General features: G+C 41.5%; 14 protein-coding genes across 25 annotated transcripts; 8 read left to right on the top strand and 6 right to left on the bottom strand.

Moving 5' to 3' along the window:
- Positions 1–669: 669 nt before the first annotated feature.
- Positions 670–13,406, bottom strand: LOC135487585 (phospholipase B-like 1). 2 transcript variants are annotated; one of them, XM_064771483.1, is made up of 10 exons: positions 13,316–13,405; positions 12,681–12,767; positions 11,661–11,892; positions 10,398–10,620; positions 8,408–8,575; positions 7,813–7,957; positions 6,831–7,031; positions 6,119–6,445; positions 5,277–5,380; positions 670–4,309 (listed from the first exon to the last, which is right to left on the bottom strand). In XM_064771483.1, exons 1-10 carry the CDS (start codon positions 13,374–13,376, stop codon positions 4,142–4,144), a joined length of 1,716 nt encoding a protein of 571 aa, XP_064627553.1. In that variant the 5' UTR covers positions 13,377–13,405; the 3' UTR covers positions 670–4,141. The 2 variants fall into 2 exon arrangements, with proteins under 2 accessions (XP_064627553.1, XP_064627563.1); XM_064771493.1 differs by lacking the exon at positions 12,681–12,767 and having other exon boundaries at positions 13,316–13,406.
- Positions 13,407–13,583: 177 nt separating this feature from the next.
- On the top strand, positions 13,584–19,027 carry LOC135487577 (phospholipase B-like 1). Its single transcript, XM_064771470.1, has 9 exons — positions 13,584–13,663; positions 14,150–14,378; positions 14,756–14,981; positions 15,324–15,485; positions 15,905–16,049; positions 16,487–16,687; positions 16,926–17,066; positions 17,307–17,492; positions 17,804–19,027. The coding sequence occupies exons 1-9, from the start codon at positions 13,594–13,596 to the stop codon at positions 18,079–18,081; spliced, it is 1,638 nt and encodes a 545-aa protein (XP_064627540.1). The 5' UTR covers positions 13,584–13,593; the 3' UTR covers positions 18,082–19,027.
- Positions 19,028–22,136: 3,109 nt separating this feature from the next.
- Positions 22,137–41,110, bottom strand: LOC135487568 (tektin-3-like). 4 transcript variants are annotated; one of them, XM_064771430.1, is made up of 7 exons: positions 41,036–41,110; positions 28,520–29,265; positions 27,949–28,019; positions 25,952–26,095; positions 24,729–24,951; positions 24,292–24,446; positions 22,137–24,008 (listed from the first exon to the last, which is right to left on the bottom strand). In XM_064771430.1, the coding sequence occupies exons 2-7, from the start codon at positions 29,231–29,233 to the stop codon at positions 23,795–23,797; spliced, it is 1,521 nt and encodes a 506-aa protein (XP_064627500.1). In that variant the 5' UTR covers positions 29,234–29,265; positions 41,036–41,110; the 3' UTR covers positions 22,137–23,794. The 4 variants fall into 4 exon arrangements, with proteins under 4 accessions (XP_064627500.1, XP_064627510.1, XP_064627479.1 ...); XM_064771440.1 differs by lacking the exons at positions 25,952–26,095; positions 41,036–41,110 and adding exons at positions 27,068–27,211; positions 38,609–38,709; XM_064771409.1 differs by lacking the exon at positions 41,036–41,110 and adding an exon at positions 38,609–38,709.
- Positions 30,396–52,448, top strand: LOC135487575 (cytosolic Fe-S cluster assembly factor nubp1-A-like). The gene is made up of 8 exons (XM_064771455.1): positions 30,396–30,438; positions 31,229–31,333; positions 31,733–31,866; positions 47,546–47,647; positions 49,560–49,805; positions 50,136–50,246; positions 50,856–51,042; positions 51,707–52,448. The coding sequence occupies exons 1-8, from the start codon at positions 30,408–30,410 to the stop codon at positions 51,775–51,777; spliced, it is 987 nt and encodes a 328-aa protein (XP_064627525.1). The 5' UTR covers positions 30,396–30,407; the 3' UTR covers positions 51,778–52,448.
- Positions 52,449–57,119: 4,671 nt separating this feature from the next.
- On the bottom strand, positions 57,120–68,788 carry LOC135487567 (mismatch repair endonuclease PMS2-like). Its single transcript, XM_064771392.1, has 19 exons — positions 68,576–68,788; positions 67,936–68,115; positions 67,464–67,550; positions 67,153–67,255; positions 66,811–66,913; positions 66,194–66,442; positions 64,872–64,975; positions 64,208–64,392; positions 63,932–64,011; positions 63,203–63,324; positions 62,711–62,856; positions 62,356–62,490; positions 61,324–61,985; positions 60,309–60,539; positions 60,014–60,144; positions 59,283–59,452; positions 58,636–58,673; positions 57,947–58,051; positions 57,120–57,772 (listed from the first exon to the last, which is right to left on the bottom strand). Exons 2-19 carry the CDS (start codon positions 68,093–68,095, stop codon positions 57,665–57,667), a joined length of 2,919 nt encoding a protein of 972 aa, XP_064627462.1. The 5' UTR covers positions 68,096–68,115; positions 68,576–68,788; the 3' UTR covers positions 57,120–57,664.
- A 220-nt stretch (positions 68,789–69,008) lies between these two features.
- LOC135498685 (tRNA wybutosine-synthesizing protein 3 homolog) lies at positions 69,009–75,077 on the top strand. Its single transcript, XM_064789070.1, has 6 exons — positions 69,009–69,176; positions 72,689–72,760; positions 72,883–72,984; positions 73,614–73,685; positions 74,072–74,140; positions 74,646–75,077. The coding sequence occupies exons 1-6, from the start codon at positions 69,009–69,011 to the stop codon at positions 74,922–74,924; spliced, it is 762 nt and encodes a 253-aa protein (XP_064645140.1). The 3' UTR covers positions 74,925–75,077.
- Positions 75,078–77,223: 2,146 nt separating this feature from the next.
- LOC135487563 (sodium-dependent proline transporter-like) lies at positions 77,224–95,956 on the top strand. Its single transcript, XM_064771376.1, has 12 exons — positions 77,224–77,371; positions 88,891–89,051; positions 89,553–89,684; positions 89,939–90,233; positions 90,599–90,866; positions 91,191–91,294; positions 91,687–91,924; positions 92,235–92,366; positions 92,800–92,899; positions 93,214–93,314; positions 93,710–93,877; positions 94,263–95,956. The coding sequence occupies exons 2-12, from the start codon at positions 88,898–88,900 to the stop codon at positions 94,410–94,412; spliced, it is 1,842 nt and encodes a 613-aa protein (XP_064627446.1). The 5' UTR covers positions 77,224–77,371; positions 88,891–88,897; the 3' UTR covers positions 94,413–95,956.
- LOC135496944 (nuclear hormone receptor HR96-like) lies at positions 80,473–81,408 on the top strand. Its single transcript, XM_064786548.1, has one exon. It carries the CDS (start codon positions 80,473–80,475, stop codon positions 81,406–81,408), a length of 936 nt encoding a protein of 311 aa, XP_064642618.1.
- A 1,561-nt stretch (positions 95,957–97,517) lies between the features above and the next one.
- Positions 97,518–107,705, top strand: LOC135487557 (sodium-dependent proline transporter-like). 2 transcript variants are annotated; one of them, XM_064771353.1, is made up of 12 exons: positions 97,518–97,801; positions 98,237–98,368; positions 98,946–99,240; positions 99,640–99,772; positions 100,325–100,459; positions 100,738–100,841; positions 102,774–103,011; positions 103,612–103,743; positions 104,082–104,181; positions 105,029–105,129; positions 105,410–105,577; positions 106,387–107,705. In XM_064771353.1, exons 1-12 carry the CDS (start codon positions 97,642–97,644, stop codon positions 106,534–106,536), a joined length of 1,848 nt encoding a protein of 615 aa, XP_064627423.1. In that variant the 5' UTR covers positions 97,518–97,641; the 3' UTR covers positions 106,537–107,705. The 2 variants fall into 2 exon arrangements, with proteins under 2 accessions (XP_064627423.1, XP_064627434.1); XM_064771364.1 differs by having other exon boundaries at positions 105,802–106,525.
- LOC135496936 (leucine-rich repeat-containing protein 75A-like) lies at positions 107,697–112,993 on the bottom strand. The gene is made up of 5 exons (XM_064786537.1): positions 112,799–112,993; positions 111,412–111,582; positions 110,813–110,982; positions 109,983–110,130; positions 107,697–107,958 (listed from the first exon to the last, which is right to left on the bottom strand). Exons 1-5 carry the CDS (start codon positions 112,991–112,993, stop codon positions 107,719–107,721), a joined length of 924 nt encoding a protein of 307 aa, XP_064642607.1. The 3' UTR covers positions 107,697–107,718.
- A 522-nt stretch (positions 112,994–113,515) lies between these two features.
- Positions 113,516–131,683, top strand: LOC135487545 (polycystin-2-like). Of its 2 annotated transcripts, XM_064771339.1 has the most exons (14): positions 113,516–114,048; positions 115,794–115,907; positions 118,713–118,843; positions 119,663–119,925; positions 120,344–120,568; positions 120,806–120,968; positions 121,203–121,439; positions 121,889–122,070; positions 122,588–122,807; positions 123,242–123,375; positions 123,725–124,178; positions 124,737–124,940; positions 125,453–125,466; positions 126,681–131,683. In XM_064771339.1, the coding sequence occupies exons 1-13, from the start codon at positions 113,712–113,714 to the stop codon at positions 125,462–125,464; spliced, it is 2,676 nt and encodes an 891-aa protein (XP_064627409.1). In that variant the 5' UTR covers positions 113,516–113,711; the 3' UTR covers positions 125,465–125,466; positions 126,681–131,683. The 2 variants fall into 2 exon arrangements, with proteins under 2 accessions (XP_064627409.1, XP_064627401.1); XM_064771331.1 differs by lacking the exon at positions 125,453–125,466.
- A 7,548-nt stretch (positions 131,684–139,231) lies between these two features.
- On the bottom strand, positions 139,232–172,648 carry LOC135487511 (ras-associating and dilute domain-containing protein-like). 2 transcript variants are annotated; one of them, XM_064771262.1, is made up of 13 exons: positions 172,617–172,648; positions 148,761–150,583; positions 148,464–148,501; positions 147,184–147,433; positions 146,479–146,511; positions 145,568–145,802; positions 144,950–145,122; positions 144,374–144,578; positions 143,891–143,980; positions 140,993–142,942; positions 140,754–140,875; positions 140,353–140,492; positions 139,232–140,014 (listed from the first exon to the last, which is right to left on the bottom strand). In XM_064771262.1, exons 2-13 carry the CDS (start codon positions 150,309–150,311, stop codon positions 139,915–139,917), a joined length of 4,887 nt encoding a protein of 1,628 aa, XP_064627332.1. In that variant the 5' UTR covers positions 150,312–150,583; positions 172,617–172,648; the 3' UTR covers positions 139,232–139,914. The 2 variants fall into 2 exon arrangements, with proteins under 2 accessions (XP_064627332.1, XP_064627342.1); XM_064771272.1 differs by lacking the exon at positions 146,479–146,511.
- LOC135487525 (potassium voltage-gated channel protein egl-36-like) lies at positions 159,019–172,667 on the top strand. 5 transcript variants are annotated; one of them, XM_064771309.1, is made up of 4 exons: positions 166,300–167,604; positions 169,055–169,561; positions 169,859–170,544; positions 172,592–172,667. In XM_064771309.1, exons 1-4 carry the CDS (start codon positions 167,587–167,589, stop codon positions 172,602–172,604), a joined length of 1,224 nt encoding a protein of 407 aa, XP_064627379.1. In that variant the 5' UTR covers positions 166,300–167,586; the 3' UTR covers positions 172,605–172,667. The 5 variants fall into 5 exon arrangements, with proteins under 5 accessions (XP_064627360.1, XP_064627369.1, XP_064627379.1 ...); XM_064771319.1 differs by lacking the exon at positions 172,592–172,667 and having other exon boundaries at positions 169,859–169,885; positions 170,416–172,560; XM_064771290.1 differs by lacking the exons at positions 166,300–167,604; positions 172,592–172,667 and adding an exon at positions 159,019–160,448 and having other exon boundaries at positions 169,859–172,560.
- Positions 172,668–185,654: 12,987 nt separating this feature from the next.
- LOC135498676 (ubiquinone/menaquinone biosynthesis C-methyltransferase UbiE-like) lies at positions 185,655–187,083 on the bottom strand. Its single transcript, XM_064789062.1, has one exon. The coding sequence runs from the start codon at positions 186,859–186,861 to the stop codon at positions 186,019–186,021; it is 843 nt and encodes a 280-aa protein (XP_064645132.1). The 5' UTR covers positions 186,862–187,083; the 3' UTR covers positions 185,655–186,018.
- Between the last annotated feature and the right edge of the window lie 28,471 nt (positions 187,084–215,554).

The following is a 215,554-nucleotide window of genomic DNA, read 5'->3' as shown; positions in this document are numbered from 1 at the left end:
ACTTCGAAGGGACTGACTGATGATATGTCTCTTGCTTTCCACATTGCTGCCAAGCTGGCTCAGACAGGACTAAATAATGTGATTGTGACAACTCTGCATATGTGTAACTAGATCGGAACAACAGATGACATGGACTGGTTGACAGGGCTGTGACGGGTCACAGCACATCAAGGCGCATGTCACACTGAAGATGAGACCAAATGACTACACCACAGGGGATAATGGAAAATATTGATGTAGACTGTAGCAAAATCGATTCAGAGAAAGCAGACAAAAGTGAAATGAACATCCAGTCCATCTCAACATGCCATGCTTAGAGAGACAAGTGCCTCATTTTGCTGTGACGGGCCACTGGCTATCTTCCCAGTTCTGAATAACCACTGTAGACAATGGTTGGTCTACTTGTGCTACTACAGGAAGGAAGATTCCATCGACTGTGGTATCAGTTGTGTAGGGCTAGCAACGGGACATCAGAATACAGTCAAGATAAATCTCTCCGCTTTCCTGGATGAGTCGAACTGTCCACCCTACATGCATAGAAGATGGTCAATGAACTTTTTTCCTGTCACAGAACAAATACACCTTGGTCCACATTGACAGCTGTGAAGAGCCTGCCAACAATATCGCTCTAGTTTTCCAGTAGCAGAAGGGATGAAGACAAGGCAACAGTTCAAATGATAGCGATGTTTATTTGGAAGTTTACTCAACATACAATGCATCTTTATATCACAGCACCAGCCGAATCCTTGAGCTAATTCAAGCTCATTGTTAACAGCATAATCCCCTAGGTAAGCCACCTAGAGGAGTACATTAACAACATCAACTTAAAATGAGCATTCAGCTCCTTTAACACATGTAGATTGTTATCCTACGGTATCTCATAACATAAATGAAATGTAGATTGTTATACTCTGGCAGTTGCATTATCTCATCACAGACATGACATGTAGATTGTTAATATACTCTGGCAGTTGCTTTTATCTCATAACATACATGTACATGACATGTAGATGGTTAATATACTCTGGCAGTTGCATTTATCTCATAACATACATGTACATGACATGTAGATGGTTAATATACTCTGGCAGTTGCTTTTATCTCATAACATACATGTACATGACATGTAGATGGTTAATATACTCTGGCAGTTGCTTTTATCTCATAACATACATGTACATGACATGTAGATGGTTAATATACTCTGGCAGTTGCTTTTATCTCATAACATACATGTACATGACATGTAGATGGTTGATATACTCTGGCAGTTGCTTTTATCTCATAACATACATGTACATGACATGTAGATGGTTAATATACTCTGGCAGTTGCATTTATCTCATAACATACATGTACATGACATGTAGATGGTCTATATACTCTGGCAGTTGCTTTTATTTTATAACATAGATGTACATGACATGTAGATTGTTATACTCTGGCAGTTCATTTATCTCATCACATACATGACATGTAGATTGTTACACTACGGTAGGAGCATTCATCTCCTTACAGGTAGATTGTTATACTCTGATTATCTCATATGAACAGATCCATGGTCTACATCCCCCCACTGTTCATCCGACCTTGATGTTCTTAAAGAGTCCTAAACATTTCATCAACATCTCCAACTTGTAACACCTTCAAGGTCAGACAAACACTCTCCAACCCCCAGAAAAAAACGGCGATAGCTGCAAAAGATCTTTAAAATAGCTTCCCAAACACCAAATCAACACAAAAAGAAAGCTACTCGCTGATATTATACTTCACTTCTAAATGAGTATCTTAATGAGTATCTAAATGAGTATCTAAATGAGTATCAAAATGAGTATTGACGGAGACAGCAGAAGAGTTCCTTAATTGTCCTGAAGATGGCGATTTATATCTCCTTCCTTAGTTGAAGCCTTTAGAATAAGGATGACTGGCTGAAGATGCTGAAGCTGTTAAATGGAGTCATTAGGCAGCAGCCAGATAGGCAAGAAAGAATAAGTTACAGCAAATCACCTAAAGGGGTCTCCCCTATTTCAAAGTTACTTGTATCAAAACTGTTCTTGCTTGCATTAGGAAATTATTTATCACTCATATAAACATGGCACGCATAACTCATTATAAACATAGCATGCATAACTCATTATAAACATGGCACGCATAACTCATTATAAACATGGCACGCATAACACAGTCCCCCCAACTGTGCATATTAGCCACATGAAGACCACCAATTTGACCCCATAGCTCCCTTTAAATGAATTGATTAACTCTGAGATTCTGATAGCTTCACCCCGTATTGCTCTGCAATACCTGAGAGTGAAAACCTGAAAAGAGATTCTAACAAAAAAGACAGCAACATAAACAAAAACTCAACCACAAGCAGGCTGATGAACGAGTACATACATGTAACATGACGCACGGCAACTGAAATGAGGCTGACAGAAAATTGATTAACTCTGAGATTCTGAATGCTTCAATGCTTCGCTTGATTAACTCCGAGATTCTGAATGCTTCACCCCGTATTGCTCTGCAATACCTGAGAGTGAAAAACTGAAAAGAGATTCTAACAAAAAAGACAGAAACATAAACAAAAACTCAACCACAAGCAGGCTGATGAACGAGTACATACATGTAACATGACGCACGGCAACTGAAATGAGGCTGACAGAAAATCGGCACTGCTTATAGGTAGAAAAGAGCAAACTGACTCCTTCAGCAAGATATTTTCCCTCACACTTATGCAGAGTTGGCCTCCAATCAGTTGCCCCTGGTCACCCAATTTTAAATGACAATACAAATATATCCAAGTTGCACCAGTTTTTGATTACAATAATTTAGTATAGTTTACTAGATATAAATTAAACGCTACCTAATACCCAAATGTAAAAATATTTTTTGAACAGGTCAGGCCTATACTCGATATCCTGAGTTCAACAAAATGACAGCCAATGCACAGAAACTTCAGCACGCCGTACTCATGTTTTCCAATTTTTAAAAGTGGAATGTATTTGGTAAACTAGGTGCTTTGATACTGGAGGCAACTTTAAAACTGGAAGCAAATTCTAAGCTATAAGTTTGAATATGTATAGAACAATAGCAAATAAACAACATCGCAATTTTGGAGAATTATGCATTTAAATTTCCAACTTGACTTCAGTGTTGTAATTTGTGATCAGTACTCGAGTATGATGATCAGATGGCACCTTGTGATGCAGAACTCGATAAAGAAGTTTTATCAGGTTTATCGAGTATAAATTCAATGGATGACAGGATGGCATATTCGAGAACTTGTGTATACTCATGATATCAAGTATAGGCAGACGTCTTAAAAGAGTAGTAGTGCAAGATGCAGAGGCTGAAGTATGTAAAGTTCCTGTGTAGAAGGACCTTCTCGGTTGCATCTCAAAATGCATTTAACATTCTACAAACTATCAGTGAATACCTTAAAATGTACACCAGTGTCTCTCTCTATCCAGACACTGTGATCTATAGATTAGAGAGTAATAATTGCTGCTGTACTCAACTTTGGAGAGGGCCCCTGCATTGGTATGTACATGGACAATGAGCATTGTTCCAAATTTGAAACTATTTCACTGAAACTTAAATATTCCTTTTTGATTTACTGCCTGCTTTGATTTCTTTCAATACTGAGGACAATATAAACAGTTAGCTGTCAAATCAGTTCATCCTAAACAGCGTCCACCAGTGACCATAAGGTTTAAAATCAAATTAATAAAGTCATCAAAATATAATATAAGTATCATAAACAAAATAAGCAGGATTCTTTCCACATTTCATAACATTTGTCATAAGATGAGGAAGTTGTTGTCTAAAAACAAGATGGCCACCCAGTCGGTAGCCATCTTGGATTCGACTTGGAGGCAATTATAGGGTTACCCAAGACTACACGAGGCTTGTAATTTTGGACAACTCCTTTCTGTCACACCCAAATGTCATGAAATTTTAAGGAAATGAGTTTTATGGTCTACTCATTTCATTCATAACTACTAAAACCTGGTAGATGCTGATTGATGCTGTAAGGGAAAACCGGTTATATCTTTTAAGAGATTAAATGTCAGAAGTGTACTGTGATACCCTATATCTGATCATATAGTGATATTCCCTATCTGCCGGACCAAATTGTTCTTCAAGGCTTAGGCTTCATTGTCTGCCAAGTGAAGTTGAATGTCTTCGGTTGTCCGACGTGTACAGAATGTGGAAATGGTTTCCACGCAAATACTGGCAGGTTATGGCTTGTTGTTGGGCCGTTGATGGCGTGAGACTCAAGCTTCTTGGCCATGAAAAAGTCTGTCACCTGGAAAAGATCATTACCAAGATTAAATGCCACAATAGACTTCTGTGCAGTTGTAACTACGTCATTATATGACCGCCAATGCAGGCCGCCATTTTGGATTATTCACTAAATATTGGATAGTAGCCTGTGGTGGTTGTCTTGGCCCATAGAAACCCACTCAAACTGCCGTCTCGTGGATTTCTGGCCCAAGACAACTACTCACGTGATATTTCCACTAAAAAAACAAACTCGTTTGGTTTTCTTACTTCATTGATGACACCCTCGGGACAGACAAATGCTGTCCCTAATCGAGAGGTGTCCTGACTACAGAGGTTTAATTGAGTACAAATACTCTACGAGGGACCAAAACTAGTGTTCTTCATAGAGAGGGTGTCCTGCTGAAAGAGGTGTCCACTATTAGGGAGGTTTCCCTCCACTGTATTCATCACACCATTACATACTCAGAGATGTTTAGCTAGGCTCCTGGGTCCGCTCTGTTCAAACTGCACTGGACATTGGAGTAATGCACATTGAAACGATGGCCCATAACTCTTACCAAATCAGGTCAATTTCAGCAGGGCGCTGATTGAGTGTATTTTAGGAACGATAAAAAGGCCTGCTGTGGGAAGACGAGGCACAAATGTGACTCGCTCTACCAAAACTAGGCGCTTGTCGCATCTGAACTTGACAGGTTGATACGGACTTGTTGTTCATTTCCCTATTGTAGACCTTTTGTGAAATCTATTACGTCAGATTTCACAAAAGGTCTACAATAGGGAAATGAACAACAAGTCCGTATCAACCTGTCAAGTTCAGATGCGACAAGCGCCTAGTTTTGGTAGAGCGGGTCACAAATTACAAAGAATATGTATCTTGCATCTCATTCAAAATACGTTACATGGCAATCAAAATAAAGAGAGCTTTCCAGTGTATGATCATTGCTCATCCCAAATTTGTTTTGAAAATATGCAGGGCGCGTAAGTTTTACCTTTGAATCGGTGCAGCCTATTGGTGCATGCTGAGTAGTGAGGTCACCACGGGAACAGATAGTCTGCATTGCATTATCCTTAGAATATGGGTCGTGTAAGTAATCTGAAATAACCAGATAGGGTACAGTAGAACCTCTCTATTAAGGACACCCTTGGGACTGACAAGTGCTGTCCTTAATAGAGCGGTGTCCTGATTAGAGAGGTCAAATTGAATGGAAACAACTAATTTGGGACCAAAACTAGTGTCCTTCATAGAGAGGGTTTCCTTAATAGGGAGGTGTCCGCGAAGAGAGGTTCTACTGTATAAGTAGTGATATTACTACCATTCCCATGTTACTGAAAAACATAAGTAAATTTACAGCTCAATGAAAACTGAGGTAGTAAATTTACAATGCCCCCACCTCTTCAGTCATTACTTGCTTCCTCAAACCCGAGACAGTGCATACTCGGGTTTCGTCTGGTTCACCATCGATTACATCACAAGTTATCGTTTGATATACAGTAGAACCTCTCTTAGCGGACACCTCCCTATTAAGGACACCCTCTCTATGAAGGACACTAGTTTTGGTCCCAAATTAGTTGTTTCCATTCAATTTGACCTCTCTTATCAGGACACCTCTCTATTAAGGACAGCACTTGTCAGTCTCGAGGGTGTCCTTAATAGAGAGGTTCTAGTATACTGTAGTTTACAAAGCTTTAAAGGACATCATTCATGAAGCTGTTATACATGTTAAGAATGGTTCGTAGACGCACAGAGGTTGACTCAATAGTGGCTTTTTACTGCCCCCAAATCCAAAACATCTCATCTTCTGCCAGCTTGTGCAAATAATGATACACTTACCATTGTATCGCATGATGTTCTTGAATGACTTCATGTCAGTCACCTTCTCATTGTCCCGACGAAATATCTTTGCTCGCGACGCCAAATCATGCGAATATCCATAACCAAACTTAGCAACGATCTCAGGGTAACCACTCATATTGTAGATCTTTTCATAGAAAGCTATGTTGTACGACGCCCAGTGTCCATTGCGTAAGATCTTTGTTTGGTCGCCGCTGACGACGAGCCCAGGTATCTGCTCCACTACCCATAGGGCACCATCCATAATGGCTTTCTTCGGTACGAATTTGTTAAGGTCGACAACCATATACTGGGCATTGTAGGTACCTGGAATATACAGAGGATACACAGATAATAGGCGAGTAGGCTGCATAGTCCAGTACTTTTAAACACTGCTGGCTACAACGCAAATTGGCCCGAGTTTGATCACAGAGGAGAACCTGGAATTTGTTTCTTCAGATGTACTGGCTGGGATTCTCGGATCAAAATTCCTGGTTCTTGACAACACAAGGTATGAGTATTTGAGAGTCTGTTGGATGATACTAAAACCTGTGATTGCTTTAGTTTTGCTGGTGCCCATGGGCGAGGAATTTTATGATGGGACATGATCTGCCACCTGGTTTATGCCTTAACTGCCTTCTCTTCATGAATTTAGAAATGTCTGCATCTGTGCTTTATCTCCCGCTCTTCGTGACCTCGATTATAGACAGACCTGAATTATGTTTAGCAAATATCTTTGCCCACTCCTCGCCGTCCCTTGCCATTCTGTTGGCCGTCAAAACTCTCTGCCACGCCAACAGGGACTGTGGTTTCACGACGTCAAAGAGCGAGGTGTTGAAAACGTTGTTGGTGGTTTGCACCATGACGAGGCCACCTCCCATCAAGTAGAAGTCATCCAGTGAGGTGATGAAACCTAAAACAAGATAAGTACAGCATTTTTTTTCAAAAGTTACACAGCGGGCAATCTCAGTTTGTGTGGTGAACAGCTGAGGGATGCAAAATAACGCGACATCAGTCGTGACATATGAATGCTCAGCTTTCAGCTCCAAATGACGTCACGTCAAAAAGGACGTCGCAACTTCTCTCTCATTTATGAAAACAAACAGATTTGTCTTTCAATTATAACGTTCCAAGGTGTCATATGGGGATCGGAGTCTTGGTGTGATGGTTCCCAGGCTGTGGAACTCTCTCCCTGTCTCTTCGCGCGAGCTTGCGGAAACCAATGCATTCAAAAAACGCCCAAAAACTCAGCTTTTTATAAAATGTTTTAGTAATGTCTAGTCAACTTTTTTATCAAAAATGTCAAAAATTGTATTTTATAATGTACTAAAATCTACTTCTTCTATTTCTGTCACACTTATTTTACGTCTTTATATGTATATTATCTTTTGTAAAGTGCTGAGGAAATGATTTTATTCGTTATTGTAGCACTCTAATTCAATAAATATTATTATTATTATTATAACGTTTATGTATCATTTATTCACCTAAAACATTTCATGCCAATGTCTCCAGAGGAAAGGGTTCAAATCCACCAAGTAAGAAATTCTGCAAGTAACATGTATAGAGGAAGTTTGCGGCGTGACAGAGTCCCGTAATGTTGACTACTGTTGTGATGTTACCCACAGTCACCTGATGAAAGGGTTAACAGCTGTGTGCAATAGAGATCACAATAACACTAAGATTTCTCCTACCAGGATAGCTTGAAAACGACACCTGCTTATTGGCGACTGATGGATCCTTGAGATTGAAGTCGTAATGTTTGTACATCCTGAGCATGGCTGCATAGATAAACCACGTTGAGTGGCCGATGTAGAGGTTCTCAAAACCAGGGGTCGGCTGGAAGCAGAAATGAAGCAGTGATGCAAACTCCCTAGATCTCCATTTTAAAGGCCTGTACACCGTTTCAAAATTTGAAATTTATAACCGAATTAGAAAATTTCCATCTGCGTAAATACATACAAGATTGTGTCGAAAGTTGTGTCGTCAGATACAATAAATACCAAGTTTCAGCAAATTCGTATTAAAGATAATAACTGCACTGCGGCACAGTGTATAATATCATTTCGATTCTCCTGGACCGCTGGTCGTTACGAACAGCGTTCCCCTTTATTGAGAATGTTGTGTCGTACAACGTGATCACGCGGCAATGATATCAAATCAAAGACGGACATCATATTTTGAAAGGATACAACTGATCAACTGCCTCGCACTGAGGCCAATGGGGACATCTCAACAAAATATTAGGACCTTTATTGATTGTCAACCGTAATGATAATTCAGACCTACTTTGATCAAAACCGAACATCGACCCAAGTTCAAACCGTAAATGTCTTCGAAGAATTCTTCAGGTGACATCTTATCGTAGTCGAGTCGATCATGTGGCGGGGCTAACTTTTCGGCGGCATCCATGTCGCCGTATGAATTCAACTGCATGAACTGAAGGCGAGTAAGGGCCTGAAAAGGACAACAGATAGAAGTCATGAAATTAACTGGATTATCACCGAACAGCGTCCAAAGGTGTCAACATTCGATCATTGTTAATTTTCCAAAGGCTGGGATACACTTTTCGTGATATCTGTCATGACTGGAGGACCTGCGGGCACGACACCTTACCAACATCCATGATCGATCAGGCAAGATCAAAACAAGGCAATTTGATTGCTGTTGCAATCGAAAATACCTCTAGTAAAGTGATGGAATCACAGAAATATTTTTCAGGGGTCCCTCCTCCCCCCATACTGTTGTTGTGTACACACCAATACAACACTCGCACACAAGATTGTTTGAAGCCACTGGAATTCGACCAGATGGGAAATAGGAATCTTATGTTGACAGTGGATATAAAGACACTGAATGAATGAAATAAACAAAACCTCTGAAAAATAAGGGGTTAACAGCACTCGCCTATGCATTTTGCAGCAAGGCAAGATCTGTATATATTTATGAACAAAACGTTTCATTAAAATCTACAGCAGTTAAGCTACAACTTTTACAAAATTCATAAACACATGGCTCGAATAGATTGCAGAGGCCGGTAAAGTCATCAATAATCTGAATGATTCATAATGCAAGGGATAAGAGATATATTCATGCACATACAGGCTTACAGAATATTAAAGGATGGGCGATTATCATAGGGGCTTAAGTGAAACGATCGGATGCAAAAAAGCCATTCAAAAATATCTCACACCAACCAAAAAATCTCAAGCCAAATGCACGGTTAAAAAACTACCAATTCTCCGTCTCCAACCATAAATGCAAAGTTATTGTTTAGCTGATTGGACGCCCTCTTCAACTTGAAATGACGTCACAACATCATCAGTGACGTAACACTTCCAGACACCTATTACGTCATGACGTTGGGTAATCATTACGTCGGAGCCCTTGTACCGATATGATTCATGCCTGTTTCCATTGAAGACGAGTCGCTTACATTATCGGACAAATCCATCATACCCTAGTGACAGCTAGGGTGACACTGATACCGATAGCTAGCGGGACGCCGATAGCCAATTGATCAGTGTCATTTCTAAAAACAGGCTCACGTCAATCAATGGATTACCCACTGATCAAGCAGCCGTAGAGAAAAAAATGTTAGAGACTCCCACAGGCTCGTAGGTGGGTGATACATGAATCTAAATTGGACAAAGGCCAACTACATCAATGTTTGTCTTCTTTGGGAAATAGGCCCATCACCAATGCTAGCACTGTCATCATACTCATTCCACCAAAATGAGTACGGTATTAGTACATATTCCACCCAACTGAGACAAAGTACATATTCCACCCAACTGAGACCCAGTACCTTTTCCACACAACTGAGTTCCTACCAGTTCCCATTCCACCCAACATTCCGCACAACTAAGAACCAGTGCCCATTCCCACCAACTGAGTAGCAGTACCAATTCTGCATAACTGAGTACCAGTACTTTTTCCACACAACTGAGTACCAGTACCCATTCCGCACAGCTGAGTAGCAGTACCCATTCCACACCACTGAGTACCAGTACCCATTCCGCACCACTGAGTACCAGTACCCATTCCGCACCACTGAGTACCAGTACCCATTCCGCACCACTGAGTAGCAGTACCCATTCCACACAACTGAGTAGCAGTACCCATTCCGCACTACTGAGTACCAATACCCATTCCGCACAACTGCGTACCACCGCCCAGTTCACATAAGTGATTAACAATAATCACTCCACCCAACTGAGTACCAGCACTACATGTATATAAACTGAATCCTCATTCCACCAAAGTGATCGTTACTCACTCTTTTCCCCATGGCCGCCTTATGGCCTTTATACAACCCATCAATCTGAGCAAGGGCATAGGAGACATGCCTCCAAAATGGTGTTTTCCCGTCGGCTGCTACAACTTTGTCCACAACCCACTGCTCTTGATCCTTGTAAAATTCCTTAAACTTGTTAGCCATATATACGGATTGATCTTTGAGGAACACGGCATAGAAATTTTCCCAGTGTTGATTGATCTTCCTAAAGTAAAGCAAAGACCATTTTTTCATGTTTGAAAAGTGATGTTCTGGTCAGATTACTTATTCATGATAGAACAACCGGTAAATGTTCTTTCATTACAGTGTGGGGCGGTCAATGAGAGGAGGAACTGTAACTATTCTTAGAGAGAAACCCAGCTGAAGCACTCTGCAAATAATCAATTTCTATCGCTGCGACATCCCTACATTGCAGGTCGCAGCGATAGAAATTGCTTGTTTGCGGAGCTTTCAACTGGCACGTACGATAAGACAAGAGTTAGTAGGGCCTAGACTAGAGTCCAATTCTCACAATCTTTTCAGAGTCGAAAACCATTGTTTTAGCAGAAGCCAGTGAAGGTGGTGAGAGGGGATAATATCAAGTTCTGCCCATGAATAATTTTTTTACCACTCATCACATGTACATGTAGATTAAGTTAAATCAAGTCGAGGACTTGGCATGAATGATTTGTTTTTATTTACATTAGAAATAGATGATTGCAGGCTGTAACATATGGCTTCCAAATAGAACTGAGGAAGAGTAGAATTTGAAGTACAATGTGAATGTCGGGAGGCAATGCACATTTTTTTCAATAAATTAGCATAAAGATTTATCAACATAGTCAAATTTAAGCCCACATATTTAGAATAGGTTATATGGATACGATCATGAGCCAGATTAGATATGGTGACGGTGTGCAATGCGACCTTGAGTCCCATCACACCAAATCGAGTTCACCAGGCTGGGAAGGGAATTGCGCAATCACTGACAATTTAAAATGATGTCAATTTTGATGAAGCCTCATCAACACCATATTCTGCTGTCAATTTTGCTAAGTTAGCTCTGTTAGCAGGATACTGTCTTGATAATGGGCTATGGCTTTGTAAATTGGTTGCTTCCGTGCATTAATGACCTCTGAAACCCGGGCAGCTGCGAGGACAGCATATTGTCCGTCCAAAGGCCAGGTTATCAACTGTATTAGATATTATTTATGCATGCCATGTGGAATACTAATGTATTTCCCTTCACGAGACTGAATTACTTACTCTGCAGTTATGTAGCCTTCAATGTATCCAGCAGCATACATTAACTCTTGGTCGGTATGTGAACCGTTGAGAGCATACCCAACTTTTATATTGAGGACGTCCCATCCAGTCGCCATATAGGACTCATCATACATGCCATATGCCATGCCATACTTTTTGTCTATGATTCCTTCCTTGGCCGTCAACGACCAAACTCCATTTTTCATGTAGACAGTCATATTCCGAACTAAACCTAGAAAAGCAAGACAATACAGATGATAAATTATGTTTTTTAATAAATATCTTAGGTTACTGCAAACGTCAAACAGAAAAAGCTAGTTAGCCACATTATTTTTCAAAGAGAGTTTGGTGGTATTTTTGAGCTTACTGCTCATTTCCACATCTTTCTGCACTGGAATTGGAAAGAAATAAAAGCACTGGGCACCGCAATGGCTTATAGAAATGTCATGACACAAGATAGTACATTCATGCAGTTATACAGTCAGTGTTCAGATTGTTTTTTCCATTTTCTCAAAAAAGTCAAAAATGTGACTTCCTCGCTTATTCCATTTGACAGTAGACTGGTCGAACACCTTCCACTTCCGGGGCAGAACATGAAGCAGGGAGTTTTTTAGCTGAATACAGTTAGTAAGTATTGCCTGTCGCCTTCATATATCCACTCAAGGGCCCAAGTACCCACCAACAAATCAAAACATGTAAGTAAACTGATACAGACATGACATCAAAAATATATAAGGCTCGCTTATATATTTTTGATGACATACATGTACCATCGCCCACAGCAGACATACTTGGAGGTCTTCTCTCTTTTACATGTTCTTATTTGAACCAAAATGTAGAGCTACCGGATGTAACCATAATCCATTCCCCCTTAATTCATGCAGCTTCAGGCATCATGACTAGAGTACATTTCCCAGGAGTTGATAGTGGATCAGCTGAGCATTCGTACTGTAGCCATCCTATCTCTATGATGAGTATGACTCACTATCAGGTCCTGGCAACAAACATGCAGAGACCTACCTCCACTACTGGCTTTAGCATTGACACTCCTAGTTTCCCGTTCCTTAACCAATTGTTGCCCAAAACCTCGCGAGTAGTAAAGGTAAGCTGTCAAAAGATCATTTGAATGATTCTCACAAAGTGTTTCGGCTAAAGAGTTCAGCACCATGACCATGCCTTTTTTAGACTGTGGCCCTTTTTGCCCTGCCTTTTTTAAAGAATGTATCTGGTATAATAGCTAAAATACTAGATACATTCTAAACAGATGGATGGAAGCTACACAAGAAAAATCTGATGATGATGATAGATTGACCATCGCCAATGGCAATTAATGTCCATTTGACATAATCATTTATTCATTTGACATTTGATGGACATTAATCTAAGAAGTCTACCACAATTTCCCTGTGTAGTAGAACAAGTAGACACCCCATGCCCATGGTATGTGAACAAGGTTGGGATATGATGCACCCATGGAGATGGACCACTTCAACTTCAACTTCCAAGTAAATTTTTCGCAGGGAGTCGAGTCGCAACATACGGTGGGAAGAAGTATAACATTTAAAAGGATGACGACCACAAAATACTACTGATGACCATGTATATGACTGAATGTATCAACAGGTCTGGAGAAAATGGATGACCACAAAACTTACCAAGAGATATTAGAGGTAAAGTCAACAAAATAAAACAACACTTCATTTTTGTTTTCGCCATGTTGAAGTCATGTGACCAGTTGCTGGTGCAGAAAATGAGCGAGAATAAATATTGCTTGTTCTACATCTATCGTTTACAAAAAAATTATCAGTATTATGTTCCCATATACTCCGTGTATGTTAATTGCACTATGGTAAATAAAATAAAGTCAATAACTAAATTTATCTCAAATTATTCTCAGTATTTCTTACACTGTCACTGATCACATGATGTCAAGATGGCGAATTCAAATGCAGCAATTTTGACTTTTATCTCTTCATTTTTCTACTCTTTCCTCTTTTGTCATGGTAAAGATCAGGTGAAATCTATACAAGTTTTGTTCAGCAGACTCGGTTCAACTTTTGAATCACTGTTAATCATAATCATGAATCAGCTCCACCAGTCCTGGCCTGTGAGTGTGCAGGTTGTTGAAGACTCTCGTTTGTCACAACACAAGACACAAGCCCTATTTCTTCATGAATGAGTGCAGTGCCAGTGGTATGGTTAAACATTAAGTACATTCGAGCATTGTGGTTTTGTGGTAGCGAACCTGGGGACGGAAAAAGCCGAGGCACATGGCATAGCTTTAAATCGCCGCCTTAAATCTACATGGACATTACTTGATTTAATGGAATTTACAGTATTCTCAAATTGGCTATACAACAAACACTGGTAACCATGTACAAGTAAACTGTTCATATTGTCAAACATGTGCTTTCGTTTTAATGTGTAGATGTACCATAGGCCGTGTGGTCTGCTGCGGTGAATAATTTGTTCTCGTTACTGCACTTCAGGAGCTGCACAGTATGGGACTGTCTACATGACAGATGGCAAAGCATCCTTCAAATCAGGTGTCTTAGACAAAAAAGGAGGTGTCGCCTATGGTACTTACAATAATTCCTATCTGACTACTGGGTGGGACGTGCTTGACATTAAAGCCGGGTATGCAACCCAAGGTCCAAGACAGCTCAACCAACATGTGATGTATGCAGCTGGTTTTGCGGAGGGCTATATGACAGCTCAGTAAGTATAGGTACAAAAGAGAAAAAGAGCTTTTTTGTGAAATATTGTAAATGTACTTTATTATATTCTATTTTACTAGCATAGCTTGAAGTGGTGATGGCCTCTTTTCTAGTAGCTTTAAACCCATCCTTTACTAAGAAGTGTGATTTCACAGATTTTTCCTACAATGTGATTAGTCTTTTGTATGTGATGGACATTTCAGGGATTTGACTCTAGCCTCTATGCCCCCGAGCTCCCGAAATATCATCGACGTCTTGGCATCGCCAATGCAAATTCATTAGACTTGTTGAGACAATCTGTTCAAAATAACAGTTTGAACTTTTTCCCTGTTTGCCAGTCTACTATCACTCAGCCATAATTGCCTTCCTTGTCTGCAGGAAGATCACCCAGTATTGGCAAAATATCCAGTCTGTCTGGTTAAATGGCAAGTCCAAAGACTTCATGGCCAACTTGTACCATTTCTTCGAGGAGCAAGAAAAGTATGCTTTAAATAGGATATCCCAGGATGCTGGCAGGACACCGTATTGGCGTCATGTCGGGTATGTCCTTGCCCAGATGGAAGGTCTTTATGACGGACATAAAGCTGCTTTGGGTACAAATGATGTAAGTAAGGCAACCATTTAAAGGAAACATGTCACAAAAGGCATCTAAAAATGGGGAAATTTCAATGGCCCCGTAAAAACCTAAAGTGGGAATAGCTTCCATTTATAAATCACCAACTAAGACATTCGTGTAAACAAGGTATCAGGAGAGATCGAAAGCTTGTAAGTAAGTGATTATCTTTATCTAGAGTTTCAAGTAATAAAAATACATTTTGACATGATAAAAATGGATTCTTTGAACGACAACTAATCTTGTGAGGTTAGACATTATTCAGTTAAATGCACAAAACTGTAAGTTTGAATTGTAAAAATTACCAGTTAATCTCTTGTTTTTGCTTTTCAGACCCTCCCAAGATTTGCTATCGTATTCCTGAATGGTGTTGGTGATTACATTGACATCCAGTACGCTATCTCTCGAGAAGACCGTCCAGACTTCAAGAAGATGTCACACCTGCAGTTCAAAACATTTGTGGAGAGTCATGGCCACTGCTCCGCTCTCATCAAGGTGAGTTTTGTCATCACTCATCAGAGCCAAGTTGTAGACATTTAAGATAACCAGCCCGGGGGAGACTGGTTTCGTTTGCCTTGGTAGGCAACCAATCTAGGAGATGGAAAGCTCTGATATAAAACTTTGGAGTAAATTGGAACCTTAAACCAGCAGTGTACAGGCTCACCTGCGTTTGGAAACTTCCTGACTCTCACCAATACAATCCCAAGCTATGAGCAAATAGCACGCTTAAGACGGAAGCATCTGGCCAATTTGATGCATGACTAGGTTGCTACGCAAAATAATTCATATGATAGGCAACAATAACTGTACCAGCAATGGTGCTCGACCTATGAAGACCCGCCAGGCTAGAGGAGTGCCAGTTTCCAAATTGTCGTTAGTAACCTTTTTATTCATCTTATCTGATTGTGTTCCAGGCAACAGGAGCCTATGAGAACATCTTCATGTCACATTCCAGTTGGTTCCTCTACTCGTCCATGCTCAGGATCTACAAACATTACGACTTTAACATCAACGATGCAGCCACCGTGAACAAACAGATGTCTTTCTCTAGCTATCCTGGTAAGCAAATTTTTAAAGGTCAATTTGATTTATAAATCTAAGTGCCTTACAAACAAGCAATTTTTGGCTCTGCGACCTGCATTAATTATTGCTGCGATGTGCGACTAAAGGATTTCTTGTCTGCACATCAAACCTGTGATCACTGGTTGATATTGATCGCAAGTCGCAGCAGTGACCAATTCTTGTTGCACCTGCGATGACCACCGCATATGAGAGTTTTTTGTCATGTGCGATCACGATTGCAGATTGCAGCAACGAAAATCGCTCATTTGCACAGTGGTTCAATGTCACCTCTGTATCCCTTATTGGACGCTGGATAGGTTGATTCTGGTCCCATAAAGTGCCCATTTCTACTTCATCTCCAGTGGTCTTCTCCTTCAGGTTTCCTTGATGGTCTAGATGACTTGTACCTTATCTCTCATGATCTTCTACTTCAGGTTTCCTTGAGTCTCTCGATGACTTCTACCTCATCTCTAACGGCCTCGTGATGCTACAGACAACCAACAATGTCTTCAACATGTCGCTGTACGACCAGGTCAAACCAGAATCTATCCTGGCGTGGCAGAGGGTGAGGGTAGCACACATGATGTCTGCCAGTGCTGCTGACTGGGGAAGGATATTCAGCATGGAGAATTCCGGTAGGATGAATTGGATTAATGTCCATAAAGCAACTATCAATATTTTGAAGAAGAAAATATTTGAATTTAACGCAGAAATTAAAAAACGTGAGGGCTTGGTGCCTCTGTCCCTGAGTCTTGAACCCATCACTCTGAGTGATGCTTGTAATGAATCCGAGATAAGCTACAGCCTTATGAGCCATTAGGTGTAGGCTATTAGCCTAGCAGACTTCAACTATATTTTGACTTCCTCTTTTAGGTACTTACAACAACCAATACATGATCTTAGATTTAAACAAGATCAAAATCGGAAAGGAGATACAAGATGGCGCCCTCTATGTAGTTGAACAGATTCCGACCCTCGTGGAATATGCCGACCAGACAAATATACTCAGGAACGGTAAGAATCTTTCTACAAGGGGTTACAATATGATTGCTTACTCTACTGGTCAACACCATGTACAGTAAAACCTCCCTTAGGAGACACCTCGCTAATAAGGACAACCTCTCTATCGTGGGCACTACTTTTGGTCCTAAGTTGGTTGTTTTTATTCAATTTGACCTCTCTGACCAAGAAACCTCTCTATTGAGGACATCATGTCCAGAGAACCACTGTATGTTTGTTTCTCTTTCTGTTCAGGTCACTGGCCGTCGTACAATGTGCCTTTCTACGAGAAAGTGTACAACATGAGTGGCTACCCTGAGACTGTCGCTCGTAGAGGTTTAGACTATTCCTACCAGATGGCTCCACGAGCAAAGATCTTCCGTCGCGATGCCGACAAGGTTACAGACATGAAAAGCATGATGGATATCATGAGATACAACAGTATGTATGAATTGCTTTAGTTTTTGACTTTGGTTAGGATGAATTTAATATAGTTGGAAACAAATTAAGACATATTGTAGAATTTGAAATGGACAAAGATCAAGAGCGACCATTGTTACCTTCGTATGGTTATTTCTCTGACAAACTTCTCACCAGGTGCCTGGCTCATATGCCAATTCTGGCTGGCCATTCCATTTGTGGTGGCACTACACTCATACTGTACAGACTTCTCGCCAGGGCGTGGCTCATTGGCCATAACTGGCTGGTCATTGTAATTTATTGGGGGTGACATTTCACTCTTCCTCCTTCAGATTATCTCAAGGATCCTTACTCAGAAGGCGATGCCTGCAAGGCTGTCTGCTGCCGAGGTGACTTGAGTTCCACCAACCCCAGGGCAGACGGCTGCTACGACACAAAGGTTTCTGATTACAATATGGCCTGGAAGAGACAGTCTTATGCAATTAACGGACCAACGACTGGCACTGGGCTTAAACCATTTTCCTGGGTGCCACCTTTCAATGATTCCCATGTTGGTATGCCTAAAACATTTGACTTTAAGTTTGAATTCATGGAAAGGGGACTAAATTAGTGGGGATGAGGGTGTGTGCTTTGAAAATACTCCTAATTTCAAAACTTCAGGGCTAAAATTGGCATTACTTCCTTCTTCTCCCAGAAAACATCTGCCAGATGGTGTTTTTGTTTTCGAATAGGCCTAATACATTCAGGAAATGCAATTGCTTTGCCCTGGAATTGAGTGCAATGCACTTTTGTATTCTATAAATGCACTTGCAGAGAGGTTCATCTTTTATTAATACTTCACATGAGTCATGAATTGCATGCTGTAATCTTGTCTTGTTAACCTATTGGTGCTAAGAATCTGTAGGAGTTTTACAGGTGCATCGGCACAAAAGTCATCGCCGTGCTTAGAGTAGCTAGTCCAATTGTACTTCTACCAAATATCAAATTTATTTACTCCAATATTTGCAATAGTGTCTGCAAGAGAGTTACCACAATCATAGTAGATCTACAATTTGTTGAATGTGCTTAATTCGAGTACAAAAAATAGGCTAATCACTTTGTTAGAAAGGTAAACTTTTTATGCTTTTCAAGTGCAGAATAATCAGGGCCCGGTTGTTCAAAAGCACAAAATTTACAAACCTTAATAGTAATGTTAAGTATCTTTATAAGAGATGTTATCTCTTTCGGGAAATGTCATTTTAGTTTTACACATGAAGGCTTAGCAACACCGTGCAAGCTAATGTGGTTTTTAACAACTGCGGCCCAGCCCTGGACAGTATATATGTGGCTATGTTATAAGCGTATTACTTATCATGTACAATTAAGTGTTAAATCTGGTTGCTAAAGACAACTCTTTTGTGTGGTGCAAGAGGTGAAATCTCACTGTGATAATATCAATTCCATATGAGGGTATTCAAAATTTTCTATTATGTCCAGGATACAGAAAATTATTTTGATCAGTTAAATGATTTTAAAAAAAAAATGTCTTCAACATCACACCTTATCCCCAGTCATTACCTAGCTGGACAAAGTCGTAAATTGTCCCAGTAATTATCAGCCCAGGCCAATAGCTTGTCCCAGTCATTTTCTGGGCAGACAAAAATCATAGCTTCAGTTGAAACCTGGCTGGACCAGACCAGATCAAACTGAACCTAACTTGTCTAAGTCACAACGAGTCTAGACAAAATTATAGCTTTTAACCTACTAGTCAGGACGTGATTAGACAAAATCTGAATTTGTCCCAGTCGTAACCAGGCCGGCTGAAATCGTAGCTCGTCCCATTCACAATTCATACCTTGTCCGAGTCGCAACCTCGCTAGACGGAATCACAACTTGCCCCAGTCACAACCTGGCTAGCAGAAATCTTAGCTTATCCAATTGACAACATGGCAAGACAAAGTACCTAAAGTAATTGATTGTTTTTGTCACATCCTCGTGTAATGAAATCACCAGTGGTCTTTGCCACGACTTGGCAAGGCGAAATTGTAGCTTGTCCCCGTCATAATCTGGCCAGACGAAATCAAAGCGTGTCTCAGCACAACTTGGCTAGAGACAATCACAGCTTTTCCATGTCACAACCTAGCGAACCATAGCTTGGCCAGACGAAAGCAAAGCTTTCCTCGGCACAACTTGGCTAGACAAAAGCAGAGCATGTCTCAATTAAGACAGAATTGCCAGACGAAATCATAGCTTGTCTCGGAGGTAACATGGCCAACTTGTCATTAAAACTTTTCCTTGGCACGATTTGACTTGTCGAAATGAAAGATTGTGTTAATCTGGACATGGCCAGACGAAATCACAGCTTCCCCGAAGCACTACCTGGCGAGACAAAATCATAGCTTGTTCCTGTCCTAACTTGGCTGGGCTAAATCAGCTCATACCCCAGTGACAACCAGGCCAGACAGAGTAGCTCCCGATTGTCGTGTTGTCACATCCTCCTGAAATGAAATCACTGCTGGTTCCAGTCACCATCTAGCCAGACTAAATCATAGCTTGTCCGAGTCGCAACCAGGCTAGACATAATCACATCTGCCGCAGTTACCACCTGGATGATTGTCCAGTTGTCACATCTTCATGAATGAAATCACTGCTGGGTCTAGTCACCATCTAGCCAGACATGTCCCTGTCATATCCTTGATCGAGCTTGTCCCAGTTATGGCTTTACCAGACGACACCATGGCTTGTCACAGTTACAAACTAGCCAGACGGAATTAAAACTCGTCGCAGACAAATCCCAGCCAGACGAAATCGTCGCTTCTACCAAGCTCGTCCTGATCAGACGAAACCTTAGCTTGAACTACGCTCGTCTTGGTCAGACGAAATCATAGCTCGCCCTGGTTTGGCGAAACCATAGCTTGTCCCAGGCTCTTCCTGATGAGACGATACCCTATATAACTTGTCACAGTAGCACTGGCAAGACATTAAAACGCGTCACAGACAGATCCTGACCAGATGAAATCATAGCTTGTCTGACTTATATAACTTGGCCAGACGAAATCAAAACCTGGTGGAGTCCCAACCTGGTCAGGCGAAATCAAAGATTTGTCACAGACACAGTCCTGGCCAGACACTATCAGTGTATCACAGCCTGCTCCGGTCACATCTTGGCCAGACTAAACCATAGCTTGTCCCAGTCACAATCTGGCTAGTCGGAATCATAACTTGCCCCAGTAACAACCTGGCCAGACAAAATACCCATACTGATTGTCCTTGTCACATCGTCTTGAAATGAAATCACTGCTTGTCCTAGTCAGCATCTCGCCGGACAAAATTTCCAACGTGTCAATGTCATAACCTGTAGCGTGGCCCAGTTAATACGTCTTGGCCAGACGAAATCATAGCTTGTCACAGACACATCCTAGCCAGACAAAAATCATAGCTGGTCCCAGATACAACCTGGCAAGACGAAGCTTTAGCTTGTCACAGGCTCGTCCCGGCCAGACGAAATACTAGCTTGTCTGAGTCACAACCTGGTCAGACGAAATCAAAGGTTTGTCACAGCTTGCTCCAGTCACATCCTGGCCAGACAAAGTGATAGCGCGTCCCAGTCACAACCTGGTCAGACGAATTGGCTATTGATTGCCTTGTGAAATAAAGTCGGTTAAGAAATACATGTAGGTAGCGAGCTTCTGTCGAAAATGCTGTCGGGGCTGATGATTGTGATATAGTGGATCAAAGCATCATGGTCAAATCTCTGTGATATAGAGTATATAGCTCAGATCAGCTTTTGATCCGAGAACAGCAGAAAGCGGAGCTGCGTCCAGGCCCGCCGCGAATGTAAGTATCGAAATGAAAAGACATGATGGTTTTGACTCATTTTGTCAAGAGACGTTCGTTAGCCTGTCTCCTTTGCCGCGCTTTTGCCGGTGATCGATAAGCCTATATAGATGTACTATGGGAAAGAAAAAAATGATCACTTGCTATCAGCGGTTTAGAAATATTAAACGCTTCTCCAATACCGATATTCGGGTTGTGGACGCTATTTCACCTCAGCGTTCGGTACGTGACCCCAAGTCGGAGAATAACCACTTCGATATGCAATGTTCTCAAGTTCGCAACGGAACAACAGAGTATGGATTCAGGGTTTTTCACTCCTACGCCAGTGATGCGAGACATTGGCACAACCAGTGCAGAGACATGCAGTTCTAAAGACGTTAATAGATGACACTTCGACAGTTTGAAAAATTATCTGATGTCGGACTACACGTTCTCGTTAACTGCCTCGTTTTGGATGCGATGGCAGCTATGACAACAGCCGCTGAAAATGCCTCGCGCGGGCCTCCATCCTGAGATACTGGTTTATCGAGAGGCGGAGTCTTAGACTTTCCCTTAATGTTTGCTTTTATCACTACGGTGCATTTAGCGTTGTGAATCTAATCTTGTCGTTCAACTGAGAATATATTTATTGGAATTTCAAGTGAGGCGAGGAAGAATGATGGCACAGTGGAAACTCCCTTAGCAGACACCTTTCTATTAAGGACACTAGGTGTGGTCCCAAATTGGATGTTTCCATTCAATTTAACCTCTCTAATCAAAACACCCCTCGATTAAGGACAGCACTTGTCAGACACGAAGGATGTCCTTAATAGAGAGGTTCTGTATTAAATAACCAGTGAACAGTTTTTGTTTTTGTTTCTATGAAAACTTTATTGTGAAAAACAAGTGATTCAAACCATCAAAAAGGAAACAGACCGAGGTCACTGTTCGCAGAGAGTTTATCATGATACAGAGGTGAGGCAAAACGAGCACGATTTTTAGACGTACGTATAGCCAAAGGGGAAAGAACGAAACCAGACTTGAACTGGTCCTCGTCGCATCGCTTGACTTCAAAAATATGCGCGCTCCCTCACAATTTAGAGGTACCGGGGCAACGCTTATTCTCAACCACTCTCCCGGACAATCAACCCTGGCCCCGAGAGAATCATGCAGCAGCACCTGGCAAACAGATTAATTTTAAATTTGTAAATCCGATATGTACACATTGGCATGCAGTATTAAAGTTATTGAAATTGTTAATCAAATAATTCATTATGAAAAAGATAATTTCGACATGGTGCGTAATGCTGACTGTTCAATGAGTACGTAACCATAGTGACATACTCAAGCCATAATACATATAAATACCTATACTAGCACTCGAATCATTGGAAAACGGTTTACACAGCAGTTTAAAACAAGACAAGTCTTCTTGAAATTCAAACTCCAGGCATAGATGGGTTATTCAGCTTTGCGTGGAGATTAATTTTACAATTCCATTACAAGTTTAACATTCTAAACAGCATCACGCTTAATAAAATTGATATAACAAGTAAACAAGTCACACTTGTACTCAGTATCGTCTTGTACTCAGTCTAGTCATACCCCACCGGGCCTACTCGCTCGCTACAATATCACAGCAAAGTCATTCAAATAGCTCAGACAAGTCCATCTGCATCTGGCAGAGCAGTGCGCATCTATAACGTAATTTTAAGCAGGGTTTCACTCGAGGGATTCTATACTAGGCATATTTACAAGAAATATTAGCAAAACGCTTCCATGTTTTAGTCCCAAAAATATTTGGTGAGCTAAGGCAGATACTGTTTTGGCGTTGTGCAAAAAACGGCATCGCTAAAATCTACATTTTGCTCGAAACTATTGCGCTTCGTCAAACTCCTAACAGTTGGGAACAAAGTATAAAATGCAACTATCTTTGGTTGAATTTACAAAACTGAACTTTAAGTGGACCAAAGTCAGCGCCTAGAAAGAACTTTCGAAATTCGGGTCCGAAACGGATATCCATTTCGTCCTTTGGTCAAGAGTTTTTCTACTGAGTGATAACACTAACTCACATGATTAACGCAATCTCAACTGGAAGTGTGTAAAGAGTTACATTGACAATAATAATATTAAGATATACATCAGCTAATTATCACAGATTGTTGATGGTTGTAAACTGTTTCAAACAGTTTGGACGGAATAATCAGAAAAGCATAACAAAAGACACACAATGATGCCCAAACACCGAAAATACTGCAACTTGGTCTTTAATAAATAATTATCAGCCATTTAAAGGCACTTGATGATGATAGAAACGAACGTAACCATGGTAACAAAAGTTTTCAAACGAGCAGACGATAGTGACCAAGGCAACGGTTGCCATGGTTAGAAAGTGAAATACAGCAGACAAATCGTGACGATACAAAAAGTGTACGTTGGGCATGTTGTAAATAATAAATGTTCGTATGAAAATGTCTCTTAATAATCTTTTCCCATGGCTCTTAAAGTCATGCGTTCGTTGATTGACTCTAATAAGATGCGATCCTTGGCGACATTGGGAAGGTCTTGCGCATGCCCATGCACTTCTCCCGGTCGATGAAGAGACTGTTGTTCTTGATTGCGAGATCATGCTCAAGTTGGGCCTTGCTGCGCAGGAGTTGCTGGAGGGTGTTCTCAGCTTGGCGCAGTTGGTGCTGGAGGTTCTCGACAGTCTCGGAGATTTCAGAGACTTCGCTGAACAGTCTGGAAAGATAGTGAGAGATTGTAGTCAGTGGGAAAACAAGACTTGATGGCCAAGCAAGAAAATTCTTGTGTGGAAAAGGGGATCAGAATGATGCTGCGATGGAACAAATCGGTCAAGGAACATGAGGCACGGTACTGTGAAGATACTTTCCTTGTACCATAATCTTTGCAGCAGTGAACGATTGGGGCATGAAAGGAGGAATGAAAAATCCACAGCCTGTCGCCAACTAACTAATTTTCTGACGAAGCTTTGCTTCCTCTCCGACTAGCAACCATCGCTTACCTGTGCTGTACAGGATCCCGGCAGAGTTCCACATTGGGCCTGTGAGTCCTGGTCTCGAGACGACTCTGAGCGACCTGCATGGGAGCCTCCTTGTCGTGGATGGCCTTCTTCAGCATCTCAATGTTCTTCTCCATGTTGAAGATCTCTTGAAGATCCTGCAACGCAAGAATTTTAGGATTGAAATCAATGCTACTATAACATAATTACAGAAATAGATCTGTGGGGAGAGAGCATATGTACAAGAATGTCGACAGCGCGATATTAATTCCACTTGCGTTTTGGCGCTGTGGTATCTGAATGACCCGCTCGCGCGGTTGTTCCTGTTGGTACACTTACGGGTAACAATCTGGAACTGCACCACAGACGTGACCAGCGGGCTGCGACAGTAGTAGGAATGAAAAGCTCTAGCAGATTCATGCCCAAACGGAGAACCTTACCTTCGAAAGATGTGTCTGCAGCTTGTTCCTTGCATCAGTGGTCTCTCCGGTCCTCTCGGAGAATGAGACATTGACGTTGTTCCATTGTCTCCACATATCATTGGAGCAGTTGTTGAGGACATTATCCATGTCGTTGCGGAGTTGCTTGGAGGCGTTGCGCTCGCTCTGGGAACGCTGGATGTTGTCGTTGCTGAACTTGGCCCAGGATTCTGGGACGGAAACGCTATAAAAAGGCGGACGAGTGATTGGTTATTCAAAGTTTGCGGCAAAACGCTGTCTGATAGTCTTATCAATGAGGTATCCAAATGGATGTGCCAAGCTATTTTGAAATACAGTTTAAACTGCTTAGCATGTTAGCATGTTCTTCTAATCACTGTCCGGCTCTTATTCTCATTCAAAGATGTAGTCATTGATACTATCGCCTCATCGAAAACGAACTAATTTGATCAATACTGTCAACCCATTTATTTTCGCGGCCCTTGTTCGCAAAAACATGTGGTTGTGGTTGAGTGCATCTCACGAAGATCACAAACTTCTTCGGTGCAGTGATTCAAACGTGGTGTTAATCTGATACATTGTCATGCTGTATTTTTTCAATGTTATGAAAAGTGCGCAAGATGATACTGCAATTCATCGTGTCGGGATATAAAATATTTTCTCCAGGAGGTTAGGTTAATGCATTGTAGTTATATCGTATGCTACATTCTATTATAGTTCACTATGTTGTTAGGTAGTCAGGACAGTTATTATTTTGACAAATGGTTGTTGTGGTGGAGAAATTATGACGAGGGTGGGTTACACTCCGGACGCATGGCGGATCGGCCACATCCCTCACCAAAGAAAGGAAATATGGATACAGGATGATCTGCCTCAGGAGTTAAGTGGGGGAGATGATGATGATCGTAAGGTGATTAAAACATTAATCTTGGACTATCAGACACACACGGCAACGAAAAATCCACTTCATGGTTCCGTTATCGTCAGCGTTTCTTCTTGTTCAATCTCAGTTACCTCCAGGGTCTCATATTTAGGGTACATTTTCTGCTATTTGTGGCGTGAAGCGAATAAGTCCCGTTTTGACCGTCTCATTTTCACGAAATTATTGTATTATTCGTAGGATCTACATTTGTATAATATCATAAAATATATCGTTATTGCTTCGAGAAGGAACAAGGGAGAAACGCGACTTAGAACGCAGACGACCGCGGACATGTTAAACTCACGTGTTATCGACCCTATTGATGCCATTGTGGTAGGCAAGGCCACGGGAGGAGTTCCTCATCCCGTGGCATTTCTCATCCAAGTTGTTAGCTACGAATTTGTCCGATGAATCCTTTTCCAATTCGTGCTGGGCACCGCGGCACAAGCTAAAATGATTATTAACGACATGAAACACTCGCCAGACATGTCACCAGTGGTTACAGAGTTAGACCTGTCCTTTTGCTCTTGCTGCTTGAGGTCGTCTGCTCGTAACCCGTCCCCAAGGGCTATCCTGCACAAGGGGCAAGGTTGTCGTCTGCTGAGGGTCAATAGAACGGGTGCGGATGGAGGAGGTGCCTGAGCATGACATGAAATATGTTGAAGCGTTTCAGTAAACTTGTATTATTGTATTTCGTAATGAAATTTCATCACGGAATTTAGGAAACTGAGCGAGTTGAATTGAGTCTTTTCAGAAAAATAACCGAGGATTTTGTTTCAATTTACGACCCAGCCAATCACTGTGTCATAACATGACCAGGCACCAATTTGATGACGGCAAACTTGAGTGTCCCACACCGAAGTTCGCAGTCGAAGAAAAGAAAGAAAGGCATACGTCGACACTCGTACATTGTAGTGTCGTCGCGTGTTGATTATCTACAAGAAAAACGATGCCTGAACACCATGTCATTCTACTGAAAGAAACACCATCTGTTGCTTGAATTTTCGCCCAAATGAAGGCTGGGTTACCTTTAAAGAAGGCAATCTTTTCTGATAACATTTTCAAACCTGTAACTCGAGAGTTGCAGAATGATTGATATTCAAGCAATCGTCGTGAAGGTCCGTCGTCCGCCATGAAGTCAGCCATAAGTTATAAAGAGATTATTTATAGCTGGCCGTTTTCCGGTTTTTCTTTTTCGTGACAACAGAAATATCCGTCCTATACTCTACTCTCTCTTATGTAAAGTCGGGTAGGCTTCATGACCAGACGATAGACCTTTATTTAAGTGAGAAAGAAAAGTATACACAAAGGACCTAACATTGGGACTTTCTAGTTACATGTAACAGTCTAGGGGTGGTTGCACATCCATAGGGTTGGATGCCACCCCAGGGTCGGTTGCTAGCACCCCGACGGGACTTACGTATTATCAACCCTGTTGATGCCGTTATAATAAGCTAACCCACGAGAAGAGTTCCTCAGATTATGGCATTTCTCGTCTAAGTTTTGGGCCACGTATTTATCCGATGCATCTTTCTCCAGTTCGTGCTGACTGGCACGACATAAGCTGCAAGAAACATTCGAAGCGACTCGGTTTATAACGGGTTCTCTTACTCATCAAGATGTCAGCTAATTGAATTTTTTATACCTGGTTGCAGAACAATGCGTTTCCTCTGAGAAAGTATATTCCGCCCCTTTGTCAAACGTGCCGGGAATTTACCTTTAGAAGTACAGACCACATGAGTTGCGAAATTTTGATTTACATGTATTCGCCATTAAAGCCGTTAGAGTGTTTGGCGTTGCTTCAAAACATTCTAAAATCGAGGTGAGGAACTGAAGACATCAGTATACATTCTCATCAGCAAAGCCTAAACGGGTCAGAGAAACAACGAATGTGAATTAATGGGGAAGTGCAGGGGGTGGTGGGGCCTGAAAGAAAAGGGTTGTATCAGATCGACTGCAATGAGAAAGTCAATGAGATTCATTCATAAGCACATGACATGTGACAAGCACAAGGAAATGCCCTCCCTTCTTTATCATCAGGAGTTGAGAGCTTAATGAGGTATCATAATGTTCGTCGTGATTATTTCAATTAAAGTATTACTGAGCTTGGTAACTGTGTCCTTTTTGTTCCAGGAAGAGCCTTTGGCCTTTTTCAAGTTCCAAATTCTTATAGTCTTCAATGATTCTTGATTTTACATTACTTATTCGTATGATGAGTACCAAGAATGGATAAAGATGAGTCTTTATTGATACTTGTTAGTACATGTATATACACGTATACTAGTCTTTGCGATCACTTACCTAAGTTGCATGTTGGCCTTATCGATCTTCTGTCGGAGTTTATTCTGACACTGTTTGATATTGTCTACTTCCTGAAAGGTAAATTATCATAAATTGACACAGTGAGAGACGCAATTCAAAGAAAAAAGGCCCATTACTGAGATGACGACCAAAATGTGTCGTTAGCGAAAGTTGTGTTCTTCTTCTATCCAGTCAGAGTTCGGTATTCTGCACTGCGGAATAAGATACAACAGCGCTTGCCATTCAACCAAAATTTATCGGCATTACTCGCATTTATAAATCAATAACATAAAAATGACTAGACTGTTAAGCGGCTATGACAGATCGGTACTTCGATATCCGATCGATTTCATAAAGGCCCCGTGGCCGGAGAATGTCTGCTCTTGATGCCATCAGCGCTAGTCGCTATCGTAACCGGTGCACTCGGAGTAAGGGCTCGAAAAGGACGCTCGACTTAAACTTGATGAAGACGGTTCTGTGCCTCTGGGTTTTATTTCAGCTTGAAGACTCAACAATGCCACAAAGTGGGAACTAGATAATGACGGCTAAGGTATATAATTATAGTTCTTACCTGGATCAGTTGCCTCTCGACGTCGTCGTGGACCAAGTCAATACCTTGCCGCTTTTCTCGGTTATAGAGACACTCCTGGGCGATGTGGAGAGGGTTCTCCGTCTCTGCTAAAGCCTTCTCCAAGATCCTCTTCTGCTCCTGTAGGGAGTTGATCTCAGTGATCATGTTATCAGTTTCATGATTGACCTCCGTCTTCCAGAATTGAATATCTCCTATCCTCTCGCCGAGCCGCTTGCCAACATCGCTCTGGGAGCGTTTCGTTTTGTCGTCAGTCTCGCGGCACAACCGGACGGTATCGAATCGGAGACGCTCGGCACTACTCCTGACGCGATCTGAACCCAAGTAGTGGGCAGAATTAGATTGTTTCCAGTCATTTGGTGTATAACGTGTGTATAAAGCATTCCTCGCGGCTGCAAATACTGGAGGGACTTTAATACTGTCTAATTCCGATAGGTTATGCGCCTGTGACATTGGTTCTGGCATAGATTTCGCTAAAGGATTTGTGGGGTTAACCTGGGCAGTTCTGTAGTACGTGCTTGGCCGGTACGGTATCGTGGTTAGTGACCTCCGCAGGGGTGACGGTGCGGGGTACGAGTCGTATGCCCGGTATGACTGCTGCTGGGTGCTGATGTTGGGTAGACTTGTGGGGGATGTGCTGCCCATCTTAGGACCTGTCATGTAGGTCGCAGTTTGCGTATGCCCCATGTACTCCATGGCTGTAATTGCTGCAACGGCTTGGCAGCCTACTGGAAGAGACAAAGTACACAACGGTTTCAGTATAAAATTACTATGACGTAGGCCTAAGTTGTTTTGCATGATAATAGCTGTACTATCCCTCAAACTTGTAGATTCATTATCAATTCGTTGTCAATCAGGAAATTCTGCTTTAAAAAAATTTACAGTGTGTCTCGTCAGTTCGCAACAAAGGAACAGCCTCTCAGATCTATCATCAAAATAGCATTTCATCATGATTGGCATGAAAAATAGAAAGAAAAGAAATACAGGCTGAATTTATTGGCCATGACGACTTATATGGTTTACCGTTGAGATTTATCAGCATAGTCGAAATTATTGTCAAGACATCGTTTCGGGGAAGCTCCTACATGGTTTGACTCAAAGAAATAATTCACACGCATTTTCTCTGTCTGAGTCTTTAACCTTCCGATCACTACAGGTTTTTCACCATTTCGCCCCTCCCCCAGGCCAATTAGATTAAAAAGATAAACTATTAAAAGAGGGACAAAAATTAAATCTTGCGCGTTTATTGGCACAGACTTTAAAATCCATGTTGCCGAAATAATTATAACAAAGTCAACCGATAGAAGAGTGAAAGACAAATATTTGCCTATGTCTCAGTAATGAATCCTAATAACTTATCCCCGTCAATGATATGTCCTTTAAACAAATATGATTTCCAATATTGACACAAGTGATCGTGTATGTAGTTACGATGTAGAGACAACTTTTGTGACAGGTCGCCACCACTGAAAGCTAATGGATTTTCCATTTGACAATATTCTAGCAGACGAAGTCGGGAAAAGAATTGATAATAAACTCTAAACAAAACATGTCATCAAAGTGAAACTCGGGGATAAATTGAGAAATATACTGTTTAAACGAATTATTAAAAATAGACACTTGCCTGAGATGCAGAAGAATTGAAATTTGGTGTTATTTGTGGTGCTATATCCGCACGATATCCGCAAGGTTTGCTACCGAATTGGGTTTGTTTACAATGGCAATCCCACAATGCTTTGCGCGATCGTCAAGAACTCTCCACACGTTGGAAACCAGTGGAGATAGGAAACGAAACAAGCTATGACTAGTTCTTAGGTCATTTAGTACAAAATTGATTATACGGGACCGGCTACCAGGCAATTGTTACAAAATGTCGGACGTTCCAAAAAATGCTCCGGATCGTAGGTTTTATTTCGCGTTTCACATCCTCCGATTTCATATCAAATGTATGACAGTGATATATTTGAGAATAGTAGATATTTAACTAACCAATGAAACCATTTGAACACATTTGATACCGACGAACTGCTATCTTGTTGGTAATTTTCGAGTCGAAAGTTTTAGTGTCCGAAAAAAGACCTATTATTGCACTGGGGCTTGTGTACATCCCTTGACCGGACGAATACTACAAATCGACCAGATTTGGGTTGGTTATAGTCCACATTCGAAAGTCGGTGGTAACAACAAACATTTCTCTATACATCTTGACACTGCCTTATGCAGTGTAGGCCTATTGCGCATTGTTATTTCCTGCGACGCGGACCTATGACGTGTGTCTACTCTAGTTTACTCACAGACTAGTAATGACTATTGACTTGGCTGGATAGATGGATTGGTCCTGTTAGTTTGTGTCCTTTCTTGACTGTTTTTTGTGTTCTAAGCTGGCTTTTTGTGTCAGAACCTATTTTCAGAACCAACTTTCTGAGGTCTTGGATGCATGATCGACAACGACGTGATCGAGAAGACATGAGCCACGACAGTGTGGCAAGACTAAAGCCAAGTTGGTTGGCCTAGCCCATAATTTCCCTATCTGGGCCAGTATACACTGACTTAAAATGAAGTAGCTTGGGGCTTGGCCTTTAGACTTTAGATGCCTAACCTCAGACCAACAGATGTGGTATTTGACATCCTTCAATCTAAATGACAGTTGCTGACTTGTGAAGTTGAAGTTTTCTTTGTGTTCTTTTCTAGATTGCCCAGGAACAGAGAGTGAAGATGCTGGAAAAGGTGAAGCCTGCCAGGGATGCCCCAATCAAAACATCTGTGCCAGTGCTAAACCAAAGGGACCAGATCCAGGTATATTCCCCGTCTTCTGCATTTACTGAACTCGAGGCTTAAATCCAACCAAGGCCACTGCTGCCCTGGCAGTTGGTGCCCTTCAGAATGGCCTTCGAGTCCTCTTAAATCTTCTTTCACATTGTCAATACTTTATAAGACCAAAATGGCACTGAAATGGATACGCAGATTGAAATTGTGTGGCCTATTATCTCAATCGCATCTTATAAGAGAACACTGATTTCTTGTCTTGGTTGATAATTACTTGCTCAGTTATTCAAAATTGTTGGAATTGTTGTCAGGGCTCCAGAGGTCGAAGTTCAGTTTGTAACTAATCCAAGGTCAGTGATCTCTGTCGAGTGAAGAACTTTTCACTCCTAACATGGCAAATTTTGAAAAGACGTATTTTTTTAATTTCAGATGTTGCTGACGTGCAGAAAAGAATGTCCAGTGTGAAACACAAAATTATAGTGTTGTCTGGAAAAGGAGGAGTTGGCAAAAGTACATTTACAGCTAATTTAGCTAGAGGTTTGGCTCAAGATGAAAATAAACAGGTGAGTGGAATGTTGGAACCGTTTTGTAATATCTACATTTATTGGTGGGAACATTTTGATTGCATTGGTGTCTTTCAGTGATTATCTTTCCTGTTGGCCTGAGGATTTTCAAAAGAGACTTTCAAGTCATTATAAGCAGGCTTTTTGGGCTGAGAATTGCAATTTTACTTCAAGGTATGACCCTCTTTGTTAAGTTAAATACTGTTATGCATGTAGAGTATATTTTAGTAACTAGATAATTGTGCTAAAATAGGTGTAAAATTGCATTTTCCTGCTGAGTAAAAGCACAAAAAAATGGAGGTCTATTCCAATGGGTTGAAATTTCATGCATCAATGATGATCAGTGCATCAATCAATGGATCAAGATGAGTCCTGTCATTGGCATTCAATTATGATCCGTTTTGGTTGATTGACATCAATTTACGTGCCTGCTCAGAGATGTCGATGTGGCTAAGTGAACCCCTCTTCTGAGAACACTATATAGTTGATCACAATTCAAACTCGACAGTCCATGAAAAATAGAGAGTGTGTATAGCTCCTCTTGATCATTATATTATTGTCAAGAACTCAATTTGTCCTCAATTTGGTCAATTGCTATTTGAAAGTTTTATTGCAAAATAAGTCAAAATTATTCTGTTAATCTCAATGTACTTTCTTGATCTTCACTCAGGCTGAAAGTTGACATAGATAACCCAAACTTTCCTCTCATGGCAATATGGTTTACGCTTTTCATTTTCACAGTCGGTTTGCTTGTGAGAGGTTCATCAGTTTGTGGGTGTATGTGACCATTGATGTGTCTGCTTGGATAGTCATGGCACTGTCAATAGCTATTGAGATAACTGTCCAATGATAATGATATTTCATGAAGTTAGCCAAAGAAGTTCATCAACGCAATTCCTGTTTTCAATTTCACAAAATTCTTACCTCACATGATGATAAAACACAAATGTATTATACCAAGAATGAGTAAAGATTAGTCTTTATTAATTCTTGATAGTACTTATAGCCTTTGGAAGGAATTTATGTGATTTGTGCACCGATGAAATTTGCTATTAATAATGGGTGACTGGATAAAAAGAATACTGCTACTGTCACTAGTGTTATATCTCCAATTATCTGAACAATTAAAGCATTGGACCAAGACAACTTCCCTGATCTGTTTTTAATGAATCTTTCTCACCAACTTCATTAATGGACTCAGTTTATTGCCTGAATCAATTATGCCGCCTGCTCACTTCATAATCTGTTAATCAATATCTTACGAAAAAAAGCTTGGACATTGTTGCCATGGTTTTATCAGATGCAGTTGTTATGCTATTGACATTCGACATATCACATGCTAAAGAAAATACTACCAAGAGATAAGCCCCATATTTTTTTTTGGGCTGCTAAAGGGTCATGAATTGATATTCGGTCAAAAGCCACTAGGGCCAGATATGGAGGATACAGTCTAGTCGGTGTCCCATTATGCCCGACCCCTTTTACCCCGAAATATGCTCCCATAAAAAAAATATTTGATGTTCTGACCATTAGTCCGCATTGGCTCTTTAACATCCCTCTTTGTATCTCAAAACAGTAAAACTTGGATTTTACAAATCAAACTTTATGCCCTTTTCAGACAAAAGAACCAATTTTATGCCCGCTTCCTGGTCTTTTCCTTCAAAATAAAAAAAAAGAAAGTATTTTAGCCCTTTCAAGTCCAGCCAGTGATTGGTTTGATGATGTCATCAAGTCAGACTCAGATGCTCTGTCGAGGACTATCCAAGATATATGTGGCAGGGAATAGTCTTTTTCGAGATGCCATGATTAACCCAAAAATGGAATTTTCGGGATAGACTCCCTTATTTCATTTGGCAAGATTCTCAAAAATTTGAGAGGGACAGAAAATTGTATCAGGTTTTCCGAAATTGCCTGTCAGGAATCAAGCAGGGACCTTTTTTATAATGGGACATTGAGACAGGTTACCCCTCTCAGATATAATTTCACAAGAGCTGCATACATGTAGGCTGCTGTTTTGAAGAACTACCGACAATACCATACTAAAAGATTACAATGCCAGATAAACTGGACAGTTATTTTTCAAGTAGGCCTAGCCATGAGATATTTGCGCTGCACAATCGGCTGACCAGACTATGGATGGCTAAGTCTATTTACCCGCCCACTAAAGCTCACGATTGAGAACTCTCACCTTGGGCAAGAGGTTATGAATACTCCAGACAGGATAAGCAGATTTGCAAACATGAAATCTGTCGATTGAAGGGGAAAGTTATACATAATCTGAGTGCTCTCAAGTGCTGGTATTAGGTTTGCACAAATTGAAAGTTGTTGAAAGTGTTCTCTTGTGCTTCTTTCTCAAGTCTGTTGTAACCAAATCCAGATAGGCCTTCATGTGGTATGTCTTGGTCCATTTCAAAGAGAAATCACAGCTATTGCTTTGCAGGTTTTACTTGAACCATAGATGACACATTTTGGTTTCATGATGTGATGTGTACGTAATGCTTCTACCAGGATTTGAAAGGGCTAAAATACTTTCTTATTTTGATTTTGAAGGAAAAGACCAGGAAGCGGTGTTGTCCGAAAGGGGCATAAAATTGGTTCTTTTGTCTAAAAAGGGCATAAAGTTTGATTTGTAAAATCCAAGTTTTACTGTTTTGAGATTCAAAGAGGGATGTTAAAGAGCCAATGCCGACTAATGGTCAGAACATCAAATAATTTTTTTATGGGAGCATATTTCGGGGTAAAAAGGGTTGGACACAATGGTACACTGACTAGACTGTATCCTCGCTATATCTGGCCCTATAGTGGCTTTTGATCGAATATCAATTCATGACCCTTTAGCAGCCCTAAAGAAAATATGTGGCTTATCTCTTGGTAGTATTTGCTTTAGCATGTGATATGTCGAATGTCAATAGCATCGTGATTAGTTATCACTTTCGATTTTGATATTGAAGACAAGTGGAATTTTTGTCATGTGGGTTGGCGATGTGCCTCATGTAAAATAGGCCAAAGACTTGCAGGCCTTTCAATTTACATGGAGACCTCTACACCCTGTATTTTTTAGCCTATTTCGGGGACATGTTTTTTTTTGCTTTTTAGCTTAATTTGGGGACATTTCGTCGTGCCAATTTGCCTGAACATTGACGTCCTTATTGACTGACATTGTCACATGCACCTGAAAACTCATAATTTTAGGATGAAAAGTATCAAATTAGGCCATTTAGGATGAGATTTGGTCATTTAAGGTGTCAAAAAACGCTTCAGGGTGTCAAATTACCCCTTAAAAAAAAAAAAACAATTTTTTTTTTTTTTTTTTCTATTTTGGGGACATATTTTCAGGGCCTAATTTGGGGACATGCCAAATTTCCTACACCGTATAGCGGTGTGAAAATGATGTAATCGAAAGGCCTGACTTGATACTGGTACAGAATGTCGAATAAATTTTCCAAATTCCAATAAGTCCTGATCAGTTTCAAAGATTTTTCTCAAAATACAAAGCCCCCTCTCTGATGGATCCGCACCCAAGTCCTGATTTGACATGGAAATGTACTTTTGTTTGATAAGTTGAATGAACTGCCAGTCTGTTTTATAATATACAAAACCAATTTTAAAAAACTCATCAAATGATAAAAGCAGTAGTCCTTTAGATTAGCGTCAGTTTAGTTGCTAAGTGTCTGCCATTCACAGAGTTTATTGCGTGCCTGTCACCTCTGTTCATGTCACCCTGCAACAATAGTTGGCCAAATGTCCTGAAGCGTCGATACCCAATTAAATTTTAACAAGCAAACGTGTTACGTTTCTAACAGACTGTGACAGTTGGTTGGTTGCTATCAGTTTCGTCATGCAAGAATCATTGTAAAATTCATTTACGGAGTAAAGTGCCGGTATTCACTGGCAGTGGCAGCTAACACCCCCTTATGACACCCTAGGGGCTAATATAAAAATACATTTCAGGTGATTGAGTTTATTCATCATGGCTGCAAACCAATTCCAGGCATGAAATATTGTTTATAATTGTTTTCAATCATAAAAATAAAAACATATAAAAAACTATGAAATTGATATTCACTTATAACCAGATGGGTTTTTAAAAAATTCAACTCTCTCAAGCTTAAAGGGTCAGTGCTGGTTTGTCTGTGTGTCGTTGGGCAAGGCACTTAACCCTGCTTTCTTCTCTCCACCCATAGGTAAATAGGTGTCTAGCTTGTACATGTAGAGATGGTCAATATGAAAGTAAGTTCTCGACATGTTGAGTGCTGATATGGCAAGCTGGATGGAATTTGAGGTGGTCCCGGACTGTTCAAGCCGATGGCTAGGGCAGTAATTGTCAAAGCAACTTCAAGCAACCTAAGGTTGGAAAAGCGCTATATGAAATAGTCATTACTAGGTTTAACCATGTTCTTCGTCTTCTTGGCGTTCAATTGTTTTAATGTTTATATTACACACAACCAGTGCTATATATCTTCTCCTGTCATCCCGCCCGTCGTGCAAATCTCTGTCATGAATTATTGAAGACCATATTGATATCATGTCAACATCAGGACACTCCATTTAGCCACGATAATGATCTGTCATGTTCTTTCTTTGCTGTATAAGCAACTCGGCCTGCAAAATGGACCCCCCAACATGTCTATGAGCAGATCGATTATTATCCTGCAATTGGCTGCTGAAGCTAATGGTGCTATGTTTGCACGCTATCGACCGGAGACTGAAGTGGTTAGCGCTATTAAACATATGAACGGCCTGACTTAAGTGTCCTGCAAACATGCAGTTTTCGTTGCTGTGACTTGCAATTATTGCCGTGAGGAGTGATAAAAAGATTGCTTGTCTGCAGGTTAAACTGGTAATCAATCAATTTGATCTCGGACAAAGGTCGCAGCGATCACTGAATCTCCTCACGAGCACCTGCGTCAACCTCCGCAAACAAGAACTTTTGTCGCATGCAATCATGATCCTAGGTTGCAGCGACAATAATCACTCATTTGCGGGGAACTTTTCTGACTTGTTCATGTGGGAAATTGAAGGAAATTTGCTCCTAATTGGCTGGTGGTCCTGAGTAATGAAAAGTGTATAACAATGCCAGTTTGTGGAAATATCAATCCAAGAACGGTATGGATATTGCTCAGTGTCAAAGGAAATTACGGTTATTTTCGCTAATCGTTTGCTGGTATTGCTGTCAGTCATGTTCATGTATAGTTTAGCTTGGACGATTGAGTAAGGGGAATATGGGATCCCGACCTGACCTCTTACTCTCAGTATAAACTAGGTTAATACTCCCCCCCCCCCTCCTTGTGAGTGACTCCGTTGCATGGGAGACGAAACTGTTACTAGTGTCACTGTCAGTAACTGAGTAGGTAAGCTAAGTCTCTTAACAAGTAGCGAAATGTGGTGTAAGGCTTAGAGGAATCTTCTCTAAGGTCAGGGCAAAATGGAATTTAAGGCATGGTCGCTAAATCATTCTTTTTCAATTTCGTTTATCTACATGGGTTAAGAGGTCGAATTGTTCAAGTACCACAAATAGTTGTCTAATCAATACTGCTGGTCATTAGCCTTTGGTTGTGAACACTATGGTGCGGGTTCCTTAAATATTTATTAGTTCGTTGGAATGTTCGGGCAATATCCAACACTATTGGATACTAATAGTCAACTAAAATTGCAACTTGATGTTCTCGAAGTATTCACTTGGAAATGCTCTAGTGTGGGATAAAATGACACTAACCTCACGAAACATCAGGCCTTACATTCAGAATGATAACACAGCAAAGGAAAGGCTTTCTTCTCTAAGTCTTTTTCGATGTTCTGAAGTTGGTTAGTTTTACTTGTCTAACAAGTCTAAGTCAACAGAACGAATGAGAAAATATTCACAATGAATAGAAAGTAAAAGAGTGTTTGGGAAATTTACCAAGAGGGAGAGAAAGCTTTGGGTTGAGAAGGAGTAGGCTTATGTTTAAGTCTGATCAGACAGTTAATATCTTTAGATATCAAAATCTTCTGAGGGGGTGGGGCGGGAGAGGGGTCATCTTGACCACCGAAGTTTTTGCATATTATCAATCCTACATTTAAAGGGAGTATAAGAACGTCCTGAGGCTATGTATGGGGTGAAGAGGATGCATGCTGAAACATTGGAGTCTAGGTATGTTGATCAGAGAGATGGTAATTTGAAAATATCAAGCAGGAAGTTTGTGGAGCTAGTTGATCATGTGAAACCCATTTAAACTGTGATCATTTGTTTTTAAAAAAGAACATCGTTGACAAGATGGGGGGGGGGCATGAGTCTAAGAAAGAATAAAGGCTACGTTTCAGGTAAAAGAATATAAAAAAGGCAGAGAAATGATAAAATGATAAAAAGGGGGTAATAAAGTCTTGTGGGGGTATCTATTGACTTTAATTGTAATATGAGATTGGCGGGGGGGGGGCAAGAAAGAATAAATGAAAAGTTTCCAGCGAAAGAATATCAAAATAGGGGGAGTAATGATAAAAATACCAAAGGGAAAAATAAATTCTTGTGGGGTATCGTCTATCTTTATAGATACTATAATACCAGTGCACAGTAATAATCAGTTACAATAAAATGGGAAGAAATTTCCCCAGGCTATTTGCACCAGGTGTTAATATAACCCAAAAAGTTGAATGACAGTCACCTGTATTTGCACATTCACTTACACACACAAGTACCTAGAAAGTTAAATATCTCGAGGTGATGGGGATATTTCGTAAAAATTTTCTCGCCAGAGTTATTTCCTACCTTATAATCCTAAAGAAAGTCGCACGGGATAAATCCTACTACTAGTTTTAGTAGTAAGGCAACTCTATATCTTATATGCACTACCGAACTACAACAGACCGGTTGCCTAGGACTACCAAATTACCCACAAGTCCATGTGGTGGTATTGAACAGTATTGCCATGCACCGACGATCATGGACACCCCGACAGGCCAAGATTGACAACCAGCTACCCGTATAACCCCCTTTGTTAAAACGTATTGTTAACACATGCGATAATGTTTGTGAGCTTATTACATGAATGCTATGCTATGAAAATGCCCATAAGACCTAAATCTATAATGCCATTGTTCAACACTACTGATCTATTTACCGATTGACTTTTCGCAAAATAATGGCCTATTTTATTCTCAATAAAAATCGATTGAACTTTTGAAAATGATTGAGATGTACTTCTAGGTTCTTTTCTGAGGCATGCTATAAAAAATTGTCCTCCAAGTTCACAGATTTTGCTTAACCACTATGAAATAATTTGTCCAGATGTCATTATAACAATGGAAATAAGTGAAGAGGATCTGCCCTTGAAAAATTTGAAATAGGCAGGGCATCAAGGCAACAGGGCATCACAGGCAATTGCCTTCTACGGCTCATGACCAATTCTCTGATATCTTTGATAAATTTCTAGCCCTGATTGGGTTCTTGTATTCGCGTTCAAATTGATATACTGGTTATAGGCCACAATAGATTTTTAAAGGGGTCACCTCAAAGGCCCTCTTTTCTCTTCCTTTGGCCCCTCAATTTCACAAGGGTTCCCGCGATTGTATTGTGGCACATGAACGGTAACAGTGGAACCTCCCTTGGCAAACACCCCCTCTCTATCAAGGACACTGCATTTGGTCCCTAAGTGGTTGTTCCCAATGCATTTGACCCCTGTAATCAGGACACCTCCCAATTAAGGACTGCATTTGTCAGTCGCAACTTTGAATCACCACTGAGGTCTTGACAGATGCTAGTTTCCCAAACTGTGAAATACAGGGTGTGCCATAAATTAGGGACAGTATTTAGTTGGTGTTTGGTCACTAGGCAACGTGTAACAACGTTTTCGGCCACTGTCGATGCAGACAGAGATGTTTGTGACACCTGACCAGGGTGGCATGCCAGTGATTTGCTGAACAAGGTTTAAAATACACCGTTTGTAATTCTGGTGGTCCAGGAAAATACAAACACAGTTATACACAGCGCGGTAGTGCCGTTATCATGCATACGAATTTGCTGAGACTTGGTACTTAAAGTATTTTTATATCTGCCTACACAATGGCAAATCCACTCTGTCTTAATACATAATTAAAATTTTCAAATTCAATTATAAATTTAAAGTGTTTAACGAATGGCGTATGCCTTTAATGGGGGAAAAATGTGTGGGAATCTTTCTTTCTTTGCCCAAATAGAGTTGTGCTCTATTCTTAGTTTTGATGGTAGAAGCGTAAACCCAATACCTGCTGACGTTTCAACACTAAATCACCATAAAAACATCGTTTTTGTTTCAGTTACTGCGCAAAAGAAAAAGATGAAATTGATCTCTGTTGTCATGGCTCTATTTGTTTGCACATAATTCTGTTTCGTTCCTTTCTTTTGTGACAGAAACGCATGAAATATAATGTCAGACTTTTTATCTCTATTCGCTAAAACATGACTAATGGTTGTGATATTTTTTCTTGCTGATTTGTGTGTACAATATGAGGTAATTGATTCAAGTTGTTGTCATGGTTGTGCTTGCACCAAAGGTGTGCAGAATCAATTGGTCGATCGCTGCCTATAAACACTAATGGAGGAAAGTAAGTACCCAATGGCTTCACTAATCTAGCGGGGCCGTATTTAGTGGGGGTGCAGGGGGTGGGGGCTCAAAAACTGTGTTTTTTATGCAGATTTTGCCCCTTTTGAGACAAGAAGAGGTGTTCTGTCCCCCTCCCCCCCCCGGACCAAAAAGCTAAATATTGCCCTGTCTAGACATCTGAAATCAGTGCCAACTGTCGGTAGTTTACAAAACACCATACACAAAGGAAATCTGGCTCAAATGATTTCCAAAATTCATTACAATAGTTTTTGAAAGATATAACTGAATGCTATATATTCTATTTCAAGATTCTCTGAGCTGATTTTGTGCAGTCCTGGACACAAGGCCACGTAGCAGCCCAAAAAATGCAGCTACGGAAATCCCATGGAGGGTCACGTGTAACATTGTTGCTTTGACAGGGAAATTCTATTGAATTGAGATTTATTATATCTTATCTTGCAGTTAATTCCTCTGATGCTTTTGACCTTTATATTGTCAAAGAGCATTTGTAATAAATACGGCTTGGTATCGGTTATGAATTAATACTACTAAGATATCAGATTTTATTAGTTATCAATTTGAACTTATCAAAAGTACACAACTTGAGTACTCACCTTTCTAGATACAAGAGATTGTCCGAGGACACAACGATATCACTCCAGTGATATTCAATTGGTTCAATGCAGACGTCAACACTATAGGCCCAGTAGGTGCTTGGTTACCGTGTATGTAGGCCTATGAATAATCCGGCGTGGTTCATCGCCCATCTAACACTTTATACCACGTCTAATAAGCCAAATCCACTGTTGCCTATAATAATGCACACAGCACGAGCCAGTTATGATTTTAGGCCTGTGTTCAGTTAATATACTCTAGTTTCACCGATATAAGCTTGGTAAATTGATTACTCAGAAATCCAAACAAAAGACCAGTCGAACATGACATCATGAACATCGAACAACTTAGTATCGCCAACCCATTGTCTTTACAAACAGAACATTTTGAATTTCATCGAACTACCACATGCATAATATCTTGCTTAAATTGAATATCAAGAACCGGTCTTAGATCAAGACCCCACCAAGTGAGAAACATGAGTAGCTTGCGTGGACTCAACCTCTCACCGAAGTCGGATTCACAAGGCCAATAAACCCAATTGGCGCATAACCGTAGTGTCATGCATAAACGCTCAACCCGCTTTGGAGGAGGAATACTCCCTGGAGAAAATCACCTCCAAGTGCAGGGGGAGCCCCGAAGAAGAAGAAGAGGAAGAAGAAATGCCATTAAAGGTGGAATGGTGACGTTGTCTCTTCTCCTAGGTTCAATCCACAGGTGATAAAGTATTAACGATTCACTCCTGTTGCGCATTAATTGGTTAGAATTCCTGATTGCTTTGATTATGCAACATTAAACCTTGATTAGCGATGTGTTCATCAATGTTTCATTGTGTTTTAACGTCTGCTGGGGAGTGTCATGGCAGCCGCATTGATTTTATTGGTTGACCCAGCGGAGGCGATGCAACAACAAGATGATATTGACGCAGCGCTTGTTGCTTAAGGGACTCGGCTTTCAAAACAACTGCTGTGGTTTTGTTTTGAGGCTTTGGGAAGCATTTCCTGAATGTGATGTGGTATGAGAGAGATTAATCCAGTGGGCATCCCCTAACCGAATGATTCTGGTAAAACTGATACAATTTAAGTTGAGTCCCTTGAGTGTCGTGCCATGTAAGAGATAAGACACCTACCCCCCCCCCCCCCTAAATAATATGATAGGGTGGGACTAGGGCTGGCTTAAAGTTACATCTGCCTTACGCATAGAAGAAAAATCCTCCCTGTGAAGTAATTTAAGAGTGTGTGACGAAAATCATCATTCATGCTCCAATATGATGTAACAGTGGTCGGATGTTATCTTTGAAAACAGTATACATGTAACTTGATCATGTTAAGTAAGTGAAGAGCACTACTATGACAGATCACTTTAACTTCTATTAACAAGTGATTTTGGTGAGAAAAAAAACCTGATTGTGAAACTGATATCAGTACGCACTGGGGATTATTTTCTCATCATTTCTATGGGAAACATTAAAAATATACTCTCTTGCTTCAACTACTTATCAAAAGTACTTGATGTGGCTATTATAGAATAAGTTGACACTAATTAGCTAATGATTGATTGCTTAACGAGTATTGGTAATAAGGAATTCACCTTACTAGCAGTTCCATGATTGATGCAATGGCCATTCTAATAGTTCTCTTCTCGAGCTCTCACATTCATCATCTTTTGATAAGTGCTAATCCGGTTGGATTTCAAAAAACAGGAAATTTATCAATTAATTTGGTCTTTTATGATGCAGTCACTTCCATCATCGATATGAACAGTATTTCAATGCCTTTGATATTGGAAATAATGTCAACATGATTGGTTTGGTTTATCAGTTGTGTGGGTTGGAGTACATTCAGTCGGTTTCAAATTCATGTGAAGTCCGCAAGCATTTTCTCTCTGGTAATTTATGAGGGAACCCGCATCATTTACCATGACCTTCATTACCAATAGACCGGCAGCCCAGTAGTCCAGTCAATCTAAAGGTTTGACCTAGGACCAGGGGCAGCGGTAGCGCAGTGGAAGAGAGTCGGCCTCATGATCAGGAGGTCGTAGGTTCGACTCCCGGCCGAGTCACTGCTTAGTTCCCCTACTGGTCGAGTTCAAGTGTGCAACTTCTGGTTGCTCCTTGAAACCCCTGATTGATTTCTGTGCAGACCGGGGTAATAATATGATATCCCATTTATTGTCACGGAATTGCGCTTTATAAAAGACTCATTATTATTATTATATAGGAATAATTGCAACAGCATTTTGGTCAAACGAACAAGGTACCAATATCCGAGCTTAGCAACAGGTTGGGCAGTTCTTAGAAACAATACACCACTCTCTCCAGAGAGTTCATAAAATGTTCACCTGATTCATAGTCAGTTTGATTAACCAATTACAGTGGAACCTCCCCACGCAGACACCTCTCTATAAAGGACACCCTCTCTTTTGAGGACACCAGTTTTGGTCCCATATTGGTTGTTACCATTCAATTTGACCTCTCTAATCAGGACACCTCTCTATTAAGGACAGCACTTGTCAGTCCAGAGGGTGTCCTTAATAGAGAGGTTCTGCTGTATTGGTAGCGGGCTGGTGAATGATCGGAATGTATAAGGGCCTGCTATCAGCAGGACAATTCAGAAGATTTCGGGGATCTGATAGTGAGTCTAGGCTTGAATAAACTAATTATGTACAATGACTATGGGGTGTCAGAAAAAATATAGATCATATCTTAGCTAATTGGCTGCTTCTTGTTAAAGGGGTATGCCAATTACTGGTGGTGCAGGAAAATAAAAATGCAGTTATACACAATGCAAATATTACGCATACTCATTTGCTAAAACTTGGTATGTATTGGTATTTGTATATCTTTCTATACAACAGCAATGCTGACATTTATATCTGGTACGCATTTATACAATTGGAAATTTTCTAATTCAATTACAAATTACAAATTTTCAAAGAACGGCATAGGCCTTTAAAGATAAATCCAAGGCAACACAGTTTATTGGCCTACTGAGATCACTTCGCATTAGGGCGGTGCTGTTATTGGTTTCAGGAATGGCGAACATTCTGTTGGGGCTGGTATCCTTATGTGGCATGGCGTGATATTTTCATGTCGGTGTCGCAACCTTCTGGGCAACAGCGGCCATTGCATGTTTACGATAACATATTATCTAGATCACTTTTTTCTTGGGGACATATTTATTGGCCCATGGCTGCTACTTATACCATGGCGTGGCTCTCTTTAAGTCACAGAACGTGATTTGAAGCTTAGATGGCAATCTGGAGGGGGGGGGCGAGGGGAATATCTCAAGTTTACAGAAGAATTTTAATACATATAGCTCAATGTTTTTGGTAACTAAGTACATGTGGGCCCATCTGTGAACGTTTTTAGCTCACCTCTTAGCAGAGGTGAGCTTATCCCATACCGTGGCGTCCGTCGTCCGTCGTCGTCGTCGTCGTCGTCGTCGTCGTCGTCGTCCGTCGTCCGTTAGCAGGGCACGTTTCGTAACTGTTAGAGCTATTGAGTTGAAACTTGGTACACATGTACCCTTATGTAATGACACCTGGGAGACCAAGTTTCGGTCCGATTCGTTTCATGGTTTGGCCACCAGGGGGCCAAACGTTAAAAGTGAAAATATGCAATATCTCCCTCAATAGTAGTCGGGAAATTTTGAAAAAAATATGGTAGGTACTTCTAGCAAAGGTGCATCATATATCCTCCGGGTTTTTGATTTGACCTCCTTTTCAAGGTCACAGAGGTCAAATGGTGTAAATTGGCCGTTAGGATGTAACGATGGCACGTTTCTAAACTGCAATGACTATTGATACCAAATTTGGTACACATTTACCCCTTAGTCAGCTGATCTCAGGGACCGAAGTTTGGTCCAATATGATTCACCACTTGACCACCAGGGGGCAAAATCCAAAAACCTTAAAAATGTGATTATTCCTTAACTTCTTGCCCGATTGCCACCAATTTGATATCATGGGTACATCTAACCACCATACAGTATATGTCACACAGGTTTTTAATTTGACCTTCTTGTCAAGGTCACAGAGGTCAAATGGCGTAAATTCGCCGTCAGGCCGTAACAATGGCACGTTTCTTAACTGCAATGACTATTGATCACAAATTAAGTACACATGTACCCCTTGGTCAGGTGATCTCAGGTACCGAAGTTTGGTGCGATCTGATTTGCCGTTTGGCCTCCAGGGAGGGGGCCAAATCCTAAATTCTTCAAAATGCCATTATTCCTAGTAATGACTTGCCCGATTGGCACCAATTTTATATCATAGGTACATCTAATTCTAACAACCATTCAATGTGTCACCCGGGTCTTCTTTCATTTGACCTACTTTTCAAGGTCACAGAGGTCGAATGTACTGTAAATTGGCAATTTTGGGGAAATTGTAATTGCTTGGACCTACATCAAACCTAACACTACATGACACAAGACCATGCTCTTTATCCATCTTTCCTCCACATGAGGTGAGCACAATGGCCCTGGCCATTTCATAGCTCACCTCTTAGCAGAGGTGAGCTTATCCCATACCGTGGCGTCCGTCGTCGTCGTCGTCGTCGTCGTCGTCGTCGTCCGTCGTCCGTTAGCAGGGCATGTTTCGTAACTGTTAGAGCTATTGAGTTGAAACTTGGTACACATGTACCCTTATGTAATGACACCTTGGAGACCAAAGTTCGGTCCGATTCGTTTCATGGTTTGGCCACCAGGGGGCCAAACGTTAAAAGTGAAAATATGCAATATCTCCCTTAATAGTAGTCGGGAAATTTTGAAAAAAATATGGTAGGTACTTCTAGCAAAGGTGCATCATATATCCTCCGGGTTTTTGATTTGACCTCCTTTTCAAGGTCACAGAGGTCAAATGGTGTAAATTGGCCGTTAGGATGTAACGATGGCACGTTTCTAAACTGCAATGACTATTGATACCAAATTTGGTACACATTTACCCCTTAGTCAGCTGATCTCAGGGACCGAAGTTTGGTCCAATATGATTCACCACTTGACCACCAGGGGGCAAAATCCCAAAACCTTAAAAATGTGATTATTCCTTAACTTCTTGCCTGATTGCCACCAATTTGATATCATGGGTACATCTAACCACCATACAGTATATGTCACACAGGTTTTTAATTTGACCTTCTTGTCAAGGTCACAGAGGTCAAATGGCGTAAATTCGCCGTCAGGCCGTAACTATGGCATGTTTCTTAACTGCAATGACTATTGATCACAAATTAAGTACACATGTACCCCTTGGTCAGGTGATCTCAGGTACCGAAGTTTGGTGCGATCTGATTTGCCGTTTGGCCTGCAGGGAGGGGGCCAAATCCTAAATTCTTCAAAAATGCCATTATTCCTAGTAATGACTTGCCCGATTGGCACCAATTTTATATCATAGGTACATCTAATTCTAACAACCATTTAATGTGTCACCCGGGTCTTCTTTGATTTGACCTACTTTTCAAGGTCACAGAGGTCGAATGTACTGTAAATTGGCCATTTTGGGGAAATTGTAATTGCTTGGACCTACATCAAACCTAACACTACATGACACAATACCATGCTCTTTATCCATCTTTCCTCCACATGAGGTGAGCACAATGGCCCTGGCCATTTCATTTAATTTTGGACATTTTTTGTCAGTCGTGATATTTGCTGAGAGCTGTGCCAGTGAATATCAATTCTGTTTTATTTCAAAATGTGCGTTCTCCCCCATCGCTTCCAGACAATGGTTCGCTTTCTCCAATGGGACCCGTGTGGATATATCGGTCATGTGTTCAGATGTGAGTTGAATAAGAGTGCTAATAATCTGTCAAAATAAGAATTTGTTCGGGTTTTGATAGTTCTAATTTAACCAGGATCTGGCACGTCTCAATAAATTTAACCATTTCAGTGCGAAAATATTCTCATCCATTATAATTCAGGCCCCAAAAGTGTGACACATGGACATTACAGAGGTCAGGAGCTCAATACGTTATTTACAAATTTTTCACTGATGATAAGTGATTTGAAAAAAATGTCATGACAAGAAAATGATAAAAATGATGAGAAATCAACAGGTTTTTCGACACAACATCGTTTTTTCTGATTGACAGCAATTCGACAAGTAGAACTGAGAGCATAGGCCGCTAACAACTTCCCCACGACCCATTGTCCTCTATCCCTGGCAATACTCTCCAGTTCCTGCCAAGAGTGACCATGGTCTTCATGTTCCTCTCGAGATCCCGTCGCCAGCTGTTCCTGGGGATTCCCTTGTGGGTTCCATGTGAGAGCTTGACAAGTGATGCTGGACGGGGTGTCCTCAGGGTTTGCCCGATCCAGTTCCAATGTCGACGAAGTATCTTGATCTCCACTGGGCCCTCGTTTGGACTTTTCCGCAAGGCCTTGTTTGTTATGGGTAGTAGAAAACCACTGTTAATTCTGAATTAGTGGTGACCCCTGACTAGGGGGGTTGCTCGCTGCATGACTAGCTGAGTGGCTCTCTAACAACTTCCTTCAACTTTGTCTTTTCAGGTTGGTGTGCTCGATGTTGACATTTGTGGTCCATCGATCCCCCGGGTGATGGGGTTGGAAGGGGAGCAAGTCCATCAGAGTGGATCTGGATGGTCACCCGTGGTAAGTAATACTCTTCACAGCCTGAAAGTGGTACTGTCGAGGGAGCGAGCATTCATCGTAGAACGATAGAAAGTAAGTAAATCTACTTCAAAACAGTTTAGAGCTACTAAGACAAGTAAAATGGAAACAAATTCCAAGTGGTGGAAACCCCCCCCTCCCCCCTCTGTCTCTGCCCTACTCGGGTCGTGCTGGGGCTATGGTTCAGATTTTGCAAGACTCTGTATTTGAAGATCCAGCCTGGACTTTCTTATTTTTTTTTATTATTAAAAACATATTTTTAGGTGCCTTTATCAACGAATTGCTCAAAGGCACCTTACAATCTAAGAAACAATGTGCTCAAAGTACTAAAATACAGCAATAAAACAAAAAAACTATTAAGGACCACATAGATTAAAAACGGATTTAAAAATAGGCAAATTTAAAAAGATAGGTTTTCAATGCCTTCTTGAAGATGCCCAGGTCAGCTGTCGATCGGATGGACAGAGGAAGTTCATTCCACAGCCTTGGGGCCGAAGCCCCAAAAGATCTCCCTCCACAGACCGTCCTATGGCGGGGACCTTGAGTTTATACTCCCCCGCTTTCTTGGTCAAAACAAATTAACAAACTGATTGCCAGTCAAATTTTACGAAGGAAGTTGTTGCTTATTGTCATTCCCTGATTAGCTTTATCATGTTAAGACCTTTGTGTTCAATTCTCCGGGACTAAAACTTCCAAGTTTGCCCTTTCGAGGACTAGTTGTGTGCCTCTACATTTGGAGCTGAAGGCCAAGTTTGATCAACGAAAACAGCTTTGTTACCATTGCCATAGCACTAAGTCTTGACCGCTCACCCCATGGTAGACATAAATTCCTTCACAAGGAACAATGAAAGTCATGGACATGTATCAATAATAAGACACTCATAGACCTAATCACCATTATCGAATCTTTATGACAGGGAAAAACTGTGCTATGGTAATCTTGACAAAAAAATGAAAACCTTGTTAAAGGGAGTGTCCTTCATGTTCACTGTATTAACTGGTGGCTCAGAAAAAGAGATTACACAGTACCAAAGTCCAGTTTTTGTGCATGCAAATTTGCTGAAACTTGGTACTCAACACAACCGATAGTTATATTCAGTACATGTATATGCATACACAAATTAGAAATTTCAAATTCCACTTTAATTTTCAAATTCTCTAACGAAGTGATCAGGCCTTTGGGGTAAAAATACATCAAGCTACGATAATTTCAAACCACATTCGTTGATGTCTAAATAAAATCCTTTGTTTAATATTTAACTTTTATCCGTCATGTAATGTTCTGTAAAAGGGCACATGTGGGGTCTTAGCAAAATACCTTCTTATCGATGTTCTGGTCGACCTTATGTAGACATACATAGGCCTACTTAATTCCCATACCATTAACCACATCAAGATTTGAAAATAACTACCCGTAATTTATGCTGTCAGACCATACTGTAGTAATCCTCTACAGGGTGTGGCAAAAAAATTGTAAAATTAAATTTTCAAATAATGTTAATACGCATTGAATATAAATTTTAACAATGCTGTTGGGTAGAAAAATAAACAAATACTATGAATACCAAGTTTATTATTTATTATTTATTTCATTTTATTTTATGATTAAGCTGGTCGCATTTCATCGCATTGCCACGTCAAAAATATGAATACCAAGTTTCCGCAAATTTGTATCCATGATAGCTGCACTATGGCATTGTGTATAACTGCATTTCTATTTTCTTAGACAACCAGTAATTACGAATGGTGTACCCCTTTAAAAAGCCCAGAAAATATGAAAGGAGTGAGCATATCAAAGTATGGCCTCTGGCAAGTCACTTTACTACTATTCCAGCAGCACTGCCAGTTATATTATAATACTTTCTGTTGTTGATGAGTCCCTGTCTTATTTCAGTATGTTGAAGACAACCTGGGTGTGATGTCTGTTGGCTTCCTGCTCGCTAGTCCCGATGATGCGGTGATATGGAGAGGTCCGAAAAAGAACGGTTTGATCAAGCAGTTCTTGAAGGACGTTGACTGGGGTGAGCAAGACTATTTGGTGATCGACACACCGCCGGGGACCTCAGACGAACATCTCTCCATCGTACAGTACCTCAGTACGTCAAATGTAGATGGCGCTGTTATCATCACAACTCCTCAGGTAAGTTTAGTTGGTTTGATAGTTTAAAGTTTGTACCAAGTTGCTTGGAGGACATGGAATGCCAAAGCACTTTTTAGCGAGGGGTCCTCGGAAAGTGAAGCCTTTAGAGAAGTTTAGATCGGAAAGATGAGTGGGAGGTATCAGTTAACCCAGATATGATGGGTTTAATCAATCTGAGGGTTGGGTCTTCTAATATAAGCTTGAGGGCCGTTAATTTGATGTCCAAAATCGTTTTCTGTGTTAGACATCTTCTGCAAGGTCTCAGGCTCTGTAATTGAGAGTCAACTAGGGAAAGGAGAGAAAAGTATTGAACTTGTGCATATTTTCCAGGAAGTATCCCTGCTAGATGTTCGGAAGGAGATCAGTTTTGCCAAGAAGGTTGATCTGCCGATCATTGGTGTTGTGGAGAACATGAGTGGGTTCATCTGCCCCAAGTGTAAGGTATGTGTAGACCTCCAAGATATGGGGTGGCTTGGTCTGGTGGTCATTTTGTCAATACTATTCAAATACCTCAAGGAGTATAACCCCAACTGTAGTGGCACACAACTGGTACTCTCAAGGGTAAGCATTGAAGAAGTTGTCCTCCTGGGCAATGCAGGGCAAGTCAACTCAATCTGTTCTCTTGACTTGTTTCTCTTGACCCTGTCAGGTGTTGCAATATTATAGAGGAATGCACTCCATAAGACTTTAACTGTGGAATGAACTTCCTCTGTCCATCCGATCGACAGCTGACCTGGGCATCTTCAAGAGGGCATTGAAAACCTATCTTTTTAAATTTGCCTTTTTTTAAATCCATTTTTAATCATGTGGTCCTTAATTGTTTTTTTGTTTTGTTGCTGTATTTTAGTACTTTGAGCACATTGTTTCTTAGATTGTAAGGTGCCTTTGAGCAATTTGTTGATAAAGGCACCTAAAAATATGTTTTAATAATAATAATAATAATAATAACTGGATTAAAAGCTGAATGAAGGCATCTTTTCGGAAATGTTAATGCCTCAAGAAAGTCCTCATTTCGTGACATTCATACAAGCAGCTCAACTCAAATTTCAGAACGAGTCACAGATCTTTCCCCCTACAACTGGAGGAGGGGAAAAAATGTCCCAAGATATGGGGGTGCCGTTTCTTGGGCGGTTACCGTTGGATCCGAGAATAGGCAAATGCTGTGATGAGGGTTCATCGTTCTTTCAAGAGTTTCCCGATTCACCGGCAACAATGGCTTATAATGAGATCATAACAAGTGAGTACCAACCTTTATATGTGGAGAATGAGGGTACTTGTACCAATGGGCATAATTTTTGCTCAATTGTCCCTTGATTCTGTGCATATGAACTGTCAAACCTCTTTATGGCCTGACCAATTCTGTCCTTAACAGAGAGGTATCCTGATTACAGAGGTCAATTTCAATGGAAAACAGACAGGTTGGGATGAAAACCTGTCTCCTTAATAGTGGGTGTGTCCTTAATAGATATGGTCTGGTAAGAGAGGTTCCACTCTACTTTCAGATGTAAGAGACCCCTGTTGGTAACTTTGGAAAAACTTGCATAGCAACCAAGGCTCTAATCTATTGAATAGAAACACCAGAAATGGTTGAAGTCTGTTCCTGCAGATATAGTCGAGAATCTCACATGCTGCCATCTGTAGGATTGTGTCTAACAAGCTCGCTGAAGATAATGTTGAAACAGGACATCACCGTACTGGCAGTGGTGCCACCTTTGAATAAAGCAGCGACTTGACTATTGTCCTCTTCGGTTATAAATGTTTCGGTGTAAAATTAACACCCCACTGTTGGGTCTCTGTACTGAAATCGAGACTGTAGGGTGAGACCCACACTGGCCACACTGCTAATGCCTTTGGTCAACTACCCAAAGACTTACAATGATTTTGCCCAATTCTCTCTTCAGAAATACAAGCATTCTGTGAAGCACATACGTCAGACAAAGAGACTGGGGAGTCAGCAATGGAGACGACATAAAAGGATGTGTGACTGCTTGGGACAATCACGTTGTTGGGAATTTCGGTTGTGCTAAACGTGTATTTGAAGTGAGAGTAATGATGTAAAGATATGCAGGGAGTGGAGATGGGAACAATAAACTGGGCTGGTCTTTATATGCAGTCTCCTTCTCAGGGCATGGACGTTCCTGTGGTCTGGTCTTCTTGGGCTGCGTATCCATAGACTGTTCCCTTATGGACTTTGTGGCGTTTGTTTTCATTGTCTCCATCTCTTTTTTCATGATACGACCAATGGGGAGGTCCAATAAGCTAAACAGAGGTTTGTTTTGAGTGTGGCATTTCAAAAGGTCGCAAGTGAATGTGGAAAAGGGAAGATCTGCATGAGTGAATAGCCTATGGCTAAGCTGGCTTACAGACGACCAGTACGGGACCAAATGCGGTGTCCTTGATAGAGGGTGTCCTCAACTGAGAGATTTCCACTAAGGGAGGTTCCGCTGTATACAGGGTGGCCCATATTCTATTGTGTATCCATTGTGTGAGGGAAAATAATTCTGGGCAACCCTGTAGTGTGGATTTCAATCCTTGAAGCTTCAAGATATTGTCATAAAGTCACAGTTTTATACTTCTGGTCCTGTCGCATGTGATAAAGAAGCAAAATATGAATAAATCCGATCATGATATTTATAAAACTGACTTGTGTGTCTTTGTAGATTTCATTGCTCGTCTCGAGAGGGGACTGTATGTAAACATTCATGCTAGGCCTGACCATATGATGATGGTTCATTCAAAGGAAAAAGCTCTGTCACCTCCAACCTGCCCATATAGAGGACAATACATTCCTAAGACATATCATCTCCAGCCTGTCCAAAGACTGAAGAAAATTCATTCCAAAGGCCAATATCACAATCTGCCGGTCCTTATTGGTGCAATACATTCATTGGCCATATCGCCTGCATCCCATATCACGGTCCAAATTGAGAACATTTCAAAACACTCCTCCAATCTGTGTGTATCGAGGAGAATTCATTCCTGGTACATTATTCACCCCTCACCTGAACAGAACAATTCTGATAGCCATATCACCCTTGGCTATTCCATCCTGAGGACAGTTCATTCCGAAGACAATGTCACCTCCAGCCTGTCTACATTGAGGACAACTCATTCCAAAGATAATCACTTCTAGCTGGCCCTTATTGAGGAGCATACATCCCAACGATTAATCACCTCTAGTCTGTCCATATTGAGGACATTTCAATCCAAGGACCAAACTACTCTAGTCTAACCTTACCAGAGGCAGGTCTGGGACAGTATGCACATGTTCCTCAGTCTGACTACAGTAAGTTTGTTCCTGCAGCACTCGAACTCCAGCCTGCCCGTATTAAAGACAATCCATTCCAAAGAACAAAATACATGTAGTCACCTCCAGCCTGACAAAATTTAGAACAGTTTATCCCAAAGACAATATTACCTGCAAGTTGGCCATATTGAGGACAATCCATTCCAAATAACAAAATTGGCACCTCCAGCCAGACCAAATTTAGAACAGTAACTGTTCATCCCAAAGACAATATTACCTCAAAGCTGCTGATATTGGAGACAATTCATTCAAATGCCATATATATCACCTCCAGCCTGCCCATATTGAGGACAATCCATTTCAAATAACAAAATTGTCACCTCCAGCCTGACAAAATTTAGAACAGTTCATCCCAAAGACAATATCACTTCAAAGCTGCTGATATCGGAGACAATCCATTCAAATGCCATATCTATCACCTCCGTCCTGTCCACATTGAGGACAATCCATTCAAAAGCTGAAAATTGTCACCTCCAGCCTGACAAAATTTAGAACAGTTCATCCCAAAGACAATATCACCTCCAAGCTGGCCATGTTGGAGACAATCCATTCAAATGCCATATCTATCACCTCCGGCCTGCCCATATTGAAAACAATCCATTCCAGAGCCCAAAATTGGCACCTCCAGCCTGACCAAATTTAGAACAGTTCATCCCAAAGACAATATCACCTCCAAGCTGCTGATATTGGAGACAATCCATTCAAATGCCATATCTATCACCTCCAGCCTGCCCATATTGAGGACAATCCATTCCAGAGCCCATAATTGTCACCTCCAGCCTGACAAAATTAAGAACAGTTCATCCCAAAGACAATATCACCTCCAAGCTGGCCATGTTGGAGACAATTCATTCAAATGCAATATCTATCACCTCCAGCCTGCCCATATTGAGGACAATCCATTCCAAAGAACAAAATTGTCACCTCCAGCCTGACCAAATTAAGAACAGTTCATCCCAAAGACAATATCACCTCCAGCCTGCCCATATTGAGGACAATCCATTCCAAAGAACAAAATTGTCACCTCCAGCCTGACAAAATTAAGAACAGTTCATCCCAAAGACAATATCACCTCCAGCCTGCCCATATTGAGGACAATCCATTCCAAAGAACAAAATTGTCACCTCCAGCCTGACAAATTTAGAACAGTTCATCCCAAAGACAATTTCACCTCCAAGCTGACCATGTTGGAGACAATCAATTCCAATGCCATATTTATCACCTCCAGTCTGCCCATATTGAGGACAATCCATTCAAAAGCTGAAAATTGTCACCTCCAGCCTGACCAAATTTAGAACAGTTCATGCCAAGGACAATATCACCTCCAAGCTGCCCATATTGCAGACAATTCGTTCGAAGTAAAAATATTATCCCTAACCTGCCCAAATAGAGGATAAAAATTCCTTCGAAAGGCCTCAATCACCTCCAGCTGGTCCGTTTCAAAATCCCATATCACCACATCCCGGTCTGTTCACAGCAAGGTCAACACAATACATTCAAAGGCCATACACCTGCACCCATATTGAATCAATATATCCCCAGCACAATATTGCCTCAAACCTGTCCATCGACACCTCATTCCAAGGACAATAACACCACTACCTTTTTCATTCTGAGGACAATTCACTGTCCAAATTTCAAAACACTCCCCTCCAGCCTGTCCGTATTAAAGAGAATTTATTCCGGGGACAGTCACCCCAAGCCTGACAGTGATGAGAACAATTCCGATAGCCATTTTGTCTCTAGCCTGCCCCATATTGAGGACCAAACATTCGCAGGATATATCAACTCCAGCCTCTCCATATTGAGCACATTCCATTCCAAGGACGATATTCTTCTCCAGTCAGTCCATAATGAGATTTCATTGCTGCAACAAACAATATTCACCTCCAACCTGCTGTCAATGTCCTTGGAATTAAAATGGTCCTCAATAATGACAGGCTGGATTATCTTCTTTAGAATGAGTTGTCCTCAATGTGGAAAGACTGGAGGTGACACTGTCTTCGGTGTGAACTGTCCTCAGAATGGATTGGCCGACGATGATTGTTCTCAGTATTGCCAGTCTCGGGGTGAATATTAACCCAGGAATGAATTCTTCTCAGTATGGTCAGGCTGGAGATATCGTCCTTGGAATGCAACATCCTCAATACGGACAGGCTTGAGGTGATATCTCCTTGGAATGTATGGTCCTCAATATAGACTCGAAGAGATGATTAGCCTTGGAATGAGTTGTCCCCGATATGGACATGCTGGAGATGACACTGTCTTCGGAATGAAATGTCCTCGGTATGGAATGACATGCTGATATGGTTGATCGAGATTGCTCTCAGTATTGACAGGCTGGGAAAATATTATCCTAGGAATGAAATCTCAATACGGACAGGCTAGAGATGAATATCTTCCTTGGAGTGCAATGGCCTCAAAACAGCCAGGTTGGAGGTGATATATTCTTGGAATACATGGTCCTCAATATGGACAGGCTAGATTATAATCTTTGGAATGAGTTGTCCTCAATGCAGACAGGCTGGGGGGTGACATTGTCTTTGGAATGAACTGTCCTCAGCATGGAATGGCCAACAAGATATGTTTATCAGAATGGCCAACAGATATGGAATTGGGAGTATTTTGAGTGTTTTCAGTGTGGACAGTAATATGAACGAAATCTTTGGAATGAGTTGTCCTCAATGCAGACGGGCTGCGAGTGACATTGTCTTTGGAATGAACTGTCCTCAGCATGCAATGGCCAACAATATATGGTGATCAGAATGGCCAACAGATATGGAATTGGGAGAGTTTTGAAGTGTTCTCAGTGTGGACAGTAATATGAACGAAATCTTTGGAATGTGTTGTCCTCAATGCAGACAGGCTGGGGGTGACATTGGGTGAAATGAATAAAGACTAGCAATGACCAAAATATATGGAATTGGGAGTGTTTTGAAGTGTTCTCAATGTGGACAGTAATATGAACGAAATCTTTGAACGAATTGTCCTCAGCATGGAGAGTCATAGACGTCCTTGGAATGAGCTGTCAATGGACAAGTTTGAGGTACGATTGTCCAAGAGATGTATTCTCATCAACATGGACACAGGTAATATGGCCTTGGAAGGGGAATGTATTGTCCTTACTATGGACAGACTGTAGTGAGGTGATATGGTCCTTGAAGTGGACCAGCTGGAGGTGATCTGGGTCTTTGATATGAGTTGTTCTCATCCTCTCCTATATGAGCAGGTTGGGGGTGATATTTTTACTTTGAATGAACTGTCCACCATACGTTCAGGCTAGAGGTGATAGATATGGTTATTGGAATGGATTGTCTTCAATATGGGCAGCTTGAAGGTGATATTGTCCTCGGCATGAACTGTCCTCAATTTGGGCAGGCGGGAGGTGTGACAATTTGGGCGTTTGAATGGATTGTCCTCAATTATGGGTAGGCTAGAAGTATATTGTTACAGGAACAAACTATCTTCAACAGGACAGGCTAGCTGAACATGTGCATACTGTCCCAGACATGCTTTTGGTGGGGTCCGGCTGGTGTTGATGTGGTCCTTGGAATGAGGTGTCCTCAAGATGGAAGGCTGGAGGTGATATGTCCTTGGAATGTATGGTCCTCAATATGGGCAGCCAGGAAATGGTTGCTCACGTTGGAATGAGTTGTCCCCAATGTAGACAGGCTGGAGGTGACACTGTCTTCGGAATGGACTGACCTAAGGTTCGAATGCCGGACAGGAATACGGATATTGGAATGTCCTCAATATTGACAGGCTGGAGGTGATATGCCCTCAGAATGTTTGGTCCTCATAATGGGCAGGCTGGAGGAGAGTGTTGCGTGATATGGGAGTTTGAACGAATTGTCCTCAGTATAGATAGGCTGGAGGTGATATTGTTGAATAAATCTATTTCATTGCATGCTCACTAAAATTTTAGAATCTTCTTGTCTGAATGACTAACATGAAAACCAAAGGTTACCAAAAATATAACATTTATTGACACAATTAAATACACTTCAAATGCAGAAGAAGTACTCGGTATGATAAATGCAGTTTGAAATATAGCAAAATAGATATAGTTACCAGTTTCTGTGTTGATAAATATTGTGCTGAACACAGGCAGGGAAAATTTGCAGGATGATTATATGGGCTGGTACATAAAGAGGTCTTGTGTCGGGACACATCAAGTTCACATTTAAAACTGGTCCTGATTTTTCCCAGATGCACCCTCTCTTAAAGAGGAAGTCGACGTCATTAGTATCGGGCTGCCATTATCTTGAGAAACACCTCCTTTATGAGGGCAGTGACATAGAAATATAAACAATACGACACTTATAACAAGTTATGAAAGCGACTGTCTCAGTGTCCGGCACAACTGTCCTTCACATTATGCTCTTCACAACTTTTGTCCTCGTTTTGCACAGTGATTTGTTTTACAATTCAAGCAGTTGTTGTGGTCAGGTCAAAGCAACTGTCTCAGTGTTGGGCAGAAATGTCACAAATATGCCATTCATAACCTGATAAAGTTTGTCTTCCTTAACTCCAGAAAATCTTTCCCATCCAATCAGTCGTTCTGGTCCGGTAACATGTTCAAGTTGATCAGATGCCTCATCGTGGGGCGTCCGTGCGGACAATTCCAAGGCTGTTCGATCTCTCCCATATGGCAAACAAGCTGAAAACAGACAACAACTGACATCATTTTCTTGTGACCTACGACAGCTCACTCTACTTCAATTGGGGCCTACTACATCCTTTCGATGAGAGACAGAATTGAGACATTCCTCAACCCTTGCGATCAGCAAGGGCAAGAAAAAAACCAAGGTATTTCTTTATATCTAATAGATACCTTCTTCATCTCGGTCTTGTTTAAAGCTGTCCCGATCATAATTGATTTCCTACACGCTCGAGAGGCAAACATCTGACGAACGCGTGAGGGTCGACACATAACACCCTGAAACGGAGACAATGAAGTTGATTATCTGAATATGAAAGAAGAGCATTGCTTCTATCTGAGGCATCAGGTAGCTGAGGCAGATGTGTCTTTTTCTTGTGGTTTGATGTACCTGCCTCCCTTGTCCTATAGTCATAAGCTGTCCCCTAACTGGATCTTTCTTTTACAGAATGTCAACTCAAATTTGTCAGGACCATATCCAACAACATGGCACAGATACTGATGTGCAACTTGTCTTGCCAGGAGCAGGGCAAACTCGGCTCCAACTCTGGAGTGGAAGCGGGCCCAAAAGGTTACGGCCGGGGATAGAGCCTTCGCGGTCTGCGCCCCACGACTCTGGAATGCTTTGCCAACAACGATGCGGGCCATCGATTATTTAAATTTTTTTTAAAAGATCACTCAAGACTCACCTTTTTATTGAAGCTTTTGGGTAATTGTTTTATCTCACCTTTTTATGCATGTACAAAATGGTTTTATCTCTGTAAAGCGCCGCTGACAATTTATTTCTAAGCGGCGCTATATAAATTTTTATTATTATTATTATTATTATTACTGTTACGTGAAGCAAGACATCTTATACTCACAGGTGAATCACCGAGCATGAACACCATCTCCTCAATATCTGAAAAACGAGAAAAACACCATTAAAGACAATAGCGTGGGTGCATGAGGCAGAAGTTGCCAGGTATCAGATACGTCTGGGAATACAGGTACTTCAAAGAATCGATCCATCATATGGCATGATAATCCCTATTTGAAATTTTGCCGAAGTTTGCTAGGCTACTGCACTTTAAAGGGTAACTCGTGTCAAATTTCACCATATAATGTTTTAGTTGTTTTTGACAAATGACTACGTCACTTTCTCATAAATCGGTAAGGTTTTCGAATCGAAATGTACATTTTCTAAAAATTGATGGTTTAATCCCGCCCGGACGGCTCGCTTCGATGCCGTTTTCGTTGATGACGTCACAACATGAACATTTTCGCGGTCACGGTGGTTTACATTCAGCGATTTTATAATAAATCTAATCAAAAATGGAAAATTTGAGCTTTACATTTATGATCAACAATTAAAAACGGACGTATTTCCGCAAAGTTGTAAATCACATCATAGTATCACTTTAACCGCCTGTGTGGGATTTTTTTCTTGCCCTGGTCTCTTTCAATCGAATATTCCACTCCACACCTCCAACACACATTCACAAAACATTCTGGACAGAAGTATTCTTACCTGATTTTCCAAACAACCAATTCTTACTGACAGGTGTCGCCACCAAACTGATCTTCTCTGTCGGTGGCGCGTCTTCGTCGATGATGAAGTCAAAACCATTTTTCTTGAAGATGGCGAGGTTTTCCATGATGACAGACTCGCCGACGGCAGTCAGTTCTAGTTTTAGGGGTCTAGAGGGAAGATATCAACATAAATCAATCTACTGCACTTGCTTACCACCAGTATTTTAATAAGCCTCTGCATCATTTCTACCGATATCATCTTTACTCTATATTTCAAGTCTGTAACGAGGAAGTGACACAGAACTCTAGCTCACCTGCTTCACAACTTTGATATTTTATCCTTTTATGGCAACATGTTTGAATTTTCTCACTTACTGTATCATTTTTTATCCTTTTATGGCAACATATTTGAATTTTCTCACTTACTGTATCATTTTTTATCCTTTTATGGCAACACATTTTAATTTCTCACTAACTGCATCATTTTTTATCCTTTTATGGCAACATATTTGAATTTTCTCACTTACTGTACCATTTTTATCCTTTTATGGCAACATATTTGAATTTTCTCACTGACTGTATCATTTTTTATCCTTTTATGGCAACATATTTGAATTTTCTCACTTACTGTACCATTTTTATCCTTTTATGGCAACATATTTGAATTTTCTCACTTACTGTATCATTTTTTATCCTTTTATGGCAACATATTTGAATTTTCTCACTTACTGTATCATTTTCTGGCCCTCTAACACTGTTGTCCGCTGCAAAGTCTCAAAGTTGAACTTCTCATCCGTGGCGTGCTGGTCGATGATGAACAGATCCTGGTCCAATCGTGCCAAGATGAAACCCAGGTTGAACTGAAAGTATATTTGGCAAGATTAGGTCCAATGTTGGGTGGTCTGACGACAATATCTCTTGAGTAAATGGACTGTATGACTCTATTGACTTTAGGATTAAGTACCTCGCTCATGACAAGGAATTTCAATCAAAGAGCCTCGAAGTCTTTGAAAAGTATACACACCTGTCCAAGGATTTCCATTTTTGAGAACATGTCCTTGCTAATTTCTTTTTGGAGCTCCTCCTCTGCTTGGCTATTGCTGTCCGGTTGAATTGTTGCGCGGAAGTGCCGATACGTCAGGGCAGATCTCTCTGGAGCAGCTGAGAGTTTTTTCATGATCATCTTCCTCTTCAAAGCGTCCATAGAAAACGACACCTCCACCAATTTTCTGCTCGTCACCTTTTCTTGCTTGTCCTAGGTAAAGAGATACGCATTAACTACAGTAGAACCTCTCGGATAGAGACACCCTTGGGATGAGGGAATGCTGTCATTAATAAAGAGGTGTCCTGATTACAGAGGTCAAAGTGTATGGAAATTACCAATTCTGTACCAAAATTAGTGTCCTTATAAGAAAGGATGTCCTGCTAGCTGAAGTGTTTGCTAAGGGAGGTCGCAACCAATACTAAAAGTTGCAACCAATACTAAAAGTCGCAATTAATACTAAAAGTCGCAACCAATACTAAAAGTCGCAACCAATACTAAAAGTTGCAACCAATACTAAAAGTTGCAACCAATACTAAAAGTCGCAACCAATACTAAAAGTCGAAACCAATACTAAAAGTCACAACCAATACTAAAAGTCGCAACCAATACTAAAAGTCGCAAACAATACTAAAAGTCGCAACCAATACTAAAAGTCGCAACCAATACTAAAAGTCGCAACCAATACTAAAAGTCGCAAACAATACTAAAAGTCGCAACCAATACTAAAAGTCGAAACCAATACTAAAAGTCACAACCAATACTAAAAGTCGCAACCAATACTAAAAGTCACAACCAATATTAAAAGTCGCAACCAATACTAAAAGTCGCAACCAATTTTAAAAGACGACAAGTAATGGACACCTGACAGTCATTAGTCCAATTCGAATTTATACTTTTACTGAGCAGATATCAAAGGTGGAAAGGGCACTAATTTTTAGTCTGGATACATGTCTGGAGAAATTGAACCTGAACATGACAAGCACAAATAACTTACGAATTCAGTGAAAGTAATTCTACAGTCGTCTCCTTCCCTCGTTGACCTTGGACCTTCATGACCTCTAGAATCCAGCCTGAAGGTCGCGGATGTGGAACAGGATGAGTTTGAGGGAACAGATTCAGGAGAAACATTTGATGGAGACTTCGATTCTGAGGACAAAGAATCCTTCTTACACGATTGAGTCACTAAACTGGCAGCTTGAAATATGTGTTCTTCGTGAATGTGTTCATCATCTTCAACTTTAGCACTCCTTACTTCAACTAAATCCTTGGTCCCTCTAACTGGCAATTGTTCTTTGTTATCAATCTCTAAATAGTTTTGTTTAGAAGTAGAACTAACACAGCTGTTTTCAACAATCTTAGATGTTTGGGATAGTGATGATAATTTGTCAGCCTCTGAAATTTCACCTTCAGGTTGAGCCAGTTCTTTCGTATTAGCACCACTGACATTTGAGAAATCACTCAACTTGAAACTTCCAGAATGTTCACATGATGACACACCAGATGAATTGTCTATGTCAGGACTCATAGAATCCTTCTCTAAACATTGCCTGTGGTACTCTATTTTGAGTCCTAAAGAAGTGTGCCTTATCGAGTCTGAATCTTGTTCAATATCGCTTTCAGAGTCACACCCTTCTTTGGTAGAACGTGACGTTTCACCTACAAAGGACAAACAAAAAAGCTTGATATAGCATTTTTAATAATCAAATCAGATATGAGAGAGGTATTAGTGAGACACATTTGTAGGCCTACAGCAGGGCGGGGTTGTCCAAAACCACATTAGCTTTTGAAGAGTTGTTAGTCTCAACATGAAAACTTTAATTTGGGGGGGGGGGATTATAAGGGACAACATCTTCAAGGACACTTGACGTGAATTTTGTGCTTTTGGACAACTTTTGAACGACCCCATCCGAAGCAATTACCATGAGTAACTGTAAGAGACTCCGCCTGCCTGGCTAAAGAAGGAGGGGGCTGGGTGGTACATGCTCAAAAGACTAAATGCATAAGAAAAGGAAGAAGACAATCTTACCCTGAGTAACATGTTCAATGAAGACACATCCCGAATCATCAGAGGCATTGCTCTGGGAGGATTGTGCAGAGTCAGGTGGGTCAAAATCTGTAGGCGTCTTGGGGAGAGTAGCGAAGAAAGTGTCTAACTTTGGCTCTGGAAGATATTGGAAGAATCGTAGTGAGATATTTGGAGGATACACAAAGGTACAGGAAACCACATGCAACCGTGCTCAGACCAAACAACAGATCACATCATCAATAACTTCCTTGATTTTGAAAGGACTGAATTGGAAATCTGGCAACTATTCAACTATTCAACTGTTAAATTATTACTGTGTATGCTACACGTATATAGGAATTGGGTTAAAACTCACGTTTTGACTTTATATCTTCTGCTCCCCTCTCCAACTCCTCCCTTTCCCGGGCAAACGCACTGGAGAATGACCTCTTCAAGGTCGCGAGGCTGCTTGACACAGAACTCTTCAGTTTGGAAGGGGATGATCCGCTCGATGAGGAAGGGCTAAAAAGAACCATTTTAGGAATGTTACAAAATGTTTTACTTAACCAAAATGCACATTGCCTAAGCGACAGTAGGCTTATATACGCAGTCAATACATCAATTATGCTCACAGGACAAAGGCAGACCAACAGAAAGGTAGAAGGGCCTGTATTGTACTAACAGAGATGACATTAAGTTTGTCACAATAGAGTTCCAACACATTGCCCCACGCACCAATAAATCCACCGTCTAGGGTTGAAGGATCAACAATTTGAGTCAAGAGTCAGACTCACAAGTCTCGGAAGCGAGAGCACAGGTCTTCCTGAAATCTTACACGTGTGGTATACAATCCATCAACAAAACTCACATTACACTATCACTCATCCGTCGAAACTTTGACAACACATCATGCCGCAGGCCTAGACCACCTTTGCCTTGAGCCATTTCATAGGTTGACGAAAGTGGTTCAAACATTCGAATAAGGGAGGACTGGAAGAGATTTGATTGAGATTTATCAAGTCTTGTCAGGCTTATTATAATGTACGTGTATTTTTAAGAGTAGAATGAAAATACACGAACATTATAATAAACCTTATTATAATAAACCGTATTTTTAAGAGTAGAATGAAAATACAAATCGCAAAGAAAAGTTTTGGTGGGCAGGAACTGATGCAGATCGGCTGGATGTACTCTTACGAGATGCTCAGTCAGTTGGAATCAGAAAATATCTCCTTCACTGCCCAAAACAGAAGAGGATTTCACTGCTGGTATTGACATCATGGTATTTCTCGTTCTCTTCATCAGCATTTGCTCTGCACTAAGCGGAATGAGCATTTTAACATGCCGCTACGGTTTATAGGAACCAATTGGGTTTATTGGTCCAGTGACTCAGTCTTCGGTTTCCCACTTGGCGGGGTACTTTGGTTTCCCTGGTAAAGACACCAGGCAGAAGGAGCTACAGGTTTAAGTCTCATTCAAAGGACAAAGCAATTTAGGGTGAAGTGTCTCGCTGAAAGGACACAAAGAACTCACGACCTCCTGATTGTGACCAAGGAAAATTTCGCCTTTGCCTATGGTGGTATCAATGCCCACTTACCTTGATAATAGCCAAGAGCAGTTTTTCATTCTCAACGAATATCTGTCTCTTATCAGGTGTAACATTCACATCAACGGATTCTGCAAAACAGGGGGTAAGCTCGTCAATTGTTCATTTCAAATATCTAGAGCCATTATTTATATCAACAGATTAAACGCAAGAAGGCTTTGTAAAAAGTGTGTTGTTCCTCACAGCAGATACTACACTACAATAGCCACTTTTCATTCCGAAGCTAACTCTGCATTACCAAACTAGTGTCAGTCATATTACACATACCTTTTGAAAGACAGATGTTGAGCACAGCAAATGGGTACTGATGTCTGTTGTACATGTGGTATACCTCATTGATAGTTCGGCTGACCTTCAACAGATCGCAAGGTCGACAATTGACATAGATAAACTGCCGATCGGTCGAACTTCTACCCTTTCCGTGCTGACAGCTGGACACAAAACCACTTATTCTGAAACAATGATGCAATCACAAAGTTAGTTGCAGTCAATTTGGATGTGATAGTGATCTTCATTTTCAGTCAGATGCAGCAAGAAGCAGGGATGCGACAGTGCTTTACAGCAGTCGAACTAAACCCTGTTCAAGAGAAAAATGGAAATCTGTCAGAGATTGGAATTTTCACATCCCTGAGGCAAACAGATATGTTAAGTTAAGAAGCTGAAAATGAAGGTAGGCAGCATGGCTTTTTAGTCAAGGTGTAGGACTAGTAATCCGAACATTGTGAGTCGGAGGCCTGCAGAGACGGAAACATTACTTGTGACAACAACGAAGCACGATGCGCCATCCTTTAAAAGAAAAGTTGTCTTGTAACCTGTATCTAAAGCTAATTAGCAAAAGACTCCATGAGATAAATATGTGTATAAGCTTTTTCAGAAGTAAATGTTGATGTCAACTGATCACAAGAGTGAACTGGGAGGAAGAACCACTTACTGGAATGGACAAGCGAGTTGTTGATCAGACGTTATTTTCACACCAAGGTCTGAGCAGACGTCTTCTGTTGGCTTGTACTGCTGGAATTCTATAATTGAAGATTGCTGAAACCGAGAATGACTTTAGTTATAAACATGGATGTGAGGCAGTCGTGGTGGAAAATGATGGACAAACTGAACGGAAAAAATGAAATGGCCAGGGCCATTGTGCTCACCTCATGTGGAGGAAAGATGGATAAAGAGCATGGTATTGTGTCATGTAGTGTTAGGTTTGATGTAGGTCCAAGCAATTACAATTTCCCCAAAATGGCCAATTTACAGTACATTCGACCTCTGTGACCTTGAAAAGTAGGTCAAATCAAAGAAGACCCGGGTGACACATTGAATGGTTGTTAGAATTAGATGTACCTATGATATAAAATTAGTGCCAATCGGGCAAGTCATTACTAGGAATAATGGGTTTTTTGAAGAATTTAGGATTTGGCCCCCTCCCTGGAGGCCAAACGGCAAATCAGATCGCACCAAACTTCGGTACCTGAGATCACCTGACCAAGGGGTACATGTGTACTTAATTTGTGATCAATAGTCATTGCAGTTAAGAAACGTGCCATAGTTACGGCCTGACGGCGAATTTACGCCATTTGACCTCTGTGACCTTGACAAGAAGGTGAAATTAAAAACCTGTGTGACATATACTGTATGGTGGTTAGATGTACCCATGATATCAAATTGGTGGCAATCGGGCAAGAAGTTAAGGAATAATCCCATTTTTAAGGTTTTTGGACTTTGCCCCCTGGTGGTCAAGTGGTGAATCATATTGGACCAAACTTCGGTCCCTGAGATCACCTGACTAAGGGGTAAATGTGTACCAAATTTGGTATCAATAGTCATTGCAGTTTAGAAACGTGCCATCGTTACATCCTAACGACCAATTTACACCATTTGACCTCTGTGACCTTGAAAAGGAGGTCAAATCAAAAACCCGGACGATATATGATGCACCTTTGCTAGAAGTACCTACCATATTTTTTTCAAAATTTCCCGACTACTCTTAAGGGAGATATTGCATATTTTCACTTTTAACGTTTGGCCCCCTGGTGGCCAAACCATGAAACGAATCGGACCGAAACTTGGTCTCCAAGGTGTCATTACATAAGGGTACATGTGTACCAAGTTTCAACTCAATAGCTCTAACAGTTACGAAACGTGCCCTGCTAACGGACGACGGACGACGACGACGACGACGACGACGACGACGACGGACGACGGACGCCACGGTATGGGATAAGCTCACCTCTGCTAAGAGGTGAGCTAAAAACTAACCTGTTTTGGCCCAAAGATGTTTGTTATGTTTTCTCTGACGAGTTTGTTCCCGTTAACGCTGGCTATCGTCGTCTTTTTTCCTTTGCCCACTTGATTTGTACACGTGATTCTGACACCAGTCGATATCAGGCAATAGGCAGTCAACACCTGCACCATCTTGGTAAACTCTTTCTTCAAGTTCCTCTGGAATTCCTTGTAGCGGACTGGCAGTGTACTGAACAAGTTCTGTACAGTGACTGTTGTCCCTTGCTGAAGAGAAGAACGTGTAACGTGTAAAATAACTGGGCAGAAACAGAAACCATTGACTATGAAAGTGGCTACGCCCATTGGCAGACAAACAGACGGAAACCACTGGCAATGAGAGTGGTACTGCCCAGGTAGGCAAAGAGATTGACAGAATAACTCCCCTCAATTGATGCCTTACTCAGGGAGATATTGCGTCTCTACTGACTGATCACAAATTCGTAAACTCAATCGGTGAAGAACTCCCTCATTTACGAGAGCACATGTTGTAGGCCCAGTCTAAAACTGGCACAATTCTAGCCTGGAGCTGCAGGTGTCTTGCATGGGTAAGTTACAAAGGATAATACTCTAGACACTCTAACATAAACACACACCTGTCTTGCACAAGGACCCTGTGATGTTATCCTTCCACTGTGGTCAAACTCAAGCTTGGTAGCATTCTTAGCTTTGACATGACAAGTCGTCACTGCAACATCACTGGAAAGGAAAAAGCTCATGCAAACTTTGGATCATGTTATTGGACAAGAAACAGTTTCAAAATCATCGGCAACCTTCAAAGGATGCCATATATGAACAACATTGATCATAGCAAAAGATGACAACTGAAGTTAGTCCCCTGGGTAACAGCATCAAAGACTAGATTTCTGGATATAAAGATTAACTCTGTTGCCGAACATCGATCACAGCTAAAGAAGTCAATAGGAACAGTGGCTTACCTTACAGCACAGAGTGAACTGAGTGCCTCCCCTCTGAACCCAAATGTATCAACACTGACCAGGTCAGAGAAATCTTTCAGCTTAGATGTGTGATGCTTTAGAGCTGAAAAGAGAATGTTATGTAAGACTTTGTTGTGATAGAAAAGAGAGGACACTGCCACACTGGACAGATCTCAATCAATAATGTATAAATTCTTTGTGATAGTTATCAGCGAACTGAGTGAGAGGGGCCTCCTGGCAGAGGTGGTTCCCAAAGGTGACGCCATCACTTAGTTCAAATGAATTGATAACTCACCTAATTTTATACTTACTTAGTCCCTGAAAGTTGCATTCCTCCACCCCACAACCGTTATCGACAACCTCAATCACTTCACTGCCATGCTCCTTCAATCTCACTTCTGAAAAAGAAGTTGGTAGAATAAGGTCTGGACGCGCTGAAGATGTGTTTGGAACACCAAAAGTATGGTAGGCCCATAGCTTCAGAAATGGCTTCATTTTCTTTATGTCGTTGTGGTTTTTTTTCAGAGGGTGTGTATTTGTTAATCAGTTATATCACACCAGTTTTTGTTCTCTGTCACGAGTACAAAATTCCTTGGTTGTGTACCAGGCGACAAGAATGAAATTGTAGGTTGTATGATGTACATCATCTGGTCCCTGGGCGGCAACTGGAGACTTTAAATGGAGGCAGGTAAAACCATCTAATGATAGCTGGAACTTCTTATCAGAATTTAGACAAGTCAAACACAACCGCATAGAAACCTTTATTCTCTGGTAAACACTTACCGACACTTGTAGCAACTGCATCAATGCTGTTTTCTATAAGTTCCTTGACAGCGGTGGCTAGGTTAAGTATGACTTGCCCCGAGCATATCCGATGCACAGAGGTCCCATCTATTGCTTTTATCACACCTCCTGAGGATTTACCCTCAACATCCATCATCATGGATTACAATAATGAACAATCTGGAATTAAAAACCTTATTGAGACATGGCAACTGTCGGGGGATTGCTGCTCATTCATTGCAATACAGCTCTTCAGAACTTTGGTCCCAGATTATGAGTGGTACATGTACGGTTTGTGGATTAACTGACAAGTCTTTTAACTAGTCGAATGAACCATCGATGTATATTGGCTTCTTTGAAGTCTTTTTTTCTTTTATCGTCTTACGTTTTAAGACCATCTTTTAACGTAGCCTGAGCCTAGGCCTATAGCCTATGTGACCCGTCACAGCAAAACCAGGCGCATGTCGCGAGATAATGGAAGAAATTGATGTGCTCATATTTCACAAAAGGCAGACAATAGAGAATTGATCAAACAGTCCGTCTCAAGCTGTCAAGCTCAGAGCGACATGCGCCTGGTTTTGCTGTGACGGGTCACATAGGGCCTACTTCACAGAAAACACTGTTGTGTTGACAAGCGCACCTGACTGTAACTGTTGACTGTTATCCTGGACCGAAGTTCTGAAGTGTCGTATCATGCCTTGTCACTGAATCTCATTGGAAGATGGGCCTCTTTTATGGATGACTTGTGTGACAATTTACATCCAATCTGTCATTCAGCCAACATTACTTGAAAAAGAGGAAAGGGAATAAAAACTGGCTGACCCTCATCCTGCCATCAGGCGCCGCGCCGCCTATCGTCAAAATAAATGACTTTACTGAGGTAACAAAATTGATGCACCGCTGCTTTAAAATACTATTCATTTTGAGATAGGAGTAATCGAATTTAAATCAAAGTATAATAGTAACACAGTTTTTACAGTTTTTTTACTAAAATTATGTCAAAAATAGGAAATATATTGCTTTAATTGCATATCAATTGTACCTACTTGTATGCAACAAATTAGAAATTAAAGATGGTGGACAATTTTACAAAACATAAGAAATCTTGTCTTTCTGCTGCTGATTTGAGCCGCAAAGGAAGCATTGATGCTCCAATCGTTGACCTAGTAACCTTCATAAATGACAGACCTAACTATTTCACTACAAGTTCGTGCTCTGGAAGGATTGTTCTCTTTGAAGAGGTAATATGTAAAGTCAAGGACTTAGTGAGCCCCCCTTTAGGTCGGGGGAGCTCCCCCGAACCCCCCTACGAGCATATGTTAAGTGCAAGCTCTAACAACTACAGCTGTTACAATGGGGGGACACCCCCCAAACCCCCCTCCGTCGACATAGGTTTTTACCTGTGCGTTGGGGGGAAGCTCCCCCCAAACCCCCCCGGTGGACAGTCAACTAGCCCTTCTGTGTCATACTGCTGGAGGGGGGGGGGGGTGCGATGGGACCATCCATATAGTTCCTTCCGACACATTTTTGTTTTGGTAATGTAATACATTGTGATTGTCCTTATTCACGGGAATCGGGCGTTTCCAGTGATATACGACACTTAAATGGATTGTCCTCATGCATTCACTTTGGAAACGCATTTTAAAATAGATGTTACGTCCTGTTAATGGGGCACGTCATCATCGCGTACATTTGGGAAAAACTCCCTAACGAGACCGGAGCAGACGGCTGAAAGTAGTTTATTAATTGGCCGCTAGGGTGCAGAATGTCGCTCACCCGAATTTTTCACGCAACTTTTTGGCTAGTTTTAGTTTGTAATTCATTTTGATACTTCAGATTTGGGTAGTAGACTAAATTAACTTAGTCGTCAGTGTGGTTTTAAGCAGGGAAAACGTATTTGTTTTTCTTAAAGTGCCTTTTTTGGACGGGTGTGTGCGATTGTTTTGTTTATGTCACGTGACCTCGACATGTCGACACAAAATTGATATAAAACCACCCTTTTCTGTCATTATTTATGACGGATATTTCTCTAATAAAAATATCAATATAATTGGCCAATTTCTTAGGCATATGCAGCGAATTCCCATGAAGATTTAAATTAGATGTTCTCGTAACCTGTTACAACTGGTCTGATTTATAATTCAGCGCTACAACTGGTCTGATTTATTTATTCAGCGCCATTTTGAAAAACCAAAAAAAATTGTTTGTTGGATATACAATATTTACTCTCTTTATTTCACTTCATTTACATTATATACTCCCGCACACACGTGTATCTTATGAGCCCCTCCTAAAGGGGGTCTTAATATGTAAAGTCAAGGACTTAGTGAGCCCCCCTTTAGGTCGGGGGAGCTCCCCCGAACCCCCCTACGAGCATATGTAAAGTGCCAGCTCTAACAACTACAGCTGTTACAATGGGGGGACACCCCCCAAACCCCCCTCCGTCGACATAGGTTTTTACCAGTGCGTTGGGGGAAGCTCCCCCCAACCCCCCCCCCCCCCCGGTGGACAGTCAACTAGCCCTTCTGTGTCATACTGCTGGAGGGGGGGCGGGTGCGATGGGACCATCCATATAGTTCCTTCCGACACATTTTTGTTTTGGTAATGTAATACATTGTGATTGTCCTTATTCACGGGAATCGAGCGTTTCCAGTGATATACGACACTTAAATGGATTGTCCTCATGCATTCACTTTGGAAACGCATTTTAAAATAGATGTTACGTCCTGTTAATGGGGCACGTCATCATCGCGTACATGTGGGAAAAACTCCCTAACGAGACCGGAGCAGACGGCTGAAAGTAGTTTAATTATTGGCCGCTAGGGTTCAGAATGTCGCTCACCCGAATTTTTCACGCAACTTTTGCTAAATAGAGCTAGTTCTAGTTTGTAATTCATTTTGATACTTCAGATTTGGGTAGTAGACTAAAATAACTTAGTCGTCAGTGTGGTTTTAAGCAGGAAAAACGTATTTGTTTTTCTTAAAGTGCCTTTTTTGGACGGGCGTGTGCGATTGTTTTGTTTATGTCACGTGACCTCGACCATGTCGCCACAAAATTGAAATAAACCACCCTTTTCTGTCATTATTTAGGACGGATATTTCTCTAATAACAATATCAATATAATTGGCCAATTTCTTAGGCATATGTAGCGAATTCCCATGAAGATTTAAATTAGATGTTCTCGTAACCTGTTACAACTGGTCTGATTTATAATTCAGCGCTACAACTGGTCTGATTTATTTATTCAGCGCCATTTTGAAAAACCAAAAAAAATTGTTTGTTGGATATACAATATTTACTCTCTTTATTTAACTTCATTTACATTATATACTCCCGCACACACGTGTATCTTAAGAGCCCCTCCTAAAGGGGGTCTTAATATGTAAAGTCAAGGACTTAGTGAGCCCCCCTTTAGGTCGGGGGAGCTCCCCCGAACCCCCCTACGAGCATATGTTAAGTGCAAGCTCGAACAACTACAGCTGTTACAATGGGGGGACACCCCCCAAACCCCCCTCCGTCGACATAGGTTTTTACCAGTGCGTTGGGGGGAAGCTCCCCCCAAACCCCCCCCCCCGGTGGACAGTCAACTAGCCCTTCTGTGTCATACTGCTGGAGGGGGGGGGGTGCGATGGGACCATCCATATAGTAATTATAGTTCCTTCCGACACATTTTTGTTTTGGTAATGTAATACATTGTGATTGTCCTTATTCACGGTAAATGGGTTGTCTTCATGCATTCACTTTCGAAACGCATTTTAAAATAGATGTTACGTCCTGTTAATGGGGCACGTCATCATCGCGTACATTTGGGAAAAACTCCCTAACGAGACCGGAGCAGACGGCTGAAAGTAGTTTAATTATTGGCCGCTAGGGTACAGAATGTACGTCGCTCACCCGAATTTTTCACGCAACTATAGCTAAATAGAGCTAGTTCTAGTTTGTGATTCATTTTGATACTTCAGATTTGGGCAGAAGACCAATATAACTTAGTCGTCAGTGTGGTTTTAAGCTGGAAAAACGTATTTGTTTTTCTTAAAGTGCCTTTTTTGGACCGGTGTGTGCGATTGTTTGTTTTTATGTCACGTGACCTCGATCATGTCGACACAAAATTGAAATAAACCACCCTTTTCTGTCATTATTTAGGACGGATATTTCTCTAATAAAAATATTAATATAATTGGCCAATTTCTTAGGCATATGATGTAGCGAATTCCCATGAAGATTTAAATTAATTTAAGTTAATTTCAATCAATGGGATAGCAACCACCACCGGAAGATCGCGGAGAAATCGGTAAACTCAACGGAGTTAATTCAGAAAAATACCAAAAAAAATTGTTTGTTGGATATACAATATTTACTCTCTTTATTTCACTTCATTTACATTATATACTCCCGCACACACGTGTATCTTAAGAGCCCCTCCTAAAGGGGGTCTTATGAAATGTTTTCAAAATCTGGTTGCCCCTATACTACTGGGTGTGCCAAAAACTAAGTCACCAATTTTGATTTTTAAACGGTGTACAAAAAATGCTCTGAAAAATTGTTTCTTTTCGAAGAGGTGTGATTTGTATTTAAAACACTACTGTCAGTACTGAGTATGCCAAAAACAATGTCGCAACCTTTTTTCAATTTTATACAGGGTGTACAAAAGTGAAGAGGTTGCAATTTTTCATTTGTAACTGCTAGACTGGCACCAGGGTGTAGTTTTGACTCAATCCAGAGGTCAATCTTTGACTTATTCTTTTGTTCCAGAGTTCTCCAGCGCAAAAAAAAGGATGTCGATGGCTCTTAGTTTCACATGATTCAGTAGATTTTAATAGCCTGGTAAGAATTTTTTCTCAATTGAAGCAGTTGAATTAAAAATTTCAAAAAATGTTAAAAAAAACTGAATTAGTAGAGTTTAAAATGCAAAAAGGATTCAGATGTGAAATGTCTCTTTCTTCCAGAAAAAAATAATTGCTGAAGAAGTCAAGGGAGATACCGTCCTCAAATTTGAACCATTTGTCCTCCATGTACAGTGTCACCATTTGGAGGACGCTCAAACAATGGTAAGCAAGATTGGGAGAGACCCCTATTGGCAAGTTTGTGTAACTTAATCTGACCTACCTGACTCCTGCCTGTAGACTCCATTTAATAAGTAAAAAGTTATTGTATTTTTCAAGATTGCTGATCAAGTGGATTGGATTAGCGTCTTCAAAGGTTAAAAATAAAAACTAATGCAACCTAAAGGACAAACAAAAGTGCATCCAGGCTGTCTGGTGACAAACATTACATGAGAACAAGATTGATATAAAAAACAACACTACAACGTTGTATGAAATAGACGACGTTTTGGATATTTTGATTCCTTTTTCAAAGTCTAATGTACAGACAGGAAATATATGTTTATGTACAAGTACAACAGAAGACGTGAGGTGATGACGGACGTCGTTAAAAACTGGGACTTTCTGTCCACGTGTCCATTTGTTGATATCTAAAATAAACAAAGTCATTGATTGGCCGGAGGGCAGGGGTCAAAGGTGAAGGCACTGTTGAGTTTACGCTTAGGGAGTTTCCGGTGGATCTCCGAGTTCGAAGTCACGTGATGGGATTGACAAAAAAAAGCATTACATGAGAAAACAAGTCAATTATCAGTGTATATCATTATCATTATATAAATGTCTTATGATGATTTCAGCATGCCGTGGCAGTTGCCTCAGGATTCAGAAACTCTGGAATAACTGTTGGAAAGAAGGGAAAAGTGATTACAGTAAGTTTCACCTGACGGTTTAATGTCAAGCACATGTGAGCAGTAACTCTGTAGAAACCTAAGCACTATTCAAAACTTTATAAATTTAAACTAGATATCAAAGAAATTTTAAACTCTTGATATGTTGATCATTTAACTGTTGAGAAGAACAAAAGTTATGTATAAAGTTATATTAGGCTTAACTAAGTGATTTCTGTCTATAGGAATTCAGATGACAGTTGATTGCAGATGTATAATCTCAATCTTCAAACTGTTTAAACTGGCTCAAAGCAATTCAGAGTGAGGAAGAAATGAAGGTTTTAGCGATGTTCAAGATTTTGGAGTTATTTGAAGACCACTACAATGATTCGACCCAGTTACTGGATTATCTGCATTGTATTTTGTAGGCTGTGAGGAGCACCCATTCCCTGGAGGTCCCCCTGGCCAGCAGTGGTGAACTAATGGTTACAGATAAGGTATTAATTTTCTTACAGTGGTGTTTTCGATGACCACCAACCAACCTTTTAAAAGCCACCATAAGGTAGCACTCTCCAAAATCTTTCTTTCACATGTATTTCATGAATTTTTCACTTTGTACTTTTTGAGCCATGTATTACAGCTGAGTGCCAGTCCCTTGGGCCTCTTGTTGAATAAAAGATACAGTTTGTATTTAAGATGTTACTGTGTGCTACTTACAGTGTATTTTGACCAGCAGAATTTTAATATAATAGTTACATGTAATCAGAAATTAATTACCTGGCCTTATCACTACGGGGGTGTATTTGATGAAATGCATGCGGTGATATGATTGGCGTCCTAGGAGGCTTTCTTGGCTGACATGGGTCCATCTCAAATCACTTAACAATGGATGTCACTGTCACTATTGTGGGTCCTCAGAGCCACGCTGCAACGTCAATGAAGCTGCTATTTTACCGCAACATAAGAATTGGCAATGAAACTTTCATTCTTTTTGATTTTCAGTATGTTGAGTTCGTGATAAAGATTGCCAACAGAAAAATGGAAGAAAACATGAGAAGAATTGCCAGGTTTTCTGAAAATTTACAAGAAGCTCTCGAAAAGCAAGTGACAATCAAAGAAGACTCAAGTGAGAAGAAAAAAGAGCGGAAGGAACTTGTGAAAGATATAAATGAGGAGAAAAAAAGGACATCTAATTGTTCTGATAGTTTGATCGATAAATATGACTTTGACGACTTTGAAGCTGTGAATGGTTTGTTTGTGGAACAAAGTGACATAGGATGATATAGGATGCTTTTATTTATGTGTTTTTATAAGAGAGGTTTTATTGACTTGAGGGTTTCCACTGACTGGCCAATTGAGAGAGGTCGCCATGAGCATTGTCTGTGCTCTTGTCGTGTTGTGTCATCTCCAATAAAAAAAGGTTACAAGATATGACGTCCTTGTCTATGTTGTTTGTTTACGATGTATCTTGGTATATTTTGTATGGTAAGATTGTGACTTTTGATAGTAGGCTGTTCTGAAAGGATATGTCATTGGTCCAATCCTGGGTTGTCCTCAATGTGCTAGATTTTGAGTTGGAACAACAATTAAATTGATGCACAAGGTATATCTGTGATGGTCTGATACTATATTGATCTGGATGTGCTGGATTGGGACTTAGTCAACAAATCCCTATGCTATGCCAATCGTCCTATACCAAGTTGTCCTCGATGTGCTAGATTGTGACTTACAGAGAAAAAAACAGCATGTGTTGTATGGACAGATGATGAGTTGGGTTCTCCATATGCTAGGTTGTGACTAAGTCAACAGTGCATGTGGCGTGTTGTTCAGACATTTAGAAGTCGTGACTAGCTCGGCATCACAAATGGGTGATGTGACAATTCAATGTGTTGGTCAACCCCATCTCTCGTTCATCTAATGGACACATGAGACGATTGTGTTGGTCATGGGCAACGACCATGCCGACTTATCAGCGGTGAATATCAGTCCTAGGATAGATATACGCACAACGACGGCGGATCAGCAAGGCGATGACGTGCCGCCGGAAAGGTTGGCCCATCAAGTTTACAGTCGATACTCTGACCAAAGGGCCCTCTACTTTTTTCTGCTGTTTCGATAGGAAAATAGATCTCAGGATAGAATGTCCGGGGATAAAATAGTCTATTATGCGCTTTTAATTATCTTTGGGTCTTCAAAGAGGTATTTAAATCTGCTACACCGGGCAGTGTCTAGAATAATTCTTGCATGTCCTCATTGTGGCACTGGATAAAACTAACTGGTCTAATATGTCCGCCTTGGTTTTCTGATTGAAACGGCTACTGGCTGATTTTACAGTGTTCAACAACTAGTCACAATGTGGTTCTTCCGTCTCAGTCATTGACCGTGCTGAACTTCCAGCGATATAGCCTCCGTGCGTTTTCTCTAAAGCTTAGCAATGTCGATATATTGGTATCAGGCTGTTTCGCTACATTGCCAGTTCGCTACAAGTCGTTTCGCTACATGTGGCGGTCGTTTCGCTACATGGTAGGTCGTTTCGCTACATGGGTGGAGTCGTTTCGCTACATGATGGGTATGGTCGTTTCGCTACATGGAGGACGTTTTGCTACATGGGTGGAGTCGTTTCGCTACATGGATGTAGTCATTATTTTTACTCTATTTTACCCTACTATAATTCCCGGTGGTGACTACAAATTTATTATAGCACAGTTTGCCGGTAAAAAAACTTATACGGTTTGATGGCGCGCAAGGGGTTCTTGTCGTCCTGGCCTGGGTTTGTGTTATATTTATAGAGTGTCTGAAGGTCGCCATGTTATATTCCATCGAGTGAGTGTCTCCTTGCGAAAGATTGTTAGAACATCCACGTGATGATCAGCAGTTGAACCAGAACACAGATATGTCTTTTATACGTTTATTTCTCCATTACGTGTTACATCGTCTAGGGTATGCCAGCTGGCATACAGAGGATAAATGGTTCAGTTCTTGATTTACGACATGGGGGCCTAACCATGGAGGTATTATTAATAATACCTCCATGGCCTAACCAGGAAGGATCTAAGAACGATGATCTGGATAATCTCCCTCAGGAGTTTCAAAAGTCACTGTTCCCGGGAATCTGCGATAATTACCTTCCATCAAAAGAAGAGTGAATAATGTCGCAACAACGAGATGCAATGAACTCATAAAAAATAGGGATATCTTCATCCTGCTCTTTGCTCGCTCGTCTCCACCCATGTAGCGAAACGTCCTCCATGTAGCGAAACGACCATACCCATCATGTAGCGAAACGACTCCACCCATGTAGCGAAACGACCTACCATGTAGCGAAACGACCGCCACATGTAGCGAAACGACTTGTAGCGAACTGGCAATGTAGCGAAACGATATATTGATGGTCGAGATGGTCATTGGATAGACCTACTGCCACAACTCTTGAAAATCGATTCGCATGAACAAAATTTGAATGGAGATTTTAAGATTTTACTATGAAAGGCCTATCTTCCCAGTATGGTCCTTATGATATCATTATTTGTCACAGAGAACACAATCGATTTTGACCCGCTCCAATTTAAATCGGGTACATGTCTTTGTTATGGTGAATGAGAGGTTTTACGGCACATCTTGTAAAATATAGGCCAGCGTATACAAAGTTGAACGCGTAGTTTCGGCTGATTGACAAACATCGGAATATGCCACTAGGAAAAAAGGCAGGCACAATTTCACCTCTAGCGGTAAGACAAAATTCGTTATTCTTATCCTTATTCACCGTCCATTCTATACTTGATTCAAGCTGATAGAGAGGCCATGGCCAGTTAAAATGAATTTCCAGGCGACTCCGACTTCGACACAGCTTAGAATTTCGAAACACCTTCAACTGAACTAACTTGAAGAACGATTTCACACTGATGAACCAACTTCACTTGTGTCAGAATATCCGAACTGTGCATAAGTCACTAATAAGTTAGTCATATTCCAAATACGACTTCATCATTTCCGCCTTATGCTAAGGTCCGGATTAGAATTTTAACTATTGGATTGGATAAAGATTTGGTTCTTCGATTAAAAAAATATCTTTTAATTTAGTAAAGTCGAAAATATCACTATAATATGACTTAATTCGGTCTTAAATGTGAGTAGGAGTCGGAGTCAGAAACATATCTTAACGTCTCTAATATCTTTGCTCACTGAAGTCATTTGACAATTATTCCCGAGTGAGTTGCTTTCAAGGTGATGGTTAATCCTAATTGAAAAACTTAAGTGTTAGAGAATAATATCTATTAAAGCACTGGCGAGGTGTGCACGTGTCATCGATTCAAGGGCAGGACACCTTGGCCTAGATACGAAGTGCTTAACATGATAACAACAACCCAAGTGAGTATATGTCACTAAAGCGCTTCACAACAGCCATCCCAGACAGACATATCAAACAGCGACTGTCACTACAATAATATTGTTAGCCACTACAATAATGAATAGCATTCCGCGATGATGAGGTCACTGCAGCTGCTGCCCTCTATTTCCCCATCGCTGAATTACAGGCAATGTCGGACAAACATGCGGTTTCGTAATGGATTCAGGCTTTCTGACTAGGGCAGTTAGATTCAATCTGGCACATGTCCGAGTGTTGGAAATACTACATTGTTCTGAATATTTCTCTCTCTGACTCTATGGTATCATTCATGCTAAAAACAATGCAGGATCAAAGATAATTGACTTTGAAATAAGCTCAAATGCGTAGAAATATGTGTCGATGTCCGACTGTCACGTGACTAAAACGTCATCAATATCTTATGCAAATGACCTTGTGAGCTATAAATAGTAACTTCGCGGAATGCTATTCGGCATACTCCGTATGCCGTAGGTACAGGTAAAAAAGGTTCTAGGTAAAAAAGGTATAGGTACAGTGTCTTTATTGTCAATGCTTTGAGTTAGCGACGGGTGAGCAGTTTTGTCGGGGGTTACTTTCGTCGAGGTACCGGCACATACGTCAGGCTGTTAACGTCCAACCCCGACAGCAAATCAATCGCGCCAAAATTGGCTATGGTACCTTTTTGGGCGGTTTCTCTATGGAAATTGTGAAGGAAACCTCAATAACCTAACATGTGTATGTATTTTCTGAATCATTATACCTGGGGCATTAAGAATTTCCCACCTTTGTCAATGTATCTCCAACTTATATATTAATAAATGGGCCCATTCTGGAGTAGGCCTATAGAAGCCATGCCTCCCACGCTCTAATTGTCAGTACCATCTCAGACCACCATGGTAAAATAACCTGGATGTGAATGGGCTTGAAACGCCTACGGTTGACTGCTCGCTATCAGAGGGAAGTTGTCAACAGTTGACTCAGGGTTACTACAGCAATTCTAATTCCAGATCATAAGTTGAGAAAAGGAGAAATTGGCAAAAAGGAGAAATTGGCAAAATCTCACATCCATCCCAGTCTACGGAAATGAACATCTTGTGAATAAAACAATGGATGAGAGAATTCTCGAATTTCATAGTGCTAAAAAAAGTGTCTGGCTAGTCAGAATATTCTCTTTCCTGCTCACACACGACTTTGGATTTTTAGTTCCCAGTTAAAAGTATCCGAAAATCACTAATTTATTAGGTTAACTCAGCTACCTGTACCTTTTTTACCTTGTACCTTTTTTACCGATACTTTTTTACTGGTACCCTGTTACCTGTACCTTTTTTATCGATACCTTTTACTGGTACCTTTTTACCTGTACCTTTTTTACCGATACCTTTTTTCCTATACCTTTTTTACCTAGTACCTTTTTTACCGATACCTTTTACTGGTACCTTTTTTACCTGTACCTTTTTTACCTGTACCTTTTTCACCGTTTCTCGTGACAACTAGAGCTTTAAGTTACTCGCATAATCGACACTCGCACAACTACGCCCAACCTCGCGTGGCAGATGGAAGGTATGTTACATATTGAGGCCAAACTGGGGATTGACACCCGCTTCAAATGGCACAGATTCTAGGCTTATAAAATCGCCAAAGATCCCTCTGCACATGGAAACTAAGACCAGGGCGTTAATAGTATTTGGAACAGGTTTGACCCATTCATGAACATGGAAACGGCCTGCGTCTTAAGAACTACATTTCTCTGGGGGGGGGGGGGGGGCAAAACGGACCCCGTCCCCACTGTGTAGTGCCACCCTAGGCCCTGTCTGGTAATCTTGTATTGATAGGGGTGAGAGTAATTATAAAGGTTGATGTTTGGATGTTTTGAGCAAGTCCTGGCAGATCCAGAACTCAACTCGTGAACGGTCTGTCATCCTCACTCTGTAGCTAAACAAGGTACTCTCTCGAAAAGCGCCAGAGTCTTTTGCCCTGTGATGTTTCGGTGTTGTTTGTAAATGAGAAGTTTGAGTGACGTGAGTGATAAATGATGTGAGTAGATATCATAGTTGGTTTAGTCTTTGGGTTCGAGTTCAGAGTTGCGAAACGTTTACGGTGACTAACTATATAAGCCCATTTACCGCTACAATATAAAGCTTTCTCCCGATTCCAATTTTCCAATTTCCCACTGATATGTATATTTTTAAGTCCGTTCGTGATAGGACTGCATGACTAGCTCAGTTTCTTTTTAGGACGATGGCGACTAAATGGTCCTTAATCTGTGTCATCTGTAACGACAAGGCCAAATGCTCATATTTCGGAGCAGTTTCCTGCGAGTCGTGCAAGGTCTTCTTCAGACGTGCAGTCCAGGATGGTGTAAACCTAAAGTATCAATGTGTCTATGATGGAACTTGCGCTATAAACTTGAGGACAAGGAAGCTCTGTCAGAGTTGTCGGTATCAGAAATGCATTCGAGAAGGAATGAATCCGAATTGGGTTAAAAAATCCTCTCATCACACTGAAATACCCTCAAATCAGGATGGGACTCATCACACATTGGTGGAGCCAAAACCGACACAAAAGTCTATGCAAGAGACAAGCGATAGCACTCATAACAGAAAAGCCTGCGGGACGATCTCGGATACTTTTGAGCCTAGACCCAAAGTGCAATGTGCAGCCGATGTCAAGGTCGTCCCAAAGTGCAATCTCATCCATGACCTTGACCCGAGCGACCTTGAATGCATCAGACAAGCCATGGAGCACACATCAAGGACAATTAGGGAGATACCCTTTCCTGAAAACGCGTACGTTCTGCGTCCGGACTTCACACACATTGTCAATGTCTTCGCAATTGTTGTACGTCGCATCATAGCCTTCGCAAAAACATTCCGAGAATTTCGGGAGTTGCAGATCGGTGATCAGTTGTCTCTGCTAAAGGGGGCGACACTCGAAGTTATGATGACACGGAGTGCTACAACTCTCATTTACAAGAAAACTAAAGAAGGGTTCGTGTGGATGTTGGAAAACGGCAAGTACTTACTGTCACAAGACGATCTCAAACACGCGTTTGATAGCAACCTCTACGAAAGCCACATGAGCTACATTCTCTCTTTAATGAACCTTAAAGTAGACGACACAACCCTGGTTCTACTTACTTGTGTAATTCTCTTCTCTCCCGATAATGAGGAATTATGTGACGCCAAAAAAGTGGAGACAGTGCAAGCAAGTTATGTCAACTTATTGGAGAAGTACCTTCATTGCACTTTTGGTTGCGCGCGCGGCAAAAAGCTCTTTCCAAAGTTGTTAGTCTTACTGTGTAACGCGCATGAAGCAAGTTATAATTACAGTAAGTCAGTTCTTGAAACAAGTAAGGAGCAGATTGAACCCATCATGAAAGAGTTCTTCGATGTGGTCTAAAGAAAACAACATTTTGATCTTGCTGATGAGCGCCGCCACCTGAACGAGACCGCCTAGATTCTCCCCTCTGTTCCTACGCGGATTCCAGTTGAGACGCTTGTAAGAATCTGACTTCGCTTCCCGTTAAGATGCTTGTCAGAATTTGACTTTGATTCCCGTTAAAATGCTTGTAAGAATCTGACTTTGATTCCCGTTAAGATGCTTGTAAGAATCTGACTTTATTTACCGTTAGATGTTTGTAAGAATCGGACTTGTAAGAATCTGACTTTGATTCCCGTTAAAGGAATGGGCGGCTTTTTTTAATTCGTCATATCGACACTAGACGGAGTATATTAAAAACCACTCGTGCCAGGATGGTAGGCAATACGTATTTATAAGCAGCTTTTCAGAAGACTGATTTAAAAAAAAAATGCACAACAAATCATTTTGAATTTTAAACGTTTTAATAAGAAGCGCAAAATAATTCAAAAGGTCCTTTCGCTGCTTTTGATCGAAAGAAACTCGGTGATTCAATAATAATGTTCGTTCGTTGAGCAAGTGATGTTTTGCAGATTAGAGGTTTGCTTTATCGAGGTGCTGCTTCTTTCTGGTGTTGCTCCCTTGGCGCTGACTCTAAGACCTGCGGAAGCGATAGGTTGGGGCCGTGGAGCCGAGACCGGGCCGAGACAGGCTTTGTTGCGGTGCAGGCGTGGTCCACCATCAGACACTATAACCTCTGTGGGATCCAGTCGGAAAACTGTCAAAGCATTTGATCTCTTGAGCGTCTTCGTTCAGCGATGGACTCCAGAGTAGGATATTGAAAGAAATGGTCGAAGGAAGTGGTTTTTTGCGGTATAAAAAAATCTGAGCCCTAGGTAACCACCACCAGCCCAATGTCCCAATCGGAGTGGCCATGGAATAATCCATAACTGGCACACGTAAAAAAACCGAGACCCGCGGTAGCAACCTTCCTGACGGTTAGTCACTGGTGCGAGTTTCGGTGCTATACCTACTTCGTGTTTCCGTCCTCCTGGTTTGAACCCAGGTTTCAACAATACAGCTATTCTTCACCACAGCTCGGAAGATTCATCAATGATGAATCTACTAAATGTAATTCCGGCCTGTGTTGAGACTACTATAAAGTTAACTAGACATAACACATTTCGAGCATAGCAAAATAAATTGAAAAAAAATTGAATTTCGTGAAATTTTTTGGTTTTTCTCCCATTCCTTTACGAATCCAGTCTGGCGTTACTTACTCCCCGATTGCGTCAGCTCCGTCTGATCTCCAACTATGAACAGTTTCCAACCTCATCAACCACACCCAAGGCATCTCCACAGAACAAGTGCTCTTGGTGGCACTCGTGACCAGAGATGCTCAAGGGCTGGTGCCGTAGATGGTAGACCGGCCCACACCTCGATGGGGATCTTCGACTCCACGGAACTGCACCTGCCACATGGTCTCAAAGTCTTGGAAGGAGTGGTGCGGGTTTACTGGGAGGTTTGGGAGCGGAGACACGAGCACGTCATAGCTCGCTTGATGCGCTTCCAGATCTTACTCCCCTTACCACGTGACCTCTGGAAAGAAAGTTAAAAAACCCAATTATATTACCGAGCCCACCGCGTACGATTTTAGCATAAAACGAACTCAAACACTACACCCAGTCACGTATTATCGCTTAAGACCAAGTTCTCTTGAAGTGAAGCATACATGAAAGCTGTTACATCTGATCTCCAAAAGTAGCTTCAAATTATTTGGTTTATCACAGTGAAAGCGTTTGGACCATCTTTGACAAACTGCTGCACTTGGGGTACACGAACAGGTACTTCGACCAGAGCCGAAACTTGCTTAAAATTCATAGCTAGTTTACCTCTTTATTCTTGATCTCTGTGCTGTCATCACTCATTGCTTCAACAGTAATTGCTACATCAATCCTATCGAGGACGACGACAGCTTCATCTAAGGTAGACAGAGTGTCTTCATCAATGTCATTCTGCTTGTCCAATGTGTATGTGGACGATTTAGCGCTCAAAATATCAACATCATCCAAAGTGCTGATGGTACAAGCAGCATCAAGTTCGAACAGGCGTCGAATTCTGAAAAAGAAATTATTGTTGTCAGTAAAGATTTTGAAGAATTTGAGACAATGAGATATTGTCCGACTGTCTGATCCGAGTCATACTCCGTCCAAGAACAGGATTGTTCCTCATCGTCTTGTGGTTTACCACTTTTCTACCTCGGCTAAGAAGCAGACTCATCACCAGTTCGCATATATGCACCGTAAATGAGGGGCTGGCATGGTGGAGTTATTGCTATAGTAAGCAACACTTCATCAGTTGGTTGCCAGTGGACTACAACTCCAGCAGAAAAGACCCCTTACCTGCTTTTCAGCTTTTTCAGAGGTGACCTTCTTTTATTCGTCTTCTTTTTCTGATCATTGTTATTTTCATCGATTCCCTGGCTAACAGGGTCATCATTGCTTGCTGTTTCCTGAACCATGTCAGGGTCATCATTGTTTGCTACTTCTTGAGCTGTGTCGTCAATTTCATTGGCGATGTCAGAAGGTTCTTCTACAATCTGGGCTAGGGTAGAACCATGCTTTGATGATTGTCGGTGAAACCTGAAAGAATGACATGAGTTAATTATCAATAGTTATACTTGCACACGTATATCTATCAAAAGAAAGCCCACGCAAATGGCAAGAGCAAGTTGGACAAGAATCTTTCCTCTTTGACATCCTTCTAAGCAGGCTACAAGGTTGAGTGTCTCTCTCAGAGGGCGGCATATCTAAAAGAGAACTGAAGAACTTTTAGCGATACGAAGCTTATCTTAAGAGCACATACTCAAACCTAGTGGGTCATGGGGCTACATAAGCGAACCTATAGTCTTCTTACCGGTCTAGTTGGCAAAGTATCACTAACCTGCGTTTCATCTTTTTAAAGATGTTCCACCTTTGCTTGGCCACCTTATAGTCAACTGGTCGCATATCTGCAATGGTAGCATTTGCGAGTTCCATATCTGCAAGGGTAGCATTGGCGAGCTCCATGTCTGCAATGGTAGCATCGGCGAGCCCAACGTTGGCAGAGGTTACATCATGCTCCTGTTCTGCAAAGGTAGCATCTGACTCCTGTTCTGCAAAGGTAGCATCTGGCTCCTGTTCTGCAAAGGTAGCATCTGGCTCCTGTTCTGCAAAGGTAGCATCTGGCTCTTGGGGTGCAGAGGTAGTAACTTGCACCTGATTGGCAAAGGTAGCATCTTGCTCGACAATCTGGGTAAGGCCAGCAGCATGGTTTGATGATTGTCGGCGAAACCTGAAAGAATGACATGAGTTGCCAATAGTTATACTTGCACACGTACGTATGTCTATAAAAAGGAAGCCCACGTCAATCCCAAGAGCAAGTCGGACAAGAATTTTTCCTCTCTAACATCTTTCTTAAGGTATATTTTGAAGATAGTTGAAGATCTTTTAGCGATACGAAACTTATATCTTGGGGGCTACATGATGCAAACCTTCGCAGGCCCAGTTGACAAAGTATCACTAACCTGCGTTTCATCTTTTTAAAGATGTTCCACCTTTGCTTGGCCACCTTATAGTCAACTGGTCGCATGTCTTCATTGGTGGCATTTGCGAGTTCCATGTCGACATGGGTAGCATCGGCGAGCTCCATGTCTGCAATGGTAGCATCGGCGAGCCCAATGTTGGCAGAGGTAACATCTTGCTCCTGTTCTGCATGGGTAGTATCTTGCCCCTGTTTTGTAAAGGTAGCATCTTGCTCCTGTTCTGCAAAGGTAGCACCTTGCTCCTGTTCTGCAAGGGTAGTATCTTGCCCCTGTTTTGCAAAGGTAGCGCCTTGCTCCTGTTCTGCAAAGGTAGCACCTTGCTCCTGTTCTGCAAGGGTAGTATCTTGCCCCTGTTTTGCAAAGGTAGCATCTTGCTCCTGTTTCGCAAAGGTAGCATCGACTGGTCCCATCTCTGCATGGGAGGCATCGAGTTCCTGGGGAACATGAGTTTGATTGGGTCCCAGGTTTGCATGTGCATGATCAACTGCCTTGCTCGCAATAGCTTTAGCCGTGCGACAACCGATGCCTTTCTTCATGTCATTGAGCGTGCCAAAAAATTCTTTCGAATAAGGTTGGAACTCGAGGTTGCTGAAATGATTGTGAAAGTGTCTTAAAGGATTAAAAGAAGGGAGTTCTGGCCGGATAAAATGAGATATTCTGTCCATATTATCAGTACGTACTGTACTATGCACTGACTACAGGCATGACTTTAACTTGGTGGTAACTTGATACCGGCAACTGTTAGGTATAGTTCACTAAAAATGTCTTTGGCTAAGAACAAGCTTTTACGTTATACATAAATAGGAAAAGGATATTGAATACATTATGATACTCACTGCAAGTAGGATGGATCTGTCAACCTATGGCAAGAGTAGGATGGCATCTTATTCGATGCCATCGCATTTATGTAACGAGTATAATGAGCTCCGCCATGGCTGATAAGATCGGCGTTCCTTTGAACTTCTTTGTTGTCAAGGTCGTCGTTCCTTGGCGCCTCTTGACTTCTAAGCCCGTCATTTAGTTTCGATCCTTGGAGTGGAAGGTGATCGTCACATACCGTATTCATAATTGCTTCAAGAAATTCAGCTACTTGGGTGCTAAGGTTCTCACTGCTCGCAGCTTCTTCTTGGCTACTAGCCCCCTCGATGGGAAGGCGATCGGATGAACCTTGGCTGGCGTATTTCCTGTTTGTGTCAGCATACTTTGTTGAATATTTCTGGCATAGGAGTTTACTGAAAATTACATTGAAAGCTTTTGCACCGAATTTCATTTTGGCTCCGGCGGCAAAGAACTTGCTACATTTTGATGACTGATTATCTTTGAAATTGAATCAGTCAATTGATTGAGATAAAAATATTTGATAGCTGGTTCCTGATTTCAAGTTGAAACAAGAAGGTTGCTGGAAGAAAGTTACGATTTTGCGTGCATTTGCCGTAAATTGTTTTGTTAGCGGGGCGGGTAAGACTTGATTTTGGGCAATGTTTACTTTTTATTTTGTGAATTTTTCGGGTTTGTTTTGACATCTAACAAACCAAGCTCGTGGATGACTAACGTGAGACGGGTATAACATTAACACATTATGTGACAGAGGCCACTTCATAGTGTACTCACTGAATCCTTATCTCAGAATCTTCTATCAGCTGCTCTATGTACGGTGATGGCACGTTCTTGGATGCCATTTTGATTCTGGAACAATATTCAATTAAAGTAAGGCGCAACAAATTTTATGGATCAAATATCTTTCAGAAACGGGCAATGAAATCGCTCAGACAGTTGCTACGTTGATGCGTTGTCAAGGGTGTCCAAAGGATTCTGGGATGGGATCGGGGTGACGTAATGACGTCATGACGCCAAAGATCTGGATGGCAACCAGAAATATTGTAAACCAACTGACAATATTACACTTGTGTTTTTCCTCAACATGTTCGGCGGCATTTTGCCCCTTGTAGTTCAGTATCATCAAATGGAAGCTATTTGTAACAAACCTCAAATTACCTCGGTATTGTTTTTCCGTTTAAAAACAAATTTTCAGGAGCGATCTTTCAGCACGACTTGCCGCCACGAAATTTCGAAGGTGTTGTGAGGTTGCCAGGGGTGTGCATAGGATTCTGGGATTGATTCATGCCGTAGTGACGTCAAAGCTAGCATCAAATGCAGCCAATACAGCCGCCGATTGGTATTTTCTCACGAAGAGTTGAAGAAGTCGTCAACCCAAAACGTTCATCCACTGGGGTTCTATACTTTTATCAGCTGGAATGTGCTCCTAGGCGCATCAATGGTGACATGGCTGGAGGGTCCATCCAGAAATACAGTAAAAGGAGCACCAAGCATCGCTAATCCTCGTCTCTAGCTCGGCATTGTCGTCGATTTCAAGAGTCTAAAACAACGGGCGTAGATGATTTTAAAAGAATTTGACTTTGATTCCCGTTAATCAAGATGCTTATAGGAATATGACTTTGATTCTCGTTAATCAAGATGCTTATAGGAATATGACTCTGATTCTCGTTAATCAAGATGCTTATAGGAATATGACTTTGATTCTCGTTAATCAAGATGCTTGTAATAATCTGACTTTGATTTTCGTAAGATGCTTGTCAGAATCGAACTTTGATTTCCCGAAGTTTTTTTGCCAGAGTCGGGCCGGGCTAGGATTCCCACTAAGGTTCCCGCTATGATTCTTGCAAGAATCTGATCCAGATCGCCCATAACATTTCCGTTAACGAATCTTTACAATATTTACAACCGGTCGTCGCACAACTGGTCATAACTCCTTTCATTGCAACTAGTTCCGTTGCAATGAATCACAAAGTGTGCGATTTGGTATTGCAAGTAACAAGAAAATGCAACTCGATTAAACTAACTGCAATGAATCGAGTTTTTGACTTTGATTCTCGTTAATCAAGATGCTTGTAGTAATCTGACTTTGATTTTCGTAAGATGCTTGTCAGAATCGGACTTTGATTTCCCGAAGTTTTTTTGCCAGAGTCGGGCCGGGCTTGGATTCCCACTAAGATTCCCGCTATGATTCTTGCAAGAATCTGACCCAGATCGCCACTAACATTTCCGTTAACGAATCTTTACAATATTTACAACCGGTGTGCAAGGGATAGTAGTCCTAGGGCTGATAGTCCGTGTAACAATAGCCCGCATTGCTAAATGTTTTGGTTAGGGTTAGCGGTACAATAGATCATGCTGCTTAATTGGTCAAATACAATGCTACCGGACTATGACTCCAGGGGGACTATATCCGCTGTCACACCGGTCGTCGCACAACTGGTCATAACTCCTTTCATTGCAACTAGTTCCGTTGCAATGAATCACCAAGTGTGCGATTTGGTCTTGCAAGTAACAAGAAAAATGCAACTCGATTAAACTAACTACAATGAATCGAGTTGCTTTCGAGTTCAAACGACACAGTGTGCGGCGGGCATACCGGAGAATGATCAGCGGACGATTGGCTCATCCTCACCTTACACATCAAGTTAATAACGCCGTAACCATTATTTATTCATTTATTTATTTATTTATTCATCATTTATTAATACTATCACGCATTAATATTTTAATGCGGTTGATCTATGATGAAGTTCATCATCTGGAGTTACTTAACCCATGACAGGGTAGGATTTATGGTCATATGTAATTCGGAGGCAACAGATTGAAGTTTTTTATTACCACATGGCGATGATTGAATGACATGAACAAATGATGTCATCGATATTTACGTTAATTGGCCTTACCCTATCTGTCACAATATGGTCAAGTAATATTGCACCACGAAACACTCTTCTGACTGTAATGAATTATTTTGAATGCTAATAACCTGGCATAATAATTAATAACCGGAATTCACCTGCATCTGTGTGGCATTAATCGTTAAACTCTGCTTTCGGAAATCGGAGAATAATTAAAAAGACAACATCTCTTTGTTCATATTGAAGATAGACAATGACAAGCAAGCGAGCAGACGGCTGGAAGACAGCAGATGAGGACCGGAAGCACTGGGACAGTCATTTTGAATTCCTTCTCACACTTCTTGGAGGCGCCGTCGGCCTTGGAAATATTTGGCGGTTTCCCTATCTATGTATGAGAAACGGCGGCGGTAAGTGGTTTCGTGAGACGAATAGGAGGGAGGTGGTGTAGTCAGAATTTAAACATGAAGAAAAATTCAAACCATAATGTTTATATGGATATCGTGGGTTCACAATACCCCATCTCGGCAAGTTACTGGCTTTCATTGCAACGTTCTTTGAAAGGGACGCAAAACCGAGATACCGTATATGTTGTGACCCGTTGCAGCCATGCGCTTGAGCAAAAAAATGTCCTATCTAAGTTGAAAAAGTAGCCAGCATGTGATGGTCCCCTCCACTCCTGTGGCTCAAAACGTAGTCATCCGGGCAAACATCCGAATCAACACCCTACCGGTAGTGAGATGCAAGAAATGAACCGCAGAAGAAGGGAAGGACGTGAAATATTCGGAGTGTCTTTTAATCATTGCACAGGAAACGGCCTCTGGAAAGAGGTGATTCCTCGCATGAAACCATTTAGGCTTTACTTGCCGAAAACATGATCGCAGGGTGATGCGTTTCTGTTTCTGTTTCAGGGGCCTTCCTGATTCCATATATCTTCGCCATGGTCGTCATCGGGTTTCCATCCTTCTTCCTCGAGCTCGCCATCGGTCAGTTCTCAGGTCTGAGTCCTTCCAAGGTGTGGAACGTAATCCCACTTTTCACCGGTAAGATGTCCATATAAGGTAGTTTATTGTAGACATTTGTGATTCAAATTTTAAAACCTTTTGGAAGATAAAGTTTATCCTTTTCATATGTGTAAAAGGAGACAATACGCAGGAGTCAATAAAAGAGATTTTAGATTATTAGACTGACATGGCCATTGCTGTAAATGTTGCTAAATCCGACTGATATAAAGAGTAGTTAAGCTATTCACATTACATGTACATTATTAATGCACTACATGTACTTGATATTTAAGGTATGGGCTGGGGCATGGCTATTACTATATTCATGGGATCTATCAGTTACGGCCACCTACTCACATGGATCCTCTACTACCTCGGCATGTCATTCTCCCCCGAGCTACCATGGGCCAGCTGTAACAACACCTGGAACACGGAAAACTGCTTTCAAAAAGTCTCCAATTATACCCTCTTTAATGCCACTGTCATATCTCACAATGTGTCGGACTGGGATGCTGTGTCGTACCATTACATGGAAAATGCGACGGCCGGTATGGACACGAAGGTTTCCCCGGGAGAGGAATTCTTACGGTAATATGACAAGTTCATTATTAGAGCTGAGGCTCAATCCGGGAGGAGGCTCCCAGGAGAGCTAGCTGACTCGCTCCCCCACAAGAGCACTTGTCAATACATCGTTCTCCTCCTATAAGTATAACGTTGTATGTCTGTTCCTGCGGTCGGACTGCTGCAATATGATTAACATTTGAGGAGAACCTGACCGAAATTGCCCAATACCGTTGACAGTTGGTGGCACCCTGCGTCTCTGTCGAAGTTCTGTAAAAGTGTCTACATCAGGCGACAAGAATACAACCGTTACAAGGCTGTCGCTGTGGTTGAGTTGATGCGAATTCCTGCTGAACGATTTTTCCTTGAACATGTTGAACGTGTCATTTCAGTTACAACGTTTTAGAGTTAACAGCCAGTGTTGATGATCTTGGAGGACTTCGTTGGCAACTTGTTCTCTGCCATCTGGCCTGGTGGACAGTCGCTTGTCTCTGTCTCATCAAGGGCGTGCAGTCTGTGGGAAAGGTTGCGTATGTGACGGCAATCGCCCCGTATGTACTTCTGACCGTCCTTCTCATACGAGGTTGTCTGTTGCCTGGTGCTGTGAACGGGATCATCTACTATATCAAACCGGAGTGGAGCAAGCTTTTGGACTTCAGGGTAGGTTTTCCGGGTATGTGAATGAATTTCAGTTTGCATTGAATGGGAGGATCGCCCCCTACAATCTTCTGAGCATCATCTATCAAATGAATCGGAGTGGAAAAGCTGTTGGAACCCCAGGGGTTATGCTAAGTTTAGTATGGCGGTCACCAAAACTAAACTTTCGTTTAACTAACCAGGCTTTCAACAAACGGGCACAGGTTACAAGTGACCCCCAATACCTTGCATGCCTGTTCCCCATAAGCACCTGGTTGATGAGCAAGAACAGTAAAGCCGAATATTGCTTATTACATTGCGTACCATGCCAGTCATCACTCCTTTCAGATCTGGGTAGAAGCGGCGTTTCAAATCTTCTACTCCACCGGAGTCGCTAGTGGCAGTATTATTACATTTTCAAGTTACAACAAATTCAAGAATAACTGTCAGAGGTAAGCAGTATAGAAGCAGTGTATGGCAGACCTTGGAGAAAGTGGTATTGATTACAGATCACTCTAAGAAACAAAGGTTTTCGAGCTTTTGAAAAACCTTTATAGCTTTTTCGGCCAATACAACGCAAATATGCAACCTGAGGTTTTACAGTAAAGTGAAATTGAATCGATAGCAAATTAAATAGGAGCCTATCTATTTTGTAAAAATCACACATTTGTCTGACCTTGTGCTTGATATTAGTGCACTATAATTCTGCTGCTTCATTCTTAGTCTTATTTTTGATCTAGCCTTGATCTAGTCTTGATCTCATCTTGATCTACTCTTGATATTTAGCTGCAACAAAAAAACACACCTTTGGATTTTTTAACATTAAAAACACTATATTTTGCAGGGATACATTCTTTATCGTGATAGCCAACTCTATGACAAGCATCTACGCTGGCTTTGCTGTTTTCGCCGTCATTGGCTACATGGCTCAAGAAATCGGTATGCCAGTAGACCAAGTGATTAAGTCAGGCCCAGGCCTTGCATTTATAGTCTACCCCGAGGCGTTGTCTAAACTACCTCTTCCGCAGCTGTGGAGTGTGCTCTTCTTTTTGATGTTGACAACACTTGGTATTGGAACTACGGTAGGTGAACAGTCAAGTCTGTTCGCCAAATCAGGCGAAGAGCGCACGTTGTCATATCAGGATGTATCAGGATATCACGGCATAGTTTTCCCCATTTGTGTCATCCCGAGATCTGGCCTTTTTTATACTTATCCGTCGTTTGAAATATCGAGAGGCGGACTAGTATATATTGAAAACAACTGCCGGTGCCAGCAGTATGCATTTGTGTGGACTGCGCTACCCCATTATTGCTTGGTCGAATTTAGCTGTGATCAATTTATTATGGTTAGAGATTCTATAACACTCATATCACCAAGTATAATGTTTTCAGTTTGCCCTCATTCAGACCGTCTTGTCGAGTCTAACAGATGCATTTCCTAAAAAGCTCCGCGGGAAAGAGAAGTGGATCCTACTGGTGCATTGCATTGTGGGATGTACCGTTGGTCTCATCTTCTGTACAAGGGTAGGTTCGTACACGACTCATTCGAATTTATGAATTATATATATAGTGACGTCTTTTGCGCGATTGCTTGTCAGATGACAGATATAATGTCTATGGTCAAGATAGATCGTATAGCTAACATAGCTTCCATCAGGTGTTCACGCTTTCGGACAAGAAATACGCCATGTTGCATCAATTGCACATCGTAAACATTGTGAAGGAGACCCCAGTGTTGACTGTAAATTTTTGAGAACATTTCATCTTGAAGAGTTGGCCAAAATATCGTTATATTTATTCTGTGCTGATTTTATATTGCCCTATTCTGCCCTATATTAAAGGCAAAAGGCAGCAACTGTCATTGAATCTCCCGCGGATTATTGAAAATGTCTCTTTCGATAGACTTAATCCTGAAAATAATTGCGAAAGGGAAGCAAACTCTTACTACATTTTCCAGGGCGGCATGTACTGGTTTCAGTTAGTGGAGTGGTATGCTGTCACCTTTGGGTGCTGCACGTTTGTGATATGTGAATTCCTTGGACTGGCTTGGCTTTACGGTAAGAATGCAGTCGTAGTGACATTGTCGGAGCCATATTTTCATTGTCTCTGTGTTGAGAGTCATCAGAAATCAGAGTGTCACTTTTTCGTGAAATTACAGTCGTGGGGCGAGCGAACGGCGGGGCAGCCTGACGGAAGATACATGTCGAAGTCAATAGGCGTCTTTCTTAGAATATGCTCAATGAAGTCCTTTGTTTAATACTTTAGACCAAAAGCTCAATTCGAAGCTATGATATTTCACCATTGTAGCCTGAGCTTACCAGTGATAACGACATTATCAATTAATAAAACAGGTTTAAAAATCTATTTTCAGGGCTGAATCGCTTCTACTCTGACATCGAGATGATGATCGGGAAAAAGCCTTATTTCCTGTTCAAATTATTTTGGGGAGGATTGACGCCTTGTTATGTTCTTGTGAGTATTAAGTGCTTGTACTGTGAGAGAAACAATTACGATCACATTGTTTAGACAACTAAATCAGGCTGACGGATCATCGCATTATCATGGCCTCGCCTGGCTGGAATCCGGGAGAGCTGTGGGAGTCCACCATTGGCATATTATCTTTATCTATTCGATGCGAAACAACCATTCGCTTTTTAACACGTTTTCTATTATGCGCAAAATCTTTTGAAAAGACCACTTAACCAACTGATAGACCAGGAGCCCGGGGGTCAACCTAGCTAAAAGGTAAACCCAACTATTCGGATTGATCTCGGGATATACAAGCCTATGGCATACCAAGGAGTATTTTTTTCAATACAAGTTCAAATGAAATACCAATAGCTAATAGATAGACGATTCCATTTCAGGTCATATTTATTTACTTTTGCACGGGGTTGAGCAAACCTTCCTATGCCGGCTATGAGTACCCGGACTGGGCGACGGGGATTGCTGCATTTTTGTCCTTGCTTGGTATCATATCCCTGGTGGCGTTCGCTGCGGTGGGCATAGCTCGAGAGGAAGGAAATCTCCTAAAAGTAAATCCATTTTTATGCTTTTGGCGCGTCCGGAACTCAGTTAATAGAGATCTTTTTACATCAGCAGGTTTAGCAGGCGTTTCACCGAAAGAATTTTCCAGCCCGACCAAAAAATTGTATTTCAAAATATATGGCGAATCGAAAATGTGCACGTTTATTTAATAGTAGACCTATATGTCAATAATTTGTCACCCAAATACATTTATTTGCAAAATTATGTAATCTTCATTCAATAGAACCAACCACAATCCCTCTCCCCACAAGAAGGAAAAGTCGGGTAACAAACTACACGAATGGGGAACGCCTACTATATACCACTCCACGCCTCCCATCTAAGGAGATACAGGGACCTCGATCATACACTAACATATACCATCTTTTTCAGCGCCTGAGAATCCTGACCCGTCCGAATGAGAGCTGGGGTCCCCAGGACCCTGAGTACCGCGAGCAGTATGCTCATCAGTATGGACCGAAGAAGGATGTACTGCCTCTAGATGCCGTTGAGAGAAACGGGAAGGCACATACTGTGGCGTAGGAAATGTGACCCACGCCGTTCGTTAAAAGTTTGAAATTTGTAATTGAATTTGAAAACTTCCCAATTGCGTTAACCCATGACATGTATATTTTATACGTACTCAAGTATAAACGTCAGCATTGCCGTTGTGTAGACGGATATACATGTACAATTACAAATACTATAAATGCCAAACTTCAGCAAATATGTACGCATTATATAAGCAGCGGTACGGCATTGTGTACTGCTTTTCTATTTTCCTGGACCATCAGTAGTTACGAACGGCGTAACTCTCCACTGCAGGGTTCAATCAATTAACTGATGCGACCGCGGGGGAAAGTAGTAGATCATATTTATATATATATATATATTTATTTATTTATTAAAACCTCCAAAAGGAGAACTTGTACAATCACATTTAAGATCCATATCATAAAACTATTAAGACACATATCACGATTACAATGTATTGGCACTAAAAGGCCCGAACTAAGAGCTTTACCAACCCGCGCTCAGTGGAGCCCGCGGTGTTATATCTGTCGCTGAAGAGGAGGGACTTCAGAGAGTCAACAACACCGTCCTCAGCGGCAGACACACCACCAGCGAAGCATAATGAGCGGGGTTGGTTAGAAAAAGCCAACTCGGCCGGTGCAATTCCCTTATCTAAAACAGCACTTAACAACGTGCCTTTGACACACCCATAACCGGCTATACAGGGAAGATCATAATCAGGAGGTCGTGGGTTTGATTCTCGGAAGGGTCACTGCTGTTTCGTCTTTGTGTCTTTGAGCAAGGCACTTAACCCTACTTGCTTCTCTCCACCCAGGAGTAAATGGGTACCTAGCTGGCAGAGTTGGCAGACTATGAATGTTAGTCCTGAGCGCTGTATAGCTGCAGCTCGGACCTGTAATTCTCCCAGAGAGTAGAGCTTGAAACACGAAAGTGCAGGCCAATAGCTAGGGGTAATAATGTGAAGCGCTTTGAGCGACTGAAACCAGTTGGATTTAGCGCTATATAAGTCTCATAATTATTTATTATTTATACAACGAGCTAAAAGAAAGGCATTTAAAATTCGAGCCGGGGACTGCTTTTTAAAAATTCTATTAAAAAGAGGTCCTTTTTCACTGGCAATAACGCAAGACACAGGTTTAATGCTGAGGGCCGTCATCAGCTTAGTGTGATGGCTCCTTTTAGGCAATCCGAAGATCCCAAAACACTTTTCGGCGTCCAGACTGCACGCATATACAGGACTAGAGTTGGCGTTAAAATAGCTTACAGTGTCATGAAAGAATGAGAATGCTTGATCAATGCCCAGGCTCTCTCTGAACCCAAACTGAGTGCAGCATGAACCACAACTGTCACAATCAGGCTTTAACATTTTAATTTTAACTACTGGAGTTAAAACTCCAGTAGTTTTGAATAGCAGGTGCTCTCTGACAGTGATAGGTCGGTAGTTTGCTGGGTTATTAGGGTCCAAAGTAGGTTTCTTTAGAATAGGTACTATAGTACCGATCAACATCTATGTTTTTCAGATACTATTTGTTTATATTCAGTCTACAGTCAATAAAAAGATGCATTCGCAACCTGTGTCACTCGTCTTTATTCTTTTGATCGTCGTTCATGATAACAAAAAAGAGAAAATATGTGCATGTAGAAAAAAAGAAGGTTTTTGCACATATAAGGGCCGTTTAGACGACGCGAAAAAATCCGGATGCGTCCCGAATCCGGATTAATTTTTCGTCGTGTAAACGCAAAAAGATCCGGATCAATGTGGTTGCATCCGGACTAAAAAGGTACCATCGCCTTGGGTGGTTTTAATCCGGATTCATCCAGATTCGATCCGAATGCGGTCTTTTCGCCTGTCGTCTAAACGGCCCTATTGACGATTTTGTTTTTCTTCCAACAGTTAATCTATTTTTGCAAAAAAACCTGCCGACGTCTGATGCAATAAATACATATGTATATATCGCAAAGCCGGCATTTACAGGATCGTCTGCCATCTTTTCTCAAAAGTCACGTGCGGCGGCCATTTTATGTCGAAGTAACCCGCTCGCAGGGTCGCTCACGTAGCCTATCTAGTCATTAATGTTTTAAGAAACAAGCTTTGGAATTTTATTGTCCGAAATTTGATAGTTTTAACACTTAAGATACTTGCCTCTAGGTCTCCTTCTGCAGATGTACGCTCTGGAGGTTGTGTGTCTGAGCTTTTGATTAATTTAATTGGTTCACGAATCGGTCCATCCAAAATGTATGCAGGTGTGACGGGGATAGTAGTCCTAGGGCTGATAGTCCGTGTAACAATAGCCCGCATTTCTAAATGTTTTGGTTAGGGTTAGCTGTACAATAGATCATGCTGCTTAATTGGTCGAATACAATGCTACCGGACTATGACTCCAGGGGGACTATATCCGCTGTCACACCGGGTTGTTTCCATATCTTGTGGTGTCGGCTTTTATGATCAATAGAAATTTTCCTGTGAACGTAATTGCAGGATAATGAGTTGGACATGTTGGACCCTAAAAGGCAGACTCGGCGCTTATTTTAGAGACCGTCATTCAAAATAAGTCTGTCATTGGCCTATTTAAAATGTCACAGATGGACGTCTTTCTTGCCGTCGGCCGATCAGTCAATTGATATTGAAATAGAAATAGATGAATGGCGCACAACTTTCTATGAATTTAGCACGACCAGTTTTCAATTCGCCCACAAATTTACTTTTTCAATTCCTGTCGCGCAGAAGAAAACGCAGCTAGCCATGTGTAAATTCAGACCGATGAACTCGTGATAAGGTAGCTCTCACTTGTGTTGTGGAATTTCTATAGTAAAGAGTTGTGCAGCTATGCTATAAATGAAGTTTGGGGCCGTTTCATTCATGCCCGCTTTGATATCGACTGAGGCGCAGTCAAAACAGATGGTAATTTAATTGTTTACTGAGCCGATATATATATATATTCATTCATATGACGCTATGTCGACTGTACTTTTTATTCGAATTGTACGCTTCTATTCACAACACCATGACAGATCATAATGTAACGACATCACTCATAAACCGTTATCAAATTGCAAAGAAACCATGATTTCATTATACGTTGTATCTCAGATTTTATAGGTTTATAGAAATAAGAAAGCCAGGTCAACACACGTTTAGTCCGTCATGCTCGTGGTGTAGTCCAGTATCTGACGAACTACATATATATGAAAACAGAAACTGAAGTTATTTCTTAGTTCGTATTTGAGATTCGAAAAGATGGTTTACTCTTGCAAGCCGTCGGAGGAAAAGGAAACGAAGGAACCACGTAGGAAACACTGGGACAGCCACGTAGAGTTCCTTCTTACGCTCCTGGGATACGCAGTGGGCCTTGGAAATATCTGGAGGTTTCCTTATCTTTGCATGAGGAACGGCGGTGGTAAGTGCTTTCATCCTAATCCTTATTCATCATCGCTGATATTGTTGGCAAAAATATCAACATCGTTGTCGTTTTCGTTTTCGTTTTCGTTATCACAATCATAATCGTCGTTGTGTCTCCTGAAGCAGGTAAGTTTAATTGAAAATACCTTTCCGCCATTTTCTTATACCCTTTCCACAGGCAACTGATGGAGTTTACCATGACAGAAAAGTCATTTTTTAAATCAAATGATGACCAAATTCATTAGGAGACATGGACAACCTCCAGTAAATAAATTGCTTGATAAACTTTGTATATTGTCATTACTTTTCATGGCATGGTGAACTAACGTTGCCTGTGAAAAAGGCGGATGACAAAATGGCCGAAATCATTACTATTTTGTAACCACTGTTTTTGATGCTTGAATAAAATCTTTAATCAGTTGTCCTTTTTCAGGCGCGTTTCTGATTCCGTATGTTTTCGCTGTGGTCGTCATTGGATTTCCATCCTACTTTCTAGACCTTGTAATGGGTCAGTTCTCTGGTCTGAGTCCTTCAAAGGTGTGGAATGTCATGCCTCTTTTCAATGGTAAGAACTTTTCTTGCGACAAGTATATGATACAGTGTGGATGTATGTATACAGTAGTCCCGCACATACCTCGCCGTCTGACCCAGGCCTGATTTGAAAAAAGGGAAGTTGTCAATTTTCACCCTAACAATAGCGGGTTTTCGAGACGGGGCAATCACCCTTCGACTGGGATGATAGACGTAATTTGATCATAATTGGTCTTACTATTCCCGCACAATAGTAGCAGGGTAATGATGACTCAATTACCGATTGACTGAGACTTGTGTGAAGCGTTTGTCCGATCAGAATTTCGATAACTTGCTTCATGTGAAGTATTGATGGTGAATATGAAATTATCGCTCTTGTGCACAGTATTTTCTGTTCATGAGCCATTGTACATGTACACCATATATGGCAATGATGACAGATGATAAAGATGGTGGCAGTGATAATGATGCTGACATCGATTTGAATCCCAAGCCCAAGGCGTCATCTCCCGGGCTGGGTTGTTCGACGGAGTCGTTAAGTCCTAACGTGACAATTTTAATGCGATTCTGATTCCTGTTGCCCCAGATATATTTTTATTTTTCGTTTTTAGGCATCGGATGGGCCATGGCGTTCAACATGCTGACGGGGTCGATAATTTACTGCCACTTGATCACATGGATTCTGTACTACCTCGGCATGTCATTCTCCCCCGAGCTACCATGGGCCAGCTGTAACAATAACTGGAACACGGAAAACTGCACTCAAAATGTCTCCAATTATACCCTCTTTAATGCCACTGACATATCTCGCAATGTGTCGGACTGGGATGCTGTGTCGTACCCTTATATGGAAAATGCGACGGTCGGTATGGACATGAGAGTTTCCCCAGGAGAAGAATTTTTACGGTAAAGTTCTTGACTATCACTTATTTTACTATGCTTATTTTCACCCAAAGTCAGAGGGCTTACCTTGGTAGCATTATAAAATGTGGTATGATCGTGGAAACTGGTACGACGAGTGTGTTTATTTTACGAATTATTTCGCCAGTAGCAGCCCTGTAGGTATTAACGATTCAGCTATTTGGTCGCAAATATTATATAGCCCCTGGTCGATCGTCTGGTGGAAACCAGAAACGGTACGACCACACCCATTCTCCAAAACAGACATGATATTTAAGCAAGACCGCCTCGCCACACTGCAGTGGACCCTCAAAACGCATGGATTGTGGATTTCCAGGAGTTTACAAGAAGGAAGAACATCATTCACCGCGGACTCTACATTGAAGACACCATTTTCTGTTTCAGTTACAAGGTCCTGGAACTGACAGAAAGTGTGAGCGATCTTGGAGGACTTCGTTGGCAGCTTGTCCTCTGTCATTTAGCTGCCTGGTCAGTCGCATGTCTCTGTGTCATCAAGGGGGTGCAGTCGACGGGAAAGGTGGGTACTCACTTTAGATTGAGGGGAGGGGAGGCAGCATCTGGCGCAAAGTGCTCCACTTAGCTGCCTGGGCAGTCGCATGTCTCTGTGTCGTCGAAGGGGATGGGGATATAGTCAACGGAAAGGTGAATGGGTACTCACTTCCGATGAAGGGGAGGGGAGGCAGCAACTGGCGACAGCTAGTGCTCTCTGGCATTTAGCCATTTAGCCAGTGGGCTGTCGCAAGTCTCTTTGTTATCAAGGGGCTACAGTCAACGGGAATGGTGCGTATACTCTCTTCAGATGAAGGTGAGGGGAGGCAGTAACTGGAGGCAGCTATAGTGTTCTCTGGCATTTATCCATCTGGGCAGTCGCATGTCTCTGTGCAATTGAGGGGTACAATCAACGAGAAAGTGCATAGGTTTTAACCAAGGTAAATGTATACTTAATTATGCGCATTGAAAACTGGATACAATAAAATTCTCGAATTTTTTAAACCTTTGCCGACTGCGGCGCTGATTTTAAAATCAGGCACATTTACGGTTACTTTTGCAACTTTTTTCATGATTTCAGGTGGCTTACGTAACAGCGACCGCCCCATACGTACTTCTGACCATCCTTCTCATCCGAGGATGTCTCTTACCTGGTGCTGTGAATGGTATCATATACTATATCAAACCGGAGTGGAGCAAGCTTTTGGACTTCAGGGTAGGTTTGCCATGAAAAAAACCCTTCACCGTCACCACAGTTTGGCGTTGTAACGCCTCAAGTGTTGTAAAACTCCCAAAACCAACCAACGACGACCTGCTAAGTCCGATTCCTGCCAATTTTGTGGTGACCATCAGATCCTCGAACCGTCTTTACCGGCCTTTTTATACGCACGCCAACATTTGTGCGGAAGTCGGGCGGTATACTCGGACTTTTCTCTGCAAAATCGGACTATATTCGGAGAACAGAGGTCAAAATACACTTTTTGGCATTTTCAGATCTGGGTCGAAGCAGCAATTCAAGTGTTCTACTCGCTCGGGCTCTCTAATGGCGGCAATATAACATTCGCAAGTTACAACAAATTCAAAAACAATTGTCAGAGGTAAATTTCATGATGAAATGCCAACTCTGGAATGCCAAACTACATGTATCTACAACACGTAGGGGTCCAAGAGATTCCACCACCCAATATCTCGCCGGCAATCTCCAACTTCAATAGGTGTATTCCTGTTTCGCCTATTCCTGTTTCGCCTAATTCCTGTTTCGCCTAATTCCTGTTTCGCCTATTCCTGTTTCGCCTAATTCCTGTTTCGCCTATTCCTGTTTCGCCTTATTCCTGTTTCGCCTATTCCTGTTTCGCCTAATTCCTGTTTAGCCTATTCCTGTTTCGCCTATTCAAATGTATTGCTAACCTCCCCACAGACGTAGGAATATGAACCGTCCCTTACTGACCGACCAAACCCGAGGAGAGCCACATATGTACGCATTGACGAACGCATGTTACGCCTCAAAGAACAATACGTCAATGGAGAGAGGGACATAATGGACATAATATCATGATATGTATTTTCCACCTTGTTTGACTTTATATGTGCTGTACCTACATGTATATTATGACATGGGTTTTACAGCTGATTTTGATCAAATAATTATGAGAATGTACAATATTATGTATTTTTATCAAAAAACTCATGAATTCAGTTTTCATAAAATAAACGACTGCTTTAACTCTACTTAATCTATTAGTTTTAACTGTGTGTCAGTAAGGTCCTATGGTCCTATGGTCAAATAAGTCCCGGACTGTCCCCGCTTTCAAGGTGACTCTTTCAAAACGGTCATGGCATGGTTTGTTAACAAAGTTGATGGCATTTGATTAGTCAAATTGTCATCACATCGTTAACATCATCCAATTGTCCCCTCACATTTTCCCCATAAAATGGACATGCAACCCTAAGGCACCTATTCCATAGAGCTATACCCTATACTATACTATACGCGAACAATAGTTTCATGGTCATGCACCCTTTGTGAAGCCATTGTTCGCGTATAGTGTAGTATAGGGTATAGCTCTATGGAGAAGGTGCCTTAGGCACCTATTCCATAGAGGTATACGGTATACTACACTATACGCGAACAATGGCTTCACAAAGGGTGCATGACCATGAAACTATTGTTCGCGTTTAGTATAGTATAGGGTATAGCTCTATGGAATAGGTGCCTTAGGTTCCCCGTGGGAGAGTCGATTTATTGTAGGGGTACTGGAAAGTAGGCGAAACAGGAATAGGCAAAACAGGAAATAGGCGAAACAGGAAATAGGCCAAACAGGAAATAGGCGAAAAAGGAATAGGCGGAACAGGAATAGGCGGAACAGGAATAGGCGAATCAGGAATAGGCGAAACAGGAATTTTGTAGGCGAAACAGGAATAGGCGAAACAGGAATAGGCGAAACAGGCATAAACCCTTCAATAATCGTATTCAAATAACTCGTCGATCCCGAGATTTACTCTTTGAATTAGAAATAAAATACATGCATGTATTGCAAACAGTAACGTAAGAAAATGCATATTAGCTCTGACTATGCTATTATCCATTGTGTTATCACCACAGGTGAGTTTTCTCCTTTCTAATCCGAGAACCCACTTATGAGTGAAGGACCGTCATCTATATTGTGAGACATTTGTTCGCGGTCAACAAACTGGTGTCGTGAATCAGCCCGTTGGTTAGCAATTGCGCTAAAATGCATAATTTTACACTAGAAACTGGCAAGAAAATACATGTATATGCAAAGGTGAAGGGCTAGCCGAAAGGACAGCCGAAAGGACAGCCAAAAGTGGATTTCAAAACACGAAATCCAGCTGTCACTATTCTATATTGGATCCCCACGTGAATATATCCCATGCAGTCGCAAAAGCGAAAACTCGTCTGTATCGTTCTGATAACGGGATTGGGATCTCGGTGTGGAGCGGTTCTTGGGCGGGATAGCGAAAACAATTAGCAAATTAACAATGCTTCTATCATTTCTTTCTTCTTTCAGAGATACATGCTTTATCGTTATAGTCAACGGCCTGACGAGTCTCTACGCTGGCTTCGCCGTTTTTGCTGTCGTCGGCTACATGGCCAATGAAACCGGTATGCCGGTCGACCAAGTCATCAAATCGGGTCCTGGTCTAGCATTCATAGTCTACCCCGAGGCGTTGGCTAAGCTTCCTCTTCCCCAGTTGTGGAGTGTGCTCTTCTTTTTGATGTTGACAACGCTTGGCATCGGGAGCATGGTAATGTCAGGTCAAAAGGCATTTTAGCAGAAGTCCCGTAACATACCAGTGATTTTCAATATACTTCACCAATCGGTATTTTGTAAGCTTGACGTAGGAGTAAAAAAACATCGAATCTTTGGATAGCGCCAGAGATGTATTGCCAGAATTGATGCCGTAAATTCTAAAAAGGCAGGTGGTGTACATCGGTTACGTCACGCAACACTTTTTTTACTCTTCGCCAGGCGCACTACCCTACAATACGGATGTAGGCTACACAGTATATTACAAAACAACTTATTTGATTAGACATACATGTATATTTATCTTATTTGCCTGTAATAGTCTCATTACTTAAATCCATCGAGAGAGAACCTCTGTATGTAAAGACGATTCTACCGATGAATTTCGCAGCCGATACGGATCCTTGTGACAACGAAAGAACCGATGCGACGTACCTTTGTACGCCACCTGAGTAAGCAAGTGCTGCAAAGATTTGCAGCGTCGGTTTATATAATAGTATGCTGCGATGGACCACTTTGCATTTGTATTGTGATCTTTCATAAGGGCCATAACATCTTTATGTATTTTTGTGTTCACTGTTTCCTTCCTTTGATTCAGTTTGGTTCCCTGCAGACTGTAGTGTCTTGTCTCGCAGATGCATTCCCGAAAAAACTCGGCGGGAAAGAAAAATGGATCTTGCTGACGCATTGCATTGTCGGGTGTTGCCTTGGTCTGATCTTCTGTTCGAGGGTAGGTTATTGCCAGACGCAAACTACGACTTGCAACAAAAATGACTTTCAAAACTTTCAATAAAGAGTAGTGGACAGTCGCTATCTACCGGTAGCACTCTATAGGCCTAGTCGTGGTTGCTCGAAGTATCAGTAAAATCATAAAAGCATAACACCAACTGTTGCAGTGGATAGACACCCTTCTCCCATAATGAGTTGGCATATAAAAATGCTTCTTTTCTCCTGCAAACCCCTTCAACATAGCCGGGACGGCTGGTCGCTATAGCCACCACCTTCTCCATATATGTTCCCCTCTTGTTACTCATTCCATGTATTAACTTCCATCCCTTCTTTCTCCAGGGCGGCATGTACTGGTTTCAGTTGTTGGAATGGTATGCCACAACATTTGTTAATTTTACCGTTTTGATTATACAGTACCTCGGACTTGCCTGGTTGTACGGTAAGCATCCATTTTAATCTATGACGTGATAATTTCGAGTATCCCGTATGCCGAGTTTTTGTTTAACAGAACGTTTGGATAGGTAGTCCGCTGTGTGAGTCCCCTGGACCACTCTAGTTAGTCCTCTGTGTGCATCTCCTGGACCACTGTAGGTAGTCCTCTCTGTGCATCTCCTGGACCACTGTAGGTAGTCATCTGTGTGTGTCCCCTGGACTGCTGTAGGTAGTCTTCTGCGTGTATCCCCTCGACCACTGTTAACTGTTAATTTCGAGTATCCCGTATGCCGAGTTTTTGTTTAACAGAACGTTTGGATAGGTAGTCCGCTGTGTGAGTCCCCTGGACCACTGTAGGTAGTCCTCTGTGTGCATCCCCTGGACCACTGTAGGTAGTCCTCTGTGTGCATCCCCTGGACCACTGTATAGGTAGTCCGCTGTGTGCGACTCCTGGACCGCTGTAGGTAGTCCTCTGTGTGCGTCTCCTGGACCACTGTTAGTCGTCTGGGCGAGTCTTTTGTCGTGGTTATTATAACATCAAGGCAATTTAGCAATGGGAAGCTGTTGTTATCAATTACTAGATCAGAAAGCAAGAACATTTCAAGCAGAAATAGCAGATTAACTTACATATAGCCCTTCTCGGATCAAAGTTCGGGGAACAAGGAATTTTTTAATCCATTATTATGATAATACTGTGGTTACCAGAAATATTATGGGAAATGGGTCTTACTAAATAGCCTGATCGAAGATCGGTGTGGGATTCCAAATACCCGAAACAAGAGTGAAAATATGGTAGTGTCTATCATGCACTTGTTCTACAAGTTAATAAAACAGAATTTAATTCTTTCTTTCAGGGCTGAAGCGCCTCTATTCTGACATTGAGATGATGATCGGGAGAAAGCCGATTTTCGCATTCAAAGTTTTCTGGGGAGGACTCACACCAGCCTACGCTTTGGTGAGAAGATATAAACAGAGGGAGTGTATCCAAATCCAGTGGGCGTAATGTGGATGCTTCAGTTTCTACCGCCTTGGAATCTAATACACCAAACCTGCCAAAGGCGGCGTACCAAGCATTCCTCAAAATAAACAGGCCGTTTGCGAGAGAATGTATACAGCCGGCGGAGGCCGTTTTAGAGATTAGACTAGCGTACATCAATTCCACTTGAAAGAGAAAGGCCTGGACATCTTTCTCTGTGATGTACAATGTAGTTTCAGAATATACTTGTATTTTTCAGGTCATATTTATCTACTTTTGCACGGGAGTGAGCAAACCTTCCTATGCTGGCTATGAGTACCCGGACTGGGCGACGGCCATTTCCTGTGTTATGGCCTCCATTGGCATCGCTATCATGGTCGTGTTTATGGTGTTGGAAATCGCACGAGAGAAAGGCAGTCTGTTAAAGGTATACAGTCCATATTGATAGAGTTGCTATCTATTTGCAACTGTCTCAATCCGATTGGCAGGTCACAGGAACTCGGAGAATGCGTAGCGAGTTAAAGGGCTTTCCAATGACTGAGATACATACAGTTAAGGGAATTTTTGGTGGCGAACAGACTGTTTGGACGTTCGTCACAATTTACATTTAACATACTGGTGTAACATAATCGGTTGTCCCCTGTATTTCAGTGTTTCCATACAATAGACAGCTGAAGAGACCATGATTTTTTCGGTCCGCTGCGAAACTCGCACATATTATACCATTGGCTGGGTTGAAGATGCAGGAATACTTCCACTGACGAGTCGACTGTTGCGCGCCAATCCCCGTGGGCGAGATATCTAAGAGAAGATTCTGGTTGCAAGGATCTGATAATGGGGGAAACACAGAAATATCGTGTCAATCTATCTTTCGGGGTCCCAAACATTAGGGAGTTTTCGCAAAGCCCCGGAAACGTCAACGCGAACGCCTATCCGACATAGTTAGGAGATCGAATAATGGGATAGGCCTTCACGTTGGTGTTTCGCGAGTTTTTCAAACCCCCTATTGACATGGAAAAATCAGAAAGGAAAAACTCGAATAGTTACAGCTATATATCATAGAGGGACCCTACATGTATATTAAAATTACTTGCCATGTACTGTCGTATAATTAAATCATAAGTACTGAATAGTTACCTCTTGAAGGAGTATAGCTTCAGTCAAGTTAGTGATCTGGGAGGAAAGGAATTATCATAAGTTATAAATGTGTACACTTCAAACTCTCTTTTGTTTCAGCGCTTGAGAACGCTGACCCAGCCGAATGAGATATGGGGTCCCCAGGCCCCCGAGTACCGCGAGGTGTATGCTTATAAATATGGACCAAAGAAGAACGCACTGCCTCTGGTGAGCACGGAAACAAACGGAAAAGGACACATTGGAGTGTAGATAGATATCCACCACCGTGCTTCCATTTCAAATAGCATTCCGCGACGTTACTATATAGCTCACAAGGTCATTTGAATAAGATATTGATGACGTTTTAGTCACGTGACAGTCGGACATCGACACTTATTTCTACGCATTTGAGCTTATTTCAAAGTTAATTATCTTTGACCCTGCATTGTTTTTAGCATGAATGATACCATAGAGTCAGAGAGAGAAATATTCAGAACAATTATGTAGTATTTCCAACACTCGGACATGTGCCAGATTGAACCTACTGCCCTAGTTAGAAAGCCTGAATCCATTACGAAACCGCATGTTTGTCTGACATTGCCTGTAATTCAGCGATGGGGAAATAGAGGGCAGCAGCTGCAGTGACCTCATTATCGCGGAATGCTATTGAACCCGGTGCAAATACTCTGTGTAGCAACAATAATGCAATGAGGCGGTCTTATACGTTTAGAATATACAAAGTATATGCTACTTTAGAATATACTATTTTCGATTTGGAGAATGCGTCACGAGGTCGCTTGTTCCACATGAAAATTGCTACATGTAGTTGAATGATAGACACTTAAAGGGGTACGCCGTTCGTGATTACTGCTGGTCTACGAAAATAGAAATGAAGTTTTACACATTCAGTGCCGTAGTGAAGTTACCAATACCATGCATACGAATTGCTGAAACTTGGTATATGTTGATAGTATCTGTACATCTGTCTGCACAAGGTCAATGTTGAAATTCATGTTTCCTACGTATTTACGCAATTGTCAGTGAAAATCTTCAAATTCAAATACAAATTTCAGATTGTCTCTGAGTGTGTCCCCCCACATTGTTTGTAGGTGCGTGGGACGCTGAAGGACAAATTGACAATTTCTTCTACATGTATTTGGTACTCTATTCAAAATTCATGGCCTCTCTATAACTGTGTCTATTTGGTAATGCGAACACTGACAAACGGCTTAGGCCTTACGACTGTGAACACCGCGCAGTCTTCACAGGCGTTAGGTTAATTTTGATATGTATAGGCCTATATATGTAATGTTATGTGCTCGACATCTGTAACTAACCGCAGAGTCTGTGGACACTACGCGGGAAACCGCCGCGTAATCAATCTTTCTTTGTATAAATAAAATGTCAATTTAGAAAAGTGTAAATGGCAGTTTAATAAAGTCGAAATTGATTCTAATTGGGCACAGCATATTGCTTGCTTTGGGTACCCTGATGCTCCAAGGTTTCATGGAGATGTTTCCGCAGCTGTCGACCGCTTTCTTCGGCGACCACTCTGAACGGGGGATTATAACGTCTGGTATCCCATCGTTCCTTCAGTAGGTGAAGGTACCTCTGTGACACGGTGAAGATATCCACGTTATTCCTGAAGTCTACCCATTTGAGACTCCTGAACTTCTTGGGGTTCTCCATTATCTGAAACATAAAGGAATGTTACATAAAGGAACGATTACACGCGCGCGCCCTCTATATAATAGAAGAGTTTGGGCAATGGCGATGTGGTTTGGGAAAAAACACCCGCACCCAGCGTGTGAACCCGTAAACCCGTGATGTTCTTGGTTCAGAGTGATGTTTTGTGGTTTCCTCTCTTTGACTGGAACATCACTACAGGAAGTTATAGCCGATGCAAGCCGGTAGAATATCGAAATATCTGTCTACACGGTGGCTTTGTTGAATTTACACAATTTGACATTTTCAAAGGAAAGGTGGCAGTGTGATCATTATCGGATGGCTAAGAACATTGGTGATACCATGGCAAAGGCTCGCAGCCAGTTTATCGATCATGTTCGTTCAATCAGCTAGTCGTGTAATGGCAATAAGGTGCAGGTAAGCTGGTAAAAATTGTCAATAAAATGAATGCCGTCATCGTCCATATAAGAGATATAAATATGGACGGATAATGTTTAAATGTTGCAGATGACGTTCTTAATCTTGGAACAAATCAATCACGAGAGAGAACTGACGCCGGTTTCGCAATGAAGCGCATTAGACTGGAGACTTACTAAGACTGAGCGCTATAGAAGAATATACTGACATTTGCGTTTTCGTTTTTTTTGTGAAGAGATTTTTCCAAGACAGGTTTTGTTCGATTCAGTTCGAGAGAATTAATGCATTGTTCAAACTTGGATGACGAATTACGCGCACGCTTCTGATGTTAATGAGGTGTGGTAGGAAAATCTGTCCGAGGACATACATCGTCCCGGGAACAATGATTTTATGCGTGTTTACTGAGGTATTGAGAGTCCTGATTCTCTATACGGACAATACCTTAATCAGTCACCATACAACAATATATAATAGGAAAGGAGACTTTTCCAGGGGGGACATTTAAGCTGCTTCACCGACAAATCAAATTTTACAACCAGGGCGTTTCGATTTTTGCCGTATTTCAGACATTCAGTATATAGATTATCTAAATCTATGCGTTGTGCTCTGTATGTACCGAGTTGATTTCTACTGCGCAAAACAGATTACTAGTGGTGCACTATACAAGCTACATTTCACTTGCTACCAACAATTGATCTTCAATCGTCACGACTATACTTGGCTCAAACTTCGCCATAGCAACGAATCTGACGTATGAGTGCTAACCCCGTCCGAACACTAGCAGGCATAGAAGTTGGATAATTAATTGAAATGTCAATTTAGTATTGTGGTGAAATATTCATTGGGGGATGTCTCGAAATGTTTGCCAGAATGAACGCATGGTTGAATTTGAATTAATATAATCATAAAGGAATAATGAACATAAGGGGCCGAATTTACAAAGGGTGTTTAGCTTAAAACAGCGTTTAATGTCTGAATAGACAGAGTCAGGGCCTTGCAGGGTTTCTTCATGAAAACCGCATTAGGCCCTGAAACTGATTATGTAGAATTTACACGCGTCTAACTCTTAAACACCCTTCGTAAATTCGGCCCAAAGAGTTTGGTCTATTTTTCACAAGGAGCTGTTCCTCTGGAGGCAAAAGGATTAGCTTGCTGGTAGTATCATGATCATCGCCAAAAGTGGTGCAGATGTTACTACATTCCACCAACAGCAGATCTCTGATAAAAATTGACGTGATGTTGGGTGAACACAATATAATCCCGGGTATTAAGAGCCACCTGCTGGCAAGCAAAGAAACTATAGTCCTTCGAATACCGTGTTAAAGTGAACCCTTTCTACTCGTTATTTATTTATGGTAATTTGACGACCAGTTTTTATTCAGTAGGTCAATAGTTACAGACCAACCTCGATTACAACAAAATTTTTCTTGCAAATGTAGAGAATCCTTGATAAAGTACCAGTGACACTGAAGTTTTGGGTCATCTTCTGGACTATTTTTGAACCGTGAGTCCACTACTCAAACTTCATCATTGTTTTTTTCTTATACAAAAGTAATTCATAAAAAAATCATAAAAGCATATGTGCGTATGTTAAAATATATGTGGACACTTACCAATGTCATATCGGTGACAATACTCTTTTCAAGCCTATTCCCCTTCAGGCCTAGGAAGACAAGACATTCTAGTGTAGCTACGGATGGAAGCAACATCTTGAAACTGTCGCTAGTGATACCAGTGTAGCTCATCTCGATCTTCGTAATTCTGGAATACGGACTTGATTTTAAATCGGCGAAAAGAATATGACACAAAGCGCAATTTCCACGTTGAAAGCAGTTGTCTCACATTCACAATAGACAGGTTTCGCAACCATATCAAAGAGCTATGTACGACGTCGACGTATGTAACCGTAGTTTATCGACAACTTTGAAAAACGGCGAACAACTAAAGTATGTGATGATTTGCGAGTGTCAGTGCACCCTAGATGACACGACAGAGCTTCGTTGATCGATTGTACTTCGTCTGTCGTGGGGCCGTGTTGCGAAACCTGCCTAATGACGGTCGAGTCATTCGCGAAACACAAGCCGACAGTGGTAACACGGACCTATAGGAGAGCATATAAAAAAGATGGTGGTGAAGTGAATTCTCTTCCAATTGACAACTTTACTGTTCTTCATGTAAGGTTGGGAATTAGACATGCGGGGGTAAGATGTATTTCAATCTTCTGATTATAATCACCCTGGAGAATCCGCACCACATTTTCCGAGGACATGCTCCGGTTCGCCTCGGTTCGAGGTAGGATGTCCTGTCATCACCGTTTCCAAGGTGATCTAAGGAATAGAGATAATTTCAAGGAAATGTTCTCGAACCGACCAAAACCGAGACAAGCCCTCGGAAAATGTAGTGGTGATAATCGTTGTAGCGATATTGACTCCCATCAACTCACGATCTGTTCCTGTCAATGATGCTCCGGACCGTGCCAATCTTCGTTATTGTCTTGTAGAGGTCAAGGCAGGTCAGCACAAGTTCCCGGATGGGGATGTCATCGAGGGGGAAGCTGCCGCGTAATACAGGCGGCGCCACATGGATGGAGAGTTCGTTACATATCATGTTTAACTGTAGATGAGAGAAAGAAATTCTTGAAAAACTGAGAACTGGAAGGATGTGAATGATGTTATTTATGTGTCTCTGTATGTTACGCTGCGGCACACGACGGACAAATGAAGAAAAACAGTGATTCGCGTAAATTTTCCGTCGTTTGCCGGGTGACAAAACCAAAAGCACTGTTCCCGAACAATGTTTCATGGTCGTAGCTTATTAGGAGTGGGTAGCCTATGTGTACTGTATATAGTGAGTCAAATTACCCTGCTCACGTGGTTGATGGGAAGTAGATGTATCATCAAAAGACGCTAACCGCACCAGCGGGTAAGGGTTCATTGAAAAATAACAGCATAAATAGGCCAGGCGTTTAGTTTGACCCACCCCCGATGGCGACCGCAGCTCGGGAAAACGCCGCTTTTAGTTGAATCAGGCTTCATGACTCACTTGTTCCTTCCAACCTGGTGGCTTGTTCTCCATGAAGCCAATCATGTTGTGCATGAGAATCACAGACTTCCTATCCAGGACAAAGTGTTCTACTTCATTTTCATCTGCTTCCACGCCGATGATCGCATCTGGGTCCACGTTTCCTTCTCCGGGTACACCAATACCAAAGAGCTGAAACAGGAAGGACATCATCGCTGTGAGCTTTTACGGGGCGAGAAGCTGAAACAGGGAGTTTTCCGTCTCAAAGCCCCCGAAACGTCAACTCGAACGCTTATCCCATTGTTCGACCTCCTCATAACGAAAAAGCGTTCGCGTTGACGTTTCGCGGGCTTTGCGACGTATTACACGCGCCACGTTGTCCTTTTCGGGTAGGTGTCCACTGCATGCGATTACCTGTGATGCACGCTGCTTATTATTAGTTATTTTGCGCAGCAATCCACACTACTGCTCACCCACAAACGATTTCTGGTGGAGATTACGCAATAATGCCTTGTGCGATTCAAGCAAAGTCGCAATCAGTGCAAACCGCCGCTTGACTGAATGCGATTGCAACAACACATGCGGCAGATCTTTGTCACGCCATTGCACTGCATCCACACAATGCAAAAATCGCATGCGTTGTGTTAAATTCATGCGAAATCGTGTTAAGTGACGGACTTTATTTGGGAAACGACTGATTTCACCACACTTGCGCAAGCTCCCCGCCTCCCGTTGAAGACAACAACAAAGATTGCATGTCCACTGAGAAACATCACAGCAGATGAATTACCAGTGCATATTTCATGACTTCTCGTGCTTCGGAAAGAATGGGGAAATATTATGGCCTGTTTTGATTGGATGGGGGCAAATTCTTATTGGTCAAGGGTTTTACAGATGTGATTGTGATTGGAAGCTTTGTGAACCAATTACTCCAGTTAATTTGAAACTGACATGTTGAGTATGCAATATGAATATGAATAATTTTGAGTCCGGTGACAATTCTTGGCCATCATCAAAGTCCTGAGATACATCAGTCGGGCCTAAATGGTGATTGAAGTGGATTCACCGATTGTGAAGTCAGCGTTTCGCCATGCTCTCCAAGATAAAATGTTTTACCGTCCCTATTTGCCATGTCCATTCACCTGTCAGTTTACCATGGTAAAAAACCACACACTTTCCAAAGGGTAAATGCTGGATATAGCCCCGGGAATTAACCTCGATGTCGACCATATCTATCGCATGAATGATGTCAGGTTCGTTTGACCTCTTCGAACTGGAGCCTGCCAGACGATGTAGTTTTTCTATAGGTTGAGACTGGATTTCAGTTCAGTTCGAAATGGACCAGGGCAACTATTGCGCTGCCTACCTTATTGAATTGCCTGACCTACAAGCGGGAAACTGACTGTACCTTATTGAGTAGTTTGGCCATTTGAAGTGCATGATCCAGTTCACCCTCGGCCACGTCCGCGCTAATGAGGTGAATGAGGTGATGACGGGTGGTGCAGGACCACTGGCGGTCGGCTAAATCCACTTGCTGTTCGTGGTCACGCCGTGGAGACGCTCCAGGAGATTTTGAAGAGCCGCGGCTGGATGCACTTCCCATTTTTACCAGGCAGAGAGTTTTTTGTCTATATATCTAGATTCATTGGAAATAAAAAGTGGATGGGCAGTGTGATTTCACGGCCATCCTGACGTTTCTATGCACGACGTGTCGCTAAGCGCGATGACGTCATTATATGTAATGACGTCAGATGTCAACGCACCAGTTTGAGGTGCGTTCCACGCATTTTTTGGCCAGGAGTTGATCAAAATCTAGGAAATATTTTTCTGATGGATGGTCGTATTCACAAATAACAGGCTTGTGAGACGAAACAAGCCGAGCAAACAAGAAGGACTTAGTGTCCAATAATCCCCAGACCTTGTACAAGAACGTTGTCTATATAATTTTATGGCTCTGTTTTACAGGCCACAGCATGCAGCGAAGGCTGGCAAAACGAGTACACCTCGCAATCCTTATGGGCAGTTGTGCTCAGAAAAGGACCCAGTTATAACTCCATTAGTCCTTTAATACGGCCCCTTTAAACTTTCAGCCAATGAAAACCTTCGTAACAAATGCACGTCAGAGCCTCGTTATGAACTGCATGGCGAAACATGATCAACATTTTCAGCATCGATCGTCCTGTCAAGAAATTAAGCGACTTTCTCACCGATTAATCTTGTGTTCACGGTCAGGTCTTTTCATCAAGAAGAAGGTAAAGAAAGGGACATTGAACTTAACATAATTATTGATTGGGTGACGCCTCAATCCGTCCAATATTCCAATGAGTAACCGGCCGACGAGCTCGCAACGCTTGTCCAACAGCGACGAGCTTGAAATGGATCGCATGTCGAATAAAAATCGTCCGAGTAGTGCTGCTTCACGAAGGGCCTGGGGATTAGATGATGGGGGTATAGATAATCCTGCTGGTCCAAGGCCTGATTCACGCCAATCATATGGTAACGAGAGCTTCAGAGGCGACTCCGATCAACCTGCTGCTATGGAAAGTGAGATGTACGTTGATGGAGCCATCCGGGTAATGGACGACCGTCAAGATCAAAACATTGTGGTTACGGAAGAACCTGAGGGTTGCTGGTACAAGTTCAAAAGGGGCCTAAGGTGTAAGTTCATACTTTATATATTTTTTAGTACTCTTATGAACAGGTATTCTTGTTGTTTCAGCTAGATATCCGTTTTGCGACCTGCATTGTAACTTGTAGCTAACGTAACTTACTTCATCCTCATTCAATGATTGGACGATGGCTACCGACCTTTTCGTAGAAGTTTGTTAGGGCGCTGACCAGTCGTGTGTTTCACCTGGAACAACTGGCTTATGGCATTATCTGAAGTCGGCTGGGCCTTTTGAAGTGTTCTGTGTGTGCGTATTTGATTTGTTTTGGCTCTGATTCGTCTTTGTCGATAGGGCCTATTATGAGCAGACCCGTCCCATGTTTTTAGTTGCGTTACTGTAATTATCAACCTCACTTTGGGAAAACACCTTCCCTTCTCGGGGATGATTTCAAAAAGGCCGAGACGGACATCTGTTATTTGTGTAGCCTCTGAATTCATGTTGACATTATTGACTTATCATCATTATCATTTAATCAAAATTAGTTAAAATTGCTGTGATCGGGCTTCACATCACAGCCACCATAAACTTGTTATTTCTCATGCCTGAAGTGGTTTATCATACATGTATATCGTACAGTAGAACCTCTCTAATAGGGACACCCTCGGGACTGACAAGTGTTGTCCTTTATAGAAAGGTGTCCTGATTAGGGAGGTCAAATTGAATGAAAACAACCAATCTGGGACCAAAACTAGTGTCCTTAATAGAGAGGTTGTCCTTAGTAGAGAGGTGTCCTTAATGGAGAAGTGTCCACTAAGGGAGGTTCTACATAGACATTTCTGCTGTTGAATTCTGTGCAACCAGAATAGGGCAATTTTACGATCCAGCGCAACTCACTCCTGATGTGAAGTGCGTCAACATCCGCGTTTTCCTGCCTGCACATACAATTACAATGCACCGTTTGAGCAGTGGCCTATAGAGGTTGTCATAGTCACATTCAACAAGTTAAATATTCTCAGCGTTTCTATGGCGACAAATTGACGCACAGGTAAAAGCTAATGAACAAGAGAGAGCTTTCCGTGCTCAGCGTTCAATCCATCAGCCTGGCATATTGGAAATTAACACGCACGTTCAATTAATAATTAATTCTAATATCGAAAGCTTAAGTTAGCTATTCTTGTTGGGCCCAAGAGGATCACAGTCGTCATTAGACATGTCATAACTTTAGTTTGAGTAATTGATGTTCCTTGGTCCAATAATGTCAATAATTTATATCACTGATTCTAGAAATCTGTCAAAGTCGTGCTTGAGGCCATAAACATGATGCAGAAATTGTACAAGCCCTGTGAAAGGTCACATCATCATCAGCATTAACAGTGTCATGATCCTTGTGGATCTTGGCCTTCCCTTTTAACTTCCTGTTTAAAAAAACCAGATATGACATTCAATGTCAATTCAATTTAATATGAATATGAAGTTTCAAGATTAAAATAAGACTCATTTTTTTCACTTCCAATAGTGTCAGTTTCATGAGGCAGTTAATTCCTGTGGTTAATCATTCTGGGAAGAAAAATATTTTGGGTGTTTGATCTGCATTTTGGTTTGGCAAGCTAAAGTGGGTGGGTTTTTGCCTTTGGGTTCTCACTCTTTGGTCAGGGCCTTCTTTGAATTTTAAACTATTCCCAAATGATCCGTCCCCTATTCAAGTTGTGACCAGTTTTAGTGTGGAGCAGTCTTACTTGTATCATGATGTCACAGAGCTTATGTGTAACTTTTATTGTTGCTTGTGTTTTGCAGCGCTATGGGCCACCAGGCAGACCGAGGAGACGAAGGGCAACAGGGAGTTGCATGTGAAGACCACCCTGAGAGAATTGGTCGTCTACTTTATCTTCTTGATCGTTCTCTGCATCTGTAAGTATTGAGAAATGAAACTGGACTCGGATCATCAGGATTGTGATCAGGGAACGCCTAGACCATGAAGACTCCACGGCGGGTTCAAATACGAACAGCTCCAGAAATTGTACTTTGCCTGCTCTTCTCTGTCCCAGCGAGATATTCTTAGTCTTAAGACTAAGTCTAAGAGTAAGAAATTTGAAAGAATTGAAAAATTAGGTGAACATTACAGTGTATTCTAATTTGTGTACAGAACATTATGTAAAATCACGATTTCAATTTCTAATCAAATCAGATCAGTTTACCTTGTGTCGCCATAATTTGTTTAGCTGCATCCTTTCACAGAGGTTAACAATGTAAACTTCTGATAAACTAAACTGTTAATCATCCAGTGCCTTCAGGATCATTATTCATATTTGCAATACTAATGGTGTGTTCACACTGGATGCGAATTGAAACCGAATTCCGTAGAGCGCTCTCCGGAATACGAATTGGTTAATCCAGTTTTAGAACGGTCGCGTCACACTGGCCCGAATACGCATTCAAATCGGTTTAAAACGCGCCACACTCAATGCATACTAACGACGCGCCATCTATTATTATTATTATTATTGTTATTATTTATTAACCTCCCATATGGGGGAATAAAATTTCAAGTACAAAACATATAAGTATATAATATCACAGTTTCACACAGTCATTATTAACAAGTTAAAATCGCGTAAGGTGCTTGACCATTTCCATCTCCCGGCCATGCCTATTGCCAAAGTTCGGGTCAAAGAGGAGTGTCCTCAGCGAGTCGACACCACCGTCGCTAAATGCGGAGAATCCCGGCCTCGCCCTCGAAAACGAGGCCAAAACCGGGGAAAACCCCGCCGCGACGATGTTGCTGACCAGTGTACCTTTGACCAACGAACCGGCGGCAACATACCTTGCCAGGAAATGGAAATGCAAGTCACGTGCAAGGGAGTTGATTTTTCCCTATTCTATGGCATAACGAAAAACGATTTGAGTTAATGAGATCATTTAAATACATCAGTTAACTAGTTCGGAGCACTGGTTCCCGCGGTCAATTAAGGTCACTTTCCATGCGCCGGGCGCATGCGCAGTGCGATCGAAAACCTTAATTCGTATCAAGCGCGTCACACTTGAAATCTCAATACGGTTTCGTTGATTCGGATTAGCTGATTCGCATTCAATTCGGTTTAAGAACCGTGTTGGTTAAAGCGGATTGAGATCGGTATGAACCGAATTGAGTGTGACGCCCCAATACGTATCAACGTTTTAATTCGAATTCAATTCGTGTTAAAACCCCAGTGTGACCACGGCATAAGTGTTAAATATTTAAAAATACATATCTTAATACACAAGCTTTGTGTTGGCATGGTTACGCCAATACAATGCAGCTGCGGTCAATAAGGAATAGATAAGGCATGTGAGGAGTGTGTGCAAGCACAGCCCCTTGAAATCGTTATTTCAGGCTTATATCTGAGTGTAAAGTTTAAAAATCATGATATTCAAAAGTGAAAATTGATGGATTTGTTCAGTGCTTTATCAGACTTCCGTTTTGGATGAGGCATGTGTTCCATGTAGTGCATGCCTGGCAATGATTGGTACACATATAAAAGGAATTGTCATGTTTGCCAGCAAACAATTCATATTGTTTTGCGAATAAAACTCAATAGTTTTGTTGTAGTGTTTCCAGGCTACCTGTCAATAAAGCAGTATATTATTAGAGTACATGTACAGTGACTAGCATCTATAGCATGTAGGTGGAGAGTTTTTGAAGAGCTCTTGTGTCTTGTAGCTATGGTTACACCGATATGCTTCAACATTTCGTTAAGTACAGTTCGAGGCTGAGCTGCTACCGACATACAAAAACACAACATCAAGAGGTGGTTAAAACACACAAAAACACAACATCAAGAGGTGGTTAAAACATACAAAAAGACAACATCAAGAGGTGGTTAAAACATACAAAAAGACAACATCAAGAGGTGGTTAAAACATACAAAAACACAACATCAAGAGGTGGTTAAAACACACAAAAACACAACATCAAGAGGTGGTTAAAACATACAAAAAGACAACATCAAGAGGTGGTTAAAACATACAAAAAGACAACATCAAGAGGTGGTTAAAACATACAAAAAGACAACATCAAGAGGTGGTTAAAACATACAAAAACACAACATCAAGAGGTGGTTAAACCTAAATTGTGATAAAATGCACTTGCATGACATGTGTTTGTGAAATTAACAAGTTGTGATAAAATGCGCATTTGTATGTGAAATGAATACAAATTAAGTCGATATATGTTGTTACTGGTAGGCAGAAACTTTATGTTGAATCACGTGTTAAAATCTGGTATACTGTCGCATAGCATCTGGTGCTATTAGTGACCTGATGACGTCTTTTCTTCTACTATCTGAGCTCTAAGCAATGAAACTAAGGTCGGTTTTCGGCCGGTTAGGGATCTATTGATGAAATATGAAATGATGAAATGCTCCAGGGATATACAGGGAAACAATATTCCGGGATCTAAAGGGTTAATGAACTCTGGTATACAATGGTTAGTTTTATGGTGCATAAGGGTCAAATAAATGAACATGATGAACTTTTTAAGTGTATTGCAGTGTATCACTAAAAGTAAATTCAAGGGAGTAATGTACATGCACTAGAGGTGAGCAAAATCCAGTTTTGCAGTCTTGCACATGGAAGCTGAAACAATTGGCTTTCATTCCAGCATTCCCTTGCCCAGGGCCATGTTACGAGACGATCATTTGAAAACACTTTCAAATCAAAATCTTTTTTGTTTTCCAGTGACGTTTGGAATGACCAGTTCGACCATGTTCTACTACACCAAAGTGATGAGCGAATTGTTCCTCGACACCTCGTTTCCCGACACAAAGAACACGTTCCGTGGACTGACAACCATGCACGACTTCTGGAGGGTAAGCACATTTCAAACAATTGTGACCAGTCGTGGCAAAATCAGGCGCATGCGGCTCAGAGGTCGGCAGTTTGAGAGAGACTGGTTGTTCTTTTCACTGTTGTCTTCCTTATGTGAAATCTTAGTGTGTCAATTTCTTCCATTATCTCCTGGTGTTGTTTAGGCTCATCCTCTGTGATATGACATGCGCCTCCTGGCTGTGACTGGTCAGATTGACGCACATGGCGATTAGAAACTCGGGATGAAATCTTGCTGCGGTTGTCTCAAGGCGGTAACTGCCTAAGACATAAGGAACCTGACTCAATAGACTATCCCGAAGCCATGATTGGACTTAGATCTGCCTCTGAGCTTCTCCTTTCTTGTGTCACTGTTTGGCACCAGACCCTTGGTGGGCAGTCTCGCTTAAGCCTTCCCAGCTTTGTGGACCTGTCTGCCAGTGCCATCCAAAACTGTAAGGATTCACTTGGCAAAATCCCTTGTGACTTCACTCCTGAAGGGGCTGAAGGCCTACATTCTCCACAAGCCTTCGGGAGTCACTTGTAGTTGAAAGAGCACTTTTGAATACTCAGTTCCTGCGTAATTAGAGTGCATAACAAGCACCAATATCATTCATTATAAACTCACAACTTTAGACATCAGGCTGACCGGAGCTGATTATGAAATTTGAATACAGTTCTAATCTACTCTACACTGTCATAGGGACCATGGATGGATCTGTGTGTTATACAATGGATCCAGGTGGTGTTAGATGTGTCCTCTGTAGATTTGTCAGTTGTGTTGGCGTTTTCGTATAAACTCAACCCCGTCATTCTCTTTTCAGTTTGCCGAATCTCCACTGATGGACGGACTCTACTGGGAGAAGTGGTACAACGGCAAGAACGTAACCAACGACGAACTTGGCTATATCTTCTACGAGAACCGACTGCTTGGTGTGCCACGAATCCGCCAGCTGAAGGTCCGCAACGACTCCTGCACTGTCCCTGAAGACTTCTCGAACGAAATCAAGGAATGCTTTGATTCCTATGCCACAAGTGTTGAAGCGACGGAGCCGTTTGGACCACCCCAGTTTCATAATCTCACGGCGTAAGTTGAATCCTTTTGTTCAGACTAAAAAGATGCTTTAATAAGAAACGACACAGTGTCTTCTCTTGACTTGAGTTTATTTTTAAATCCCTGATTCCCGGTGCTCAATCAGTGCTAATGACTAACATCAGTGTCAACTCAGCTCAGCATTATATCCTTCAGGAAATTTCAGCTAATGACTAACATCAGTGTCAACTCAGCTCAGCATTATATCCTTCAGGAAATTTCAGCAATTGGACTTCAACGCAACATTCATACACCAATATTGAGCTATTAGCCCTGCTTGTTTTCAGGGTAAATATTTGATGTCGCATATGTGCAGTGCAAGAGCACCGGTTTGTACCAGTGATTGATTGAAAATGTTGTCATATAAAGATGGCAGACTCGATTAAATTCACTCCTCGTCGGTTTTTTGCAGCTGGTCATTTACAAGCGAGGCGAAGCTGAAAGGCTCCTCCCATGAGGGTATGATGGCCACCTACAGCGGCGCGGGGTACTACGAAGACCTGACACGATTCCGGGACAGCTCTCTCGCCAAGATCATCACGCTGAAGGAGAATCTCTGGCTTGATCGAGGAAGTCGAGTCGTGTTTGTCGATTTCACTGTCTATAATGCAAACATCAACTTGTTCTGCGTCATCAGGTGAGGAGTTAGTTGTTTTAAAACTTTAGAAAACTACTTAATTTTAAGTTACCAGACTCGAAAATTATCAAGTTTGGGTTCTCATAAATATCAAGTGCTGCTGCTGGCAATGCATTATCACAAATTTCTTAACTTAACTTAACTAAGTGAAGCAATATTGATCAGGGGGCTTGGAGATTTGCCCATGGTTAATACCATATTATGCTTTATAAGTGAGACTGCTCGTTTTTCTTGCAGGATTTTGGTTGAGTTTCCTCCCACTGGTGGCGCCCTCCCCTCCCATGTGTTCAGGACCGTCAAACTGCTGCGATACGTGACCCCCAAAGATTTCTTCGTCCTGGCCTGCGAATGTCTCTTCACGCTGTTCATCATCTATTACATCATTGAGGAGGCCATCGAGGTGAGTTTTCAGTTGTCGAATCACTCAGCAGGTGTAAATTTCTCATACTTGTGGCGGTCATAAATTTTTTCCCCAAAATAGGCTACAAAGTTACAAGGTGTAAAGATGTCAGTAGGCCTGTGCTTATGACGTCCTGCCCTGATTGAAATAGACAAAGAAAGGAACCTACTGATGTGGATAGTGGATTTAAGAAATATACAAGTCTCTAAGACTATCGAATCATTGATGTTTCAGATCAAGAAGCACCGACTGGGCTACTTCAAGAGCGTGTGGAACATCCTGGATATCATCGTGATAGTCATATCGATAATCTGCATCATCTTCAACATCTATCGGACGATCAAGGTATCGGAGATCCTCACCCAGCTGCTGAAAGAACCGGAACAGTATGCAGACTTTGAGTTTCTGAGCTTCTGGCAGATACAGTTCAACAATGCTGTGGCCATTGCCGTGTTCTGCTCCTGGGTCAAGGTAGGTGTTCACCTGGCAAACTCGGGATAAAACACCAAAATGAAGATCGAGTACATCTCGCAGGAGAGAAACAAGATAAAGTTGGGATTTATAGTCTGATGTCTACCTCGGCAGAGGTTGTCATCCGATTTCACACTTCCCGGTCTACCCTGACACCTTTTAATAGAACTCAGATTCAAATAGACTCAGATTTTGTGTACATTCATCATTGTTTATGATACAGCAAAACCTCCCTTGGGGACACCTCTTTTAGTAGGACATCCCCGAAGGACAGTGAATTGGTCCCAATTGAGTAATTTCTATGCAATCTGTAGTCAGGACATCTCCCTATTAACGACAGCATTTAGGAGATGTTTGTTGTTTTGTAGATCTTACACCTTCAGCTCAAGCAGATAAATGACTGTATGTAAAGTTATCATTGTTTATAAAATGTATCGGATCTCTTGCAGGTTTTCAAGTATATCAGCTTCAACAAGACCATGACCCAGCTGTCATCAACCCTGGCCCGTTGTGCAAAGGATCTCGCTGGGTTCGCTGTCATGTTCTTCATCATCTTCTTTGCGTTTGCCCAGCTCGGCTATCTGATCTTTGGTACTCAGGTCAGGGACTTCAACAGCTTCCCTAGCGCTGTGTAAGTATAGAGGCCCCCTGAACCGCAGAGCAGCACCATACACTTTCAACTTAACCTGTCAATGTTGTTCACAAATAAGATTGTGACACTAGAGCAGTGTGAGAAATTGTTTTTTTCTTCTAGCGGCAGCCATCATTGTGTGCTTTTCGCTGACTTGGCTTAGTATCAAAGCACTGTAAAACTAGCTCGACCTTGGAAGACAAAGGGTTCGGTTTCGAAACCACCCCTTGGATTGTGAACAAAACAGTATGCCAAAGTGCTCTCATATTCCCACCTGGAGCTTCTGGGCCCTTCACTCGGTACCAAGTAATGCAGGCAAGGGGAGGAGCATGCAACTGACCCCGCCATGCAATGATGTCATACATATTCCATCAAAAACACATTACTGCAAGTACTTGAAGGTATATGTGAGTGAAGACACACTTCCTTGTCTTTGGATATAATATGTTTCAAAAGCCACATGATCCGCAACAATGAAAATTTCTGCGCTAACTCCTGCGTCGCCTCTCTACTTCAGGTTTACCCTGTTCCGAATCATCCTCGGTGATTTCAACTTTCACGAGCTGGAGTCTGCCAACAGGGTCCTCGGCCCCATCTACTTCATGCTTTACGTGTTCTTTGTATTCTTCGTACTGCTGAACATGTTCTTGGCCATCATCAACGACACGTACTCTGAGGTCAAGGCTGATATTGCTGAGCAGAAGAATGAGTTTGAGATGGCTGATTACTTCAAGAAGGTGTGTAAAAACTATTGATTTGAGAGCTGTCCGAGTGTCTCATAGGAGATTATCAGCTCTATAAACACTATTGGGCGATTGTAATGTGAGTAGGACACCGGAGACCCAGGAGGAAGCATATGTTGTTGAAGAGAGTTTCCCTCTCTATCACACGAGTGTACCGGGACCAACTTGGACTCGGTCTCCACAGAAATTTATCGGGGTTTCAGGGAGCAGTCAGAAGATGCTCACTTGAATTGACCAGTGGGGGAACCAGGCAGTGACTTGGCCGGGAGTCGAACCCATGACCTCTTGATCAAGAGGGGGACTCTCTTCCACTGGGCTACTGCTGCCCTATGTAGTAACTTGGTACTGAAAAGTGTATTTGCACAAATATTCATGATGGGGAATAAAACCCTTTAACATCCAACATTACTTATTTTGCAATGTTGCAGGGATACAACAAGATGCTGGACAAACTGAACCTGAAGCGTGACAAGATCGTGGACATCCAGAAGGCCCTTCAGTCCGCTGACATCAACCACGACAAACAACTCGACTTTGAGGAATGGAGGCAGGATCTCAAGACGTAAGTAACAACCCTATATTCAATTGCCTCTCATCGTCAGGTGACAGCTCGCGTTGATTACATAAATGACATAGCCAGATTTTGCCCATGTGTATTCGAAAGAAGAAATGCTTCAGTTCTGGAGAGGTTGGTTGATCCAAAAATTATGGGTTTGGTTCCTGAAACTGTCATTCATAGTGGCCCTTTCGCATCTGGCCTATGTCTATTAGAGGTAGACCATCATTAAAACTAAGGCAAATTATCTGTATAGTGTTGTAGAAAGTCTGAGTAAAACAAGTAATAAGTTCAGTAATTCAGTCAAGAAGACTAGATATTATCTCAGTTGTGAATGTTGTCATTCTTCTTTCAGTCGGGGCTACGCTGACACTGAAATTGAAGCTGTGTTCGCCAAATATGATCTTGACGGCGACCGGGTACTTGATGAGGACGAACAGAGGAAGATGCAGGCAGACCTCGAAGGACAGAAGGCGGAACTGAACAAGGAATTCGAAAATCTGGATACCACCGAAAAACGACCACAGACTGCCCAAAAAAGAACCGCCAGTCGAATCAGTTTAGAAGACAGTGGTGACGAGACGGACGACGAAGACAGCGGAACGAAATCGACACGGAGCGGCCGGGCGATAAGTGGCGTCTCCTATGAAGAGTTTACTGTTTTGTCGCGACGGGTTGACCGTATGGAACACTCGATTGGAAGCATCGTATCAAAAATAGACGCAGTCCTAGTCAAGCTGGAGGCGATGGAAAAGGCAAAATTAAAACGGCGCGAGACGATGGGGAAAATCTTGGATAGTATTACCGAGGTAAGTTTGTGCATTTGCGTAGAATAATGCATAACGATGATATTAGAATTGCTCACATCTACAGACCTGAGTTCGACTGGAGAGGCATTCAGTTCATTGAAGTTTACACCATCGTATAGAGAGGACCAGCTGTTCTGTGCGCTTAAAAAATCAGATATTTGAGTATTATTAGGCCTAGGAGTTTAATTTCACTTGATTTGATAGTGCATCTGGTTGATCTGATAGTGCACCTGGTTGAATATAATTGAAAGACCAGCCTCGTAGGAGTTTGGTTCTTGGATAGCAGATCACACTCATGATTGAGTCAGCAGATCACATTTGTGAAGGCCTTTGGCCAGGAGGCCTACGGCTATGAGACCACAGGTCAAGGTGGGGTCTCCGGCCAATTACCAATGAGGAGTGAGGAGACAATCGCGATAGGAGTGAGAAGACAACCTATGGATTGCATGCTTCCGGTCGAGGTTTGACTCATTTTATTCGTGAAAATCAACAGGTCTAGAGTAAACCAATTGCAAAGTTTTTGTCTGTTGTTTCGTCACAGTTTTGTTTCTCTTTCAGTCCGACGGCACCAGCGACGAAGTCAAACGAGAACAAATGGAACGGTTAGTGAGAGAAGAGTTAGAAAGGTGGGACTCCGAGACGTCGATTGGACAGGCGAGCGCCCGTGGTGGTTCTCCGAGCGGCAGTAGTGGTCGAGGTGGTCTGAGACCTCGGTCGTCGTCATCGAGGCCAGGATCAGGCTCGGGCGGTGGACAGAATCCTGTGAGTACAAGTATTCCCAAATGCAACGATAGGATGTTTTAGATTTGTGTTCTCCTTGGCCTGAAATAGTAATGAGTTTCACCTGTTCTTCCACTTTCCTTCATGTTTTGTCCTACACATACATGTTCATTCTGCAGTCTCTGAAATTCACCCTCTCAAATTGGCAGCCATTCGTGTTGTTATTTGACTTTGATAGTTAGCGTACTCAGTGTAGTGATTCAGATTAATACACCAGTCGTGGGCAGCCAGAAAAGGACAGTGGACTCACTGGAATCCTTTGTGTTGTTGAAATTGAATGGCAGAAGGAATTAAAAGGAGGATTCCAGTTATCTGTTGACTATTTCTGACAGCCCGTAATTGGTTTATTGATTTAAATGGCCACACTTAAACTACTTTTCGAAACAACTGCATCCACTGTTGCATGTTTAGACCATGGTCTCCATGCCTTCCTTTCGATGTTTGCTATAAACTTTTCTATATAGTCATAGCGAGTCTTCTTATTGGTTTTTCAGGCGGAAGTTTAAAGGTATGGTTTATTTCATGTATCTTTTTAGCGTCTTTTAATATTTTCATGTAACACTCAACTCATTCTGCACTTCTCAATCCCATTAGGCTACTTTACACTCTTTTCTGCCTTGACCCCTTAATGTTGTTCAAAGAAGAAGAAAAAACACTCCAAAATCCTTCATTGAGGCTGTTCTTCAGGGCTCTCAATTTGGAACAGGAGAGAATGTCGGAGCGACGTTTCCCTCCCCATCATAGCTTGCTTTTTAATTTCCACCTCCTTTTATACTGTTGAAAAGGTACATCTTCCAACTGTTTTAACAAAAATGATCTTGCTATTTTGAAAATAACCGGATTGGAAAGCTACTGGACACAAAAACCTGAAAGAAATTCTTGGCTATATTAACCCTATGGGCCCTACACTTTTATTCTAACCACAGACACATTTTCATTTCTAGTATTCATGCACTCATTTTAAGTCATCACTTTAATCATCAACTCAGCATTGTTTGCACTGTAACTCATTCTTTACAATCTTGACAGTGGTTGTGTGTTTGTGGCCAATGTGTGTGGTGGTACAGACACATTGTCCAGAATAAACGTGATCAAGCAAATATTTTGCTCAAGGGCATTGATATTAAACATATAGAGGTATGGAAAAACTCTAATGTACTCTACTGGCCTACACTTCAGCCCCAGTGAAAAATCATATTCCAGTTAAATATCAATGATCAGACTTATTGCATCGGCCTGCTCCTTGGGGTAACGCTTCAGTTTGGGAGATCCTGATCAAACTGATATTCTAAAAGGCCTTGGTCACAGGATGAATATGTTTGCAATGGAAAATATGTGAACCCTCATTTTGATTGGATCATTCTTGGTGTCGCAACCAAGAATGCTCCGATTTAAATTTGATTTTAGGTCTAAGTCATTTTAGAAAAGAAAGTTTAAAATATCTCTGTTGCTGTAGGTCCCTGGTTGTCTATTTAGACCACTGTGGTAGACCTTAAATCATACCCAAAACTGTCGTCTGGCACCTCAGGTTTTGGTCTGCATTTTCGATCTACCTTAGCAGTCTTGGTGAGACAGCCAAGGACCACCAGCTCAGTACCATCAACAAATGTCAATTTATGAATCAATCTCCTTTTCGGTTTCAAAGTACTGTCCTACTCGGTGGCTAGACTTTCCTTCTCTTTCATGATAACTTACCAGGCGTCTACGACTCTCTACTTTCAGGAGATCAGCATAATCGACCGGATGAATCAGAGCAACGTATGAGCTGACCCCGTCCATGGCGATTGTCCTATTGTTATCGTATTCGTCTGATTGTTCGATGTCATCAGCACCTACACCTCCACGTTATACACCGAGCAGCGTTTATTTGTCTGTGAAATCTCAAGTGTATACATGCACACACATTCCATATAATATGGTGAAAGCCAAACGGGCCGCGTCAAGCCAAACCGAAACCAGTGCACCATACATTTCGACCCAGGGCTGGAGAAATTCTTACGATATGTGCAATGTCTTTGAAAGAAGAACAAATTTAGTCACATTATTCTAATTTAGCCCTGATTATTTTTGCACTGTTGAGTTCTTATGCCTAGTGCATTCCTACCTACTTCTTTTCACTGGTTTTGGTGGCTTACCAAAGATTGCTTGCGTTGAATTCGGAATGTAGTGGAAGACTGTGAAAGCAGGGATGACGTGTATGAAAGAATTATCAAAATATTTTCTCAGATGATATCTGTGGATAACATGTACGCAATACTGTATTGCGTATGTATACACACATGTATTGTATGCGTATACAATACTGTATTAACACAATACTGTATTGCGTATGTATACATGCATGTATTGTATGCGTATACGATACTGTATTAACACAATACTGTATTGCGTATGTATACATACATGTATTGTATGCGTATACAATACTGTATTAACACAATACTGTATTGCGTATGTATACATACATGTATTGTATGCGTATACAATACTGAACACAATACTGTATTGCGTATGTATACATACATGTATTGTATGCGTATACAATACTGAACACAATACTGTATTGCGTATGTATACATACATGTATTGTATGCGTATACAATACTGTATTAACACAATACTGTATTGCGTTTGTATACATACATGTATTGTATGCGTATACAATACTGTATTAACACAATACTGTATTGTGTATGCATACAGTACTGCATTATGTATGTGAAATATGAGTATATTATGTCAAAAGTTTGCTCTGTTAAGAATCGGCAAGAGATTTGTTGATGCTTCTTTGGGTAACATGAATTGTGTAACACTAACAATGTATTACGACTGGTTTACAAGCAGGCATTGTTAAAAATCTTAAAATCATACCTATATATACTCAGTAGGTATTGGTATAATATTCCGTCCTATATTATATTATTATAATGAAAGTGAGTATCAGGTTACAGACCCGGTTTACATGTGCCTTGAGACCCCATGAGGGTCTTTGCTGAACAACTGCTTTTGAAAAGGTATATTTGGTGTTTAAAGATCCCTGTTAGGAGGATTCGACGTGTTGTTGACTGGAGAATGCCACATTTGGCAAGAGTGATGCAAATTGTTGCTGGTTAACTTGCACTTGTAGCCCTATTAACTGGCATGAACTCTGCTGAATATATGTCATTGTTTTGCGCTGGTTTTATGTATGTTATGCAGTCTGGTTGTACCTGAGGTGATAGTCGGTCTTGAATAGATTCAAGGATCTTCAACAGTTTGGTTTACCTCATTTAGTCCAAAGGTTCTGTTGAATATCACATGGAAAGACAATCAAATACAAGTTCAAAAATCAATTTTATTCAAATTTCTTATATACACTACACGACTTCATCAGGAAATGACTGAGAAGTTTTAGGAAAATTGATATTCAAACTCAGCTTGTGATAACAGAACATTTGAACTAGGTCTTGAATACATTTTATGAGCCAATCTGTTGGTGTTACCTTCTGCCTCTCAGGTAGTTTGAGACTATGGTGAATAAATCAGGTCATCATGGGTGACCATATCATTTTATAAACTGATTGAAAGTTACTTGTTGAAGGCGTTATGTTTATGGGAATTCAGTAGTGCTTTAGTCAACAATGCAGTAATGTTCTTCTGGAAAAAAGCCTGCTTCGTGTTGAGGGAAATTTTGAAATGTTTGATTAATTGACGCGTGTTCATTGTTACTGACTTGCACATGTTAAAGGTCTACACCATTAGTGTACATTATTTTTGTCTGTGCCACAAAGATAATAGAAATAAACATTGCCGCTTCACTGTAACCAAACTTGTCTTGAAAATGACCTGTAAACAAATATGTCAGTGGTCACAACAGCAATTTACATTTAGTGTGTTGATGTAATTGAAAAATTTCAAATACAATTTCGAATGAGTGGCATGGGCCTTTTATGAGAAAATTCTTTGTTTTTGAGGGTCTTTGTTTTTAGTCATCTTCTTGATGAAATTGTGAAAATTATTTTCTTAAATAGTTCAAACTGTGCAATAAATGGAAACTGACAAATTGTAACTTAATAAATTCCAGTACATGTATTAATTATTAACTTATTACTTTTGGTCAATATGACAAAATTTCTAACAAATCTAACATTGAATAGTGTATCTAAGTGATGGTCTATATGACTAATAATGGGGGTGGTACTCTATCCAGGGCTGGAATTTATGTTCAGTTGAGGGGGGGAGGGGAGGTTTTTAAAGGTAATATTCAAAAGAAATTTCAGTGTCTGGAACTAATTTCTTTAAGCTGTGTTCTGCCAATGAAGTTGGGTCTGAAGTTGGTTTAGACGATGTGAAGATGTAAACTTTCAATCAGTTTCTACTACATGTATATCATGTCTGTTTGCCTTATTTGTTGTACATTGTCTCTGGCATATTGTTGATTAAGTAATGCTCTTTTGTTAATCAGATTGTGGTAACATTGGTTCCTTGCTATCAAAGTGAAGTCGGACTCTTTCTAGAGTTCGCGACTCTGGTCTGACATTGTTAAATTTTTCTGCAGATTCAGAACACCTACTGCTGATGCTGAGAACATGTATCTGATAGGCCTATATTATTTTCGACTTCATACTTGTAAGTTTTTAAGGCTCAGCCTTGGTGATATACATTTACTCTTTTTAGTCCAGTACTTCGCACTTGGCCAGGATTCCTTCTTGTTCAATAAGCATCTTTCAAGAAATCATTTCAAGGCACTACCTCCCAAAACTGGCCTCGATAGTGCCTGTGCTAGTTTTCTTCTCGATGACTTCGTCTGTGCTGATTTGAGCTTGCCTATCCCACGATGATCTTGTATTGGTTTGATCTGCTGTAAATCTTTATAAAATTGCTAAGATTTAAGACGGAGTTCTGAAGAGTATCATTTGGATACATAAGGTACCCACCCAAAGTACCCTGCAAACAGGTGATTTTTGTTGCTGCGACCTGCAATCATGATTGCACGCAACAAAAATGGCTGGTTTGCGGTGGTGTCACTGGTGCCTGCGACAGGAATCGGTGATCACTGCAACCTGCGTTCAGTATCAAGCCCATCGATTACAAGTTTTACCCGCAGACGAGAGAACGTAGGTTGTAGCGACAAAGATCGCTTGTTTGCGCATTGCTCATATCTTTTCTTCAAATTTGTATGCAGCTATTACACAATGGGTGAGGGCCGTGTGTGATGTCAACAATAAATATATGCAACTTTCTGCTGTAATTCTGTTTACAAGGTGTGCGCTGATTCAACAGTTCTTCTGTGTCACTGCTGATAATTAGTTTCATACAAAGTTTATTCAAATAGCGCCTTTGATACCTGTTGCTGCTGATATTGATGATGTTTCTTAAAGACAAATTATTGTTGCTTTCTTTCAGAAAATGGGCAAATCTTTTATAGAACGGGTTATAAGTTTTTGACCAGTTTAATCAACGTTCCGTCCAAACTAGTTCTACTTAAGCAGTAAGCCCTCAAAGACCTTGGGGCAACTTTTTGGGCTTTATGCAACTTTATCTGAAAACTTATTGAGAAAATAAGGTATGATTGTTTTTTGCAAATGTTTGTTTCAGCCTTAAAGCCAATGGTGTAGATAAAAAGTGTGTCTTGGAAGATATAAAGGAAGTACTCATGTTTTGCTGCTTGTGGAACTTTTCAATCTTAATAATGTTGTTGCCCAAGTTCTTCGATGGTCCTTCGAATGAGATTGGTTGCGTCTGTGTAGCAAGGAACCAACCCGCTTTGTACAGGGTGTGTTTTGTGTACATATTGTTGTATTATAGTCCTACTTGTATATCGACCACCAACGCCAGCCTGTTTTCGACGTGTAGTGATGCGCTATCAGACGCTGCCATGTAAGATGTTCAGATCTAGTCCAGTTTAATTGGGAACACCCTGTAGCTCTAACCAAGCAATACTTGATCAATTCATTAAGAAAATTATCGATTTGACTTGACCCTCAATTACAATGAAGCAAACAGGATAGGCCTACAACAGAATATTTGGTTTGGCTGGCGTCCTGTTAAGTACAACTTTCCTATTTAATTGTCATAAAAATGAACACATTTAAAGGAATAATACAGATAATAATCATCTGGTTTGAGGTAAAAACTTACTATACACCCCCCAGACAAAGTGCTAGAAAGTTGCCACACCTTGGCAGGTCTTAAATGGGAAGGCAGTAGTGACTTGTTCTGTGGGGTGTGTTGGGATATTCTAGGATTGGTGTAAAAAAGGGTAAAATCTGGACCCTTGAGTTTTTATCTGGGACAGTTGTACTGTATAAGAATCTCAATATTGACCTTTCGTTGTGTACTTTGCAATACAAAAAATAGATCATTAGAATATACAAGTCTCTAAAAAGTTGTCGGACAAGGGTTAAATATAGTCTGGGGCTTGTCAAAAACACCTAGGCAGCTTACAAAGGGACCCAATAAAACACTCCACAGTTAATTAAACTGATTTAGACCTTTGTCTTGGTAAAGTAAATTGCAATATTCGAAGGCATCAACTACTGATAATTTGAGATGTATATTTTGGTTGGATATATCTGTCAGCATAGCATTAGTAAAATGCTCTCAAATAGTCCTGTTTGAAGCCGCTAAGTCTCTGATTTAAGGCCTCCGTAGAGACTGTCAGAACCACATCTTAATGGTTATTGTATAACACCAGTGTAAATGTTGTAATTATGATGCAATAAATCACCAAATCAACAATGTAAGGTATTGTTTGCACTATGTTAATAACGTCTATCGATTCTCTTGGACTTGGTCACTTCAGAAGGATAGTGACCCTGATGGTTGCTCTGGTCTCTCTCTCCCAACGCCGTGCCTCAAAAGTCTTGTTTTGAGAGGTCTCCCAACACAAATGGTTCACTAGAAGCTGATTCCAACCTCTGGCATTAAGTGTGCTTCTGTCCGCCAAGCTCTATCATCTTCCCTTCAATCGTCCCACCCCTACCATGGCAGTGATGCATGCTACGAGTCTTGTGAAGATAAACAATCGGAAGGCTGTGTTAAAACCACACTAACATGACTTGTGCTGTAAGGAAGTAATAACGAATGTTGCTGTGTATTGACTAAATCTCCCGTGGGGCAGCTGCAGTCCGACTCTCACTTCCAAAACCATGACCCAGACTACGGAGTGGCTATCTTTCTGACTTGATCTGAGTAAAAAATCGCCATTAAAATGAACCATGAGACAGGAAAGGTGTCTTCTATGGAATCCAAGATCTGATTGTGACTCTGTCCTCATACGACAATTCAATGTCGAAGGAAAGACTAGATTTACTTTCACACCATGGTAAGAAAGTGTTACTAATTTTGGAACAATCTGCTCATTGGGCATGTGAAACATGAGCAATGATAGGCTGGACCTGTCTTCGTGTTCTCCCTGAGAAGCTCTATAAAAGGCAGAAAGGTCCTAATGTTGTTCCAACTACTGTAGTTACTTGAGATGAGCTGCTTGAGATGTCTCATGGGACAGTCACAATCTTGGGGCGGTCTCAACCGTCTGTCGCAACCTTTGGGGAGACGCTATACGATACAGGTCCAGGTGCATGAGCAGTACCAAGTGATCCTGTTACGTGAGCTACTTGCGGGATGAGGAATTGCTCAAAGTCATCAATGGTCTAAGTGCGCAATAGATAGACAATTCACCAAAGGCAGAAGGGTCCTGATATTGTCCCAGGCCATGAGGTACTTCGGTAGGCTTCTTGAGCTGTCTCAATGGCCAGGTTGGGCTTGTCTCAAAGGTACATCAAGCAGTCCCTTCAAGCGCCTCTCCTGGCAGGTTTTTAAACAGTAAACTAAGGCTATGGTCCAAGCCATACGACACAGTCACGTACAATCAGGACAATTCCTCACTTGTCACATCAAGGAGGCTTGGCCCTTCTATAATAGTCCCTACCAGAGACATTCACAATCGTCGGACATCTGGGACTACCAAAGGAAAAAAGGGTCCTGATAGTCCAAGGTAGATGAACAGCTTGAGGTACATCTCAGTACAAGAGCGTCATAATTGAGATACATAGTTGTCTCAATAGGTAGTTTGGACCTGTCTTCAACGGTACACAACCAAAGAACAGTCACAATCAGGACCATTCTTCACTTGTCTCAACAAGAAAGCAAGGATATTCTGTAATAATCACTACCAGGGGACAGTCACAGACACCACAAAGAGTGTTCTGCCGAGGGAAGGAAGAGTCCTGATATTGTCGCAGGTGTTGTATGATGGTCTACCAAAGGCAGGAAGGCTGATATTGTCCCAGGCCATATGCTACTTCAGATAGTACATGTACTCCCAATAGGGGACTTCAACTGTCGCAATGGCCAGGTTGGGCTTGTCTTCAAGTCAACAAGAAAGCAAGGATATTCTGTAATAATCACTACCAGGGGACAGTCACAGACACCACAAAGAATGTTCTGTCGAGGGAAGAAAGAGTCCTGATATATTCGCAGGTGTTGTATGATGGTCTACCAAAGGCAGGAGGGCTGATATTGTCCCAGGTCATACGCTACTTCAGATAGTACTCCCAATAGGGGACTTCAACTGTATCAATGGCCAGGTTGGGCTTGTCTTCAAGTGAAAGTAAGCACAGTCCCTAGTCTTTTAAGTCTCGAGACTCGTAATGGTTACAAGCACAAGGCAGTCACAATTGGGACAATTCTTTACCTATGTCAACATGGAGGCTGAGCTATTTATGTAATAGTCACTACCAGGGACATTCAATACCTTGGGACGGTCGCGATCGTCTGTTACAATCTTCAGAAGACAACACGAAGTTAGCAGCTCTAACAAAAGCAGAGAGGATCCTGTGATATTGACAGGGATATGATGAGCTGTGAAGTACATATGATTTAGTTGCCTCAATGGTGAGGTTGGGACTGTCTTCAAGTATACAGTAAGATAGAAACTCAACCAAATGCAGAATGGTCATGATGTCGCAGGTACAGAAGCTTCGCCGGGTGCATGAGGTACACCACGTACCTCATGCACCCGGCGAAGCTTCTGTCAGGTAGGCTAACTGAGCAGTTAGGTAGGCTAACTGAGCAGTCTCAAAGGCCAGCTGGCCTGTCTTCGAGTGTACAGTGCAGAAAGCAAGTCCTTGCAACCCTGGCCGGGGTGTTCAAGGTTTCGAATCGAAAGTCGTTAACTGAGGCGATTGTCACACAACCGTAGAAGACAAAAGCGGGATTATTCTCCCAAAGGGAGGCTGGACTTTTCTACAATAGTCACTACCAGAGGACAGTCACAACCTCGGTATGGTCTCATCGTCTGTCACAAACACGAAGTTCGTTTGTCCACAAAGGAGTCCAGTGATATTTTCACAGGAAAGTGAGGTGTCAGGTACATATAGAGTTACACGAGCTACTTAAATGAGGTAGATTGTTGTCTCAGTGGTCAAGTTGGGCTTGTATTCAAGTGTACGTCCCTTCAAGCGCCTCTCTCTACAGGTCTGTTTTGTGTCTCGAGACTCGTGAAATAAGGCTATGGTCAAAACCTTAGGGAATTCATCCTCTATCTCGACAACGAGTCCAGGCTATAATGTAATAAACACTACCGTGGGACAGTTATAAACATGAGACAGTCTCGTATGTCACAGCCTTGAGGGGACACCACATAGCTAGATTGCAGAGCTACACAAGCAACTCAATTGAGGCACATACATGTAGTTGTCTCAATGGTTAGGTAAGCCGGTCTTCGAGTCTACAGCACGATAGACGCTCATTCAAAGGTAGAAAGGGTCTTTATATTGTCATAGGTACATGTACATGAGGTACGTCAGGTACTTTTAGCTGTCGTACTTGAGCTTTCTCAATAGACAGGTTGGGCCTGTCTTCAAGCGTATAGTATTAACCACCGTCCTTTCAAACGCATCTCCTGTCAGTCCTGTCTTATATCTTCAATCGGGACTCGTGACTATGATCACAATCACAGGAGAGTCACAACCGGGACTACTATTCACTTTAATCCAGAAGGACTCTAGGGTATTCTTCAAAAGCCAATACTGGGGGACAGCCACAAGCTTACGACGGTCTCAAGCGTCTGTCACAATCTTGAGGAGACGCCACAAAGCTCGATTTACCAAGAGAAGGAAGGGTCTTGTGATATTGTCCGAGGTATGAATGGCTATGTAAGGTACATCCCAGAGTTAAACGACGAGCTACTTAATTGAGGTGCACACCGGTCAGGTAGAATCTGTCTTCAGGAGTACAATAACAGAGGTGCTTCACCAAATACAGAGGGTGCTGATATTATCCCTGGTCCACAATAATCGCCAGGTACATGAGGGACTTTGAGGTTTGGTCTGTCTTTGAGTTTACTGCAAGCACAGTCCTTCCAAGCGCTTCCCCTTGCATGCCTGTTCCATGTTTCCTATCGAGATACATAGGACAGTCACAATCGAGACAACTCCTCAGTTGTCTCAACAAGGAGGCCCGAGTCTTTTGTGATAGTCACTACAAGAGGACAGTCACAACTTTAGGACGGTCTCAACCGTCTGGCCCACAAAGATTGATCTAGGTCTGAAGGAAGGAAGGAAGGGTCCTGGCATTTTCCAAGCTTCATCAGCTGCATCAGCGACATCTCGGTGGTACACAAACTACTTGAAGTGTTCGTAAGAGTTGTTCAGAGGTCCTGCTGGGCCTGTCTGAAAGGCCTGCGCAGTTCGCACATCCCTGTGACGGTCTCAGGCGTCTTTCACAATCTTGAGGAGACATTACAAAGCTCGATCCACCAAAAGACGAACGGGTGTTGTGATATTGGCTTCAATCGTCTGTCACAACCTTGAAGAAACACCACGAAGATAACTCTCTTCCAAAAGAAGAATGTGTCTTGTGATGTTGTCCCAGATATACTCAATTTAGGTAAACATAGTTGCCTCGATGGTCAAGTCGGGCCTGTCTCAAAGCGTACATCAAGATAGACGCTCCACCATTTGCAGAATGGTCAATTGAACTAGGTATATATAAGCTTCTTGGGGTACCTAGTGATTCAGGCAGACTACCCGAGACGTCAGTTGGGCAGGTTTGGTCTATCTCCGAGTGAACCGCAAGCACAGTCCTTCAAAGCGCATCCCTTGCAGATCTGTTTCATGTTTCCTATCGAGACATTATAGGACAGCCACAATCGAGACAACTCCTCATTTGTCTCAACAAGGACGCCCGGGTCTTTTGTGATAGCCCGTACAAGACAACATTAGGACGGTCTCAACCATCTGTCCCACAAATATTGATTTAGTTCTGAAGGAAGGAAGGTTCCTGGCATAGTCCCAGGTGCTATTGGGTGATATGAATAAAGACTAGCAAATGCTTTTATCTAAATCTCCGTGTACATTTACACAAGGCCTTTCTGTACAAAACCGGAGTAAAAGCATTTGCTAGTCTTTATTCATATCACCCAATATGTCGGGTACATCCCGGAGTGACACTGGTTACTTTCTTCAGGTTCATGTATGTAGTAGTATCAGTGGTCAGGTTTGACCTGTCTTCAAGTGTACAATAACAAATAGGTGACCCACCACGACAAAATGAGTCGCATGTCGCGCAGAAGATGAGCCTAAAATGACACCAGGACATAATAGAAGAAATTGATATGCTCCGATTTTACAAAAGGCAGACAATGGTGAAATGAACAACCAGTCTGTCTCAACCTGTCAAGCTCAGAGCGACATGCGACCTGTTTTAGGTACTTCGCCAAATGCAGAACGGTCCTGCGTAAAATTGTCCCAGGCACATAAGCTTCGCCTTGTACCTGGTAATTTAGGTACGCTACTTGAGTTGTGTCTCAATGACCAGGGTTGGCCTGTTTTGAGTATCCTTGCAAGCGCTTCTAAGGCGATGGTCACAACCAAAGGACACGGTCACACCTCAACAAGGATTTGAAGTAATGCGTTCTTGATAATATTCAATACAAGGGTACAGTCACAACCTTGAGACGGTTTCAAACGTCTGTCGCAATCGGAATGATCGGGATGGACCTGTCTTCAAGTGTTCAGCAAGATAGACGATCTACCATTTGCGGAGGGGTGCTGCTAGTATTCCAGGTACACAAGCTTCGTCCTGTACATGCGGTACCTACATTTATAGCTCGTACTTCGAGTGCACATAGCAAGTCCAGTCCTTCCAAGCGCCTCTTCTGACAGGTCTGTTTCATGTCTCCTATCGAGACTCATCGGACAGTCACAATCGGAACAACTCTTCAGTTGTCTCAACAAGGAGGCTTATGTGATAGTCACTACAAGAGGACAGTCACAACCTTGAAACGGTCTCAACCGTTTGTAGCACGAAGATAGCTCTTCTGAAGGAACCAAGGGTCTTGAGCTGCAGCAGTGGCATCCCGGTGTAAAAGAAATGCAAGTCCCTCCGGAATCTAAGTCCGGTCCTTTTGTTAAAGCGAATAGAGTCGCCTTTGTTGAAGCTTATGTAGCTAACCCTTACCAAACCATTAACCACATTCGTTGACAATACACAGCTATTGTATGGGGTCCTGCATTCCTAGGACGTCCATTCCTTTTACACCGGGGGTACACGAGCTACTTGACGTACTCTAGTTGTTTCAATGGTCCGGCAGTCCCTGCTTAACGGGGACTGTGAGATATAAGTTTACCAGGGCAGTAAGCTCCTGATGTCCGAAGTGCTCCGCTTCGGATGAGCTGCTTAAGGTTTCGGTGTTAGAGGTACAGGAGTTGTTTCAGTTGTCAGGCTGGGTCTGTCTTTGGTATCTCTATCATTTGTCTATCAGCATGATGACAAACAACAGGTGATGCTGTTCTTGCACATGACATTGTTATCAGCTTGTTCTGGACTTGTTTTCACTAATCAACGTCATTTTGACAGAGTCGTCAATTACATAAGCGGCAAAATGTACAATAGCGGCTTAAATGGCTAGGCCCTGACCACTATATTGTTCTGGATGAACTCCTTTGTATTCACGAGGCCTAAGCTCTATGACGTTATAAAAATAAGTGGCTGGATTGGACTTCTTCAAAGGCATCATTTAAAGAGAGCACATAGCGCGTAACTTAATAGACGAATTTTCACGAATCGCTGTTTAAAAACCGCTGTGACGCACTTCCAGTACTCTCCTTGAGGAAGCCCAGGGCAGGCCAACTTGGTAATCCGGAAGCGTATAGCAGAGGCTAGGGAAGTTGGTTAACAGATTCCCCGGCCGACATCAAGCTAGACGTACATAAGAAAATATGTTCAGTAACAAAAAAGAGCAGATATTATGTCATAATATCATTTATTTACATAAATAAATAATGGGCTGATTGTGAATATTAAATATGTTCTTTTTTTATAATGTGAATTTTTATAGCGTAACTTGTCGGTTCCCAACACGCACTACGCGATTTATCAAGGTTTTATAGCACATTGCAGATTTGCGATTTTTCATCGCAAGGACGTGCCATCGCCGATTTCCAACATTCTCCGTAAATAAACTGTATGCATACTGATATTATTCCCCGTCGCAGCAAGAACTGATTCTGTCAACGGATTACAACGAAGCCTCAGTCACAACAAGTGTGCCATTAAAGCATAGGCCTATTTTTACCAAACTAACAAATGGACACGATTTTAAGTTACCAGACTCACAACAATGGTGAGCCACTTTGACAAAACGAAACGAAATACAAGAAGCAACAGCACAGCGTAAATAATGAAAACCAACATATGAAACTGCTGAATTCATATTTCAGCCTTGAGATTCGAAAATTTCTATTTAATACATTTTTCTTTGTAAAAGAAGCTACATAACTGTCATACCCGTAATAAAGAAAATAAAAAACAAAGATGCCTGTTCATCGAGAAAATCCTGAATTCTAATGCATTCATATATTGTAGCAAATATCAGCATGTACATGCACCCGACAAAAGCTACTTGACATGTCTGATTTCGCATCCATAGCCTTTGCCGTGTCTTCTTGTCGATCCTATCCTTTGGACATACAGATAGCAGTAAATAAACGGCTCAGTAACAATCGGGAAAAGAAAAACAACATCCCGATTCCAAATTTGCTGCTAATACCTATAGGAAGTGACTACTTGGCAAGCCCGGTGTAACATCTGTGGTTGTTCCCCATGTGTCAGTGTTTCCAAACAATAGGCAGCTAGAGAGACCACGACTTTTCAATAGGGGGGATACACAGAAAAACTTGTCAATCTATTTTTGAGCGTTCCCAAACAATGAGGGGAAACACTCAAAAACAGAAACACTCAAAAACATTACACCGGCTTACCAAACAGCGACTTTTTCTTGTCCTGAATGGAGAGCCGAACTCATTAATATTAAAGTAAAGTTTCCAGCTCGCCAAACAGGGTAGATTTTTTACCCGTTTGGCAAGCTCGGCTGGCCGAACAGGGTGGCTTTTTAGTGCTGTTTGGCAAGCGGCTCTCCAAACAGGACAAAAAAAGATGCCTGTTCGGCGAGCGGCTTGCCAAATAGACCCGGCCAATACTATATGGTCCCAATTGGTAATTTAGTGTTCGTGGAATGAGAGGTTTCCGAAATATAACCCGACAGATAAATACTCTTCCTCTACTTATTTCACTGAATAATATAACGCTCTCCGCCAAAATTTGTCCTCCTTATTTACAAACCAAAATAAATTGTTTACTATTTTTAACATGTTTTCAATTCCAGTCAGACGGCGATGACGTAACACCACCTTCTGATATGATATCGAAAGCGAAACAAATCAACATCAATTGAGTGTACACAGTATACCCGAAAAAATTAACTCAAACAAATGCGAGTTTTCGACCAGACCACGCCCCCGATCGTGACATTCAAAAACAACACGAATTATGACATAAACTTCTTGGTTCAGTCGTTAAGTTCGAATAACAGGCCATAGATGAAATATATTCGTGTTTGTAAGCTATCTCCATTGTACAGGACCATCCATCATGTCCACAGGACCCGCTAGACAGTCCATCCCATCGTATCCTAGCAACTGGATGCGGATAACTTGACTGCCGTTGCAATATCACTTTTGGCCACCAGAAATCGCAAATTAGCGCCAGCGCCTTTGATCACGTGCATAGCACTGAAAAGATAAACAATTTAGTCACATATTAAAATTAAAATTTCGTAAAAGGTGTTGGATGCAGGCCTACATATACATGTACATGTAGATCCGATCACTGTGGACAAGCGTCACAGGCATACCGACATGAGGAAGAGCATTGGCCGAATTCTTTGCTATCTTTAGGATGGAAAAGATTGAGTGCACTATTTGACTGCCCCCTTTGTATAGCCATACAAAAATGGCGCCATTCGATAGGACTTCCTCGAAAGCCAACTCAAATATAAAACTTGTCGCCCCCAATGCCAAAATATCAATATTCTATTATCCGAATATAAGAGGTTAGTTGATTATGTTACCTGTTATAATCAGCTCCGACCACGCTAGTCCCATTGACGGCAAGTATGCGGTCACCAAGCCTCAGCCGTCCATCTTTCTCCGCATTCCCATTCGGCACGATAGTCCGCACGTAGATGCCCGCCTTGCGTAGGGGTGTAAACTGGAACAAGGCAACGTAAAGGTGAGAGAGGAAAAGATAACCATCGAAAGTAACATCCGAATCGTCGGCGCTGATCATCATCACGTATCACCGCATGCAGCGTTGTGAGTTTTTCTTTTGTATTTGCCTAATTAGATGGACTCGCAATAGCAAACTGAAGCCGATTACCACGAACGCGAGAATATGTACTGAATATGAAGTCGAGCTGGCTGAAGTTTCATCAGTGCAGTGGAAGTCGAAAGGAAATTAATCAACACTTACCAATCCATCAATGAGTCCAAGTCCTATCCCCCGGTCACCGCGCTCCAGGTCCACCACGAACACTGCGTCATCGTCATTGCTCTCGTTCAGTGTTATCATGTCGGCAGAGATACCTTGCTCTTCTGAAACGACCGCAGCATAATCAGATATTGGAATGCTTACAAGACGACACTAAAGGCATTCTGAAGGATGGAGAGAAGTCCAAAATACATTGCTTTGAAGTACTGTAACGCACTTACCTAATGTTGGTGACTCCGTCGTTACCGGCAGCACTCGCAGGCCGTTCGGCTGTCCACCGTCTTCTTTGTTCACGTCTACGTAGGCTGTGTGATCTTCACCCGGACGCTGTCTGCCTGCAGTGATGTCTACGAACCCCACTTTTCGTGGTCTCTCCGGGCTCCGCAGTGAGTCTTCTATCCCGTCCTTATCCCATTTGACAGGGTAGGAATACGGCCGACTTTTTGTATCACTGGTTCGACGCGTCGTCACGGGTTCGATCCTGATAGGTGACGACTGATTATCGATTGTCTTCTCTCGGTTTCTCGGCATGTCAACTCTCGATGGCCTATCTCCGGCATTCCGTTCTCGTTCTGGACTTCGTGGTTGGTAGCCATTCCCATATCCACCGCTAAAAGATAATGGCCTTGGTGGTGCAGAGTTCGTAGTGTCTGGGTCTGAGAAGAGGTTGCGTTTTGCGGCGACATTTCCCACGAGAGGATTCGGCGGATTAGTTCTTTTCTGTGGAGGCGAGATTGGTTTGATATCGATGTAAGAGCCGCCGATGTGATTGGTTCTTGGTGGAAGAGCGGGAGGTACATCATCCTCTGATTGGTCAACTTTAGAGGGCAGTAATGGCCTTTCAATAGAAGGGTCCTTTGGTGGGATTTTCGGTGGAATGTCTGATAACGCATCACGTTTGAACTGACTACTTGCGATTACGCGAGATTTTTCTTGGAGTTCGCTTCGGGAATATCCGTACGGTTCTGAGCGATCTGGTGACATATCCGTGGCACCATTAACATTGTTTGTATCATCACGATCTGAATTACCCTGAATGGTTACCACTGCTTTCGCCCTGAGCCTCTTTGATAAAAATGGTGACATTTGCGAGGGTGCTACCTCTTCGTGTATTACTGGTTCTAAATGCCTTTGCGTCGACCCGTCCCTACCTTCCTGGAGGTCAGAATGTACCCCACCCACTGGAGCCGAAAACCGTTTCTCGCGCCTCTCTCGAGACAAGTCTCTAGATGTTCCGTTATCTTTTCTTCTCTCCACGGACGGATTTCGCAATGCCACATCCGGGATCTTACGACCTGAACCTTCTCTTTGACTAGAATAACCGTGCTGCTCTTTATCCCGTTTAGGCCGTACCGCATCTGTGCCAGTTGCGCGGTTCACTTTATCCGGCCTCTCCAGGCTCACGCCCACGTCCACAACCGTATCATTCCTCGGTTGCGGCCAGGACTTTCGGCTAGAACTAGCTTCTGGTGATGGCTGGCGTTTCTTGTAAGGCTTCGGAGGTATTATCGGTGGGGGTGGAGGAACCTTAGGTCGGGTAATTGCGGCGCGCACACATCTGATACCTGTCGTACTAGTATCACCATTTTCAGCTGGAGCCTGTGTACGATGTCTTGGAGCTTGGGCTGCACCACTTGCCTTACCTAAACTCCAATTGTTCATAGATATGACATTATGTGCATTCTGTTCTTTACTATCAGATTTCTCCCTATTTTTTCGAAATGATGACGTAAGCCGTGGTTCTGCGTCTACCTCTGCGCGCACACTGTTATTTCCAACAAGATCATCCTCATTACACTTTGGCTCGTATCCGTAAGGTGGACAATGTTGGGCCGGTTCCTCGGAGATGAAATCCTCCTTATACCCAGAATCTTCAAGTCGTTTCCTGTGACTTTGATCGACCTTCGAATCCTTCTCCGCCATTTTGTCAGTTGTGGCTGCCCTAAATGAATTCGTTCTATAGCCTGTTGTGAACATGCGTGCTGGTGGCGGAATCCTAAGTGGTTTTAATCCATGTTTCCCAACGGGTTTGCTAGTATTCCGTTGGTCATGTGGTGCGAAAGAGTCCCGTGTGACCTCATCCTCCGACTGAGTGTCATAGCTCGGTTGCCGCGGGGTGTTAGGGGACTGTGGCATGGTGTGACTCACGCTCAAACCACTATCAACATCATCTGCAACACAGGAAGAGAAACATATCAGGCATATCCTCGATCCGACACCCTTTTGTTAGTCTAGAATAAAGTCATAAAAATGCACAACACTCAGATTTGAAAGTTACTGTTAGTTCCACGGAGTGTAACGAGAGTCACATGCGAATGTTTATTGTTCGTTCATTCGCCGCCAGGTTTATATATCCCAAGCCATCGCGATGTGGTGGATTTTTATAATCGTCATGCGTCTCCGAGATGAATTCGCCAAGTTTGGTTTGGTTAAGTGAGTTATCTGTAAGACATGAAAGACAAACAATGCTCAGCCCTTTTCGACTTCGCTGAGGAGTGAGAACCGAAGGAGAGGATAGGTTCATCTGCATCTCGTTCACCAGCTCATAAAAGCTGATTTTTTTCATGGTAAATCTTTAAAAATGAACACACACACACGCACACAAGTTTGTGGTTAATCAAACATCGCCCAATTAAGTTGTTTTCACAACAAATTGCTTTAGGTTAACTGAGGATGTGGAATACAACAAAGGTTATGTTTACAAAAGTTAGGACGTAATGACGAATTAGTAGGGTAAATTTGAGGAGAGGTGACGTGTTAGTTTGTGGATGTACGTGAGGTATCATTGAAACAAACTACCAGGAGCCTACCTATAGGTTGTTATATATACTCTAACCACGGACTTAAGAGATCAGTGTATACTTCATAAAGTTTGTCCTTTCTACAACACAGGGCATTATGATTTGAACTTAAAGGCAGTTGATCAGTCACAGGTACTGAAAGGTAGACGGCCTATTTTTGGGTTGATAACTGACATGAGATGGTAACAAAATGCATGATCTTAATTATGACACGACACTGACATGACTGACGTCTTAAATCCATGGGTAGAGTATATTGGGAACTACATGAATGGTTAATGATATTGTTATTGCAATTTTAATCCTATCAATGCTTACCATCTTTTTCTCCCAGCAGTGACCTGATTTCGTGGATGATATCATGGAAACTCTGGTCCTCTATTTCACCATGAAGATCCATTTTAAAACCTGGAGTAGAGAAAGGTGGAATGTCAAATAATACGACCAATATGCCTTGGTATGATTGATAAAGAATAGGTAGGAAATTCTGTCCAGAGGATATAGTTTCGGGGACAAAGGATTCTATCATATGCTTTTACACTATGAGGTACATGTACTAAGGGTCTCTGGACTGCTATGCGCAGGTAAAGTTCAGTATTCACACCTCATCAACTTGAATCTCCTGACAGATTCACAACAAGCACCTCCTTATCTTATGCTGTGAAAGGCACAACATTTATTTTCACTCTTAGTTTCACCAGCGAAAGACTCTGGTTTCACTCTCCCTTACTCTTAATTTCACTGAGCTTGACCTTACTCTTGCTTTACTCTTACTCTTACTTAGCTTAACTTTACTCTTACCTTCAGATGGTATGTGCAGTGGCGGATGATTATTGAAACTCTCCGGTAAATCACCAAGTCTGAGGGCATCATCAATATCTTCCGGGGGTGGGAACCAGCCCTTTGGTCGAACTGCTTCATTGCCTAACTTATATTCTGAGAGGACCTTGTGCAGTTGAGCCTTGTTCAGTGATGGGAAGTCCCTTCGTATCGTGTGCCATTCAGCCTGTAATCAAGGAATACAATGATTAAAACAGCGTAACCCGGTTTATTTACCAATGAATGTATTTCAAATTTCCATTGTTCGCAGTACGGCGAGAAACGTAAAATACCAATGAACGTTGGAACTTGCCGCATTTTGGTCACTAAACTGGCAGAAAGAAGACTTTTTTATCATAGTGACGCCCTTAATGAAAGGGCCGGCCAGATACAGCTTATGAGACACTCTTCACTTCCAAACACTTATTTTTAATGCCAGCCGCCTGGCGAGAAAGCAGCTTGTGCCTCAATGATCAGATGATGAAGACTGGTTATCAAAGAAAAGTAGGTGCACACTCTAAAGAATCCTGTAAGCAGATCGAGCGTTTGTCCACCCACCTGTTGGAGTTGGACCCTTGGAGTAGCCAGCAGGTTTGCCAGGCTGTCTATCTTTCCTAAGTATTTGTCAGCCACCTCCTGCATGCCATGCTCTGATGCCCAGCCATCGATGGCATCCATGTTACCGCGGATCTGAACTCCTTTGGACCACTTGTAGTACTTGTGACCAACATCTGTGATAAAGTAAAAGAGGAATGCTCTCAATGAATATGTTTTTTTTCACCTCAGCACAGATTGCGCATATCTCATACCACTCATGAACATATAACTCCCCACCGCCACAAGTTGAACGAATGGGCATTTAAAGAAGATTACTTGGGTGAAATATGAAATCTGTCCTGCAGTCACCGTAAATTATTATCAGAAGGCCTGCCATTTAAGTTTCAACAGGTTATGCCTGGCGCCTTTGCGTCTACCTGATGAGCAAGTGGAAGAGAACATGTATGGAGAAGGAGAACGGTACGTGCATTGACGTGGATCATCGGTGCACACGTTCTTCGTCATTATTGTCGGAGATATTGATGAATTTTAGACTGGCAGAGTTACCGAAAATCAGGAGATCCTTACGCGAACTTTCTCATATTTTCGGTTCAAATTCATCTTACGTGTAATACTCACCTTTCTCCATGAGTGAGTTGAACAGTGACGTGTTGACGAAGAAGAATAGGTACGAAAAGAGGCTGTGTATGAGTTCCTTGTGCACCTTGAGCCGTTCAAGGATCTCCAGAGCTGCCTGGAAGGTGTTCACCATACTCTGGATGGTCCCTGCGGGTTTTGGTTGATCCTCCTGTACTGAGTCGCCATCCGCGAAGGGGTTGCATTCTAATACTGCGGGAAGGCTTAGGTACAACGCCTGCAGTGAGCAAAGATGGAAAGGTTGGGTTTGCTGTTGAATTGGATACGTTATGATTTTGTTTCAGTCTTCAGAAAAAGGGAGGACTGGGCTTTTGGAAATCGTGGGTAGACAACTGACATCTCGGGCTGCGCGGATACACTCATAGAATAATACAGGGCAAGTTTCAACCCCGCACTAGTTCTTTTGATTATGTCAAAATCAGCCACTCTTGCGCGGGCATTTGGATTTTGGGAAAACGGATGACCATGAAGAAATCCCAATTTTTAGGTAATTGTCAAGATCCTAGATCACCAACTACCTGGAACAAATTTCTTAGCATAATTTTTACATAGACAGCACAAAATATCCAATTGTAACGGTCCTGATTTTTTTTTCAAATTACCAAATAGGGCCTACCATTATTTGAAGATAGATTTTGGTGGTAGATTTCAACGAAGCCATTTTCTTTAGACAAGCATGTTTCGGAGGTACAGAAAGATAGCAGGCGTTCGAAGGGACAGACCCTATTTCATACCAAGACATTTTATACCAAATGAAAAATCAGTTAAACAGCTTAATAGTTGATAAGATTAAGTAAGCCAGAGTGCAGTTTACATTTAGCAAAACTGCCAAAAGCGAACTTCCTTTATGCCAAAAGAATCACAAAGCTTTGATGATAGCAAGTTTTACTTACATCGCTGCCTCGAGAGGACGTTTTGGTTAGAATCTGAAAAAGTTCCATCTTTTACGGAAACATATTTTCCCTCTAAAATAACCCTGTAATCCATTTTTCGTTGACATGTAATATGTAACGAAATATTAAGCTGTTGTCTTTTTTAATACTTATCAACTTTAGCACTTAAAATGTATATGATACATCGATTTGAAGTAGGGAAATTGTGTGCATGCAAAATTATAAGTGCAGAAGATTCAAATGATTTTGTTAATTTATAGATCGCTGTCTCATCGGAGCCAAAAAGAAAAAAACAACTTCTATGCAACACAACAGGCCGAAGCACGTTGACGCACCACACATTGCGGCGGTTATAATCAAAAGCACTGAGGTCGAATTTACGGCCACCAAAAAGGGTGCACCAAAGTCATCTAGACGCTTGATGGTGAACCAGAGAGGATTGGTTATTTGACTTCTCGGTCTCTTATCATCCAAAAACATCGTTACCAATATCTCTTAATATAAGCACACGTTCGCATCTGTATTAAACACATCCATCATAATAATTTGTGCAGGTTAAAACTCTTTTTTTTCTTAAATAGGGTGTAGGCCTATGCACCATTCCTGAAGATTTTTCCATATCACTGTCCAAGTCCGCCACTGGTCGAATATTTTCTTAGAAACCAAGAAAGATAGAAGACGCACAGACTTCAAGTGTACACCCACCTTAGTAATGTAATAAACCGTTTGCTGGAACCCATACATGACGACGTCTTCAAGTAAGGCAAGGGACTCATCCTCAGCATTGACAATGGAGTCCCTTGTGCCTGGAGGCAGAGCTTTCTCAGCCTCCATTAGGATATCTGACTGGTGCTCTTGAAGAAACTGGTAGAACTCCACGCTGTTGTTCAGCCAGACGATCACGGGTTCAAGGTCATCGAGGACATCGTAGATGTAGGTGCTTTTGTCAACATGTCTGAAATTGATGAGGTCATGGTCATTTTCGTGATCTGAATGGATAGTTTTGGAGCGAAGTCAGAAGACGAGTTTAAGCCAACTAAATTTGTCACCGATCAACGGATTATTCTATTTCACTGATGAAGATCTTCGAAGTCTGAAATGACATATATCAGAAACTTCAAAGGTCAAGGTTATTTCAGACGAAGCGGACGCAGATCAATTTGGGAATTGGGTTACAAACTAGCCCTTAATGACATGTTGGTAATAAAGATATATATCTTTAGAAAATGACATGATATTCTGTTGAAGAAAGTCAAACTTTTTTAGGTATGTTATACAAAATGCATGTATAATGCACTCAGTCATAAAGGTATGTACGTTTTACAGTATTCAGATATAATCAAAAATTGATACGTGTAGGCCTACATGTAATGCATTTACTTTGTTACGTTGGCAGGCCTTCTATTTAGAGTATGTACGAACAGGTGGTTTTACGTTCGTTCTAATGACGAACTTGAGGGCTACTCAGGCACATGGACGAAATAGCTGAAGTATCTTTTCAACGAACAACGTTGCCGCCTAGTCTGGCATAGGCCTACGCTCTTTCAGAATCAGAACGATACGCTTTTCGCAAGCTCAAGCCCGAAATTGTTTAAAGCCTTGTAGATGGTTTTGACCCGAGGACGTTTTGGTACCTTGAAAGCGAGAACGTTTTGTGGTGGATTGACAGCCATGCGTTGAAGTTATTGACGTTTTATTCAACTTTAGAGAAATATCTTTACATGTATTAGTACCGTATGCATAATAAAGTCATCCAGCAATATTGATCGTTCAGATTCCCGGCACTCATAACTATGTAACTGAGAAATCTCATAATGGACCTCGATCAAATTTCAATTGCTTTTTTACTTTCTAGGTTTCATCGAACGGCCAATTCAGAACGAAATGTGGATCAATCCACAGGGAGTGGACTGAAATATTGGCAAAACACGCACTTGCAATTACCGAGATTATATTTTGCCCGCTCATACGAGTTTTCTACTAACCTGTTTGGTTGTTTGTCGGACACTAACTTCGCTTTAGCCTGTAATAAAATAGGGAAGATTATTTCATCACCATAAACGAAACGATTACTGCAATTTTTACGTGCTTTAGTTGGATACATGTATTTAATCAGTCATGTCAGTGGCCGAAGCAACTAAAAAATATCCATCCCCTTCCCATCTCATTTCTCTTCTTCTATGTGCTTGTATTTTTCTAAGTAAATGCTTGCTTAAAACGATTCAACAGATCTGTGGTATTTTGTATTGCCATGGATACCATTTGACCTTGACCTTACTTACCCAGACCCTCGTTTGCATTGCGGTGGCCATCTTGAGTAGCAGCGCCCTCAAATGGACCTGGTCATACGTCACAGCGGCGTACTCCACTGTCATCGCACTGAGGTAGGCTGGACAGAGAGGGTATGGCGTAGGGGAGTTGTCCATACACTCCATGATGTGCTCCAACAACAAGTCCTCTTGGTCTAATGAATAACTCAGTTTTAACCGCGTGTTGTCACTTTCGTATTCCCGTCGCTTCTGCTTCCTCCACGCGGAGCAAGGTGTAGGTGGTTTAGCAGGGGAGGGAAGGTCAGTGTCTGATTTGAGCCTCACTTGTGGGGACTGCGGGTGCCCAAGTTGGCTAAGCCAGGGGAGATTCCGAGGCATCTCAGCCATGATGATAGGGTCCTTAAACAGAAAGACGTAATAGGTCCCGAGGGTTATGATATCCCCGGGGTGGAGGGTTGACCCGTTCAAACTGACAGGTACACCGTTCAGACCCACAGTAGCGCCCGTAAACGGCTTGATAGTCACATGCTGTGGGTTGTCCTCCAAGTCTTGACAAACCCAGCAATGTTGATGTAAAATATCCGGCGCACTAAGAACAATATCTAGTTTGTGTTCGCCATTCGACCCACTGCCGATTAGCGTGATTTGGTCCTGGAAGGTATATAGCACAAAATCGTTGACCAAGTCATAACCACGTAACGTGATAAAGTAAGGGAACTCTAGCGGAGCCTTGACACTATAGGTGGATGATTCTGACCCTGATAAACCACTCTGACAAGTTTGGCGTTCCAGATCCGCTTGTATCCTAGCAGTCGTTAATCCTTTATCCCCACCGCACAAGTCCGGTGTAGACCGAAACTTGGGCATCTCTGAATTTGACAACTCCCTCAAAAACTGTTCCTTTCTATTTTGGACCGCTTCCGGTCGCGTTTGCATAATCAACATTTTCCGCGCATTCGCGTTTAGTCCATGTGTCGTCGTATCATCGTCATATGTCGTCACTTCCTCTTTTTCATGCAGTTCAAATCGTCTGCAGAAACCTTCATCCGGTTTCCAATACGATTGAAGAATTAAAGGTTGTTCATTATCACCTATGATTCGTAAGCATTCCGTAGTCCATTTAGATGACTCTCTTTTCTCACTATCTTGCGCAAACTTCCCTATCACATCACACAGCACATATTTTCCAGCACTCGTCTTATCAACGCCATAACGTTCCAAAGCTTCCTTTACCAATTCCTTGGCAGTTGAATTTACACTTGCTAAAACACTTTTATAATGGGCGCCAGGACAAATCGTGTCGCCAAAAATCTTCAGGAGACCTGGCGAGGCCTCCTCAGTGGACAACTCAGTAGGTGACTTCATTTTGATCTCTTCAACCGATTTCTGCCTCAAGCTGAAGCCGCGCCTGAACGATTTGGATGAGGATGACTTGGTCGAGCGCATGCTGCTCCGAGTCTCTGGCGCGTCCGCATGATCACGGCGCTTCTGCTTGCGGACTGTCGACCTCCGTGCCTCGACTGGCGGCTGGAAAGCCTTCCCCGGTTGAATGTCCTCAGCCATTCCGGCTAACGCTTGCTGTGCGAACAGAGACGGTCGATACTGTCTTTGTAAAGCGATTGCATTCACATCCCTTGGTAGCGGTGACTTCCTGTTTTCTATATTAATCGACGAGGCGAAATCCGTGATTACATCAGGCTTGATACAAGTACGTGCGAACTTCGGTCCATTCTGTTGAGTAGGGTCCTGTTTTAGACGTAGCACGAATCGTGGGCCTCGGGCAGCGGTAAGAGCGACTTCTAACGGCCTGTCAGTGGGCTCCAACAAGATGGCGTCTGCAAAGAAAAATATAACAACAACATAAGAAAAACTACGGTAAGTAGGAAAGAAATTGATGGTGTTATGATGTCAGCGGCCTATTTCATACTCCTTTTAGATATCTGGAAAATAAATCTACGCGTTCTCCATTCTATTCAGGATCGGAACTATTCAGGAAATGACTTGCTAAAAGTAAGGAAACGTGTATGTAGGCGTATAGCATGGTTCGCCCTTCAAAATATCATTGTCGTTACTTGGAATACTTGAAAACAATCGATATGCCCGGCATAAGTAGAATATTTTTTTGTTCGATATTTCGAAGTGTACCTGCGCAAGGAGCAAGAAAATTAAATTGTACGCGGGTCTCATCAGGTCGATCTGAAAGAACTCTTTACTTGTAATTTTGAGTGATGTCTCTCTACATTATCAACACAACTTAGCAGCCCAGCTATAGTCAAAAGACACTTAAAGATCTTTGCCGGATTACTGAAGTATTGTCCAACGTTTTGACCATGAAAATGTTGAGGTACATGAATTCGATAGTGGTACCAATTACCAGACACCTGAAATCATGTCAATGGTTAAACAAATATTCCTGAACTCTACAAGCATGCGAATACGTGTCCAACTTGGTCAACAGCACAGTAATTCGGATGGTGGACACTCGAGTTGGGTTAGCAACACAAATTCAAGGCTTTTGTCTATTGGGAGGACATGTAGGCAACTTCTGATCTGGTATGAGGGAACCTGGGGAAGGTTCTATTTCGGCAAGATCCGAAATTGGAGGATACACAAGGAAATACATGTGTATGTACCTTACCGATACGTTGCAGAGTTATCCATCCGAGTATAAAGAATTAAAGCAAAAATAAACAAGCCAAATCCAAGTGAAAATTATTGTAAATGTCCATTGAACAAAATGCTGTAAAACACGTTCAACACAGTGTCGTACACCGACATCTCCTGTATACATGTGCATGTCCTTACCCAACTGAAGCCAAGCAAAATCACTAGTTTAAGGCATGTTCGAATTCTACATTGATCTTAACCATAATGCACTTGCAAGCTATAATCATTAGTTGATATTACAGAGTTCTATGTAATCCTCAATTACACGCAAAGAATGAAGAAGATACCTATAATTTATGTGGTAAACCACATTCTACATGATCACTGTCTATAACAGTACTTCTGATCACCAGTCATTTGAAATGAAACACAATGCAACACATATCACATGAGAATGGAGCTGGCTAAGGGACGTTGCGAGGCTTCTCTTGAGAAGAACTCGGGAACCTAGATCTACCAAAAACGGAAGAAGATAGAGCAAAGTTGCCGATGGCCCACCCTGCCAAATGTGCAAAGGGCATACTAAGTAAGTAAGTGAGTATTCAAAAGATGACTGCCTAGCGAGCTACAAACCATGCAATTGCGCAAGTCCATGTACAATCCATTGAAGCCACCATTAGCTATCAGTTTAGACAATTCAAGGCTGACCTTGGAAGAATCTCACCCCGGCGCGTTCAACCACAGTGCCACATGCTTGGCCACAGATTAAGGCTACCGCTATTTATTTCATTAGAATATTCTTGCATATAAATCTTGCTTTACAAACACAAGGAAAGCAGCCGGAGGATACAGCGTAACATATTTCACAAGACGCACAGCGTAATTCTTGTGCCTGCGGTCAAAATACGCATTTTATGCATTTATTGCTACCAGTTCGATGCTCTTTTTGAAGGAAATCGCATGGATAAACTGGGTATTATTGTTAACACAACGACCATGATTTACTTTCTTTTATCGAAATTTGGCAAAAGTTCTTGAAAGGCCGAAATCTGAAATACGCTACTCTGTTAAAAGCCAAGTGAAGGGGTAACCAAAAATTATGAATGCCGTCTCTCAAGGCTTTCCCATCGATACAATAAGTATGTGTAGACGAAGAATGGCATAAACATAACTATAATCATGACAGCTTTGAAATAGGTGCTTTTTACTGACCAAGGTATGTGTGGCAAAGCGCTTTACATGTACGTATATACCACAACTGTCACTATCATAGCGCTTTTTACTGATCAGTGTCTGTATCAAAACGCTTTACTTACATTTAATACACAACAACAGTCGATCAGGTCTGCGTACGCGTTGCCGGCAAAATAATCAGAAGCTGTGTGAACCTATTAAGTAACATATTGTTTGTAAAATTCACCTAAACACGCTTTTTTCGACAACATGATGTACCTTAAATCACAATCCTTAACTTTTCTAGCACAGCTGTAATTTGGCTGATACATAAAATAAACAGTCTTCGAAGGTTGTTTCAAGTTATTGAGGTTACATAAATATTTCATACCGAGGTCGGTCATTTAAGCATGGGTAAGAATGCGTCCTTAGGGCCCTCTAGGTAATGGCTTCTAAGCGGATAGATTAAGGTAAACTGACAAAAAAAAATCACTTCAACTGAATAGGCATTCTGCCAATTTTCATGTACTTCAGCGTTATTTGTTAAATGTGCGTCTCGCGTCAAGTACTGAATTAGAAAAAACATAAAATCTATTAGTTGTCTAGAAATTTTAAGTGTTTATTTTCAAGTGCGCCAATTAAGTTTTATGGGTATGGTACAATTTGTATTGCGTAGCTGGCGATCTGGCTCCTCTCTCCAAGGAAAAATAGCATCAAAAGTCATGTCAATAAGGGTGGGGCAATGTTATGACGGTAATGATATTTTGCTAAAGCCGACAAAAGATCGTTACTTCAGTCGACGTACATCTAGTAAATGTACCTATTTAACCAATTAGTAACATCCCGGAGGCAACTTCGGTAAAACAATGGAAAGAAATTTTCGAATTTTGTTTTCAAAATGGCACCACGCATGGTCAGACTTTGTTTTCAAAATGGCACCACGCATGGTCAGACTTTGTTCATACTCACATGTTTCCACGTCGAAAATAGTATCCATGCTCTAATAAAGCGTTATTAAGAATTTAAGGATGCCGCAGGGTGAATTGAATGCTGAACTAAAGGCCCAGTAGTCAAATCCTTTGTAATTGTAATTTTGAAATACCAATTAGGCATTGGAGTGAATAGCCACTTCTAATGTGACTATCAAAAGCAACCCTCTGCATTCATATGTTCCATTGATTTTAGGTATGCAATTGTTACAAAAATTTAGTTGTTGAGATTTGTGATTGAGATTTAAATACCGCATTCATTATTGAAACGAGCCCCAAATAATATTGAGACATTTCAATCAATATCTTTTCATATACAATGTACGTATTTAGCTCACAACTCTGTTGTTCGATAACATCTGAATCCATTGGTAATGAAACTTTCAATGTAACACTCATATTTCGTGGAAATAAGGTGTGTCTTCATTGAAAGAATGTAGGCGTGACATAGTTATTGAATTTAAGCCTGGACATATGCCTCAAAGTGACATCAGAGTTTTCAAACTCTCAATAACACTATCAACAGCTCTGTGAGGAGATGAATTTGATGTACCCTACCCCCCCCCCCCCATGTGTTGACCCCCATCGCTTAATTATTGGGATTGACTATTGAAACATTCAACATTGAATGAAGGTCACTATTCTGTTCACCAAAACTGCTGTGGATACAAAAATGCTTAACATTTTCGCTAGTTCTAAAAATGTCGGAAGTGTACTTTTTCTCAATGACAATTTCGTTTTTTTTATTGACTCATATAAAACGCAAAAGTGGTAACAATAATATCGTCTGATCCAACTGAAAACCTCTACATTTTTCACACATTCAATGGAAGTAACTCGAGGAGGTGCTGGCTTTCAATGTTCAATGCCTTTGCAACCCACCACTTAAAATCCAATTAACCTGATTCGAAACCAACCAGTCAGCATTGTTATTGTTTTTAGATATCGGCATTCGAGCTGACAGTTTATTAGCAAATTGGTTCGCATGTAACCGCTGAAATCAACACCTCACAGAGTAACACCATAAATGGTAGCATCGGAAATGAGCTCGATCTCTAAAAAATTTCAATTGAATGCGAATAAGCTTCAACAAGACGAAATTGAGCTGAAAACCTAGCAGAGTCACTGGCTGGTTATGCGTTTGTGAATGAAAACTTTGTTGCGACTCACCTCTGTCTTTGTGGTCGAGTATCAACGTTACTGAAACCGTTCTTGCAACTCACCTCTGGCTCTGTTCGATTAAGAACGTTACTGAAAACGTTCTTGCAACCCACCTTTGGCCTTGTTGTCGAGTAAGAACGAAACTGTTAACGTTCTTGCAACTCACATCTGGCTCTGTGGTGGAGGAAGAACGTAACTGAAAACGTTCTTGCAACTCACCTCTGGCTCTGTGGTCGAGTAAGAGCGCAGCTGGAAACGTTCTTGCAACTCACGTCTGGCTCTGTGGTCGAGTAAGAGCGCAGCTGAGAACGTTCTTGCAACTCACGTCTGGCTCTGTGGTCGAGTAAGAGCGCAGCTGAAAACGTTCTTGCAACTCACGTCTGGCTCTGTGGTCGAGTAAGACCGTTTACTGAAAACGTTCTTGTAACTCACCTCTGGCTCTGTGGTCGAGTAAGAGCGTTTACTGAAAACGTTCTTGCAACTCACGTCTGGCTCTGTGGTCGAGTAAGAGCGCAGCTGAAAACGTTCTTGCAACTCACGTCTGGCTCTGTGGTCGAGTAAGACCGTTTACTGAAAACGTTCTTGCAACTCACGTCTGGCTCTGTGGTCGAGTAAGAGCGCAGCTGAAAACGTTCTTGCAACTCACGTCTGGCTCTGTGGTCGAGTAAGAACGAAACTGTAAACGTTCTTGCAACTCACGTCTGTCTCTGTGGTCGAGTAAGACCGTTTACTGAAAACGTTCTTGCAACTCACGTCTGTCTCTGTGGTCGAGTAAGACCGTTTACTGAAAACGTTCTTGCAACTCACGTCTGTCTCTGTGGTCGAGCAAGACCGTTTACTGAAAACGTTCTTGTTACTCACCTCTGGCTCTGTGGTCGAGTAAGAATCTAACTCTCTTTTCACCGTCATGCATAACATGCTCGTAATCAAAGCTATCACCAACACCAGCACACTGCGCACAAGTCATTTCGGTTAAGTTTGAAGTATTTTAAGATAGATATCCGAAATTGACGAAACCCGATGACTATATAGTTGAGTTACCAAACCAACCAACCGACCAACACGGATGCGCAGCCATTGCCATTTTGAGTTTATTGCAGTCCTCAAGCCGCAACACAGTCCAACAGAATACAACTAGCAACGATTTCACTGTCAACATGTCCTCTCCTTTCTCCTGGACAAATTTTAAGAAGGATGAAATCCGATTACTCGTATCTGAACGTGTTTCGGCACTCCTTATTGTCCAACAGATACCAGGCTACATTCAAATTTGAGCCGAAAACGAATTCAAACCAGCGAAGGGTCCGAAACCAGGAGCTAGAAAGGCAACTATATACAGCTCCGTCTAAATTCATGCTGATATCACATTGCAAACTGCCCCAACCTTGCTCCTGTTTATATACTATTCACTTCATCACTTACTCGAAACGTATTTCCCATACTCTTGGAGTATTCACACTCACGAACGAGCAAGCGATTTACTATTCATCCCTGACAAAAGTTGGTCAAGAACCTGCCATATACGATAAGGGTTATTTGCGTTCAGGTCAAGAAGACCGGTATTGAACTCAAGAAGGCTTCACTGATCCTTTTTTCTAAATTTTAATTTAGTCAGTGCAAAAATGTCCTTAAGTGGCTTGCTAAAGATCTCAGTTACAGGCCCTCTGGCTAAAAGTGTTCAGCGATACTTCCTGAAAAAATGGCCACACGTGAAATGGGCATTATGAGTAACATGTGAAGAGACGTTATGGATGCCTTCTTTATAAAACAGGTCAACTCTTTTTCCTTCTTGAAAAGTCAATATTCATCTATCTCGCGTGTTTCAACACGAATAGGTTGAGGAAGTCAAGAGAGCGGGTCTTATGCTTGTAGAACCAAGATTTAGCTTTAATTGCATTGACCTCCATCACCTACTACTAGTATACATACTAGCACTACATTTTCAGACTGTCCCAAAATCGACCTGTGCAAACCCGTGGGCAATGAATTATTCGATAGGTTTGACCACACCTTCAGCATCTAGATCGGCCAACATCATGCGAATAGGTCATTCAAAAGAATTCAGATGTAGGCCTATCGTAAAATTGATTCTCAAGTCATCCTACTTTTTATCTTATATCCTAAAAAAACTGACCACTCTCAAGAAAATATTTACACAGTCCCAACGTAGTTTTTGATTAAAAGTTAATCAAAACAGAGTCCATAAACTGCACGGAGGCCACTCAGTGTTGCACATTGACCGTTGAAATCTCCCATACCGCATTTGCCCTGAATGGCAACAAAATAGTCTCAGCCTGCCCAGTAACACCATGATTACGTGAGCAAAAGATGAAATACAGAATCAATCAGATATACCAATCCAACAACGCCCCTACCTTAGCCGCTTAACTGCCTTGTCCTAAATTTGAATTTTGAAAACGAACAGCTTTTGTTCCAATTTAGATTTTGCCATCTTTGCAACATCAGAAAAACAGTTCTAAAGCACGGCTATTATTCCGATGCCAGTCATCGGAGCATATGGCCCCACGAATCGATTCCCTTTGCAAAATCTTCCCACTCGAAAAACCCTTGAAATAACTGTCTAGATTCGTCTTCAAATTACCAATGTACCTGTTTGGGACGTAGCAATTGAAAGAAGGGAGATCGATGGATAACCTTTTGTTAGTTTCCCAATTAGAGATTCTCACTCTCCCAGGGCGGGTTGTGGGAGATGTCATCATGATGATTCATTGGAAGGCTCATCCAATTGTCTATTTCATGATTCATAAGCGGCACCGAATTTGCATCAACAAACCTCTTCTGACAAACCACCTCCGCCCAATGTGATACAAAAGCTACGCCAATTATGAAACACGTCTCTCGATAGTTAAACAACTAATCACAGACGGTGCAAAAGGAAATGCGTGTTCCAATGTAGTAAAGATTACTTTAAGATTAGTTATTTTTGCTAATTAATTTTAAGAGTGTGTCGGCTGATGGCGCGTACGTGACATTGCAATGAGTTTGCCACATACCTCTATTTGTTGCGCAGTTTGACGGTTTTCAGCGCTACAAGTTGGTGAAATGTTTTGGAAAAATGATGTTTTTGATTCAAACTTTTCATGAACAATCTGATCTTAATGCAATGACGCTTTGAACAAATACAATCCAACGCAATATACGCAGAAATTCAGCAAGTGTAAATCCATAATGACATGATCAGATTGTTTTCAGTCTTTGCGTGGCATGTATACATATTTTCTACGAGTTATCAAAAGTCTTTAAAAAACTTGAGCACATGATTGTTATAATCCATGGACCCACTGGTGAGATGTTACAATGACCTCGTGCCACTAAGGCACTGTGATATTCTAAGCTCCAGGATAAGCGCCTAAAACTAATGCCTGAATCACCGACTAAAACCATGAAATACCAATTCGCAGTGTTCCGCGCTAAATGGAGTGTGTTGTTGGAGAAGAACAACTTCCAAGGGGAATTCCTATCTCCCTTGGACTCCCCTTAATCTGGTCGTATTTGGTGGTTGTTATGTGAACGACCCTGCCGCCATGTAAACGTGTAATGCCCTCAAAACCTTGGCCTCCACTTCCCGTGCTTCATGTATATTCACGATATAGCATAATCAGATCAAATCCAAGAAGACCTAACAAAATGTTACTTGTAAGCTAAAAAAATAATTTGTTGATGGCCAATATAATATCTGTATAAACAAGTTCAATTGAGTATCACTGGTACTTAGTTGTGGCATTCGCTGCCTGTTTCTAACTTGTTTTTAAAATGTTCCTCCATCTATTCATTTTTCTCACTGCACAATACAGCACTGCACTCTGTTGAATGTACTATTATGTACGATTGAATAAATAAATAAATAAAAACAACAAAATTCTACACAATTCCCGCCCGCTCTGGCTTCGCCATATGGAGAGGTTGTGCTCGGTTCTTTTCCGACACCCACACCGACTTCATCTCCGAGAACGACAGTGATCTTTATAATAAAGCGCCCCGGTTTTTACAGCAATAGTCAAAAAATATTATGTAATGTACATGAGTCTACTTCTTAGGGGTGGATGGCCAATATGGACACATCTTACAGATGATACCAAGCATTCATAAAGACTAACGTATTAACTGAGATGTCGTGAAAGACACATCTATCCCATCAGGGGAAACATCCTTCGAAGCAAATGTCAGGTGTGTGAATCTAGACGGGTAAATTTTAATCCATCTCACCAGATGGAGTGATCCTCAATTAAGTGACACTGGGGAGATTGGATCACACATCGCACTCTTCCTTACCTCAGATAAGGATGAATCGGAAGGATGTGCAGATCTAATACTCGTTCTGGAGTGCCTTGAGTGATTTTCCAACATCATGAATAGGATGAGGGTAATCGGTCATACAGTATTCATGGATCTGAGGTGTGCGACGGATCCGGCCAGTGCCTGGAAGCTATCTGTCATCGATTTTTTTCCTTCTTGAGATAGGCAACATACCGAGGGTTTGCGCTCTATAGCCCACAATGAAGAACAGTAAACGTAAATGGCAAACGCATGGTTACCAATCGGAGGGGTTTCACTAACTGACAGTTATCGACGCAGCTGTCGTATAGCTCCCGTATAGGCTAATGCATGTAGGAAGCTACGGCATTTCGCTCATGTGGGAAATGGATCCTAAGGGATTTCAGTGCTATTGATTTGTTGTTCCCTGAGTACTGATAGTTAGCATGAGGATGGGATGAAGCCCACGACCTATTTGGCAATAAGGATCGTGGTAAATTGTGATTCAGCGTCTCGACATTGAAGTGCTTTGCTGACTAGACGACCGTGCTTTCTGTTTTATGACAAGCAAGATGCAACACACGCCGCTGAAGCGATCGAGACATAGGCCTACGCCGAAATTGTTCAGTCACCGATGGTTTGTTCCTTGAGATAACCTCGAGCGCTGGTAGCATACATCGAGTAGGATATATATGACGATAAGGACAGTGGGAAGTTATAATTCATCTGTTTCTCCGAGTGCCGCAGCAACAATGAGTGAAGAGGGAGGCGAGTGATGCCTGATGCTAGCAGCATCAACAAGGATTGTGGCCTCTTGGGGAATGTGCTCAAAGGAGAGAATATGGATCTGTCATCGATTTATATTTTGGAGAAAGGCATGAAATAGGATGAACCATTTGTTAATATCCTTTATAAAAAGTACAGCAGCAAACGTATTGTGTCATTGATGTGCTTCTACACAGTCACAAGAAAATGAAGTGTAGGGGTTACCCACTTTATCTCTGGTGATCGAGGACACTCTCGTGTTTCGCAATGTCTGCTATAGCAGCAGTCAATTAAATCAGGATTTTGCCGTCGGGGAAATAATGTGCCTGACAAGGCTATAACTCAAGAGGAACTGCTTGTGAGCATCATACTCGTGGACCACATCTGGTGGATATTGATTGAGGTAGCTTGGAATACAGTTTCAGCGGTATACCAGAGAGATGAGGATCTCATTTATTCAGTGTACGTGTTTACCCATGCTACAGATTGAATACAATTCGTCATTTTCCTACAGAGGTACATCTGGAGGCTCATGAAGACTAGTGCTTGTAACTACCTGCTTATGACGTTTGACATTCTATCATGGGACATTTTGTAACAGTAATTGCAATATTGTGCTAATGTCAGAGAACATCTGTCAGAATGCGGAAAACAACAATGTGATCGGAAGACCATCACAAACACGGGTTTTTGATTGCACCAGATCTATGCAATGGAGAACTCAGTTGAGGTAAGTCAACAACAGGGTATGCCCTCACTTCTTTCCAACCTTATTTGATGTTACCCTCTTGCTCTTCGCCCTTTGCTACATTTGCAAGCTTTGTAGTCAGGACACCCTTTCCCACTACTTCCAGCAAACCCTCCTGCAAGATTAGACTCTTCCGGAGGAAGATGACGGCATGGATTTAATCAACATCAACATCAGAGGAACACCCTTCCTCGCACCAAGAGAGACTATTCTCAAAATCCCGGACTCTCGCCTAGCTGTTGCATTGCATTCACAGCAAGGGTACAATGGCGAACTTTGTGCGTACTACTTTAACCGGAAGCCCGATTTGTTTAGCATCATCCTTGAAGCTCACAGCGAAGGAGAGGTGCACGTACCGTCAGAGACATGCGCCATCGAAGTACTCAACGAAATGGAGTATTGGAACATTCCTAGGTCGATGATTGCACCTTGTTGTACAGGGAAGTGTACTTCAGCTATTGCGGAGAAGACAATTGCTCTTACCGTCAGGGAACAAATACTTGGCAACTTCGAGAAATCAATCGGTTGTCTGGAGGAGAGTCATGGTTGGAAGAAGAGGGCGACAGAATTGTGGGTTTTCCTTGAGTTCCCGGTCTCATCAACGAAAGCAAAGGTACTTTGTACTTGTCACATCATCTCTGAATTGATGAAATATTCCCTTAGCATTATCAACTGTCAGAATACGGCTAAAAACTTCAGTTAGAGGTATCGTGACATGAACCATCTTTAGATCATGACCATCAAAACCTTTAAGGTTCTGATATCGCCATCTCCTTGAAAAAGGTCTTCAGCAGATCGGACTGTTCTTCAGATAGGGTGCATATATCATCTTGGCAATATTCTTAAACGTATCAGCAGAAAAATGGACAGAAATGTGCTATCACTTATCAGGCTGTTGTCGGATTACGATATCGATTTACAAAGGACAACATTTGAAAAGTGGTCGCTGCGATTTCTGTCATTGTCTGATTGTCCAACCTATCTGAACTAAAATGTCTTTCGCTCAAAATATTTTTTTCCTCTTTCAGTGTTGGTCAGTTTTCATGGCTTCAATGGTGATTCTTTGGATGTTGTTCACAATGCTGATATGCGACGTAAACTTCAGAGATCCTCTTCCTACAAACTGGACCTACCCAACGGATGATCAAGTTCTCGCTTTGGTCCAGTCGGAAAAGTGGGCCAGACTCTGGTTATCCCCCTTCGTAGGCACTCCCTACCTTATCATTGATATTTTTGTAACCCTAATTATACTCTTTGATTTGATAGTACGGATAGTGACCTGTCCTTACAAACGGGTGTTTTATACGTCGGCAAAATTAATCGAAGTTATCGTAGTGTTTCTAAATGTCACATTTCAAACAATGAGCGTTCCGCTTCTGATTGCTAGGATCGAGATTACCCCAGGTTTAAGACTTATGTTTCTGGGCTACGTCTCAGTTGGGATGCTGAGACCACTTCTTCTAATTCGCCTGTCAAATGCTTTCGTTGGTCTTAGAGTTTTGATTATGGTGGTGGCTAAAAGTGCTTCAGAGCTCCTGACCATTATGTCCTTCACGGTCTGTGGTGTTTTGTTTTTCAGCGTGTTCATCTTCCTCGCCGAGCTCGGGACTGATGGTGTCTTCATGTCTCCTTGGGAGGGATGTTGGTGGTCAGTGATCACTATGTCGACCGTTGGTTACGGTGACATGTACCCTCACGCGTGGCCGGGATACTTCGTGGGGACTTTTTGTACTTTCTGTGGGCTGATGATTACCGGTTTATCCATACCGATCCTGAGTAGTAACTTCAACAGTTATTACAACCATGTGCACACCACCATGGCAGAGATTTGTGACTATATGAAGATCGCAGAACTAGAATCGGACAAGAAGAATTGATGAAGAGGCACGGGTGTTAAATGACATTTGGCTCAAAAGGATGGCCCAGAATGGAGACAGAAGTGCTTATTGGTTTGGGCCCAAGACTGGCCTACGAAATATTTATAGCTATAGTAGGTTCTAAAAGTGAGTGATCTCGGGAGTGAAACAGGTTTATCGAAGGGTTGGTAAAGAAAGGGCCATGCACAGAAACTTTATTCATATTTTGAAGGCAGTTTGAAGGTAAATCGGCACGTATTAGGCTTCAGTATTAAGCTAAAGATGCTCATGAATTTGTCATTCTACATGTCCGTATTGCTAACGAAAAATCAACATATAATATATTTTTTATCATTCTTGCAAATCTCTTTGTCGTGTATACATGTACTTAGCATTTTTAGCTCAGCTGACAAAAGTCAGCGGAGCTAGTCAAATAGCTATTCGATTGGTGTCCGTCCTTCCATCTAGCCATCTGTAGACAAAGTTGGGCATTTTGTAATCATACAACCGAGGCACTTCAAATCTAGTCTTGCTTAAAACACCGCAGAAAATGTTGCTTACGGAAAAAAATTTGGGCGATTCGACTCAAATTCAGCTCCCCAGGGGGCGAAATGCGTAAATGAAAAAACAATTTTTTGACGCTCTATTCAAGCAGATAAAAGCTTGAAATAAAGTTGAAAAGGTCTTCATGATACAGAAGTTTTGATATAAAATAGATTAGTGTCGATTTATATCACCAGTTGGCGGTAGTGAGCAAAACTGTTGTTTGACCCCGGATGACCCCGCTTTAAATTTCCCGCCGGTTACCTGGAGTACTATCATCAAGAAAATGGCGGTGATCTTTTTATTTCTACCGGAGCGATGATTTTGTAAGTGACAAATTTTCTTTTTAAGCCTTTACGGAAACGTATTTTGGTACGAAACTTCACACGTTTATAAAAAAGATCAACGAGAATGTGTTCAAATGCCCTCATAACGATGAGTTCAACAGAATTTGGTCAAAACAACCTTCGAATGGAGTCAACTTTCTTTGCGAAATTGAAGCGACGACCTCATTATTTATCGTAATTTATGCAGATCTGAGTCCAGCTGATGGGCGATGTTTTGATTTGTGTTCAAACTATTGGAAACTTCGGAAATTAGTTCTATTAGTTCTACTATTCTGTAGGAGTATATTATAGCCATTGATGTTGACAGCTAAAAGCACGAAAACTTTGTTCAGGTTTCTCGTCCAATCACGTGACCTCTCCAACACTCGATAATGCACTCTTTTCGTCCACGTTTTAGGCCAATCTTCGGCCTGAACATGAAATCTAATAAGCGCAGTACTTAAATCAGATGTTTCTCTCGCCTTGAAAACATTCCTGGGTAAAATCCATTGAGATTAGCCGAGTTAATCCACTTTTTCCGTGCCTAAAATCTCTGCCGCTGAATTCTATAAATAGAAACTATTAACATCGCGGCAGTGTGGTTCCCATTGTGCGCCCTCCCACTTCACACCATGTCAGGAACTTTTACGGAGAGAGAGGGCGTGCGGTAAGAAGAATGGCCAAAATGACGTCACGTTTTCCTGGCAATGTCTCTTGCCAGACCAGTCAAGCATTGGGAAAGCATCTTTAATTCAGACAACGTTAGAACTAGAAAAACGAATATGTTAATTTGCAAAATTAAAAGCAGATTTCACCACTAACCTGCCAAATCGGAATACGACGGCGCAAAATGTTCTCGCTTTCCTCCTGCTAAAAAACCTTGTTCCTGCACTCCTATTTTAATTTAATATGATATGATCTGTTTTCACTTTTTTGTAATTAAATGGTATTCATATAATGAGATCAATAGTAGTGTCCGTGTCAGATCCCATCATGGAGGTATAAATAATTATTTATACCTCCATGATCCCATCGTTCAACTAGTCTTCTCTCCCCAGGTGCCTCACACGGACCTTCACGTCCCCATACTCAAGCCCAACTCTTACAATATCGCCCTCAAAACAACCCTGGAGTCATGAATTCACAGGTGCTCCTGTGAAATCTCAGTTCTAGTTTATTTATCAAACTTTATCGAGGGTTACCCGGTTAGCGAATCGAATGGATGTGTCGATCGTCGGGCGGATTGATATGTGGTTAGGTTGTGCGTCCAAGGTGATTACTAATAGGTCATTCAGTTAGTTTGAGAAAGATCATGATCATGAAGATGCGTGTTGTGTTATCATAACTGGAAAATAAGTTGAAGTAATTATTAGTACTACGATTCTTACATGAGTAAAAAGTAGACGTTTTAAGCAACACAATAATGTTGCTCCCATTTTTTGGCTCACCGTAGGGGAGTCTATGTAATACCGCAGTGTCCGTCGTCCGTCGTCGTATCCTATTTCCAAAACAGTGGCACGTTTCTTAACCGCTAGGGCTATGAACTGAACTTGAAACTTTGTACACAGCACCCCCTAGGTCAGGTGACCTCTGACACTGAATTTCGGTCCGATCTGATTCTCAACTTGGCCACCAGGGGGCCAAATGTCGATATCTAAAAAGTGTGATATCTCGCTTATTAGTGACTTGTTTTCGATGAAACTTGTGTTGTAGGTACTCATAGCAAATATACATCTTATATCATACGGGTTTTTAATTTGACCTACTTTTCAAGTTCACAGAGGTCATATGGCGTAAATTGGCCGTTAGAGTGTAAACTATGGCACGTTTCTTAACCACTAAAGCTATGAACTTGAAACTTAGTACATATAACCCCCTATATCACATAGCCTCTGGTGCTGAATTTCAGTTTGATCTGATCCTCAACTTTGCCACCAGGGGGCCAAAAGTGGAAATCTAAAAAGTGTGATATTTCGCTTATAAGTGACTTGTTTTCGATAAAATTTTTATGGTAGGTACTCTTAGGAAGAATTCATCACATATCTTACGAGTTTTCAATTTGACCTACTTTTCAAGGTCACAGAGGTCATATGGCGTAAATTGGCCGTCAGAGTGTAAACTATGGCACGTTTCTTAACCAGTAAAGCTATGAACTTGAAACTTGGTGCATATAACCCCCTACATCCGATAACATTTGATGCCGAATTTTGGCCTGATCTGAGTCTTTATTCGGCCACCAGGGGGCCATAATGGAAAAAGGAAGAAGTGCAATATCTTGCTTATTTGAGTGAATTGTTTTCGATAAAATTTTTATGGCAGGGACTTCTAGCAAGGATACACCACATGTCCTACGATATTTGGATTTGACCTCCTTTTCTAGGTCACAGAGGTCAAATGGCGTAAATTGGCCATTAGAGTGTAACTATGGCACGTTTCTTAACTGCTGAAGCTATGAACTTGAAAGTTGGTACATGTAACCCCCTACATCAGATAATCTCTGACACCGAATTTTGGCCTGATCTGATTCTTGATTTGGCCACCAGGGGGTCAAAACTGAAAAAGTAGGACGTGCAATATCTCGCTTATTAATGACTTTTTTTCGATGAATTTTTTATTGCAGGGACTCTTAGCAATCACACGATATCTTGTTGATGTCGTAGACAATTATTGGTTAGATCATAAACTTATATATACTGCCCTGTCTTATTACTTGACATCAATACACATCTAAAAAAAGTCTTCATGCCTGATTGTGTTTACCATATTCACCTCTAAACTAAGCATGATCCTGCCTACTAAAAGATGTATACGGTGAGCACAATGGCCCCTGGCCGTTTCATTCTGTAAAGCTATACTGAACTAGGGATATCTTCCGTTGCCTCCTGTAATATTTACATACCATGGCTGATTAGTTCAATCATATTTCATCCAGCTGGCAGCTCTGCATTGGAAATTTTAGTGGTATAACGTGTTCTCTTGACCTTCAAACAGTAGTATAAAGCCGACATTTACTACTTTATACCCTCAGTCCTATGTTATTAGGTCATCCAGCTGAGCGCCAGGCCCTTGGGCCTCTTGTTTCATTTCCAACCGCACAACTTTTTAATAAAAAAGTCTGAATTGAAATTGCTTTGTCGCTGGTCATTTTGATATAGGTTACATTTACGACGATGAAATTAACATCATCTACAGGATAAACGCTCTTCTCATACTGAAAAGTAGGGGTGGGGGGGATTCCACCAACTTCATGTAAAAGTACTTCCAAGAATTATTGCGTAGCTTCATTTGAATATTAATCGCAAAACGCAGCCAACGATATATACATGTACATGTGATGGTCTTGCGTATAAGAAACTTGGTCCGCCATCGATTTTTGTTCCTCCAGGGAAACTGATAGTTAGCCTCGGGATTGGTATACCATGCGATTCACGGACGTTCTGCAACAGTGAGAGAGGTGGTCGCTTATGATCATCGCCTTTGCTTCAGCTGGAAATTGAAGGATACGGCGGCTTTGTGTTAAACCAAAGAGGAAAATCATGCTCATTGATTTTTTGTTCCTTGTGGTAATAGTTATTTAGCATATTATGCTGATGCTCTACCTGGTATGTAGAGGGGCAGATATGGTCATTCGCGGTCGCTCTGAAGCGTCGGAACAGCTGGAGAAGCGAGAGCGTCCTAACAGAAAGGAGAAGCAACTGGTGTTTTTATCATTCTGCTCGCTGATCCAGCACCGCTGGGAAATAGTCTAATGGAAAGAAGCTGGTACTGTCATTAAGTTTATGTTCCACACCGAATCTTATGCTATAGCCGGCTCAACGACAGTCATGACAGTGGCAGCTCTTTGTGTGCTTTTGCAACCATAGAGAGAGGCTAGTGCTCTTATCGAACGAGAAGCAACGTCTGCTAGATGTAGGCAATTGGTGCTGTAATACTGTATTGCCATCGGGAAAATAATAGTTTTTACAGTAGGCTATAATTGAGCTGCACCTCATGATGTGCATCAAACTGCGTGAACCACATCTGGTAGCTGGTGATCGAGTTAATTTGGAACGGTGGAACAAGACGAGGATTCTATTTGTTCAGTGTGCAGCTGACTCTACTGCTTTGTGTATTGGATTGACAATGCCATAGGAATAAAACCCATCATTTCCTTACAGAACCACATTTGTGATTTATAGAATAACAACATTAGAATAGCAATAGCATTGTCGCCTGGTTACGACTCTCCTATCTGGCATGGGGCAAACGCATTACAAACACGTTGAAGCACCAATCAGCGCAATACTGTCGCATACGTCCCAGAACAGCATTGACAACTACTAGAAAACGGAAAAGACCCACGTGACTACTACCACCATGCTGCAACACACGTGTCTGATCTAATTAGTCTACGGAATGGATAATCATATTGAGGTAAGTGAAAGTGGCACCACCTGTTGCCATGCGTCCCTTTTTACCTTCATGAGGGGAAGGTTTTCATCACGATCAAAATGACTTTTAGTTCTATTGCTCGCCTGTGGAAATATCGGTGACCTGATGAAGTACCTCACTGTACGTACAACATTCGTAACACAAACCAACTCTGGCCCAGTCACAGCCCAACTCTGACCATTTTGTGTGGCCGTCACGATGTACTGTTAGCCTCTGTTACACTTTATTGCGAATTGCATGGCCGACCACAATACCCACATGTGCAAAGCTAGCTTCAGCTATATGTTTAATTTAATCAATTTACCATAACATAAACAGTCGGACATGAATGTTATCCTTCAGTGGATAGTAAATGGGAGTTCAAACATGATTAACTTGGCTGGAATTATGCTGCGCATACATGGCGATGATATTATGTGATGGCCCACTTGGTTAGCATGGGAATCAATTCTAAATCAAGTAGGCAACCAGTAAGAATGTTGGTGGTAAGACAATTCTCTCCAAAAATCTTTCCGCAGATAACGACAATTCATATATGTAGGCTACAAGTAATCATAAAACTGATGTTGCGGAGAATACTGTTAATTGGGTTAGACTCCACCCATCAAGAGGAAATCAGGGGTAATTGTTTGTGCGCAGGGCCGGAGAACCGAACATTAACCCCTGATTTCCTCAGTACGGACTCCATTGCACCAGCTCATGAATGAATGATTCTTGTCGAATGCTGGGCTGGACAGGGTTCCCTTCTATCTTTGCTGGCAAGATGCGATATTCTCGCAAAAAAAGGAGAGCATGGTTAATACTATCTCCTGGCTGCTTGGTTAAAATGTCACATAAAAGATGATTTATTGTCCCAAGGCGATACTTGACAAGTCAAATACCTTTTAGTGATAGCTTCCTGATTGATGCCACGGTAAAACAAGGCGCAGCATCGTCATCCATCATCGCGTTGAATAGAGAACCAATACCATAATCGCAGGCAGCCTATAGCTAATGTAATTCTCTCTCAGCGGTCGCTGTCACTGTTGTGAAGGCACACTGTCAGCCGTCGATTGCTTCGAATATTGAGCTGGGTAATCGACATTGTCGACGGATGAATAATCGCCAACCTTTGGCAATACCTGGTGAACACCAAAGACGACTTGCCTTTGCTTTCACGGGTGACGAAATCAGGATGCATATGACCTGTCTGGCACTGGACGTCCAGACATCCATAATGCCAGATACATGTACGTTTACACGTGCTTGATGCATTGAAAGCCAATTGGGGGCCGGAGATTAGAATTTTGCTGAAAGCTATAAATGTTCAGCTAGGATACTTAATCGGAGACACGACCAAGCTGAAATCAGTTTCAACGACACTGCTAGTGCAATGTGCAAGTTCTGTTATATGGAAGAATTGAAGTATCCTATTACAACTATGTACTTTCAGAATGCCCTCCTGCATGATCGGACTCTTTCAGAGGAAGACGATGACACTGATTTGATTCACGTCAACATCAGAGGAACATGCTTCCTCACGCCAAGAGAGACTATTCTCAAAATCTCAGACTCTCGCCTAGCTGTTGCACTGAATACACAGCAAGGATACAACGACAAACTTTGTGCATACTACTTTAACCGGGAGCCGGATCTCTTTAGGATCATCCTACAAGCTCACAGCCAGGGCGAGGTGCACATACCGTCAGAGACGTGCGCCATCGAAGTACTCAACGAGATGGAGTTTTGGAACATTCCTAGGTCGATGATTGCACCTTGTTGTACGGGGAAGTGTACATCAGCTATTGTGGAGAAGACAATTGCTCTGACCGTCAGGGAACAAATACTTGGCAACTTCGAGAAATCAATCGGTTGTCTGGAGGAAAGCCATGGTTGGAGGAGGAGAGCGACGGAACTGTGGGTTTTCCTTGAGTTCCCGGTGTCGTCAGTAAAAGCCAAGGTAGGTAGACTTATTTCTGACAGGTACATGTATACATGCATATGGTAAAAAAGGCTGTAGTTGGAAAAATGGCACGACACGTCATATTTGAACGTGAAACGTCTTAAGGCAACGTTCGGGCAACGCTCGGATAGGTAATTTATAACAGGTATGATTGTCATCAGCTCGTTGATTCGAACGACTTTAGCCGTAGCATGAAAAAAGCAAGTCTATCGGTCAAGGACTTGTACCGTAAAGTAATTTAAGTACATTGCAAAGTGTAAGGTGTCTGGTAAGTTTTTCTTCCTCTAATTTCAGTGTTGGTCAGTGTTCATGGCTTCAATGGTGATTCTCTGGACGTTATTTACCATGCTCATGTGCGACGTGAACTTTAGGGATCCTCTTTCTGCCAACTGGACCCACCCAGTAGACGTAGATGATCGAGTTCTCGCATTGTTCAAGTCAGAAAAGTGGGCGAGACTGTGGCTATCCCCCTACGCTGGCAATCCCTACCTCATTATTGATGTTTTCGTAACCCTGATTATACTATTTGATTTAACAGTACGAATCGTGACCTGCACCGAGAAAAGGGTGTTTTATACGTCAGCAAAATTAGTCGAAGTTATCGTAGTGTTTCTAAATGTCACATTTCAGACAATGAGCGTCCCGCTTCTGCTGGCTAGGATCGAGATTACCCCAAGTTTAAGATACATGTTTCTGGGCTACGTCTCAGTTGGGATGCTAAGACCATTTCTTATAATTCGCCTGTCGAATGCTTTCGTTGGTCTCAGAGTGCTGATGATGGTGTTGGCAAAAAGCGCTACCGAACTCGTGACCATTATATCATTCATGGTCTGTGGTGTATTGTTTTTCAGCGTGTTCATCTTCCTCGCCGAGCTCGGGACTGATGGTGTCTTCATGTCTCCTTGGGAGGGATGTTGGTGGTCCGTGATAACCATGTCAACCGTTGGTTACGGTGACATGTACCCTCACGGGTGGCCGGGGTACGTCGTAGGTATATTTTGTACTTTATCTGGCATTATCATAACGGGCTTATCCATACCGATCCTGAGCGGCAACTTTAACAGTTATTACAACCATGTGCATATGGCAATGGCAGAGATCCGGGAGTATATGAACAACAACAGAATCACATGAACAGATCTAGTGAAGAGATATGGGTATGCATTGGCATGTTGTTCTAAGAAAAAAAGAAAGCGTGATGAAAAGAAAACACACTTCGTCAAGAACCCAAGCCTGGTCTGAGAAAGAGTTATGTACTAGAGATAAATATACGTAACTTCGACATGTTCTATCAACGTCGATGGAACACTGTGCTTCCATCTGAAATCTGGGAATTAAACCACTCTCTTAATGAGAATGGTGGTCGTAGGCAGTGGTACTTTCAAATCAAACAAAATCATAAAGTAGGTATCAAAGGTTTTAAGAGCAGGACAACTGCATGTTCTCTCTTTATAAACCTAGTATGAAGTAGTATAAATATCTTCTCTGGGATCGATCAACGACTGTGCCTTTCTGACCCCAGATTAGCAACAACACACAAAACAAATCGGACATTACATCATGAACCATCGCCGGCTTCTCATGTGGTCAATTTACAGTCGTACGAGAGGACAAACAGGAGGCCTTTGATCAAGTAGGCCATTCATGCCACATGAAGGATTAAAAATAATATGGTTCCGCCGTTGATTGATCTCGAAAAGATTTATGGAAGGGTTGGGAAAGTCACCTTATTGCCCTTTTGAAAAAAACCATACGCCAATCCTGTATGTTTTGTGAAGCAAGAATGATGGATTCTGATTGGCCAGTTCGTCGAGCAGGTGTGAAGAAAATCACATTAGTTCGTGACGCCGCCGCTAATCTGGCGAGGAGCGAGCGGTGTAACGTTTTTGGTTGTTACCCAATGGGGATATCTCATTGTTTACACACAATAGACAGCCAGAGAACATGGCTTTTAACTAATTGGATTGTATCGTTCTGTAAATTGTAAAATGCTCAATAGTTCATTCTTCATTCTACTCGATAAAGATATTCTGAATGGTTATGCAATATGTTACAAATTTTATTCGTCTTGATGCATTGTATGTCGTAATATTTGCATCTTTACACCCAATTTTTAATCAACATAATATTTTTGAGTATTCTTGGAATCTCTCTATGTCGTGATTTTTGCATAAATTGTTTACATTTTCACTGCACAACTTGCTAATAAAAACATTGTTGATTGTACTTTTGTTACTGGGCTTTTTTTAGCTTTGGGGCCTGGTAAGATAAGAATAAGATTCAACATAGTGGAGATTCTCCTGATACAAACTCGTCCTAAAAAAATGATCTGCAATGTTCAGGTGTGTAATACATGTAACATTATAGGGTTTTGTTTGATGAAAATTGGCGATTTTACATTTGGAGGTACATGAAAAGTTCAAGTATGTTTTTCTTATTTTCGGGTAATGTTAACTATTACGCCGAAGGGTGAGTTTCACACAAACAAAATTAAAAAAGTTATTTTATAATTCTTTGAAAAAAACTAGCAAAACAACATTAATGTATGTAAAAGCAAATCACTTTTATGAACTTGATTAGATTAAGTTCGAATAAAAGTTAATTCACTTGACAGTTGTCAACTACCTAATTGAATTGGAATATTACGATAAGGAATGTCAAGAGTAAAAGCGGCAAACGGGCTAGACAAAATAGCGACAACAATTCTTTACTTGGAGTAATAACTCAGTTATTATCGAATTTAAAAAGAACTATACATTTGATTGAATAGAAAATCGATCCCAGTAGCGGGTGAAGTGAGTGTCATGCAGCGTTTCAGCTGTTAAATCCCTCCCTCAAATCCACTAGGGGTACTACTAACTAAGGATGGGTATTTTGAGGGAACAGCAACGTAATATCGACTTGGTGTCGACTATCGACACAATGGTGTGTGTGGTAGTGGGATTAGGTCTTAAAATATGGTTCAGAAAATCTTGAAAGGTATTCCAACTGCTTTTATGTAATACTGATGTGCCATTTCTTTCTTAGAGTGCTGCAATAAAGGTATCCCTACCTCCACTGATGACCTGGTACAGCCTCTTTTTGCATGCCTTCTCCTCCGGCGTCATGTAGAACTTCTCCACCAAGCATGGTATGATATCCTCTACCGTATCTGTTCCCCGTATCCGCAACGCCTTCACCTGATCCTGGCCGCTGGCGCTCTCCAAGTAGAATCTTAGCACACCACTGTAGTCCAATTGACCGGAGTCCTAAAAAGATACGGAAATATGGAAAATGTTAAGATTGAAATGATAAATGCCGTATCTGAATAATTTCTATAACTATCTGTACCAGTCTCTTCTGCCACTGCAACATGTTACAGCTAACACCTTCAAGGAGATGACACAGTTACAAGGAATGCCATCAAAGATGTACGGTGCGTGGTGTTTACGCGTCCTGATATCAAGGATACGACATCCCTTAAACAACAGTTAGAAAGAAACGCCTTCACACATGTATGTATTGCGTAGTGTACATGCGTCCCTTATATCGTGTCTGCATGCGCGGAAGAATGATGATGTACATGTAGTACCAGCCTTCGACGAAGTTTCTGCTCACCAACAAATCTAGAGTCTTCTGTTCCGGCGGCATTTTTTATAAATCGGTACATCGTAAGATCGAGATTTTATCATAACCGATATTCAGTTGGGCAGAATAATAGTGTAAAAGTAACTTCCGGGCACACTCCTTCACTACTTATAGTTACAAAACTGTAAGTTTTCCACCTGTTACGTTTAAGTACTGTTTTAGAACAACACAAATTCAACTAAGTCAAGTTCGATTATTCAGCAATAACTCAACTGATTATATTTGCTATCCATTTTTCAAATATTAGTTTTTTCGTGAGAAGGGAAACAAAAAGGTCATTCTGTTCTTGTAACACCTTTTTGTTAATGGTAAAGTAAGTTAGTCTAGTTGATTGGTTTTCGGCGGAAATCCCCATTGGCGCAAATGAACTGTTTGCGTGGGCTGTTTTAAATGGGTATTTCGTAATTTTGAGGAGAATGGTGACGTATTTGAGATTCTTGAGGAGAAAAATGATATTTTCTTAAACAATTTTGGTTGATGAAAATTGTTGAAACACGTCGCGAGGTGCCTCCTCTTGTTTCAGCATCTTTTTCAATACATTTCTTGAAAAACGAAACAATCGAGAAGTCAAGCCTGATGTTACCGGAACATTTATTTCTATAAAACTACCATTTCGTTCGCTTATCGAGTCCGGGTATGGTGAAAGGAAAATATCAGAAATGAACATGGACATGAGCAGAGCAGAGGTGTGAGATTCTGACGTAAGCTTTTCCAAGCATGGGAATTGGGCTTACGTACTGCAAACAAAATCGTGGAGCAACTCAAATAAACATGCCCAAATTTCTCTTTCCCAGTTCTTCCAAGATTTCAGTTTTACACTGCTTCCAAAACGAACCTCAACCAGCATCAATAACAATATCAAAAATGGAATCATACCTCACAGATTTGCTGGCAGAGACCAATTATTTCCGACATGTCGGTTTTGATGTAATCCCACATTGGCTCTCCGTGCTATAATCCACGATGGTCTGTTCTTCAAGTCGAGTTTACAAAATCTATCGACACAGAAAGCGGTGGTACATTCCAGTTATATCATTTACGATGCTGGATGCACAAAAAATTCGTTGCATCCAAAAAAACATATCAACACGTCACGGGGAAGAATTTGTAAACAAGTGTATCTTTAGCAGACGTTCAAACAGCGAATAATGTCCGATTTTGTCTCTCACTTTGAGGTTCTCAGAACGTTCCGACTGGCAATGCCTTCCAAACTGATCAAGTTCAACACAAGTTAACTTAAATCATTAAATGATTTGAAATTTTCAATCCTTAATCGTACCATTGTTAATGTCAATTCAATTTAATGATTTCCGACAAAGCAGTATATACAAGTCATTTGAAGGGATGTTACATCATTATTTGAAGTTAGGACAACTTTGAGTTAAGCTTTAGAGACTTGTTGACTCCCAGTGGACAGGTGAGAGAAAGCCAGGGAATGTGTATTGTCAACAGATAATTACAAACCAAAATATCCTTTCGGTGATTGAGTTGGAATAATGATGTTTGCTAATCGCCTTTTGTGGTTGAACAATCGTTGTCAAAAGTAAATTCCCACAGGTGTATGATCATGTTTGCTTTGGTGATCTTGTAGACAAGTGCTTGGTCATCAATAGTAATACATGTCAATGTACGTGTAAATAGTATGGAATTTATCAGAAGTCACTATCTCTAACCATGTTGGACTTCAAAGACCTACATAATTTGAATTTTCAGTGAACCAAGTTACACACAGGGTGGCACAATAAAATGATCGAAAACACCAGACGGCAGATCAACAGAAAAAAGTAGGCTTACATGATTTGAAATGACTCTCACAGATCTTAAATACTGGTATACGACAAATATCTCATCATCAATATCGGTCAACTTGCCTGCTCCAGTAGTAACTGCATCACAGCGATCTCTGACGTTGCACTTGTTTTTTCACTTAACTATAATAAAATTCATTCCTACTGCTTTGGGTCGACTTTGACGGTTTGCCCGAATCTGATCGGATCCGCAACCAACAGGCCTCCTAAATGCTTGCTAACGCTTTTCCAAGAAGGGCCAGATAATAGAGAAATCGTATAGACTATGCGTCCCTACTTTCCGCTCAATCACCAGAAATGGCACAACATTTCGGCAAAGAACATTGATGACATCTTAAAAGAAAGCCATGGGGAGTTGTAATAAGCTAATTTTGGTCAAAACACCATAAATTAGAGTGACATGGGCGAACCAAGAATGTTAGCAGGGGACACAGTTTCCTTGAAGCAGGTAATATGTTCCAGCTAATATGGTAAATGGTTAATGATTGTTGAATATGATAAGCACCCCATGGTCTTATTATGGTTGGGCATGATTGGTACTTTGTGATGACATCGGTTTGAATGAAGGCGAGGAGACAAGCTGTGAGTTTGCGGTAGTTTGACGAGAATGACATGAATAAGTTGTCCTGCTCAGACAGAGCGTATGACAGCGACCCTGTGGGACAGGATAGTCTATCCAATGGAAAATGTTATTGCTTCAAAGAATAGAGAAAATCCACATTAGTTTTAGGAGAAATCTGGATAGATCCAACCCAGGCTGATTACAATGATCTGCATCATGCTAAGAAGGATAGCGAGATGTTACCTCGGTTTGAGCACGGGTGTATAGTACTAGTGGTTTGAATAAAACGTATCCATCCTGCTGCGAACTGCATCAACATAAGCGCGCGAAGCAAGCCGATCCCTTAAATCGACGGAATTCTGAGTGGCAATGCCAAAAAAAACAACTTGAGAATCTCGAGATAACCCATAATCAGAGTCCTTTAGTGAAAGTGAATAAAACCTTGAAGCCCTCGCCTGAAGTCAATGAATTCAAAACAACTCGCTGATGTAACCAAGGGTCCGCAAGAATGGGACGTGTTTAATTTGTCATTACGGCGGTATTCTGAACGCCTTGGGAGCGGGGAGATAATAAGAAAATGGGTTGGATTGCCCTTTTTAGGGTGCTAATCTATCCCGGTTGTGTCAAAGCGTTACGCAGGATGCAGTACTTCGGCGGTCACAAAAGAAAATCCTGGTGGGTCTTACGTAACTTCTGTTCACTAGAGACGCGGTGTTCTCCATCTTTTCAAGTTCTTTTGCGAAAAGAACAACAAAACAAATGAAAATTTGTTTATAAAACACTCGTCGTGTTTTGAAAAAGAAGGTTGGTGGAAGATGGTTGCATCTTTAGAATGCAAAGAATGTGTTCGTTTTCTGAGTAGTGAGAGAATTCTAACCATCTTGTTTGAAGTCAAACACGTCAACGGACTATATCTGTTTTGAACAAAATGCTTTCGTCCAATGATGGTGGCAGACGGCAGTGAAGAATTAAGTAAATGGATAGTGAGATTGGGCAGTGTGTATTGACAAAAACTGAGGAACGAACTGTCGATAAGTGAACCACAAGATATTTTCTGGCTAATTCTCCAGTTCATATTTAAAGATATTGGCACACTAAAGTATGTGTTCGCAGCCATACTGGCCTGCCTGGCCGGGCGTCTCCGTGGGATGTTTCGAATCGGCGCATAGAAATCGAGGCTATACTGACAGTATACAGATGAGCGCCTCTATCGAAAGTACGATAAACTAAGCTCCGCCTCAAAATGGCCGAGTCGGAAGCAAATGACCAAAAAGCAGTCAATGGACTTAGGTTGCCTGGAATTCACTAGGGATATGAGGAAACGAGAAACTCGCCCTGAATTAATATCAACAGCCAATAAACCACTAACATGACTAATTAGAATGTATTTGGTATTCGACAAGATTTATGAGCTTAGGACACTGTATTCCTGACCGAAAGCAAACTACAATCCAAAGAGAACTAAGCCTATTTCTCTATTATTAGGAGGATTTGAGAGGCTTACCTCTATGAGCCCTAGGCCTATACCACATTCGATGCCGTGGAAAATCTGATTCGACAAAGTACTCACAGTTGACAGTGTGGAAAATTCACACGGGGGATGATGACCTGGGTTTAGTCACGATGGTTCAATGGTAAAGCAAAACCATTAGGCAGTAAACGTTGGGAAAGATAACAGACTCAGAGAGAGAGACAGAGAGAGGATATTAACAGATCAGTATGTAGTACTATTTGGACTGTCTTGTGCAGTCAGTACATTCTCGTCATTTCTGTTTGGGTTAGTTAGGAGGGTTAAAGAAAGTTGTTAGGTAAAAAAAAGCAAAGGTTTTGTTAACCAAACGAGAAGTTGGTACATTTCATATACATAATTAGACAATTAGATAATGACTTCATGACCTCTACTGATAAATACAGCCCAGAGAGAGCCCAGAGAGAGAGAGAGAGAGAGAGACGGGCTGTTTCTTGATAAGCACACTGCTTCCCTAAATACTTGTCGCTCAAAAGCAAATTGAACGTGACCTGAATTCAAACTTGTTTATGACGCCAGTCTCTGACAAATAATCTAGCTATTGAGTAGTTCCTATTCGAAGCCAGGTGATATGCTCTCTCAATAAAAAACCTTCTGACGTCTGATGAACAGGCCATTATTGGCGGTGTAGCAGTCAAAAATGTCCCCCTGGAAAAATGAAAGTGTTTGAATGCATGGTCGCCCTTGGTGAGACTATATATAATAGGACCACATAATATAACCCTTGGTTCCCCCGACATTCTATCTTGCCAAGACATATCAAACTTTGACACTAGACATATTTTTTCTTCAGTCATAACATTAGAAAAAACGTTCGTCGAATTGATGACATTGTTTTCATTTACTAACATTATTAAGTGGCCGGGACCTAATGGATTGCAATCACGATAAAGCCATGGAGAGTTCACGTTCAAATACATGTCAAATCACGTTAAAACCTTTTCTACCAAAAACAAGGCAATGATATGTTTTCATCACTCGTTATACAACTGAACATGTCAGGTGCAAATCCTAAAAATAATAGAACTTTTATTTGATTGTCCTCGAGCAAATCCCATTAAAGGATTTATTAATGCAACATTGTTCAATAAATGGATTTAGAAAACGTTTATGCAGATTTCGATAATACGTTAACTTTCCTTGTATGTTGCAAATCTACTCTATAATTTGCCTTGGGAAAACTACGACGAATTATTAGTTTGCTGCTAAATATACATGTATGTACTAGTAACTTTATAGAGATGTTCCAGAAAAAACTGACATACTCTCAGCACCGACCAGTGTATACAACACATGTAATGTTGTAGAATGGCCCGCGTTGAAGGAATATTATGGTAATGTTATGAAGACCTTCGGAAACCACACTGCGTTCTGCGTTTGGTCCAACAAGCAAATTTCCTTCTTACAATATTTGGAAGCCTAAACCCCCACCCCGCAGGGAGAATTTCTAGTTCGTCGCAAACTCGGAGCATCATTATTTTTTAAATGTTGGTTAAAACTTTAAGCAGGACGCCCCTTGAGACGAGAAGATTTTAAAATTCAAAAATTTAAATTGTCAATTAAAGTGATCTGATGAAGTGTATGAAGTGTTTAAAACATCAAACGACAGCATTGAATAGACTCAATAAGAATGTCAAACGATTAAAATCATTTATCACGACAAGACAAGTGATTTGAATAGTTAATTGCCTATCTTGAAGGATGTTAGCTTTTACGTAATAATAGCTATAAGGTGCTTTTCAATGGAATGATCCTTGTTTGTTTTTCTTCATCGCAGCCTTCCAAATTATGCTATAAGGAGTGTCCACTTCTCTTCAAAACCACCACGGGTAAGAACTAAGTAACTCAAGTCGAAAGTAACTTGAACCGTCGAATATCTCGAAAACAATACCAGATAGCATTTCAAAAGCTTTGACTTGAAGCATTCCATGCAATCACTTACCTCCGAATGTACCGTAATTTGAAACACCCCCATCTGATTCTTCTTGTTATAGGCCGCAATCCTCTGCTTGAGCCTGTCCCCCTCAGTCTCCGTCACCGAGTCATCACTGTCTTGCTGATCCTCCCTGGAGATCTGGGCGTGAAGGTGTAAAGCCCGGAGATGCTGAACTACCCTGGGGTCATGGAGCGGATCACCCGCACGCTGCCTCTGAAACAACCCTTCCAGGTCCGCGCCGCTCCGAATCTTTTCGCTGATGTTTGCAGGCAGGCTGCTGGTCAACGCCATTGTCCTTGGTGAGATTTATTTTATGTCAACATCGTTTAACACTCAAACACTCTCATTCTTGCATTGAACGCTTGAATCTACTTTTAACCCCTTAAAATAGTCTTGAAGTGGTTTTCCTCGATCGCCAACGCACAGTTAGTCCTTGACCATTAAATAAATATTGCACGGTAGTCCGGGATTTAAACAGGGCAAATTTGCTACAAGATATGTCGTTGATGATCAATCATGGTCGATTGCCATTAAGTAGCACGTAAAGTATCGATGCATTGCGGTCATGAGCGATTCTTTGATCACATATCGATTTCCCTCGGCAAAGTGCATTCGAAAGGAAATTGCATCAGGCAATAAAAGTTGGTATCATCTATATACAATTCCTGACAGCAGCGTCCGAAGTGTTTTTCTATTCAGATGGCGCCCCAATATTATCATTCAAATATAGATTCCACTGAGGTCGTTTTTCGACAGTTATATAAACTTTCCTGATTTGATTATTACAAAATTAACGTCCGTCAGCAGCGATTCGAACTATTATCTGGCCACGATATTCTACTGCTGCAAATCCAAACACAGATTTCCTCCAGCATCAAGTTTTGGGTCAAATTGGCTGCTTTGATGTGTATACGTCCGATATGTACTATGTGCCTTTAGTATTCCTGAAGTCCGAGAAGTCAAGAAATATAAACTGCTGGTAACAAATCCAGTAATAGAGTAACAGATTACACCAAACTTTAATCCTCATCCTCGGCGAGTCATCCCTCGGTTCTGTTGTCGCGTACTATTAACAGATGAGACTTCCTGTTGACATTGGTCTGGAACAGTTCAAATTAATTTCAATCCATTTCACTAACTTACAATAAGTATTTTCGAAAACACCAAGTTTGACATTCCCAGACAGTGCGACGTCCTTCATTGGGTCATTTTGCTTCAACGGACTTAATAATTAACCAACTTTCACAATTAACACGCCAATTACTTCCTTAAATCAAGTTTGCTTCTATCCTTCACAACGCCTCGAACTTGACTGCCAAAAATCAAAACCTGTCAAAGAAAGCATATGTTAGTCAAATAACTTAATTAGTATTCAGAATGAGGCGCCCCGGTGAGATTCATCCAGGCGTTAGGAGGTTAAAGTAAGCGTATGACCTGAGACTCCCTGGTCTGGGGTCGATTCCAACCCGGTGCCGTCATGACCGAACAAGCATAGATCCTCAGCTTAATTCACCCAAGACCCGCTGGACTCCAAAATATTTAATTTTTTTCTAATCTGGTCCCATGTGGGCAATGATACTACCATTATGTGTCTATTTGATTGTTTGAAGGTGCTCAGTGTGACTTTCAAGGAGAATTCCAGTCGTCCAGTTTGACAATAAGAGTCACCAAGGGGAGTAGCATCAAGCTGGGCTCGTATTGTGTAAAGATAAAGATGAATTCCCACCTGTCGGACGTGTGAAAAATCTCCACTTCTGGTGACATCTATCACAAATGATGCACAGCTAATTAAAGGTTTATATCCCAAAGTAGTCACAATAGAATCCACGGCACAGTAACAACCAAATATTCAGAATCTTCATAAATACTTATTCCATTCCAGATCCTTCGTCCCAGTGGTTGTTCCTTGGACTGAGCGCTGATCGCTCGAACTCAGTTCGTACACACAAGGTATTCTGGTCACCGTCACAACATATAGGAGAAAAGTGATATATCCAAACTCGACGTTGATAATCTATAATCCTTTGGCTTGGGTTCCTTAGCGTTTTTAGGAATATCCCCGTGTCACATTTTTACGGTCAAACAAACTCCACAGAAGTGCACAGAATGAACATCTTTCAGTACACGAGTTTCCTCCTTACCCTTGGTGAGATTAGAGACCCTGGCTGAATTAGCGTACGGCATGGTCACATTTCCAAAACAAAACCACGTTGAGTATATTGAAAGAAAGGCTTTGCTGAAGTGTGTGTTCAACTTCTTAGTCGCATACATTCGGGCAAAACATGCAGAAAGAGCATTTCCTGGTCGAATATATGAAATCCTAGAAGAAACTTGAATACAAGTACTTGAGAATGATGAACAAAACTAGACACGTTGTACGATTTATAGTGGTTGTATTGTGCGCTTCGAAATGAGACACACAAGTACGCTTACTTACTGGAAGACAATTGCGTTCTGGGCGGTCTCCGACCAGTGACCGAAAAGACCAGAGTTCGTCCCAAACATCCGCATGGAATGCCCTCATCCAATTGTCCCCTTTCTTTGCTTAAAGAATGATTGTTTATCTTCAATTCTTATTGAAGTGCCTTGGAATTCCGTAGAAAGGAAGATGCGTCGAGTGTGTTGGCTAGTTACGCAATGTTAGAGAAATCATCACTATATCAAGTTGCCGTACTTCGCCCGTTGACAAATGCGATCCGTATTTGCATTAGTTCGTATCGTTTATCGCTGCGATGATTTCAAAATAAATGCGCCGTGCCTATGGCCTGTCACCGACTGATGTCTGCCACGAACACATCAAGAAATAATCTTAAACAAAATAAATTTCCAACTAACAGCATTGACAACAGCTAAAGAATGTAAAGCATAATGACAGACAAGTAAAAACTGTTGTAAATCTATAAACAGGGGTGGATTATTACATCATTGGACGGTCAATATATCACGGACCAGTGGAGATCACAATTCTCACTGTGAACTTGGTGGAAACCAAAGCCGATTTACTGTCCCGTTGACAGTAATGAACTGTAATGTAAAGCGACTGACATGTGACATGACAACACGAACACCCGGTACACAAACAAGGACGTTTTACTTAATTTTCATTGATTATGATCAAGCCTACGGGATGCAGGTTGTTTGATACTTAAATTTTCATACACATGAAACCATTATAATATTCCTGCGGTAAAAGTGTGAATAAAATACGAAGAAAATAGTCCTAGCAAATATACATGCTCTAAGATGGGACTTCTGGCCATTCTTGACGATAAAAATCAGTTGGGAGTGAGCATCAGTTATTAGTTGAGACATTGCATGGGTGTGGGCGTGCGGATGCGTGTGGTTGGGTGGAGATGTGAGATCCCCTGCCCGACTCCTATACACTTTTCCAGAAATGGGGCGCTGAGTGTCCGAAATAGTGATGTCATGAGGTGAAACTAGGCCTTATGGTGGAGGGACAAAGGAGATAGTCATGGTTGACCAACACACTTGAATGCCTTTAATGACGGACAAGCGGGAAAAAGTTAATTCCAATGCAAGTCACCAATTTCGGGAAGCATGTATATGGGCCTGCCGGTGCAAGTGACAGAGCGAATCTCCGCGGTAGTTTGTCAGATAGAATGTAAGCATGATAATTCTGGCTTAATCGGTTTTTATTTGTGCATTTATGTTTGTGTTTTTTCAGTGATTGTTATCATTTCCGTTCCTTTTTTATTAGGGAAGAGGCACCTCTTCAGATCGCTGACTTAACTGATTAGTCCCCCGGGAAGGGAGATTGTCGGCAAGTCCTTTGAGTCCAAGTGGATAAGCGATGCCTATCGGTGCTCAAGACTGGTTGATCTGGTGATTGTCATTCAATTTGTTTATGGTCATTCAGACTTCTCATCGAGATTCCTAAGGGAGTGCAATATATAAGTCAGTCGACAAATTAGTTTAGCTTTAACTGAAAACAGGTAAACCTTAATTTAACTTTATCTAAAAGCACATATCCTTACTCATACCTTGTTGTTGCGCACTGATAGGACCGAGTTTCGATCCCGGGGTTAACCCAGGATTGTACTTCTGAACTAACGTGTGGCTTTCAAGGACTGAGCTAGCCTCTAGTGGACTCTATTGCTCCAGTTAAAATGCTAAGGGTTACGACGACGAGGATATTCGAACCCTTATCATCCCGGGAATTTTACCTACCTTTACTTTATTGCTTGAATCCATTTTCCAGCATTCAAGAGTTCATGTTTATCCAAATAATCCCATAACAGATTATTAGCGCAAATAATGACATATCGAACCCTCGATCAACTGCAAGGAGAACCAAGATGTCCCGCTTTTTTGGTGGTAAAACAGAATCGAACGAGATCTAATCACATGCAGCCTATAATTCTATTCTGTTTTACATGCCGTGCAAGTCGAAATGCAGACACTACAATACTTGTCAGTATTTTCCAGTACCAGACACATTTTGTCCTGGAAATTTGCGACTAGAAGAATCAAGCACAATCTGACGATACATGGACTCTACATAGGGTTCTTGGTACCAGGACAAACTGACCACAACATGATTTGCTACTACTATGAATGGAATTTATAGAAAGTCTACTGAAATTTATGTCAACCCAGTAGGATATCTGCATAAATCCATATAAACGAACCACTTGGTTAGAAATTATTTGGGGTTAAAGGGTTCATTTATCGGCCACCCACAATGAAAACAAGGGATCCTCCCTAGGAGGCGTTGTTTGGATTTTAAACCCGGTTTAACGGACAAAAGCATGGCTTCATTTAGTCAGAATTTTATCAGAATTTGGACGGATCAAATTTGATATTAATTTTCGGCACGGGCCAATCAAAGGATAAAAAGAATGCATACGATTGATATTAAAAGGAATGGCCTGTTGCACAGGTCAGAAAGCTTTTCGGGGCTTTCAATAAGGATCAGCCGATAAAAGGAAAAAAACCACACAACTTCACGAAAAACGGGTTTGCCAACCTTCTGATTCCCGCCTACGTATTAAAGGTAGATTCAAATTAAAGGCTTGTACTTGATGTGACGGCAGAAGCACATGATAGAATCCTTTGGAGGATGATACGACTGACTCTGGGTTCGAGGATGCCTGCCTATTTGATATATTAAGGCGATGTTTTCATTTCAACGCCCAATCTTACTCGCTATCAGCGCCAGATGCCAAACATTCTCGAAAAACCAGAGTCGGTCCTATCCTCCTCCCATTGCACATGTTACACTAAAGCTCGGTCGTTAGTGCCGAGTTTTGGCCTGAAGTTCAGGATGGATGCCAAGCAAATTAAGCCAAACCTTTCTAAACATTGCCTACTGAAATGCTTACCTGAATGTGTAACAAGTATCTCACTCCTCTATTTTCAAACCATTCGGATGTCAAAGTCTGATTGGACATAGTCTTCACTACATCTTAAAACCAGCGGCATAAACCGGAGTGTCCGAAGAGATGGAATTTGACGACGCGATTACATAGTACCCCACGTGCCGTAACTCTAAGATTCACACATTGTGTATCTAGACTGTTCTCACCCGTGACATTCAGCCATTGTATAATCGTCTTAATTAAAGACAAAATCCATAAAAATAATAGTGTGATTAAGATGAGCAAGTTTCATTTAATCAAACGTGGTATATCGGCCAATGCATTTCAAATCAATACCTTTAAAAGCGCCAATTTGACAGAATACTGCGGCTGCAACGAATCCCTCACCATTCACAGATGAGGCCTAGGAGGAAACCTCATTCACAGTCGAGCTTGTGGCAACCTCATTCACATGCAAGGTTCTGTTTTCGATAGAGAATGTCCATTGTGATAAGAGCGGACTATATTTTGGAAACTTCTATGTCACTTCTGATAGTCTGCACTGTATCTGAACTCATTGCTGACAGGTGTAATTCTCTCTATATTTGATTCTAAAACATATAATTCCTCAATTTCGGAAAAAGGTGGGCTTGGGCCCTTTGAGTGATGCTTCACTCCTGTCAAGAGTGATAATCCATTCATTCTCACTCTAATCGAATGTATTCCACTCCAAAAAGAGTGCCCATTTCACTCAGAAGGATTGAATGTATGTTCACTCTATCTAAAGAGTGAAACTCACTCTAAAAGGATTGGTCCCTAACTACACTCTAAGGAAGAGTGAAATTTCACTCTTTTAGAGTGAAAATTCACTCCTGGACATTAAGAGAGTACACTCGAGGATCCGTTAGAATTCACTCTATGCAGACCACATCGTGCCCCTAGATTAGAGCATCCACAACCACGGTGGCAACAAGAGTCTTCGATATTCAGTTCCTTTGCTTTAAGCAAGACGTCGCTTTAGTTATCGTTGTGATGATATACATCCACATGCAGCCATGTGGGTTGAAATGGTACTCCTCCAGTGCAATATTGACAGTGTGGACGATATATTATACAACAAATTGTTCAACAAAAGCTACGTTTGCTCTTAGATGGACCAAAGTTTGTGTAACAAACTGTTTTTTCTTTGGTCAAAAGCGTAGTTTTTGTAACCATCTAAGTGTTAGTAACAAACCATGCTTCTGACAAGAGGTTTGCGCCTGACAAATACCTGCAGCAGTGGCGAAATATATCAAATTAAGAATCAACGGATGAAATTGAATAATTTGTTTAATCCTCGATCGTGCCCAGTACTTCAGGCTTCTGAGTGAGTAAAATCATCGGACATAATACATGACATCGCGATCGTAAAGCACGAGATTTAAGTTCTCCTGTCATAGCCAAGACGTCGCTTTGGTTGTATTTTTTGTAATAGTGGAGGTTTGTTAAATTCTGGCACGTTCTTGTTTTTTTCTTTAATTCTTGGTGCTTGCAGTATCGGTACTAACAAGTTTCTACATGATTTCTTGGTGCTTTTCAGTAGGCCTACTTAAAGTTTCTACATGATTTCTTGGTGCTTGCGTGCTTGCCATTATACTTATAAGTTGCTGCATGATTTATCAGTACTAATAGGTGTCTACATGATAGAGTTCGTTTGTGGCTTCGTTGCAAAGAAGAAGCATGATTGGCCGACTAAAACCCGTTCCCTGTCCATTTCTCTGACGTAATCCTTTAATTGACCAATCCGCTTCAACTCTGACAGGTTCTCCTGAATTTGTTTGAGCTCTTCCGGTGACGTCATACTAAAGAAGGAATGCGTGCTTCGGAACTCTTGTTTCAACGGGCCCTCCTCATCGAAGTAGACCTTAGGGGCGAGCAGCAGGTTAAGGGGCACCATGACTTGTTCATTGTCGTATCCTATACTCTTCAACGCCTCAAGATATATCTCTGTTTTGGGTAAACCGTCTTTGTAACGCTGCATTGGTGCTGGCAGGAACCGAGAAAACCAGAATCCTTTTTCAAACTGGTGGTTCATCAGGTTGAAGATAATCAACAACCCGCCTGGTTTGAGGACCCTGAAAGCTTCCGCCAGAGCTTTTGGGGCTTGCAGCTCCTCACCTGGTGACTCCAAATGATGCAGGACATTATTGAACATGACACAATCAAAGGAACTCGCCGGGAACGGAAGGGTAGGCAGGACGTGGTGCTTCGTCTCAGCAAGGCCTCGCCCCTCGCACTTTTTCTTAGCATGTGCCAGCATACCTTCGCTGCCGTCGAGTAACGTCACCTTACCAACGCCACGATCCAGCAACATTTTGGAATAGTTCCCCGTGCCGCAGCCGGCGTCAAGAACATGTATGTCCTTGAGAGGTATCTCCAGTCTGGTCAGCAGTGCACCGATGTAGTATTCCGCCCCAGTAGCCTCCCGACCGTAATCGTAGTTAGTCGAAACAGAGTTGTAGTCCGTGAATGTACTCATGTTGATATCCCCGAGTTCTTCCTGAATGCTAGACCTGGAAATATTGTCCGAATTGTTCCGTGTGCTTAGCTAGCTGAAAGTGTTAGTAGGCCACTGTAGTCGATTTATATGATCGTATAGACAGACGACGTGTCATGCAGCGGTCGCGATTGTTGATGCTTTCACGTGGTACTGATAAGTAAATTACTAGAACGGTCTTATATGTTTAGCATGCAAATGTAATGTGATACTTCATTATACATTGTAAAGGCCTATTGCATATTGCATATCAGATTCAATGAGATAATCACCTCTGTCACTCGAAGGTCAATGTATATCATTGTTTGCGCTACTATTAATATAAAGGCAGAGGTCAGCTGATCAACCGATTGATTAAACTTTTATTTTGTCATTCGCTTTACCCGTTAGAAAGGCAAACTAAGCCTTGTACCATATCATGGGCATACTAGTCACCAAGATATCGCCAAGTGGATCCTTTGTTTTTGCGTATAGTCCCCATTACAGTTTCTATACAGTGATAAATCTAGCTGTACTTTACCACTGCAGTTGACACGGTCCACAAGGAGCACTGGGGACATGTCCCCGGTCACGGTGCCGCGCCATATCTGAGAACAGTTGAGCACACGTTTCCTGAGGGGGTATTTTGAGGGATGATTGCATGTAATGATACATAATCACAGCCGACAACGACGAGTGTCAGTTGGTTTCCCGATGGATGCACGTGATCTGTTTACAAACACACAACCGGATATCCATGATGGCCGCCATGATTGCGTCACGTGATTAAGATTATGGATGATGGGAAAAATACCAGGAAAATTACGCTCCATCAAGTGTAGGTGATCTTAAGCTGCCATATTATACCTTGTTGATATGCCAGGAGAATTAAGAGAGTTGAATGATATTTCAATCTGAAGAGTAATCTGTTAAAATTCAGCATGTTTCTCGCAAGACATGATCATTTTTCAGGAGCAAGATATGTCATAAAAAAGACGCAGACGACAGAAGTGTCGAATTCTAGCTTCTGATCTAACTTTGAACATGAACGAAAATTCATTTCTAATCTATAGTACAGTTTGTCGTAAAAGTTTTGTCCGTATCGTTTCGGGCTCTGGATCACGAGCTATTGGTCTAATCAATATTACGCATGATCATCGGTGACCGATGCAGCGTTCAAGCCTAATCTAAGACTTCAGTAAAAGACAACAAAATCGTAAAATTGAGAAAAACCATAAGTGATCAAGTGAAAAGATGAAATATATAAAACACGGTACCGAAGAAAATTTCTACAGGTAGCCGTCTAACGGATCAAATGTATGTCTGTCAGAATTTAAAAAAGATAGATTTTCGATCGCTCCTCAGCGCGGTGACAGCACTGACAGTGGAGTGTCATAAAGCCTCGTGAAATTTATTTCAGATTTTGATTCCTGTACCAATTGTGCCCGCATGAAAAGCGTCTCAGTCTCAACTCGACACAATGTTATTTCAGAAGTTTTCTTTGTAAACAAAATCCAAACCAAAAAACCAACAGCATTGACATTTGGGATTCACATGTATTTTATTTGGCCAACTTTATACAGATAATTAACTACATGTACAAGAAAAAGTGAACAAGTAACGGCCAGGGACGCAGCCAAGATCAACAGTTAGATCCCATACGTCTGTGCTCTGCAGTTCCGTACAGTTCTCAACATACTGCCAAGAAAAAGAGAACAAGTAACGGCCAGGGACGCAGCCAAGATCAACAGTTAGATCCCATACGTCTGTGCTCTGCCGTACAGTTCTCAACATACTGCTAAGAAAAAGAGAACAAGTAACGGCCAGGGACGCAGCCAAGATCAACAGTTAGATCCCATACGTCTGTGCTCTGCAGTGCCGTACAGTTCTCAACATACTGCTAAGAAAAAGAGAACAAGTAACGGCCAGGGACGCAGCCAAGATCAACAGTTAGATCCCATACGTCTGTGCTCTGCCGTATACAGTTCTCAACATACTGCCAAGAAAAAGAGAACAAGTAACGGCCAGGGACGCAGCCAAGATCAACAGTTAGATCCCATACGTCTGTGCTCTGCCGTATACAGTTCTCAACATACTGCCAAGAAAAAGAGAACAAGTAACGGCCAGGGACGCAGCCAAGATCAACAGTTAGATCCCATACGTCTGTGCTCTGCAGTGCCGTACAGTTCTCAACATACTGCCAAGAAAAAGAGAACAAGTAACGGCCAGGGACGCAGCCAAGATCAACAGTTAGATCCCATACGGCTGTGCTCTGCAGTGCCGTACAGTTCTCAACATACTGCCAAGAAAAAGAGAACAAGTAACGGCCAGGGACGCAGCCAAGATCAACAGTTAGATCCCATACGTCTGTGCTCTGCAGTGCCGTACAGTTCTCAACATACTGCCAAGAAAAAGAGAACAAGTAACGGCCAGGGACGCAGCCAAGATCAACAGTTAGATCCCATACGTCTGTGCTCTGCCGTATACAGTTCTCAACATACTGCCAAGAAAAAGAGAACAAGTAACGGCCAGGGACGCAGCCAAGATCAACAGTTAGATCCCATACGTCTGTGCTCTGCAGTGCCGTACAGTTCTCAACATACTGCCAAGAAAAAGAGAACAAGTAACGGCCAGGGACGCAGCCAAGATCAACAGTTAGATCCCATACGGCTGTGCTCTGCAGTGCCGTACAGTTCTCAACATACTGCCAAGAAAAAGAGAACAAGTAACGGCCAGGGACGCAGCCAAGATCAACAGTTAGATCCCATACGTCTGTGCTCTGCAGTGCCGTACAGTTCTCAACATACTGCCAAGAAAAAGAGAACAAGTAACGGCCAGGGACGCAGCCAAGATCAACAGTTAGATCCCATACGTCTGTGCTCTGCCGTATACAGTTCTCAACATACTGCCAAGAAAAAGAGAACAAGTAACGGCCAGGGACGCAGCCAAGATCAACAGTTAGATCCCATACGGCTGTGCTCTGCCGTATACAGTTCTCAACATACTGCTAAGAAAAAGAGAACAAGTAACGGCCAGGGACGCAGCCAAGATCAACAGTTAGATCCCATACGGCTGTGCTCTGCCGTACAGTTCTCAACATACTGCCAAGAAAAAGAGAACAAGTAACGGCCAGGGACGCAGCCAAGATCAACAGTTAGATCCCATACGGCTGTGCTCTGCCGTACAGTTCTCAACATACTGCCAAGAAAAAGAGAACAAGTAACGGCCAGGAACGCAGACAAGATCAACAGTTAGATCCCATACGGCTGTGCTCTGCCGTATACAGTTCTCAACATACTGCCAAGAAAAAGAGAACAAGTAACGGCCAGGAACGCAGACAAGATCAACAGTTAGATCCCATACGTCTGTGCTCTGCCGTACAGTTCTCGACATCCTGCCAGCTCAGCCACAAAACTCAATCTGCATTTTAAGGTAAGTGAGTAGCGAAAAAGGTATAACCACCACGAGAGTAAAATTATTCGTTCTCAAGTTCAACTCAACTCTAGTCCAATTTTCAATGAACGAAAGGATCGAGTAGACCAAAAGGGTAACACGGTGACCGATTCTCAACTGTTTTAAAACCACACTATTGCTAAAGGATACGTTGAGATCAGTCAAAACTATAAGATACTGAAAACAGAGTAGCGGCATCATAATGGTATCATTACCTAATGAATCTCCCTCCAATCTTCCTCAATCATCTATAATCAACTCTTGCGTCTCCATTATGAGACGTCAGATTATGTCTCGTCGAGTGGGACAAGCTTGAAATAATTACCGCAATCATAGAGATAGGATGAATCCAGACAAGGGAAGAATTAACTTAACCCTGAAGGAAGAATACAGAAATCTTTATATTTAGTAAGCTTCGTTCATTTCATAAGAATTTAGTTACTGAAAGAATTGGACATTTTCTCTCAATGCTAACTGTAACAGCCTCGCTTTGCAGTCAATGCAAGTAAACTGTAGCATTGTTGTTTAAAAATATCTGTTCATTGAAGAATGACTCTAGGGTTGCCTTTCAAGAGTGATCTGCAAAGGAACACACCAGAAGCGTGGGAATTTTACCTTTTGAAGCTTGAATTATTAAAGAAGTCAAATCCACATAACGAGTATCAGACCATTCGTTCATATTTGTCATGCAATCCTCAGCGAAAACATCACAATGAAAGCTTTGTTTGAGCACCAAGAAGGAGGAAGAAGAGGAAGAAGAGACAGACCATACATGTATGTATAGACCCAGTGCAACCACAAGAAGGAAACTAAGAAGGTACAGTACAAGCTCTCTATTGCGGACAACCATGGGACAGGGCGTTGGTGTCCGTAATGTAGAGGTGTCCTTTATAGGGCGGTTATGCCATTATTGTCCAAAAGGTGTATTCATGTGTATAAACACGGGAGTCGTGAAGCCTGCATATTCCATATTCCATTTAGTTTGTAAAAAAAATGGATTCATGTGTATGAACGTCGAAGGTCGTGAAGCCTACATATTACATATTCCATTGAGTTGTATAAATATTAACTACTTCAAATAATTTGCCATTTATATATTCGAACTTGAAATTAGTTAATAGCATCATAAAAAATACTTAAAAACGAGACAAGCACTTTTCTCGCCCTCGTCACTGACTGGTCAGAGCAGAAACAAAACACCAGACGTAGATGAGCTCGTTACAAGAAGGAAATAGGTTGTCCATTGCTCAAAGACTCGAATCACTTCGACAGCCTAGAAAAACCCCACGAAGGTAGCTTGATCAGTGACCTAGATACATGTATATGATACTAAGGGTGTTCATTGCGAGGGGCCTACCATTTGTGGTAAAAGGGTGTAAGCCTACATTTTGGTGAAATAGACACTTCTGATACGACTAACTACTGATGTTCCTCCGGTGGTGCTGCATTTTATATCAAGTGGTACGCGTACGGAGATACAGGCATTCATTTTCTTACTTCGGTATCAATAGTAGATTAGCTTTTTCCGTTAATTGTCACATCACTGCCTAAGTAAGCATATTTGGTACACCGCACGGCATTTAGACCAATACAATTGCTTTACATTTCAATCATGAATGGAGTATACCTGTGGAGCGCTCATGGTCCATCTGAATCTATGTTTAATATCAAAGTGCAAGTTAAATCACATTGTAGGAAATTAAGTTAACGGTTTATCAATCGTTGTCGTCCTCAGTTTGTGACCTTAGTGTGACTGTTGACGCGCAGGCGATAGCTACCAGATAGGTACAAGAGGAAATCAACCTATTTCCGGGCTCAATATCACCCAGGGTTTATCTGTCAGGTAACCAAGGACGAACGCCATTTTCCAATTTTATCCATTTCTGAATTTAATTTTCAATATTATTAAGGTACCGTTTCTTAATAGCATTGGGTTCTTGACGGGTGAGTCCACACCTTCATTTAACTTCGTGAGACAGTTTGACGGTAAGTATTATTGAAGGGTTACGCCGTTCTTTATAAGTGGTGGTGCAGGAAAATAGAAATGCAGTCATATACAATGCCGTAGTGCAATGATAATGCTTTGCTGAAACCGGCACATGGTATTTGTATATCCGTCTACACAACGGATTGAATAATTTCCATTTACCCCAGTCAGTAACTGCAAGCCCCTCTTGACCAACACCCCCGCCAACATCACCAAGCCACACTGTAATAAATTGTCCATCAGTGGGCCATCGAGGCGACCATCAGGCTGGATGAAGATCGATGACTGATACAGGTGCTTGAGACAATGATAGGGTAGGGCTGATTACCTCATTATGGCTATCATAGCTCGGGGATCTATATACTCGTTCCATGGAGAGGCTCCACTGATCGGTAACCAAGTATTATGGGTTTACTGGAGAACATGCTCTATGTTCTGGCGACTTACTGCCCGGCCACATCAAAAGGATCACGTTCACTCCCATCAGGCCACGAGGCGCATGGCGTAACCACCAAACAGTAAAAGCCCGGGAGTCCGCCATTTTTCCCTTTCGCTTAGTACATACGTCATCGGCCCTGTCTCTTTTTCCATTGTCATAAGAACTAACCCTCGTCTACGGGACGAGGAGCTTGTTTCTTTCGACATACAGGAAAGATGCGGTCGCTCGGTAATGAGAATTGATGTTCTTTCGACGGATGATACATTTCTTACGCGTCCGCCGTGTTTCTTTCGCTAACATACGAAGTGTTACCCATTCGAGCGTTAACCACTCATAATGAGAAGAGGCCTATAAAAATACCGCAAAACAACTGCCTCTTCCGCTGTATTACTTTAAAAGAAAGTGCATTCGGCCATCACAGGCAATTTTGATAGCTTGGTTGATAGTTTTACAAAGTGCCTTATCATCAACCACACAGGAATGAATAAATTCGACAAAGCAACAACTTCCTTTTAACCATTTAAATCATTTTAGATACCTTTTGGATGCAAACCACTCCATTTTCCATTCTTTCAGCTGCAGTCATCATAGCTGGTGGTCACTGGTTTCAAAATAGGTCCAGATGAATATTGCCGTTATTTCCTAAACGCCGACTCCCAACGCCATGCTAGTTTTTGCTACACACGTTTTCGTGTCCTAGCCCTCAATGCATTTCTCTTTATTTAAAAACATCAGATTTTCGCACAATATGTTTTTTTTGATAGTATTCAACCTTTGGGCCATAAGAAAAACATGCTAATCTACTGAAATGATAAAAATGTTTATGTAAGGTTTAGCCTCTGCACTCTTTACTTGTTCTATTAAAAAGAAAGTTCTATGAAGTGGCATTCGTCTTGCTGTTAAATCTCCTCCATCAAGGGGTGGATATTGGATGTGCTCCTGTACCCCTGCTGAAGATCATCGTAATAACCAGGCTAAACTACCCGATCAATCAAGCAGGCATGGGCGATGGGGACACCATTTGTCATTTCACGTCGTCATCATATCGGCGAACAATGCATAGAACCAAAAGAATACTCGCCAGGCTAAAAGTTAATTGGGTTATCCTGGGCGCGTTTTTAAAATATTCCCATCCGAGGTCCACATGACTGAGTTAGTAAATTGGCTAACCATGGTTGGATTATGAAATTGACTTACTTTATGTATATTGAAATAATGGAAACTTGGAAATTTCCGCGTAACTTTTGGAAGAATTGCGCCGAGCAGATTTATGATAACCCGTATCTGGCTGACCAAAGAACCAGGGCGACATATTTAAGATCAATCTTATACCTATCGCACATTCAACTCCGCTACCCAGGAAGCAATCAACCAGCAGGGTCGTATATCTATCATCTCTATTACCAGAGATAATAACGTTAACTGGTGGTTATAGCAAGTTATTAATAAGTGCAAGATTGTTTCTATCAAAATAGGGCCCCGGGCTAAAAAACATATTGGCAACGTGTCACTATGACAACGATCACGGTTCGTCAGGCAAACAGCCCTGATCCTAGATGTGGTGGAGTTAAGTCATTCTATGCTGGAGTTGAAATGTACAACGGTTGTTCGAGCCGGTGGCAGATTGAAACCAACACATTTTCACAAAGGGTTAAAACTCTAAAAGACAAGTAGTTGAAATGAACAACAGACATTTTGTTAAAATTTTGGACAACGCCTAACCTTTCAGATACGTTACTGCGTATCCACAGAAAGTAGACCAGAAATATAACATCACAAGTAAGTATTGACAGCAATGAAAAGCTCATCCACTTCTAATCAATCACCTCCCCGGTTTTTTTTTGGAAACGTAGTGCCATATCCTGTATTCGAGGTGGTTTCATTGTCCACCCCTAACCAAGACTCTCACGTCATTCTATCACCCGTTTGTATGATATTATAGTAAGACAAGAATTCCCTATTTACCAGGGACACCGCGCGCTTCGATGACTTGATTAAAGTCACGCCAAGCGTTGCTCAAGCGTCCAGTGGATGGCAGAGACGGGCGTGATAGTAAATCACCTCTCTCTCGGACCACGATCAAAATCTGAAGGCGAATAATTGATCACTGCAGGCAACATATTAACAGAATAAGGGCGTAACACTGAACAGAAAAATTACGACCCAACTGAAGAACCACTCATGTGTTATCAGAAGACGCCAACGTTGCAAGCGGGTATTTTTTTATCATCAGATAACAACTGGGGTCGAATGAGAAGAGAGGGCGTAACACTCGGCAAAACAACTACAACCCAAACAAACTGAAGAACCCCAAATCTAACATCGAAAGACGCCAACCGACCGGCGGGTACTTTTCATTTACCAAATAAGTGCTGTCGTATGAGACGAGCTCATTGGGAAAAACACTCGTGTGGTAACCTGTCGGCACCTCTTTTTAGGATCTCTATGAACCAACCAGTTTCTCTAATGATCTTTCTTTTCTTCAAGCGACTTGTTTGCCGACAACGAAGGATCTGTTTTATTCAAAGTTAATGAAGGCACTAGCTTTATTTGCTCGGGTACCTGTGCCTGAGAGACAGCGCCAAGCGATGATCACTTCCAATTCAGTCTCTACAGCATGCTGAATGCCGTTACCGCAGTTCAAAGGTATTGACTTTACTTTGCTGGGAGTCGTGAAAAACCCGACATCAGATTACAAATACCGCATCAAAAACTGCCCGAAAAGACGTCAATCTCATTGTCCTATTTTAAGCGGGACATTCTTCACTGCTGCTGGATGCCTGGCAATTGGAGTACTCCTACGGTGACTGATTACGTTTCTTCAGTCGGTCGCCCCTCCCTGGGATACGATTCATAAAAACTGACTCCGCTGCACAGTTTATGCTAGCCTACACCAGCACCCATGTTCATTAGGTTTTCTTGCTTAGCTGCGCTGCCTGACGGGGAGCATTCCTTGACAATGCTGTCAGCGTCTGTCAGAGAAAGAGCGAAATTGGCATCGTTTACGGAGCTCAATGGCTCATGATGTCTCCAGAAGTGCACAACTGGCTGCGGGCTTTTCCCAAGCGGAAGTGGTGCTCTAGTATCGGAATGGTTTGTTTGAGGGTTGTGTTGTGTGGTTGACGTATTTTTCTGTACACGTCTGTCAGATAAAGGACAAAAAATGTAAATCGACAAAGACCTTAACAATGCATCTTTTTGTATTACGCTGTCTGTCTCGGTGTTGACGTGATGAGGAAAACGTAAAAAAAGAACAAACAAAATTCTCGGTGGGTCCAAACTAAGTCCAGCGTGTCCGACATTGTACCCTGCTTGAATTTGACGACATAAGTTTGGTAGATCCGACGTAAGTACAGCTCGTAGCTATCAAATTTAAGATTTTGAGTCAGTGAAAAATTGTATCTCAATAAAGTCTAAATCGTAGATACATGTATCAAACGCGACCAATTCACTTACAAATAGCAAATATTGTCAGACTGAGCTCCCTTCCTGACATCAATCAGACAGACAACTCTTGAAATCTCGCCGGGTCTCGCGACGATTAATGAGATGACAAGTGTCACCCCGAGGACATTGAGGAAAGAATCCCCAATTTGCTTGTTAACTTGGTTTGCCTTGATCTGCTTAATCAAATTAACGTTAACGATCTCACTGTGTAAACCATGATGAATTGTTTGCTTCAGATTAAACAGGGACAAGTACAACGTGGTAGATAGCAGAAGGTTGGATGGTGCGAGGTGTACCGACTCTTAGATGGTATCTAACGAGGGTTCGCAGAGAGTGTACACAGATTCCCAGGGGTATCCAACGTGATTCCCCTAATGTTGTGAGTTATAGTCACCTTCCTGTGTTTATTAGTCTATAGTTCATGAGTGAACTGGCAACGCAATTGCATTTAGAACAGCGGTCTCTGCGCTGTAAAATTATCACAATGCAAGCTGATGTAGTCTCTTCGAGAAGGAACATCTTGTACATTACCTTCGAATCAGTCACGTCTGCAAAGTATTTCAGCCCGATGGCAATTTTAGTATAAAAGTTAAAGAATGTAACATTCTTTGGTCACGGAAGCCAAGATATTTTCTTTCCAAAGAGCCTTCCAAAGATCACAGCTGCAGGGTAACAGGTCATGTTTTGTCTCACGGCGCAGCCAAAAACATTCCAAGGAAGGGCAGGTGCAGAATTGATGTCTAACGGTTTCTGTCTACAGAACAGTTTTCAACAAATAAGGTAAAATCGGGGTAATTGTAGCCCCTGACCACGAGTCTTCTATCGAGTCTCATAGGCACAGTTTTAGGTAAAATGCGCTGAATTACAGGCAATATTTTAGACCACTACAAGATCCATGCTGGTTTTTGTGAATCTGCCCGGAAATCTCTTGCGTAACCGAAGTTATAGGTGAAAAAGGGGCTAGTGACGATTATCCCATTTACCTTACATGGAGTACAAGACGAGCATATTTTCTTACAGCGAACGGAGTACAAAACGTGTCATTGCCAATGTGATTTGAGCTTGACTTGATACACATTGGCAAGGCCATCACACCTCCAAGATCAAATAGTGTGATTAACCACTATCATTTGGGGATCAGCAGATATAAGACAATGATGATGGCTAATGATGGAACAGACGACTTCAAATGAGTCTGGGAACAAAATCGCTTTATAATTATCTGGCAGTCATTTGTAGACATGTGCGTCGTCTCCGGCCACGATGGCTATGTCTCCGCTGCACCCGCGCCTGTACTTTCAGGCTATCATCGTCTACATCATTTTACTATCCAATCATTTTCTCTTTGCCTTGGTTTTCCTTTTAGTTCCTTCTTAGAACATACATCACCTTTACACGATATAAAGGAACAATTAGTCCACCTCTATTTCGTTTTCACATCAAAATGTACTGTTCCTTGTGAATGCATTTCCCTCCTCTCAGACAACATTTACGTAGTTTTTACATGTACTTGAACGTGACACGTGTGTGTGTACATACACTGTATTACACAACGGCAATGACAATTGTATTCCTTCGGATTCCTCAGCGTACGAAAAGGGTATTCGAATATTTCATCGATCAGTCTATTCCGAGGAGTATTTGTTCTAATCGTAACTGCACCCCAGACATACTTGGCCGGTATAGCAAGACGCATTTCAGCTCCGGCTGTGGCTCAATTGCGAAGTCAGAATCAGATACGCTAAGAAGTCTGTTTCGAGTAAGAAATCGGTTCCTGGCTGCCTGCTACTCGTCCGCGTCTGGGGAAAATTTCTATTGTCAATGGTTTCATTATAGCAATTCAGACACGGTTTGTCCTTTTTCTGTGTCTCCTGTTCGAAAAGGCAACCGGAGAAGCTGGAACCTTTGGGAGAAGTTACCGAAGCACATTCTTATGTATCGACAACACTGTTGGCTATTAAATCCGATATTGTATTTGCCCGTGTGGGAACTTCTGTATTGCAAGAATGGTAAGTTATCGTGAGTAAGAGCTAGCATTGGTGAAGGAATTATCATCTTGACGTTGATAACGACGCTCAGACGTCGATTATAAGTTCATGCAAACAAAACTATTGCCAGAAAACCGTGACCTACCGTTGCGATCTCCGGTAGGAAACATCACTGGACCATTTTCGATTAAAAGTATATCATTCAGTCATTTGCTACAGAAGTCATTAGCCCCTGAACAGTCAGATATTGTAGAAGACCGCCCGAAAAATGTGGTTCATATCAACAAAAAATTTTGGTGTTCGAATAATACATGAATCACCCTACACAAGCAGAGAAAGACACCCACTCGATCAGAGAAAGAAACAAAAAGCACTATAACTATAGACGAACAATGAACATCCTTCCGAATGAAATATGACCAAAGGCAATATGATGATATTGGAAAAAACATCGGGTTCCGGTCTGGTGTGCCTCACTGGGGGTTTTCACTTCGGTAAGTTTGCCAGGTAGACGAAAGGTACTGGTTTTCATCCGATATACCTCATGAAACGGTATTGGCGTATAAGGTGCATGGGGTCTGGGTACTGCCTCATTACAAGTGACTCTATTCAGTATCTGGGAAGGAACATGTGCAGGATTGATCACTTAATGAATATTTTAATGGCGGAAGGTCACAAGATGAGGTGATGCTCTGACTCCCTCTAACCGAATGGTGTTTTACAAGAATGCCGTGTGTGACGGACTTATTCCTTGTTTAAAAGTGGTACCAAATCTGTACACCTATATCTGCCATGCACTGTCAATGAATGAGACCGGATCTTTGGAAGTAGGTGCACAGGCAAACGTTTCCATTACAGAATCTATGATGGTGATTGATCATTACGTAAAACGTGGTTTGTGATAATAATCATTGATTCGACCATCGGCCCATCAATAATTCTATAATAAATGGAATTTCGGCCTGTGTAGCCCAGGTCCATACGTGTAATACTAAACATTTATTGAACGGGTCTTGGTAGCATAAAACTTTATTACGGTAAATATTATTTTATGATGTGAGAGAAGTTTACAGCTGCCGCCGTATTCGATCCACTTTATTTGTGAAAATCGATGTAAAAGTGTTGAGAACATTAAATATTAAGAGCGGCAACACTTTGGACCATGTTACCTTGGTTGAAAAAAAGATTATCCGCCGTGACATCCACCGCTTCTCAAAAGGATCTGGTATCTCTTTGCGGTGGCCTAGAGGTGATGTTCTTTGTCTGCAGTTCCTTCTGTGTTTGTTACTATTAGGCGAGCAAGTGGAAAGACGCGCTCAGACAAGTGTCAAGCCTACTTGGCGGAAACAGCTGGTACCAGGTGCAGAGATTACTAGTTGTCCACGTTATGAGGATTAGGACAGTGTCCTTTTTGGATTTTTGTAACAGTCTTGTCATCGATCTCACACTATACTTTAAATGGTGATTATCACATCGAAGGTCGAGGGGGAAGTTTCGCTGTGTTTCAAGGCTGCTTTCAAGGATGGATTAATGTATCTGTTTGTTGAAAAGCACTGAAGGTAAGTTTTTTGTCGCGTTTTATATAATGGCTGTATAATAATGTGAAAATCTAAATAAAAATTTACTTTTTCATTAAAGGTCTAGTACACCCATCGTGTTCATTGTATTTTCTTGTGGCTTAGGTAAAAAGAAACAAATGCTTGTCGAAGTGCAATTATTACGCCCTCACATTAGGCATTTAAAACTCTGCATCTATACTATCGGTCTATAGAAAGGCAATGTTGATATCAATAGCCAGTAGTTACTATTTCAATTTTGAAATTTTTGAATGAACGGAGTAGGTCGTCGTCATCGTTGTTGTTGTTGTTGTTGTTGTTGTTCCAGGTGGCAGAGGAGCTGACTATGTTGCTGTTGCCGTCGGTACTGTTCCGTTAAATTACTCCTCCATGTATGAACAAAGTTACATCGAGCAATTATCGAACGGCACAGATGGGCAAACAAATTAGGATCAAAGGCGTTATTCTACCAAAAGATTCTACTTGGTCCACTGGCTAGTTTTGGTAAAGTCTCACTTGCGATCTTGGTAGCGATTCTCTTAAAACCGATAGATACCATTAGATTTGTAAGTAAACTTTCACAGGAAGTGGATTAACATCAAAAATCATCAAGGATATATATCACACACTTAATGACCAGCGATCTTAACCTGTCTTCTATAAATCCATTACCGGGGAGCGTACCGAAGTCTGGATCCTCCAGCTCATTTCCTTAGAGTGCCCGATGTTCGATTACTGAATGTCTCGGTATGAAAGCACTAAGAATGAATTCCAGTCGCCTTGAAGAGCCTTAATCATTGGCTGTTAAGAGGACTGACCATTTGATGGTTCCATATCTATTCAGTCTATATCGAACTGAGGATTTGTTACTTGAGGAGGTGGACTAGATATTGGTTCTAATGGGTTGAAGTGTCATATGTATCAGTTGATTCCAAGGCCACAACTGGACGAGGATCTTGGTGTGAAACCATGTTTAGGAATGGGGACTTGGTCTGGCACGGATCTACTCATTCTTAAAATCAATTAGTAAAACTAACTATTTCATGGTAATTTCTTACCACCCAGAGTAATTCCTATTGCACCGACTGTAAAATCAATTGTTTTAGGTATTACAATAGTCATTATGACATTTAACGTTTTGAAATACATATATTTTTTTAATTATTCTATTCTTTGTCGAATGGTGTAGCTGACATTTTCAAATGCCAGTGCTCATATTATTTTGTGTCAGATTTAGAGCACTGACATTATCTTGGCGACTACACGAAATCGTTTGGACTTAGATGAAAACATCGGGTGTGTCATCCTTGGGATAAATCTATTGTCATCATTGCTGGGGACCAAAACTGTACAGCAAAGCGTCATCAACAAGTTGCAATAGAATTCGGAGACCGGTCCATTAGATTTGCATTCTTCTGATTGCGTTATTCATTTCCATAATTCCTATAGTTTTGCCTTCACTATTGTATCACAATCGGAAAATGGTATGATATGCTGAAATCTCCATGGAAATAAGTAAAACTATTACCATCATTAATTTACGACCATCTTAAGTAAGTACTGCGCGGAAAGCCCGGGAGCCATTGCTATCAATGCTGGTTGAGAGTTTGCATGTCTGCTTTCGATTTAGTGACGACGTTCAGATTTGTTGGATAGCGTGGTGTGGAAAAGACTTGCTTGTCATTTGGCCATTATATAAAAGTTTCTTTTCTGGGAGCTGTCGTAGAAGAACCCATGTTACCATGGCAGATCCGTCTTGGTAAAATGTGAAATGATAGCTGTACTGAAATTGGAAGACTTGTAATGATGGTGGAATCGCCAAATCAATGTATTTTGAGAGGTATAATGGCTGAAAACCGACTCATGTAAACATCGCTTTCTGGGCTCATTATTTCAAAGTGACCCTGCTTCATGGTGTATAGAATGGTCGTAGAGACTTTGAATTTCATATAAAAATCTAACCGGTTCAAAAATTATAGTATGTTTCAATGGAAATTACTCTAAAAACATTTCTGACAAGTACTACATCATGAAGTGTCATTTTGATGATGTCTTCGCAGGTGATTAACTTACATTACTTAATGAGCAGATTTTTAAAAATAAATAGATGCGCAGCTGTACTTTAAGCTAAACATACTTTGAGATACATGACTACTTGCACAGTGTAGAAACGTCGACCAAATTAAAGTTAAAATGGACTATACATGCAATGATATTATTCAAATAAATGAGATTACAGACGGCTATTGTTTCCCTCACGGGATGGTGCTATATCGGAAAGTCTTAAGGCGGCTATTCACGATATGTATATCTTAGATATTCTCAACGCTGTGTTAAACATCGTTTAAGGAATGAGTACGTTACAGAAGCAGGCCGGATCCGGTTGTTGCTGAACTGGTCTGCACGTTGCTGACCGCTCCCCAAATGGATATACGTTTTCCTTATCCTCCTCAGTATATAATCCTAGACAAAAGGAAGTCACTATCTTTAAACAACATTTCGAGTAAATACTATTGTGTTTCTGGGACCTGCGTTGATGATATGACGATTAAAGTGAGACCGACAGAGGCAGGTAACTTTCAGGGCAGGATGCGGGTTGGTGAGTACTAACGCTTTTTAAGTACTCGACGCAGCACGCACAAGGGTCTACCTCAATATTAGCTGAGCCATGGGCTCAAGTCATCTGGCTGTGGAAATCGACCATCAAATTGTGAACCGCTGGGAAAGAGATAATCATGATAAAAGTGCACACAAAGAAAGGGCTTACTTTTCCGTATAAAAAACCCCAACAAACTTTGAGAATAAATAATCTTCGGTTTGGTTCTCGTCGAGCTGGATTCCGTGGTAAAGTCGAACTGAAACTTTACAAAAATTCGATTCATTTCTTTGTAAACACGATTACCGCTCACAATTGCTGTGAAGATATTGGCGGGCAAAAACGCTCGCTCTCATTATGCAATATCCTCAAAGCAAAAGCGTTCAAATTTACCTTTGAAATAAAACGAATTGCAACAAAGTTGCACCTCAGGTGAAAACGTCAAATATTGAGGACAAAAATGTCGAAGCAAACAATAGAAAAAGGTGTGCGTTCCAACATGCCAGTCGCGATGATGCATTATTAGAGTCATTTTTCTTGAATTCTTTCCTCGCGCTCTCTCCTTATTCATCGCGCTGATTACATTTTAAAATTTGATCAAATTTGCCGTTGATTTGATAAAAACGCGTGTTTAATGAGTTTTGTGAGACTTTAGGTATCGCCGTGTCATCTAGACAGGTGCATGCATAGATTGGGAAAATGCATCTTAGACGACTTATCGTCATGTGTTTCCCTTAAAAAAGATATGTATCGGTATCGGAAATTTCTGAGGGAAGAAGAGGTATGTTACTAACGGTAGCTAGAGGGGAGAATATGATCTCAGTATTTAGTCAGTTATTCGACTTTGTGGTTGTTGATTCGTCGGGGGGTACGGAGAATTCAGGAATATTGACCTTGTTGTGGCACACAAAATTATATCATTAACAACAAAATAAACAAAACATAGGATTCTGACTCCAAAAAATAAATATTACCAGCACTGCTACTATTGGGACTTAATTTTAGATCGCAATGCTTCAATCGTTTTTTTAAAGCCAATTTTAGTCAACATTTTACCAAGTTTAATATCAAGAAAATGAGGCAGATCCGTTAACCTATATCGCTCAGATAAATCCACTAAGTATTCGCATCGTAATAGGACCACGGAGAGCCCAACGACGATATGCATACAGCGCGAGTCTCTCTTCACAAACTTATGAATTATAGAAAGAAATTAATACAAAATTGTAGATAGTGTAATCACACACCCAGAGGGAGGGAGAGGGTAAACTCGATGACACTCCATGCAGGCTGTTGGTTTATACATCTCATTTGATTTTAGTCTACAACTATGATTGGTTGAAGTCCCAGGGCAACGATCATTCATACTTTTAAACGAAGTGTTCATCAAATAGACTTCGAAGCAACATGTAACTGGACTGTGTGCAAATATTAAGAAAGTGATATCAATATGTATCTTTCGAGGTGCTTTCAACATTTTCGACGTTATCACAGGAGTAGACAAATGGCACACTCACAGAGATAAAGGTTTTTTTAAAGGCTTCTGAAAAACCTTTTCGGGTTTTTAAGCCAACACATATACAATGTACATGTAAGAAGCAAGTTGAGGTTTTTTTACGGAAAAGAAAAGCCCTTTTGAGTTCTTTTACGAGGTCAACAATTTTCAGTTTTTCTTCATTTTCCTGAAAAACTTCTTGTGAAATGGGTGCATATTTGTGTTAGCTGCATGAAAACCACAAAAGTTTTTTCAGAAGCTATTTTGAACATGTCTAAGAGTGTATATGTACACTTCAGGGGAAAGGGGGGTTGCATCGCCTCGCTATAGTTGTCACTCAAAGCATTAACAAGACTGTGTGGTTTCGCGGTTAGAACTTTGGGAAATTTCACTCAATCTCCACTCGAAAAGATACTGTGGCACCGCGCGTGACACAGGTGCTTGGATATTGCAAATAGCTAAAATAGCCATTGAAGGAACATTTCGGTGCATAAAACCAACAGATATATGCTGTTTTTATGAATCAGGATGTTTGAGATTCCTTAACTGTCTTTGAAATAACCACTTTAGCACCCTTTTTGACGGATGTATGTGATATAGTGTTGGACTACTGTGATCAGGTTGAACGGTACGCGCAGGTGGACAGGGAGTTGTTTTGGCATAACATCGCTGTCCCGTGCCCAACCAACCTCAATAAAAAAAATCGTCCTCCGAAAGCGTATGAGAGGGTTGCAGTCAGTGCACACTCACTGGAGCATAAGTGAACATTTTGATGTAGAAATCAATATTCGACACAGTTCTCTTTTTGGGGGATGGAGGGGGTCTGAGAAAAGAGGCACTCTTGTGAAAATGCTACAAACGCTCTCTGACCCCTGAAGATGTGTTTTGTTCGATACGGACACACTTTCCATCTGAACTTACAGCATCATCAGGAAGAGTCAAAAGTCAATAATTCACACCTCGTCGAAAAAGCGGATAAAAATTCAGTATTTTAGTCACGCACTTCCTGCCATCCTTTATCGGTCATCATGAGAGTGTCATCACCTGGTTTGCGATAAGCAGCCTCCCTTTACCGGGAAGTCTCCCTAAAACTTCCGCTCAGAGTCAGCGAGCAGAGCTTACCGTCGTGGATGGAATGGTAATGTGATGACACTCACTCTTGAGGGTGGTCACCTCACTTGTGTCAATATGGAGGTTAATGCACGAATATACCAGAAATCGGAAAACTCCCTCCATTTCAAGAAATACCAAGCTAGTTAGCCATCATGCATTGGTGAGGACCTGATTAAACGCAAGCTGGGCGGACACAAGGAACAATCAACGAATTCTGTCCGCTTCATGACAATAACATATTGAACTGCAGAAGTGACTGAAACGCTATCAGATTTCATGGTTTGAGATCCATCTACAGCCACAATCCATAAAGGGTTAGTGTATGGATCTTCTATTTGAAGCTGTAATAGCTGGAATCTTCTTGCATCTTTAACAGCGTCTGTTTTATTGGAAAAACTCTATCAAAGAGCCTTGGGGCGTTTGTCACACAGGAGAGTAAACCGGTTTCATCTTCAAATGCTTTTATACTTGAAGAACAATTTACACGAGTGATTAAACGAGGTTCTTGAGTGAAACTATTTCCGCGTCGTGCAGGAGACGCTGATCCCGGCAAGCTCTACATAATGCCGGCGTCTCTTCTGCGCAGAAATTCTTTCTTAAACATCAAGATCATAATGTGAGAAATACCAGATGGTATATGGATACATATGAAAAAAATCTTCTGCACTGAATTTTCTTCAAAAATGTTTAGGTAAGAAATTGCTGGAAATTCACGCAATCAAAGAAAATACGCTTTTACATGTAGGCTCGGGCACAAACATTGCCATAGTCTTCTATCTGGGTGTCAATTAAAAGGTTTTACGTCTTTTGACCTAAAAATGCTTCCTTATTTTGATGTATAGTGCAGTTGCACCATTACGCGTTAATATAATATTATGTATAACTTTTGTGTTTGTTATACATGAGTCATGTATAGGCTGTTTACTAAAATGAGAAAATTGAAAGGTTACAAACACATAAGCGAGGATCCTCATTGATAACACTCCTTCAGCATGACCGCACGCCTGAAACATAAGAACAACTGCGGTTGGCTTCATTCAGTGCGGATCAATTTGACGAGCCTTTGATTGTAACTCCCTTGGAATAACTGATGATAGTTTGGGGACACTCTAAATGAACACCAATCTGACCACAGGAGCTAATGGAGAGCCTTATTTCACCCAGCATCACGGGAAGACCCCTGGGGTCCCTGCCTCGATGAATGACCTGTCGGAATCAGCGGTACAGTAAACAACAATTGATGTGTGTAGGATAGATTGGATGATCATGAAGGATGTACGTGTAATAGGCGTCACGATTTTGTGTAAATTTCGAGGGGGAGGTTAATTTGGCATAATCTTTCACGAAATTCCTTATGATCCACTTCTCTTATTTCTCTGAATGTTGACTTCGTACACTCGTCATACCTCGGTAAAACCGACTTTCTTGACAGACTTGTCAATGTTTACGTCAACGACGTCTTTTTCTTGTAAACAACTCAACAGGGGGTTATAACCCTAATCAAAAATTCCCCTTGGGTCTATTGTAAGCGCCATATTAATTATAAACCAACTTCCTACTGCCTCTTTAATTAAACTCAACAATAGATACGCATCAGAATAGCAACTTTCAGTTTCTCAATAGATTTAATAATCCAATGATGACCAACAAAAGCAGACGTCTTTGGTAAAATGCCCGGATGATGGATGAGTGCGCGCCTTGGATGTTGACCTTGCTGGCTTTGCGGAGACTGGATTACAAAGCTCACGCGAAATAATGATGTTGTTTAGGCATTATTGAAGAAAACACATATTTGTTCTGGCATTCTTATTGATCGTAACGCTTGGGTAATGAATCATTTCTTGCTGCAGGCTGCGGCCAATTTGCTTCTGGTCCCAGTCATGTGCACGGCATGTAAGACTGAGTGGCCTTTGGATATAATTGCTGTCAGTTTGTCTTTCCAATTAGTGGAGGACACCTCGACGCCTTATATATAGTAGTGGCCATGAAAATGTGGAAAGTAACAAGCACGCTGGCCCTGTCGGAGGTGCACTGTCGGATGGAGCCCAATACAGTTTAGGAGGGATGTTCCAGCAATCTTTTTGTTAAAGTGTTATGGATACAGCCGCTTGGCCGCAGTGACGAGTGAGCGTATTTTGTGAATACAACTGGCGGAGCATCAGGAGGTGTAGTGTTATAGGATATCGCCCTATGATTAAGATGTCGTGGTTTCGACTCCCCGTCGAGTCAATGCTTGGGTCTCCTACTTTTCAAGTCAAAATGAGATCTCTGAAGTTACCCTGCAGCATATCATTGCCATGTGTAACCCCGACACTAATGTCAACAGTTAAAGAATCCGGTCGCCCAAAAAGGGTGGCTGAGCACAGATGCCCTATCATTCCCTCCTGGAGAACCGCACGTAAAGGTTCTCATCGTGCATGCAGCCAATGGATAATGGTATTCTCGATATGCATAAGCTAACCTAGCTGAGTCAACGTGCTTACAGCCAGGAGCGATTCTCTGGTTTTAACACAATACCACTTAATGTCTATGCTCCTGAATACCGCGCCAACTCACTCGTCGACCCACAGATAATTACAACTCGTGGTGTTATTTCCACCTTCAATTGATATGTTTGCCTTTTACGGGCTTTTTACCGCCGAGTCAGACCTCTGGGGCTACAATAGCAAGGAATAAAATCCCCCTGTGCTCTGAATGCTGATTGACTTTCCAATCGTCAGCGCATGGCTTTTTCCGAGGTTTTTTCTCGCAAACCCGTGGGCTAGTCTCCGAGGAGGTTTCTGGGTTCGCCAATCCAAGGAATCATTAGCAAGAGACTTGATTCGTTCTGCAAATACCATGGCTTCGCCATCTTGTTTGTGATCTCATTTTTAAGACAGTGGATTTTCTACATGTACTCATCATGACCGCATCCAAGAGTTCGGAAGGTCAGAAAGACGGAGTCCAGTCCGCAGAAACTGGTGTTACGTTTTTTGAGTGTTTCGTTTCTGGTAGTTACCCCTCATTGTTTGGGAAATATATATTGACGCGTTTTCTATTATTCCCCCTATTTAAAAGTCATGGTCTGTCTTTCTCAGGCTAGCTCTCCTTTGCATGGGAACACTGAAATATAGGGAACAAGCACAGATGTTGCACCGGTCAATTTAAAAGACGATACAGCAGGTGTGAACTTTCAGTTGTCTTTTAGAACTTCCTCATCAAAAAGTCATTGAAAACAGATGAAATTCCACTGCCGAGTGCTTTTTCAGGAATCCGATTAAGGGATCGTTGATCGACTAAGTATAGATTGAAGGTTTATTCGAGTAAAATGATTATCATGGATTTGTTTCCTATGAACATCTGGTTGGTCATCTGCCTGCCAGTGAGTCGAACGATTTCAGCCATGCCAGTCCCTTAGAAATGAACTTTTGCACGAAAATCACTGTTTAGCCAAACTCACACACAGATTCAGGGTTACCAAAGTTTAATACCAGTCGAATTATCGCTTTCTTCCACTATCACAGTGGTGATTCAAGGTAATAGATTCGCCGGAAGCTTTTGTCAAAAGAATTCTAAAGGGGTGAAAAGTAATCCTTTCAGTATCTTTCGCCCCTCCATTTACCAGTCACAAATGATTCGGGCGAGTCTATTGTGGTTCGTAACCAGTAGATTAATTTGAACAGGAGAACATAGAAAAAGAACGAGGCGTACATTCGAATGACCTGCATGCATACATGGATATTAAACGGGAATTTGCTATCAAGCTGTCTTTTCGTAAAACGGCACTGGTTGTCAACATTTTTAATTGACCATTGGCATTAACGTTGAGAACAGCAACGTATAACAGATCCGTATACGTAATACGGATATAAGTTTGTAAATAGGACGAGTTTTGTATGCATTTCGATCCATACGTATAAGGATCCGTGATAAGTAAATGATCTCAACCTCCCTGTCAGTGTGACTCCGATCCAATACGCATAAAAGTAGCAGTGAATTCGAAGAACAAGTAGCTTCCAGGAATGTTAATGACCCAAAGTAAAAACAAAAGATCAACATCATTCGCCAAAATGTTGATAGTCACGAACTCCATGATGAGAATTTGATATGAAAGTGCCTCGAGTCTGACGCGGAAACCATGCAGTTGTAATGGTTACAACACGGATGTTGACCTGTGATACTATTCAACTGAAGTAAGCTAATTTAAGTGACATGATTCTGAAGGATTGCCGCTGATCCAAAATCTAAACGATCAACATTATTTGGTTACAGTTGATAGTCACGATTTGCCATGATTACAAACACAACAATGAAAAATTGTGTGCCTCGTTTTCGGCATGGAAGGCTTTCATTACTTTACAGCTTTTTTGTTTTGTTTTGTGTGTTTTTTTGGGGGGGGGAGAGGGGCAATGGGGACGGTCTGTTATCTAAGTTGCGATTGAACTTATCGAGGTAAGATGTATCATGAAGGCAACATAACGAATCTGTGTTAGCTTGAAGAACACTTTTTCAGTGAAGGAATTCTTGATCAACATCACTGCTGATAGTCACGATCTAACTGCTATGATTGCAGTCTGCCACAAGAAGTACCAATGTGGCTGATATCACTTTCCATTGGAGCTCGTATCATTATAAAGGCAATATCGCAGATTTGATGACCAGTCTGAAAAAAAATACATATACATGTATAGGGAATTCGCACAACATAATCTGCTATGATAGGCGTCATTTGCTACTGCTGATAGTCACGAACTGCTATGATTGCAGTCTGCCAAACAAAGTGTCAATATGGCTAACGTTACTTTCAATTGGAGCTGGCATCATAAATAATGAAGGCAACATGAAGGCAACATCACAGATGCGGTTGACCCGTTTGACTTACTCCCAGACAATGGAGATTGAACACACATCGATGTGTCAATTAGTTCAATCAAAGATGATTGGAGGATATTCCCCCATTCACTCGGCAGGAAATTATATTATTGGTAGGTGCTGCATGCAGCTGGTCATCAGATGCACTCGATCAGTCACAGGGGACTAGAAACTTGCAGTGATCACCACCAGCAGTATGTGGTGTGTGTGTACAATCTAGCTCATATTAGGGAGCTTGAGATCAAGGACTTAACACTGATCCTTAAGCGTATGCGGATGGAAATGTAGTTTCATCCGTATACATTTAAAGATCCTTGAGTAGTCGCTGTTTTCAACCTCCCTATCAACACCTGTGACTTATGATACATGTAACTCCTAAAATACCAGACCGATTTTAATGCAGTTTTTGCAGGGTTGTCACAGATAGTGTTGTCCAAATGAACATTATGATTGCAATGGATTGCATTATCTTCATAATCAACCATTTGAAAGAGGTCTACGAAAAAGCAATAGTTGCATTGTTTGGCATTGGGTTCGCTGTAATGCAAGTATCAATTCGTTTGTTGTACCCCCCCCCCCTCCTCAAGGGTAGTTAAGCTATCACCACTAATCTTTGCCGATGCTTGAGTAGTATTTATTTTTCCTTCAGTGAAAATTTGGCGAAGCTGGAAAGAATAAGGATGCTAATGTGTCGATGTCTTGTCGAACATACAGCCTTACCCAGTAAAATTAGTTCGGTTACTTTATATGACGGTGATAACTGATATATTGTTGATGGTGATGTCTTGACAAAAGAAAAAGTAGCATTGGTGAAAAAAGGGTGATGCTTGAGCCTTAAGATGTCGTTATAGGGTGATAAGGTGTCGTACCCTTGAGGAGGGGGGGGGGGGGGGACAAGACACGAATTGATACTTGCATAAAGGTTACACACCAATTCTTCTACGGTATATGTACGCACCTGGCAGCAAGGGCGATATGTTGGAAACCATAGCTCATTATCTCGATGTTACTGCACAATCCCACCTGCGGTTTAACAATAACCATTGGAAAAACCGAGAAGATACAAGTATAGCCGACAAGACAATGATGTTGATATGACCATGGCTCCTGATATATCGAAGCTGCGCGAAGTGTCGGCTTATAGTACGGGTGACCACTCGGCTCAGTGCATCTCCATCTAGACGCTGTACTTGGCCATTGGTTTTTGTGTTTGGGTTGCATTGAATTTTTTTCGTACATGTCATGGAAATGAAACTAAGACTTGTGTGCACTTTCCGACCCCTGTTTTTCTTTTAAAAATTTGGACTCAATCTTGACAGTTTCTAATCAAGTGCTCTGTTATAGATCAATAGAATTGTTATAACGTTGACTTTAGTACGATAATTAATTTCACGACATCCTGGAATGTATGAATTCATGTCAATTGAATTCTTTTCAATTTGAATTGACTGACATGTTGCAGTGATGCTTGATTGATAGTCTCGAAATAGAAAAGTATTTTTCAGGTTTATCGGAAAAAGTGACATTTCTCTTGTTTAAGAAGCATCGTTTGGAGAACACATTTATTAATGGCCGGGTCTATTTGGCAAGCCGCTCGCCGAACAGGCATCTTTTTTTGTCCTGTTTGGAGAGCCGCTTGCAAAACAGCACTAAAAAGCCACCCTGTTCGGCAAGCCGGGCTTGCCGAACAGGGCAAAAATACTACCGTCTTTGGCGAGCCAGAGAGGTTACAACATGTTGGCCAATCAGAGAGCAGTGACGTCATATTCGAATTTATTTGCGCATATTTAACAATGGCCGACTTCCCGCTCTCGATTCAATTTCTGTTACTAAACTCGGGTTTTGGTCAATAATCCATGAAGAAGCATGTACATGTACATGACTGTATGGATTTACAAAAAAAGTCATAAACGTGATTTAACTGATAAGCATGTTAAATGCATTAGTGTGCATTTCTAAAGGCGTTTCACTGTAACTCCAGTGTTGCTGACCGTATTGCCACGAATGATAATGAGCTCCTGGATGGTTGAATATGCATGAGTTCGGCTCTCCATCTAGGGCAGAAAAAAGGCGCTGTTTGGTGAGCCGGGCTTGCCAAATAGTCACTTCCTTTATTAATTAATCACCTCTTCAAATGTTAACGTTCTCCATCTGGAAAGTGGTTGGTATCTGCGTTATTTTAATAGTTTAATTAAAATCAGAGATTTTTTTTATCTTCATTGTACTGGGGTGACAAAACGTTTCATCAGAACTTGACATGTAGTTCATACGTCTCTCTTTGATTAAAGGTTTGTGAGGTTTTGATAAACCTTTACGGGTTTTTCGACCAATACAAATATGCACCCCATCATAGTGGTTTTTCGGCAAATTGAAAACCTCTAAAGTGTTTTTTCAGAAGCTCAAAAACCATTTAGAGTTCTTTCGGTTTACCATTGAACTTTACTGGGTGTATAGTCGTGTTGACCGAAAAACCTTTTGGAAAATTTTATTCCTCAGGGTGTGTGCTCTTACAGCTCGCCATGGGCTGGACGTGAATAACATTGGGCTAGACATCCACTCGACAATATGATGTCCGATGCCGACTGCCAAGACTAGACCCGTATGAATAATAACTTCCCAGTCATCGCCACCTGATTCACCAAACAAGATCGATCGAGACTCACAGCGCTCATATTCACCAGTACAGTACCAAAGGTCATTGCAATATAGATAATCCATCTTAACCTCTGGACAACTATTAATCCCGCAAACAAAGACCAATGAACTATCATGAAATATTAAGTCCGAGCCTGATATCCGCCTCGTTCTGACGGTGTCGCCTGCCCGATTCACGTTATAGATTGTTTCGACTTTCATGCGTTATTCAGGCTCTTTCCGTCTCTTGATGAGGAATTGGTTATCTAGAGTGTGGGAAACATCGTATGTTTCTTGGCGAGTCAGTATTTCACGAAAACTGGCCTCTGCATCTTACTCATATTGGAGACCGTTACTCATTTGAATCACAAGGAGCCCACTATCATATTTATCAGGAAGGACAAACCACTTCTGAAGTCATCAGTGGATTTGAGATATATCGGACAACCATTAGTTGAACAAAATTGTAGTAGAAAATCCATATATAGAAACAATATGAAATATCTGTATTTGGATGCTATTCGCTTGTACAAACATAGCACTTGAGTACAGTTCCTTGTTATTAAGGCTGACTGTTGTCTGATAGAAACAAATACATTTGATCCAAATTACGATATACTTCAGGAATCACTCTTTTGTGATAAACATTATTAATGGCAATGCAATTACACTTAATGAAATCGGAAATACCGTTATTGTCTGACTATTGCGTGGTTTTAGCGATTATTTGTATTAATTGGCGAGAGCTGTAGTACTAGTACATACATGTATGAATGCTCGTCATGGCTCGAAACCAATCACGGATTTAACAAACCATACAAGTACGAGATACTGGTCGCCAGACATGAGCAAGTTATCTATTTTTTTCTTGGGAAATAAGCCTGTTACTTGGTCTAATCATTAGAAGGGATACACACAGACAGTCCTATTCTGGGGGACATGTTTTTCTCTGGTGCCCAGTGTTATTCCTAACCACAGCAAAGTAATAAGATTGCGATAGACAAAAGGATAATTTTTAACAACACAAGATAGTACATGTATATGCAACCGATATATATTACCAGATGTGATTGATTTATTTTGGTTACTGGCAGTGGTTACAGTCAGAATGAGCATCAATGACTCGCCGATCTTAATCCAAAGAAAGCCTTTAAGGTACTCGCGTTTACCGCCAAACCAATCAAACGTAATTTGTCTAGCCCTAAACATGCCTGCCCTTATTTCAACCAACTTCTCATCACCCATATTTGATAATTCTATTATACTCAATTGGACCAGGTTTCTTCGATCACCACGCACACAGGTCCAATTAAGTGCATATTAGCAACGGCGAATCAATTCTAGTCAAAGGCATTCGATTGGAGGGATCCTTGGCTGGATTATTAGGCCGGATTAAAGTATACACGAATGGGTTCTTACAGGAACTGCTTTCATTATTACATATCTAATATGTTGCAGTTAACGGCCAGACGAGTTGTTGTTCACGGCATTAACCCGATATATCAATCTCCCATCAGTCGACTTCCACTAAGGCCTGATTCCTTTACATCAGGTTGCCGAACGTGGTCAAATTACAGTAGCCGAGTTAATACAACGGACACGTCAAATAATACAATGTCTGTGAAAAATTATCCTCGAATACCAGGGTCAGTTGCATGCTCTCCCCTTGTAAGCATAACTGAACTCAGTATTACCGAGTGAAAAGCCCTGAAGCTCTAGATGGTGAAAACCGTTTGCCGCTTGAGTTGAAGCTGACCGTACTCTAGATTTTTGAAGCGAGTGTTCTTTGTATCGTTTCTCCGGGCAGGCACGTTTCGCAACTCCTACGGACGGCGATGTACGAACTGCGAAGGTCTGTCGTGCCATCAAGTCCTGTGCGTTGTGGCGACACTCGTCGAGCATGTATATATACTAAGTTGCACAAGGACTCAGGGGAATTTTCAAAAGGATTCGATAACATAGTTTGTATTTCTTAGTTCGTAGCTCGTCGAAAGGCTTGCGAAACCTGCCTATGGTAAATCATGGTAAAACTATGACAGCTGTGTTTCAAGTGGAAGTATCACACTGGTCCGTTGAGGTGAACCACTTGTCACTAACACTGAGCGAGTTCTCACTTCTTATATTGACTGCTAAGAATGGCCAGGCAACTTGTATATTATATAAGTTACATGTACCATGGTTCCAGTGGACCCAATTCTTGGATCAACTGTGACGCAGCGTAAATCGACTTGACACTATCAAACCATCTATATGACAGTATACTTATGAAATATTTAGCGCATATATCCTGTCGTTGTCTACTACCACGCCGGATATGCTATGATACACACGACGGCCGGAGTTGAATGTTAAGAAAAAACGCTTTGGTGTACTGATAATAAACGGCAACACACATTAATATATTATAACACATTATTCCCTCGCTGAGCTGAGAATTCTTTAGTTCCGCTCACGGCGTATCCTAAATATGCAGCGGTCAGTGCAAAATCAGGTCAAGGGTCAATAACGCTAATGAGAAATTTTTCGCCAAAAGGTGGCAGTAATTTTATGGTTAGCGGTCAATACTATAGAGAACAATATGGAGATGAAATTGACATGGGCTGGAAATCTACTGTGAAATAGACCACTGTCAACTCCCCGTAAAGTTTTTCATTTTCTACCGATCAAAAAAAAATTACAGTCGATACATGCCGACTTCTTCATATCTTAATTGTGAAAAGCGGAAAGCATCAGCAGTTTTTCAGAATCTTAAAACCAACGGTTTTTTTTCCAATTAACCGAAAAACCGCTGACGCTATTATTGTGTTAGCTTAAAAGGCTTTTCAAAACCTCAAAACCCCTTATTTCTAAGAGTGTGTTTTTGAGTATGATAGATGTGAGAGGTTTTGTATTTTACATATGCAGACGCAAAGGCCACAATACTTAATTTAATTAGGTTTTATCTCATATCGTGATGTCAGTAATAGTTGAGACGAAATTCTAGGAACATCTTACTGGCACATCTTAGATTATTTTCTGAGACATACTCAAAGTAACATTCTTAACCTAATAAAATAAGCATGGGGGAGTTACGACTGAGGTATAAGTTGCAAACTTGATAAAGATAACCTTACATGGTTTGTTCCGATTAAAATGCA

The sequence above is a fragment of the Lineus longissimus genome, chromosome 1, assembly GCF_910592395.1.
Source record: "Lineus longissimus chromosome 1, tnLinLong1.2, whole genome shotgun sequence".
Taxonomy (NCBI): Eukaryota; Metazoa; Nemertea; class Pilidiophora; order Heteronemertea; family Lineidae; genus Lineus; species Lineus longissimus.
The sequence above is the reverse complement of the archived record's forward strand: the minus strand, read 5'-3'. Positions and strand labels throughout refer to the sequence as shown.

What these genes read in the sequence shown, in the direction of transcription:
- LOC135487585 (XM_064771483.1), bottom strand. Translation starts at nt 13,376, where the DNA reads ATGGCGAAAACAAAAATGAAGTGTTGTTTTATTTTGTTGACTTTACCT. An exon ending in TGCTAAAGCCAGTAGTGGAG is followed by an intron (nt 11,893 to 12,680) that starts GTAGGTCTCTGC and finishes TTGCTTTTCTAG; the next exon opens with GTTTAGTTCGGAATATGACT. An exon ending in GATGTTCGGTTTTGATCAAA is followed by an intron (nt 7,958 to 8,407) that starts GTAGGTCTGAAT and finishes TTCTGCTTCCAG; the next exon opens with CCGACCCCTGGTTTTGAGAA.
- LOC135487577 (XM_064771470.1), top strand. Translation starts at nt 13,594, where the DNA reads ATGGCGAATTCAAATGCAGCAATTTTGACTTTTATCTCTTCATTTTTC. An exon ending in GAGGGCTATATGACAGCTCA is followed by an intron (nt 14,379 to 14,755) that starts GTAAGTATAGGT and finishes CCTTGTCTGCAG; the next exon opens with GAAGATCACCCAGTATTGGC. An exon ending in CTGCTTTGGGTACAAATGAT is followed by an intron (nt 14,982 to 15,323) that starts GTAAGTAAGGCA and finishes TTTGCTTTTCAG; the next exon opens with ACCCTCCCAAGATTTGCTAT.
- LOC135487568 (XM_064771430.1), bottom strand. Translation starts at nt 29,233, where the DNA reads ATGGAGTACATGGGGCATACGCAAACTGCGACCTACATGACAGGTCCT. An exon ending in TCGAGAGGCAACTGATCCAG is followed by an intron (nt 28,020 to 28,519) that starts GTAAGAACTATA and finishes TTTACCTTTCAG; the next exon opens with GAAGTAGACAATATCAAACA. An exon ending in TGCAGACACATCTTTCGAAG is followed by an intron (nt 24,447 to 24,728) that starts GTAAGGTTCTCC and finishes CTTGCGTTGCAG; the next exon opens with GATCTTCAAGAGATCTTCAA.
- LOC135487575 (XM_064771455.1), top strand. Translation starts at nt 30,408, where the DNA reads ATGTCGGACGTTCCAAAAAATGCTCCGGATC. An exon ending in TTATCATCACAACTCCTCAG is followed by an intron (nt 49,806 to 50,135) that starts GTAAGTTTAGTT and finishes CATATTTTCCAG; the next exon opens with GAAGTATCCCTGCTAGATGT. An exon ending in TTATAATGAGATCATAACAA is followed by an intron (nt 51,043 to 51,706) that starts GTGAGTACCAAC and finishes TTCTCTCTTCAG; the next exon opens with AAATACAAGCATTCTGTGAA.
- LOC135487567 (XM_064771392.1), bottom strand. Translation starts at nt 68,095, where the DNA reads ATGATGATGGATGTTGAGGGTAAATCCTCAGGAGGTGTGATAAAAGCA. An exon ending in TGCAGTTGCTACAAGTGTCG is followed by an intron (nt 67,551 to 67,935) that starts GTAAGTGTTTAC and finishes CTTCTTTTTCAG; the next exon opens with AAGTGAGATTGAAGGAGCAT. An exon ending in AGAAGATATAAAGTCAAAAC is followed by an intron (nt 62,491 to 62,710) that starts GTGAGTTTTAAC and finishes AATATCTTCCAG; the next exon opens with AGCCAAAGTTAGACACTTTC.
- LOC135498685 (XM_064789070.1), top strand. Translation starts at nt 69,009, where the DNA reads ATGGTGGACAATTTTACAAAACATAAGAAATCTTGTCTTTCTGCTGCT. An exon ending in GGATTGTTCTCTTTGAAGAG is followed by an intron (nt 69,177 to 72,688) that starts GTAATATGTAAA and finishes CTTTTGTTCCAG; the next exon opens with AGTTCTCCAGCGCAAAAAAA. An exon ending in CAGTAGATTTTAATAGCCTG is followed by an intron (nt 72,761 to 72,882) that starts GTAAGAATTTTT and finishes TCTTTCTTCCAG; the next exon opens with AAAAAAATAATTGCTGAAGA.
- LOC135496944 (XM_064786548.1), top strand. Translation starts at nt 80,473, where the DNA reads ATGAATCCGAATTGGGTTAAAAAATCCTCTCATCACACTGAAATACCC.
- LOC135487563 (XM_064771376.1), top strand. Translation starts at nt 88,898, where the DNA reads ATGACAAGCAAGCGAGCAGACGGCTGGAAGACAGCAGATGAGGACCGG. An exon ending in ATGTATGAGAAACGGCGGCG is followed by an intron (nt 89,052 to 89,552) that starts GTAAGTGGTTTC and finishes TTTCTGTTTCAG; the next exon opens with GGGCCTTCCTGATTCCATAT. An exon ending in TTCAAGAATAACTGTCAGAG is followed by an intron (nt 91,295 to 91,686) that starts GTAAGCAGTATA and finishes TATATTTTGCAG; the next exon opens with GGATACATTCTTTATCGTGA.
- LOC135487557 (XM_064771353.1), top strand. Translation starts at nt 97,642, where the DNA reads ATGGTTTACTCTTGCAAGCCGTCGGAGGAAAAGGAAACGAAGGAACCA. An exon ending in TGTCATGCCTCTTTTCAATG is followed by an intron (nt 98,369 to 98,945) that starts GTAAGAACTTTT and finishes TTTCGTTTTTAG; the next exon opens with GCATCGGATGGGCCATGGCG. An exon ending in AGAAAGGCAGTCTGTTAAAG is followed by an intron (nt 105,578 to 106,386) that starts GTATACAGTCCA and finishes CTTTTGTTTCAG; the next exon opens with CGCTTGAGAACGCTGACCCA.
- LOC135496936 (XM_064786537.1), bottom strand. Translation starts at nt 112,993, where the DNA reads ATGGGAAGTGCATCCAGCCGCGGCTCTTCAAAATCTCCTGGAGCGTCT. An exon ending in ATCATTGACAGGAACAGATC is followed by an intron (nt 110,131 to 110,812) that starts GTGAGTTGATGG and finishes TCCGTATTCCAG; the next exon opens with AATTACGAAGATCGAGATGA. An exon ending in TTGTCACCGATATGACATTG is followed by an intron (nt 107,959 to 109,982) that starts GTAAGTGTCCAC and finishes TTTATGTTTCAG; the next exon opens with ATAATGGAGAACCCCAAGAA.
- LOC135487545 (XM_064771331.1), top strand. Translation starts at nt 113,712, where the DNA reads ATGAGTAACCGGCCGACGAGCTCGCAACGCTTGTCCAACAGCGACGAG. An exon ending in GTTCAAAAGGGGCCTAAGGT is followed by an intron (nt 114,049 to 115,793) that starts GTAAGTTCATAC and finishes TGTGTTTTGCAG; the next exon opens with CGCTATGGGCCACCAGGCAG. An exon ending in CCATGCACGACTTCTGGAGG is followed by an intron (nt 118,844 to 119,662) that starts GTAAGCACATTT and finishes TTCTCTTTTCAG; the next exon opens with TTTGCCGAATCTCCACTGAT.
- LOC135487511 (XM_064771262.1), bottom strand. Translation starts at nt 150,311, where the DNA reads ATGGCTGAGGACATTCAACCGGGGAAGGCTTTCCAGCCGCCAGTCGAG. An exon ending in CGTCCTCTCGAGGCAGCGAT is followed by an intron (nt 145,803 to 146,478) that starts GTAAGTAAAACT and finishes TGCTCACTGCAG; the next exon opens with GCGTTGTACCTAAGCCTTCC. An exon ending in CAACTCACTCATGGAGAAAG is followed by an intron (nt 145,123 to 145,567) that starts GTGAGTATTACA and finishes ACTTTATCACAG; the next exon opens with ATGTTGGTCACAAGTACTAC.
- LOC135487525 (XM_064771290.1), top strand. An exon ending in TGTCGTCAGTAAAAGCCAAG is followed by an intron (nt 169,562 to 169,858) that starts GTAGGTAGACTT and finishes CTCTAATTTCAG; the next exon opens with TGTTGGTCAGTGTTCATGGC.
- LOC135498676 (XM_064789062.1), bottom strand. Translation starts at nt 186,861, where the DNA reads ATGAGTACATTCACGGACTACAACTCTGTTTCGACTAACTACGATTAC.